At 42.3% G+C, this 225,792-nt stretch overlaps 2 protein-coding genes and 2 long non-coding RNA genes across 15 annotated transcripts; 2 read left to right on the top strand and 2 right to left on the bottom strand.

The window, feature by feature from the left end:
* Positions 1-295: 295 nt before the first annotated feature.
* Positions 296-53,371, bottom strand: FAM20A (FAM20A golgi associated secretory pathway pseudokinase). Of its 2 annotated transcripts, none has more exons than XM_008531490.2 (11): positions 52,283-53,371; positions 12,266-12,450; positions 11,536-11,586; positions 10,018-10,096; positions 6,295-6,387; positions 5,427-5,542; positions 4,698-4,878; positions 3,573-3,682; positions 2,681-2,762; positions 2,146-2,205; positions 296-926 (listed from the first exon to the last, which is right to left on the bottom strand). In XM_008531490.2, the coding sequence occupies exons 1-11, from the start codon at positions 52,684-52,686 to the stop codon at positions 662-664; spliced, it is 1,626 nt and encodes a 541-aa protein (XP_008529712.2). In that variant the 5' UTR covers positions 52,687-53,371; the 3' UTR covers positions 296-661. The 2 variants fall into 2 exon arrangements, with proteins under 2 accessions (XP_008529712.2, XP_070417629.1); XM_070561528.1 differs by having other exon boundaries at positions 791-916; positions 2,135-2,205; positions 52,283-53,269.
* Positions 51,729-118,058, top strand: LOC103558471 (uncharacterized). 2 transcript variants are annotated; one of them, XR_011523291.1, is made up of 6 exons: positions 51,756-51,923; positions 80,321-80,484; positions 82,474-82,621; positions 113,139-113,244; positions 116,093-116,254; positions 117,039-118,058. It is a non-coding gene; the product is annotated as an uncharacterized lncRNA (long non-coding RNA). The 2 variants fall into 2 exon arrangements; XR_546726.2 differs by lacking the exons at positions 113,139-113,244; positions 116,093-116,254; positions 117,039-118,058 and having other exon boundaries at positions 51,729-51,923; positions 82,474-82,652.
* Positions 65,097-135,971, bottom strand: LOC103558472 (uncharacterized). Of its 10 annotated transcripts, XR_011523288.1 has the most exons (8): positions 135,762-135,931; positions 128,466-128,662; positions 117,297-117,424; positions 114,524-114,697; positions 97,192-97,341; positions 95,948-96,103; positions 94,772-94,938; positions 73,952-74,220 (listed from the first exon to the last, which is right to left on the bottom strand). XR_011523288.1 is itself a non-coding variant. In XM_008531493.2 (5 exons), the coding sequence occupies exons 1-5, from the start codon at positions 135,792-135,794 to the stop codon at positions 65,524-65,526; spliced, it is 576 nt and encodes a 191-aa protein (XP_008529715.1). In that variant the 5' UTR covers positions 135,795-135,945; the 3' UTR covers positions 65,097-65,523. The 10 variants fall into 10 exon arrangements, 6 of the variants coding, with proteins under 6 accessions (XP_008529715.1, XP_070417632.1, XP_070417635.1 ...); XR_011523286.1 differs by lacking the exons at positions 94,772-94,938; positions 95,948-96,103 and having other exon boundaries at positions 135,727-135,937; XR_011523285.1 differs by lacking the exons at positions 73,952-74,220; positions 94,772-94,938 and having other exon boundaries at positions 95,130-96,103; positions 135,727-135,937.
* A 22-nt stretch (positions 135,972-135,993) lies between these two features.
* On the top strand, positions 135,994-159,481 carry LOC139074013 (uncharacterized). Its single transcript, XR_011523293.1, has 4 exons — positions 135,994-136,306; positions 137,674-137,796; positions 139,889-140,128; positions 159,035-159,481. It is a non-coding gene; the product is annotated as an uncharacterized lncRNA (long non-coding RNA).
* The last annotated feature ends 66,311 nt before the right edge of the window (positions 159,482-225,792 follow it).

Genomic DNA, 225,792 nt, shown 5'->3' with positions numbered 1-225,792 from the left:
TAAATACTCTCCGATGAAAACATCCCTTTTCTGATATTTTGAGCGAATCCTTATATTATTTTTACGTCTTGTAATACTATTTCTGAGAAAGTACTTTAGGACCAGTTGGTAGGGATTATTGTATTCAGATTGGGCTACAGTGACTGGAATGTAAGTAGAAAGTGTGAGGTCTACTTTGACCCGGTTGGACAGTTACCATCGGTAGATGTTTTGTCTGCTAGCAATGTGCCAGCTGTTTAGCTGGACTGGGAATTATCCTTGTAGATATAATAAGGATGCGGAGGTCAGTTGGGTATCCACTTGATGTCCTTTTATTTTATTTGTTAGAGTTAATACTCTCCTAGGAGCAGGGCTTTCAGACCTTCCGAACCTGACCCACATCCAGATTTCCCAGTGGGCTCAGGAGGTGTTCTGTGTTGTTGATGAAACAGTCCTTTCTTGGAAAGAGGGAGCCAAGGCAGTCCAAGCAGTGCACCAAGGAAGAAAGTTCGGTGGATCCCACTTCTTTTGCTCTTTTAGAATCATCCCAGTGTCCCTATCTGCTTTCTGAGCTCATGACCCAGAACCTCTAGCATTGATGGAGGATGTGAGCGTGAGGTCCACACTCCAGAGTCCCCTGCCGGCTCCAGGTGTAGTTTCTGAAATTTGACTTGTCCAGCCCCTAGCTTGTCAAGTTGGCCTGGCCAGAGTCTGGGGCCGACTGTTCTGCTGGGCCGCTGGCTATGACACTGTGCTCTCCATGGACCTCTATGCACTCCTCCACTGTCTTCAGGATGATTTGGAGTCTCCGATCCAGGGCAAGGAGGTGGGGCTCTGTGAGGACGGGGGTGAGCTGATCTTCTAGCAGTGACTCCCGCATCACATCACTGAGTCTGTAGTTGGCTTGTGTCAGCAGCTGCAGGTGCGAAAGTGTTTTCTTTTTTATCCTGGAAGGACAAAGTCATAGGAACCAAATAAGTAAATGTAAAGAAAATAACTTGCCTGAACTTGCTGCTTTACCCGGACAGCTATTCTAGCTGATGTTCTGAGACCACCTCCAGTGCCTTCTTAAGCACGTTTTAATGAAAACCGGGTAAAAAGGGCATGAACAAAAGATGACATCCACTATTTTGCAGTCCTTTGCCCAGTTGCCTTTTGGTCAAGGACCTACCGAGCCATTTGTACTCTAATCATTGTCGTGTCACACAGTAGTGATGCTGGACCCGGCTGCATCTGACATTGCTCAGGGAATCAAAACAGAAGTGATAATGACTTTTAAAGCTAATGAGGGAAGTTTCTGGTAAGTGAAATGAGGACCATGTTTGCCATCTCAAAAGTTGTAGAAACTGTCAGCTTCCAAGTTGTTTCTTGCCAACTTTGTAACATTTCTCTGTGTCACATTCTCAAGTTAGAGGGATGGAAATGGGTGGGACAGTCTTCACTTGAGGATTTTGATTTTTCTGTGGGAATCTGACTTGGACTTAGATCTGTGAGCAGCTTAATTGTCTGACTTTTGTCATAACTACTGCCTGTTCTACTCAGGATGAGAGGAAGGGAGGCAAAGAGGGAAGCGTGTTTAAGTTAACCTAAGATGTAGATAAAGGAAATGGAGGCTCTGCTCTGAGTTTTCCAGTGGGAAACGAATGAGGTGGTTTTGCTAGATGTGAATCACGTCCTGCAGCTGAGCAGCTGGCCAGTTTTCCAAGCCTGGCTGGAACACCGGGTGGAAGCAGGTTAGAGATTCTCTAGAGAAGTGGCGGCCAGGCCCAAATCTAAGTACTTCCTTTCAATCTGATGCAGGTTTATGGGACTTTTATCAGGATTTTGCTTCGATGGTGATGATGCAGTAGTATTTATGAGCTTATAAGGGTGCTGGGTGAAGCAGAGGTTTGCTTAGGCATATCAAAGACTGTCAGGCTTTGCAAAAATAGGTGATTATCTGAGCGGGTTAGAGAATAAATCCTAAGTCATCCTGTGCTGAAGGATGAAAGAGTCTGAGATGTTGCTGGGGAAAATTCTGTCCTTGTAGTATAAGAAATGATCTAATTCCTGTCATTCCACCCTGCTACGTCCAAGGCCAGTGAAAACTGAATAAAACCTTCAGAGCTTGGCTGTGAGCAGGATGAAGTGTCACAATTGTGACCTGTGCTGGAACTGAAAGCTTACCTGCAGCACTGGGAGAGCGGTGCGAGGATGGAGATTTCGTCATGGGAGTGTCGTCCAAACCTAGGAGAGAAACAGGCTTTCAAGGGTGGCAAGGAGCCTCTTCCTCCTCACCGTTTTTTCTCTCTCTTCTCTACCTCAGCCTTTCATTGAATGACAGCTTGGAGTAAGTGCCAGGGAGCATGGCAGCTGCCTGTCCAGCCCTACTCCTCAACCAGCTTACAAAAGGGTCTGTCCAAAGATGTTAAAACCAAGCAATCATTCATTCATTCATTTACCAACCACTGAGGGTGAGCTATGTGCTGTGTTTCCAGGAGTGAACCATCTAGTAAAAGTGGAAAACTTCAGTCTGTTTGACTAGTTCTCTTAGGGTAGAGGAGAATCAAGTGGTACTTAGCAAAGAGCAAGAGAAAAAGGAAATGGAACAAGTAGGGTTAGGAGATAGAACGTGGAGGCCCCTCACTCTAGGGGCCTCTGGTTTCCCCTGAGCAGCTGCACAAGGAGTAGGGCTGGGAGAGGAGAGTGTGGGGTCACTTACCCTCTGGCATTGTCAAGGTGAATAAGGAACCCATCATCCCCAAATTTGGTGAACATCTCATAATGGTGACGGTCCATGTTTCCTGTCAAGGAGAAGAGACATTGGCGCTAAGGCCCGTAGGCCAGGGGATGGATACTCCCGACGTTTGAGTTCTCTCTGGGGCACGAAGGCCTATTCAGAGATGAGTCTGAACCCAGGGTCACAGGCTGTCAATTCCCCAGGGTTATTAGTGAAGTTGCAGAGGGAGAAGGAAGGTAAGTAAGCAAACAAACTACTATGGCCTGTTTTCAAATCTAAGACTCACTCTAGCCCCACTCCCAGCCCCTGGCCAGGGGTTCCAATACACCGCATCAGGGTGGACTTTCCTGACCAGAGCTCCTCAGCCGAGGCCCGGGTACAGTAAGGACACAGGTTAACTTCTTGGGGGGCATGAGTGCGCTGGGGTGGGTGCTGTCTGACTTCAGATCTAAGCGTGTATGACGGCTGCCTTTGTAACTATCTGCTCTGTCCCTAGCTTTCCCTGGTCCCCGAGGGACTTGAAGAAGGGCTGACCAGTCCCTTCTCTGGGCCCTCCTGCTGCTCCACACTTACTGTGCTCCCTCCTCCCTTCCTCCCTGGTTTCCCTCTCACTTGGTCAAGGGAACAAATAACTTCAAATCCGACGCCTGCCTGGGCCTTGCCGCAGGGTTGTCTGCCTGAGTGATGTCCCCTCCTAGGAGGGGAGCATGTTAACTTCTGTCCTCTGGGACCTCCATCACTTCTAAGGCTGTGGCAGGTGCGGGGTTATTCTGTCCTCGTAGTCCAGGCTGTAACTTGTTGCCCAAGTTCACAGAGAATCCCAGCCCAACAGTAGAGCCCACTCGTGCCAGATGCCCTGAGCATGGGGACCTACCTATCAAGAAGTCGAAGATGGCCATGTCGATGATGTTGAGGAGCCGGTTGCTGCTATTGTACGGGTAGATCTGTTTCACTGTGTCACAGTAAAGTGGATTGACCTCCCACCTGAGGGGGAGAAGAAGTCCTGGGGCTGGAAAAGCCAAGATGGCAAGGTGTTGGGGGCCCTCCTCACACCTTCCCCTCCCCCCAAGTCCCTGCCTCCCTGATCCTGCCCTGGGCTGGTGGCAGCTGCTCGGCACGCAGGTGGTCGTTGGGGGCATTCAGGAGGATCCTGGGCAAAGACATGGGAGGGTGCAGATGCCATGTGGTGAGCAGGTCCTGAGCCTCCACTCTGCTGGGCGGTGATACTATGCGGGAAGGGAGATGATGGCCGCAGGGGAAAGGCTGGCTGCGTTTCCCTCCCCTGCTTCCTCTGCAGCTCCTCGCACCGAGCCTCGGACCCTGGCCCTCCGGTTCTGAGCCATTTGAGGTCTCCCTACGAGCCATTCTGTGTCATTTCTCTTTTACACGTGCTCCTCTGCCTGGGATGCCCCCGTGTCCCTTTTCATCTGATGGGCTCTTACTCAGCCTGCACGGGTCTCTCAAGATCTGTCACGTCTCCAGAAATCCTTCCCGGATTACTTCTCTTTCCACCACGATTTGGGTGGCTGGATTCATGAGCCTATTCAGTCAACTAACACTAACTGAATACCTACTATGTGCTAGGGAGTGTGGAAGGCCCTGGGGATATAACTATGAAGTCCTTGGCGTCACAGGGCTTAGGTGAACCGGGTCTCCCTGCAGGCTCCTCGTGGGTTTCTCTGTTACGGCAAGTGTTGCACTGTGTTTTCATAACCTGGCTACCTGTCTGTCCGTCCTACTAGGTCATGGAGCTTCTTGAGGGGAGAACCTGTGTCTTTCATTTCTGTATCCCCTAGCACCTAGCATTGGGTACATAGTAGGCTCTTTATAACTGAATAAATGAAGTAAAGGGAGAGAAGAGACACAGCTGATCCCAGGATCGATAGGAGATGACACAAAGAAGACTGAGGCAGCTTTTGGGTCCAAAAGCCAGGCTAGCCACAAGTCCTTGGTACTGCAAGACTGTGGGCATGGCATTGTGGCCAGGGGGCCAACTCACTCCTCTTTTCCTGCCAGTGAGTAGGAGCGGATCCACGGGTTGGGCACAGACAGCCTGGGGGCCAGGTTGAGAGATGGCAGGTACGCGGAGAGGGAACCCTCTAGCATGTGTGGGTTGCCACAGACAGCGTATTCAGTCTTGCACATGTATGGACACTTGGCAAAGAAGCACACGTTGCTGGCTAGAGGAGGGAGGAGAAGAGAGGAGGAGTAAGAGAAGGGCTTTGGAGGCATGCCGTCTTCCCACCCTCAGGAAGTCCACTCAAAGGGAAGGGAAACCCTGAACTCACAGCTTGGGAAAAGGCAGAAGAAGAAAACACTGCCTTTTCCAGATGTCGGGGCTCATGAATGCTACTCAACTGAGTATCCTGGATGCCAATTTTCAAATGTCTCGGAGCAGAGACAGCGTGGGGGACCCAGCCTCATTGCATCCTATCCATATGATTAGAATGCTCTTTGAATGGATAACATCTGATCTCACTGAGGCCAGCATCATAGTTCAGTGCCCACACAGACTAGTTAGCTTCTCATGTACAAACTTTACCCATCCCCTGTTCATCTTGTGTGATGCTCAGGTGGACCAGGGCGGGAGTATCTGAGGGCAGCATACACCCATCCCTCTAATGGATGGTGCTACTGGCAGGAGGTCAGCCCACTGCTGAATGTAACAGTGGCCACATCGGCCTACCGTGTTCTTAGACCCAGAATATTGCTTTGGCCGGTATTCTACCTGGAGAGACAAAGAAAACGCTCTGCAGGATTTCATTCTTGGTGACCTCCAGGATTTCCTTGGTGACATTGACTAGCCTTCCCACTGTTGGTGGCACCCGTCGGAAATCCAGAATCCTGAAAGAGAGGGAGCCATGTTCAGACCTAAGGAATGGTCAGGGAGTTCGATGATCACTCACTAGAAATTGACTGGCATTCCTGACCATACCCAGCTGAGGGGGTCTCTGCAGTGCTGAGCTGACACCTACAGTGCCCACACCTACAGTGCCCAAACCTACATCTAAAGGGGTGGAAAAGGAATCCTTATTCCATCAAGCCTCCTCGGCAAACCTTCCCACCATCCAAGCTGTGTTCTAGGTCAGAGTTCATACTTCAATGTGCAGATGAGTCACCTGGAGTCTTGTTCAAATACAGGCTCAAACTCAGTGGGGCCAGGGTGAGGCTGAGATTCTGCATTTCTGAACAGCTCCTGGGCGGTGCTCAGGCTGCCAGTCCACAGACCACACCTTGAGTAGTAATAATAGGCAACTAGGAGGAGCTAGGAAGTTTAGGAATGTGCTTTCACTTTTAAATGCTACAACCTTAAGACTCCTTGGATCAGGTAAAGAGAGCAAAGGACAATGTCAGGCCCAAGCTGGCAGCTTGAGCAGCCTGGCAGAGTTAGTTTTCTTTGTAAGTTGTTCTTTTCAGTACATTAAAAGACCTTGTGTTTTCCAACCCATGGGGTTGGAGGGGATGTGTTGGGTTAGAAGGCATCACTGAGGTTCATGAAGAAGATAAGGAGCTGGAAAGAAGAAATGCCAGGGAGGTCCCACCTGATGTGGATTGGCCCTTGCAGTCAACGTCATCTCCATGGGGCCAAACCCTACCTGTCCAGATGGAAAGCAGCAATCTCAGCATTGTGTCTCTGAAAGTCAATGAAATAGAAGAAGTCCTCGGGCGTCTCTTCATCTCGCTGCTGTCTGGAAGGAAGGAAGGAATCACGCCCTGGACTCAGACCTCAGCTGGGAGCCTGAGAAGAGAGCTGATAAGCATGACCAGAGGGGAGCAAAACATGCTTTTATGCTTTTAATGTATGCACAGATGATGGGACAGTCAACACATCAGGAATGGCCCATGGCTCGATTGGCTAGGCAAAGACTTGCACAGGAGGAGGTGCCAGGCTTCTTGCAAGACATTGTCCTGTAGGCACCCCCAATTCCAAGTCTCCTACTTAAGCAGCTTTGGTGACAGCCGCTGATTCTTTCAAAAACCCAGTAATTAAGAGGGAAGAAATATAGAGCTCCTTCTGCAGATATAAACAGAGGAGAGGGGACTCGCTAGCAGGACTAGAGATTGTACAGACCCAGATGCCCAAGGATTAAGAGAGGTGGGGCGCGAGACAAGACTTTATAAAAGGAAAAGTGCCCTAGGGATGAAATTTAGTATGACTGAGGTTTGAAGAACAGAAAAGCTCTGGGTCTTAGGGTGCTAGAGAGGAAGAAACAGAACTGTTGCCTCAGAGAAACCCTAGCTGGGTCATGAGAGTGGGCCCAGCCAGAGGGTACAGGCAGGCTGGTGTAGACGATGTTGATTTATATACATTTTTAAATCTCGAATGGGTTCCTGAAAAGCATCAGCCTGCCTGAGTATGCTGGGCGGGTTGGGTGTGTGTGTTCTGGAAGGTACTTCCCACCCATTAAGGGCATCATGGCTTCTGGCCCCCAGGTTGACTCGCCTCGATGCTAATAAACATGGAAGAATGATGATCTTCGCATAATCTTATAATCCACCGTGTGGGGCTGTACGATGGCTGCAAAAGCGATTTAAATGTAAATAAATGTAATGTTGCAAAAAGCTATAAACAAACAGAACCAGCAATAGAATCAGTGATGTGCACTTCGCCAAAAAACACAAATGAGTCCTGGAAACCACAGTGGGGGGCGCTGCCAAAAGTAGGGATTCCACTGTAAAAAGGGCAGCCACCTTTAGCATATAGCTCTCCTGCCCAGGCTTGACCCACGTCTGCTCGTTGGCATCACCAAACGTCTAGGCCAGTGAGGACTGTCCATGTGTCTCAATCTTACTTTAGTTCCTGAATTCCGACACCCTTTAGGATTTCTAAAACATCGCTTCCTCGTATTTGTATGGCACATTCAGAAGTGATTTTAAACGTGAAAATCATTCTTACTTTACATCAGTGCTTTTTGTGTATTTTTCATTGTATACATTACATTAAAAATATAATTTTTAGTTATGGTCATAATTTATATTATCCAAGATGAATTTGTACTTTCCCTTCTTAATGAGAAAATGCTGTTTACTTTAAACTACTTATAGGAAAAATGCATGCTTTTTCAAGAAATACATTTTAAAATGATAACTATGTTTGGGTTAGGACTAAATTTTATAAAAATGCAGATTCAACTTTGTGTTATGGCATAATAGATAAAATGGCTTTTGTGACCTAATGATATTTAGGAAGGAAACTGGTTCATTTAAACAATCTCTGTGTTTTGTAATTGACAAGGCAGAGAAGCGGTCTGAGGCTGGCGCGTCTCGTGCTTTCCTGCAGAGAAAACATTGCAAGCCTGGGTAGTTTTCCCTACCCATGCATGGAAAGTGAAAGTGGAGCTCGCCTAATCTATATGAGCTTCCAGTTTTAAAAAACTGCAGACATCCTAATGTGCCATATAAGAATTTTGCTCAGAGAACGTAATTCTTGGCTTTGGGGATGTGTGCTGAATTCGCAAATTTATCACTATTTTTCTGCTTCCCTTTAACATCTCGAGTTTCTACATCAGTGTTCCTTCTGCTTCCTCTCTTTCACCGGTGCTCATTTATGAGTAGTCATTAAATGTGCATGACTAAACATAACAATAATTTAAAACTCTATAGTGGCCTGAACTCGACGGTGGCTCATGTGTTCAGCTGACTGGTGCGCCAAAGAATCACGTGCCTGCTTCTGGAACCTTGGTTAATTGCCATGTGTGGTCACTGCTCTCTCTCTTTTAAAAGGAATACAATTTTCTTTTAGTACTTTAAATGCCTGGATATAAGATAAGACCCCGTCCCAAAACTGTCCCTCAGAAAAGGGAGATGCTCTATATTCAAATCCTTGCATGGTCTCTCAAATGACAGAGTCTCCTCGAAATTTCTTTGTTTTGTTTAGGACTGATTCATTAACCTGAGGTACCTTCACGCTGTGTTGGTTTTATTATCTGACAGAACTGTTAAAACAGACTGGGGGAGGGGGTGTTGGGGGAGGAATTTAACATTGATTTAACATTGACTCCAAACTTGACTCTAGTGACAATGATGACAAATAACAAAAAGTTTGAACAGGTGAAATGTGAGACTGGGGGGAGAAAAGCAATATTCTCAAATCTATGTATTGTTTTATATGATGGGATTTTTTTCATCAATAAATTAAATATAGGCAGATGTTCACTTGTTTCACGTACATCTCTGAAAAGTTATACATTTACATTGACCAATTTAACTGGGTTTTTGGATTTTCACATGGGTAAAAGGGGGCTCTTATATAGCAGCGGTTCCCAAGGTTGTCTGGGCCTTGGGATCACAGGGGGAACCCCCAGACCAATTCTCTTGGGCTCTCTGAGGGTGGGACTCAGGCAACAGGATGTTTTAAGGCTCCCCAAGTGGCTGCAATGTGCAGCTTCTCTATTCCCAAGCTCTCCTTAAAGGGGTGCTTTTGCTAAAGCAGTGCAGGAGGACTAGAATTAAGATGGGGCCCCACCACCAGACCCATTACTGGGCCTTCAATAGGCCTCTCAATTGACTGAAAGTTTAGACTCTAAGTCAATCTAATTGGATTCCATTGGAAGACAGTGCATTCTGGCAGAAAGCATGACTTGGGTAATGGGAATCCCTCGGGCCATTGTCTCTTGTACATGTCATCTCTAAGAGGAATATTCAGAGTCCCCAACCTGTGAGGTGCAGACCCTTTAGAAGCCAGGAATCCATATGCACACCAAGCTCTGTCTGTAGACTGAATACAAATTATTTTGTCTACTTATATGTACTACAAAATTTTAAACAGCATGTATTTGCTGTTATTACGAAAACAGAAATTAATTACAAAGTGTCATTGAGTTCATAATAGCCTTTCTTCATTGGCTAGTTTTTCAATCAAAACAAGTATTATTATGTAGAGATCTGTAAAATTTTTGAGGGTCCTAGCCCTGGAAAAAAGTGGGTATCAATTATAGAGCGTGAATTCAGCAACCTAACTGCCTGGGTTTGAATCCTGGCCCCGCTGCTTGGAGACTGGGGTGAAGTGGCCTCTCTGAGCCTTGGTGTCTTCAGCTGCAAAGTGGATATTGTTACAGTACCTGTCTCATAAGATTGCTGATGATCCAAAGACACAATCCTGTAAACTGTGTAGCAGAGATACTAGCAAAGACCAAATAGAGACTAGCTTTTCCTGTTTTTAATTATTATCATCAAAACCAGTTATATACTGGGGCAGATTGCCCACAGACTTTCCAAATGACTGGCTTGAAGATTTCAGACCACTTTTATTAATTTTGGTCAAAACTCCCTCAGGGCTGCCACAGCTGGGCACGGAGGCGCGGAAGCCAGCCACTTACCTCATGGGTTTGAACATGGCCTTCCCGAAGTCCGAGAACCGCAGAACAAGCTTGAGGTGGACCCCACTGGGTTTCACAACTGTGGGGGGAGGAGGGGGAGTTAATGATGCTTCTGGGCCTGAGCTCAGGGCTGTGACCTTTTGTTCATTCATATACCAGTCGATTCTTCTCTTTGCTCTTACTTAATAAGACCCTAAAGACTAGGATTTGCTTTCAAAGCCTGCAGGGTAAATGCCATCGTGTCAGGCCATGGAGAGTGTGTCCAGGGGCTCAAGACAATACTTTTTCTGCCATTATGGGAAAAAGGCAAACAATTCAGGTTTCCCCAGACTGACATTCACTGAAAACCCCAAAGAATGTTTCCCTAAGAAGGGCTGGGTTTCGATGGCACCCTGATAGATTCTGATTATGCCATCTGTTATCTTGCATTAGACTAGTTTGTTTCTATCTCTTCCTAGTTCAGACTGTATACCTGGGCTTGGGACAAGGCTTGGTGGACAAGGCACCTGAGGTGCATTCACATGACCCTTACAGTGAGTGCGACCCCCCACATGTTGTGTCCTTGGCACCTCACTTGCTTCACCCTGTCCTGGCCCTGCTGTAAGCTCCGTGAGGGTCGGGACACTGTCTCATTCACCTTTGTGTTCTATAAAATGGCACATGGCAGGTGTGAAACTAAATAAAAGGGAAGCCCTGGGCCCTACAAACGTTGTCTTTCAAACCTTTAACACGTAATGACACACACAGAAATTTATGATGTGTGTTCAGTATATTGACATAAATGGATGACATTACTCAGGGTCAGTGGTGACTGGCCTGGGAGCTTCAGTGTCCAGGCCTGACTTGGCCACTCTGAGGGCTGGGTCCAGTGCAGTGTCCAGGCACAACTGTACCCAATTCATAGCACCCTGGGAGGGGACTGTGCTGCATCTCATGCCTATCTTTTTGATTCCGTTAATCATTTACCCTAGTGGGTCTCAACCTTGGAATCACCTGGAACGTTTTAAAAATGTTGATGCCTGGGCCTCACTCTACACAACTGAATCAGAACCCCCTGGGGTGGAGGCCAGATCGCAGCACTTTTTAAAGCTCTTCAGCTGACTCTAATTTGTTGCTGGGTTGAGAACCACTGTCCTATACAATTGATTCTTAAATTCGAGAATGTACTCCAGTCTCTTGAGGGTTTTGCTAAAATCCAGATTCTGATTCAGAAAATCAGAATGGGGACTGAGATTCTGTATTTCTAACAAGCTCCTTGATGACGTCAATGATGCTGGTCCCCGGACCATACACTGCCGAGCAGGGTCCTACACAAGAACGCCTCATAAATGCCTTTTCTTGTGTGTGGGCGGGTGGGGAGAAATGTTGAGTTCTCAGAGATTAGACAGAGAGTTGTTCCTTCAACTCCCGACCAGGGCCCTCAGGGAGTGGACAGTGGGCCCTTCATGTTGCTGCCACGTCCTGGGGTTCACACATCTGTGATGATGGAGGGCTGGATGGAGGTGAGGCCTTACTTACTCTGCGTGCAGTCACACGCCCCAAGCAAGGCTTTCTCGTCCTGGCTGTAATCTGCAAAGGAGAAGGACAGTGAGAATGTTCGGCCATGCTCCTGGGAGAGCCAACAACATGGGGGCCTTGACCATTCAGTAGGACATCTCCCAGAGCCTCCGCTGGCTGCAGTCTTCCCCCTGCTCTCCATCGAGGCCCCATGCTCTCTAGCCCTTCAATGGACACTCCAGCAGCACCAGATTGGGAAACCAATGCTAGGTTTGTCTCTGCTAATAACTTGCTGTGTCACTTAGACTGTTATAGTGCTTGACAGCACAGACCTGGAGACAGCGGGCCTGAGGTTAAGTCCTCGCTCCACCTCTGGGTCCTTGGCCAAGTTGCTTAACCTCTCTGAGTCTCAGTTTTCCCATCTATAAAATGGCAATGATAATGTCCATGTCATAACATCCTTGTATAAGAGAGTTGCCAGGTTCAAAAGAAGTACTAGATAAATAGTAGTGATCACCTTTCTTTCAGTGGACAGAGCCCCTCCTTGTGCCTGCCTTGTGGGGTTGTGATAAGATTATCGTTGTAAGATCTCTATCAAAGGGAAAAAGGTCAATGTCTGTATTTCTCTTCTTATTCTATCAGGAGTCAGAGTTAACCCTTTAATATTTCACCCTGCAGCCCAGCCAGCAATGGTTTGCCTAGCCTCCCTGGGAGAAAGTCAATCCATCCTCCCTGGTCCTGTGAACCTCACCAGCACTGATGGTGGGAAAGCGACTCATGTCGTGGAGGAGTTTGCTGACGACAGGACTGGACCGGGAGTATAGCCCGTGGCGATTGATCCCCAGGTGGAACTGGACCCAGCTGGCCTCGAGTCGCAGCTGCAGTGGGGGGTCGAAGGAAGTAAGGTTCAGCTGCTCCTTGTACATCCTTTGTCGTCTGAAAGAGCCAGAAGAGTTTTTTTTAATGGGAGGAACAAGAATGCAAAGACCTGCCAAAACACCTTATCTGGACGCTCCATTCATTCTTTCCTTCATTCAACAAGAGTATTAAGCACCTACGTGTACCAGGCTTTATGCTGTGCTTAGGATACCATGCAGGGCAAAACAGCCACATGGTCCTTCCTTGCCCTCAGAGAGCTTACAGTCTGGCGAGCAGAATAGGTAAACAGTTACACAATACCACCACAAATACACAAACACCTAACTACAACCGTGACACAGCCTGTCAAGAACAAGGGCAGATGATGAAGAAGAAGATTAGGGACGTCATATAATCCGGGTTCTCACAGAGTGATCCTGGGCGTCTTCATGCACTTTCCCACGGGAAAGTCTGTATCTTATATTTCCCAATATTTTCTGACCTAAGGGGTCAAGATAGGGGAGAGGAGGTAATTAGTAAGAATGAAAAGACTGGGCCATGAGGATCCTTAAGCAGAGCTGGAACGTGAGTTAGACGCCTCATAGAGGAAAAGAAGAATTAATTAGCCACTTACACTGTTTGTCCTGCTCAGGAGCCTTTTCCACCAGGGTAAAAAGAAAAAAGTAAAAAACAAAGCCAGTGCCATGTGGAGGCTTAGAGTCTAGTTTGGGAGACAAGTTGTACATCTATGAAATAACCAGAGCAAAATAGAAGGCAGTTGTAAACTGTAAATTATTATTCTGTCTATCAGGAGTCAGTCAGCCCTTCAATTTTTCACCCTGCGGCCCAGCCCAGATGGCTTACCCAGCCTCTGTGGGAGAAAGCCAATCCATCCTGCCTGGTCCTGTGAACCTCACCAGCACTGATGATGAGAAAGTGCTTGTATCATGCCAGACAAATGGTTCAGACTAAAATATCTTAACATCTTGGAGGAGAGAAAGATGATTATATGAGGAAGTCAGAGGAAGACTACAGGGGAAGAAGGTTGACTTCAGCTGGACCCTATTGAATGGGTGGTGTTTGAACTGAAGGGGAGATGTGGAGGGTGCTCCTGGATTGGGGACAACATGAGCACTAGGAGAGGCAGGCCAGGGATGGGTGTATCAGGGGATTAGAGAGGAAGGTTGAATAAAAGGAGGGCTGAGTAAAAAGATGGAGGCCTTCCAATTGGAAGGCAAGGCAAAATCAGCATGATTTCATTGCTAGGTAAAGCTGATTGTAGTGGGTAGATGGAATTATGGGGGCGGAGTTTGAGTGTTCCTACACATCCGTATTTCTCAAATTGTGATACCATACCTCTGAGGTCTGTGATGGGATGAATAACAAAACAAACATGACCAATCTTGTTGGAATGTCAAATTTTCGCATCGGTAAATACTTTTAAAAATTACTTTTATATTAAAATAAGTATAGACATATTACGGGGGAGAAAATGAAATACACAATCACTTTTAAGATAAAACCCTAATTTTCAAAAAAAACTTTGCTTGGTCACCTCAGACTACATCTCCAAGAGTCCCAACCCTTTGGAGTAGAGGGAGGTTTTACTCTGCACTGCCCCTAGTGGAAGAGTTTGGTAAGTGCTGAATGTCAACTTGGGTCATGGAGTTCGGAAGCAAGGTGGGTCTGAGCAGGCCAGCTGTCACTCATCTCACCCTTGTGTGAATAAAGTAAAATAATACGGCTTGTCTTTTTGGGGGTTTCCTGTCCTGAGTGAAAATCTGTTGTCTTGAGGGAGGGGCTCAGTTTTGGAAACTGATGTGAAGGAATGAACGTGCAGCAGCTTTTGGTCCTCTCCGGGGTAGCCTCTGGGTACCCCTACTCTTGGAGACCTACACCTCCTATCATATCAAACATATTAAAATCCCCCCCAACATTCAATGTTTATTTTTTCTATAATTTTTTAAAGCTTCTCTTTTATCATTTTGAATTCTGTTAAGAATAAAGTATTTAGTAATATAACCGAGTCAACATTGACTCGTTTTGTAAACACTGAATTATATATTAATTCATTTTGATTGTGGAGTTTTCTTGTCATTTTTGAACCAATACGTTTTCTTTGTTCAGGTCTTGGAGCATTTCAAAAGCTTTTGTACGTCTTAGGCACTGTGTCTACAGTGCTAATGGATAAAGGACTCTGAATGCTGTCTTTGTTGGTGGGTGCTGCCTGAACAAAATACCACAGACTGGGGGCTTCAACAACAGACACTTGTTTTCTCGCAGTTCGAGGGGCTGGAAGACAGAGAACACAGTGTTGGCAGGTTTGGTTTCTCCTGTGGGCTCTCTCCTTGGCTTGCAGATGGCCACCTTCTTTCTTGCTGTTTCCACACATGGTCTTCTCTCTGTGAGCACACATCCCTCCTGTCTCTTCCTCTTCTTATAAGGACACCAGTCCTATTGGGTTAGGGACCACCCTATGACCTCATTTAACCTTAATTACCTCCTTAAAGACTCGATGTCCCAGTACAGTCACATTGGGGGTCAGGGCTTCAACATGCGAATTTGGTGGGGGATACAAACATTCAGTCCTTAACAATATGGGTTTTATTTCTCCACCCTAGCTCACCTGTAGAGAACACTTAATATGCAAAACATGATTTGAACACTATTCATTTTTGTTATTTCAGAAACAGGTGAGGATATTTCTCCCTAAAATGGTAGTCTGGTTTTCAGACAGTAAGCTACTCTTCAAAACAAAGATTTTCTAGTTACTTTTTTGAACTACATGGCACAGCACTTCTTTAGCCAAGGAAGATGAAAACAGAGCAGCGAGATGTTGACAAAGGAACCCAGAATTGTCAGTGAAACACCTGTTATACTTTCTCTACCTGTACAAGTAATTCCCTGATTGGAAAAGCAAGTCATAGAACAAAGAAGGAGCCTGTCATGATCTTTTACATTTATGATGGTAATTTCCCTAACTGTTCAAGAACCTGAGAAGAGGCAGAGACAAATGCTGGTTCTATCAGGCCTTTGAGCTGCCAGGGACTGTTCACGCCGGTAATCTGGGAACCTAGTTACCGGTTACTTCTTGCCTCTACTCTCGCTGGCTGGGGTACCACACATCACTTACCAAATCATCTCAGCTCCACCTTCTTAGTTCTATATTCACTCTGAGAAACACTACACAAAGGGATTTACTTGGTTTCAGTATTTCATTAGACTTCTTATTGGGCACACGCTGACCCCATGAATCAGCCTTTCAGAAGATGGACTTTGGGTCTTTGGGAGCCATGTCTCAACGACTGGGTCCCCTGAGCCTTTGGGGATCAGGTTCTTGCACTTGATATTGAATATTTACCCTGTGCCCCTTTGGATCTCTACCACCACTTTCTTTCTGGATGTTGGAACTCACTGTCTATTTGTCTTCTGCCAGTCACCTTCCCACCCAGGACTCTGTCAAGGCTACATGCTTGTATACATTCACATACTTGAAGTTTTGCCATTTTACCAAGACAAGGTCCTTAAATTTCTGCTGAATTTCTAACCTTGTGTCTGTTTCATTAATCTTGTTCCTTGTGTTCTGTTCCCATTGGTGTCTAGGACCCTGTGCTGTCCTGGGACCTAATTTGATGGAACCTATATCCTGCCTATGCTTTCTCCTTCTATTGATCCTCTGGTCTTAGCCCTTCCTTCCAGCTTCTTATCCCCATGATCATTCCTAGAGAAATAGCTCCACTGGCTCTGTACCTATGCGTTTGCTTAATCTGAGTCTTCCTGGGGCAACCATTTCTTCCTCTCTTTCAGCCTGTCACTTTGTATTTTATGTTACTCAAGCCTTGATTCTGAAAATAGCCAACTGGAAAGAAAGACTTGGTGGAGTCAAATTCCAAACTGCAACACTCAACATCATGATTGAGAGCAAGGACACACATACCAGGGAGAGGATATACAAACAGAAGGTTTGGACCAAAGAAGCAATTGTAAAGGAAGCCAAGACTGTTGGGTAATGAGGTCAGGCTGCAAGGAATCTGAAAGAGCATTTAACCCAAGCTCCCAATCCCCTCATAACATTCCTATCAAGGAGTTGCCTATTTTATCCTTGGCCAGCTCCAATAAAGGGGATGCACCATTCTCAGAGTAGCTCAATCAGTCAGATCAGCTCTATTAGAAAGCACTTTCCGACATTGAGCCAAAATCTTTCTAGAGCTTCCATCATGAAGTCTTGGCTTTATAGCCTGGAGTTATGCAGAACAAATTCCTTTCTTACATTATAGCTTTTAAATATTTGAAGATGGTTGTTAGGTGACCTCAGCACGTTCCCATCTTCAGGTTCAGTTTGTGCATTCCCTCCACCACGCTTCACAGGCCATGGGTGTGAATCCATTTGTGAGCTTGCTTACGCTTATCCATTTCCCTCTTATTTCTGACACCCAGAATGAAATGCAATACGCTAACATGGATTGCCCAATGCAGAGGAGAATGGGATCATTACCACCATTTTAGATGTTTTATTTCTATTAATGCAGCCAAAGAATGAATAATTTTGGGGAAACCACATCACATATCTCTGGGAAAATATGAGAGCTTTTTCAGAGGAATTCTAAAACTGGCCTTCAGGATTCTATGCCCTAATTCCTAGAACCTGCAAATATGATGAACCACCACTCCCACGATAATTTTGTTGCACGCCACAGTTGACCTGAGATGGGAGGATTAACTAGCCAAGCCTGATGCAATCACATGACCCTCAAAAGCAGAGAGTTTCCCCTGGCTGGTGGCAGAAGGAAATTCAGAGAGATTCAATGCATTAGAAGGAAAGCCACTTCAAAGCCACCGCTGGCTTTGAAGATGGAGGGTGCCATGTGCAAGGATCAGGATGCTGCCAAAAGTGCTGAAAGTGGTGCCTGCCTGACAGCCAGCAAGGAAATGGGGACCTCAGTCCTATAAGTACAAGGAACTGAATTCTACCAATAACAGAAGTGACCTTGAAAGTGGACCCCTCAGCTCCAGAGGAGAATGTAGCCCGGCCAGCTGACACATTGATTCCAGTCTTGTGAGACCCTAACAGAGAATGAGTCACACCAAGCCACACTTCTGACCTACAGAACACACTGGGTGCTGTTTTAAATCTCTAAGGTTGTGGTAATTTGTTACACAGTAGTAAAAAATGAATACAGATTCTGTTTACAGAGAGCCTAAAGAGCTAAATGCTCTTATTTTAAGCATGTTTTTTTATTTAAAAAATATACCTTAAGTAACAGTTTTTCTTAAATCTAGAAAACTAGTCATATAAGTTTTAGAGTTTTATTTTCTCATTAAAGAGTTTAATCAGCTTTAGGATGGGACTTACATTTCTGAGTTCTCCAGGGTCACTCAACAGAAGATAAATAGGCAGTAGAACTATCATGGTGGGAGGGGCTATGGATTTAAATCCCTATAGAAACCAGGCAGGAAGCATGAATGAATGAAGAATTCAGGCTGAAGGCAATAAGGAGTGGTGGGGAGTGTGTCAAACTGGAGAGCATACTCCACGTCGAATGTGGGATGGATAGCTGCTATGAAGTTTCAGCTAACAGTAGTCATGTCCTGTCACTGTTCCTTCTTTCATTCATTCATTCACCAACTATTTGTTGACTGTTAGACACTGATCTACATTCTGGAGCTGGGCTGTGTGCAAAATAGATAAAGTCTTTGTTCTCATGAAACACATTTTCCTGGGAAATCATTTATTCTGAGTTTTCAAGACAAGCTAGAAATCCAGATTTTGATCAGAATGTGTAATCTCCTTTTTGAACCATGTTGACTTAAATTTAAAAATATCCTGTGTGGGCTGAGTATATTTCCAAAGGAAATGAACCAGGATCTTGAAGAGATATCTGTACTCCCATGTTCATTGCAGCATTATTCACAATAGCCAAGATACGGAAACAACCTAAATGTCTGTCAAAGCATAAATGGATAAAGAAAATACGGTATATATACACAATGGAATATTATTCAGCTTTAAAAAAGGAAATCTTGCCATTTGCAACAAGCTGAACGAACTTGGAGGACATTATGCTAAGTGAAATAAGACAGATAAAGAAAGACAAATAGTGTGTGATCTCACTTATACGTGGAATCTAAAATAGTGAAACTCATAGAAGCAGAGAGTAGAATGGTGGTTGCCAGAGGCTGGAGGGAAGGGCAAATGGGGAGATGTCAGTCAGATGGCACAAAGTTTCAGTTTTGCAAGATGAACATGTTCTGAATATCTAATATACAGTAATGTCACTGTAGCTGACACTGTATTGTATACTTGAAATATACGATCTACTGAGAGTAGATCTTAAGTGTTCTCAGGACACACACACGCCCCCCACACACACAAATGGTAACTGTGAGGTGATGGATATATTAATTAGCTTGATTGTAGTGATTATTGCTCAGTGTATGCATGTATCAAATACATTACATAGATACAATTTTTATTTGTCAATTACACCCCAATAAAGCTGGAAAAACAACCACCACAACAAAGTAGCAGCCAGTTTGTGTTCTGTGCCCTATGCATTAAGGCATTAAGCCACGATGGGGGTCAAAGTAGGGTAATATTAAGGTACCCACCCCAACACGTAGCTCCAGGGGAGCATCTGCACAGAGGCGACATGCACGGGAACACTATTATGGGAGGACTCTGGCTTCCAAGAGCAGAGAGAAAGATGGCTGGGACTTCTCTCCCAAGACAGCAAGCCCTCGGCAGCCTTCCAGCTCACGTAGTCGGGGAAGATTTGAACTCTTGGGATAATTATTTAAAGTGACACATGTTAAATTGCTTCAGATCTAGCATTTTATGAAAATCAAGAGAAAGGGCAAATTGTTGACCAGGTCCATAGGCCTCCCGCTAGCTTTTCCTTATTTTATTAACAGTTATTTTTATTTAAAAAAATAGTCGGGCCAGGCTCTAGCTCCCAGGGCTACTTTGAGGCTAAAGCTATGAACTCTCTTGGGAGTCTGGTGGAAAGATTGCAAAGTCCTGAACTAAGTTAGTCACCCTGCACCAGAGCAGAACAGAAAATAAGTTAGGAGAAAGAGAATTATTCTGGCTGCGCTGGATTTTGGGTGAAGCGCTGGGAGGGGGTTGGGGGTAGAGTTTTCTTAAGGGGAGTTGATAGCTGATGGATTCCAGCTACAACAACGGCTGGGGATACAGCACTTAAATCAAAAGACAAATGTGGCAACTGAGTGTAACTTCCAGACAAGGACAAGCCGCTCTTTAAAACGTTCACGTTTACTGTTCGGAGTGGGGGGGACACACGGCTCTCTGGTTGGCTATTCTGCCCTTGCCAGAGCCAGCGTCACAACTTGGGGAGAAGGTGAGGAGAGGGAAGAAAGGGTGTCATGGTATCCTTCCTGTGGGTTTTTTGGGTTTTTTTTTTTTCATGGTTAATGTAGATTTGTCAAGAATAATTTATTTCTTGTCAGCAACTTTGCGTGTGAGCCCTTTGTTCCTTGGGGACAACCAGCGGAGGGGCCGGGAGGCGGGGGGTGGGTGTGTGTGCGTGCTGGAGATGGCTTGGACAAGTAGCTTGAACTTGGCCATGGTGGGGGAATTTACAACATGGAAATTGGCAAGTGTTACAAATCAGGGCTTTTTTTCGCCCAAAAGGAGAGCTAGTTTTGCAGCACACTACTGGCCTGTGCTCTGATTACGTTTGTGTGCTTGCAAATATAAAAATGGTGAACACAGAGAATTTATCTGCTTTTTTCCTTGTTTGCTATACTTAAGCCAAAATAGAAAGCGGACTCCTAGGAAAGCAGCTCAATATGGCAACAGTAAATATCATTATATTTTATAAAAATAAATAAATATACACACACAGAAAAAGAGAGAGAACTATGTACAATATCAGGCAGATAATCCTGGTTTTTAAGCTAGCCTTACTTTTAAAGGAAGAGAAAAAGTAGATACTACAAAAACATAGCAGAAAGTATTGATGAGTGTTGCTTACATCAATAAAAATAAGACCTTGGTTACAAATCTCGTGACCTTGAGGGGAGGAGTAAAAAACCACTTTGCTCTTTACCCCTGCAATACTGGAGCTGTCCTTGGAAATTGTTTCCTGAAAGGATCAGCACCACTTTTAGAAAAAAACCAAAGCATATTACCATGTTTAATTTTATTTATTTTTGAATAGGAAATATTCGCATGATTCCAAATTTTAAATTTCAAAAATCTTCTTCCCCTCTATAGAGGCAACTGATGTCGCCGTTTTTTTCTCATTGTCTCTTTCCACTGTTATTTTTATAGGTGTGGTAATATAAAATCCACACTGTCCTGAAATTTGCTTTATACTCTTGCCAATGGGTTTTGGCAATTGTTCCAACGCAGCACACAGAATGCACCTTATTCATTTAAGCCTGCATGGCATTCCAGTATATGAAAATCACAGAATTAATCTAACAACCTCTAAAAGTCTAGGTCGTTTGAAATCTTTTGTTACGACAAGCAATGTTGTGATGTTTAACCTGTACACATGATGTTTCCCCTGTGTGGGAGTATATCTGTATAATATAAATTCCTAGAAGTGTTGTTGATGACTCAAAGGGTAGGAACATTCCTGATTGTTACAGATCCTGCCAACTGCCCTCCCATCCCCGACATTGAATGAGACTCTTCATGAAGCTTTGCCAACAGTGTTATCACACTTTTTGATCTTTGTCAATCTAATAGGTGAAAAATGGTATTTCCATGTACTTTAAATTTGTGTCTCTATCCTGTTATGACTGAAACTGAGCATCTTTTCAGATGTCCAAGAGTCACTTGTATTTCCTTTGCCCATGTTTATACAGGGTTGTTAGTCTTTTTCCTATTGATTTCATACGTTTAGAAAATTAGCTCTTTTTCTCTGATATGAGTTGCAAATATTTTTCCCTCAATTTTTCGTTTATCTTTTGACTTTACCTACGGGTGATTTTTTTCCCTGCAAAAATGTTGATTTTTATAAGACTGAAATGATCAATCTTCTTATTCATGGCTCTGACTTCTGTATATACTTAGAAAGGCCAGTCTCACTTCGAAATTATAAGAATACAAAACCAAACCAAATCAAATCAAATCATGGCTTCCTCTAGTATTTTGTGGTTTTATTTTTTCCATTTAAATATCTGAACGTCTAGAATTTACTTAGTACAAGGTGTTAGGTATGAATGCACCTTTTTTTCCTCCCCAGATGGCTAGCCAGTTCTCTAAAAATCATTTATTAAACAATCCATTTTTTAATCTCACTGATTTGAAACGTCACCTTTATCGTACAATAAATTTCCATTTATATTTGGGTCTGCATCTGAGCTCTCCATTCTGTTGCCTGTTCTGTCATACTCCCTGGGATAGTGTTTGAACATTTTTAGCTTTATAAAATACTCTGACAGCTGGTAGTGCTAATTCCTCTTTATTGCTTTTTTAAAGAGTTTTCCTGTATAGTCCAACTTGTGTAGTTATCTACATGAACTTTACAATTAGAAAAACCCTTTTAAAATGGAAACCTGAAAAAATTTTAAACAGGCTTATCAAGTAGCTTTATTTTATGCTTTCTTACATTATGGGTGACGGTGTAATTAGCACATCTCCCTAGAGGGCAATTTTCCACTTCAAAATTTATACTGAGTTTACTCTTTGACGCAGCAATTTCATTTCTGCAACTTATCCTATAGAATTATTTGCACAACTATGCCAGAAAATATGTTCAAAGAGGTTCACTATACTGTAGTATTGTTCATAACTATAAAAATGGGGAAAACACAAATATCTCTGATAGAGGTATTTAAGAGATGGCCCTATATCTAGTCACATAGAAGACTATCTAATTTCAGAGTGGTATGTAGAGTGAATCTCATATTTTTTTTGGTTAAAAATATCATATACACATATACATATATAGACATGCACCCACAAACACTTATATTTGCTGTGTGTGAAATGAACATATACCAAACTGTCAATGATGGCCGGCCTTGAGGGTGACAAACAACTTTCACTTTCTACTTTATGTATTTCTGTAATTTTCCAGTTAAATAACTAACACGAAAAGTTGCTTTAGCACATTTCTCCCTCACTTCTCCATTTGTCTTCCCAACTGACATCCCTCTCCATCACTTTTTTTCGGCCTTGCATCTTCTTACTATTTGAGTTGTCCCTTCCTGATCTGGCAGACAAGCTCTCCTTAGGCTTGGATGGACTGTGACCCACAATTTTGGATCAGAATGCCCCATCCCCTTGCCCCCAGTGGTTAATTGAGGTACATGCAAATGGCCCAAGCCATACCAATCTGAAGATTTCTAAAGACTTTTCAGAGGCTCCCAGAGAAGAGCTGTTCTCTTTTTCTGGGATTCTCAGCTATAAAGAGACTGTAATGAGTTACTGCTCGTGGCCAGAAAGCCCGCCTAATGCTCCCACCGCTGAGGAAGACAGAACTGAAAGATGAGAGACAGAGCAAGTGGGCACGAGGTTGCCCAGTGGCATCGTTTGAGTACCGGGATGCAGCCATCATGCTTGTACTTCGCAGATATTTGAGTGGAACAAGACCCCTTCCTCGAGCGGGTCTGGATTGGGTTTCCATCACTCGCCCTCTGAAAGAAGCAAATCCTGCTCCTGATGCATCCCACACTTGCACTGGTTTTGAGAGAGGGTGTCAGCTCCCACCTTACATAGCCCCCACACACCATGGTGGGACAGAGCCCGGCCACCTCATCTGCCCCAGGGGTTCCAAGCAGGACTCTGAAATTTGTTCCTGATGTCCACAGTTATTAGGGACTTTTTTTCATAAATAAACAAAACCACTTCCCTAATCTCATCTTATATGCGAGTCAACATGAGAGGTGCCTTTTCAATAATCTTCATTATCATTCAGTGCCTAATCAAACCCTTGCTTTATTTCCCATGAAATTAGACTTATTTTTAATTTCTAAATCACCCGAAATCTTTTCCCTGGCATACTTTCAAACTTCAAGCCATTGTCATAGAGTCTTCACCTACAGAACTCCTTCAAGGACCATCTCAAAAGCCTCCACTCCCAGCATGAACATTTCTTCAACTCTCCCAAATAAAGAATAAACAGCATAGGGCCCAGCCAGGTAGTGCAGCGGCTAAGTTTGCACGTTCCACTTCTCAGCGGCCCGGGGTTCACTGGTTCAGATCCCGGGTGTGGACATGGCACCGCTTGGCAAAAGCCATGCTGTGGTAGGCATCCCACATATAAAGTAGAGGAAGATGGGCACGGATGTTAGCTCAGGGCCAGTCTTCTTCAGCAAAAAGAGGAGGATTGGCAACAGATGTTAGCTCAGGGCTGATCTTCCTCAAAAAAAAAAAAAAAAAATTGGGCCAGCCACGTGGCCGAGTAGTTAAGAGTTCACACACTCCACTTCGGTGGCCCATGGTTTCGCTGATTTGGATCCTGGGCATGGACCTGACACTGCTCATCAAGCCATGCTGAGGTGGCATCCCACACGCCACAATTAGAAGGATCCACAACTAAATATACAACTATGTACCAGGGGGCTTTGGGGAGAAAAAGGAAAAATAAAATCTTAAAAAAAAAAAAAAGAAGAAACAGCACAAAAGCGAAACATGAGGCCTGTTTTGGGAGACATTGAAGACAATGACAAAGTTCTACCCCTGCTGGAATGAGGCGAGCAAAACACATTAATAAGCACAGTGAGTTGAGCAAGACTTAATCAGGAGTGTAAGAGTAGAGAAGGACACAGAATTTGTGTCATAAAGACCTGGTTCTGCCTCTCACCAGCAGAATGACCTTAAGAATCAGGCTAGGTGCCCTTGCTACACATAGCATCTCAGGTGAGCCTACAACCATCCCATGAGACACATATTCTTATCCCAATTTGCAAATGAGAAGACTGAGGACAGGTCGTGGCCTTAAAGAAAAGTAGTTTAAGCCCTCTGAGCCTCAGCTTACCTATCGTGGAAAATGGGGATACCTACCTCATTGCATGTCATAAGAATTAAGTGTGGTAATATCCAACCAGAGAGCAGGCATCTAAGAATCGTTGTTATTATTTCTTTTTTTTTTGAGGAAGATTAGCCCTGAGCTAACTACTGCCAGTCCTCTTTTTGCTGAGGAAGCCTGGCCCTGAGCTAACATCCGTGCCCATCTTCCTCTACTTTATATGTGGGACGCCTACTACAGCATGGTGTGCCAAGCGGTGCCATGTCCGCACCCAGGATCTGAACCAGCGAACCCCAGGCCTCCGAGAAGCGGAATGTACAAACTTAACCGTTGCGCCACCAGGCTGGCCGCTATTTTTGATTATTATTATTATTACTGTTTATAAAGACTAGAGACCAAGTGGATGACAAATTCTCAAAAACACAGTTGTATTGGGTAACTAGAAACAACCAGCTTTGCAAGCCGGAGCAAAATCCCTTGGAACATCCCATAAGCAAAGGAACGACATCTACGTCATACAGTTGTTAGACACCACTGTTTGCATGCCTTGGCATGTCTGCGAGGTGGAGGATCATCCAAGGGACCCTGGAATCCTGCTGTAGCTTGTCTGTGGTCTCTCAATGCGCAACTTAAGCAGTAGTCACTGACTGTTGAGGCACTGGAGAGAAGTGCTGTCTTCCATCCTTTGCATGTTCAAGCACATCTGGCCTTGGGACAAAGGAGGGGGCATCTGCTGGTGTGGGGAGGGGTGTAAAGCCTGGAGCACAGGCATCTCAGCTGCTCCCGTGGGCTAAGTGGGGGCCTGGATCCTCTTCCTGGGCTGTGGGGAGCTGAAAGCGTGTGGAGGGTGCCAACCCGTGCCCTGGTCCCTTCTGGACCTAAAGGCAGAGCCACGGGGGTGTGGTATTAACTCGCCAGGTGCTGCGAGTGCCTGACAAGGATGGGAGACAACTGTGACTCAGACGGTTCCGGGAGGATTTGGAAGGTTCTCAGAGCCTTGGGCAGGTCCCCACGCTCCTAGTCACTGAACACATGACTTCAGGTCTGAAAAACCTCCTCAGTGCCTAAACGTCCTTGTCCAGAGGAACTGGAAGGAATAGGACCGACCTATGGTGACTGTAGATGCCTCTATTCTATTTATAGGTTCCTTGCAGGCTGGGGTTGGGCGCTTTTGGAGTAATTCTGGCACCAGACCATGCAAATACACACACAACAATACTCTCTGTTGGCTGCTGCAGTGCAGAAGTGGGCAGTAGCTGAAGGGGAAGTCGAGGGCTCCATTTGTCGTCCTCCAAAACTAAGGGCAAGCTGATCTTTCTTTAGGTTACTCAGCTGCAAAGCGCAGACATCTTTGACTCCTCTCCCCTCCAGATCATTTCTTAATCCTGTAGTTTCACCTCCACAACCTCTTAAATCTTCCTTTTCTTCTTGCTGCCTGTGCCAACTCAACCTGCACACCTCTCATCTGGAGCCTGGAATATCCTCTTGACTGATAGTCATAACGCAGTCTTTCCCCTGCTGCACTCCAGGCTCCCATCACTGCCAAACGAATTGCAAAGCACAGCTCCAAAAGGCACAGCCTCCCTGCCGCAAGATCCTCCACCAGGTCCTCACCGCCCATGACATCTAGTCCAAACTCCCACTCCAGCGTTCCCCTGTTCAGCCTCTTTCACTACTTTTAGTCTTTTTCCTCGCACTACCCTCCTACCTAAGCTCTATGTTTAACGCTCCCAGACGGTCCTCCCCGCCTCATGCTGTTTCTTCATTTGGACTGCCTTCTTCCACATTTTCATCTCCAGAGATCCTTCCAGCCTTCAGGGCCAAACTCCCAGGGAACTTCCTCTTTGAAGCTTTTCCAATCCTACACTCTTGGATATAATTTTTCTCTCTCGCTCCTGCAAATGTTCATACAACTCCCATTTCTTCTATTGCTCTTGCCATTTCTGAGTCATAGTGATCTGGGCACATTTCACATGTTTTCTAACAGATCAAGGATAGGAACAATGAGTTGTTCATCTTTGCACCCCTTCCAAAACATAATACAGACCCTGGCACACAGATGGTACTTACACTGATTACTGAAAGAAGTCGGAACCTCTCAACTGGTGCCAACATAGGGTATGGTTTGGGTATACTTTTGGTATTAGTGGGCTACAGAATATTTCAGGGCTTTGATGGTTTATAATTCAAGACAAACCTGGTCTTTCTCAGATTATTTCACTCCAAGTTGTCTACAAAAAATCTTTCTAAGTAAGGGAACTCCATGGGAGTGAGGTGACAATACAGGAGGGTTAGTGAGGGTCAACAGCAAAAGAGTTTGTGACGACTGGACCTCTCTCTCTGTGCTGGAACATCACTGGGTCATTCAGAACCAAGGGTTGGCGTAGGCATAAGGAATCTCTCTTGACATTTTTAGTTACATTATACCAAACTACCAAATAATTTAACACAAAATCATTTTGAAAGTCCTGGAGCAAACATATTCTTTTGGTAGATAGTTTTATTTATTTATTTTTTATTTTTTTAAAGATTGGCACCTGGGCTAACAACTGATGCCAATCTTTTTTTCTGCTTTATCTCCCCAAATCCCCACTGTACACAGTTGTATATCTTAGTTGCAGGTCCTTCTAGTTGTGGGATGTGGGACGCCGCCTCAACGTGGCCTGACGAGCGATGCCATGTCCGTGCCCAGGATCCGAACCCTGGGCCGCCACAGCGGAGTGCGAGAACTTAACCACTCGGCCACGGAGCCAGCCCCGATAGTTTTAAATGCAGATTCTCCAGAAGAAAAGAAAAGCTTTCAGTGTCCTCATAAAAATGAATGGGCAGCATGGAACTTGGTTTTCTAGTCTTTCGAACTTTAAGGGACTCTCTTGGTTTCACTCCTACATCTCTGGGCACTTGGTCTCTGTCTCCTTTTCAGCATTCCTCACTCAGTTCACCACGAAATGCTAGAATTCCTAAAGCTCTGTCCTGGCTGGCACCGCTTCTCCCTCTAGCCTCACTTCTGATGTGATGCATCCACACCCACAGCTGCAATTACCAGTCGTACGTAGAGGGCTCACAAATGGACACCTCCAGTCCTTTGAGCCGCAGAGCCATATATCCAGCTGCTTATTTCTATAAAGGGTGACATAGCAAATATTTTCATCTTCGTGAGCCATATGGTCTCTGCCTCAACTACTCAACTCTGCCACTGTAGCATCAAAGGAGCCTTAGAAAACACGTAAATGAATGGGCGAAGGTGTGTTCCAATACAACTTTATTCACAAAAACAGGTGGTCGTGGGCCAGATTTGGTCTGCAGGTCATAGTTTGCCATGCCCCCTTTTAAAAGCATCTACATTCAACATGTTTCAAACCAAACTCACGCTCTTCCCTCTGAAGCTGGGCCTCAGTGGTGGTTTCTGCACACTGAAGGCCACCTGTCTTAGGGCGGGTTGTCCCTGAAGCCGACCCTGGGCTTCAGGCTTAGGAGCAGGCAATTGATCACGAAACTGCTCCCTGGAGAAACCATGAGAAAGTGTGGCAAGCAGGACGTGGAGAGGAGGAAGCCAGACGAAGGTGCGATTCCGGGTGAAGGCCCAGACTCAGGCTGATCCTTTGGGGAGCTCTGGACCTTGTTACACCAAAAATTCATCCTTCAGTGAGGCAAAGGGGCTGAGCTTCTGTCCTCTTACTCTGGTCAGTTGTTGGCTATGATTTTTCCCGGGGAAAGAGACTGTGTGTATGGCAGGGCGTGTATTACATTATTGAGGCCACCATAACAAATCATTACAAACTTGGTGGTTTAAAACAACAGAAATTTAGGGGCTGGCCTGGTGGCACAGCGGTGAAGTTTGAACACTCTGCTTCAGTGGCCCGGGGTTCGCCAGTTCGGATCCCAGGTGCGGACATACACACCGGTCATCAAGCCATGCTCTGGCAGGAATCCCACATATAAAATAGAGGGAGATGGGCACAAATGTTAGTTCAGGGCCAATCTTCCTCAGCATAAAGAGGAGGATTGGCGGCGGATGTTAGCTCAGGGATGGCCGTCCTCAAACCCCCTCCCAAAACCCCAGAAATTTATTCTCACATACTTATGGAGGCCAGAAGTTCAAAATTAAGGTATTGGCAGAACTTTACTCCCTCTAAAGGCTCCAGGGGAGAATCTATTCCTTGTTTCTCCCAGTTTTCGGTGGTTCCAGACATTCCTTGACTTGTGGCCATGTCACTCCAATCTCTGCCTCTGTGGTCACGTCTGTCTTCTCCTTTTCTATCTAAGGACACTCGTGACCCATTTAGGACCCACCCAGATAATCCAGGATCATCTCCTCATCTCAGAGTCCTTAATTTGATCATATCTGCAAGGACCCTTTTTCCAAATAACCTAACGTTCAAAGACATTTGACATGAGAATCTTTTGGGGGGTCATTTTTCTACCTAACTCCAAGGTACTTCTGGCATTTCCTAAGGGTGACGTCAGTGTCTCAGCTGTTAGCAGCAAAACATACAGAAGCTGGAGGACAGTGCAGAGCCGGGGAGGGAACCAACAGTGTTGATATATACCACTATCTGTCTGGTTGGGTGAGCTAGAATCCCAGGTGTTATCCTAGAAATTTCTCTCTCCCTCCCCACAATGTCCACTCTATCACCAAATCATGTAGATGTTACTTCTTAAATAGCTTTTGATTCTCTCCACCCCTCTCAACTCTGCCATCATCACCCCTAGCCGAAGTCACTTGGACTTTTCACTAGCCTCCTAACTGGATGCTTCATTCTGACTCCCTTTAATCAGTTTTCCTAAGTGAATCCAAAATGATTGTTTTCCAAAATGCAAATCTAATCTGGTCAGCCTCCTGCCCAGAAGCATTCAATGCCTCTCCATTGCTGGTTAATAAGCTTCTGTAACATCACTTATGAGTCCTGTACTGGCCAATGCAATAGATACCAGCTACATGGCTATCTAATTTTAAACTAATTAGCTATTAAATAAACTAATTGGCTTTTTTTTTAAAGATTGGCACCTGAGCTAACAACTCTCGCCAATCTTTTTTTTTTTCTGCTTTTTCTCTCAAATCCCCCCAGTACATAGTTGTATATTTTAGTTGTGGGTCCTTCTAGTTGTGGCATGTGGGACACCACCTCAGCATGGCCTGATGAGCAGTGCCATGTCCATGTCCAGGATCCAAACCAGCAAAATCCTGGGCTGCCGAAGCGGAGTGAGCAAACTTAACCACTCGGCCACGGGGCCAGCCCACTAATTGGCTTTTTAAATTTCAACAAATTAAAATTAAATAAAATTAAGCATTCGTTTCCTCAGTCACATTTCAACTGCTTAGTAGCCACGCACAACTAGTGGCTACCCTTTTGGACAGCACAGAATATTGACCATTTCCATCACTCTGGAAAGTTCTATTGGACAGCATTGGGCTAACCCCATGCTCCTCCACTCCAGCCACAAAAGTAATGATCCCTCCCACTGCAGGGGCTTGGAACATGCTGTTTCTTCTGTGTGGGGCACTCTTTCATCCCTCTGTGCCTACTTAAATTCTGCTCCTCTGTCCACCAGCTCAAGCCTCACTTCCTTGGAAGTCTGCGTTGGCCCCTGGACAGGTCCCATGTCCCTATTTCTGTATTCCATTGCACTGTGTATTCGCCTTCATACGTGTTACACTTATAACTCCACATTTGTATGTGTTTATCCACCCCAAGCAATACAAGGGTAGTGTATTCATCTGTTTTTACTTAATACTGGATCCTTAGCATTTTGTATGTAACAGATGCTCAATAAATATTTGTTGAACGAACGAATGTGCTGCTTATCTCACACACAGCGGATGCACAACTCTATAAGAACTACTCTCTGTATTATTCTGGAAAGGCAGTTAATGTGAATCACAGGCTTACTCAAGAGAAGTTGATCTGCCTGCTTTTTGGATGTCATATGTTTGCTATAATGTTGAAATTTCCAGAAATCTTGCCTGTCATCCTTCCCTCTTTCTAATTGTGTCATCTCTTAAATTTCCCAGTTCTCCTGAGTCAGGATAGACTGAACTGATCCTGGGAAATAACTTCTGTCCTTTCTGGAGAAATAACTAGTCCCCTTTTGGCATCTGGACACAAGTTCCCATCCAAAAGCAATGATGCCAAGCCCTCTCAAGCATAGCTATTTAAATTGCATGCTGTAGAATTTACACTTTGCTCAATTCATTGGTATGAGAAAAGCTCTTATGAGACATGACATTCTCTCTGCTTTAAAAGCTCACACTGAGGTCTCCTGGGGAGGAATTTGGTGATAATCCATTAATTATTTTCTAATTGCTTGAACCCCTGCTTATTTCCTGGAGCTGTTCATTCCTGAGCAATTCTAGGAAGTACTGTACCAGGTGGAGTGGCATGATGGGGCCCCTTCTGCTCCATCCCCTGGGTTAGGTTTGAGGATCTGTGGAGGTTCATGGAACCCTTGCCATCTACACTCAAGATCCTGAATAGTGGGAGAAAGTGGGAATGGGGCCTTCAGGCACTCAGGCAAAATTCTCTCTGTTGGGAACTCAGTTCAATGGTCATTATGCCATAGCATCAGAAGAGAGATGGAGCAACAGTGAAAGACTTCAGAGTCACGTGATTTCTTCCCAACTAACCCCTAAGTTTCTTTCTTTTTTTTTTTTTTGAGGAAGATTAGCCCCAAGCTAACATCTGCAGCCAATCCTCCTCTTTTTGCTGAGGAAGACTGGCCCTGACCTAACATCCATGCCCATCTTCCTCTACTTTATACGTGGGATGCCTGTCACAGCATGGCTTTGACAAGCAGTGTATAGGTTCATACCTGGGATACGAACTGGCAAAGCCTGGGCTGCCAAAGTGGAACATGCCAACATAACCACTGGGCCACTGGGCCGGCCCCGACTAAGTTTCTTGGTGGCAAGCACCTGCCCTAGATTTCTTTTGCATCCTCCTCAGTATTTCGCAAAGTGCTCTGTACACAGGAAATGCTCAGAAGTAACTGATTCTTAGATGCCTGAACAAGTTTCCTGCTGCAAAAACTCCATTAGACTCCAAAAAAAAATCTCTTGAACATGGCAATTGTCCTAGAATTCTCTCTGTTAGAACAGAACTCATAAGGTTGGTCTTACTCATTTTTTGAATTTCCAGAAACATTCCAGTGAGCCTCTACGGGACTTGGCTTTTGATGGAAATCTGCGCATCTATTTGATTCATATGTCTGTTTCAATATTCTTAGCCCTGACATCGGCCTTAGAGGGAACATTTTCTCAGAGTTGCTTTTATCATGGTGGTGATGAGTTTGGAAAAATCGTCTCCTTTGTATTGTTCTATTTTTCCTATGATCACAAAGGATCCAGGTTTAGCGGGACTTGACACTTATACAATTTGGGGGATCATTTTTAAGAAAAGGAGTACAAAATTATGAATACAAAATTAGGCTTGAGAGCGACTGTTTATTTAGAGTGAGGCAAGACATCAACAAATTACCAGTGCCTTGAAGATTTAATCCCTTTCTTCTGAGATTTCATACTTATGTAGGACTATGTCTTGATTGCGCCCTGGACCCCTGCCTAGCTAGCTTCCGTCCTCACTCTACAGCTCCCAGCACCCAGCGAGGACGTCAGGGATCCCGGGCTGAAGCTTTATTGGCTTCACGGTAAATCTGCCTCTGACAGGCAACTGTGCAATTCACAACCCAGAAATATTTGCTTGGCGCTTCGTGTGTCACTTTCACGCACATTATTGTAGGGAATTCAGGGGTTTATCTAATGGACCTTCTTGATTCTCTGAGCCAGTACGTGAGTATGAGAACGTCAGAACAACAGCACTGAGTGGAAGTGACTGAGGCCAAGAAGGGCACGGGCTTTTGGAAATGGTCTTTCTGTTCACCATCCGAATGGACTTTATTTCCGAGACTGAGGCACTGAGTTCCCACTGGCTGCATGTGCTCACTACAGAATTACACACAACGATCAACTCTCCCCTGAAGGCACCTTCAGCAGACGGGGTGACTCAGCGTCAGCATCCTGTGGTTCACCATAAACAGGCCACAGAATGCTGCCTGATGTCTCCCCACCACCCCATTCCATGGGTTCAAAGAGCATCTCTTCTATCTCATCCCTTTCTGTCCCTCTGCCTCCTCATCCGTTCATCTCCGTGCCCTTGAAGCCAACGGAAGTCCATGGAAGCTGTGAGGCAATATTAGTCAGCTGGAGCTCCGGTGATCAGTCAGACCCCAAAGTGAGTTCCCAACGGCCCCTTATTTCCTCATTTCACTGCCCAAGACAGAAGTGCCTTCAGCCTCTGCAGTCTGTCCTTCACCCTTGAAGGAATATCTGTTTCCATTAGCTCACGGATCAAAGCCTGATTTTTAGGGGTGAGTGACAGGCGGCAATGCTGCTATATCTATCAATCAGAGTGACTATTAATGATGAGTTTGCAAATCCAGAGAGGAGGGAGGGTGAGAGAGGCAGGGCCCCCATCCTGAATCCTGGCTCTACCACTCACAACTGTGTGACCTAGGGCAAGTTATCTGACCTTTCTGTGCCTCACTCCACATGAAAAGTAGGGAGAATAAATGGATCCACCTCAGGGATTTTAGTGAGGATTAAATGAATTAATAGTTGTTTAGTGAGTTATTATTACTATGATTTCTGGAACTCCCATTTATATAGGGTCTGTATGCCTCACACAGGAGGAAAAGGAGGGCTATGAAGAATTATTTGCAATTACTGCTTAATTTCCCAGTTACCTGAGTTCTGCTTACTAGGCTGAAAGCAAGAGCTCTATTCTGCATCTCCTGGGATGGCTCCTGTGGTGGGCTGAGTAATGGCTCCTCCAAAGACATCCATATCTTAATCTGGAACCTGGGAATGCCCAAAAGTTCCTTATAGGACCAAAGGGACTTGCAGAAATGGATCAAGAGATGGGGCGCTGATCCTAGATTACCCGAACATCATCACAAGTATAGCCAGGCCTGGTGGTCTAGTGGTTAAGACTGGGTGCTCCCACTGCTGTGGCCCAGGTTTGTTTCAGGTCAGGGAACCACACCGCCCATCCGTTGGTTGTCATACTGTGGCGGCTGCGTGTTGCTGTGATGCTGAAAGGCAGGCCACTGCTATTTGAAATACCAGCAGGGTCACCCATGGTGGACAGGTTTCAGCGGAGCTTCCAGACTAGACACACTAGAAAGAAGGACCTGGCCACCCACTTCTGAAAAAACTGGCCATGAAAACCCTATGAATAGCAGGGAAGCATTGTCTGGTAGAGCACCAGAAGGTGAGAGGACGGTGCAAAAAGACCAAGCAGGGTTCTGCTCTGCTGCCCACAGGGTTGTTAGCAGTTGGAATTGACTCAATGGCACTAAGAACAACAACAAAATCACAAGGATCCTCATAAGATAGACACACAGGGAGAAGACAGAGAGCAGAGGAGGAGGCAATGTGACCGAGAGGCGGAGACTGGAGTGAAATGGCCTGGAGTCACCGAAAACTAGAAGTGTCAAGAAATAAATTCTCCCCTGGAGCCTTAGGAGAGTGCATGGTCTTGCCTACACCTTGACTTGAGACTTCGGGACTCCAGAAATGTAAGAGAATAAATTCCTGTTATTTTCAGCCTCCCAGTTTGTGGTAATTTGTTATAGCGGCTCTAGGAAACTAATACAAGCAGCCATTGGCAGGTAAGGCTGATGGAGCCAAAGGAAATTACTAGTCACGGAGTAGTTCGCAGGCACCGCTGTTCCTGAGAACAAGTCCAAGGGACGCCCCTAAAGGACCACCTTTGCCATGCCTAGGAGCTGTCACTGGGGAAAGTGGTTGCTAAGAGTTTGGAGAGAGATTATTGCTTCTTCCTCTCATCCCAAATTCTGCAACTTGGCTGCATACTGAACCCTTCTCATGGATCGGGCTGGGCAATGCAACCAGCTCCCATAAAAACATGAAAGCCCAGGAACAGGCCACAACAAGGTGCTCAGCGGGATCCAAATGGATGCTGCCACGCCCTTCCTCCCTGGCTCTCTAGAGCCCCTCCTCACACCTGTCTTCAGGGCTCTTTGCTTTCCCCTCCACGCTCTCTTCATGCCGGAGCTCTTGCTCCAGGCCAGCACGTCTCGTGAAGCACTTCACACATATTGGCTCATTATTCTTTACAACAACCCAGGGAAGCAGGTCCACCGTTAGTCTTGTTTTACAGAGGAGGAGACTGACCCGAGTTAGGAAACCGTCTTGAGCTGGCTCAGAGTCCCCTGGCTAGTGAGCGGCAGCTGCAGAGCAGTGACTGGAATCTGGCCAACTGGCTTCTGAGGTCCAGCTCTTCCTCACCTCTCTCTGCGCCTTCACATGATGGTCCATTTACTCCCCTCCGGCTCCTCACACTGAGGGTTGGAGCCGAGGCTCCCCTCTGAGCCCCCAGCCTCCACCCTGGGAGAGGATCTATAGGCCCAGAAATGCAGCCAGGAGGCTCAGTCCAGCTGGGGGGTTCATCATCTAGACATCTTTCAGACACCTGGTGGAGGGCATCACAGAAGACGTTAGCTAAGGGTAGTTGGGGACTTGAGGACAAAAGGACTTGTTTAACTGACACAAATCTGAGATAAAATAGGAACCCTAGGTCCTCATGACCCAAAATGTGATTTTTTTTTTACGGTTTTATCAAAGTAGCTAGACTTACCCATTTGTCTCAGGTCTTTTTTTCTTTTTGAGGAAGGTTAGCCCTGAGCTAACATCTGCCGCCAATCCTCCTCTTTTTGCTGAGGAAGACTGGCCCTGAGCTAACATCCATGCCCATGTTCCTCTACTTTATATGTGGGACGCCTACCACAGCATGGCTTGCCAAGTGGTGCCATGTCTGCATCCAGGAACCGAACCGGTGAACCCCGGGCAGCCGAAGCGGAACGTGTGCATTTAACTGCTGCGCCACAGGGCCGGCCCCCTCAGATCTTAATTTTGGATGGTCTAACAGAATGAGCTAGATGCCTATGGCAAGCTAGGAGGAACATTCCAGGAGCTAGGACTATGACCTCAGTGAGAAACCTGCGTCTCTCCCTTCACAACAACTTTAAGACCCATTATCCAAGATGTGAGTGGGTCACCATGGGGAAGAATGCAAGAACCATCTCTTGTTTCAGGGATCCCCAGAGTCAAGTCAGGGAACTAGCAGATACCTTGTGGTTGGGCCAAGTTTCCCAGATTTCAGTCCTGGGCATACAGCTAAGCACCAAAACGCTAACATCACTGGTTCCATGGAAATAAATGTGGAAAGAGCTGCAAACTGTAGCCCCTCTGGGAGAATCACAGTTACGCTAAAGGCTCTGACAAGTCCTGCAGTCAGGCCTCCTGTTCAGAGAGCACGTGTCGACATCACTGGATTCAGTGTCACAAACAACAGATTTTGGGAAACGTTAAATAGTAACACTGGCCTGGGGAGCCCTTCAACCCCATCATGATGTGATGATTCGTACAGCAGGGGTCCCACAGCCATGGACAATTTTTTTTCCATAGACCAGAGGTTCTCAACTAGAGACAATTTCTCCCCTCAGGAATGGCAATATTTAGAGAAATTTCTGAGTCACAGTTGGTGAGAGGAGTGCAAAGGGATGCTGCTAAAGATCCTACAATGCACAGGAGAGCCTAGCACAGTAGAAAATTATCTGGCCCAAATTGTCAGTAGTGCTGAGAACGAGAAACCCTGGGCTGGAGCCATAGCATACGGGCAAATAAAGCATTTAATCCTCTGATGATGACCTGAAAATCGCTATGATGGATTCTGGACTCTGTGCAATTTAATATTTTCCATGGACAGCATAAAAGACTTCCTCAGGGCCTCCCACACTCCTTCTAGATCTTGTGCACAGCAAAAATTAAAAATGTTATTTAATTGTTTAAAAAAACAAGTGTGAGTCAGCAGTCATTTAGCTGTCAGACTTAGACCAACCAAACAAGCATGGTGATAAAATACTAACACACGTGTTACTTGCAAAATGATGCAATATTGATCCATCTAAATGTCAAAAATTTTGTTCATCTTCCAGCTGTGCAGTCCTGAGATAAACAAACACATGTTGCACACACAGAGACCCCCCACACTGTTGGCAGATGACACTGACACTGGATGGCTATGTGTCCTCTCTCTCCTCTACCATTTTCCTGAGTGCAGAAAACAGAAATGTGGTCTAAAGGCAGTACTCAGAATGGTCAAGAAAAAGGAGGAGCCTTAAAAATCCACACCCTGGGTCCTCTAATAATCAAGAGTTTACCAGACTATTTACTTTTTTTTTTTTTTTAAAGATTTTATTTTTTTCCTTTTTCTCCCCAAAGCCCCCCGGTACATAGTTGTATATTCTTCGTTGTGGGTCCTTCTAGTTGTGGCATGTGGGACGCTGCCTCAGCGTGGTTTGATGAACAGTGCCATGTCCGCGCCCAGGATTCGAACCAACGAAACACTGGGCCGCCTGCAGCGGAGCGCGCGAACTTAACCACTCGGCCACGGGGCCAGCCCCCCAGACTATTTACTTTTAAAAGTGTTTGAACTTTGCCTTACTGCCTATCACACAGGCATGGACATTTGAAGGATAGAAGGATCTGAACGTAGGGGGTTACAGTAAAGGGTTAGGCTGGAGCACGTATTTTCTTGGTCCTTAGGCGAGTTTCTTGTGGCTTACCCACAGGCTGAATTCTTTCAAGTCCTTGTGAGCTGGTGCTAATTTGCATGGTGTTATTTTTCCATCTGATTTACAAACTGAGAGAATGGTTACAGATCTTGGCCTATTTTCCTCCTCGGCATGACCAGTCACCCATGTGGGAGGGTAATTTATTGAGATATTAATGTGTTTTTTGTTCTGGTGGAATTTCACCCACCCCTGTCCTAAGAAGGTAGCTGGGCTTTTGTGTTTCCTTGTCTTAGAGAGTGTTTACCATCCGGGAGCAATCAGAACTTTAGACAGGCTCCCCCACTCCTTTTCTGGCTTTTTAAAGAGTTTTTATTTTTGGAAAGCCTAAACTCAGTGAAGAAATATGCTAGATAGGAGGGTTTGACAGAGAGCAGGAAGTGTGTACAGAAGCACAAACTTTTGGAGAAGCACGTAGATTCTCCAAGATTAGGAAAAGAAAGGTGGCTTGGGGTCGTGTGTCTCGCCTGTTTCCTGGAGGTGACCCAAGGTGGTGGGAAATGACTGTGCGGTGTGCTTAGGAAGGCGCATTTCAGGCACCAAAACCCAGCCTCAGCAAATAATCCTGTTCTCGAGCTTGGCTCAGAAGCAACAGTGCCATCCACCTGCACGAGACCAGGTGATGGAACACAGACTAGAGGGTCTTCTTCAGACGTTCTGCTCCTTAAAACCCTACGGACACTCCTCCAACACTAGAGGGATTTGGGGAAAGGAGCTCACACGATAACTGAGACTGAATTGCCAAACAACCTAACAGGAAAATGGACTGAGAGTCCCGTTTAATTTGATTTTAGAAAAAGAAATCAGTGTTACATTTCTTTCACACGAGTTTGTGGAGTAAAATCAGGTTCTGCTGGAGTAATGATTTAATGCTGAAATCTCAGTGGCTTAACACAACAAAGGCTTCCTTCTCATTCATGCTACTTGTGCAATGAAGGTCAGTAGGGATTCTGCTCCACAGAGTGACTCAGGGACCCGGTTTGATGGACACACCAAGATCCCAGTGCGTGGTCTCCGTGGTGGTCAGGGCTACAAAAGAGAGGAGCTGGAGGGGTGAGTACATGCTCTTACATACTTTGGCCAGGAAGTAACGTAAGTCACTTGAACTCACATACTAGGCTAGAACTGGTCATACGGCCCCGCCTAGCTGCAAGGGGGCCAGGACGCACAGGGGGAACATGTGGATTTTGGTGTCTTTGCTATAACCTCATGGTACTTATTTAACGCAGGATGCATTTTTTTCCTTCATACTATTAATAATTTGCATTTGTGTAGAGCTTATTACAAATGTATTTTTGGGTTCTTTCCATGTATCATCTCATTCCAGTCCTCTCAGGACCCCCGAATAGATCATCCCTCCAATCTACATAGGAGGAAACTGACCTCCACAAAGTGGAAGAACAACAGAGTCAAAGGAAAAGGGGAACTAACAACCAGGTTTCCGACCTGAGTCTTTTCTGCTCTCCCTCAAAGGCTGCAGAGGAAGCAATGCTTTATCAAAGACTGATTTAAAATGTTGATGGAATCTCCTTAAAGATCAGGATGCTGGTGGTGGGGTTGGAACCCTAAACCTGTTCATCCGTTTGCTGTTGAGAAAGCAATGACTGTACCAAGATTTCAGTGAGATTTTGCCAAATGGGCTGATTTCCCGGCACAAACTCATTCCCTTCTGGTTGAAATACAACCACTTCCTCCTCTCGGAGCTGGTTTCGTGCTGTGTCGCAATAGACCACTTGTTTTCACATTGGCTAACTGAGTCTCTAGCCCCATCCTGACCTCACAGACTCACAGCTCTGGCTCAGCGGTTGAGTAAGACCTATCCAGAGATAAGGGCCTCGGAGCTGGAGTGGACCCGAAAGAGAGGGGACCCGGACGAGAAGGGGCATACCAGGGACCGTCCCAGGTGTGGGAACCACGTGGACCTCTGTTCTCGTGAGCAAAGATCAAATTCAAGAGCTGGGTCTTGAAATTCAGTGGGTCTCTAGGCCTGAATAATAAGGAAAATAGCTAACCCTTACGTAGCACATACACGGCACCAGGCACTGTCACAAGCAGGGCTGTGATCCTTCTGTGGGTTCCAGGGGAGGACCCATTCCTTGCCTCTTCCAGTTTCTGGTGGTGATTGGCATTCCTTGGCTTGTGGCCCCATCGCTCCAGGCTCTGCCTTCTCCATCACACTGTATTCCCCTCTTCTGTCTGTGTCTAATTTTGCTCTGCTTTTCCCTTATAAGGGCACTTATAAGATTTAGGGCCCACCCAGGTAATCGAGGATGATCTCCTTATCCCAAGATTCTTAACTTAATTACATCTACAAAGACGTTTTTTCTTCCAAATAAGATAACAGTGACAGACTTTGGGGATTAGGATGTGGCTATATCCATTCAAGTGAATACAGTCTTACAAAGCTTACAGTCCAGAGAGGTTAAATGCTAATCATATCAGTAAACAAGAAGGCGTTAAGTTATGGTAAAAGCCCTGATGAACACAATGCAGGAGTTGGTAAAAGAGGGTCTAGCACCCCTGTAGGCTGGTGGGACAGGAGAGACCTGTCGGAGTGGGCAGTCTTGAAAGGTGACCTGAAGGACAAGAACAAGAAGGAGCCATCTGATCACCTCCAGCGGGGTCCCACTGTTCGGGCCCATCTGCTTGTTAATTTATATCTTAATGAGTAAATAATATTTTTGGATGAGTTGGGCACAGCACCCCTTGTCAGGAGAGTGAGGAAGAAGCATTTCCACATATGCCGACAAAATGGTTGCAATATCACAAATTACAAGTAGCCTAAACAGACCACTGGCTCTGTTATTCTCTAAAAGAAGGGCTGCAGATCAATTGCCGTCAATCCAAGCTCATCATTTTTGGCCGACCTACACTGCCTTTTATGGATTTGCAGCTAATAACAGAACAGAATGACACCTCATTCAGTTACCTGACGTGTGCATTTTGCAGTGAATTTAACCTGGTGGGCCCACCAGTAAGTTACAATGCTCAAATTAGGAACTCAATGGTGGTTTCACTGACGGTTTTTAAATACCTAAGGTGAGCATTTGGTTATAATCTATTTTAATATTTTTCCAGCCAACATTTTGCAGCCACATTCCCTGGCATGTGGCTTTGAGCTATTGGTCACCCATTGGCTCATCTGTCACAGCAGATTCAAAGTATTGTAAGAGGAGAACCCAGGCTGTCTCTCTGACCTCTAGCTCCCCTCCAGACAGAAGCCGGTGGCTAAGTTCACTCACCCATCCTGTTTGACTCCATGACCTTTATAAAGAGCTTTTTGTTCCTACTTCCAAGTTCAGCTAATTGCCAAGTCTGTGTCTCTGCGCTGAATGACAAGCCTGACAAGCTGCACTCCAGGCGTCGCCAGGAGTCAGTGGAAATTAATAAAAAGAAACCTAGACTATCAGAGTTGGGAAGGCCTCTAGGGGAAGCTCTCATGCTCTTCATATGTGGTCAGTTACTCCAAACAGGAAGAGACATACCCTTGAATCTCAGGCAGGAAGTACAACTACTTTACTATTGAAGGAAGATTTCTCTCCCGTCCTGGCAACAACCCAGCCACTGAGAAGCAGTCACACCCTGAACTGTTACTTTCCTCCAATGGACTTTCGTTTAGAACAGCCCCTCCCGACTACCCCTTTGCTGTATAAAAGCAAGCCCCTTCTTTTCTGTCTTGGGATTTGCCTATGGGTCACCACGGCATGCATGTCCAAAATTGCAAATCTTTGCTGATTCTGAATAAACCCATTTTTGCTGTAGAAACGACTGGCTGTCTATTTATTTTAGGTCAACAAGTTTCATCCTAAATGCACTGCCACTCAGCATGAATCAGAAGTTCTGCTAAAAAAGCAAGATTGATGAGGACATGCCCAAAGGATGTGCCCATTGCCCATTCCTCTGGAACCTCAATGTTTTAAGTCCTCTCCTTAGATAAGGCAAGCTAGTAGGCCGGAGTGCCAGGACTGGGCAGTGTGGGCCCTGTGTAGATATGACCGTATAGATTTGCCCTGGAACACAGTGCCTGCTCATACTGAGGACTGCACTAAGAGCCATCAACAGGGAACTCTTCTAAGGTGGAGGATGCTGGTCCTTACATCACTAGTGTCCTATGAGATGTAGGAAGTGAGGAGGGGTGCAGGGAATTTCTAGGAATTACTGTGCTCTTTCTGGGCCACTGGTAGGTTTTTACCCTACAGACATGACTGGTGGTTCCCCTGAGCAGAGCCAATCTGGGGTGGGTAGGTTTTCAGTGCAAGTGCTCTGAGAAGTTCTTCACTCTTGGCTCCATTGGCCTTGTGTATCCTTATTTTCCCTTTGATCCATTTTTCTCAACTATTTTACATTTATTTTATAATGAGATATATCATAATTATCTTTAGGATATAGCTAAAAGATTATCTAGGAGATAATCTTTTATCTTCTATGTAAATTATAAAAAAATCTTTTAAAAAATAAAATGGTAACTACGTGGCCTTTATATTTATAATGAGATGTGACCACAATGGGCTGCATGGTGGTGCCCCAAAAGAAACATCCATGACCTAGTTCCTAGAACCTGTGAATGCGACCTTATTTGGAAAAAGAGTCCGTACGGATGTAAATAAGTTAAAGTTCTTGAGATGAGAATGTCTTGGATTATCCGGTGAGCCCTAAATCCAATGACAGGTGTCCCTATAGGAGAAAGGCACAGAAGAGGAGATGACACAGACACATAGAGATAGCAGAGGAGATGATGTGACCATGCAGGTAGACATTGGGATAATGTGACCACAAGTCAGGGAATGCTGGCAGCCACTACAAGTTAGAAGAGGCTAAGAACAGAGTCTCCCATAGTCCTTCTGGAGGGAGTACTGCCCTGCCAACAACTTGCTTTCAGATTCCAGCCTCCAGGATTGTGAAAGAATAAATTTATATTGTTTCAAGCCATGAACAGTGGCTTAGACAGTGGCGATTTGTTACAGAGCCCTAGGAAACAAAGACTGAGACTCAATTCTCTTTTCAGAACTTGCTGAGGAAATGCTGAGAGATCTGATGGCTTAAAGACTTGGCTTCCAACTTCCTAGAAGTGGGTCATCTCAGGCATCCAGGTGTCATGGTGCAGCTCATAAAGGGCTCTCTACCAAGGGGTCCAGGCTACCAAGGCAGAAAAGTTTGTGGTATAATATCCATCCTTAGGGCCGGCCTGGTGGCCCATTGGTTAAGTTTGGCACACTCTGCTTTGGCAGCATGGGTTCAGTTCCCAGGCGCAGACCTACACCACTTGTCAGTGGCCCTGCTGTGGCGGAGACCCACATACAACATAGAGGAAGATTGGCACGGATGTTAGCTCAGGGCAAATCTTCCTCAGCAAAAAAAAAATAATTCCATCCTTGATAATATATTTAATTTTCTGATAGCAAATTATACTAGAAGCTCTCAGTTTCTCACTGCTATATTATAATAACATAATGATCATGATTATAATAAACACAGAGCACACATTGTTTCCTGTGCTGCCTTGATGCTATCGAGTTGCACTGAGGTTTTTGTCCATTTCAAAGTGTTCTCTGAGGGACTGGCCTCCGAGGATCTCAGTACAAGGGCAGAACTTGTGGTTCCTGCAGAGTGTTTTCACCAGGGGTCCTACATGGAGTCCACTGTGGACAACTGAAGCCTCATCAGCCTGGGGCAATGCCAGGGGATGCTGTTTTATGATAAAATATGGATTGACTGGACATCCTTCCATGGGGATAATCAGGTGAATCTCTTCCTGGCTGTAAAAACAAATCCTTCTCAGTAATAAACTAACTACAGACTGTTTAGAAGAGCTTTAGGAAGTTGAACAAAACTTTGCATATTCATAGTGTTAATATGTGATAACAATTATTATTACAGATGCCTTATAGATAAATGGACAGACTATGGTCTTTGGAAATTTGTTGATAAACTATAGGCACTTAACACAGCTGATAAGGAAAAGCAAATCTTCATTATTGTTCTAAATATTATATTGGTTAATATGAAAGGAAATATATAAAAACTTATAAAGCAAGCTTTAAAAGCCTTGTGAGATGATGATGTGTACTTGACCCATTCAATCAGAGAGAACATCTGTGGTCTTGGGGAGGATTAGGACTATTATAGGAGAAATGCAAAGAGAGACAAAGAGCCAATTTTCAGCTTTTGATCTAAAAAATGGTCTAAAGAAGGAAGGGGAGCTTAATGATGTCCATAAACAGATGGATTAAAAATATGAAGAGCTAAACACTAGGCCCTACAAGAGGATTGAGGTTTTCTTGTTCGGGAGTTAGGGAGGCTGAGGCGGCTTGAATAGGGAGGCCAAGAGGCCTCTTGAAGCTGGAAGGACCAGACTGGGAGGAGGGAGACAGTTTCAGAGACGGCTGTGCCTCTGCCCCAGGGAGCTGCGGTGGAACCAGGCGTAAGCCAGCCGATTGTCCACGGCTATTCCAGGTGAGCCAGCCTCTGTATTAGTCTGTTTGGGCTGCTAAACAAAATGCCACAGGCTGGGGGGCTTAAACCAGAGAATTTATTTCTCACAGTTCTGGAGGCTGGATAAATAAATGGTTCCACTAGGTTTTGGAGCGATTTGTTATGTAGCAAAAACAAACAATACACAGGGCCTAAAAGATGGTCTCCTGGGTTCAAGTGGCGAGAAGCATGGGCAAAGCCATGCGGGCGGAGGGGGGTGGTCATCAGAGAGCAAGCATTATGCTGTCATTAGTGCTAAGAGCTAGTAGTGGAGGGAAAGGGGAGCAGGAGGCTTGGTTTCAGGCACATCAATTTTAGAGAAAGGAAGAAAAGAAGTTTACCCTATTTCCATCCATGCCAAATCAGTGGTTTTCAAAAATTTTCTAGAATGGAACCTTCTTTTCAAAAGAAATCTCACACATAATCCCCAATGTATAAAATAGATAAAACTTGTAACATTGTGTACATCTAATTTACAAGCTGAAATCTGTTATATCAATACTCTGCTACCAAAAAAAAAAAAAAAGCAGAAATTAATTGGGTCCTGAAATAAAATGATTCCTGTATTCCATTACTGCCAATTTTGAAAGCTTGAGCTAATAATCCTATTATCCTTCTTGTTCTTTATTAACTTTAAAAAATATTTTTACATATTTGCCCTTATAAATTAGATTTACAGCAATAAGTCACAAATTTTATCTATTTTATACATTGGGGATTCCAAAGCTTGGAAACTAGAGCTGCAGGAGGCTTCAGGGACCACAGACTCACACTCTTCATTTCAAAAGGAGGAATGCAGGCCTTGAGAAGGCACCTGGATGAACACGCAGGTATCTCAGCTCCTAGTGGATGTCTCTTTTCAGGAGAAAGAGACATGAGCCAATGAATGGGCTGCCTCCCTATCAATTTCTTCTTCAGGCTCCCATGAAAACAGTAAGGTTGATTTAAGAGAAAGCCCAAATAAATAAAGATTATTATCTTCTTGGGAGGATTTTATGGTTGGTATAAAAATTCTGCACGTTAGGAATTTGTTATGAATGAATTTCTTTTTAAGAAGTCTAATTAAAACTCCAGAACAGTGCCCATAGGAGTCAGAAACTGCAGCAAGCATAAATTGAGAAACTTTTTCGCATCATGCGTGCATTTCCTCCACGGCACTGGCTCTGCGCTCTTCCCCACACAGAGCCAGCGGACTGAATGGAGAGCTGTGCGTGGAGTTTCCAATGACTCGGCCGCCCTGGCATCAGCGATTGGTCCAGGAGTGGGCATCCGCCACAAAGCTGGGCCAATCATAGCCCTCTACAGCCTGGCTGTATTCCCAAACCTGGCCAATCAGCGTCCTTGCTCAGGATCTGTCTTTTTGCAAATGGGAGAAGCCGTCTTTGTTCTGGTGCCAAGGCTGTTGGGACATGAAGCCCCAGGAGGGGATTAGGACAGGCAGATAAACTAAGGAGAGGGAGAGGAGAGACAGCTGCCCTTAATGAGTTTTGGTTACTTGAGTCTCTACATTTCCTTTTCCTGCTCCAATTTGAGTTGGGTTTCTGTCACTTGAAACCACAGTATCTTGATGAATGTAGGTAATGCTTGGCAAATATAATAAACTATTTCCTAGGAAAATAAACATATGCACAGAATGCAAATTTTGCATAAAAATTAAGGGAAATATGGACCTTATCACTTGAGCCCAGTGGGGTCCCATGAGCCCAGTTAAAAAAACCCCTGCAGTTAAATGGTGGTTAACAAGGGGCTCGATTTGGCTGTGAAATTGTGCAGTCTGATTTTCTCTACTGTGTCTCAGGGCTCAGAGGAGCACCAATGCATAAATAAGCAGCTACTAGTTGTGCATGATTCTTAACTCAGAGTGAAAAAACATGAGCTGAACTGTGATTTCAGATAAATACACTATCCCTACAAGATTTGTAACTATTCAGCCACAGAAGAAAGCAAGTCATAAATATAAAAATCCCATTTGAGTTGATGAAACTGAGACCGTGGGACACTTGCATTGGCCAGGAGAGACAATTTGTCTCTCGATATAGACTCCATTTCAGTGAACCTCGTAAAAATATTTACCCACGCCCTCCAGAGCTTGACCCAGGTGTTGACAGCTGAAGGCAAGTTTGCTCTCTGAGAGCTGCACTTAACTTCCCAGGGCCGAACAACTCTGAGTTTCTTCTGCCCTCAGAGCTCTTTTCTAGCGCATCAGCCTCTCTCGAATGTTCTAAAATCCCATCTCCTCCCAGGCCACCTTTCTTATGGTCCTGCTTCTCAGTCCATGTGCCCCCGAGCTGACACTCCTTAAGTTTCTCTTCTAATCTCCATATTTTGCTGAATTTTATTACAGGTTCTTGGCTTCTTAGGAACCATAATCTTCCACTTCCGCACTTCCTGTGGCTTCCCAAATTTATCTGGTTTATTATTAGTGAACGCAATAAAATAGGCCCTTTTCTGGTTCTTTGCCTCTTGCTCAAGCCAAATTATGCTGGCTGTCTTGACCTCTAAGGTCAGGTTCCAGAGATTGAAAGTCCTGGATACTGGCATCTTCAAGCCACCCAAACTCACTTCTATCCTGATGCCACGTTTCAATCATAGGGCATTCTGCTGAGTGACAGGCCACAAAAAGAACTAAGCCTTTTCCCCCCATACTGTGGTTTTCATTAGGCATATGTGTGCGTCTGCCTATAATAACAGGCACACGAAACTCTTAGACCCAGTAACTTCTGCTCCACTAAAGCCGCAGCTGTTTAGAATGGTATCCCCACTTGGCTTCTAGCCATGTGCAACCCGACTTCAGCAAAATCCACCGGCTCTCGCCAGCCTCCAGCTTAATGAGTAATCACAAGGAAAACACAGGTCAGCACCTGCCAAGGGCAGAGCTGGGACGGCCTTGGTCAAGTCAGGGTCTCTGCGTTTCCCACTTTTCTTTAATGCAAGACTTCCTGGCTGTTCTTCCTCAGACAGCATGAGGAGCTGAGGAAATTCCCTCTTCTTCACAAATGACACTGTGTCAACTTTCCTGCAGGGTGTTTTTTATTTTCTTTAATTGATTTTATTTAGGCTACTGTAATAGAGAGAGCACCCCAGATCCAGATTTCAGAATGTCTCTGGAGGGTGGTCTTGCCTTCTCCTTTTATACGCAGGGACAGACGAGCTGCAGGTGGGGTGACAGTTGGGATTGTTTTTGTTCAAGGCTTTTTTCATAAGAGATGATAGGCCATTGACTAACAGCCCCCAGATCCTGATGTTGTCTGTTCCCAATTATTTGTTCCACAGATATTTACTTTGGCTCTCTCCGATGGGAAACCACGAAACAGATGTATTAGAGTGACCACATGCAAGCTGGGGGCTTTTCATGCCAGGAGCAAGTGGCTCTTCATTCTCACATGAAGCTCAGGCAGCTGCCATGAAGCTGGACCATGCAGTCATAAAAAATAATATGGAATTATATAGAGAGGATGCATCTAGTCAGGGAGGGACCTGAATGGGTGGAGGCAGCCAGAAAAGCCTTTCCAGAAGAGCTAGGACCTGTGGACATCAAAGGATGCAGGGGTGGGGGAGCTGATGGTTGGAGCATGGATTCTGCAGCCAGACCCTCTGGGTAAAAAGCCTGCCTGTGGTTTGATTGCTGCCTGACTTCAGAAAGCAAGTTATGTAACCTTTGCATCCCCAGTTTTCTCTATAAAGTAAGGTAAACAGCAATACTGTATTTGTTTTCTATTGCTGTGTAACAAATTACCATGAACCTAGTGGATTAAAACAACACCCACTTACAAACAAACTTACACAGAGTTGTAGGTCAGAAGGCCAGCTTGGTGTGGCTACATTCTCTGCGCAGGGTTTAGAAGGCTGAAGTTAAGTGGAAGGATAGGTTGAGTTCCTGTCTGAAGGCTCTGGGGAAAATTCTACTTCCAAGTCCATTCTTGTTGTTGGCAGAATGCATTTCCTTGTGGTTGTAGAACTGAGGTTCCCATTTCCTCGCTGGCTGTCAGCTGGGGGCCAATCTTAGCTCCTAACAGTCATTCATCTTCTTTGCCACATGGCCCTCTCCATCTTCAAGTCAGCAACGGCACATCAAATCAATATTGTACTTTGAATCTCTGACTTAGTCTTCTTCAATCAGCCAGAGAAAACTTTCTGCTTTTAAAGAGCTTATGTGATTAGGTCCGGCACAGCTGGATAATCTCCCTATCCCAAGGTCACCTGATCTGGGACTTCAATTACATCTGATCTGGGACTTTCATTACATCTCTTTCAGGCAGTACCTAGATTAGCATTTGATCGAATCATGAGGAGAAGGTGTGTGTACCCGGGGCAAGGAATCTAGTGACGCCATCTTGGAATTCTATCTACCACACGCATCTACTTTTAGGGAAGCTGTAACACTTAAATTAACAAGTATATGTAAAGTACTTGGCACACACCAAGCATGTTTCAGGTAGGAGAATCTGCATGCAAAGAATTAGTCAGTTGAGTTCCCAGGATTGATGAGAACTTGAGTGGGGTGAAAGGAGAGTGTGAGGGGTTGGGAACAATGGAACAGCTGATCAACATCCTCCAGTTCTTGGCTGAGGGGCTTCATTTTGACGTATTCGGAAACAGGAAGTGCCCGTCCCCCTTGGATGAACACCACTATATCCTCCTTGATTTAGGTCTTTGTCGTGGTAATGGCAGTGAGGATTCGGCTTTGGAATGATGGAGAACGGGCCTGAAAATGGCCTCCGGATTAGCCCTCTCAGAAACCATCTGCTTAGAGCTTTTGATTTTGGGGAGAGTGGAGAGGTTTCCTTTAGCTATAAGTCCAGGGATTCAGAAACCACTAAAATAATAGCTTTTCCCAAACCAGTTAAGCAAGGCTCTAATTGGGAGAAATGGGAAGTAGAAGTCAGGATTCCTACTCCCTCTGTTAACCACACGCACGCAGGTCATGGTTGAGGTCCATTTTCAAATCCAAGGAGGCCATTTCCTTTCTTAGCCTGGCATCACTGGCTGAAGAATGAGACAAGGGGCCAAGGCCCCACTGACTCTGGGAAAAAGGCAAACAACCACCAGCCAAGAGTAAGAACTGGGACTTTTATCTGCTCTGCGGGTTGAGCTGCCTGCTCCCAATAAATCTATGTTCCAAACAGTCAGGGGTCAGCATGAGATAAGCGGGAAAGAGATAAAAAGATGGGAGTGAGGGGAGAAAAAGGAGGTGAGAATAAAAAGATTGTCTCTTTTATTCCACAGATGCTATGGTAGGAAGCAGCTTTTCTTTCAAAAACTCCTAGCCCGGACAATTCTCATTTCCAGCTGAATTCTTTTTCATCTCTCTTGGCTCTTTCTGCCTCCATCTCCTATATCTGCCTTGGCTTCTGGATCTCCTCAAAGCTTCCCCCAGAAAAACTCGGGCCAATTTACTCCCTTTGGACAACTGTCATTTTTGAAAAGCTGCCCAGTCTCTTTGCTGTGATTTTCAAGGAGAGACTCTTTCAGGGACAGCAAGTAGGTAGGAGGAGAGAGAAAGACAGGAGCTTCCGATGGTGGGAAAAACATGGATACACACACACACTTCTGAGAAACACTGAACCCATAACTGTGGGAAAATATAACCTTCCTGATACCTGAGCAAGATGTCAAGAAAGAAAAGCAGAGAGTTGAGAACTGGTTTTTGTGCTGCAGCTGCTGGAGTTTGTGCACCAGGGAGGCATGACCTTGTTTGACCTTGTCTGGCAAGACCAGAGGGTTACAGAAGAACTGACCAAAGATATGTGGGCACAAGGCCAGGCCAAGCTGACCAGCGTTGACATGTCAAGGGACAGATGTTGTCTGGCTTGGGCAGCTTGTGGGCAGGGAAGAAACGCGAAGCTCAGCATCTAAGATGCAAGGATAGCAACAACATGAACGGCTACCTGCCTTCCATCATGAATTTGGAAGGAAAAGGCTTGGCTGGCTTGTTGGTCTATGGCCTGAAGTAGCGAAGACTACTCTGCTCCCCACGCTCTCTCCTCTTCACTATTCAAGACAGGTGCCAAATGTGTCATCATGCCTGATGGAGTCTGGCACTGGCTCACTCCCTGTGATCAGCGGCCGACGACCTGACAGAAACACTTTCCCTTATTACATTTTTAACTTGGATTATGCCACACTTAGTTACATTTTGAGAGGAAGGGAGGGAAGAACAGCAGGTCGAGGAGCTTTGCAGAAACGCTGAGCATCAGATAGCACGTGGATAGCCCACTCTATACAAGACGTGTCTTTCACATTTCAACTTAACTAAATATTGACATCCAATTAAAAAACATTGATTGAGAACCTGAAACATTCAAAACAATGGATAAGCTCCATTTTCCACTGAAATCAAAAGGGAAAGCTTGCTGGGGGGACAATAAGGGCCATTACCTATCTCCTACTGGTAATGAGCTCAAGTTGTAGAAAGATACTTTCTGGCTTCATATCATTACTTATTAGTGTGATGGTAAGAACAAAAATCACTCTCAGACTAATGGTCCTTTTGGGCCAGTGGTGAAGATGCTGATTTGGCTTATTACCTGCACTTCTCCTGATGTGGCAGATGATTTGCTGATACAATTATTTTGGATAGCAGTTAATGTTAGGTAATTACTGGCATGGTGGCATCCACGTATGTCTATAAATCCCTAGTGTTTAAACATTGGCTGGGTCGTGGCTACAAATAAGGAGGGCTTGTCTGTGCAAGAGATAAACAATTAGCAAGATCATTCACTATTTCTTCCTTTGCCGTCCGTTCTAATTATGGGTCTGCCCTGAGATCTGGAGCCTTTCTTGGCCTGCACATCGTAGCAGGCACACGGGCTTCATCAGCATTTCTACATGCCCTCGTATTCGCCAGGGCGCTCTCTCACTTAAGGCAGTGAGTGACTCTCTCACAGTAGAACTGAGTGTGATTCAAATTCATGCTGGCTAATGAGTCTTCAAGGTTCCATTTTTAACCCTGATATAAGTAACAACCCATATGCTTATTAATAGCTCATTGACGTTTACAATACAGTTTGGGTGAAGGGAGGATGTTCTCTGCCTCCAAGGTCCTGTTTCGACATCATCAGTGCAGCTGCCCCTCCTGTTACAGCCCACAAACCTCACTTGTGATCTCAAGTAGTAGAAGGAAGTGATGAGTAAATATCACAACTGTCACATTCAACCAACCATATAAAACTACTCTGTTACCTCTGAATACAGCAAGGTCACCAGCCCCCGTGGACTGATCCTCTGTTAAATGACCAAGATCATTTTGGGTCAGTAAATGTGTTTTTGTGACACATAACAGTGTAGAAATGAAGCTCAAAAATGATTGCAGGAGAGATTGGTGAGAAAGACTTTTGCTTTTCTGCCAAAATACTCCCTTGAACTTTCCTTCAGGATCAAAGTAACATGGGGAAGTTGAAGGCCACAGAAGTGTGATGAAGTGAATGCTGAGCCCTATTTACGAAAGCAAGTGACTTCGCCCACGGTCCCTCATCCTCAAATCTGCAGTAGATGTGTGGATAATTTTCTCAGGGCAGAATTTCCTAGTTCACTGATCCAGACTTCCATGCTGCTGATGACATAAAGGTAATACTGAAAATAACAGTGGCTGAGAAGCAATCTCAAACTGCCTTTTTACTACATACAATTATCAATGGAATCAAGAGCCACTTTCTTTCTAATACAAAATCATCCGCCGCAGAGTTGCAATTGAAATCCACCACAGTGATTTCAGCCCATAAGTCTCAACTTCTCTTTTTACTTTCTGAAGATTTTTTCCCCCTCCAGTCAGTCTCAGCACTACGGAATAATGAGCGAACAGTTAAAATGGGCTAGTACTCAGTTTCCGCGGAGATTTATGGTCTACCCATCCTCCGGAGGGGCTATAAAACCTTACCCGATGACATCTCATTTTGAAATCTCTTGTATTAAGAAAAGTGATGGGTGTGGTGCAAAAGCGAACTCTGGATGTGAGTGATATTGCGACAAGACTGCACTTCAAAACAGAGTCCTAACTCAGTAAGAACCTTCTGCCGTCAGCTGGGTATCTCAGTGTTCACCATTGCACCTTTGCCAACAACCTCCGTCCCCTCCCTTCCCCACTCTCTCACTTTTACAAAAACATCCTTCTTAATTTTATCCTAATATGTTTGGTATTTTTTCCCTCTACATTATGCTTTCGATTTTAAACATTCCCAGGTAGATTTTTATCTCCTCTGTGAAAACGTCAAGCCTCAAGTTATAACAATGGGGATTCCAAATCAGCCAGAATCACCACGACGATAAAGCTGCCTGCAAGTTATAACATTTGCCAGAGAGACAAGTCACGTTTAAAATAGAACAGAGCAGTGACCATGTCAGGGAGCTGACCGTTTACTTTCTGCCCCAGCTGACCTCTTGTGATCTCTGACCCTGGGCAGAGGAACAAGGAACGGCAAAGAGCTGAGTTTCAGGGAGTAGCCTTGCTTTCTGGAAGGCGCCCAGGTCTGCCCCAAGAGCAGAGAGGTAAGTGCCGAATTCGAGCCAGCTCTGGAGTTGCTCTGTCTGGCAACCGCATTCTGGAAAACCGAAGTCCAGCAGCAGCTTTCCACATCAAGACAAGGAGATAAAGGAGGGGAAATGGCCCAGGGAATAGGAGGGGGGCTAAGGAGCGAACAAGAAGCTCAAGAGGAGGGGCTGAGAGCATTTCTTCGCTGTGCTGCTGCATAGAAACTTTTTCTCACACCGAGATCTACTCGGGGACTGAGGTCTGAGGTCCGCAGCAGCTGGCGGGGTCCGGGTGGGGAACGCGCTCCGAGCCCAGGGCCGGGGCTCGAGCGCCGCAGGCCGGGGCTGGCGCGCTCCCTCGCGGGCGGGGTCCTCACCTGTTCCAGCGGGCCACCTTCCTCCGGTAATACCGCAGCGCCTCCTGGCTGGCCAGGAGCGAGTCTTCGGGCCCGAGGAGAGGCGGCTCCTCCGGGACGTTGTACAGCGGGTGGGCGAAGAGGGCCTGCAGCTTGGAGCCGGGGCCGCTGCGGCCGCCGCCGTCCTGCTCGGCCGGGGGCCCGGCTCGGGAAAAGTTGTGCGCGGCCGTGCGCGGGTCCGAGGAGGCTGCGGCGGGGGCCGGGGCCGGGGAGGAGGCGCGGCCGGCGCACGGGCAGCCCCGCGGCTGCTCTCGGGGCCGCAGCTGGCGCTGCACCTGGGGCCAGAGGTGGAAGTAGAGGTCGGCGGAGAGCAGCGCGCCCAGCAGCAGCAGGGTCAGCAGGCGGTCCCGGCGCAGCACGGGCATGGCCCCGCCGGGGACCCGGGAGCGCGCGGGGCGCAGAGGGCCGCCTGGAGTCCCGCGGGCCGGCCGCGGTCGATGGGGCCGGAGTGCTCACCGCGCGGGATAGCCCCGCTTTGAGAGGTGCCGCCCCTGAACTTGGGAACCGGGTGCAGGGCGCGCGAGGGCTCGTGGTGTTGGCGGGAGTCCCTCTCCGCGCGGAGTGCAGACCAGGGGATGGTGTCTCTCGGGCTCCTGTTTCTCGCACCTTCTCTTCCCCGCGCCCCCCCCGACCCGGGAGCCCGCGGCAGGTGAAGGGCCGGGGGCGCGGGTCCTGGCTGCGCGCTGCGGGCGGACGGGCGGCGGGGCAGGGGGCGGCGGCGAGCAGGAGCGCAGGGAGCGGGCGGCGGCGCTCGCCCCCAGGAAGAGGGAGGCGGCTGCAGAGCCTGGGGCGTCTCTCCAGAGGATGCTGTCGCTCGGCGGCGGCTGCGACTGTTTCCGCGGCTCCTTCTGCGGGCGGTGGGGACGCCCGTGCCCCCGGCTCCTGCGGACAAGCTCGTCTGCGCGCCCGACTCCTAGAGGCAGAGGTAACGCCGGGCCTCCCGCGTCTGGCCTGGTGCCTGCACCTCCGCCCACTCTCAGCTGGCACCTGCCTCTGGCGCAGCTCGCCAGCCAACTCGCGATCCCTCTGCCGGCTCTGCCCTTCCACCTTGTCACCCAACCCACTTCTCGTGCCCATCCCCCCTCGCCCTAGGTCTCCCACTTTCCCTGCTCTCAGCCCAGACTCTTTGGGGGACTCAGGCGGGGTGCGTGTGTGAAACCTTTTATTTTCATTTTTATTTTTTAGAAAAAGACAGCTCCCTGAAAGTCCTTCCCCTGTAAGATTTGCCAGAAGTGTGTGTGTTGTCTGTTCTCTCTTTGTGTCTTCCCACAGAGCACATGCTAGGTCCATAACAACACGTCATGTGCCTGGCACATAGTAGGCGCTCAAGAAACACCCATTAAGTGAATGAAAAAATTTGACCTTTAAAAGTAAGGCACCAGTTTTACCTAGAACCTTGGTGATTTCCTGTTTGGATGGAGTTTGATTCCAACTGTGCCTGTGCTTTACAAAGGAGGAAATTTTTCTTGTGCTCAAGGAGGGAGGGGCACCGGATGACCCCACTCTGAACTTTTGCATTTCGCTTCGTGTGAAAGTAGTCCACCCAGATGAATCACTGGACGCCACATGCGAGGCTTTCTCCCGTTATCCTGTGAGGTAATTTATGCTCCCCGACCCCCGACCCCTCCCCCCCGCCACTGTCCTTTTGAGGAAGAGCGTGGGGGAGGCGGTAGCCCAGCTCTGAACTCCTGGCTCCTCTATTTAATGACCTGGTAAGATAGTGAAGTCCAACTCTGACTGGGGAGGCGGCCCCACCCTGCTGAATGTTCAGGAAAATGCATCTTTGCTGTGAGCTGCCTGCCCAGGCAGCAAAGCTTCCCATGTAGGTTAATCCCACTCTTTAACCACCTCCTTCCCTTGCTGGAGTCAAGAACCCTCAGACTCACTTTGACTGGTGGGTTCAGGCCAGAGTTCTTTCTCCTGTGGTTGAGTGGGAGATTCTTGTGGCCTTTGCCAGCCCCTCATCTGTAAATGAGGATAATAGTAGAATCTACACCGTAGGGTTATTGTGTGGCTTAAATGAGTTAAAGCTTAGAGCAGCCCCCAGCGCACGGCAAATAAAGGTGAAATACGGGTTTGCTAGAAATAGGATTCCTTCTTGTTCTACACTAGGTTAAGTTAGAGACTGTTCATGAGTGGGACAAAAATAGAAAAGTATGGAAAAGGAAGATTCCAGAAAGGGACCATTTTCTGGAGCACCACATAGTTCCATGAATGCCCAGTCCAAGTGAGAAACCCCAAGATGATACTATTGCCAGGTACTTCACTCTGCTGAGTATGGTGGTGGGCACTTTTAAGGTTTCTTGAACCACCTTCTTGTTTTTATCTGCAATTAAATTCTAGCTTGTCTCCGGTTGCCACTTCTAATGCATCTAATTAGGCATCATGGCCAGTAGATGAAGAAGTCATGCACTGAACGATGCTGCATCGCAGTAACTATGTGGTAAACTGGTTTGCATTTTTCTTGGCTGGCAAAGGACATGGCATGAAGCCATCACAAGACTTATGATTTCAATTCTCCCCCACCCATGGGGTCATGTTCCCTCAGTACACTCTTTCATCTGGCCTCAATTCAGGGAACAATATTCCTAACTGAATTAGAGATTATCTAAACATGTTTTCCCTGCTCTGTAAAGGTCAAGGACAAAACTGCGTGTGGAAGTCAGATATTAAGTGTCAGTGAGGTTGGGGTGGGAGAGTGGAAATCCTAGAGGCAGGTTTGGCCAGTCAGATGCCACCATCCTCAAGGACTTTCTCAATCTTTCCTTCCCCCTCCCAGAAATGGGCCTTTCCCTTGGGTTCCCATTCTGACTCTCCACCTCTTAGCCCCTGGCTTCCTCACCAGCCTCATCCATATCCCTTCAATTCGCACCAGTGTTATCTCCAACTGCTGTTTACTAGGACCCATCATTCTGTTTCAAGCATTCCATTGTAAATCCATCCCCTCTTTTCATTTCTGCTGCTCTTGAATGTATCTAGGAGCTCATCATTTCATGCTTAGAGTCTTACAAATAGGCTCCAAAACTGGTCTGTCTGCTTCCAATATGGCCCCATTTCAGCGCCCATCCTGTGTTTTGATATCGTCAAATCTCTTGCCAAGCGAGCATGCAGATAAGCCATGATGTTCTCCTGCTGAAAATCCTCCATAGCTTCTCATTGCCTCTGGATTAGGCCACTCATTGTGACACGGCTCTTCATGGTTTGGCTTCTGCCTCCGTTTCTAGCCTCATCTCTCACCCGTCCTTTATATGTCCCCCAGTTTTCACCCCATGATATTTTCTGCAGTTCCCCAAGTGCTTCCTGCTCTCACAGACATGCCTTTAATCGAAAGCTCTTTCCTGTTTCCCCACCTGGAGAACGTCCAGGTCTGCCCAAGCTTTGGCCACTTGTCCCATTTTCCCTGTTACTTGTCCTCATGCCAATTAAGCTCAGTGCTTAATACACTCCTGTTAAAGCATTAACCATGTTGTGTTTGGTTGTTTGTATGTGTTCTTGGTGGAGTTATGTCCCCCCTAAAATTTATATGTTGAAATCCTAACTCTTAATACCTCAGAATGTGACTTTATTTGCAAATGGGGTTGTTGCAGATGTAATTAGTTAAGATGAGGTCATACTGGAGCAGAATGGGCCTTAATCCAATATGACTGGTGTCATTATAAAAAGGGGAAATTTGGACACAGAGATATGCAGAGAGAGAGAATGCCATGTGAAGATGAAGGCAGAGATCACAGCGATGCTTCTGCAAGCCAAGGAATGCCAAAAATTGCCAGCAAGCTACCAGAAACTAGGTAAAAGGGCTGGAACAGGTCCTCCTTCATAGCCCTTGGATGAGAACAACCCTGCCCACACCTTGATCCTAGCCTTCTGGCCTCCAGAACTGTGAGACAATACATTTCTGTTGTCTAAGCCTCCCTGTCTGTGGTGCTTTGTTACAGCAGCCCTTGCAATCTAGTACAGTGCACGTCTGTCTTCCTCACTGGAGCGTGACCTCTTGAAGTGCAGAGGGAGGGTGTTATTTATCCATGGACCTAGAGCTCTGAGAACAGAGCCTATCACCTGGAAAATGCTCAAGAAATTTTTGCTGAGTGAGTGAATGGGAATCACTGAGTGAGGGATCTTAGGCCATCTCTGCAACTGTAGCGTCTCACAGATGGCTTGGTACACAGTAGGGGCTTAACTATTGCTTACAATAAAAATAACAGTTTTGGATCCTGTAGGAGACACAGAAGAAATATAAGACATTGTTCCTGCCTTCAAGCATTTTTTATGATTATCATAGAAATAAGATCTGTCTGTACCTATGAGACAATTGAGAAAAAGTATGAGGCAGTACACTGAGCAGATTAGAGAATCTGTGCCATTGCATGCATTAGGAAGAGCAAATGCAGAGGGCCCTTGTTTTTTCTTTCAGTCTAGCTAAATATCAAGCTTTCTACTTCCAGGAATTAAATCATGAAAACAACAGAGTCAATATTTAAACACAAGAGTTCCTCAATCTGTAAAGGTTATACTCTATTTTTGTCTTGCACATGTTCACATGTCGCTTAAAACATGACTAGTTGTTTCTTGTTTGTGTGGTTGTTTTCTACAATAGACGGTAACTCCATGAGTACAAGGCCAGCATGCTTTCTCCCTCCTTTTTCTGCTTTCGTAGGACCTTCTATATCACAAGGCGTAGAGCTGAGAATTAACGAATTCCTGTAGAATAAATGGTGTTTGGGTATGTAGGTGTATGTGTGCTCATGTGTGGGAGGAGTGGTTTGAAAAGGAGTCTTTAAAATAAAAATCTGGACTTATAAAATCTGGCCTCAGATAAATGTTAACTATTATATTTAGTTAGAATATCTAAATCTTAGAAACCTTAATGGACCTATTGAAAGAGCGATAAGTAAGAGACATATGAAATAGTTATGCGGACTGCAGACGTCTGTGTCCCTCAGGGTTTTTGTTACCATATGGAGGAACACGAGGGCACAGTAAAGAGCTTCCTTTACCTGCTAACTATCTCAGCAATGGGTGAGAGAGGAGTGAGGCAGGCAAAGTACCGTGAATGACAGATCCAGAATGGAGTGAGATTAAGAAACCTAATCCTGATTTGGTGTTACACCAAGTCTCTTCTCTTATTCTAAGCTAGAAAGTCCAGAACTTTCTATGCATGACCAAAACCTAATGCCTCAGCATAGGCCAGAACCCTTTCTCAACGTGCAGCCTGCAAATCAGAATTACCTGGGGTTTTTATAAAAATGCAAATTCCAGAGTCACACCCTAGATCTAGTGAATCAGAATCTTTGGAAGTAGGGCCAGGAATGTGCAATTTCAGTAAGCTGATTTTTATCAATTTATAAGATTCTGTACACACTGAGGTCCCGTTCTGGTACACATTGAAGTTTCAGAATCATTGGTGGAGAGGATAATGCTAATGAGAACAGAGTCATAAATTGGATTCCAAATGGTCTAGCTAGGATCCACTGTCTAGTGCTGGCCATCCAACTGGTGTCATAAGGTCACAAGGAGGCTAGAGAGAGAGTGTGTGTGTGGACCAGCACAACCCATCACTATTGCTGGGGAGCACAAACCAGCAACCCACTGCTTATTCTTTACAAGTGGTGGGTAGGTAGTGTAATCTTGCTATAAAAAGCCATGGCTCTACTTACTATAAATTTCCCTTGGGAAACTGAATTACTTTCTCTGGGCCTCAGTTTCCTCATCTGAAACATGAAACACGGAAATGAGTGATCTCTAAGGTCCCTTTCAGTTCTAAAACAATGATAATTTTACAATTTTTTCTTGTACTAAGCATAGAACAATCAAGGTCTTTTTTGTACAACTTCATTTCCAGTATAAAGCCAAATAATTGACATTGTGCAGGAAGAGTAAGAGCACTGAACTGGGAGTCAGGAAGCTTAGACTTTGGTCCTGGCTCAGTTGATAACTAGCTCGGTGACATGGGACAAATTACTTAATGTCTCTGGACTTCATTTTGCTCACATGTGAAATTAGTACTTTAAGTTAGAAATTTTCAAAGTTCTCTTCTAGAATTAATTTCTTTCAGGAATGATGATAAAATATGAATGAAAACTGAGGGAATTCATTGCGAGCAGACCTGCTCTAACAGAAATGCTAAAGCAAGTTTTTAAGATGGAAGGCAAATGCTACCAGAGGGAAACCTGGAACATCAGAAGTGAAGGAGGAGTAGCGGAAATGATAAATATATGGGGAAATATAATAGAGTATTTTTCTGCTAAGTTCTTTAAAATATGTTTAATGGTTGAAAGCAAAAATTCTAACGTTGTCTGATACAGTTTCAATATATATAGACATAATGACCACTACAACATAAGGGGAGGAGGGTTGAGGGACCTATACACTGGTAAAGGTTTCATATTCCACTTGACGTGGTAAAATATTAATTCTAATTAAGCCTAAAGGATGTTAAGTTTGTATATCCTAGAGTTAAGTTGTAATTCCTAGAGTGACCACTGAAAAACTACACTAAGATCTAATCAGAACTCAATGGCTGTATTAAAATGGAACACTAAAAAATAATCAAATAATACAAAAGAAAGCAGGATAGGGGAAAGAGAGGAACAAAAACCAGAAACCAAATTATAAAATGATAGACCTAAATGAAAACATATCAATAATTACATTAAATGTAAGTGGTCTAAACACACCAATTAAAAGACAGAGATTATCAGAATGGGTTGAGTTAAAAAAACAAGACATAGGGCTGGCCCCGTGGCCGAGTGGCTAAGTTTGCGTGCTGCACTGCGGCGGCTCAGGGTTTCACTGGTTTGGATCTTGGGCGTGGATATGGCACTGCTCGTCAGGCCATGCTGAGGCAGCATCCCACATGTCACAACTAGAAGGACCCACAACTAAAAATATGCAACTATGTACTGGGGGGCTTTGGGGAGAAAAAGGAAGAATAAAATCTTTAAAAAAAAAACAAAAACAAGACAATGATATGCTGCCTACAAGAAACCTCATGTAAATACAATGATACAAGTAGCCTAAAAGTAAAATGATAGAAAATGATATACCGGGCAAACACTAATCAAAAGAAATCTAGAATGACTACATTAATATCAGACAAAGTAGATTGTAGAGCAAAAAAAATTACCACGGATTAAAAAAAAAAAGACATTACATAATGATAAAAGGGTCAATTCAACAAGAAGACATAATAATCCTAAATGTGCATGTATATGTCTCTAATAACAGATCTTCAAAGTACATGAAGTAAAACTAATAAAACTGAAAGAAGGACAAATCCAACAATTATAGCTGGAGACTTCGACATTTTTTCCTCTGCAATTAATAGAGCAAATAGACAGAAAACTGTCAAGGGTATAGAAGAATTGAACAATGCTATCAGCCAACTGGATCTAATTGACGTTTATAGTATGCTCCACTCAACAGCAGCATAATATGTATTATTTTTAAGTGTACATGACATTGACCAAGATAGACTATATCCTGGGTTATAAAACAAACATTAACACATTTAAAAGAACCAAAATCATACAAATTATGTTCTCGGATCATAATAAAATTGGAATAAAATCAATTACAGAAAGATAACTGGTCAATCTCCAAAAATTTAGAAAGAAAAACATATACTTACCACATGACCCCGTAATCCCATGGAAAGATATTTACCCACATGAAATGAAAACTTATGTGTGCACAAAGTCTTCTCTAACAAGGTTTATAGCATCTTTATTAGTAATTGCCAAACACTGGAAATACTGCAGATGTCCTTCAATAGGCAAAATAGATAAACAAACTGTTGTACATACAATGGAATACTATTTAGCAATAACAGGGAACAAAGTTTGATATTCACAACAGCGTGGATGCATCTCAAATACATTATGCTGAGTAAAAGAAACCAGACTTAAAAGGTCACCTGTTGGGTGACTACATTTATACGATATCCTGGAAATGGAAAAACTATAGTGACAGAGAATAGACCATTGGTTACCAGGCATGAGGGGCAGTGACAGAGGTATGACTACACAGGAGCAGCCTGAGGGAGTTGTTTTGGGTGGTGAACTGTTCTGCATCCTTATTGTGGGGGTGGTCACACCAATTTATCTATGTATTAAAACTGAAAGAGCTGTACACTAAAAGTCACTTTGTTGATCATATTATTCTCTTAACTATATGTTGAAAACAAAATGAAACACAAAACAAAAGATGTATACATCTGTCCAAAAGAATTTCCCCTGCAGCCTGGCTTATAAAAGCAAAGAATTGTAAAATATCGAAATGTCTGTCCATAGAAGAATAAGTAAATAAATTGTGGTATAGTTATACAGTGGGAAACAGCAGTTAAAATGAAGGAACTAGGCATATATTTTTTCAACATGGATACATCTTCAAGTTGTGAAATGATATGAATACTTATATATGATGTGTGTGTATGTATATGTGTGTATGCATGTGTATATAGCAGTATGATACTATTTAGATAAGCTTCACAACTGGCAAAGTAACTCTTGAGATTATTTGTGGATAAATATACATCAAGTAAAATTATAAAAACATGCATGAGGATGATGAACACCAAATTCAACATAGTGGTTACATATGGGATTGTTGAAGATTGTACATGGCGCTTCAATAGTGTCTGTAATGATTTATTTCTTAGAAAAAAGATCTGAAGGATATATTACAAAATGTTAACATTTGACAAAGTCGGGTGGTGAGTACGTGGATGTTGGTTGTATTATTCTCTATACTTTTTTGTATACTTAAAATATGTCATTAAAAACTTGACTTGATTTACCTTGTGGCTTCATATCCCAGATTATTCTATCTTCTTAAAGAGACAGTTGAGCTGGGGCTGGCCCTGGGGCTGAGTGGTTAAGTTCGTGTGCTCTGCTTCAGTGGCCCCGGGTTTGCCGGTTCGGATCCTAGGCGTGGACATGCCAGCGCTCATCAAGCCATGCTGAGGCGGCATCCCACATGGCACAACCAGAAGGACCTACGACTAGAATATACGACTATGTATTGGGGGGCTTTGGAGAGAAGAAGAAGAAGAAGAAAAGAAGATTGGCAACAGATGTTAGCTCAGGTGCCAATCCTTAAAAAAAAAAAGAGAGTTGAGCTGATGTATTGGGCTTTGGTATTAAGGTTAAGCGGGTTAATAATGGCCACAGTCAAGAAATTTGCACAATTTCTTTTTAAAGGAGATACATGATAAAAGGCAAAGAATATGTGTAAGAATAACCTTGACTTAAATTAGCTGTATTTATATTTTCAATTGGAAGAAATCCATAAAATGACGTGTAGCTGCTTTCAGCTCATGTAACTCTTCTGAGCCGCACCCTTGAGCATGAAACGCGAGCTTTATATACCAGACTGCATAGCAACAGATGTGTTCTCTCCGTTTCAGTGTTTGCTACCTTGACAGCTTAACTATTTTCAGAGGTGGGAAGTTGGGATTTTTGGGTCTTTAGAAAGTCTTGTCTTAAAGTATTTTAACTGTTGTCTAGCAACTCCTAACCCCTTATATGAATTCACGGCTAGTGGGTGAGACAAACTTTAAGCAAATGTAACACAAATAAATATTTTGTTCTGGCTCAAAGTTCAGTCTCAGAACATCAATAGGGCTAAGATAAACAGAAATGATGCCCAAAAGCTTTGAAAATTAGCATGTCTTAACTTAATAACTTTTGAGGGGTGGAGAAGTGAGAATTACATTCTAAGGTATATGATGATTAATATACCTTTCCAAACATCCTTAATCCATGCCTCTCTCTTCACAAAGTCCATGCTTTATGGTCTCACCTTGTCCCTCTCTTCCCCTCCATCTCCTACCCCCACAAACTCTACCCCACCGTGCTTGCTCTCTTCTCTTTACTCCATCCCACCTCAATCCCACCCCATATGGAGGGCAATCTGCTCTTCTGCTGGCTGCTATTTCCCTCTCCATTTGCTACATAGTTCAGCCCAACGGAGGTCTGTTAGCTGGCTGGCTAATTAAAGAATCCTTCCTTCCTGAAGGGAGGTTTTCAAATATTTGTAATACAGTATTATAATATTTTAGCCCTGTCAGACAAAGAATTAGAAAATGATCAGTTGTGATAAGTACAATTACATTATCTTAACTCTCTGCATGCTGCTTTTGTTTTTTAATTTGGAAGCAAGGATAAAAGATGATTAATCATTTTGGAAACAGATAGATGACTATAGCCCAGCTCTGTGCTGAGCTGGTCATGCCCTCCTCTTCTCTCTGAGTTAGACTGAGTCCCACATTTCACAGGCTTCAACTTTGTTCCCCTGATGGTTAGGAAAGGGCAAATGGACCCTATGGTCTCTGCACTCTCCCTCTATTCTTCCCAAGACATATGGTGACCATATTTTATGAACTAAAAATCTGAACTTAGGGTGCAACTCATGGTTTTACACATGCTCTTACGATGAAGCAGGGTATGAAAAATCATGATTCTCCTATCCCTTAAAATGCGGGAACTGTAGCTGCTGTGACCAGGCACATATGCTGAGTCCTCATTTCCTTTTGGTGTTCTAGACGCAGCCTTAGAGAGATGAATCAGTGGTCAGGACTGGAGCCTGTGGCTACAGGTCTAGATAAGCCCTTTCCAAAGTTGATTGCTTAGCTTTGCTAAAGAAAGCAACAACTCTGACTAGCAGCAGGCGTGTGCAGTCAGAGAGAGCGTTCGACAGTTTACACGATGTGCAAACATTTAATTATATAAATAACATATGAGTATTTTTTCCTTTGGAAAATATACAAGACTTTAGAGTGATAAGTGAAAGTCCCCCTTCCTTCTCTCCCTCCCCTATCCCCTTCTCTTCCCCCCCCCCCCACCCAGGTAACCATCGTTGGTTTGATCTCTTTCCCATACGACATGTACCCAAATAGTTTTTCCTCTACTTACAAGTGACAAAAGAAATGCAAATGAAAACAATTGATAAGGGATAATTTCTTTCCTATCATATTTTCATTGCTAACAATGAATGAAAATATCCCAAACTGGTTCGGGCTTGGGGAAGGAATTGTAAATTGGAGCAAACGTTCTGGAAGTTAATTTAGTGATGTAAATGCATTTAGATTTTACATCAGTCAGGGTCAGTTAGGAGACTGAAAGTTCACTGGTTATTTGAACAAGAAAAATTTAATCAAAAGAATCAATAACTAATAAAAGTGGTTAAGATAAAGGATCCGGAAGTAGAATGTGCAGAAAAGAAGCTGTTACATCTAGGTTGAGGAAAAGCAGACAATGAAGGAATTAAAGACTGGGAGGTTTCCTTCACCCCCAGCCCGAGGTTGGAATTTAAACTTCTTTGAAGAGCGTGTATTTACCACTGGAAACCCCAGGCATTGGTGGTGAAGAAACTTTCCAGATAGCAGGCCATGTTGATGTGTAGACATGTCCATGGGATGGAGAGACAGATGTCTAAGGCTATGGCCAGAGCTACTGTGGAAACAGCTACAGTGTAGTAGGGGGAAGTGTGGCCTGAGAGTGTAGTTGGAGGTGGTCTGTGAAGGCTGCTAGGCTCCCACGCTACATAAAAACATGGAGGACTGGGACCCAGAAGGGAAGTGTCTTCCTGCCACTGCTGCTTTGCAGTATTTCTCCAGCACGCTCTATTGACAAAGCCCATCATTGTGCCAGCTGATAGAGGAGAAATGCTTGCAGGATCCAGCTCCAGTTTCACACAGCAGGGGAAAGAAGGGTAGATTTGGAACTGAGAGATAAGAAATTGATAACTGGCACACACTTTGACCTCTGAAATTCCATTTTTAAAAATTTAAGAAAATAGTTAAAGGTGTATATGTTTAGAGAAAGAATGGTTATTGCAGTATAGACAAAAAAAATGGAAACAAAGCTCAATGTTCAAAAATTGAGAACTAGATGAGCAAAATAGTGGTTCTTCTATAAGATGAAGCCATATTTATTTATTATCATGAAAAGACACATATTAGATAAAAAGATGTATTAATAACAACTTTTATATTATATATAAAAATACATTTATACATATATTTCTATATATGCATAGAAAAAACCTTTGAAAGGTTTGGTGTCTTATTCATCAACTCCTTGGTATAATATCTGGCTCATAGCTGTTGTTCAATAAATATTTATTTAACAAATGTACTGCATTAGCTTCCTAGTGCTAGTGTGACAAATTGCCACACACTTGGCTTAAAACATCAGAAATGTATTCTTTCACAATTCTGGTCTCCACAAGTCTGAAATTCAGGGCCATGCTCCCTCCGAAGGCTCCAGAGGAGAAGCCTTCCTTGCCTCTTTTAGCTTCTGGAGTCTCCCGGCATTCCTTGGTCTCTGGCAGTGTCACTCCAGCCTCTGCCCCCATCTTCACATGACCTTCTCTGTCTATGGGTTTTCCTCTCCTTAGAAGAACGCTCATTATAGGATGTAGGGCCCACCAGGTAATCCAGGATCTCATTTTGAGATCCTTAACTTAGTTATATTGGGAAAGGACCTTTCCCAGATAAGGTCACATTTACAGGTTCTGGATAAACATATCTTTTGGAGGAGTGAGTGAGCACCATCCAGCCCAGTACATGTATGAAAAAATACACAGCCATGTTTAACAGTGGCTTCCTTGGGTGGTAGGATTTATGGATAATCTGAATTTGGGGCTGTCTTTTTCTTTCTTTCTTTTTTGTTTTTTATCATTTTTGAAATGACTTTTTGCAAAAATCTTCATACTACTTTTGAAATAAAAAGAAACTAAAAGAAAGTATTTGGCGAATGAAAAATGAGGGACTACATTGAGAGGTGCTGATTTCATTATCCTGAAGATATGGTTGACTCCACAGTTCACGAAACCCCAAATAACTGTACTCAGAGAAGGAACAGGAGGAGAAAATAAAAAAGGCTCAGGAGGAGGGGCAAATCCAGCACACAAAGGCCTATGCTCGTTTATGCTCTAGGGCAAAACTGAAGAGCTCCCACCTGAAAGCTGGACACGGGGAAGCCGGCAACCAGAAATCCACGCTTCACGTTCTGGGCATGGGAGTAGGGCAAACTTGAGGCCAGGGCAGCACTCAGCGTCTAGAGCAGCAGATCAATTGGGAATCTCCCTGCACTGGTTTCCTCCAGTGCAGACCTCCTCCTTTTCTCCTCATTCTCATGTTGTGATTCATTGATGAATTCCTAGGAAGATGTTGCACCACCAAAATAGGGAGGTCTATGACGTCAAAAGATCTGAGGATGAAAGGCATTTTAAAAGGCTGTCATCTTCTTTATTTATTTAGAGAGGCAATCTTTCCAAAAAGAAAGTAAAGAAAACACGAGAGTGAGGGCATAATTACCTTTTTATTTCTCTTAAAGCTGTAGATGTTTTATTTCCAGTCTCTTTTGGGGACTAATTTTTTTTGTTCTAAATCTTGAAGTTTCAAGCTAGCCTACATGGATGAATGTCAAATGCTGCACTCAAGATTCTAAGTGTCTTTCGGGTAGGAGATAATTTTTTAAAAATTAGGTTAGTTAAAAAATAACAATCATCTATTAATCAAGGAAAAAGAGAGCATTCATTATGATCTTTAAAAATCATTGCTGACTTCAGACTGACACTTATTAACAGCGATGTTGACACGTTAAGATGTCAGTTAAAATGTTATGAATGAATAAATACCTGAAATGTAAGAACATACCATACTTTGTTAACTAGGACAGGAGTTGACAAATTTTTTCTGTTAAGGGCCAGATAGTAAGTATTTTAGCCTTTGTAGGCCAGACGGTCTCTGTTGCAATAACTCAACTCTGCTATGGCTATAGACGATGTATAAACTAACGAGCATGGCTATGTTCCAATAAAACTTTATTTACAAAAACAGGTGGTGGGGCCAGATTAAGTCCGTGGGTGGTTGTTTGCTGACCTCTGAAAGAGAACCTCAGAGAGTTGCAAGAGTATACTAATAATAGTGACACCCTAGAATCGGGGAGAGCAGATTTCTATCTACTTTATTGTTTTTCTAGTAAGGAGGAAATGCCAACATATTTGCTGGTATATGTGCTTTTCTTGGAAGATTAATTTGGGCTAAATGATGATTGATGTAAAAGGAAGAAAGAGAAAATGAACCTCTGTCCTTGTGAAATAAATGGTTGGATTCTCAGAAACAAGAATCTTTTCAGTTAGTTCTCTGGCTGTACTTCTGGCCATTATGTTCTGGGAACAGGTTTAATACTTGACTTATAAGTTCATCTTATTACACATATATGTGTTATACATATATGTATTGCCATATGGAGTTAGGTAATTGAATGATTGTGGTTTATTCCATAATATACCTGAATCTGGAAAAAATCAGTAATGACATATGCAAAAGGGCTTGAATGAATTCCTTTACCCGTGATTTATTAATTCATCCTTGTTCATGTTTCCTACATAATATTTGATTGCAAGACAAAATTTAAGAGGAAAGTAAGACAACAGAAGTGAAGGATATTTTGGAGGAGCTGTTGATGGAATATGGTTATATTCTGGGTTAACAGAGATTGAAAAAACAAAAAACAAAATAAGGAGGACTGAGTAATTAATTGGAAAGCGAATTGCTTTGAGAAATAATACCTGTATTTGGTAGTTTGGGCTAGTTGATGAAATCACTAACCTGCTAGCTCTTCACTTATTACTTATTTAACCAAATCAAATCATAAGCATTAACTCATGTAGCCTCTTCATATTCTCTGTCCCGGTTGAGTTTTCTGGGAAGCAGATGCTGAAATGGATTTAGGACTGCAAAAGATTTGCTGGGCAGAGGGGCATCAGACTCTGATACAGATCTGATAGTCTCTACCAGTCCACTAAGGAGCTCTGGAGGAAAGAGTGCCTGTTAGAGGAGTCTTGCATTGGTGGAAATTTTGTACCACGTTTTGCTCAATCCTTGGCAGGGCTGCCCTAAGAAGAAGTGATCTTGGCTATCACTGCCTTACTCAGTTAATGGCCTTGAAAGCTGAGCTAGACCATGATGGAGCTAACAGCTGGAGGCTGTCACCAACCACATTCCTTGCAGCTAGGCAGTGAGTCCTTTCTTAAGGGGAACCTGAGTGGCACATCTCTAGGTTTGACACATTCTTTCAATTTTCTGACTCTTCCTTTCAAGTTACATTAGTGACTCTGCATTGAGGTTCCCCAGAAATCCTTGCTTATTCCTCTCCCTCATTCTATAGACTCTTTCTGGAAGATTTCTTTCACTTCCTTGGCTCTAACGTGGCCTCTTATTGTCGTCTATGCCAAGGATTACCTATAAATTGATAACAGTTTGATGTGTCAGTTAGGATTATATTTGGGGGCATAAAACATAAAACCCAAATAACAATGGTTTAAATGTAAAATGAATCTGGATGTTCTCAGCCCAGAGCTGGTGTGGTGGCTCCATGGTCATCAGCAATCCAGGGTTCTTGTATCTTTCTACTCTACTATCCTAGTGTATGGTTTCTATAGTCAAGGTCACATCATGGTCAAAATGACTGTTAGAGCTCCAGCTATCACATCCTTGATCTTAGCAGAAGAAGACTGGAAGAGTAAGAGCAGAGGAGCAGACAGAGTCTACCTCTCATTTGAGTCATGCAAGTTTAAGTGGGTTTCCTAGATGTCCCACACGACATTCCTATTTATATCTTTGGTCACAACATAGTCACATGGCCACACCTAGTTACAAAGGAACCTGGAAAATATAGATTTTTTAAAAATCATTCTAGCCCCTGCAGGAGAGAAAACATAAAAGAAGAGGATTGGAATGGATGTTGAGCATCTATAACAGACCACAGTATCTTTCCCACTTCCAAATCTGTGTTTCCAGATCATATCTTACTTCTGAGGTTTGGAACCATGCATTCCTCTAGACATTTCCACCTGGATGTCCCAAAGGCAACTCAGTTTGAACATGTGCTAAATTGAACTCCATTATATTGACTCATAATAATTATTATGTTTTCTTCCATATAATTACACCATCAACTACTTAATCAACCAAAATCTCTCATTTCATACTCTTCTCTTTCCCTTACTTTCTATTTGTCTTATAGTCTTGTGAATTCTTTCCCAACTATTTTTCAGATATGTCCTTTCTTCCCCATTGCCACTGCCGGAGTCTTGATTCAGGACCTTGTTATTTTTTGGATAGAGGATTTTTATATTGCTTTATTCATCTTAGTCTTACATCTTCCGGGTGCAAGACTGATCATTCTTCATGCTGTTGCTGAAGCTATTTTTGCCAAATGTGAATCTGATCATGTTGTTCCACAGCTTAAAATCTTGCACTCTTGACACTACAAAGGCCATGCTCTTTAGGAGGGCATCTCTCACGGTCTGGTGACTGCTCTCACTTTGGTTTTATCTTTGGCCACTTCCTGCTGTACACCGTGTCTCATCCATGTGGTTTTATACCCATATGCCATTGTGAAATACCTAGCATACCCAGACAGAGATAAGCCTCCTTAAGACATAACTCTTAAATTATGTCTTACCTGTCTGCACAATGTCCCTCACCTGGGAACTCTAGCTAGGCTGCAATTCATGTTCTTCTAACAAAGCTCAAAGGGGTTCTTAATCATTAAAGATTGACTCTTTAAAGGCTTAGTCAAAGGCTGTCTGACTTTAGGGAAAACGTGATGAGTTTGGATTTGAACATGTTGCGTTAAGCTGATTATATGAAGTCTGAGTGAAAAGGTCTAGTGCTGCGGAAGTCTGGGGTGGGAGAGACATTTGGAGATAAGGATTTTGAGGAGGTCAGCATAGACATCACAATATATTCTCTGAGAATGGATGAGGTAGAGAGTTTTGCAAGAATGCTTCAATGTATTTGCAAGAAATAGAAATATAGCCAATAGTTGATTACTTACATCTAGACCTGTTGTTATTCAAGCTTATGCATAGTGGCAGCATTGGCTTGGCAGTTCCTTGACGTTAGGAGACAATCTTGGTTTCTGTGCTCTTCTCTTGACCTTTCCTCACGGTGGCAAGATGACACAGCTCAATGCTTCATGTTTTTATGTGATAACATCTCAAGAGAGAAGGGACGGGCAGGAAGAAACTATTTTCTCTTTATGTGCCTCTTTTATAGGAAGTAAAATATTTCCCAGAATCCCTTGGTGATCTTCCCTTTATTATTGATCAGAAATGGGCCACATGCCTATTCCTACACCAATCACTGTAAAGTGGGAACAGTTTGCTGTGATTAGGCTGAGCACCCTGTTCTGTGAGTAAGGAAGCGGGAATGGCAACAATAAGTGCTTAACAGAGTTCATCAAGACCCAAGACTGAATCACAGTTTCGAGAGAAAGAACATGAAACTAATACAGGAAAAAGACAGGCAATTAAGCCGGTGGTGTTGGTCAGGTAAGACTCAACATAAAAAGAGGGGTGAGAAAGTGGTCAACCTTGTCAAATGTAGAAGAGAAGACAAGAAGAATGAGGACTGAATAAAGACTGAATAATGTGACAGTGAAGACATTGTTGGTGAACTTTCAAAGCAGCTCTTCCAGTTCAATGGTTGGATTGGAAGCAGAAGGCCATGGAGCTATGGAGCAGTCCAATGATGTGGAAATACAGGCAGAACGTGTGTAATGATGTTTTAAGATTTTTGATAGTGAATGGAAAGCAGGTGAGAGGGGAAGGCAGCTAGAGGTGGGCAACAGATGAAGTGAAAAGTGAGAGGTTTTTCAAACAGAGAGATCCGGGTATGTTTAAAGGTAGGTGGGAGGGAGTCAGTGGTGAAAAGGAAATAGAGAAGATGTAAAAGGAATGGAGAAAAGTGCGTATCCCAGGTGCTATGGAGGTTAGAAATGAAAAGCTCACTTTTTAGAGGAAGAAAGGTATATAATTGGAGGCTGGAGGGAAGGATGAAAAAAGTTGGTAGATGTTTGTAGATGGTAACAAAAGAAATATAAAAGCTCAAAAAGGATCTTAGAGAAGCAGGAAGTCTGGCCATCTCTAGAATTTACTGAAGAATAAAAGTGGAGAGTAGAGGTAGAAGGAAGGTTAGAAGTGATGATTGAGGAGACAGCAGAAGATCTGGAGCATCAAGATTTGGGAAAATTTTACGAGTTTAGAATAGTAACTAAAAAAAGAAAAAAAAAGACTCCTGGGAAATTCAATTTGATGACCAAAGGGAAAAGGAAGCCAGAAACCTATAAATTTCCCTGAGAAGGGAAGGGTTTACAGATGAAGAGAAATTTGACATGGAAAATCCATTTTTGGCTTTTCCCAACCTCCTGCTGTTTGTGCAATAACAAATGATGTTTCTCAAACCCCAAATGTTTCAATTTCCTCAGTTGAAAGATGCCATGTTACTGTTATACTATTTATAAAGTAAGCTTTGTTTGCTCAGTTTTACTCAGGATGAGAAAGCTGAAAATAAGTCTCTGGGACAGAATTCAAATTAGTTATATCAAGAACACATATAGGGTTCACAAAGTCTGTATAACATCCCTCTAAACTGCCTTGGAAAGAGTTGAAAAATAGACATAACAATCAGACAGAGGGAGATAAAAATATCACCTTTCTTTCTCATAAAGCACTATATTGGAGGCCAATAGGCTTGTTTACATTCTCCTGGATCAAACTGGCATCCCTCCCTCAAAGTGTAAAATCCAGCCTTCTTTGCTGGAATGATCCTGCCCCAATAAACTTTCTGGATAGTCAAGAAGAAATGAGAATTCAGTGAGAATACAGGGTAACTACAGGTGGCTGGTTCTTTGAAGAGAGAATGAGGAGAGCCGAGTAGAGCAAACAGATCATTTTGCCAAACTCTTGAATCAGATAAGTCATCTTCTCCTTCCCCAGGGTGGAGTCATTGAGGAGGGAAGAGAGTCCCGAGTATAAGTCTACTTAATGTCCTTCTCATGGAATGTGGATTAAATACCCCTCCCAAGATAAGACACTGTTTTAGGCACAGGAGTACAAGGGGATATAGAGATAAATGAGACATGCGCAGAGTTCAAGGAACTTACACCTAGCGTGAGAGAGAAAAAATCGTCTGAAGCATAGTTAGAAATACAGAGATGAGGCTGCCCCGTGGTTGAGTGGTTAACTTTGTGTGCTCTGCTTCGGCAGCCCAGGGCTTTGCTGGTTTGGATCCTCAGCGCAGACACAGCATGGCTCATCCAGCCATGCTGAGGTGGCATCCCACATAGCACAACCGGAAAGACCTAGAATATACAACTAGAATATACAGCTGTGTACTGGGGGACTTTGGGAGGAAGAATAGGAGAAAAAAAAAGAAGATTGGTAATAGATGTTAGCTCAGGTGCCAATCTTTAAAAAAAAAAAAAAAGAAAGAAAGAAATACCGAGATGCAAGAGTGGAGGGCGGGTGGTATTCAGTGTAAGGTGAGGGGAAATGGAAGAAATTGAAGTTAAAAGTGGCCAAAAAGAAGAGGTCTTTCCAAGCTTTACTAAGGAATTTGGTCTTTATTACATAGAAAATAAGAAGGCATGGAAAGTTTCTGAGCAGAGGAGTGAAAAATTGGGTTTTAGGAAGCGGTGTGCAGGATGGGCTAGAATGGAGAAGGGGCTAAAGGTAACAGGCAATGAAGTCTTGAATAAGGCAGTATTCAAGAGAAATGTTGGAGATGGAAACCATAGTGGAGGATTGAATATCATGTATCAAAGAACATGGTGGAGTTAAAGGGCTTTCCAAGACAAAGGAGGTAAATGGGGAGAACACAATGAGCTTGGTTTTGCGTTTGTTGTTTGAAAAGATCTGTGCTTTTCCAGCAGGGAGTTAGAAATATACAAAGAAACACACATAGGCAAAAATAAATAAATGAGCATTTACTGTGTGGTTAGCCCTGTCTTAGTTACTAGAGAGACAGCAGTAAAGATGTCAGATCTTGTCCTGGTCCTCATACTACTACAGTTGATCCAAACTCTTCCCATTTGTGAGCGGCAGGGCTTCGACCCTCATCCAAATGATTTCTCACATATTGAGGGGAATCTCCAAAGGGATGGGCCCAGAAACTAGTCTACCCCCGCAGATGCCACTTTGCATTCGTCCTGCCGGTACTCTCCGAGCCTAGCTCCCACTTGTCTGTTCTACTCCCATTGCCTAAAAAACCTGTGCGCATGAGAACATCAATGTTGCATGTACGGATCAGACCCTGGACAGAGCTTTGTCTCTACTTTGTGTTACATCCTGTCTCTTGCACTTGCAAAGTATTCCTTCTTCTGTCTGGAGTTTCACAACTGCTCTCCGGGTTCCTGCCTCCAGTGTCTTCCCTCCACGTGGAGCCCCAGGAGACCCCGTGGGGCCGGCAGTGCACAGACATTGTTTCATTCTCCGTGATCACTTCCTTTGGTTCATTCCCCAAATTTCCTCTTTCAAATGCCTGCTACAAATGGAGGAAGCTTCGATGCGCATGAAAGGAGACAATAGTGGGTGTGTGTGTGTGTGTGTTTGTGTGTTGTCCATCCTAGCAACAGGCAGATCAAATTACTTGGCTACGCAAGTAATTGTAACAAAGTATAATGACTGTTGTGTGAAGGGAGGTAAAAAGCATTACAAGGGCACAGAGTGGATATAAGGATCTAGGACAGATATTCCCGAACCCTTTCTTCCCTCCCTTGGACACTTTCTCCAATTCTCAATTTCCTTATCTGTAAAATGAAGATAAAAATAGTGCCTCCTCATAGGGCAAATATGAAGCTTAAAAGAAATAAACTGTTTGAAGCATTTAGCATAAGGCCCGCCACATAATAATTGCTCAATAAATATTAGCTTCTATTGTTGTTACTATAATAGTTTATTTTCTGCATGCCAGTCACTGAGGTAGGCACAAATATACGCACCATTTACTGAGTGCCTGTAGTTTGCTGTGTACTGTTCTTAATACTATAGTAGTTAAGAGTGTGGTTTCTATAGTCAGATGGCCTGGGGTTGAATTCAGGCCTCAGCTGAGTAACTGAACAAGTTACTTAATCCTATTGAGTTTCACTATCAGTGTTTCTAGAATGAGGTATAGTAATACCTATCTATAGAGTAGTTATGAGGCGAACCATGTAAAGCCCTTAGCACAGAGCTTAGCTAGCACATGGTAAGTACATGCTCAGTAAATATTAGCTATGATGATGATGATGACGATGGTGATTATGGAGACAATGATGATGACAATGATAAACATGACTATGATAATTATGATGATGACAAGAGTGATGGTGATGACAACGATGACAATGACAATGTTGATAATGATCCAGTGACGATGATGACAACATCGACTTGGGAAGCAGTAGAATGTAGAGGTTGTGTGCTCTGGTTATAGTCAGAGGAACCTGGAGTTGAATAACTGTTCTGTCTTACTGATTGTGTGACCTTGGGCAAGCTATTTACCTTACGAGATTTCAGCAACATCATTTGTGAAAACAGTAACTATTTCACAGAGCTATCAGGAAGTTCAAATAAGATACCATATATCATTAATTCTATGATTCATATTGTTTATATTTTAATATCTCTGAAATCAAAGATGCATCTTGCAATTATCGCCAGATAAGTGAAATGTAAATTTGTTATTTGTGCAGCAACTATTTGTCATTGGAGAAATGACCACAGTTTCGTGTTTTTTTCTTACAAAAGAATGACTGTTTCATGGGACCTAAGAAAGATACTCATGAGCAGATAAAACTGTGTTATTTATTTATTTTTCCCAAAATACACATAGGAGGATTTTTATCCCATGCCGAGCAATGCAATTGAAGGCAGGAGAAATTGTGAAATTCCGCAGACTAGATGAAAGACATTTCAAAGCAGCGAGAAGCTGTTGTGATTGACTGTAGCAACATCAAGAAAGCACCGACATCAAAACTTGCAGAACGGGTGTCAGTGTTAAAAGAAAATCCCAGAGGAGAGCCGTCGGTAGCATGAAGGATGATTTTGTGTGGACATTGATGACTCTGAGTTGAAAAACAATTTAGAACATTCAGACTCTGAACGTTTTATTTCTGTATATTTTCTTTCTCATTAAGACTCACAGGTAATACATGATGAACAATCACTAAATATAAATCTAAAGCAGCTCTTTCAGTAGGTAGATAAAAACTTGAAGTGATAAGAAAGCATCATATCATAATCTCATTGGCAGCATTTTATTTAGTTTTTTTAAAAAAGATTGGCACCTGAGCTAACATCTGTTGCCAATCTTCTTCTTTTTTCTTCTTCTTCTTTGCCCCAAAGCCCCCAGGTACATAGTTGTATACTCTAGTTGTGAGTGCCTATAGTTCTACTGTGTGGGATGCTGCCTCAGCGTGGCCTGATGAGCGGTGCCGTGTCCGCACCCAGGATCCAAACCTGTGAAACCCTGGGCCGCCGCAGCGGGGCATGTGAACTCAACCACTCGGCCATGGTGCTGGCCCCTATTTACTTTTAGGAGGTACAGAAATTAACAGTATTTTAGGTTTGATGAAAAACAGGAATACATGTAGGACGCTTTGCACAGTGCGATAGTTATTTATTTACATATGTCCCATTTTACTTCAATAAAATTTACAAAAACTTAGAAAAATATATACCTGCGGTAGCCAGCCTTTGAGAGGCTTCCCAGTGATTCCTGCCTCCTGGTTTTCACGCCCTTACATAATCCCCTTCCACAGTGACTAGGTTGACTTGCGTGGCTAATAGGATATTGCAGAAATGAGACAGTATGGCTTCCAAGGCTAGGTCTGGCAGACATTGCTGCATCCATCTTACTCTCTTAGATCACTCACTCTGCAGGAACCCAGCTACTGTGTCATGAGGACACTCAAGCAGTCCTAGGCAGTGGGTACACATGGTGGGCAACTGAGTCCTCTTGCCAACAGCCAGAGTAGCTGTAAATATTTATGTAAATAAGATCATTCTCTTTGCATTTTTCTCTAACTATTTTTTTATACAACCATATGTGTGGCTCTCTTTCCGTGTCTAAACACAGACCATCATTGGGAATGAATGCAAAATGTTCCTTTGTATGTATTTGCCATATTTTGCTTATTCACTCCTCTATTAATGGACTTTTAAGTGATTTCTAATTTTTCTCTTTTTTGAAACATGCAGCAATAAACATCCCTGTGCAATTCCTAGAATTGTGACTGATGATTAAAAAGGATGCTCGTTAACATTTTGATACGTATTTTTTGATATGAACCACTGATACATATTTTTTGTTTGTATTGATACAAACCACACCCTAGTATGTTGCCTGCCATTGTTTCGTGTTTATGTAGTAAGATGCATCTGTCTTTACTTTTGATTTCTTCTATTACTTCAAACTTTAGTAGATCTTTTTTCAAAGACTCGGTATACTTTTATGTCATTTTTCTATAATTTGATTAAAAAGATAAAACTTGAATCCAACTGGAGCATACAGGCTTTTGATTTCCAGTTTTATTAGAAATAAAGTGACCAATCTTTTCTTCTGGGAAGTCGGGTGGTTGAGGTAGGGTTTATTTTTTATAAATATTTGTTTATTTATTATTCTTATTTATACGGTTATTCATGACTCATTCTTGTGAAAAGTGCAACAACAAAGCACATAGAGAGAGATAAAAAGTTCATGCTCCTCTTCACCCACATTTCTACCACCAGATCCATTCCTCTCCCCAGAGGTAAACTGGCTGCATCACTTTGGTGTGTATCCTTTCATTCGTTTTCTTTTGCATTTACATATATAACCTGTAGTTCTGTTGTGTTTGTTTTAATACAAGTGTGATCATGCATATATATTCTGAAGATTGCTTTTTCCACTCAATAATATGACGTGGAGGCCACTCCATGTCAGTTTCTCTCTCTGCATCTAGACTTACTTCATTCCTTTCGACTGATATTTAGTATCTCATAATACAGATGCACTGCATTTTATTTAACCATTTCCAACTGATGGACGTTTAGGTTGTTCCACTATCAAAAACGATGATGCAGTCAGCACCTTTGTATACCTTCCTCTTTGGGGGACTCTTTCTTAAGAAGAGATATTTGAAGTGGAATTGCTAGATCAAAGGAGAAGCACATTTGAAATACAGTTTCATTTAGATCAGTGTTTCTCAACCTTTTTTTCATTATCACCTCCCAGAAAAAAATTAAAATTAAATTATTAATTTCTTAAATTATTTAAAATTAAAATTAAATTAAATTTCTCCCTGATGAGAGAAATTAAAAACTAGGGACTAAGATTTTGTTGGGTAGAATTGAGCTTTGGAGAGCTGTACACCATTGTAGCATCTAAGATATTTTCACCTCCAAGAACCAAATTTTGCCCCTATACCAACGCATGACTTAGGTGCATTTAGCTGTGATAATGATGATGATGATGGTGATTATGTGACACTGGTGATGATTACAATGATAAAGATGACCATGATAATTTACAATGATGACAACAGAGATAGTGATGACAACGACAATGACCATGTTGATGATGACGCCAGTGTTGGGGATGACTATACTGACCTGAGAAGCAGTAGAGTGTCGAGCTTCTGTGCTCTGGTTACAGAGTTAGAGGAACCTGAACTTGAGTATATGTTCTGACTTACTCATTGTGTGTTTCAACACAAGTTGAAAAATTTTTTGTCGGGTGACTATGGAAAAGACATATCCCTCTTTTGTGAGGGCTGTAAGGTGCCACATCTAAATCTTAAATCTTGCAGCATTTAGCGCTTGTGTCTTGTCTGGAACCCTCAAAATGTATTTTCTGAATTGAACTGAATGTTGATAACACGATGTTCAAGTACATTATCATTCTTGCCATAAAACAGAGCAGAGAGACACTGCTAATTTGTTCTCCTTCCTCATACATTAATTAGTGTTGTCAAGAATCACCAGAACATCACTAGACAATTCACAGAGAAAAAAACATGGAAAAGAAATAATTGGGCTGGAGGCCGTCACTCATGGGAGCTTGCTCACGCATTCCTTTTGTAGCAGCTTTACATGTTTAAGGAGAATGGAATCTGGCCCATGAGGCTCATCCTTTGAAATATGCTTTGTGACAAGTCAGATGGCAGGAAAACCAAGCTATTGCTTTGGTTATATGAGCAAAACCTTGATGACGCTGAAAGAAACTGGGCCCCTCTGACAGTGGAAAACTGAAAATGAAAGTCATGACCTTTAGAAATAATTGCTTCTAGCTCTGTCGTATGAACCCAGCAATCATACTGATGTGGAAGGAAGGGGTCTCTGAAGAACCACAGGAACAGGACAAAAGTCATCAAGCAGGGAGGCTTGGAAAAGGGGCAAAGACTCACTGCTGTCTCCGTGCCTTTGGGGAGAGTGACACTTAGGCCTTCTGTATTTCGAACAGCCGTGCTCTTTCTCTCCTGCACCAGCTGTGTTCTCTTGGGCAAATCAATTGGTAACTCTGGTCCCCAGCTGAGCTAGAAGAGCTGGAAACCAAAAGGTTTTGCTCAAATCACTTGGGTGGAGAGATTTAATGTCGAAACATTTAGAACTGCAGCTGAGAGCTAATAAAATGCTAATGTAGGAATGAAGAGACTTCCTGGAGTTCTAAGCAACATTTTTATGCATGTGTGAATGTTTCTCTTTCCACAGTTATAATTTCACTTTAATGTGGATTAGAAAAAAATACAACTAGCAGGTCAAACTACTAATATCATAGATATTATTTATCACTTGGGATGTAGCTTTAAAAAAATTCATTGTAAATTGATTTAAGTAAAAATAATAGATAAAGGTTGAATGTAGAAATGGTTAAAAAGAAAGAGTGAAGATGTTTCTGGAATGAGTAAAGTTTAGGAAACAGTGATTTATGCCACTCCTTCCTAGAATTGGCTACGCTGCCCATCACTTAGCATGAACCTGTCAGAAGCAGTTAAAATCATTTGCTGTGTCTTCTGCAGCTGAAAAGGAAGAACACAGACCCTCCAAAATGGTTTCAGCACCTTTGTCAGGTCTCCAAAACACAAAACATTTCCTCTTAAAAATACTAAGAGCTAACGTTTACTGAGGGCTCCTCATGCCAGATGCTGTTCCAAATGTTTTATGTATGTTGCTTCATTGAATCCTTACAACAACTCTGGGAACTAAATTCTGTTATTACCACCATTGTCCCCATTTTACAGGTTAGGAAATTGAGATTCAAAGAACGCTCTGCTTAAGGCCCCAGAGCTAATAAGTAAAGAGGGCAGGATTTGAACTCAGGCAGACTAACTCCAGGGCCTGTACTCTTTATGATAATCATATGATTTCACACAGCTCTCCCCATGAGAAACCCTTCCTGCTGGAGCAGATGGGGACCCCATTTTTTTTAAAGACTTTATATTTTTTAGAGAAATTTTAGCTTTGAAACAAAATTAAGAGGAAAGGACAGAGATTTCCCATGTACTCCCTGTTCCCACACATGCATAGCCTCCCCCATTATCAACATCACTCGCAAGAGCAGTACATTCGTGACAATTGATAACATCATAATCATTAACACATCATAATCACCCCAATCCATTGTTCGCCTTGGGGTTCACTCTTGGGATTATACATTCTATGGATTTGGACAAATGTATAATGACACATACACATCATTATAGTATCATACAGGTATTTTTACTGCCCTAAAAATCCTCCGTGCTCCACCTTGGGATGGGGCCCAAGATCTAGCATTTCTAACAAGCTCCCAAGTGATGCTGTTTCTGGGAATCCTTGGACCACATTTTGAATAGGAAAACGAAGAACTTTTAACTGCAGGAGGCACCTTTCTTGCCCTTTCTTCACTCACATGGTCTCCAAGGCATCAGTTGAGTTCAGAGTGTACGTGAAGTTGGATGCAAACTCATGGCAGTGAAACAGGATACTTGGCAATCAGAGGGGAACCAGACTCAGCACGTGTGAGTCTGATTGGATTTCTCCCTTCCTTCGTTTGTTGGTTGAAAGGGAGCACATCTAGCTCTTCTCACAGAGAAAAGCAGACAATGGTATGAAGTCCACAGAGCACAAAGGGATAGTCCTCACTTTTCAGGGAAACACGGTTTCTAATAATTTGGAGAGGGTTCAGTATTAGCCTTGGGCCTTTGGCTGCAAACTGGTTTTTAACTTTATGTAACATTTTGGCGCTTTCCCTAAGAAGAAGTGTTTCGAAATTGTTTGACGTCCCTGTTCTGGGATGTCCATAAAGAGACAAATTGTCCTTTCATAGGAGCTGACTTGGCAGCGAAACACAGCCTATCCCTTTTGCTTTCCAGAAATCTCCCAAACTTGTGACCTGTAAGCTCTTACTTTCAATCCTTTCCCAAGATTCCCTTTGAGATAGGACTCTGCCAGTAACGCTCTCCTGGTTTGCATTCCATTGTATAAATTGTCATAGGGGCGAGTCTCAGCCCAGAAGCTTTAGTGTACAAGAAAAACAATTTATAATATATTTTTGAAATTCATTCTAACTTCTATTTCAAGCCCCATTTCACCAGGGTGGAAAAATTTTAATTTAAGTTAATTTGGGGTTTCTTCTGGCTCTAGGATTGTATTTAAATTCTGGGGGAACTAGATGTCCCATGGTCTTATCTGCTCTTTAATGGAATTTGATTATAAGAGCGTTGGGTGAGACACCTGCCCCCCAGTTTGACCCTCCCTCATTGGCCCAAGCATGTCACCATAGAGACTTCCTTGTTCCTGTTTGTATGGTTCCTACATAGCCTACTCTCATTCAAGATGTTTTCCAAGAAATATTTCATCTAAGCTGAAAGTTCTTTCCAGGCCCCTAACATCCTAGGCTTTTAAAGCATTAGAGCCAGGAAAATATTATTTTTTTCCTTTGCTTCCTTCTTTACATCATTCCCTGAACCAATAAGCATGAAATAGCTTTGCTGTGAAAAATAGAAGAAGGGCCAAAAAAGAGAGAACATAGGTTAGTATTTGAAATATATTACCTTGTTACAAAATCTGCTGCCCCCAATGAACTGCCATGTCATTTGTGTAGATTTATGTGTGTTTTGACTCTTTTTCCACCCTATACAGATGTTAATGATACTATCATTTTCCTTTAGAAGCTATGCCTCATATTTGTCCTTTTCTATTCAGGTTCACCCATTTCTCCCAAAGAAGTGAGGAGATGGGAGAGGTGTGAGATCCAGAGCTGGAGAAGAAGGAAGGAGGATAACAGAGCACATGTGAGAACTTTTTGGGTCATGGTTTTGAAAATATGGCTTCTACTGATGGCCCATTCTACATGAGTTTGTAGCAAGGTGAGATAAATTAATGGCAATTCATTCAATTATTGACATAATACTGGTGGCAAGTTCATTTTACTGTGTAATATAAGGTGAGGGTTAAGGACATCAGCTTTGGAGTGAGAGACTATGTTCGATACCTGGCTCTGGTACTTCCTGCATTGCTGACCTTGAGCAAGCTACTCAACCTCTCCAATTTTCAAATGGGGATAAGAGGAGTATATGGTAGGATTGTTTAAATGTTTGAATGAGATACTGGAATGCATGCTAAGAGCTTAGTATAATAAATGCCTGGCCTTTGGCAAGCACAGAATAAATGTTTACTTATAATAATAATCATACAAATAGGGTTAGTTTTCTGAAAATTTCCTCCATTTGGTTATCTTCAAGGAGGTCCTTTGTTTGGTCCTTGTTTGCGAAGATGGAAAAAACCCATGAGGGACAAAGATCTTTATTAAACTATTCATAAGGCCTGAAAGCAGGCAAAGCCTCTGATATTGATGTGCCATCATTCCATAGAAATTATGGTTCTAACATTCCCTATTTTGAGCATGTTGATTTAGCAAACCTAAGATCCTGGTTTTAATATACAAGACTTGAAGCGTGGCCATTTGTAAAATATTCCCAAATGCTTGTGGTGAGAAGACTAGGTTAGGCTGTACCTGTTAAATCACAACTGGAATCATACCCCAAAAGCAGGACATATGTTTAGAGTTGGCAAAGGGAAGGATATTTTCATCCTAAACATGCAGCTCATTTACATTAATTGAGGCTGGGTATTCACAGGTTGCAAAGCTCTAGACAGGATTTCACAAGCCCGTGAGCAGGGACCAATAAAATTCACAGTGCTCTAAACTGAGTCTAATCCTTGGAGAGTCCATTAGTATGGGGGAGACTTGGTCTGCTGTCACTAGTGTGATTTCTGGGCCTCTGCTCCAATTTTCTGGGCTCCTTTTATCCAGGAATCTAAGCTCAGGGATTACAAACATCTATCAAGTTCTAAGTTCCAACTCAGATTGATTGCTATCATGTCGCCCAGTTAACCCTCTTGGGATATCTTCGTGGAGCCCCTCTTCCCATCTACAGACTCTCATTCACCTCTTATGTGTTCCCTTATTCTTTCTTCCACCTTGGCTTTTTTCTTTCTAGTCTGCTCTTCAACAAAACAAACATCACAGAAATTAACCAATATCATCTGGCATGACAGAAGTTTTATCTTTGTGTAGTAGTCTAATAATTTACCTCTTTCCAAACTTACTTCTTGATATTAAAGTTTCCTCTGACTTCTGTGGTTTCCTCCCTGACCTCTCCAAAAGAGTTTGGAATTTTAGTCCTGCCTATAGAAGATGAACATATCTGTTTCTATATGTTGCACAAGGATAGCATAAGCGGTAAATGAAACAGGCAATTTTGTTTCCAGGCAAATATATGGACAAATTTGAATTAATATTGATTGTATAGATAATAACAATGATAATAATACCTTGTGGGGTTTAAAATATATTTAGAATTAAAATGAAGAACTATGAGAACCTAAGTAAGAATGGGGGATAAATGGAGTTCAAGTGTTCTAAGGTCTCTGTATTATCCAGAAAGGGGCCAAAGTCATTAAGTAACATTATGCTTTCATAAGTCAAGGATCCATGTTGTAATTTCCAGTTAACATTAAAAGGATGGTTAATGTGCGTACAACTTCTATGTTAATAGAGAAAAGATGAAATAATTAAAAAATCGACCCAAAACAAAATTAGAAGAAACAAAAGGAGCAAAGAACAGGTGGACCAAATAGAAAGCACATGGTAGATGGTAGTTTTATCTAGTTGGTGATCTATCTACTACTATTATGGGCTGAATTGTTTCTCTGCAAAATTTATGCATTGAAATTCCAACCCCCAATACTTAAGAGTGTGACTATATTTGGAGAGAGGGCCTTTAATGAGGTAATTAAGGCTAAGTGAGGTCATGCAAGTGGGCCCTAATCCAATATGACTGGTCTCCTTATAGGAAGAGGAGATTCGGACACAGACATGCATAGAGAAAAAACCACGTGAAGATGGGAGGAGAAGATGACTATCAACAAGCCAAGGAGAGAGGCCTCAGAAGAAATCAACACTTCAGACACCTTGATTTTGGACTGCTGGCCTCCAGAACTGTGAGAAAATACATTTCTGTTGTTTAAACCATTCAATCTCCGGTACTTTGTTATGGCAGCCCTAGCAAACTAATATAGCCACCTAGATACACCAATATTTAGTTAAATGTAAATAGACAATACACTTCAATTAAAAAATACAAACTGTTAAATTAGAATTAAAGAAGACCCATCTATAAACCAGTTACAAGAGATGCATGACCTTATTTAATCTTAATTAGCTTTTTATATCCAAAACACAGGAATATGGAAAGATTAAAGTTAAACTGATGAAAAAAAGATATACCATGCAAACTCTTACCAAAAGAAATTTGGTGTGTCTATATAAAGATTAAAAGATGGTGAGTTTATGGTAGCGATAAAGAGGACATTTCATAATGATAGAAGGTTCAAGTCACCAAGAATCTATAAGAATTCTAAATTTGTATACATCCAATAATACAGCATCAAAATCTATAAAGAAAAAATGGACAGAACCACAGTCATATTGGAAGACTTTATCACATCTGTCTCAGTAGCTGATAAAATGTTTAAAAAGCAGCAGCAATATACAAAATTTGAACAATGCAATCAACAAATTTGACCTGGGAATGTGTAGAGAACATGGTAGTCAACAACCAAAGGATATGAATTTCTTTCAAGCAAACAATAAAAATTGACTATATGCTGAAACATAAAGGAAGTCTTAACAAATTTCAAGAATGCAAATAATAGCGTTTGATTTCTAAACAAAATTAAATTAAATTAAATTAAAAATCAATAACATGGATGGTGCTGGAATAATTAGAGTTCCATATACGAAAAGTGAACCTCAAACTGTGCATCATGTCATACACAAAAATTGATTCAAAATAGATCTTAGACCTAAAGGAAAAGCTAAAACTTTAAAAATTCTAGAAGAATCCACAGGAGAAAATCTTCATGGCCTTGGGGTAAGCGAAGATTCTTCAGACACAAAAAAGAACTAATCATAAAAAATTAATATATTGGAATTCATCAAAATTTAAAACTTTTAATTCAAAAGATACTGTTAAGAAAATAAAGGGGCAAGCCACAGACTGAGAGAAAATATTTGCAATACATGTATATGACAAATGATTTGAGTCCAGAATATGTAAGGAAATCTTATAGCTCAATGGTAAGAACAATAACTCAATGAAAAATGGGCAAAAGATTTGAATAGATACCTTATAAAAGAAGATATTTTAATGGCCAAAAGGCCCATGAAATGATGTTGAGCATCATTAGTCACAAGATACATACAAATTGAAACCACTAGGGTGGCTAAAATTAAAAAGCTAACAATAACAAATGTTGGTGAGGTTGTGGAGAAACTGGAGACTTATAGATTTGAAGGATGAATAAATAGCATGTAAAAGTGTATAAAAGGCAAGTAAATCGTTACCATAAAAGTCATGATGGTGATATCCCCTTTTGTGGAGGGATAGGGCTATGATTAGGGAGAAGCACACAAAGGCTGCCAGAGTCTTGGAAAGTTCTATTTCTTGACCTGAGTGGTGGTTGTACGAGCGTATGCTTTATTGTGGCTGTGAATTCTTTTACACTTTTCACTTTGTGTTTTATATGTTACAATAAAAAAGTTAAAATTAACGAGTAAAGAGACACTCTAAGTTATTTAGAAATAAAAATGTAAGATGCATGTAAGGCAATGCTATTAGTTCTAGCCTTGGTACTCTTACATCCATTCACTTGTTCATCCACCCAGTCATCTACCATTCATTCATCTATCCTTGTATCCATCTACCACCCATCCACCCATCCATCCATCTACTAGTCTTATTCATCCATCCATTTACCGTCCATCCATCGATCCATACACCATCCATCCATTCATTTATCCACTCATCCATCCTTCCATCCATCCGTCCACCACTAAACCATCCACCTATCAATTCACCAACAATTCATACACTGCCCTCAATTCACCATCTACTAGCCACACTCCATCCATTTATCTACCCATTCATCCATCTACTACTCATCCATCCTTTCATCCACCCATACATCCATCACCCATTCACTCATCCATCCATCTATCCATCCATCCATCCCTCCCTCCACCATCCATCTACCACGCATCCATCCACCCACAGCTGAAGCAGTCTAGTTCTCCTTAGGGAACTATAGGAACAGACAGCTTGAATGATAGAGAATGACTGGGCCCTGGGCTGAATGATTAAGCCATTTCTGAACCATCCAGTCTTTCTCTCTCAGAGCCAATGTTTTCCTAATTAAGAACTGGACATGGGTTTAGTTTTCTATTGATGTGAAGCCTTATACAGTTCTAAGAGCTGTATACAGCTCTGGGCTAGGGTACAGAGACATTCTCTGTCCTCTTTCTTTTTAATTTGCACTAATTAAGGAGGATCTATTATGTGCCTGTTCTGACAGAGCTATAATCTCAGTGAGAGGCATATAGAGCTTAAAGCAAGCAGAGGTATGCAGGCTTTCCATTCTGGACTAGGGTTTATATATGGCTCAACCATCTGGAATCTTAGAAACACCCCTCCTCAATTATTTACATCACTCTAAATTTTGCTCAACTTTAACAATAACAGTTGCAATTTCGAAACAACCTTATTTTCCATTAAATTTACACTACAATTCCACTAGAGAGTAAGCTTCATGTGAGCAGTGATTTTAAAAAAGAAAAAATTCTTAATATTATATTTCTAGTTCCAAGAATAGTATAGGGCTCATGGTAGAGGCTTAATAAATAGCTGTTGACTGAATGGAATGAATTAACTCAACTGTCCAAACATGGAGAATAGTCAGAATTCCTGGTTGTGAGAAATGGAAATTGCCTCTGGCTAATGTAAGCAGGCAAGGAAATTATTGTAAAGGTATCAGAGAGTTCTCAGAATCATCCATCCACTGGGGATGATTCTGGATTGGGGGAGGAGGGAGAACCTGGATGGGAAATGACAGGAATCAAGGGAGACTGAGTGTGGGAAAGAGGGCAAGGGTCATGCCCCAGGAATGGCCTGGTTATGACACTGCTTCTGGCATCACCATCATTTTACATTCCCAGCTACCATTGCTGGACCTTCAGTGCCACCTCTGTGACAGTGAATAGTGTTGCCTCTTCCTGTACCTTTGCATCTCTCTCAGAAGGCTTAAAGCATTGTGTGGCTGAATTTAGAGGCTGTTCCCATGTCTTGGCTTCCAGGAAGTGAGGAGAGCAAATATTCGGCTCAGCTCCTAACAATGAGCACATGGCCTTTAGAGAGAAGAAGGCTAGATGCAGGGTAGCGAAGAACCCCCTGCAAATGTCCACCGTAATTATGCTACCATCTTAAGATTTGTCTATCCTTAAATTTATGGTTGTAAGGAACATGCAGCAACATGGAAAATGCTTATGATATAATGTTAAGTAAAAAAAAGTTACAAAATTTCATAGACACCTTGGTAACAACTTTATATGAAGCAGATACATAAGAAAAATGATGGCAAAAAATGTGCCAAATTCCTAACACTGACAGCACTAGGATGGGAGGATGTTGGGTGATAGATACTTTCATTCCCCTATCTTTTTACAAAGATAAGGAAAATTCAAAGACATCAATTCTGTTCAATGGCAGGGCTCACTTCCTCCATTTCAGAAATGCCTGTGTGTGAGGCAAGGTGGGAGGGAAGACTGAGTGTGTTGACCTTTGGCAGACTGGAAGGACTTAAATTCACCCCTTGCTTTTTTAATCTTTGAGTTCATAATCAAATACAGGTTTCCCCTGCTATCCGAAAGCAGAGTGTTCCTAGGAAACCTTTCGTAAGCTGAAATGGCGTAAAGCGAAGAAGAAATTGCCACCAATTTATATAGAAAAAGTTTTTGAGTGTTCCAAGACTCCCAAAATATCCTACCAAAATAAATCAAGATAAGGCACAGATGCTTATGGCCACAGTTCAAAGCTGTGGCGGCTTGATGCTGAGATGCTGGGAGTAGTTCCCCGGGGAAGGTGCTTGGTGGCGCCACTCTCTCTGGTGGGGGTGCGTGCTGCCTCTATGACTGCTCGCTGGGAAACAAATGCTGAATGCTATTTTCACTTTTCACATTTTTTGTAAAAGCGAAAATCCCCTTGGGATTTTTTTCGGTTAGTGAAAACAGGTGCTAACGTAGGTCTTTAGTAAAAGCGAAGTGGCATAAAGTGAATTAAAGTGAACTTTCGGATAGTGGGGGGAACCTGTAAAGCAGGAGTAAACAGTAGCACCCTTTCGGGCCTCAAGTCTGACAGGTGATGTACCAAAGCTCTCATTCCCAAATTCCTCTCTCACTGACCCGCCGACCTGCCGTGAGCTAGAGATCTCAGGGCTGTGGCTGGGAATGGAGGTCTAGTCCTGAGCAGGAAAATGGGAAGATAAATGAATCATAAGGGAGCATAGGAGCAATGAATGGATGAGATTCTCTCATTAGTTAACTTCTTGCTGAGAACCAAGAAGGAAATCAACGAGACAGTATACCCTGATAATTCTGGCTGCCATCGACTCAGACACATCCTGTCCTCATCAGCTCTCGGAAAGAACATGGGTTTCGGAGTTAGATAAACTTGGAAGGAAAACGATTTGACCTTGGGCAAGTTACTTATCTTCATTGACCTTGAGTTTCCTGATTGGAATGGAGGGGCAGTAACATCTATCAGTATTATTTAGACTTCTTTTATTACAAATATCAGAAATTCACTCAAGTCAACTTTAGCAAAACACCAGGGAATTTATTTTAAGGCTGCTGGGGTGTCTCACGTAACTTAAGAAGAAAAGGAACTGGGAGCGGGAAAGCCATCATAAACCCAGGAACAATGCTTTCTCCTTTTTTTTCTCCTTTCTTCTTGCCAAATTCTTCATTCTTCTCCCACCCCACCCTCCAGGCTGGCTTCTCAGTTACTTATGGGGGGGGGAGGGGAGGGTAGGAAGGATATCTATAAACTTGGCTGTTAAAGTCATTATTTTAAAACACTTGTTTGGGGACTTTCCATATTGGTGACACAGGTCTTCTTCAAATTGTTTCTCATATTGACTGAAGTGCCACAGATCACACAGCTTCTGCACCATGTGTTACCTGCTACAACAAGCCTGCCTGGAGTGCACAAAAAAAGCCACACCATGGTCTTCATTGCATCCGGGGAGCTGTTGGCCCAGGAAGTGATTTGTCTTCCTCTTCTGCTGCTGTTTTGTGCAGCCACAAGCTTGTTTTGTTGGCTTATAAAATTTCAACAGCTGGCAGAGAGTGTGTGTGTGTGGAGTGGTGTGGATGAGAAAGCTGACTATTGTTTTTTTTTTTCACCTTGTACAGCAGAGGGGGGAAATTGTTCATGACAAGTACTAATGTTTTGTGAATTTATCTACCCCTTTGTGTGCGTGATTACAAAGAGATTTACTAGAGAGAGGAAAGGAGAGAGAAAGAGACCAAAGCCAGAAATACATAACAGGTTACGATTTTAATCTAACCTCCACTGATAAATTCTTTCCTATGAGTTAGGACGGGACTCAATGGAATGCAAAAATACCACTTTTAATAACTGTAAAGAGGAAGGTTGTTACACCATTTCAGCATTGACGTGTACGACTTCAGTCAATAGACAGGCTGGCCTTGTCCAAGTTCCTAGAAGAGATACTCTGATTGGACCAGCTTGGGCAAGCTTCCCCTTTCTGGACCAATCATCTGTGACCAGGGGGTGGGATCGCATTGTACAGAATGGCTTTCAGGGGTCCGTGACTCTGGAAACGGGGCAAGATGACCAGGTCATAGGATGTTGGACCTTCTCCCTGAAAAGTATTCACCACACGTCCTCAGGAGATGACGTGAAGATTAGATTTATGTTAAAACCCCAGCACCATGTTTGAGACGGAAACAAAACAGTAAGCATTTGTTTCCTTTCCTGAAGCATAACCCTTTTTCCTGAGAGCTTGTAATGAGTTCCCCATTCCGGTTACTCTTGGCTCTGCTATGTCTGTGCGGGGATAGGGTGAAATGCTAAGTGTTTCTAAGAACCTGGAGAAACGGAAGGAAGCAATTAGCTGTCACGAGTATCTTTCAATTTTCATTGTATGGCATGAAATACTCAGTCTTGATAATACTCCAGGTCTACATAGAGCTAAAGCTCGACCTCCTAGGCTATTTCATTAATCCTCACAGCAGTCCTTTAGAAGGACAGACGTTATTATCCTTATTTTGCAAATGTGTTAATTGGCGATCAGGGAGGTTAAATGACTTGTTCGAGGTGACGTGAGTTAAGGGTGCAATTTAACTTGTCATCTAATTCCTAACTTAATGTCATGTTCATTAGACAAGGCAGGGTCTTTTTAGGAGGCTCACACTTTCATGAATAGCTGAAGCTGTTTATTTCAGCAGAACTGGGTGTCTGGTCAAGGCTTGAAAAGTTTCATTCATTCCATAACGACTGTCAGGCCAAGGCCAGGTATGGGCTGTGCCCTCAGGTAACTTCCATAGCAGCAGCACAGCTACAACACTGTTGAACGAATAATTATTGTTTGAATACTTTCATCCTGAGTCCTATGTAGAAAATGTACAGAGTATTTTGAAATAGGCCAGAGAGAAAGTTCCTACCCATTGACCAAGAATTTTTCTTTAAGATGCTTCCAGTTTTTTTGCCATTACAAACAATTCTGAAGTGGACTTTTTCTTTTTTCTGCACACATCTTTGTAGTACTGGCACTGGCATTTTCTGAGGATAGATTCTTAGAATGGAATTTCTGATTCCAGTTATATAGGTATTAATTAACTAACTAATTTATGGGTTTACAATCATATGAGGGTGTCTTCGATCTTGCCTTCTCGCCAACAGTGGGTATTATCAATATTTGTTAAATATTTGCTGTAATAATTTTTATACCTTTAGTGTTTAAATGAGGTTTAGCATATTTTCATAATTGTCATGATTTTTTCCTTTTTCTTTTCCTGTAGTCTGTTCTACCCTTCACCTGGTTTTGTTTGTTTGTTGAGATATTTTCCATTTCTTATTGATTTGCAGTAACTACATCCTGGATATTATTTCATTGTATATTATAGTTGCTGAAAGTATTTTCTTTCAGGCTGTTATTGGTTTGTTCTTACCTTTGTCTATGGTGCCTTTTGCAGTGCTGAGTTTTCATTTTTGTGGTGTCAGATCTGTCAGATCGTTTCATTTACACCTTCTCAGTTTTACGTCTTATTCAGGAAGGCTTTCTTAGCCTTAAAACTATAAAAATATTTTTTCATTTTTTCTGCTGCTTTTGTAGTTTATCTTTAGGTATTTAATCCAGCTGGAATTCATTTTTGTATATGGCATAAGGGAGGGAGGGATCTAACTCCTTCTTCAAAATAGAAAGCATCAACACAATTACTAGATATGATTTCTTTCTCCCTCCACTTTGAAAACGCTACATCATATGCTATATGCCCACACATTCATCCTTCCGTTTATGGGCTGAAAATAATTAATTCTAATATATAACTGTCACCAAATCAGTGTTACTTATGCAGATATGTAGTCTCCCAATATCAAAACCAAACTAATTTTCTTGCAAGAAACAGTCTCCTCCCAACTCTGATTATTCTTTTGCCACTCATACCTTCGGCATTTATGGCTGACTTTCTATCTTCTATTGTATGTTACTTTTTGTTACTCCTGAAACATTTTACCATGTGAAGAGACTTGATTTCCCCAATAAACCATGGCAAGGCTGGTAGCTTTCTCTCTGGCATATTCCCCAACACCATTAGGTTTTATATGGAACTCTGAACTTAGCCAATTTCAACAGACTTTGCCTTTTGTTATTCTTTAGGCCTTGTTCTTGTGTGCTTCCGGGAGAAATCACAATATCCTGGACTCTTAGGAGTAGGAAGGAGCTGTAGGTCTTTGGAATCACGTAGAGGTGCCTGGGTCCCACCCCTAAAGTTTCTGATTTATTGCTTTAAGGTTTAGCCCTAGAATTTGCACTTTTTAAAAACTTTGCTTTTCCTGCAGTCTAGTCTCTCATTGGTAAATAAGATGACAATTGGGCAACCAGAGAACAAAACATCTGGTGCAGCAAATGATTCTCTAGGGCCAATATTTCTAGTTTCGCAACAAGAGATGCTACAAATGAACTCCTGAGTCCTATTATTCCAAAGGCCACTTTGACATTTACTTTAATGAAACAAGCTGGAGGTATCTTCCTAATGAAACTACCAATAAAGCCAAAAAAAGAAAGAAAAGAAAATCCCAAAACACCAGATTTTACCCGTCTCTGTTGAGTGTCTCACATCCTTTCAGAATAAATGGGGATTACACATTACCCCCCCACACTTCTCTCTTTTCTAATGACATTATCAGAGGAAGGATTCCAGTGCCAACATCAGTCAGTTGCCGTGGAAGCTGACCCAGAATGAACCATTGCTTCTTTTTCCACCATCTCTTCTGGAAATTATCAACAGATAGATGCCAGAGACCAAAATTTGAGAAAATGCCAGGAGTTTGTTTATTCTGATCTGGTTTCTTAGAGATGCAAATGCACGAAAGGAATTATGAGCATGATGGATGGAGTCAGAATATTTTAACTTGTCACCTTGACATCAAGGCTAATTGAGCCTTGCTAAAAAAAGACAAATGGGTGCTCTGTTTGTCAAGAGAAGAGGAGAAGCGACTTCTAGAACTTTTACTTCTGATAACTCAAGTCCAGACTCAATCAATTCGTTCATGTATAAAGGATTCCATTTATTAGTGCCAATGTATATGCATATAGGCATCCTTCTCTCAGTACAAACAGACACACAAATGCACACACATTAGTGTGTGGCTTTTGTCTTCATGGTTGCAAGACAGCTGCTGTGCCATCTTGTACTGCATTCCTAGTTTAGGTAGGAAGAAGGTGGAAGGGCAAAAGTGTAAAAAGTCAAGCCAGTTGAGTCTGTCCTTAGAAAGAGCACTCCTGGAATCCTTGCCCAGCAATTTCCCCTTACATGTCTATGGTCAACTCCAGCAGCAGGATAGCTGGGGTTAATGAGCATTACAATAGGGCTTATTCCTACCTCGAACAAAACTAAGACTCTAAGTTGCTAAGTGAAAGGGGAGAATGAATACTGATAGTTAAGTAGGGGTGTCTATCTTGGTGTGCCTCCAAAATATTTCCCAAACCTATCCACTAAGAAGCAGGACCAGTGCCAGATATATATTAAGAGATTTATGGTGAGGAATTGACTTACACAACTGTGGCCCTGGCTAGGCAAGTCCAAAATCCGTAGGGCAGCCAATCAGGAAGGGCAGGCTGGCACTCTGGGCATGGACTGAAGCTGCTGTCCGCAGACAGAATTTCTTTTTTCTTCATGGAAGCTTCAGCTCTGCTTTTGAGCCCTTTCAACCGATTGAATCAGGCACACCCAGGTTATCCAGGATAATCGCCCTCTCTTTAAGTAAACTGATATGGACTTTAATCTCATCTACAAAGTACTTTCACAGCAACACCCAGATTAGTGTTTGATTGAGGAACTAGAGACTGTAGCCTAGCTAAATTGACACATCAAAAAGACCATCACAGTGTTCTGGATGGGAGGTCCAAAAAAGTGGCATTTGAAGAAAACCTGAAGAAAGAGAGAAGCCAAGCAGAAGGACCAACAATTACACAGGCCCTAATACTAGAAATATCTCGACATGCTTCAAGTATTGCACGGGGGCCACAGGCCTGGACTGTTATGAGCTAGGAGGAAGAAAGGGCAAAATTAAATGGGGATACCAAATAATGTGAGTCTTTCAGGTCATAGAAAAATGTGTGGATTTTATTCCAACTAAAATAGGAAATCATTAAAAGCTTTAACCAGCAGAGCAACATAAATTTACATAATTTTAAAAGATAACCAGTTGCTGTGCAGGGAAGTCACTTGGAAGGGTATCCAGGGCTCATTGAAAGCCAACCCATGAAACCATTCTTTTGTCCCAGAAAGTGATCTCAGGTTTTCCCCTTTGGCTATTTTATAGAAGAGTGCCTGTTTTGAGTTGAATTGTGCCCCCAACCCCAACCCACCTTCTCCTGTTGAAGTCCTAACTCCCAGTATCTCAGAACACGACCTTATTTGGACATACAGTTGTTGCAGATGTAGTTGGTTAAGATGAGGTCCAACTCGAGTAGGGTGGGCCCTAATCCAGTATGACCGGTGTTCTTATAGAAAGGGGGAATTTGGTCACAGACACACACAGGGAGAACATCATGTAAAGATGAAGGTAGAGATCAGGATGATGCAGCAGAAGCAAAGGATCAACAAAAATTGCCAGCAAACCACCCGAAGCTACGAGAAAACGTGGAACGAGTTTCCTCTTGCAGCCCTCAGAAGGAACCAACCCTGCTGACACCTTGATCTCAGATTTCTGGTCTCCAGAACTGTGAGAGAATAAATTTCTCTTGTTTGAAGCCACCTGGCGTTTGGTATTTTGTTGTGGCAGCCCTAGGAAACTAATCCAGTACCCAATCTGATTTCTTAGGAAATAGTTGATTTTCTGGGTAGGGTGGATTGAACCAGAGGAATCACCTTTGAGGCTAGGTCTCTTGGAGACAACAAGTGATAAACGTTGATTTACAATTTGATGCAATTAAAAGCAAACTTCCATTCAACACTTCCTCTGTGAAGTGCTGTGCTGGGTCCTCAAAGGGGCCATAAAGGTAAGACACAGTTCACCTGCAAAAGGAACAGTTAGTCTAGGAAGGGATAGGAAAAGCTAAGAAAAGCAGACGCATCTCCTCAAAATAGTACTGTAATGTAGGTCTAAATGCTAGTGGATTTGGGCAAAAAGCAGATCAAATTATGTTGGGAAGATTAGGAAAATATTTTCTTATTTTAAAGAAGTGATGGTGTTTGATCCAGGCCTCAAAACATTGGTAAGACTTGACAGGTAGAAATTGTTGGGAGAAGCGGGAGGAAATTAGTGGGAGGAAATTTCAAAGTTGTTGCATTTTGTGTAAACTTGAATTATAGGAATTTAAAAATATGATGTATAGAAATATTAATAAAGTCTCATTGCACAAAATTTGGAATTATTCTTATTCCCCAAATTAAAAACACAATTCTTTATATAATTTCCAAGCTAGTGGGCTGAGTGGATAATAAACTGTGTTTAAATTATTAGTGAATGTTGATGCTTCTTTTTCTGGTTAAACAAAATCCCGCTATTCCATGTCATTATTGTTATTATTCCAAAGGCCAATCTGTTGTTTATGGGTACTGGAAATTCTGTGAATGATTGCGGTAATTATTATGCTGTTATTTTAACATTTACAATTATTAATAATTTAAAATCTTTAGATGTTACATAACATCATCTGAAGTTTTATTATTTGCTGGTGCTCAGCCTGATATAGAAAAATGTGTCTAAAAAAATCAATAACTTTGGAATGAAGTTATATGTGGTGAGACCCTCTGAAGGAGAATCAGCCGCGGCTATGATATACTGTAGTGTAAGGTAGAAGAATATTCTCTGTACAAAATTATAGCTAATGTTGAGAAAAAACAAAACAGAGCACTTTACAGTGTGAACACCTTCAGGTTCACAAAAATTCTGTACTGGACAAAGTAATGGGGAAAATGGAAAAACTGATGGCTACACGTCTGTAAGAACAAATTTGCTTGTAGCTCTATGTGTTCAGGGAACATTTACTCCAAGCTTTATATATGTTGCTACAGGATAATTGGTCCTAAAACATGTGACTCAAAGAAACACATTCCTTCCATAAAGTGGGACTGCCTCTACCAGGCAGGTCCAGCTGGGTTGAGAAGGAGTGGAGCTGGGAAAGCTGAGAGAGCTAGGGGAACGATGAGTGGTCTAGCTTGGTGGGAGCACAGAGGAGAGGGAACTGAGGCTGGAAAAGGATTTTAGGAGCATCCACAGAGGGTCTCCAATTCCCAGGCGAAGCGCTGATGCTTAGTTTAATGGCAACAGGGGAACCACTGAAAATTTCGAGCAGAGTGGTGATAACTGTGCCTGAGATTGTAGATGTTCAACAAAGTTGAATATGAAGTGAATGACTGATCAGAACCGTCCTCTGGAAAGTTCTCAATGCCTTAAAGGGCAGATATTACATGAGATTTTCCTAGATCCTGTGATCCAACAGAAGTGTGAAGTCTCTCTTCTGCCAAGATCACGTGTTATCACTTCCATCCCCAGCCCATACCTGCTTCCACAGAACCAGCAGTGACAGGCACTTGCTCCTGATTCCTGGAATCTCAGAATTCTGGGAAAGGATGGAAAGCTGCACTAAGATGCATTTGGTCCATATAAATGATGACTCTTTTTTTCCCTAATAAGTGTTTGTTGCTGGCAGCATCACACAGCTGTTTCCTAAATCAAAGATCAATTTGTTAGATTATTTTCTACTGGTGGCATAGGGGTAATTGCTTCTGCAAAACATCTGTTCTATAATTAGAAAACAAAGATTCCTTCACCCCAACTGAGTGTAATTACTTTTGGCTACCAGAGGGAAAATTTTAGGATCATCATCAAAATTCAATGAGGACTGTTTGCAGCAGAACTTTTCTTTTCTATTTTTTAATAAAGTAGCTAGGAGACTATAAAAAAATCTATGTTTGTTAGCATTTTATAAGCTGTAATAGAATAAAACAAAACACCAAAATCTGTGTGGGGTTGTTAATACAAATGAATCAAGTGAATTAAATTCAGTCAGTTCAAAGGAATTCCATTTTGAAAAGAAGTGAAGGGATATCAGAGATACGGACCTTTCCAGACAAGTCCATAAATAGTTATAACTCAAGAGCATCACTCACCCCCTTGAGTTTAGTTCTGCATTGGCAAAAATGACTATTGTGTGTGCCTCAGGCGTGCTCTCATTTGCTCTTCATGACCGTGTACTGTGGATGTGGGCTTGCTACGATTCCATACATCCTAAGAGGGTGCTACTATGACGTTTGATGGTCAACCTGTCTTCTACTTCTCAATGTGTCACTTCCGCCATACTTGCCAGCACACACTCTGCATCCTGAGCTCTCAGTTGTTGCTATAGTTCTCCCCCCATCACACCCAGGGGCTGATATTACTCTCTTCATTCCATCTCTGGAACTTCCCAGTCTCAACCTGCCCTGATTTTACTGGTTTCCTAAATTCATCCTCATCAAATTTCTCACTTCTACCTTGCAGGTTTCCAGACGCAGAGTGTTCCCTGGAGCTAGTCTAACGTGTTTAAGGACATTTGTTCCTCTCTCTTTCTTTTCCAAACTCCTTGTCCTTTCCAAGCCACTCTTCCTCTGACCAGGAATATTGGCCTTCCTTACAGTCCTGTCCAACGCTCTTTTCTCACTCTGCATACTTTTTCCCAGGTGGCCTCATCCTTTACCTTTTGTTACCATCTTCTTTGCTTTGTTCACTTGCTGTCCATTTACTAGTCTTCTGTGCTCCAGATCCATGGAGCCAACCAACAACTGAATGTTTCCTCTTCAATGCTTTATTAGTTTCCTAGGGCTTCTGGAACAAATTGTTCCAGGCTGGCTGGCTGAAAACAACAGAAATTGCTAGCTAACATAGTGATGTTAGAACTACTTTTATTGGTGAAAATCATAGCTTGTTAATTAGCATGATATTTGTTAGAAATGAGCTGTCTTTGGAGAAAGGAAAGTATTCAGGTTTTGTGTGTTGGCTAAAATGTTTTGGAGACACCCATTACCTTCCACAGCCAGGGTATGAAAATCTTGCAAGGTTGTAGCCCGCACTCTTAGAGTGGGCATCTGAGGCTGGTCAGCGGGTAATCTTGTATTTAGCCTCTGACTTTGGAACGTTTCTGGTTGCCTGAGTCTGACTGAGAGTAACTGAATCATACTTATGGAACGTTGTTGTGATTGTCTTGACTAAACCTTTCTAATAAAGGTAGTGTTCATAGCTCCCAAAAGACAGAGAGCTGGGACTTCATTTGGGTCTATAGAACGATTGCATGAACTGTTTTGTGTCTGCTTGCCAATAAATAATTTATTTGTTGATTAAATGTCCATGTAACAGGAAGAATTTGATCTGAGATTTTCTTTCCTTATAACTTGACAGGAAGGTTATAAGGCAATAGCTAAACCTTCCCTACTCTAAACTTCTTTAGCAGCTACCATCATCTACAAAAAGAACTTACGAATTGTGCATGTCCTTTAGGCCAGTTCACAACATAAGTATGTGTAGAAATAATGGACCGCTACGTTCATCAACTTATGAATTGAAAAATTAGACTTCAAATGGACGAGTACAGAGTCCTTTATCTGGACAATTTAGATCTGTTACTTTAAAGGAGAACTTGTTTTAAGCCTCAGGAAATATCTAGTGGAAAGTGGAAGAGGGGAAATTCAAAGCTTAGCTGATGGCCACATTAAAAGCCAAGAGGACAAGGACCCAGATGCCCACTTTGGGGAGATAACTGTGGTAGATACTGGCAAGATAGAGTCCTCCTGAATCCAGTGGCAATGAAGAAAAGCCTTTGGTTAGGAACAACATGTCCCATTGCAATTATCTTTGCCCATAAGGATTTGTGACTTATTTCCTTCTCTTAAATCAAGACCAGACCAGGCCCAAATGCCAGCAATGACCATAACAGCAGTGACCTACCAATTAGTAGGACAGTGGAATTAAGGACAGATCCATCCGGCCCAAGGAAACTGTAGTTAAAATTCAAATCTTGCCTTGTTATTGTCTTCCCATTCCACATTTCCTTTGGTTTGAGATGTGAGGTCAGCATCTAAGGGACCAAAAGGCAAGCTGCAAACGACACACAAGAGGAGGTTTTGTTTTTGGGTGAACATTGTCTTGACTAACCAGATATTTATCTGGGAATTTTAATCTCAGGATAGTGGTAAGGATGGGAGGTGGGTAGATGAAGGGATATGCCCTCCACTCAGCCTTCTCTACTTCCATTTTTAAATGTTACTAAACTGATCCCACGTTGACTTGCCTTCACGCTAAGGCAAACTGCTTTGTTTCTTATTCAGTCATCACCACATACCTATGTTATTTAGCTTCTGAATGTATGGTGTTTACAACTTCAGGGGAGAAGTTAAGAAATAAAGAAAGACCAGCCAGCCCAGAAGGGAAGGAGATGGGGTGATAAGATTTTGATAAACTGAGACGAACAGCTGGCCAAACCTTCCTGAAGGCTGTGGCTGTTCAATTTCCAGATGCTAAATTCTCCACCTGAAAAAGAAGTCCAGAAGGGCCGGCCTGGTGGCGTAGTGGTTAAGTTCATGCAACCCACTTGGTAGCCCAGGGTTCACAAGTTCAGATCCCGTGCGTGGACTTAGCACCACTCATCAAGTCAGGCTGTGTTGGCATCCCACACAAAATAGAGGAAGATTGGCACAGATGTTAGCTCAGCAACAATCTTCCTCAAGCAAAAAGAGGAAGATTGGCAACAGATGTCAGCTCAGGGCTAATCTTCCTCACACACAAAAAGTCCAGAGAGGTAAGACGTGAGAATGGATCCAGGTTGGAGGCCAACCAGCTGGGTGACAGAATATCCATGATGCACATCTCTGCTCCAGCTTCTGCAGCAGGTGGACAGTTTTACACATGGCATGATGGCTCTGGAAAGCCTGAGCACCTTCCTGTACAGTCATTCCCAGGCCATGTGGGTATTTCTAGAGCCTGAAGGTCCCAGGTTACATTTTAAAAGAATGAATTCCAGACCCAGATAAGATCCCAGAGGAAATTCATTACCAGCAGCTCTCCCATTTTGCATAAGAAAAAACAGAGGCATCAGAGAGGGGAAGTGACTTGCCTAAGGTGACACATCTGTTAGTGTCAAAGCTGGGGCTAGAACTCAGGTTTTTCTATTCCTCTTCCCAAACCTGGCACCACCTCCCTGTCTTTCTGGGTCTGGGGTCACATGCTAGAGGCCCTCTGTTTTCAGAGTAGAACTCGTTGAATATTCTAGTGCACATTTTCTACTCAGGTGCTTCAAAGATCTTTCTTGTAAAGGTGAGGAGGGGTGGCGGGTCCTCAGTAGATACTGATTGTTGATTGTCCTCTGCAGACCAGCTGCAGGATGGGGGTGGGTGTTCTAAAAGGAATGGGGCTGGATTGGGAGAGCCAAAGGACATAGGCTCAAAAGTCTCTTCCTCTCAGTTCTACCAAGTACAAGGGCATCAGGATGAGCAGTCTTCTAGTTGAAGTGCAAATATGGAGGCTAGATTGATCTTTCATTACACGTTAGTATCAATTGCTCGAATCTGGCAGTCAACTCCACACCTAATTATAGGCAGCAGCACTCCTGGAGTAAAAGTTTTTTTTTGTTGTTGTTGTTGTTTTTAAAGATTGGCACCTGAGCTAACAACTGTGGCCAATCTTTTTTTTTTTTTTTTTCTGCTTTATCTCCCCAAATCTCCCCTGGTACATAGTTGTATATTTTAGTTGCAGGTCCTTCTGGTTGTGGCATGTGGGACGCTGCCTCAACGTGGCCTGATGAGTGGTGCCATGTCTGTGCCCAGGATCCTAACCAGCGAAACTCTGGGCCACTACAGCGGAGTGTGCGAACTTAACCACTCGGCCACGGGCCTGGCCATTGGAGTAGAAGTTTTGATTGAGAGAAGAGAAAATTTGAAGTTGGAAGGCAGGCGTTGGTGGGATTGGGGGGATGTTAGAAGGAAGTGTCCATAATGTAATGAACAACAACAACAGAAGCAATGACAACCACAATATGTTATCATATTGTTTTATCATATCACAGCCCACAACGTCCAACTTATTTTCACGTAGAGGGCTAATAAATGATATGAGCTGACATCTTTGCACCTCTGATCCTTTTGCTTGTGAGCAGCCCTTACACTCTCTCCTTCCCACTCATTCCCCTTTTTCTTGCCTACCTCCTTCTCGGTGCTCTCTGTCAGCCTAGAAGTCATGCCCTCCAGTCTTGCCTGATGTTGGTGTTAGATTCCCCTCCCTTGCATCTTTCTGTGCTACAAGACTCATAGCACCTCATTACTATACTGTAATTATTTACCTGTGTCCCCAACTAGATAGGAAGTTCCATGGGGACTATGGTTTTGTCTATTCTTGTGTCACTACCACTGAGCACGATGCCTGGGAAGGTGTAGGACTCCAATCAGTAATGATAAATGAAGGAATGGGTCATTTCACTCTTCTTGACCAAGAGGAAGAAGAGGGGCAGGACAGAGAAAGGAATGTCAGATGGCACCAAAGGCTTATGCTGTACTTTTTATTTAAGGTTTATTGGTGCTGTCTCGTTTCCTTCTCAGAGTCTAATCTCAACAAATTATATTTCTGCTTAAACTCCCCTCCCCTGCTCCATTATTTTCCCTTCTAAGTTAAAGTGAGTTTCGGGGAGGAGGGTTGGAAGGGTTAACATAGTAAACTGGGTCTTTGTGTTCTACATTCCAGAATAATCCTGCAGGTGCGCACTGCAGCGAAGAGAAGATATGTGAAAGGGGGTGTAGTGGATGCTGTAATGTGCCATTAAAGGCCTCCCTTCAGGATCAGGTGCTCATTCCTACCGATGTCCTGAGTGTTGCCTATGGCTCATAGTTGAGCCCCTCCCCTCTGCTGAAGAGAGCTTCCCTGCTCAAGATCACATCCCCTCCTGAGGCAGCCCACATCCAGTGACTATTTGATGCAGGAGTACGAAGACTCAGCCCTCTTGAAGGGCCATCTCTGCTTCAGACTCCCCATGGGGTGCATGGGATGGGCTGAGGCCGCTGTTGCAACTGCATCACAGCTTGACCCCTCCCTCTTCCCTGTTGCCCTTCCCTCACTTCTTTACCAGTGTTGCAGAAGCACTCACCAGTGAGACTTCTGCATACAAATCTCCATCTCAGAGTTTACTAGGGAACTCATCCTAAGACAGGTAGTTAATATTCCGTGTGTCCAAGTGCCCATCTATACATGTAACTTGATGAAAATTATTCATATGAAATATATTTGAGAACTTTAATGCAACTCATGGTATCTCCAGGTGAACGTACCTGGGGGTCAGAATGGGTTTACATTAATGAGTAATAAATGATCTTGACTTTGGATGTGCCCTTCATTGTTGAAGGATGAATAGCTCCCTTCTATATCCCCACGCCTTATTCCTAGGCGTCCTCATACGTGCTCACAAAAAACCTACGTGTTTCACTTGGCGTCACTTATGTTCTTTTTCTTATGCCCTAGGCTCCTTTCATTTTATTTTTTGCCCTGGGCTATGCAGGGGGACTGCCATGGCACTGCAGGGGGAGGGGGCCCATGATTGAAGATGCTGGCGCTCCACCAAGGGCTCTGTCTTTGATTGGGTCCAGAGTTGCCAGTGTGTCTTCCTGCTTCCAATATAGCTTGGGTTCTAGGGGCTCGGACTGTCAGTGCAGGAGCCTTGGGCACTGCTAATGTGCTAGTGCCTTTGAGGTGTCAAAATTCTCATGTTCTCTACCAGACCGGGGATCCCGCCTCTTCTCATTTTGCGTTACCATGCCTTGGTTCCAGGCTAGTGCTGTCCTGGCTCCCATGGTCTCCTAGTACTTGCATCATTTTATTTGTAGCGCCTTTCTTCCTGGGACTCAGGACTAAGTCCATGACGGGTGGGTCTAAGTGACAGATCCTCACGCTATGCCAAAAATGGCCTCTTGTTTCCCAATGTTTGAGGTGTTTTTATTTGGCCAACCTAGGGTGATTAAATAAGTGTGCCCAACAGGCCTCTAGTGACGCCTACTCATACCTGAATCCTCAGGCAGTTGGCTTAAGTTCAAGTCGAGCCTTGTTACATTGACAACAATGGCAGTTTGCCTCTCTGAAACTTCTAGAAGAGTTTTCTGGCTCCTTCGTATGTAGGAGAGGTCAGAATGATCCAGATTCTTCAATATGTGCAAAAGCTCAGGAAACTACATAATTTTTTTTTATTGTGATAAAATACACATAAAGTAAAATTTACCATATTAACAATTTTTAAGTTACAGTTCGGTAATATTAAATACATTTACATTTTTGTGTAACTATCACCACCATCCATTTCCAGAACTCTCTTCATTTTGCAAAATTGAAACGCCATACTCATTAAACAATAATTCCTCCCTCACCCTCCCCCCAGTCCCTGGCAACTGCCATTTAGTTTCTGCCTCTGAATTTGACTCTTCTAGGTGCCTCATATAAGTGGAATCGTACAGCATTTGTCTTTTTGTGACTGGCTTATTCCACTTAGCATTAGTTCCTCAAGGTTCAACCATGTGATAGCATATGTCAGAATTTCCTTCCTTCTTAAGGCTGAATGATATTCGATAGTAACTATATACTACATTTTGCTTATCCAGTTATCCTCTAGTAGGATGCTTCTGCATTTTAGCTATGGTGCAAAATGCTGCTATGAACATGGGTGTACAAATCTCTCTTTAAGACCCTGCTTTCAATTCTTTTGGGTCTACACCCAGAAGTGGGATTGCTGGATCCTATGGTAATTCTATTTTTAATTTTTTGAGAAACCGCCATACTGTTTTCCACAGTGGTTGTACCATTTTACATTCCCACCAGAAATGCACAAATATTCCATTTTCTCCACATTCTTGCCAACATTTATTATTTTCTGTTTAAAGATTTTTTTTTAGTAGCCATTCTAATGGGTGTGAGGTGGAGAGCAACTACATTTTAAAGCAACTTTGTTCTCAGATGGATGACCTTATGATGATATTTTTACCCATGGGGATATGAATAAGGAAATTTCTCCAATCTGCCTGTTAGTGTTTGACTATGATGCTGTCATTATGTGAAGAATGGACAGGCAGATCCAAGCAGAAAGACACAGTCAGGTGCCTATGCCATGAGAAATCGGAAGGGAACCAAGCAGAGTGCTTCCTAAGGGGCCAAGAGAAGTTCAGGGCAAGTGGCGACAAGGCCCAGCTGAGCTGGTGGATGCTTCATGGCAGACTGGTCAAATTATATCTCTTGGATGAGGATCCTCATTAAAGGCCTGCACCTCAGAGACGTTTTGACCTACCAAGGTGCATCATTATGGAAGCCTGGGCATGATAATAGTAATTTAAACGAAGTTCAAAGAGCAGTCTAAGTTAGAGCAGGTACTCACGTTTCAACTTCTCTTGAGAAGAGTCTCTATGGGATAAAGAAAATTCGCTGAAGGAGTCATGAGCAAAATGATCTTTTGAAGGTGAACTTTGCCAGCCTTGGTGAGCAAGGTTTAGAAACACTTAGCACTTCTTATGGCGTTAAAGGTTCTCTTGTTTTCCTCCAAGTCATTTCATCACAGAACCATTGTCAGCAATAACTTGGTCTGCCCTGTGACTCCATAATGTCCTGGTGGGGCTTTTCATCAAATGCTACCTTGTCCCTAAAAGCATGACCATTGCTAAATAGCTACATGGTTTGCTGTGAGGGGGGTGTTTTGAACTGACTTTCTTGAGGAAGCCTGGATGGAGGATGGAGCATTTTTCCTTGCACCAGTCCCTAGCTGTGCTTTGCTGCAAACTTTCACACGCTGTACCCAGTGGGGAGACTGTAAGGCAGCTTCCTGGGAGAAAGGGAGGAGGGAGCGGTCATTTTCTTGCTGCACTTATAACACCCAACAAAGGAAATGCACAGCATAGGTGTGGGAGTTTGGCTGACGTGTGGTAAAAAATAAACATGGTTTCCTGTTTGCCTCTTATTTTCATTCCTAAGTGGTGAGGAGTTGCCGGTACTTCCTGCCAGGACTAGCATTTTATGCAGGCAAAGAAGGTGTCATCTGGGGACCAAAAAATATCAATACCTACAACCTTCCAAAAATTCTCACTTCTCGCTCATCAGTATCATTCTTTTTTTTTTTTTTGGAGGAAGATTAGCCCTGAGTTAACTGCTGCCAGTCCTCCTCGTTTTGCTGAGGAAGACTGGCCCTGAGCTATCATCGGTGTCCATCTTCCTCTACTTTATATGTGGGACGCCTACCACAGCATGGCTCACCAAGCAGTGCCATGTCCACACCCGGGATCCGAACAGGTGAACCCTGGGCCCCCGAAGTGGAACCTGCGAACGTAACTGCTGTGCCACTGCGCTGGCCCAGTATCATTCTTTAAAGTCATATTGAGTATTTTAAATTGGGCTAAATCAGTGTGTTACTTGAAGTGTTGAAAGATTGGCGGCTTGAAGCATTATATTTTTCTCATGTATCTTATTAACTTGAAGCAATTTCAAGCCCAAGCCCAGAGAATACTCAGTTGTCCATCCATCCATATCCATTCATTCATCCATCTATTCGTCCATCCATATCCATCCATCTATCCATCCATCCATCCATTCATCCATCCTCTAGGTGCCTCTTGACTCCCAACTGATTTTATACGATCTAACATTGATCTTATATGGGCTTGTGACTTCTAATAATTCCAGAGATATACATTAGCTTTTCCAGTGAGACTGCAAGCTCCTGAGTGGAGAGAGAATATCTAATTCTTTAAAAAAATTTCATCAGAGTGTATAACAAAAGGCCAGGTACCCAATAAGCGTGCAATATATTCGTGTTAAAATAAAATGAGACCTGGGAGATGATTTGCCCAGCCTGGCAGGGGCAGGCCTGGGAACAAAGCCCTCCTCCAGTTTCCCTGCAAACCTGCTGCCGTGTGGCCATTTTCAGACTGTGATTTACAAGATGGGCAGAACCGCCTCAATTACACAAAACGCACAGTGCTCCCTAAGGAAGATGCCTGCCAATTGCAGGGGAGTCTGCTGACATTTGTTTTCAGTTCTTGGAGCTTTCAAACCTCCTGTTCGCCCTCTGTCACCGGCACATTCACCTCTGAGTCCCCTTGTGCTCTCTCTAGCATCTCCGTCAGTCCCTGGTAACAGCCGCCACATTAGCACATTAGCCACATTAGCACACTTGATCTTCCAAAGCCTGAGTGCCATGTTTTTTTTCATGCATCCACTTCTTTGCCAGACATTTAATGAGTAGTCATTGAGTACCAGGCAGGGGACTGGGCATGGGGGAATACAGTAGTGAATAGTACATAATTACCATTCTTTAGGAAAGCAGAGCCCTCAAGACAGACAACCACAATTCATTGTGGTAAACATTACAATAGTGGAGCAAAATAGGGAGGAACTAATTCTGCCTGTGAGGTGGGGGGAGGTTTCACAGAGAAGGTGACTTTCCAGCTAAGTCTTGAGGAAAAGCGGGAGTTCTCCAGGAGATACAGAGAGAAGGACCGTCGTGGCAGAGGGAATATTATGTGCAAAGGTACAGAGGAGTGTAAGAATCCAGGATATTCGATGGTGAAGAGAAGTTTGGTGTGAGTGGAGGAGCATGGATGTGAGGAGGCGGAATTCGAAGGAGGTGGGTGGGAGAAACAAGAGATGAGGCTGGACCAGATGAAGAAGGGTCCTGGGTGACATGCTAAAGATTTTGGCTCTTATTGTATAGAGGTAATGGAAACCATTTAAGGAGTGGAGAGTCATAATCACACTTGTCTTTCAGAAGAACTTTTCTGACAAGAAGAATGGTTATGGAGCTATTGTAAATGTAAAGAAGAGATGGCGGGGGCTAAAGCTAAGACAGTGGAGGAGGATGGAGATGAGGGATGTAATTAACTTGAAAGATGCTTAGAAAGTAGGAGCAATAAGTGGGCCACATGCACACAGACACGCAGAAGGCGGGAGAGAGAGATGTTAAGACTGGCCTCAAGATTTCCAGTTCCAGTGGCTTGGTCTATGGCAGCTTTATTAAGCGAGATGGGGTGTGGAGGTGGAAATAAAGACTTTAGAGGGAATGTGATGTTTTGGTTTGGGACGTGTGGAACTTAGAGACACCCAGGCAAGTCTAGAATTCAGAGGGAGACTTGATGAAGATACAAATGGTGTCGTTTCACGGCTACAGAACTTCTCTGCACTTTACTCACAGATCAATGATTTTAGGGTAGAATGGGAAGCTTTATCTTCTTGAGCATAAGACAGGCTTGGGTTTAAGTCCTGTCACAGCAATTTACTAACAACCTGATCTTATACAAGTTAACCAACAGCTACCGGCCTGCTCGAACATCTGAGAAATGGAAGATATAATATTAATCTCCAGTGTTGGTACGTCAATCTCCGGGGTCGTGGTGATGCACTGAGACAGAGAAGCTGCTCTGTAAACAGTAGTCAGCATGGTGCAGAGTTCCCAAAAAAAGACCATTTTAAGCACTCAAGCAGGCTCTGCGCAAATTTAGTTATTCCCAAGATTCTCAATTTAAAAAACCTGAAGATCTTTCTGGAAATGCTCCCAAGCCAGATGCAAGCTTTCACTTTGCTTTCCAAGACTGTTTCCTCACCTGCCTTACTCCCGGAGGAAGGCTGCAGATTCCGAAGAACACTGGGCCCTGAGATTCAGTGCACGTGTTCCCTTTCCCGGCATTCCAGAAAATAATTTTGGAAAAAACCCAAAAGACTACTGTCCACACAGCAGCCCTCAGCGATTACTGCAATTGCTCAATTACATGGTTATTCATGAAGTGCAGATTATAGGGTAACTTAGCCGAAGGCTCTGTGACTCGACCAGATAAAACTAAATAAAAAAAAACCCAACTTGCAAACGTTGGACATTTTCTGAGCATATGGCAGCATTTAGTTCTAGTCAGCAAGAAATAAGAACAAAACAAAACAAAACAGTCAGGTTTTTTTTTTTCTGTTTTGTTTTGCTTCTTGAGGATGTGGACAATCGGAGACCCAGGCATGCAAGCCTTGTTTGAAAATACCTGATGTTAAAAAAATGATAAAATTACACTCTATTTGCAAGTTTTATATGAGCCCTGTTTCAGTCGTTTGTTGGTAGATCTGTGTTTTGGGGGTTGGGATTGAGTTTTGCGTGGAGAAGGTGGTATATAGGTCCCCAGGCCAGCCTGGGCGAATAGTCCGACTCCAACAAACGACACCGGCATCCACCCGGTTGTTCAAGCCAGAAACCTAGCAGCTGCTGTGGAAACCTGCTTCCACACCTGTGACAGCCACTCAAACATCAAGTCTTGCCAGTGTACCCCAAACTGTCTCCGACCCATCGCCTTCTTTCCATCTCCTCTTCCTCCACCCTCGGCCAGGCCATCATATCTTTCACTTGGACCATGGCATTAGTCCCTGAACTAGAGTCTCGTGTTTCTGGTACTCCAGTGCTCTCTCCATGTGCTAACTAGGGTCATCCTTTTAATCAGCCAAACAGCATGGCTCTCACACACTTGAAACCTCCTCCTGCTGCCCTCGGGGTGAAGTCTGAAGTCTTTGCCTTTGAGTCACCCTCACCCGGAACCGCTATTCCCTCTTCATTGTCTCCCGCTCCAGCCACATGGCTTCCCTTTTCAGTTTCTTGAAAGCATTGTGCTCACTCCCCATTAGGATTTCACACGTACTGTTCCCACGCCTGGAACATTCGTCCTCTGCGGTTGACTCATCCCTGCCTCAGTTTAAATGTTACTTCCTCAGGGAAGCCTTCCCTGGTTTCCCAGATAAAGCCAAGTCCCCTGCCAATATGCCCCCAAAGAATCCCAGATTTCTCTGTGGAGATCATTCATGTATCATCCTTTATTATGGTCACTTGCTGTCCTACCACTAACCTTTAGGCTCTGGCGGGGAGGGGTAGAGACCACATCTGTCTTGCTTCCTGGGGTAAGTGCCTGGCTCACTGTAGGGACTCACTCAAACATTTTCTGAATGAATAATGTGCCCGAGGTACAGACTGTCACCCTCCATGACATTCTCTCAGGGTTCTCCCCATGCAACAGGGATTGCCTGTCCCACAGCCACGACGCTGGGTGGACAGTCAGAGGCGAGACTGCTCCAGACCAAGCCATGGTGGTGGCTTCCATGGTCTGGACAGGTGCTCCAGCAGGGCAGGGCGTGGGACTCAGGATCTGAGGACCACCAAGCAGGGTGGTGAGGGCGTGGGGAATGGGCTGAGCAGAGGTGATGTGGAGAGAAGACTGCAGACTCCATGCAAACAGGGCCATTGTTGGGCTCCCTGTTTATGCCCAGGGCCTGCTACAGGCCTGGCTTGTGGGAGATGCTCAGGAAATGAATGTGGGCTCTGAATCCTCAGTCCCCCTGCCTCCTTTACCTGTCACTCTCAAGACCCAGAACCCCCTGTAAATGTAAATCCCCAGGGACGGGAAAGGCCCTCTCTCTCAATTACCACCTATGTAGTTTCCTGTCGGGGCATGTCTCTTCCCAGCCCCAGCAGGCCCAGTCTGACCAGCGTCACAGATTTCCAGTCCTTCCTGCCAGCTTGAAGCATTTGTGAGGGTTTCTGAAGGCACACCTCTTCATCTAGTGACATATGAGAGGTCACCATGGCAAAGCAGATGGGGAAGTTTAACGTACAACAAGAAAATTACAATTTCTAGAGTCTCAAATAAAAGGGGCCCCTGAAACTCCCATGTCCTGGGGCCTCAGTCCTGTTTCCTCCTTGTAAACAGCAAACTGTAGGTGCTTTTGTCCACCAGTAGTGCTCTCAGCCTCTGTCCACCCCAACCAATCCCAGGGCAGGCTCTGCACACCTGGCCTCGGCTGTGGGAGGGCGGGGCTCTGTTCTTCATAGAAAGAGGAGAATTTCTTCACTTTCAGGGGGAAAAGTAAAGCACCAGAGAGAAAAGTCAGGTTCCAAGGTTGGTGTGAGGGAGCGTTCATAGACTAAGGGGCTGCTGTGCTGGATTTTGCAGCCCTAGTCTCGTCTCACACACTTCTTCCTGAATTCATTATACATACACAGACATGTGCACGTATGCATGCGCACATGCAGAGAAGTCTGGATTTGAGACCTAGAATCAAGTCTTGAAATAAAGTAAGGAAAAACAAGGACAGCTACCATTATGTACTCATTATGAGCCAGACACTTTCCACCCTCACTTTGGTGTGAGAGAGGTTCACCAGGAGCTCCACCTCTCACACGAGGAAGACTTGGGGGCATGTCGGTCAGGAGCTGGGTGAGCTGGAGAGAGAATGCTGAGCTGTCAGGTGTCCAGTAGCTGATTCAAGGAACAAGCCGAAAATGAAAGAGTTAAGCCTTTAATCGCTTACTGCGATGGATCAGCAAGAGTCTAAAACCGCAGCTCAGGGGGTTCAGTGCAGACGTGAGGCAGCTCACTGTTGAGGGGGACTGAGGTTGGGGGCTGGGAGAGGGAGAGGCGGGAGGGCTAGGGGTGGAAAAGTACTGGGTACTGAGTCAGTGTGCAGAAACGTGTCTTCAGGGCTCCCCTGGTTCCCTGGCCCCCTAAGGAGGCCTCGGCACCTGAAGAAGATTTCTATTTACCCAAGGCCTCTGATAAAAAGACCTAGGAATGAAGGCATTAGGGCTAGGAACACAAATACGGGAAAAACACAGCCAGCCAGAGGGGCCTGTGTCCTTGACCGCAATGCCCTTCAGAGTCTGCAGTGCACGCTGTCACCAGGTCTGGCGTGGGGAGCACAGTTTCTCTCCCCCGGAAGCCTGCCAGGAAAGCCTTGGAACTGCTTGTGGTCAGGCCTGAAAAATCGCAGACTTTTCACCAGGAGCCAGACTCCTCGACATCCCATAGGCAACTTGCCTAAGGTCCCATGGTCATAAGAGGCAGAACTTGAACCAGCTGTAAGCTTCTAACCGTACAAGGAGCCTTCTACTTGTTCCCCTCCGTTCCTCCTAAATTCCCCCTACTTAGGGAACTTGCACACGGCCAAAGCCCCAGCATCTCCCTTATGGGATTCTTGCCGTGGAACCTGCCTGTAGCCTCAGCTGCCAGGAGGTTGACATTCTCACTTTTACGAACTAGCTGTAGAAGGCAGCAGTTGAAATTGAAAGACGTTATCTACAAGCAGGGACACATGAATTCATTAGCATTTGTCATATATGCATGGGTTATTTTATCAAGAGAGCTAGGAAAAGAGCAAAGAACAAATAAGCCATGGGGCAGAATGGGGTAAGAACGTGTGTGGTGGTTCTGAACTAGTGTGGAATATAAATGACTGCTAACCGGGGCTGTGTGCCCCCGGCAAGCTGAGAGAGGAGGTCTGGGCTCTAGAGGGCACCCCGTCGAATGCCTGCATGAGAGAGGGAGTAGCTCTTGAAGCTTCCGTGTCCTCGTCCTTAATAATAGTGGATTATTATAGTGGAACAATAGCATGAATTGAATGAGGTAAATCCACAAGAGCTTTTAACTCTGTGTCTGGAACAAAGTAATCACTCAGGATATGCTGGCTGATGCAATTGTTATTGCTTCTCGCCTGTGAGTCGTACCTTGCTCAAGTCCTATAGTAGAAGAACGGCTTTGTCTGCATAGATCTTGCTTTATGTATTTAATGGAGTCCTGCAAAGATGTATGTAAATCATATTTATTGTCAATTGTGAATTACACTAATAGTTCTTTCTCTTAATGCTTAGGTACGGGGGTCTAAGTGTCGGAAATCTTGTCCGGCTTTCATCGCCTTCCATTGTAATTGTTCAGAGCTTTATCTCCTCTTGGATCTCGGTGGGACGCTCCACCGTTTTTGAAAGCAAACACACCCAGGTGGTGTAGCACCATTGTCAACCCTCACTGGCACTCATACAGAACCTGCCCTCCTGTGTGGAATCCTCCCCCTGAAAGGAGAAGCAGGTGGGAAGGTGTGGCTCACGGTTAGAATAAAAGGAGAGAAAGACAGAAACTTATACACACACTGCCAGGTCATGCACACGATATGCAGGACGGTTTCTTATTACAGATGGCAAATTAGCCTGTGGGCAGGTAGCCATCTACTGTAGGTCCTTCTAGGAAGGGAACTGGTTAAGTTCCTGACTTTCTTTGCTGGTAGATGGACATAGTCATAGACTCTAGCCTTTAAGGATATTTTTAAAAGCAGAGATAAATGAAGTAGAATCCCTTAGTCAAAAATTGTAAAGGGGAATTTGGCTGAAGGCAGAGCAGCAAGCTTTTTGTGTGAAGGGCCAGATAGTAAATATTATCTGCTTTGCGGGCCATAGAGTCTTTGTTGCAACTAGTCATCTCTTCTGTTGTAGCACAAAAGCAGCCGTAGACAATGTGAAAACAAATGGTGTGTCTGTGTTCCAATAAAACTTTATTTACAAAAACAGGATGAGGGCCAGATTTGGTTTGAGAGCCATAGTTTCTGGATTGATCCCTGGCTTAAGAGAAATTGGAAACACTATAATATAAAATTCTGCCTGTGTGATTGTAAATGATGTCAGTAAGATGAAAAGCAAGCAGGCAATTGACTTAACCAACAGAGCTGCAAAGGGAGCTGTTTACTCCAGACTGAAAGAGGACATGTGCCAGAAAGGAGGGGAACCGTGGTGTCGCCCGCACATCATATAGATCAGAAATAAACATGACAAGGTTAAAAGAAAATTAAGCCCTCCATGAATCTGTGAAAAGGATTAAGGATTAAAAATAAAGAAGAAATAGGTTTTGTTTTTGTTTTGCGGGGTTGTTCAGTATGTTCAAAAGTTTGAAGCAAGGAAAGGATAGACCACCTGCCTGAGGACAGTGCTGTAAGGCAAAGAGATGTCATGGCTTTGGTACCACAGCTACATGGGAGGGGACCTGGAAGAGGACCAGGTGACCTGCTGAGAGATGCTGGGCAAGGGTAGCAAGAAACAACCCAATCAAAACTATGGAAAACAGACCAAGGCCCAAAGACAACCTCAGCATTATCAACAAGAGCAAGAGATTGAAAAGCAATCTAAAAGTTTCCAGATGCAAACACCAGTTGTCTCTAAATGGTGTGATTTGGGTAATTGTTATTTTCTTTTTTGTACTTTTGAGTATTCTTTATGATAAGCATATATTACTTTTAAAACCAAAGGAAAATAAAAGCTATTTAAGGTGGAGGAGGCTTCTTAGAGGAACAACCTTAGGATTGATGCTCAGAAATTATAAGACAGATTTTCACTCAGTGTAAATATAAATTCTCACTGTAATGGTCTGACCTGCAAACCAGGGAGTCTCCCACTGTGGCAGACATTAATTGCTTCCCCATCTGCTATTCTCCTATTTTCCTTTCCTAAGGTAGGACTTACCTCCCAGTAAATACCCTATCCTTACCTTCCCAGCTTCCCCTGTGGTTATGGCATGGGCAAGCCACACCATCCTGGCCAAGAAGAATTGCTGGGAAAGCTGCTGTGTGGTTCCTGGGAGAGGTTCTCCTTCTGTATGTATGTGTGTGTGTATAGCATGAGGAGAAACTTCAGCCTTCTAGTATTTGATGTGCTCATGTGAGGATATGGTGTTTGGTGCAGTAGCAACCATTTTGTGACCATAAGGAGCTAATGCCGAGGTTCCCATCCAACACTCTGGTGATGGTAGACCATAAGGATGGAAAGAGTGAGGCCCTTGATTCACTGAGCTGTAATCATCCCTCCCTCCATCTTCAGACTTCTGAGAAAAGTGTACTTTTTAAGGATTTGGTTCTAGTTGGGAATTGCAGCTTCTAATTGTTTCACCCTCCCCAAAATGTTCACACAAAGGCATGTTGGTGCAATTCCACAAGTTATTAAATATTAAGTCAGGTTTGAGAATATCTCAGGATTCCTGAGTCCCTGAGTTCTAACTGTTTTAATGCAAAGACTTGCATTAGGCCAGCAAGAGGCCAGAATGCAATTTTGCAACTTTTATTATTTCATGTCATTAGATTTTGTTACTTTAACTATTGGGGGGAATAAAGGTCTTTTAATGTGGCTCGCTGGTTTCTCTTTCTCATGGTTGTCGTCATCCTTTCCCAAGCCCAGCTCTGTGGAAGACAAGGATAAATCCTGGAGATTCCCTTTGGCAGTGCATGAAATGCCCATTTTCTGCATGTGTGGATTCATGGACAGATCTTGGGGAAGCACCAGTCTTTGCATCTCCTATGAGGCAGAGAATAATGGCAATGAAATAGAGTATGGGGGTTGGGAACACCCGCTCCAGCATAGCCGGTTCATATCCTGGCTCTACCTCTGGCTAATGGTAATCGTGGTCAAGTGACTTAACAAGTCTCAGCTTTTGTTTCCTCATCTATGAATTGAGGATCATGTTAATATGGTGGAGGCCGTGAGGACCAAGGACTCGTGAAGTCATTAGCACTATACCTGGTCCATAGTAAGAACTCAATACTTGGGTACTGTTGTTCTCAATACATGGGAGATCTGCTTTTTCCAAGTGGCACTGTGAGTCAAGAGGATGTCGCTGTCTGGAGACTTGGTTCTTCCGTAAGACTTTGTGGGGTTGGATTTAGCAGAAAGCAGCTCAAATTTGGATAACTCCTCTCCTTCTGGATCTATCCATTTATGGAGCTAGTCTTACGAATGTTTCATTGTATTTGTGTTTGTAGTGTGTTTGTGTTCATGATTTGGCTCATGGCTCACTCTTCCTAGCAGATCAGAAGCTCCTTGATGGTAGCGTTGAGATTTCCGATCCTGGGTCCTCCAGGGTGCTTAGCTTTGAGTACGTGCACATGCTTAAGGAATGTTGGCCAGTGAATGGATAGATGGGTAGCAGCTACTGTAATATGAGGAATTGGGGCTGGTTTCTAGAAAGCTCAGACAGTAATAGTAATCTCAAACTTGGCTACACATTGGAATCATGTGTGGATAGGGTGACCAATGACCAAGCATCTTGTTTTCCCAGGTTCCAGGGACTCGTGACTTTGAGTTTTAAAACCAGGAGTGAGGAGTTTCCTGGGACTCAGGACTCCTAGTGCTAAAAGATGGAAAGTCCTGGGAAAACTGTGCAAGTAAGTCCTGGGAAAACTGGGATGAGTTGGTTACCCAGCTGGTAGACCTTTAAAACATGCTAGTGCCTGGGACCCACTCCCAGAGCTTCTGATTTAACTGGTCTGGAGTGAGACCTGTGCATTAGCATGGCGAATTACCCAGGTGATTCTGAAGTTCAAGGATGAGAACTGCTGCTGAGCAAAAGTCCCAGACCTGGGTTCTAGTGCATACTGTTGAGCTGTGAATTGGTTACAGGTGTCCACACATACTGACTCTCTTCAGACTTAGGGGCGCTGGTGAAGTGAACAAGGTTGAGAAGCCCTGACTGAGTAATGATGCATAAAGGTGTAAATAGAGAACTTGTTAAAAAAGGAAATTCCAAGATCCTCTGAATTGGAATTACTACCAGCCTGGGGATCTACATTTTAAGCAGGCTTCTTTTTTGTATGTGTGTGAGGAAGATTGACCTTGAGTTAACATCTGTTGCCAATCTTCCTCTTTTCACTTGAGGAAGATTGTCACTGAGCTAACATCTGTACCAGTCTTCCTCTATTTTGTTTGTGGGATGCCACCACAACATGGCTTGATGAGTGGTGTGTAGGTCTGTGCTGTGGATCTAAACCCAGGAACCCTGGGCCACTGAATTGGGGGTGTGTGAACTTAACCACTACACCACTGGCTGAGCCCCTAAGCAGGTTTCTTAAGTGATTCTAATGTACACCAAATTTTAGAACCACAAGAACATATAGCTAGAAAGTATCACAAAGACATAACAGTAATCATTTCAAGGAAGTGTGTTTTGAAACTGTCCCACTTCAATTAACTTGGATCCAAAAGGTAACAGGTGAGATAGAGGGATGGGAACCAGAGCCACCTTCCTTTATCACCAAAAGCTCCCCTTTCCCAAGATCTCTTCCTCCCCTTGAACTGGTCTTGTCTCTGAACAGCTCAGCTGCACCCATCTGCCTTTATATCAACCCCTAAACCTCAGGGCACCACCCTACAGGTAGGCTAGATTTAGTCTCTATGGTAGATGGGTTTTTGTTCTCAGTGCTTTACTCCCTCCTACTGTGAGCTTGCAGTGAATAAAAGTGGGGTGAGTCTATTTCACTGCAGACTGGTGATGGAGAAACATTGATGCCTGTGATTGTGAGCCACTGAGTTTTAGAGTGGTTTGTTACGCAGCATTTTTGTGGCCAGAACTGACTAATCCATTCCCCTAAAGGAGAAAGAACTGGAGTTTGTCACTCATCTCACTAAAGGACTTTGGAATCCTTTACAAAAGAAAAGCTTGCTCACCGTGGTGGCCAGGGCCTGGAAAGGGGAGAAGATCTGCCCAAACTGATAGCGCTTGTGCACGTTGATGTCTCCGTAGCGACTGCGGCGCTCCTTCCAGCCAGCCAGTCTCTTCTCCGCCTTCATGTCCATGAAGTGCCGGAAAGGGCCCTGCTGGGGCAGACAGGCCACGTGCTCCTGCAGTGAGGAGCCCCGAGAACATGTGGTTACCAAGTGCCAGGGGTCATACCAAGACAAGGCGTCCTTCTCACAACAGGCCGCTCTTGTTATGCCTCTCATTCGTTACTTGGACTTCCGTTTACCTTTCTTAATTTTCTGTGGCCTTGAGAGGCAGATAAAAGGACCCTGTCCTCCATTTGCTGCTGGGAGCCTGGCAAAGCAGTAGATTGAGGGTCAGGGCACTGAGTTCTAGTTAAGCCTGTGCCACTCCCTGCAAGACATTGACTCAACGCTCACTTCTATGGTGGATTATTGATGGAAGTCTCATTCCAGCCTTGTAATGGCGTGATTTATGTGAAACTGGCATGTCAAGAATGCCATGAGTTGACGGCCATCCTTCCTGGAGGCAGGAGGAAGGATCTGATGTGTGATGGAGGGTTCTATTGGTTCTATTGCAGCTCTAATCTCACTGATGTTAGAAACTGAGGAGCAAAGGAGCCCCATTTACATTCCACTAGGAGACACACAGACACAGGGGCCCAGTGGATTTCCCAAGCCAGAGTCTCCCTTCATGGTGCCATCCCTGCTCGTACACAGATCTGCGAACTCTCTGCTGAAGGCAGCTCCTGCTGGGTTCCCACAGCTCAGGCAGCACCAGGCCCTACCTTTCAACTGCTTTGACTCTTGCTCTCAACTGGTTTTCCCAGCTCAAGACCATCTCACTTTCACCTACTTTCCCTCTTCTGGCCTAGCCTTTTAGACTGGGAACCAAGTCCCAAATTCAGCCTGTACATCAGTTTCTCCATAAGAGCTGGCACCTCTTCTTGCTCTGCCCACGTGTGGCCAGAGGGAGAGGGATGTCCAGCCTAGATTCTTGACCGTGGGGGCCACCACAGGCATGCTTGGCCCATCCCTGCCTTGTGTACAGGGGAGGCTCAGCAACTGTCGCTAGACACATCTTGATTCTTTTCACCCCACAGAGGCAGGGATATGGTTGGCAGCATGGTGGTGATGTATGGATTCTGGCTGCTGATGGCCGAGGGGGCCCGTGGGTTTCTGGCTGAGACAACTGGGAGGTGGGGATGTGCTGAGGAGTGGGCGGTTGGACAATCCACAGGAACCTCATCCCGATTAGGGGGTTGGGCCACTTCCTGCCTCCCACACACTAGGAAACAAAGACATGTATTGTTTTATTTCTCCCAGCATTGACCGTAAGTGTACCAGACCGACACTGTGATGGCTCAGGAGGCAGACAGGAGATGGAGGAGCTGATGAAAATCAGAGGCCCCTAGGGATTTTAGAGATCAAATATCCCACTTCTCAGATAGAGAAACTGAGACCCAGCAAAGTGAAAGAATGTCCCCGAGGTCTCTGTCATCTTGTCTTGCATCAAGTTTAAATTCACATTTGTAGCTTCAGGGCGGAGACTCAGTTCCAAGGAAGACAGTTTCCAGAGTCCACCTTGAAGAGAGACAGCTTGATGCCAATGGACCTGAGATGGGGCAAGATCCACGCCCCCATCACTCTGGACTGGCCCAGAGCTGACCGAGAGCAGAGCTGTATCTGCAGTGAAAGGTGAGAGAGGCCTCCATTCCTGGCCCTTTCTAGGTCTGCTCCTTCCCCTGACTTGTCATGTTGTTTTTCTTTAGGAGAGTCATCATCACCATCATCAGCAACACCATTGCATTTTTAATACAGCAGCTGAAGTTTGCATGCACCTCCTTTTCTGCCTGCATCACTTCTCCCTCCATCTCTCTCCTGCCTTCGCCTCCTTACTCCTATTCATCTTACAGGATCCTGATTTTGGCTCCACCAGAAGTGAAGTGTCACCTCCACCAGAGGCCTTTCTCCCCTCAAGTCAGAGTTGGCACCTCCTCCTCTGGGCTTCCATATTGCTTACCCCAGGGGTCTGTGTCCCCAACTTGACTTACTGCACGTGTCTCTCTACTTGATCATGGCCCACCTAGACCCTAAGGTCCTTGAGAACAGGGCTTGTTTTATCCACCTACGTGGATTATTCCTCTGCATAGATTACATGTCATTTAGTAGGTGCTCAACAGAAGTTTGTCACATGAGTGAGCAATTAAGTTTTGAAGAGGGCCATTTCTGGATTTTAAGACAATAGGGAGAAAAGGTTAGATTACCACCAAACTTTTCAAAAATGTCTCTTTCACACAAAGCAAAACGAACCTGTTAACCAAAGGGATAGATATTAGGGGACGAAGACTCACAACATCTCACACGGTGGAATGGTGGCAGGAATCAGGTCAAGGAGACGGAACAGAGGTGGCCTGGTGTGGAAGAGACCCTCCAGTACATAACTGCCTGATTTTCAGGATTTCTTCTTTTTTCTTTTTAGGGGTCCCTGATGAGGTTTACGGTGTGCATTACGTTCTGTGTTCAGGGCTTCATTGCTCTCCTTGCACTGGTCTCCCATGGTGCCAGGAGGTGATGAGGCTGGGATGCGGATGCAGGTGAATAGAAACCACTTACTCCTACTCTTGTGGTCTTGGTCAGTCACAGCCCCTTGTTTGCTCAGCTTACCCCTGTATAAGGCACATTCTCACTTCTCAGTCTGCAAAGGATAAAGGAGAAAAGGAATATCTGGGAGACTCACATCATGTATGCGGAAGCTCTTTGCTGTCGGAGGAGAAAATTCCCAGCTTTGTCCCACAGCTTTGGTGGTGCTCAGACTTGAGATTGATGGTGGATAAACAGGTCCCAGGGCCATCGGCAGCTTCCAATCTGTTCCAAGGAGGCGAGGAGAAAGACGCCACACTGTAGGGTCCATGCACAGTGCTGGCTTCTTCCCCAGCTAGTCCAGGGTTAATTTCTTTGTATTTGACCCCGCCCACAGCATAACAAAGAAGAGCCTTGTGCAACTGAGAAGGAAGCAGACCCTTAACCCAGAGCCAAGAATGAAAGCTCTTGTTAGGAGAGCAATTGAATCTCTGTGATATTCTGACTTGCTTTTCTGGAATGTGATAAGCATGGTGGGCAATTCCCTTTGCCAGATGCATTATTGGTAAGTTGTTTTGCTAATGCCACATGAGTTGAGTTGATTCTCACTCTGGGGTTTCACTGAGTAGAGAAAAATCATTAGGGGCTCCAACATGGTGCTTTAATTAGGTTAATTAAAGTATGAGTTAAAAGTGACCCTCTCATTTTTCTGCATTTGTGCAGGGCTATTCTTTTACTTTACTGCAGAGGTTAGCAGACTTTCTCTGTAAAGGGACAGATAATAAACATGTTAGTCTTTGTGGGCCATGAGATCTCTCACAATTATACAACATGGTTGTTGTAGCACAGAAGTAGCCATAGATGACATGTAAATGAGTAGGTGTGACTGTGTTCCAATAAAATTTTATTTATGGACACTAAAGTTTGACTGTCATATAATTTTCTTTTCTTTTTTTTTGGGAAGATTAACCCTGAGCTAACATCTGCCTCCAATCCTCCTCTTTTTTACTGAGGAAGACTGGCCCTGAGCTAACATCCGTGCCCATCTTCCTCTACTTTATATGTGGGAAGCGTGCCACAGCATGGCTTGATAAGTGGCACATTCGTCCACGAGCGGGATCTCAACCGGTGAGCCCCGGGCCGCCAAAATGGAGCACTTGAACTTAACTGCTACGCCGCCGGGCTGGCCCCCATGTAATTTTCACATGTCACAAAATAATATTATTTTGATTTCTTTTTCAACTATTTAAAATGGAAAAACCATTCTTAGTTTGCAAGCCATGCAAAAACAGGTGGCGGGGGGCTGGCCCCATGGCCGAGTGGTTAAATTCGCGCGCTCCGCTGCAGGCAGCCCAGTGTTTCGTTGGTTCGAATCCTGGGCGCGGACATGGCACTGCTCATCAAACCACGCTGAGGCAGCGTCCCACGTGCCACAACTAGAAGGACCCACAACGAAGAATATACAACTATGTACCTGGGGGCTTTGGGGAGAAAAAGGAAAAAAATAAAATCTTTAAAAAAAAACAAAAACAAAAACAGGTGGCAGGACAAATTTGGCCTGTGGGCCATGGTTTGCTGACCCCTGCATCAGTGGATGCCTCCATGGCATCCTCAATCCTTTAGTGGATGCCTGTTGCAAGGAGACAAGTGCTGGTTTCCAAAATAGAAATGAGCATTCTGAAGCTTTCTCAGTGATTTCAAAATTTGTGTTCAAGCTAGACACCTGACCCATGACCAAGCCTTAAATGAACCAAGCCCAGGCTGGCTGGCCTAATTCAATGACAAAATCTGGAGTTCCCAGGGACCTTTAAGTCATTCAGCCCGTATTCTAGACTTTATGCATGGCCACATTTAAACCAACTTAGGCATACAGGGCTCCCTTCTAATGAAAAAAGGAAAAATAAGAAAAGAAGCCAACTCCTAGAGTAAATCATCCTCGTGTCCCTTAATCAAAGTCATTTTCAGGGTTGCGACTCAATTCCGCTTCGGTGTAATTAACTTCCTAATGTTGTTGGACATTGTTATTTATTTCCCCACACATATGCACTGAAGGGGTAAATAATGGCGAGACTTCATCTCTAGGTTTTCTTGGACGTTTTCCTCTGCTGGGCCAGCCACGACCTTGGTGCTTTTCCTTTCCTTTTCCCCAGATTCTAGGAGCTGCTGCTGTGGAGACCCAGGTGGGGGGACCTCGGTGGTGTTTGCTCATGGGGTTCCTGAATGCCTCCAGTAGCCAGAGGTGAAGCATTGCTCCTCTAACAGAGTTTAAAAATAGAGAATGAAGTAAGCTTAAACTAGAAGTTTCCCCAGGATGTCAGAGGAGGTATAAAAAAAAGTAACTCAGAATGATTCTTTCTGGGGTCTGCCAAAGAACTTAATTTTTGAGACCACAGTGGGATTCTGATAATTTAAGAATTCTCATTGGTGGGAGTGGGGGTTGTGTGGATTAGCACAGCCTGGTGCAATGTCTTGCGCACAGATCCTCAATAAGTGTTTACAAACTGAATGAAAGGGGGTGAGGGCTTTGCGGAGTACTTTGTTTGAATGGGAGCTTTGGTATTCTTCCAGCTGAATTGCCTCTTGGGCGGCATTGCAGGTCTCTGTAGGAGCACGTGGTATTCTGGGGGAAGCACTCTCTTCTAGACCCCAGGCAAACCAAATCCAGTCTTAATTTTACAAAACCAGAGTTCACATGCTCTCTATCTCAAACAGCTGCCACTGGCTCAGTGTTAGCTTAAGAGAGGAATCCAGCTTCTCTGGGCTTTGCCCAAGCCTCCTCAGTCAGTAAGTGTCTGCTTTGGCTGCATTTGCAGTCAGTCCTGCTGGAAGCAGGGAGTATCAGCAGGCTGAAGAGGCCAGCCCCCACCCAGCTCAGGATGTGTTCTGGGTTGTGGAGCGTGCATGCCCCTTGGTGTGGGAGAACGACCTGGGGGGGGGGTTAGAAGGGGTGAGGGAAGAGGAGACTGGCTTTCTGTTGCTCTTTTTCCTTGTAAAATAATTATGGTATTTTGGCAATTTTTAAGCTCCTATCCTGGGTAATAATTTTTGGGGGGAGGGAGGATGGTGTCCAGGGGAGAAGGAGGGAAAGTTGGAAAGAGGCTACTTTCTGGAAGTAGTTTAACCCTGGAGACAGATACACATAGAAGACTGAGAAAGCTTTTTAAATGATTATTTATAACCTAAAAACTGGCTCCATGCACTCAATCCTGAACACATGACTCTGGAACAGAAAGGGTATCTTTGCATCTTGGCATTAGACTCTGAGCTCTTGAAGGCAGAGTTTGGGTTCTATTGACCTCTGAAGCCCCAGCACCCAGCAGGAAGCTTGCCATATAGTAGGTGCTTAGTACATGTTGGTGACAGAGGGAACACTGAATGAGCAAGAAGAAAACATGCTGAGCACCAGCGACTTTCTGGGACATGTGGGCAATTTCATCTTTTCTCAGTACTCTCTCAGCTATTCCCCATCTAGACAAGGGCTGTCTGCTAAAAGTAGACCTGGGAGAGTGGCTTGAAAAGGTGTGAAATGTGTTGAATTTCCATCTCTTGGCTGAACGTAAGTGGAAAAATGTTTTATTGTTGCTCATGTCTCTTTGGCTTATCGTGTCTTCAGCAGTTTCTCTTTAAGAAGAATTTAGCTTTCAGACCGTTGGGAATCTATCCAGCTTTGCCTATGGCAACACTTAGAAGTTAGATGACACCCCTGGTGATGTGTTGGAGCCTCCTGGGGGGGCTTTAAAAATTCCAGTGCAAGGGCACACGCCAGGCCAATTGCTTCTGAGTTTTGGCAGGTGAAACCCTAGACAAGTCCTCTGGGTGATTCAAATGTGCGCAGCTGAGGCGAAGAACCACCGGGTGAGAGTTTGAATTCTGTGCTGAAGCAATAGCACCGAACAGCTGCTCCTCTGATTGCAATTTAGCAGTCAAACCAGGGTGCTTTTAAGGGTGGAAATAATAACCCTGTGGATTACAGTATTTGACTGGAGTCAGCACTTTTTATTTTGGATGGTGGCTTTGACAAGCCAAGAAAATCCTGAGTCTTTAGATCAAAAGTTATTTAGTTGGATTAAAGCTTTATTGGTTTTTGCCAACTTTTGGACTGGGTTTGGGGGCAGGACTAGTGCTAGAGAAATGCCATTATTTCTTTCAGAGCAAAGTTTGCATTACTATTTTTATTATTTCCTGAATCCCCAGTTGCTAGCATGGAGCCTGCAATGTAGTAGATGCTCAAAAATGCTAAAATAATAATAGCAGCTGCACCTTGCTGACTACTTACTGTTACATTTGCCATCTCATTTAATCTTCAAAGCAACCCTACAAGATAGGTCCTATTAGTGTCTTCATTTTACAGAATGTGGTAGGCAGAATTCTAAGGTGGCTTCAAGATTCTGCCCCCTATTATGCATGCCCTGTATAAATACCCCTGTTCTCCCCCACCAAGTGTGGGCAGGACTTTTGAATATGATGGGATGTCACTTGTGATTATGTTATGTTATGACAAAGATGAAGGAATTTTGCAGATGTAATGAAGGTCTCTAATCATTTACCTTTAATCCCTTATCTTGGGTGGGCCTGGCCTAATTAGGCGAGCCCTTTAAAAGAGGGTCTAGAAGTTAGAGACTCAAGTCCTACTGGCCTTGCAGAAGCAAGCCACCATGGGTTCTAAAGCTACAAGGAAATGGATTCTGCCAGTGACCCTGAGCCTCAGAAAAGATCCTGAGCAGAGGACCCAGCTAAGCTGTGCCAGACCCCTGGCTCACAGAAACTGAGATAATAAACAGGTGTTGCTTTAAGGTGCTAAGTTTGTGGTAATGTGTTACACGGCAATAGAAAACTAATACACCAGAGAAGTAGTAATGGTGCAGAGAAGTTAAAGGACTTAGTTAGGGACCCATGTTAGGAAGTGGTGGAGCTGAGAGTCAAACCCTAACATTTCTGACTCTATGCTATTAACCACAACGCTACTATCAGTTTGTAAGATGAGGCTCATCTGTGCTAGCTCACTGTTTTTCTGTAAGCCACACACTGGGACAAAACCAAGGTTGATCCCAACACCTGCTCCTTTGTGAAATGAAGTGGAATTAGAGGCAGGAGGCACCTGCATATCCCATACATCGTTTCTATGCAGAGTTGGGGATCAGAGCCAGAGGTATGGAGAGGATGTCTTTTAGCTCCTTCCCCAGGTTTGGGAAGTTCTCATCTATTATTTCTTTGAACAAGCTCTCTGCTCCTTTCTTTTTCTCTTTTCCCTCTGGAATACCTACAATCCTTATGTTGCATTTCCTAATTGAGTGGGATATTTCTCAGAGAGTTTCTTCATTTCTTTTTAGTCTTAGTTCTCTCTCCTTCTCCATCTGAAGCATTTCTATATTTCTGTCCTCTAAATTGCTAATTCTGTCCTCCATGATATCAGCTCTGTTATTTAAGGACTCCAGATTTTTCTTTATCTCATTCATTGTTTTTCATCTCTGACATTTCTGACCAATTTTTCTTTATAGTTTCAATCTCTTTTGTGAAGAATTTCCTTTGATCATTAATTTTATTCCTGATTTCCTTGAACTATCTTTCTGAGTTCTTTTGTAATTCATTGAGTTTTTTTTTTATGATATCTATTTTAAATTCTCTGTCATTTAGATTATAAATCTCTGTGCCTTCACTATTGATTTTTGGGTATTTGTCTTTTTCCTTCTAGTCTGGAGTATTAATACATCTCTTCATACTATTTGATGGGGTGGATTTGTGCCTTTGCATAGCAATAGTATCTGGTTGCAGATTCTACCTGCTGCCATTGGGTGGGGGGTGGGGTGGTGGGTGAGCAGGAATTGTGTATTCTGAGCTCACCATGATCCCTGTCAGCTGTGCCTGTCTGAGCCTGGGCCACTCCTTGGGACCACAGCAGCCCTGTGGGCTCTCCCACTGAATTGGAAAGTGATCAGACGAGGGCTCAAGGTTGCTGCACCTGCTCCCACCATTCTGCCAAGATGTGCAGCTTTGGGGCTGCAGTGGTACTAAAGGCCTTCATGGCAGCCAGGAACTCATTTGCCTGGGTGCATAGATCTGCTGCCATCTCCTCCCAGCTCATGCCAGTTGTTGTGCTTGGTGAGTGGGGCCTCCCCACTGGGTCTGAGCCTGTGCCACTCCCTGAGGACCATGGTGGTACTGTGGGCTCTCCCATCAGATGGGAAAGTCATCACACGGGCTCAGAACTGCTGTCACCTTTTCCCACAATCACGCGGAATTGCACTCCCACTCTTGGAGTTTCAGTGGTGCTATGGGCACTCCAGCCAGGAGAGGAGTTTCATCATGCACAGGGCTGCTGGGGAGCTGGAGAGTGCTCACTTGTCTCCACCACCTCCCTGGGGGTCCATCCACCTTCAGATGTATAACTGCGTGGGTCTCTCAGGCGTTCTGTTGTGTTGTGTGGGTATCCTCCATTGATCAATGAATGTCCATTTAGTTGTAGTTTGACAGGGGAGAGATAAAGGGAACAGCTCACTCCATCATGCTGCAGACGTTACCTGAAAGGACATCTTTTCAGATCCACACTCTAAGCTGTGCCCCCAATTTGACACATAAATTATGCACAGGAGAAGGGCTGAGGAAGACTCTCTTAATCAGAATTGGGAGCACAAAGGCCAATTTACTGGACATCAAAAAAGCCTTGAGAAAGAGAGACACGGCTGTGGTCACACAGTGACAACCATCTGCTTTGCTCCTGTTGAGAGGATGCTGGCTTACGTTTCTGATCAGATCCAGAAATCAGACCATCATGGTTAATTAGAGTTGCCCTTCCTTAGAGAACAGCTAACCTTTACTTCCAGCTTTTCCAGTGTGTGTGTGTGTGTGAAAATCTATTGCTGGGGAATAGGTGTCTTGGAAAGTTATTGTTTTCTAGTACTCAGCTAGAAGGTACCTTTCTCTTTTTCTCTTCACCCACTTGTCCTTTTCCTGCCTGGAATGAGTGTGATGCACAGAGGTGAGCAGCCATCTCATGAACATGAAGATAAGGAGAAGTAGAAAGCTATATGAATGGCTTGGGTTTCTGATGCCATCATGCAGCCCTGCACTGCCTTCCTCCAGACACCTTGTAACATGGGGGAAATACACTCCTCTTTCTGTTGGTGGAGTTTTTTTCTTTTCATCCCTTCAGGTCAGATGCAATTCTAAATATAAAAATTGATTTCATGAGGTACACCACCCCCGAGGTAATTGAAAATACTTGGTAAACTGTCCAATGTTAACATATGCAAGGAATAATTCAACACCTTTATTATAATTTAAGGATCCTTTTATAGAACTGTAATCAGTGAGAGGGGAAGGACAGGGACACCTTTCTTCTTCAGTACTGACTCACAGGAAGTATGGGTAAAGGTATGGGATAGGGAATAGGGTAGTTGAAATAGAATGTGACCAGAACAGCAAATCGCTCATTGGGCTTCGCTCATGTGTCTAATTTTGTTGGAGGCAGAGAAGACCCAAGAAGGAGTTGCTCTGTCTTTGAGTACTCCTTACCTGATTTTGAGGTCTGTTTGAGATCTAAAAAATATGTGAAGATTTGGGGTAAGATGAGTGGGCTGTAGCCAGTGTATATGCCAGCAAGGCCATTGCCTGTATCCATAGATACAGGATCTGGAACAAGAAGAGGACAGACCCACTTTTCTCTTCCTGGTCCAATCACAGCTGAATCCCTGCATTCAGCTCAAGGGCAACTGTAGCTCATACAGAGGAGAGTGATGAGGATGATGCAGAAGACTAAAATCCTAAAGCTCTCTTTATTTGGGGTATGACTGGAGGAGGTGAGAATAACTAGACTGAAGAAGAATGAACCAACGGGGGTTCTGAAGGGCTGCCATGTAGAAGAGGGATAAAACTCATTTGACTCAGCCCCAATAGGTGGAATTGGAACAAATGATGGGAGCTTTTGGGAGGCAGGTTTGGATTTAGGTTTGGATGTGGATTTGCACATAATGCTAACAGTCACAGCTGTTAGCTGAGATGAGTGTGACTTATTTCAGTAGATGGTTCCATCACTGGTGGTATTTAAGCAAGGATTGAACTACTGCTAGTAGGGATGTTGGACAGGGATCCCAGCACACATTCATATGTTGATTCCTTCACTCAATTACTTCATTGATGAATTAAAGGACTGTTTAGTGCCTACTATGTGTCAGGCTCTTAGTGCTCATTCTACGACCTTTAAGATCTGTCCCAACTTTGTGATTCTTTGATGCTCTGAGTATGATGAGTTCCATTTTGCACAAAGGAGAACCAAGACACCAAGATCTGGAACAAGTTGACCAAATTCACACAGCCTGTAAGTGGCGGACCCTTCATTGTCGCTGAGACTTTGCTCTATCTATGTTCCTTTCTGTCTCAATCATCTGTTCCTTTCAGAAAAAAACAAGTCATGCTCTGCTAAACCATCTAGTCTTGGTGAGCATGTTAAGGCAGGATGTACAGTTACCCAATATTGGTCTGAATGATGTGTTTCCCTGACTCTGACAAATTGGAGCCAGCTCTCCCTTTGATCTACAATCTTCCAAATCTCCCCAGACACCCCCGAGCAGAGGCGGGTTACATGCAAGAGCTGTGGTTCAGATTTCATACAACACATGGCTTTCTGATTGGGGAGTGGCTGTGGATTCTTTAGATACAGTCACCCCCCGCTATTCTCTCCACTGAGATTCCAAAAATTACTGTGAAAACCACACATTTCCCAACAAGCCCATTTCTTTTTAGACATTTCTGAATCAATCTCTCTCTCTCTCTCTCACTCACACACGCACACACTCCGCCACTCCACTGTCAATCTTTCATCTTATATCTATGAATATTTCCTGCCAGGATCTCTTGCCTGTCAGAACCTCCATGGATTTAGGAGTGTCTCATCAGACAGTGAAAGCGAACCTGGCTTTTGCAGCTGGATGTTCCACAAGAAAGCAGGGCCATCCAGTTAAGGCCTCTTTTACTTCATAATGCGTCAGGCTTGCAAGATGTAGAGAGAGCAAATTGGCAGCTGTGTAGGACTGTCTGACTCTGGTAAAAGCATCTGTTGGAAAACTTGCTTTGTAATTTCCTGAGCCTTTCAGGGTCAGAAGTGGGTAGAAACCCCTAAATGGAAGAAAATCCTAATCACTTTCAAGTGGGAGGAAAATAAGAAACAGACGGGTTCACATGGGTGCAGTCTGTGGATTCTGAACTGCAGGCTCCCAGGATAAATGCTTCCAAAGCTTCCAAAGCACTACTTTCTTAGGAAGCAAGCACTGACATTCTCCTGAGATGACTTATTTGGCCCAGACTAGACGATAAGTGGTGGGAGTGGTATTCTAATTTACCCTCCCCCAACATTATTCTAGAAGGCTGGAGATGAATAGGCGAATGGAATGGGACCCCTTAATGCATTCGCTGCGTTAGTGTCTTTGATCATCTTTATCGGTGTTATTGACCGAGGTATTTTCAGCACCTGGAACAGTGCCTCACCCAGGGTGGATGCTCAACAAATATTCGCTGAATGAAAGAATGAATCCATGTTTGTATCCTAGGTGCTCCCTAAAGTTCTCATCACTTAGCTGACTTTGTATAAATTGTTGCTGCATGAAAGGAAGGTGAAAAAAGCAAAGGAGACTTTGATGTCTAAACAGAACTGGAGAAGAATATAAATTGGGGAGGTTGGAAGGGTGGGGGAGAATCATGTGGTTGGGTAGAGGTGTCTGGGAGAGCTGTAGGCTCATGTGCAGACTCTCAGAAATTAGCTGAGCTAGGAGACAGAAGGAGGCCAGAAGGTTCTCTTACATGCCTTTGAAGTTTACAGCCTCTGAACCCTGTCAGCGATGAAGATTTTGTACTTGCTTTGCTTCAAGGCTGAGGCCTTTATCCTAAGATAAAGGGTCTCCCTTCTCTCTTCTACTTTGCTATATCTCTTCTCTGCTTTTTCCTTACCCTACAATTCTCCTTAATTACTAGTATCAGTCCTGGGGAATAAGACCAAGCTTTGTAAAAGACCCATTTTCCAAACTCTGTCTTAGCTGATTCACATCTTCACAGCTTTCATTGGCCCGAGTGTGCAAACCAAGAAGTCTTTTAGGGAATTGAAACTGTGATTTTCAAAAAGTGAGCAGTGTCCACATAACTCAAAACCCTTTCTGGTCCTGTGTGATTAGGACTCTAGAGGTAATTAGGAGAATTTATGTATCCCCTTCTGACAACTGGAATTTGTCACTCTGTTTAGCACCTGGAGTAAGTGATAGCTCTGTGTTAATGATTACAAAAGGTTAGATCTTCCAGTTAGTTAGTGAGGCTTAAAGATAACTTTTCACCTTAAAAGCATCCCCCTTGCTTCTCCCTCTATCAATGAAGCATACTTACAGAAACATCATGTAGATGTATTTGTAAAAGATTTGATTTCTTTAGCTAGAGAAAGAGATGGAAATGCAAAGATGACTTGCCTTATGCCTTCCCCAGCTCTCTGGGCACAGGCAGTACAGGCTACTCCATACGTTTAACCCAGAGTTGGAATATTAAAGCTTTGAGAGTCATAGGCAAGGATAAGTCATTCCTTGGGTAAGAAGAGGTTAGGCAGAGGAGAAGCGAGAAGGAGGGGGAGAAAAGAGAAAGAATTTACAAAAGGAGGAAGAAAAACACATGCTCCAGTCAGCTCAGTTGCCATTCTGTGGATCAGGTACATGGCCAATGCTCCCTGGTCTGAAGACATCTGTCATTGGTGCTAAGTGATTTGTTCCTCATTCTTGAAGAGCTATCTCATTGGCAAGTGGCTGTTCCTTGCCTTAGTGGGATATGCCTGGGGCTCAGGTATGTGCTTCCCTGAGCTTAGAGACTGAATCCAATGTGGAAGAGCCCAACTTAGCAGAAGTAAGGGCAATGAATTGGGACAGGGGTCGTGGGCCCTTGGCCAGAACGAAGCCAACCCTGGAGATGGTGATCTCTCCCTTTCCTTCCAAGAATCAGATTCTCTCACTGAGAAGATGAGGCTGACTCTCTGTGACCCAGGACACAGAATGTGGCCATTGAGCTAATTGGCATGCATGGCCTTTGGTTTCATTGGAAGCAGTCCTCTCTGGCCCCATACCAGAAAGTACCTAAATATGGAAAAGAGAGCTTTTGAGCCAGAAGTTCGGTTATATATAGTGATGGCTCTGCAGAACTGTTTGCAACTTTAATTTGTTTTCCTATCATTTTTCCTATTAGTTCTATCCCATCAACCCTGCCGTTGCCCCAGGAGGCTCCAGCTCCAGGACTCCATTTTATAAAGCCAAAGGATACCTGCAAATGCACTAGGACTGGGTCCATAACCCTGGGCTGGCCTTACCCTTGGTATCTTTTCGTGGATCTGTCTTGCCGAGAGAAGGACCTTCCTCAGCAGTCTTGTCATCTCCTGTCTCCTTACTCTTGTCCTCAATGATCTGGGCACCTTTCCTCTTCTGCAGCATCGGACCGTGAGGCGAAGGCTGCTCTTTAGGCAGATCCTCTTGCTTTTTATTCCACTTCTTCCTCTCACAGGAAACTCTAAACATAAAAAAAACCCCACCATTAGGTGTGATGTTCTGAGTGATTGAACAACCCCCAAATGAGTGGCCCAGCATGTAGTCATAAGAGGAAGGAGCTTAACTGGAACTCCCAACTTCATGAAAAATTACTTAATCTAGAAAGAAAATAAATTGAAGCTGTCAGCTTATTCTTACATATAGTAGTAATGAGAGAAGGGTGGGAATATCTCTCAAGCAGTAGGACAATTGGAGAATAGGGTTCCACATATAATATTCCAGTGGTGACATAAAAAACGTGTGTGTGTGTATCTATCTATCTATCTATCTACATCTAAGAGCTAGTATTTCATTTTTATGGAGTAGGATTAATCTACCTCACATCAAACTGTTTTCTGTTTCTCCCCCCCCCCCCGCCATTTTCCCTTATATAAATTATTTGCTTATATTTTGAGGAGAACTAAACATAATTCTTCAGTGACTCTCGAACATCCAAGTCATCTCTCTTGGCAAGACCCACCAGGTCCTTCCTGATCTGACCTCGCTCACTTCTTCATCCTCTCTTCCACTCTCCCCTTAGTGCTGTGTCACCAGCAGAACCATCCTAGTGCTCTGGAAATGCTGTGGGCTCACAGGCTTCTGTAACTCTCCCTCTGCCTAGACTGTAACGCTTTACCTCCTTCCCACCTCTGCACTCCCATCCTCTTGGGGAACTCCTACTTCTCACTTCCTCTTTGGTGCTGTTCATGACACCCTCCAACCCCCATGCTTAGATGTAGACCTGCCCTCCGTCTGGTCCCCAGCACCTTTCAAGTATCTCCATTCTAGTAATGACCAACTGTGCAATAAATGGTCAGTTTTTATGCCTATCTCCACTATTAGATTTTACATTCCATAAGGTCATGCAGTCTATCTTGTTCACCAATGTATTTCTAGAATGTAGCACTGTATCTGGCAGGAGATAGATGCTCGATCCATATTTGATGGATGGATGGATGGACAGATGACAGCGTACTGGGTCAAGGTGGAGGGGAACAAAAGACACTGGATTAAAAAATATTAACTCTGTGGAAGGGAGAGTCAGAACGGAGGGGCATGTTCAATAAACCCCAGATCCACACTGATGACCCGAGTTAGTTAGCAGCAGAAAGTAAAGGGGGTGCTTCTGTATCCATGATGGTTGTGTCTGGGATTTGTTAAGAGTGTCCTGCCACAGTAAGAGCTCAGAAAGCAGGACAGGATTTTGCTTTGGCATTTTGCGGTTAGCCCATCTGCAGAAGCACTAAGTGGTAGCATCTCTGGTGGGTTTAATTTTTCCCCTGAAAGCCAAAGAAACTTAATCTGAACCAGCAACCTGGAGGTGATAATTAGAAAAGAACAGTTAAGGACTTAGAAATAACAGTGTCTCTTCTGGGAGCCTTAAGTTAACACAAGTTATTGAACTATCCTTGCTGATATTGAACAGAAACCTGAAATTTTCTTCATGCCACACAAATACAAAAGAAGTGCATTGTTTTTCTTTTACGAATTTAAAACTTGGTTTCTGAAGTTGTGGTTTCTGAAGCCACTCTTTCGTTTATGATGGGTTCTCCTGCTCTTCTCAAAAGATCCAACTCAAGCAGCTTATGTGAAGCACTGTTGCGAGCAGCTGGGCAGTTTTTAGAAAAACAAAATTCTTAAGCTTAGAAGACCATCTGCTCTGTGTCTAATCACTAGATACCTCCAATTTTTCTAGCAAGTTGTGTGTAACATTTGAACCGACAACCCTAAGGCATATTTTGGCACATTAAGGAAATCTGCACTCAATAAATATGTTATTATACATGTCTCTAGTGCCCTATTCAAGGATCTTAAAGTGATTGCACTTACTTGGGGATGCCCATGTATAAAGTTGTAGCTAAACATTACCATCAACCAAATCTAGGGAGATACGCAAATGAGTGTGGGCCTGCAGGACTCAATTAAGCCTTGCCTTGGCAAGATGAATAGGGACATCAAGTGACTGCTAGGGAGCTGGGGATGTCCTCCATGAGAGCACATACTGGCATAGAAAAATTATACTCATAAAAAGTTGAAGAGAAGAGTATACTTTTTAAAGGGTCTCAAGTCAAGGAAGCAGTGGGGAATTGACCAGATTTCCATCTGTTTCAAATTAAATGTGTTTATTATCTTTGCATCTCGCTCCCCAGCTCAGCATAATCTGTTAGAAAATATCTTCTGTGATCTTAACTAAAAGCATATTTTTATAAGTTTAACTGGCTGTTTGCTTTCACACACGAGGCAGTGACATTTCTTCCTTTACTTTGACTCTGATATATGATTTATCAGAGCTGTAGGAGGCTGTCTGTGGGCTCTATTCCTTCAACACTCTTTTTTCCCTCTCGTGTTCCATACTCTCTGCTAGGTGTTCAGAGTAGAGTGGCAAAAAGATAGTAAGTAAATATTTAAGTAAAGTAATTGTAGTTTGTGAAAGGTGCCAGAGGGAAATAAACAAGGGAGATAGAGAGAGTAACTGTCAAGGACCACCTTTTGAATTGGGAAAAGGCTCTTTGGGCAAAAGAACTAGGAGCAGAGATCTGAAGGATAAGAACAAGCCATTCAAATAGAAACTGGGAGATGCGTGTTCCAGGCAGAGCAAACAGCAATTGTAAAAGTTTTCAGACAGTCAAGGGCTTGAAATATTTGAGGAAGAGAAAACAAGCCAGTGTGGTTAGAGGACACAGAGACCGGGAAGGTGGCATGAGATGAGGCTGGAGGGAGGGCCTCATGGGAAATGTTCAGGATTTTAGATTTTATTCTAGAAGCAACAGAAAAGCAGGAGAAAATGCTGTGCTTGGATTTGCATTTTATGAGGATTAAGCTGGTTTATCTGTGAAGAACAGATTGGAGAGAGAGGGGTAAGGGGAAGCAGGAAGGCAGGTGGGGGCGGTGCATCAGGCCAGGTGAGGGGACGGGGGCTTGCACCGGTGATACCACCATTGGAGATGGAGGCAGGAGGTGGGCTCGAGAGGTTTTGGAGGTAGACTTGACAAGACCTGCTGATGCATTGGCCAGAGGGGATGAGGGAAAGGAAGACTCAAGAGACCAGCTGGTGTTTTGACCTGTGCAGCAGGGTGGATGGTGGTGCTACTCACAGAGAAGGAGCGATCCTAGGGGAGGCACGACTGTTTTGCGGGAAGGTGGAGAATGGAAATCTGTTTTGAACACATTGGAGAGACCTGTTACTAAGCTCTGTGTAGAAATGAAGAAGTCTCTTGGCACTGGAAGTCTCTTGAAAAGGCAAACTTTACAATTTATTGTTATAACTTTAGAAGTAATGATAGAAACATTTGGACGAACATGTGATGGAGCTTGAGACAACAAAACTTGGGGAAATTAGAGATGACTCAAGGGTTGGCGGTAAATCTAGTGAATGGCACAGCATATGGAAATGTGTAACCATGGATTTTCTCCTTTGCAACTTCTTGTCTGATCAGACTTTATTCCTATATGAAAATAAAAATGCTAGAGGCGGGGTAGGTGCAGGGAATCTGAGAGCTGCTTGTACTGAGATGGATGGCAGAAACATCCAGACAGGAGGACAAGAATTATGATTCAGGGAGAGAAGGAAGTGCTGGGGCTCAGAAGGCATCCCTAGGGATGATACAACTGACTTATCAATATTGTCCTTTGAGTTCTAGCAAGTGGAACCTATTTTTTTTTAAAGCTGCTCTTTAAAAATGACATTTTCTTTGTAAATCAGGTATAAAAAAATGAACTAAGGCACCTCTTAGTATTTCTTCAGCTGAATCTCTGCCTTCCTATTAATTTTCAGCAGATTCTGTTTGTTTTTCCACCAGCCTGCCCACTTTTGAGTACACTCTCTCCCACTCTTTGCTTTGCTTATCTCATTTCTGTTTGGTGTTCTAAAGGTGTCCATGGTACCTTTAGGAAGCACAATATTTGGATGGTTGGTGAGCAGCCTACAATGCAAAATTCATTATCTCGATGTTATCGCTGGTACCTGACTTGGAAGAATAGATTGCCCAGTGGGTTGCTGTTTGTGTGCCTAGAATCTCAGAGTTGTGCAGGGGAAAGTCTTCTCCTTTTGGTAGAAAAAGCTTAAGTTTTGGATTCAGAGGCCTGAGTTGAGTCTTAGCTCGGCTGTTTTCTATTTTGTGACTTTAGGCTTAGGACTTAGCATCTTTGATCCCAGCATTTTCATCTGTAAAAAGTGGGTTATGATACACACATAAATTGCAGGCTTGTCGTGAAGATTAAATGATATGACACATGTAAAGTTCTTAGCCTGATACTTAATTCATGCTGGTAACCACAAATAGTCCATCATATTATTATCATGAAACTTACAAACATGATGGCTGTCAGTTTGACAGGAAACACATTCTTGGTTTGTAACCCTGTAAAGGCTGTTGACAGGTATTACAGCCATGGGTGAAGGGTGCTGGGGTACTGGGGTGGGGTTTCTCTGTTACAGTCTAACAAAGTTTGCAAACTCGAAGCTCCTAGGGTGTTTACTTTAACTTACCCATTTTTCAAATTGAATGAAAAATTTAAATTGAACAATTAAATTAAAAAATAGGGACCTTTCCTCTCCAATGGAGATGACAAGCTTGTCTTGAAAAAACAGATCTGGTGACATGAGGCCCCCACCATTCCAGACGGCAACCATCAGCTATGACTTAGAAGCAGCCAATGACAAGATAGGATGTTATCTCTCCACTTCTCCCTCACTGTTCCCAGCTCCCTGCCCCTCTTAGAGAGCCTGGTCTTAGATCTTATATGTACTCTTGACTAGCTTGTATGACCTCGGACAAATACTTTAGCTCTTTTAGTCTCTGTTTTCCCCGTCTGTAAAATGGAGATGATAATAATAATGCTTACTCCAGAAAGTTCTTTTGAGGATTAAATAACGTTGCCAAAAAGTTTTTTCACAGCGCTTGGCATACAGAAAGCACTCAGGGCTAGCTATTGTTATCATTATCAGAACACTTTGCAATTTAGAGGGCATCTAACTGAAATATATACTTTAATGGACAGAAATTAAACTATGGATAAAACAGACATATGTTATAGGGATATAATATTTTTGAAAAATGCCAATGAAATTTATTTTTCACACACTGTTGTACTTGATCCATTCCCCATTGCCCTTTCAGAGAAAAGCTTTTTGGCTGGATATCTTCTGTTTTCTCTCACATCCACCCTCTACTCTTCTCTATCCTGAAGCTGACTGGTTGGGTTATATCAATGGACTCCCTTGCCTCTGGCATCCAGTTAGATGTGGCCAATGGGATGCTCCAGTAGGAGATCAAAAGAAGGGAGGATAATGATGTCAGTATTTATTCCTCCGGCTGGTTCCTTCCCTGAGGGGTTGCCCTGAGCCTGCTGAGACCCTAACTGAAAGTTACTGGTTCTCTCTACATATTTTCTCTTTCTGGGTTTGCTAACCCTTCTCTCAGATCGTCAGGTCTTGGACCTAGGGGTGGTAATGATTCCACTGACACTAGCCCCAGACCAATCCGCTGTTTCTTGCAGTTCTGCTATACTTCTCCCATACCTTTGTAAAACCACTTTGATTTATCTTACATTGAGTAAGTCATTGGCTGATGTGGCTTCCATTATATTGGAGAAAACGAAGATTGTTAAAGCGGAAAGCAAAGAAGATGGAGTCAGTTTTAAGGTCCTAATCTCAAGATAGTATTTTGAATCCACAGCAAGGTAGAAATCAGGCTTTGTGAAGATAGAAGGAGCTTTCTAAATTCCTAGAGGTTTCATTTACCATGTAAAGAGCCAAGCCAGATCAAGTAGGATCAAAGCAATAGAGCAGAGCAAGCAGAGGAAAAGACTTATGGGAAATTTCCCCCAGATAGGAAGAGGAAGTAGAAAGCATTGCCACAGGAGATGGGAGGGCTGTTCTGAGGGGTAAAACTAGGAAGCATATCAAAGCCTGGCCGCTGAGAAGTGACTGCTTCTTCCCTTCAGCTTCCCATTCTGCCACCCACCAGGCTTAAGCAAAATTGGGGGAGGGTGTAAAGAGACGTTAGAAATCCTCACAGAAACCCCAGATGGTTTGACAGAGACTCAGTACATCTTGGCTCACCCCTGCTTTCTCCTTGCGTCTACCATGGTTTGGAGGAGGTGGAACAGCCAGGGTAGAGGGTTCTTCATGGCCTGTAGTTCCTGTCTGCCCTGGTGAGAGGATGCCGAGGTGCTGAGAGCAGCTGTGTCCTAGCACAGGCCTGTGGTCAGGGCAAAGAAGCAAGAGGCCACAAAGCACAAAGACCTGGTGATTTGAGGGGCCACAGGGACCTTGGGTTTCAGCAGCAGATGCCAGCAGGATGCCCATGGAGGACAGTGAGATCAGCCACACCTAAGTAAATACCAGACCAGGACATTTAGGAACAAGACCAGTCCATAAAGTGAGGACACCAAGAACACCAAGGACCCCTGCCACAAGGATATGTCAGCTTCCCTCTGCACCCAGACACCATGTCAGGAAGGAGAAGTGACCCCTTGAGAGAGGGAAGAAACAGCCTTTGAATTGACTGGGTATTTACCCAAATGAGGCTGAGTTAATGTCAAAGTGAAATGTTTCAGATAGGAACAGAGTAAGTTCTCTGTTTTTCTCTGCCATTAGGAGGAGCGGGAACTCCAGAGTAAGAGGGTTGTAGATGATAAATGATGAGCTTCACTTTTTCGATACCTCTGAGTGTTCTATGTAAAGTCTGACGCCCTCTCCTTGACTTCCTTACACGATTGACCCTTTACACTGGATGTTTGCCTCTGAGCCACTGAATCATAGTACGGGTGGTGAATGCATTTAATCTAATCCAATTATTACTTTTACTTATTAAACAATTTTTTATATAATAAAATTAAAGGAAATTAATACAGAATGAAAAATATCCATATCTCCTCTACCCTACTGCAAAGACATTCATTTTTATTTAATAGTTTCCTTATCCGTGTTGTTAAAATACTGGTTGACAGATTGGCCAAACTCTCTGCCTAAGAAAGGCTGTGCTGCTGACACCCAGATCTTGTCCCTGGTGACATAAAGGAAGAGAAAGATGAGCTCATTACCTGACATTGTCATATGACATCAAGTTTTTGCTTACTTGGGAGACCTTCCAATTGCTGAAATGGGACATTCTTAGGATGGTGTTCAGATTCAACAGTGTTGACAGGAATTCACTCTTTATTTTCTACTTCTTAGCCTTTGTCCTTATACAAAATCCCAGGATTCATGGGGATTCCTCTCCATCCTTTCTCTGGCATCCTAGACTCTGATTCTGAGGCTCTAGCCTCCCTCAGAATGTTGACATTATGAGGTTTCTGGAAGAATGCTGCAGATGGAACTCCTAGGCCTTTTTTACTGGAGTCCTAGAGAAGAGATTTTAGCTTTCTTACCTCTACACGTTGTCTACTTTGTGTTCTAATGCATGTGACATTTTAAAGATGTGTTATACTCAGACTGGGGACTGCGCAGAGAAGCAAAATACATTCCTCTGCTCTGACTTGGAAGCAGATGCTGTTCTAAGCAATTGCTTGTTCCTGTGCTTCCATTTCTCTGGAACTCTGAGGAGATGTGATCGGATCTGGCCACGTCCATGAGTAGGGGAGATGCCTATGTCAACAAGATTGCCTGCCAGGGTCAAGCAAGGTGTGATAGTATGGATGGGGAACCTACCTGTGGTAAATGAAAGCAGTTGGTATTTTGAGATGCCATTTGATTGTCTCTCCAGATATCCCCCTGGGTGTTCCCTCAGCAGTCCACAGTTTGTGGGTTTGTTCAGAAGAGCCTGGGATGATGGCAGTGTTGGGGCCACATGAGAAGTATTCTACACAAGTAATGATGCTTCTGTGGGCCTTTCAACTGTGAAGGAAGGGGTACTTCTTAGATGGGCCCTGGGGAATAAAATGGAGGAAATACTGAATAAAATCAGACACAAAATCTGTGGACAAATGGGTGAAATAAGCCATTTATTAAGACTTTGTAGTTTTTTCCCACTAAAAGCTAGGCTTTTTTGTTCCTGAGGCCTGCCAAATTAGCTTTACTGGTATTATCAGATGTTAAATCACATTTACTGAATAAAATGGGGAAAATCAGATCATGATAAACCAGTTTGGTATTATTTTTAATTTCTATCATGATTTTCTCTTTGACCCATGAATAATTTAGAACCATTTTTAGTTTCCAAATATACAAGAGTGTTTGGCTATTTTTTTTTTTGGAAGGCAGTTCTCATTTTATTGCATTATGGTCAGAGAATATAATCCATATGTTTGATCAACCCTTTGATATTTATCGAGACATCCTTTATGGCCTCGTATGTGCTCAATTTTTGGAAATACTCCCTGAAAATTTGAAAAAGAATGCAGATTATCTAAGAGTTGAGATAAAGTTCTAAATATGTGGATTTTATAAAGTGTCAGAATAATGCTATTCAAATATCCAATATCATTATTAATTTTTTGATCACTTGATCAATCAGTTTCTAACAGATGAATGTTAAAATCGCACTTTAAGAAACTCAATTTTTCCTTATTCTATTGACTTTTACTTAAATGAAATTACTGCTTTTGTAGGCCAATCAAATACTGACAAATTTCATATGTCTCACCTAACATTTTGAGGCTATGTTGATGTTTTTGTCTCTGGCTTCTTGTATTTATCTTGTATATTGTGTGATAACGTTCCTTGTCTCTAAATAATATTTTTACTTTAAAGTCTGCTCCACCTGACATTTATATGGTTAGAACATCTTCATTTTGATCAGTATTTTTCTAGTATAATCCATGTATTTTTATTCTGATTGAGATCTATTTGGTCTAATGTCCATATTAGGTTTTTTTCTATTTATTATACTTTTTCTCTGCTCCTGCCTCCTCTATTCCTGACTTCCTTTAGTTAAGTGAATTTTCTTTAATCTGTTTCTTCCCTCTCTCTACTCTTTTGGAAGTTATATATTCTATTTCTATGGTAGTCCTTCCAAGAAACTCAACTCTGATGACTTCATTCTTTTCCAGACAAAAGCACCTGAGCTCCAGGGAGTGTCCAGTAGTTGGAAATATCCCACATGTGGACAAACTCACCAGTCTCTCCAGAGACCAGGGTGCTGGTAATTTGGTCACTTGTCAGCCCAAGCACAGGTATACCTGGGGGAAAGGAGCATAAAATGTCTCTGAAAGTAGTGGAAAACCAAGAGAGGCATTTAGTTGGTTTAAAATGCCCAGTTCTCACAACTGCACCATCTTTTGCCTTAGATCATGGTTCTCAAACTAGTGTGGATCAGATCACCAGAGGGGGTTTGTTAAATATAGATGGGTGAACCTACCGCACTCTGATTCTGGCATGTGCCTGAAAATCTGCATTTCTAACAAGTTCCTAGGTGATGTTAATGCTACTACCCTTAAAGAACCACTGCCTTAGATTAAATATGAAGGGAGGCCCTGTATCAGGTGCCTGATGCTCACTTCTTATGTAAATTATGTAATTATAGTTCAATTTGATCTGATTCACTGGGTGATCAAATAAAGACTGTAAGTTGGCCTTCTAGGAACTTTTAACTTTCAGTAGTATTTTGATTCTTTGCTTAATAATTCAACCCAAGTCCCAAGGTTAATTATGTTTATATATATTGTTCCTTAATGATTGCTGAAAAGTGAGGAACATTTTTGGTGATGGAATTTAGTAAATTGAGCCATTGCTTTTGACTCAAAAAAATGGCAATTTCATGGAGTTCACTCTAATATTTTACTTTCCCATGATGTTAATTTTATTTTTGTTTTTTGTTTTTGCTTTTCTATCTTGCTCCTTCTTTGCACCATTTCCCTATTTTCCACCATGCATCTCCATCTCTCTCTCATATTCTCTTCTCCCTGGCTCCTCCCTGTCTCCAAAACTGTATGAGAGGAAAGACTGGAACACAGTAGAGCATGAATATATAGTTGCTATAGTGTGGAGGTTAAGAATGTGACTCTGTTGTTGGACTGCATGGCGCTAACACTCTCTGTCTGAGTGACTCTGGGTAAGTTACTTAGCCTTTCTGTGTCTTGGTTTATTCATCTACAAAATAGAGATCATAATGGTTCCCGCCTCATGGGCTTGTTGTGAAGGTTAAGTAAGTTAATATAGCTAAAGGACAGAAAAATGCAAGTTAAATATTCCAAAAATATTAGCTAACATTCCTGGATCAAAATCTCCTTTTCTTTAGTTTGAAAGGATGTTTCCAATGACTGAACCCTCCCTGGAACTCAGGTGCTTTAGTTTGAAAGGATGATAAGTTGAAAGATGCTCCCCATATGTTATTGAGTGAAAAAAGGTCACAGAACAAGAAATGCAATATAATTTCATTTTGTGAAAATAGTGTCTATATTTATACATGCAAAGGAGATAGATAGAATTTCCTGGATTATGGGTTCCTTGTATCTTCCTTTGTACTTTCTAACTTTTCCAAAATGAACGTTACATATATTAAAAGTGTAATAAGCTACACTTTACAAAACACCTTGAATAGACCTATTTATATGTTTGCTATGTGCAGAATTTAAATTAGTGAGTTATAACACAGAGACTGTGTATACGTGAGAGAAGACTACAGTTTGAGTCGGTCATTTTGATGCGGTCAGTAGAGAGCAAAATCAAGCAGGTAAATGCAGAGAGATTTAGAAATTGGGAACAGAGACATAAAAACTGAAGCAATTAGCCATGGTGGAGGGAACTGAAAGGTCATGTGGATCAGGGCTTGAGACTTTAATTATGGGGAGCCATGCATGTGAGTGGGTAGAGAAGTTTGTCAGCAGAACAAGGGTAATGAGGCTGACATACAGCAGAGACAAGATGACAAACAGGGCCCCAGAGAAAGGGGTACAGAGAGAAGCTGCCTGGGTTCCGGAAGGCATCCCAGCTTTCAGTACCAGTCCATCCTGGGGTTAGGGTCATGTTGAACAAGTTGTGTGCAATACCTGTATACCTTAGAGCCCATTTCTCATTTTGTAAGCCAGCTGGAGTGAGTTTCTGTTTCTTGCAAACAAATGCTCTGGGAATTTTCACTGGCTCCTTACTATGAACCCTCAGAACCCCTTATTATCAAACACTTCTTAAATGTACCTGGTTATATTTGAAATTTTTTTTACAGTAGTGGAGTGGGTGAGAAGAATCTCATAGTGTTAGCTGTAGGGTTGGCTTTGGCTTCTTGCAATTACCAATAACCATTGGTCTAATCCATCAAAATAACTACAGAATCCTAAAGCAGTGAAGATGGAAGAAACCTTCCCATCAAGAATCACAATCTTTCATGTGATGTCAGCAACGTGGCAGAGTGAGCTGCTCCCTTTGTCTCTCTCCCTATGAAGTACAATGAAATGGATATTCACTGACCAATGGAGGATACCCACACAGTACAACAGGATGCCTGAGAAACCCATGCAGCTATACATCTGAAGGTGGATGGACTGGATCCCAAGGAAGCAGTGGAGATAGGTGAGCACTCCCCTACCCTTCCTTGGCATCAGTGAGCCAGGTTGCAGGTCCTCATACAGTGGCTGGTGTTACTCTAAGAGGAGATAGGGACAGCCCAGACTGTGGGTAAATGCTATCCCAGCATATAGGAGCACACACCATGCTGCAGCAGCCCCACCAGTGAGAATGTTCCCTGGTGTAATTGTAAGAGGAGCTGATGGCAACCCTGTACGTGCATGTGAATGCTGTCCTGGCCTGTGGGAGTGCCCACTGTGCTGCCATGGCCCCGCCAGTGGGAACACAGCTTGGCTTGACTGTAAGAGGAGCCAGGGGCAGCCTTGTGTGCATGTGCAAATGTTATCCCAGCCTGTGGGAGCACGCACTGTGCTGCCACAGCCCCAGTGAGTGGTCCAGCTTAGACCCTGTGAAGAAGCCCCACCTACCAAGCAGAGTGGCCAGTGTGACTGTAAGCAGAGGGAGCAGCAGCTTGGTGCATGTGCAAATGCTGTTCTGGCCTGTGGGAATGCCCCGTACCCACGCAACTTACAACAGATGGGGTGGGGTCAGAAACATGGCTCCTGCTTCCCCCCAGCAGTAGCAGGTGGAATCTGTGAAGTGGTGCTACCACAAATGCACCAGCAAAGGATAAGTTCATCAAACACCATGAAAAACTATAGTAACAATTCAGAGCAGAAGGAAAATGACAAGGCTCCAGAAAACAACCCTGAAGTCACAGAAATTGACAATCTAAATGACAGAGAATTCAAAATAGTTGTCAAAAAGAAACTCAATGAGTTACATGAAAACTCAGAAAGACGGTTCAATGAGCTGAGGAATAAAATTAATGAGCATAAGAAATACTTTACCAAAGAGATTGAAACTATATAAAAACCCCCCAGAAATTCTGGATATGAAGAATGCAATGAGATAAAAATTAATCTAGAATCCTTAAAAAATAGAGCTGATATTATGGGGGACAAAATTAGTGATTTAGAGGATAGAAATGTAGAAATTCTTCAGGTGGAGGGAAGAAAGAACTAAGATTTAAAAAAAACCAGAGAAATTCTTTGAGAAATATCTGACTGAATTCAGAAAAGCAACATGAGGATTATAGGCATTCCAGAGGGAGAAGAGAGGAAGAAAGGAGCAGAGAGCTTGTTCAAAGAAATAATAGCTGAGAACTTCCCAAACCTGGGGAAAGAACTGAACTTACAAGTACATGAAGCCAATATAACTCCTAATTACATCAATGCAAAAGACCTTATCCAAGGTATATAATAGTAAAACTGGCAAAAGTCAATGACAAAAAATATTAAGGGCACCAAGGCAGAAGAAAACAATCTACAAAGGAACCCCTATCACTCTTTTGGTGGATTTCTTGACAGAAACCTTACAAGCTAGGAGAGAATGGAATGATATATTCAGAATACTGAAAGACAAAAACTTTTAGCCAAGAATGCTCTATCCAGTGAAACTATCCTTCAGATATGATGGAGAAATAAAAGCTTTCCCAGATAAACAGAAGCTGAGGGAGTTCATTGCCAGTAGACCTCCCTTACAAGAAATAACAAAGGAATCACTCATACCTGAAATGAAAAGGCAAAGGTCTACAAAGCTTTGAGCAATGAGATAAATAGACAGAAAAAATAAGAAAACTGCAGCTCTCTGTCAGAACAGGTTAGCAAACACTTAATTATAACATGAAAGATAAATGGAAAGAAAGCATAAAAAATAACTATAAATACTTTAATTTAATCACAGACTCACAACACAAAACAGAATAATTTGTGACAACTATGACTCAGAAGGGGAAGAGGAAAAGTGTGGGATTTGCTTAGGCTAATGGAAATAAGAAGTTATCAGAAAATGGACTATCTCATCTATGAAATCTTTTATACAAACTTCATGGTAACCACTAAACAAAAAAACAGAGCAGAGACACAATTCATAAATAAAGAGAAAACTGAGAAAACCACCAAACTGTAATGGCAGTCAGAAATACAAGGGAAGAGAAACAACAGAAATACAGAACAACAAGAAAACGAGATAAAATGGCAGTATTAATCCCTCCTATGTCAGTAATCACCCTAAATGTAAATGGATTGAATTCTCCAATCAAAAGATGCAGAGTAGCTGGATGGATTAAAAAACAAGACTAACAATATACCGCCTCCAAGAAACACATCTCAGCTCTAAAGACAAACACAGGCTCAGAGTGAAGGGACGGAAGATGATACTCCAAGCAAATGGCAAACAAAAGAAAGCAGATGTTGCCATACTTATATCAGACAAAGCAGACTTCAAGATAAAAAAGGCACAGAGAGAAAAAGAGGGGCAGTATAAAATGATAAAAGGGATTTCCTACCAAGAGGACATAATCTTTATGAATGTATATGCATCTAACACAGGAACACCAAAGTATGTAAAGCAACTTAACAGACCTAAAGGGAGAAATTAACAGCAACACAATAATAGTAGGGGACCTCAGCTCCCCACTTACATCAATGGGTAGACGATCCAGACAGAAAGTCAATGAGGAAATAGTGGATTTAAATGAAACACTTGGTCAGATGACTTAATAGATATATATATAGAGAAAACATTCCATCCAAAAAGAGCAGCATACACATTCTTCTCAAGTGCACATGGAATGTTCTCAAAGATAGGCCATATGTTGGGAAAGAAGGCAAGCCTTCCCTAATAATTAGTGATGTTCAACATCTTTTCATGTGCCTCTTGGCCATCTGTATATCTTCTTTGGAAAAATGTCTGTTCATATCCTCTGCCCATTTTTTGATTGTCTATAATTAACAAGACAAAAAATAAAAAAGTGTTGGAGAGGATGAGGAGAAAAGAGACCCCTCATACACTGCTGGTGGGAATGCAAACTGGTGCAGCCACTATGGAAAATAGTATGGAGATTTTTCAAAAAATTAAAAATAGAACTACCATATGACCCAGGTATCCCACTACTGGATATTTATCTAAAGAACTAGAAATCAACAATTCAAAGAGATTTGTGCACCCCTGTGTTCATTGTAGCATTATTCACAATAGCCAAGATGTGGAAGCAACCTAAGTGCCCTTTAACTAATGAATGGATAAAGACGATGTGGTATGTATATACAACAGAATACTACTCAGCCATAAAAAAGACAAAATCGCCCCATTTGCAACAATGTGGATGGACCTTGAGGTTATGATGTTAAGTGAAACAAGCCAGACAGACAGAGAAACACTGCATGATTTCACTCATATTTGGAAGATAAACACACAGATAAAGAGAACAGATTAGTGGTTACCAGAAGGGAAGGGGGTTGGAGGGGGTTGCAAAAGCAGCAGAGGGGCACATATATACGGTGATGGAAAAAATTAGACTGTTGGTAGTGAGCAGGATGCAGTCTATACAGAAACTGATAAATAATAATGTACACCTGAAACTACACAATGTAATAAACCATAATGACCTCAATAAAATAATTTTTTAAAATAAAAAAAATAAAGAATATAAGAATCTCAATCTTTTGGAGAGAAGCAAAGCCAGGACGGACTCCTCTGATGCAGGGCATGGACGCTCCAAGCAGTGAAATGATAACAAGGCCAGGCCCGGTTCACGTCGGTTTACTTCATTTTTAACTGTCTGCATCAGACTATCGAAACAGGAGATTTCAACCCAAGAAACCCAAGCCTATTGCACTAGGAAGTGGTGATTCCCCCTGAGTCAGACTGGATCATATTTGAGGTCCTTTAAAACCTGGAGGTTTGAAGAATTTTTTTTTTAAATCCAGAGGAGGAAGATTTCAGTTAGTGATTGAACTGGACCTAGAATTTTGGTTTCTTAATTCCAAATTCCACATTCTGGCTGTGAATATGAAGGCCCCCCTCATCCCCCTCCCTCCAGCCCAGTGCACCTCTGTGCCTTGAGGCCATGGTTATCTTGAACCACGTCTTACCATACTCCTTTTTCTCCCCAAAGATACTCCATCAGTGGAGAGAGCCTGAATTGGAGCTTCATCAGACTGCAGACTTCTTTAGGGAGGAATGGGTTGAAAGATGCTGGAGAAACAATCCTTTTTCCTGAGAACACTGTAAGCTAAAAGAGGATAAAGAAGGGCCCCTGAGAAGCGATTTACGGAGTATTATTTGCTCAACTAGAGAAGCAGCTCAGAGCTGGATCTGTACGAGTTTGTGTGTTCTTTCTGCAAAGTGGTGCAGTCTGCCCACCGGCTGCTACTACATGTAGAAGCTGGTGATCATTTGCTCTTCATATCTCAGTGTGGATTCCAATTTAAACGCAAAGTATTAAAATTAGGCACAATATAACTTCATTTAATTCGCTAACTCAGAAGTTAGAATTATGTAGATGGAGAAAGGCCGATGTTTACCTTCATACTCTTTATTTTAAAAGAGAGAATGTGTGTGTATGAGAGAGAGAGAGATAAATAGAGACAAACTAAAATAGTAAATTTTTCTTCTACTTAAAAAAGATCTATTTGTATAAGGTGATCGATGCATTCATTAAATATTATTACTTTCTATTCATTAAAACATATTTCCAAAGTATTGCTACTTGAAAGAACTATTAACTCTAATTGAGATTACTTCATATATATATGGAAAAGAATCATAAATTTCTTGAAAACGTAATAATTCATATACTTCCCTAGATGCTTTGATGATCTCATTCATTCATTTAGTCATTCAACAAAAATATATTGAGTGCCAGCTCTGCCCTAGGCAGTGTGCCATCCAGCCCAAACTAGGAAAGTTTCATTACGTAATGGAACGAGTGAAAAGAATCACTTTCTTGAATTTCTTCTTTGAAAGTCACTTTATGACTTCTACTAATTTAGGAGAGTTTAAATGCAAACATATGAGGGCAGAAACATGGGTTAGGGGAGGCTTCCAGTCATCAAACACAACACAAGTTGTTCCTTCACTGTTAAAGTCTAATAGACCTGAACTAAAAATCAAACCTCTATGACGTTTTTACTAAACTCTGTTGATAAACACGGAAGGAAGATATGGAGCCACAGATGTGTTTATTTGACTTAGAAAGGGCTTATTAGGGGGCAATTTTTGTGGTGCATCATTTTCTTCATTGATCATGCACAAATGATTCTTTTTATAAAGACGTATCATAAAATCTCCAACATGGCCTTCAAAAGGAAACAGAGTTCAAAGAAAATAAGGAAGGGTTTGCTCAGATCTTCCAGAGAAGGAAGGAATCTCGTTGAAAAAACTAGGACATCCTCTGTCTGACGGGGCAACTGAGAACCAGAGAAGTAAACAATTTTGGGGAAGAATAAAAGCATTCAGGGACTTTGGTGAGTATCTTAATGCTGAAAAAATTTGAGGAGATTTGGAAGTATTGCAGGTGACTACTAAATAACTGGGGGAATTTTCTTCTGAATGATCTTATCTAGAAGGGGAAAAAGAGAACTTACGTTTAATGGGCATTTGCTCCTTGGTATTAGATGACACACACTCTTACACACGCATATATATTGATTTCATGCATATATGTTAGATTACACATGTTATATATATTTACATTTTACATAATATAGTAATTTAAAATGTAACAATTGCAGTAAACCTGTGATATAAGTATTACTTCCCCATTTTAGTGATGAGGAATGAAAGGCTCAGAGAGTTCCTTGTGTGCGGTCGCGCATAAGAAGAACAATGAGGATTTGTGCTGAAGTCTACCAAATTCCAGAGCCTGCTAGTTTTTCCACTATATATTGATGTCCAGAGAATAACTCAATTGAAAAATTTAAAAATCAAAGTGTATTTTGATATGCTCCATCACTGACTAGGCGTGTGACCTTGGGCAAATTCTTTAGGCTCTCTGGCTTCATTTGACTGTTTGTAAAATGTGAATCGCAGCAGTTTCATTGACTGTCTTGAACGGTTGCTGAAAAATTCTGTGGAATAATCAAGTCAAAGTACTCAGTAAACCATACAAACTAATGTACAAGACAGTATTGTGAAAGTGCTGTACAAAAAGAAGGGCCTGTTGTCTTATTTTTAACATTGTGCAAGGAAACCAAAGGAAATTACCTAAATTTAGCCAGTGATTTAAGCAAGATCAAAAAGAATAACAAAAATATTTTTTTATTGCAACTTAAGGAAGATACAAATTAAAAACTTCTTTGTTTAGAACCGTGGAATGTTGATAATCGTTTAAGCTGAGTGCTGGATACCAAGGGATTCTCACTACTTTTGTGTGTTTGAAAATTTCCATCTTAAAAAAAGTACAAAAAATAGTTCCTTATTTGGCTATTAAAAATTAGATAGGATGGTGGTTAAGAGCAAGGATTCAGTAGCCAGAATGCCTGGGCTCAAATCTTGCCTCTGCCATTTACTAACTGTGTGACCTTGAGTAAGTTACTTGACCACTCTGTGCCTTGATGGCCTCATCTATAAAATGAGGATAATCACAGTGTCTACATCATAGGCTTGTTCAGAGAATTAAATAAGTTGATATTTGATAAGCAGTTAGAAAATTATGTATAAGTATTTGATGAATAAAATCAAAATCTTTTGGGTTCTGAATAGATACTATTATTAACAAACAACATGAGGCTCAGAAAAGTCAAGCAACTTACTCAACATCACAAAGTTAGTAAGGGACTGTGTCTGGGTTTGATTCTGGGTCTATCTGACTCCAAAAGCTTGGCTCTCTGTGCCATGTTGTCTCCTATAGGGGGCTCACTGTGATTCAGCCAGGTCCTAATTTGGCGAATGCTACTGTATTTACTCCAGTGTTTAAGAGAGTCTTGGAGATCAGGAGGGTTGCTGGGGTGGGTTGGTTGGCCTTCAAAGAGGCCAAGAGACTTCCTAGGGGTGCAGCAGGAGATAGTCTCTGTGGACCCCCCAGACCTTTCTGGAAGAGTTTTCAAGGGGGTCAGAGTTTCATGGTGGTTGGAGATGGGACTTGAGAAATACTTTGCATGGCTGTTACTAGGCTTCCACTTCACCCGATGTGATCAAGGGGTCAAGAACTTTAGTAAGAAGGGCAAGACAGGCCTAGTTGTCTGCCCCTTACTCCACATAAGCCACATAAAAGCTATCACATACATGGTATTTCCCATGTTCCAGGCCTTGTTCTAAGTGCTTCCCACATATAAGCGCATTGAGAACATAGGTATTAACCTGGATTCCCTTAAACGACCCACACAAGCTCTAGAGGCTTGAATCCTCCTGCAGATTTACAGCCATTATTTTTCACTATCTTTTGCTAATAGAATTGCCAAGGAAATTATTTTATTAGCTCTAGAGATAAACAAAAAATAGAGCTAGACAGATTAGGTAGGCTGCCTCACTCAAATATAAGGGTGAGAACATTACAGCTTTAGTGTTATCTCTTCTGGTGTCACGTTCTATTCTTTCTGAATCAGGAGGATCTGAACCCATCCTACACATATGAAAAAGTGCCAGTCTCACAGGATGTCAGAAGGAGAAATGAACATGGAAGTGGATTAAAACTCACCCCGTTCCTTAAGGAAGAATTAAGGAAAAGTTAGCTACTTTGACACAGGGGGAAATAGTCATAAATAAAAGCATTGGTAACACAGAGATTATCCAAGAATCTTTCAGTCCTTCTCAATTTGACCAAAGTACGTTTCCGAAGTTTAAACCTGAATAGGCAAATGCCACACTACGCCATTTCAATGAAAGCGATGGGATTTTGCTGCTGCCTAGATTTGGATTTTAATGACCCTCTGAAACCTGGTGGCCAGTCCCCTGTGATCACAGTGAGAGTAAAAATGCTAGAGGCAGTACTGTAATTAACATCAGTATAGCTTCTTCTTACGAAAGAGATTCATGGGCATTTTCCTGTTTGACCTCTTCAGCAATTATGTGTGGGGACCTATGGTTTTCTCCATTCTAGAAGTGGAAGAAACTGAAGTCCAGGGAGATTATGAGACTCATGTACCACTGCAGACACTGGTTACTGGTGGGTCCAGGACATGAGCTCATGTCCTTACCCAAACATTGGGAATACTTTCATTCTATCCCATTGTTTCTGACCAAAAAGTTATGAACCTGTGGTAAGAAAGATTGATTGTCTGTGTCCATTTGGGCTGTTATGACAGAAAACCATAGATGGGTAGCTCATAAACAACAAACTACTTCTCACAGTTCTGGAGGCCGAGAAATCCAAGATCAAGGGACTAGCAGATTCCGTGTCTGCTGAGGGCCCATGTCCTGGCTCATAGATGACTGTCTTTTTGTCATGTTCTCACACGTCAGAAGGGGCAAGGGAGCTCTCTAGGGTCTCTTTTGTAAGGGCACTAATCCCATTCATGAGGGCTCTGCCCTCATGACCCAATCATTTACCAAAGGCCCCACCTCCCAACACCATCGTGTTGGGTGTTAGGATCTAACAGATGAATTTGGGGAACACAAACATTCAGTTTATAGCATTAATGTTGATAAAAACAGACATAGCATGATACTGAAAATATGAGCTTACAAGTAAATGCTCCTGAACAATTTAGCTCGTGAAATTATTTTAAAGCCAGCAATCCTAGATCCTTGGAGATAATACACATGCCAAACTTTTTTACTAGCCTATTAGTTTTTTTTTTTCCAGCAGGTAGACAGCTATTTGAAAAGCTCTCAGTGGAATGGCTTAATTCTTTAAGAATAGATTTCCCAGTTTTTTGGGCTACACTGAGACACTAAGTTGTATCATCTGAGAATTCTTGGGATAGTCAAATATAGGAGGGGGAACCTGCTCATTTGCCCAGTCCATTAAGATGAGATTGCAGGAGGAAGTTAATAAGAATCTTTCATATAAAATAACATTTCCTGAGATTTATGTAAAAATAATGAATATAAATGACTATGGGGAAGACAGCCTATTAGTAGAAAGTTTCCTTTTTCACCTAATCACCAATTAATGTAACTTGGAGGGAAGCCAGCGTGGCATCTCCTGACCTTCCTTTGTCATTCAACATCTCTCTGAGAGGGACATGCATTGACTTTGTGAGGTAGAACAGGTCTGTTGGGTCTCCACATTCCACACAAGGGTTTCTCCATCAAAACTGGTGGTAGCAAGGGGATCAAGAGATGGACAGACATCCGCAGCTAAGATATATCCCGTGTGGAATGGTCCTCCTCTCCAAGAAGAGTAGGCAATCACATGAATGTTCTGGAAAGAACCATAGAGGAAGAGACTCATCTGGGTTTCCAGAGAGGACGGTTCACCCTTGCCTAGTGGACTAGGTGGATACTCACAGCCCCACACTCCAAAATGAGCTTCAAGAAGTCCAGAGCAGGACTCTGCTGATCCCAGCGCTTCCCACCAGTGGAGAGAGTGTATTTTGAGGCCCGTCCCAGACTGCTTTCTGGGGTTTTCTTCTCTGGGTACTAATAACTAGATGAACCAGAGACACAACAACCAGTCTCTTCTCTCACCAGTGATCTTGTGGTTCATTTCTCCCACCTTACCCATTCATTCTTCCCCCTCAACATACTCTTGGAATTACTGTGTTTTTCTGTTCATGTTTATGCTGATTACACATTTGTTGGGCTTGTCTCCCGTACACCCTCTTTAAAGGGTGGGGATGGGCCCCTTCTCCACTATCCATTATCCAGAGTGTCTACTTACGGGACTCCATGCCCTGAGGGGGTGCAGTAAATGCTTGTTTACCAGCTGCCCAATTTCTCCATATGTCCCCTCTTCTACTCTGGGAGCTAGTCTGACCAAACCTTTGATCAAGTCTGATGGAGGCAGTCGAGGTCAATGCTGTTCATAGTTAGAAGTCCCTCCTGTGACTGAAGCACAGAGCTAGGCTCTTTAAATGAGTAAGATGAGTACATCTTATTCAGAGCCTTTCAAGCCGGAGGAGACATCAGTGCCAGCAGTTCTCTGCCCTCCTGTTAACTCACTCTGGTGGGTCCAATTAGTTGTGAAATGTGTCATCAGTAATTTGTTACTAATAATAAAGTACTGAATGAGGATGACTTATTTTTTAAAAATAAATTTGAGTGGATTCAGAGTTATTTTTATAATAACTCTTCATGATTTTTGTAGCATTATTTATGGGTGTGAAACTCTGTAGTTTTCAACATTTTTTTCCCTTCCGATGCACATGCCCCATGTACCCCCATGGGCCTATTTAAGGAGTGGTTGCTTCATTTCAGCTGAAACGTAAGTAAGATGACTGGTGGTGTGTGTGTGTCAACCAGCTTTCCAGCTCTGACTGCATGCCTTTCTCACCAGTGTAAGGAAGCTTATCTGAAAGCAAGCTATGATGGTAACATTATTACAGATACCATCTATTATGGGGAGAGGGAGATAAACTCTGATGAGAAAGTTTCTTGGATAGGGCAGATCTAAGCTGAGTCTTGAAAGGTGGGCACAACTTGGACAGATAGCTCTGGAGTATGGGAGCCAGCCAGCAGTAAAAAAAGTTGGGCAAAGTTGCAAAAGAGGGAAGTGTTGAAAGTGTTCAGGGTCCTATGAGTTGTCCAGCATGGCAAAAATCTTGAAGGGTTATGGAAGATGGAAGGGTTTACACTTAATTCTGTATATAGTGGAAAGCCATCTGAGTTAGTCAAATCGGGCACATTAACTTGCATATTTCTACGTGACAGACACATAGAATAGTTTTTGAAAAGTTCCTGAATGGGTTTAGATGTATCTGTAAACTTTTTAGGGCTTTAAAAACATTATTTCTAAGTGTAGTATGGTGGTTAAGAGTCCTGGCTCTAGAACCAGTTAGTTTGGGTTCAAAAACAGCCTCTGTCATTTACTGGCTGTAGAACTAGGGTTATTGTGTCTCAATTTCTTCATCTGTAAAATGTGGATAATAAAGGTGCTTATTTCATGTATTTGTTACTAAGTATTAAATGGATTAAAATATAAGTGCTAAGTGTTAAATGGATTAGAATACAACTTGGCATAGAATAAGCTCTCAGTAACTGCCAGCTGCTAACACGAGTATTATTATTACCTTTGCTAAGTGACAAGGTGGATGTTCTCTCATCATTTCCTGATGATGTGAGTGAAATATGACACATCTTAATGAATCAACTCTTATTTGTTGAGTGAGCATTTCAGTCACTCTGTCACACTTTCTGAGCGACATAGAGAAGTAAGATGTGTTCACAACCCTCAAGGATGTTCCAATCCAATGAGAAAAATAAGATATACAAGTGTGGAAAAGCTAACCAACAACAAAACAAGGGTGTGCCAGTGTATTAGATAGCACAACCAGTGCCAAATGAAGGTTATGACAGCCCTTTTCTCTAAGAGTGTGGAGAAGGAAATGATGACATGTGGGTTACAGTGCTTTGGGAAATCTTTAAGAATTGCAGAGTTTGATCTGGGGGTTTAAGTTTGAGTAGGAATTGGATATCTGGAGAAAATGATGGGCTGCTTCCGACATCTTTCTGGGTATTTATCTAGACTGGTAGTGCTTGTCACTGCACTCTTTCAATTATACATTGGTTGGTTGTTTAAGGTGTTTTCTAAATTTTTCAGTCTCCATTGTGTTAGTCTATGCTTCTTGTGCCTTCTGTATCTTTAGAGCGCCTTTCCAGTCCCCAGTGTGGGGCTCTGTATAATTGTATATTCAGGAAAGGATCCTTCTGCAGTTCTATAATTTGTAAATATGGCGATGAGATTTACCTCTTAGAGACAGATTAATCTGTACATACAAGTCTTTGCGTGTTTTCCAGTACTGAGAAATTTTTTTTCTCTGCCCAAATCCTATTTTTGTTAATTGGACGATGGCATAGAGCAAATCTCCATTCATTCCACATCTGCTAAAAAAAACTACCTGAAAAGCTTTGCAAAATAATCTTCACTGACTTGGCTGAAAGAGAAGGAGCAGGGAAAAAGGAACCAGGACACGGGATGCCATTTGTTGAGTTTTCTCAATAATAAAGACCAGGAAGCCACATGTAAAAGAAATGGAACTCAGAAATATTATAAATGGGTGATTGTCAAGAAGATGTTAAGTTAAATCTTTGCCATTTCATGCTCATGATTATTCTTATTTGTACTCACCCTAATTTCCTCTGAAGGGGTAAATGTCCTGGAGGGAGGGACTGCACGTAACATGAGACAGGTGGCTTTGAGTGTGAGTAATTGTTTGCTGAGTGCCTAGGCAGCAGAGGCAGGAGGAGAAGAGTATGGTGAAGGACAGAGGATTACGGAGGGAGCAGCAGACAGCAGTGGGAAATACCTGCAGAAGATTCCATGAGCGAGCATTCTGGGAGACGACTCTCATTCGGCAGTACCAGAGACTTTCAGTGACCAAAGGGTCCACGATGGGAAAAAAAGGATGATAGTTGGGAGAAATAGGAGTCAGTGGTTCAAGGATCAGGGAAATGAAAGAGGGAACTACGTTTCTTGGATCTCTAGTGTGTGTCAGTGGTTGTGAGGGTTAATTTTATGTATCCACTTGGCTAGACTATAGTTCCAAGATGTTCGATTAAATATTATTCTGGATGTTTCTGTGAGGGTGTTTTGAGGTGAGTTTACATTTAGATAGGCAGATTGCCTTCCATAATGTGCCCTCCAATCAGCTGAAGGCAGGAAGAGAACAAAAGGATGACCTCTCTGGAGAAAGAGGGGATTCTGCCAGCAGACTGCCTTTGGACCTCATCTGCAACATTGGCTCCTCCTGGTTCACCAGCAGACTGCCTTTGGACTTGAACTGCAACTCTTTCCTGAGTCTCCAGCCTGCGGTCCTCCCCCATCAGATTTTGGACTTGCAAAGTACGTGAGCCAATTCTTTAAAATAAAGCAACCTCTCTGTCATATATATACTCATCCTATTGGTTCTGTTTCTCTGGAGAACCCTACTAATACAATGGTGTAGTAGATACTCTATGTGTATGTCACTTTGTTCTTAAGAGTACTGTTCAAGGTCACATAGCTACTCAGTGACAGAGACAATATTCAAATCCAAGTCTGTCTGACTTCCAATCCCACATTCTGCTCATCAAAACACGCTTCTGAGGACTCAGGGAAGGGTTTTTGAAAAACTAAAACCTGAATCACTGGCTTCTTGTTGGTGTGAAGATTCTAATGGAAGCTAATAGGAGACCTAATGGAGAATCAAGTAACTGGGCTCGCTGCCTCGCTGGGCTGTGTGGTACAAAGGCAGTTGACCTTCAAAGCTGAGAAAACACTGCCTCGGGTTCTTGCCAGCTCAGGTTGGCTGGAATCAGGGTGACCTGATCCTTCTGAGCCATTCAGTTTCAGTGGAAGGAGAGGTGATGTTTCTTTCCATTCCAGGTGCCTGGAGGTTCAGCTGGAGAGTACATTATGCCATCAACAACCTGCCAAAGAGATGCTCTGCTTTTCTATTCCTTCTCAATATTTCCTGGCAGCCCCTCCCCCTTTATTCCCGCCCCTCTCAGTGTAAATGTGGGACTTGGAAAGCACAGGAAGGAAAGACGTGAATTCAGGGTCGGTGCCATAGCAGAAGGGCTGGTGGACTGGGGGATGACACAGCTCTCCCTTATTAAGCTTCCCTATTTAGGACCAAGAGGGAGAAGGTCTGAAGTAAGGTGGGAATTTTCTCATGATTCCTTTCTGCCTCTTGGAAGCTTGAGTTGCGGGACTGTAAAACCAGAGCAGGTTTTTCCAATCGCTTTGGGCAGCAGAGTGAGTCCCTGATGTCACATGCCTGAGCTCTCCACTTCTTGAAATTAGGGCCAGCTGCTTAACAGCCAGAAGTGAGGAATGTGGGGGTGCCAGCTGGTGTATGGGAACATAAAAACCCAGCACCATAGCCGGCTTTATGCTCCTTTGAGCACTGGAAAAAGAAGAGAGGAAGGGAAGCATAATTGTTTTCTTCTTCAGTGGTTTTCTTTCAAGGGAATCTATGATGTAACTGGAAATAAGTGAGAATGATCTTTTAAATATTCAGTATACCAAAAGTTACACATCCCAGGGAGTAATAAACATACGAAACCCTATCAACATAGTCATCTTGACTACATGCTTATTCTAAATCTTTGCTGGCATGTGCCTCTTCTGTCATTATGTCTTTGTCTTCGGAAACCACGTGTAAAAAAGGCCAGACATTTGTCACAGAGGAAGCAATTTAAGATTAATCATATCTAGCATGTCAATAACTGTAACTGGGCTAAATATCATAGTTTTAAAAATACAACTGGATTACAAAGCAAAGACTAACTATAAGGTAAGAAAAGATATGTTTAAAACAAAGTGACTCACAGAGGTTGAATATAAAGAATGGGAAAAGGTATGCCAAATATAAATGAAAAGAAAATATGAATCCTCATCTTAGTGTCAGACAAAGTTAAAGCCAAGGCAAAGAACATTAAATGAACAAAGAAGGGTGCCATACAATTTTAAAGAGAACCACACTTAAGATCTAATAAGTATGTGCCATGGTCCATGGGGCCTAGAAGGTTGTTTTTCTTTCAGTTTTCATTTTTTTATCTGGTGCTTTGGTGAAAAAAATTGGAATTTATTGAGAGATTTAAAAAATCAGGCGACTTCAAATAAAAAAATTCCATATATCTAGTTTCTCTTGTAAAATCAGAAAATCTGGCAATACTGGGCCTGAATTTTCATGTAGCATCAATCATCTAGGCAGGGGTTGGCAAGCTATGTCCTCTGGACCAAATCCAGCCCACTACCCAAAGACATCCACACTGAAGAAATCTATGCCAAGACGCATAGCCATCAAACTCCAGAAAACTAAAGACAAAAATCTTGAAAGCAGGAGGGAAGATGTAACACCTTAACTATAATTTCTTATTGGAAACCATGAAGGCCAGAAAAGAAATGGTGGAATAATTTTCATATGCTGAAAGAAAAGGGCTGTACACCCACAATTTGATATCCAGTGAAAATATCCTTCAGGAATGAAAGGAAAAGCAAGACATTTTCACATGAGGGAAAATTAAGAGAATTTGTCACCAGCAGACCTTATGTAATGAGATCAGCAGAGTGGTTTAAATGATACAGTCCAAAAATAGGTAAAAATAAATGAAACAAAATGCTGGTTCTTGGGAAAGATCAAAAAAAATGGACAAATCTCTGTCAAAACTTACAGAGAAAAAAAGACTGATTTAAAAACCACCAATTATGAGGCCAGAGATTTAAACGAGAGAAAACATTGCAGACTCTGCAGATATCTTCTCAAGCAAAAAAAAAAAAGAGGAAGATTGGCAAGAGATGTTAGCTCAGGGCCAATCTTCCTCACCAAAAAACCAAAACCAACCAACCAACTAAACAAACAAAAAGGATAATAGGATTCTACAAATAACTCTGCACACAAATTGGACAACTTATGTGAATTGCAGCAGTTACTCAAAAGGCACACTCTGCCACAAAATATGAAGTAGATAATTTGAATAGCCCTGTAACTATTTAGGAAATTGAATTTGTAATTTTAAAGCTCTGTAAAAAGAAATCTTCAATTCTAGATTGTTTTGCTGGAGATCAGCACCAAATGTCTAAAGAAAGGTTAACCCCAATTCTATACAGTCTCTTCCAGAAAAATACAAGAGGAAAATACTTTAGATTAAAAAAAAACTCAGATGATTTATAAGCTTTCATTTTATGCAACCATGATACTAAAACTTGACTAAGACTATCACAAAAAGGGAAAATTATAGGCCAATCTCTTTTGCAAACAGATGTAAAAAATTTAAACAAAATACTAGCAAATCAAATCCAGTGGTGCGAAAGGGGAATATATTATGTACATTTGCATCCAGGAATACAAATTTGTTTTAACATTTGATAATAACTTACCATGTTAACAGAATAAAGAATAAAAGACATATGGTCATCTGAATGGATGCAGAGTAAATGTTTGATAAAACTGCTGGACACGCAGAAGGGGGGTGTTACCTTGCTCCAGAGGGTGACCCAATGAGACATAAGACTCCTTCAGCATAGTGCTCTGCAGGCATGTGTGGGAGAGAATGTCCTAAACCTTTATCACCTGAGAAAGAAGAAAAGTCATCCTTTCCATGGGGTTCTGGACTGCATTAATGTTAAAACATCCAACAGATATCAGTCATTGCTATGTAGATTGGGATGGTCATCTATGTCCCTGGGAACATAACATAAAAAGACCTTAAGTTCTTTTATCTGAAAATCCTAACTCTTCTAAGAGGCTTATGTACCCACAATGGCCTGAACATTAAATATATAGTAGTGGGTTGACTGTGATTCACTCCAATGACAATCTTTTTAATTTGATGGCCAAGATACATGTGTGGAATAGGGATAGTGATTTTGGAAACAGCCTTATGCTCAAGTTACCTATGCATGAAGGAAGATGATTGCTTTCTCTGGCAATTGTAGGAGGCATGAATCAAGAATGGATCTTTATCTTATCTTTGTCTATATCATTTAAGAAATATTGAGTACTTACTAGGTTCTTGGGACTGTGAAGATAAAACATGGGCACTGTCCTCAAGGACCACGATGTAGCAGGAAGACAGACATGTAAACATATAGTTACCATATTATGTGATAGACTTTATGACAGAAATGCAGACAGAAACTATCAAGTCTGCTTATAGATCAGGGAGTTTCAGTTTCTCTGAAGGTAGAGATATTTGAACTGAGTCCTGTAAGATGAATGGAGGGAACAGAATGGCAAAGGAATGATTAGAAAGACCAAGAAGTGTTTAGGGAATGCAAGCAATTAGGTAAGGCCAGGCAATAAGAACATTTGAGACAGAGAATGAGAGAGAGAGGAGAGAGATTACATGTGTGTGTGTGATTCAGGGTGGTAGAAGTGAGAGAGTGGAGCAGATATTGAAGCTCAAAAGATATGCAGGAGGCCCTTAAAAACCATATGGAATGTGAACTCCGTTACAGTGGCTTTAAGCGTGGGAATGGTATAATCAGATTTGCTATTTAGAAAGATCCCTTGAGAAGCAATGTGGAGGGTGGATTAGAGGACGGGCGCTTGTAAACCAAGACAATGGAGAAGGTAAATCGGATTGACTTAACTTCAAGATTAGTTGAATCTAAGAAACACTGTGAAGTTCAGGAAGGAATCTTAAGGGGATACCCAGGCTTTAGGCATGGGTGAGTGGGCATATGATTAGAATATTAACTAAGCTGGGAAATACAGAAGGAGAAGCAGCGTGAGAGTGGGCGGAGGAGCAAGATAAGGAATTCATGGTTTGGACCATGGTGGAAAGTGAAATCTCTTCTCCAACAGAGACTGTCGTCTTCTTATCTAGGTTAAGGACTGCTTCTCTGGTCCCTTCAGACCCCTAGCTCTGGTTCTAGTTTGTTCCATTCAGAAATTCTATCTTTTTATTTCTGGCTTTACTTGCCTCTATTACAGATACTCCCTAATTCTAATTGTTTCTGATACTTAACTCCAGATGAAAAGAAATGCTTACTTTCTCTGCAGCTGGTTAGTCAATATAAGTTTACAAGTCATCTCTGTGTTGAGAAACCCATGGCGTCAGTTCTCAGTTAGCCACCCTAATGTTGTAGGGCTAAGGTGTCAATTTTCCAGAATAATAAATAAATGAACACACACACACACACACACAACACTAGGCTTTGGAATCATCCATCTATCCATCTATTTCAATAAATATTTATGGAGTACCTACATAGAGAAGCCATTACTGTAGACACTTGGAAAACATTTTTATAGCGTAATTGTCAGGGAGACAATAAAAAGTAAACAGATGAAGAAATAATGTAGTTTCATATGGTGAGAAGAGTTTTAAGAATAAATCAGTACAGGAGGACAGAGAAATGGAGGATATGTTTTAGATAGGTAATAACTGATGAGAAAAAGCGGCTCATGCAAAGATCTGGGAAAAGAGCAAGCATGTATGTCCAGGAAGCTGGTATGCGCAAGGAACAGCCGAAGGTCAGCAGAACTGGGACGTGATAAATAAGAGGGAGAAAGCAGGAGGAGAAGGGGTGAGAGCCGGGCAAGTTCCTGGGGACCCTTGTAGGTCAAGAGAAGGAGCGTGTATTTTACACTAAGAGTGAAGGGGAGTCAGGTGGATTCGAGCAGGAGAGAAGCGTGAGCCGCTGTTGGCCTTGGAAGACCCATTCTAATTACTGGTCAGAGAATGGGCCCGAGGCAACAAGGGTGGTGTTAGGGAGACCAGGAGGGGACAGTTGGAAAGATGAGATGGCTCTTGTCTGAGTGTTTCTATTTAGAGAAATAGAAAGTGAGGCATCAATTGGGAGAGAGCTATGAGGACACCTGTCAAGGGAAGCCATGATATTTCAAACTACAATTAACAATTATAATAATGAAAGCGAAATGCAACATTCATTCATCAAAGGTGTTCCACGTGCCTTTATTCTTCTCTACAACCCTGTGAAGTAGAAGGTCAGGACTGTTATGTAACTTCTCCAATGCTGCCCTTGCAGTTGGTGGCACATCTAGAACTGAAACCCAGCCCTGCTTGCTGTCAACACTGAACCCCTACAGGCTGCATCTCACTGGCTACGGAGTTTAAATGCTGCATTTTCTAAGTAGCATTTAGGATTTTTTTTTTTTTTTAATTTCCAGGTTCATTAACCGTGGAATCTCTTTCAACAGTGTGTTTCTATCTTCCGAGGAAAGAGAAGGCAGATTCTTTCCTGTGACACTTCTTTGTTCTCTATTGTCATTTTAACTTGCCTATGCAGTATGTAAACGCAAGGATGCTTAACTCTTAAACCCAGTAAGTGATCGTTAGCAGATGAACACAAGTGTAGAGGGTTTAGGTTGAGTGGGGGCGTATGGGAATGTAACCGGTGATGATAATGTGATGCTCTATTTTAGAACCAGCAGGACTGCAAGGGCTCTGATTGCTGGGAAGTAAGCGTGTCTATACCTCAAAAAAGGAAACAAGGCCACACCATGAGGGTGGCCTAAGTCAATTTAGGAGGAATGGAAGGTTACTGAGCTTTTCTATTCTGCTTTTGTTTAGAACTCCTGTCCCTCCTCCGTTCCAGCAGAAGATTGTGCTAGCCTGAGAGGTGAGACTAGGAAGCACTGTAAAACCACTCAGACCGTACGTTTACTTTCAAATTGGTTGATTACACCCGTCTGTGCTTCAAGAATAGTTGCTTGTGAAGGAAGGTGGCACAACCAGCAAACACCTAAAGGCACTGAGATCATCTTCTTTCAACCGCCCTGTAACACCCTTCTATTACAAAGGCAAGCCAAGAACTGTCGAAATTATGTTTTTTCTTTTCCTCTTCAGGATTTTTAAAACTTGACTTTACCCGGATAAAGTTTATTTTTTGAGAAATGGAGGACCAAAAACTTACCATGTGACCTTGCTGGTTAGGCAAGTAGGGTTACTACTAAGCCTCAGCATTTTCTCAGTTTGATTGGGGATAAACTGAATAAAAGAATAACTGATAAAATGGAACCCTGTCAGAGAGTTTTTGAGAGGATTTGATGAGAAAATCTATGTAAGGCGCTTAGTAAGTTACCTAGAATACAGCAAAGATTTGATCAATGATGAACTATTATGGAAGTTTCTTTTCAAAACATCTTTATCAGTTAGTTGTGATTCTTTGATCTTGTACCCTTCACCCTCTTTAAAATGTCTTATTGGCTTGCTTTCATTTTAAGAGCTGTTTATCTCTTTTTAAGGGCTTTTGAATATAAAACATGGTTAAGAAACTGAAGTAGGATCTCTTCTGCGGCAGCACCATGTTCTAATATGCTGATCAAACTGCACTGGTGTTAGGAGGTGAATCAGGATGCTGAGCAATGAGCCTGAGAATCCTGGCACTGGATCTGTCCCTGGGTTACTGCAGCTGGTATAAATAGCTGTGAATTTCCAGGTGATTCCCGAAGGCACCACACCCTAAAGGAGGGAGGTGCAGGATTTTCTCTGCTAAGGGAAAACAGCCCAAAGAAAACATCTGTCTCTTCACTGTGGGAAGAGCACCAGGCATGTTCCATGGACAGCCAGAGCCAGTGAAAGCAAAGCCCACTCACTGCATTCTTGCAACAGCTGGGAATCTGTCCTTGAGCTTCATAGATGGCATTTCCCAGCATGTCTACACAACGTCCTTGGAGAATGGCTGTTGGGTAATTGATGATACAGGGACCCCACAGTTGTACAGAGCCATCAGCCCCTCCCAGGGAAGTCCAGAGATTTGCAATAGTCAAAGCATGTGACCCCCTCGGAGAGTAAACAATAACACAAGGGTATGTGAATGGACAACAGGATCTAGAAGAGCGGTACTCTCCCATTGGCCTTTAAAGTGTATCTTGGATATATCTCAACCCCACCCTTTTAATACTGCTTTTGTAGTTTTTCCCTTTAGGTTGATGTCGCTGATTACCATGGATGTTTGGAGGCCGGCAGAGAATGAAATGATCTGGTTCTCTGGAATGTACTGTGTTGGGACATGGCTTCATGGTAGAGACTGGAGATGTAGAGATAGCTCAGAAAGTGGCTGTGCTTTCCTGTATCCTGGGGTGTGAGGGCAAGAAATTGAGTAGTAAATGCTACTTTTTATTGAGAGCTCACTATCTGTTAGGCATTGCACAAAGGATTTTGGATGCCTTATCTTATTTAATCCTCATGACAAGTTAGAAGCAGGGGCTATGATAACTTCCCTTAAAGAGGTTAAACTTGCTCATGGTCACACAGCTGGTATATAGTAGAACTAGGTATTGAACAAGACTCTCTGATCCTAGAGGCTGTACTCTTAACCACTAAGCTAAAAAATTGTGACTTTTAACTAGGCTTAGAGAAATATTGGACAAATCATACTTCGAGAGCAGCACCTACATCTTTGACAAATGTCCTTGATTCTGACTAAGCTCCCAGAGGAGAGGGTCTATGTCTTATTGGAATTTAGTATTCCTGCACCTGGGTATTGGTCCACAGTTGATAACCGATAAATGTTTGTCAGTTGAACTAACTGAACTGATGAGTTCTATGCAACAGTTTCTGAAACTATTAAGAAGTTTCTTAACTGTTAAGAGATGTTTCCACCTTATATTTTTGCAAACAAAAACAAATCACTAACTTCTCCCAAGATTGGAATCCAATTCAATTACAAACTCTATTTTTGGCAAGATGTTGAAGTTAGAAACATTGTCCTTCTCTCCACGTATTGCCATAAATTATTAACTTTCTTTGGTCACAAGTACCTATCATGGTGCTTGGTATGTGTTTGGATGATAATATGTAACCACAGGTTAAAAATATTTGCTAAATCAGGAACGTACCCTTTGCAAGGCTTGAATTAAATATGTAAGGAGACAGTGTTGCCAGCCACCAATGCAACATTGAGGGAATTAGTCTGTTTAATGTGGGTTGTCACATTTAGGCAGTTATCCTCTTATGATTAAGCCCAAGAGCTCACTGGAACAAAACTCAGACCTTTATCTATGATTGCGTGTACACCAGTCAGTCCTGATCAAGATGAAAATAGGTTTTTCCTAGTGGTGTGCTAGTAAATGTTTAACCAGTGGCTCTCCTGAAAACAAAAAAAATCTCTGTTTTGTAGCATTGGCTGGTTTGCCTGATGCAATACACGCTCTGTGGTTGGTTTCAATTCCATTGAAGATGGAGTTGAAGAGATACACACAATCATCTCTCTTGAGATAGTCCGAGTGGGCTCCAGCTCATCACTTATTCCTCCACAACTTCCACCAGGACTATGTGTGGTTCCCATCTCACCATCTATGCATACAAATAGTTACTATTCTGGTTCTCTCCTTATCTGTGGATAATGCTAAACTGAAAGGTCTGCTGACACAGGCCATTATTGCGGCTTTTTGTCTACTGAACATTTGAACTTCATGAGCCAGATTCTCAGCATTAGGCTCCAGATTCACAGGCAATTCAATTTCCTGTAATGTTTTACCTTAGACAGAGAAGTAGCTAGCCTCCAGGAGGACCCCCAGTGATCTTTGCCTCCTCGTATTTATACCCTGGTGTTATCTTTTCCCGCATTCCGTTGATCACAGAATATGGCAGAAGTGGTGATGTGTCACTTCCAAGATTAAGTGAAAAAAACCATTCTGGCTTCTGTCTTAGTCACACTTTCTTGAACAATTCACTCTGGAGAAAGCCATCTGCCAAGTCATGAGCAACCCAATGGAAAGGCCAGTGTGACAGGGACTAAAGCCTCCTACCAACATGGGAGTGAGTCTGGAAGCGGGTCTTCAGCCACCGTCCAGCCTGCAGATGACCACAGGCCTGGCTGGTACAGCCTCATGAGAAACTCTGAGCCAGGACCACCAGCTAAGCTATTCCTAAATTCCTGCCACTCAGAAACTGTGTGAGATTATAAATATTTGTTGTTTTAAGCTGCTAAGTGTTGGGATAATTTGCTACACAGCAACAGATAATACAGGCAATTTCTTATTTTTAAGACCAATATTTTGTCTTTTATAATAAGATTTATTTGTATGACTTTTGCCAACATCACTCAAATTAAAAGTTCTGTCCTTATTAATTCCTTTGAAAGTGTATTTTACACACATTATTCAGTCCATTCTTCCCTTCCTCTCGCTCCTCCATCACCTCTTTCTCTTGTCTTTCAATTTCGCATCTAATGTGCCTTCTACAATAGCTAAGCAGTGGAGTCTGGTAGCAGAAGATACATGGACTTTGATTTTTGAGGTGAGAGATTTCCAGTTCTGGCTGCTGTGTGATGTCGAACAGGTACTAACGCTTTCAAGGTCTCAGCTTCCTCATCTGTAAAATTGGGAAAAGAGGTAACTTTAAGAGGTATTGTAAAGATTAAGAACAGTTAAATACGTGAAACTCCTAGCACGATGTCTAGCAAATAATGTGCATTCTGTAAATAGTAGCTATAGTACAATAACCATGTGACAATAACAACAAGGGCGGTGATCCCCAACTTTCATGAAGATTCCTGAGAGTCCATATAGCTCAGCCAAAGATGTTTCAAATAAACTGTTGTGAGGATGGTGAGAGCAGAACACACTCAGTCCTCATGGTTATCCCTCCAGAGTGAGAGTGAATGGCTCTTTACCAGCTGACAAGTGGGGGAAGGAGCCATGTCAACCATCAGGTGCAGGTTGAGTAGGGAGGGCTACGAGCTGCCTTGATGAACTCTACAGGCATCATCTGTCATCTGCCATCCTTGAATCTCCAAAATCCTGGGCCTGGAAGGCTCGGTTTAGTTCAGTAAACCATTAATTGCTAGACCCACAAAAGTGAATGAGCCCCTGGCCTTGTGCCAAGGAGTAGATCATCATAATCCTTTGTGCTACGTGCACTGGTGAATGGAGATCTGTCCCTGGTGTTAAGGGCTCAGGGAAGAGCACACCTATGTCAGACTGAGCTGTATGGGGTGGTAGTCAGGGAGGGCTTCCGGGAAGAGGCAGGCCCAAGTCAAATTTTAAAAGATGAGTTTCTTTCTCCATATCTTGGCAGGACAGGACTCAAGTCATTCAAGTTAGCTAGGTTCTCACTCCTTAAAATCTTCATATGGAAGTCTCTTTCATCTGCTTTGGATCTCGAGCTTCAGGAAGAAAGAAGCATTTGGGTAGGACTGTCTGAGATGTAGATATCCTAGTCCTATAAATGATATGGCTCTTTTTTTGCAGGGGGGCGGTGGGGAGAGTTTGGGGGATTTGTTGATTCTTAAAAGAAAATATTTGATCAACGGGAATTAAATTTCTACCAGAAAAGGGCTGATTCTCTCTGGTCCCTTTGCCCTTTCCAGCTTAGCACTTGTAATTGTTTAAAGAAGAGCTAAGATTCTTATCCTGATATGAAGCTCTCCAAGAGCCACAAAATGAAGACAAGTCTTATTGATGGTCCCAAAGCTCATGAAGAAGCCAGAGAGAATCGCCTAGCGTGGGACCATCACCCCAGCCCCGCAGTTTTATTCCTTCTAAGTCAATACGCTTTTCTGAGATGACCCAGGAAACTGTTACAGAGTTTGGAAACTAACAGATGCAGTTAACTCTCAACAACAAATTCCTGCCTCATATTTTTGCTCTCAGGTCTTTGGCTCTCAAAAGACTTCAAACTAAGCTCATGCCTCTTCCTAGCTCCTGTGTCTGGGAATGAATATGGGGCCGTGTGGAAACTTTATCTGTGGTGCAAAGCTGCTCACTCTTTTGGATAAATAAAAGGGACGAAGCCTGTGTTCCTGGGAGAGAGTTAGGGCTTTTATCATCGTAGAAAAAAGAGTTACTGCCCTAAGGTTATGCCTTTGGTTTGGGGAGAGATGAAGAACTGAGCAGTCTTTTAGGAATATCCCAGTAGTCAAATCTTGTCTTTCAAAGGACTGAAGGTGGCTGAAGGACACTTCCAAGGGGCTGAGAGTCGGAGGTCCCCACTGATGCTAATGGTGGAACAGCGGGAGGGGGCTCAGGGTGGCCTAGGGTGGAGATGCCGGTGTGCTTTGGAAGGGGTGGGACGGGCCCATCAGAAGTAGGAGACAGTCCTATTTAATCTACTCTCTGCTCCACAATCTCAGGTTTGGAAAACTGCCATGGGACTTGGCTTTTGTCAACCATTAGGATGCCCTGGGAGACCACAAAAATCCAGCTAACTCTAAGAAGACTAATTCTGTGAACTCTGGAATTCCTCAGCATAGCAAGGTGGACTATGATTGGGGGTCAATGCCTACACACCCAATCCTATGTTACAAAAAGATTATAATTTTATTCAGCATTTCCAAAAGGGTATTGCAGGGAATACTGTTCCAACGATGTTAATGGAGGAATACTGTGGAAAAAGTCATCTGTGTTCAAGCAAGTTTGGAAAATATGTGGTTAAGTGGAGTTAAACTTTATTTTCTACAGGATTTCTCATGGTTTCTCATCTGCCATCTTGAATTGTGTATCTCCAAGAGGGAGACTGTGTGCATATTTTAAAAGTCAAGTTCTAATGTAAAAGGTAGATGATGCTTCTACTTTTGGGTTATACCAGTAACACACCATCATGGGCACATTGCTTAAAACTGCAGAAACACAGATATGGATCTATGTATTTTGTGTGAATGTGTATGTTCTAAAAAAGAACCAAATAAATGCCTATGAACAAGGAAAGGATTAGTGGTGGTGGGGATGGGGACGGAGGGGTTTCGTCTTAGAGATTTAGAAAAGTCAGCATTCCTGATTGAAGGTCAAGTGTCCATGGTTCGAATTCTAAATCATTGGGTGACCTTGTGAACATATCTGGTTCTATTTCCCAAATGCAAAGCAGAAATGTAAAAAATAAAGGCATCTCAAGCTTCTGTTACGAAATATGACAAGGATTAAACAAGCCCATGCCATTAAAATGTTTTGAGCTCTGTGGTCAAGTACACGGCCTAATGACAGGGTATGGTCTTGACCACCAGCAGGATTAGCGGAGGGGTTTGCCGGGCAGGCACAGGCAGACTCTGTTCCGCCAGGACTGGGGTCAGGGTGAGTCACACCCTGTGTGCATAAGCATGCAGGCAGGCACGCAGGCTGCACCCTTGGGCTATAGTGGCTTACAATTCCAAAATACAAGCCTGAAGTCTCAAAAAGAAAGAAAACCTAGGATAATGAGAAGGTGGCCTCTCTTTTGTTGCAGAGAGAAACATGACAAAATGGCCAGCCAACCTTCAACCAGCATGGTATCCTCCTTTTCTATTAGCCTACAGGTTTCCCTCTTCACTGGGGGTTCTATGGGACTGCCTAAGTGGTTATTTGCTTAGAGCATGCTCAGTCCTACCAAAGAGATGGGAGTCCCAAGAAAGGACACTCCAAAAAGTGATTTTTTATGTTGGTGGTGATGGCAAGCTTGGGTACATTGGGCATGTAGGCAGTGTCCCTTTGTCCAAATTTTATGGTTGCTCTTTCCCATTGCTGAGTCATTGAGTTATCTTGAAATCTGAGGAAAAAAGCCTGTGAGGTGTGGCCTGCCAGTAGAGAAGCCTGGTTTTTTTGAGTATAACAAGAGTGCCACCTTGAGTTGTTTGTGAGTACTGCAGACCCTACTTGGCTGATCAGTGGTTCTGAGATGGAAGGAATGGAGCTGGTGGTTACCTTTTGCAACAATAAGAAAAACTGTAAGGCCTGGATTACCTCTATGACATCCAAAAAAAATTGTGTGTGTATATATATATATGTATAAAGGATAAATATAACAAATGTAATTATTAACATTTACTTACTATGTTTTAAAGAAAGAATGAAACTTTCAAAAGCACCCGTGTATTTTATTGTTGCAGTTACTAGCATAACCCTGGTCAGGCCTGAGCGGAGGGCTCAGACAGACCATCGGAGACTCAGGCAATGAACAGTGTGTCCTTATCTTGTTTGAAACTGAGGGCTCCACACAGCTTTGCACTCAAATCCCTTTATTAGTTCTATTCTGAGCTTTTCTCTATTTGTCAGACTTTGCCATTTTGCTCTGTTCATAACTTGCCTTTAGTGTTGTTGTCTTTCTTTCAGGCAGAGAACTGTGCCCCCAGCCCCACCTCCCCTCTCTGACTCTCTTGCCCCTCTCTGACTGTTTTCATCCTGAGAACACTGCCTGAGTCAGGAAAGGGAAGACCGTGCAGCACTGCCGGCAGGACTTTCTTCGGGAACCCTCCATGGTTCCTGACCCTCACTGCCTTTTGAAGTTAGCAGCTGCATCAATGCCTGAGCGGTTGCCTTACTCAGAGCTCCAGGTTGTGTATGGGAAATGCCTGCCTTGCGCCCTCTCTCGTCTTCCAGCTGAAACTGCCCTGCCCGGGGAAATGTGTGTAACTAGGATGTAATTCCTGAGCATTTCCCTGGATCAGCTGGTGTGCTTCCTCTCTGCAGGCTGTGCCGTCATTTGCTCCAGGTACAGAAGGAGTAAGGAGGAGGACGACTTGAGGAAGAGGCTCCCACCTGACAGGAAGAGAAAATGAAAAGTGCTCTCGTCCCTGGTAAGGAAGGTGAGGTCAACACCTGAAGAGAGGGGGCATCATGTATTTATCAGGGACAAGTCTAGATAGAGCCCCCAGCTTCAAAAGACAGACAGCAAAAGGAGGAACCTGGCAGGTGAAGGAAAACCTTCTATTTGGAAAAACATGTTAATTATCAATCCGTGGATGAATCTTGATATTGATATGTGGCCAAATGGCTTAGTCTGTCTCTTCAGCTAACAGAACTAAACCTCGTGTTTCCCTGCCAAAAAAAGTAGGCAGAGGGGGATAAGATAGCTGAGTGATGGAGAGTCTCAGAGTCTCATGCCTTCCGCATAACGCTGAGGCACCTCAGAATGTCCTCATGCCCACATGATTTTGGAAACTGTGTTGGATCAGCATGTTTTGGTAAAAAAGAAAGGAACTTTAAAAAATTTTCTTGGCATCATCTCTCCTTTTACCCTTGAGCAATAAATGTGTGCAGAAGTCATTCTAGTCAGCAAGATTATTACCAGCTGTGTTAACCTCAAAGTGAAAGAAGAAAAGCATGAATAATCCATAAAAAAAAAATCTGCTGTGCTGGTGAATGATTGCCTATAAAACTCTCTGAGATTTATATGCCCTGTAGAGGGCCCTATTTTTCCTTGCCTAAAATGTTTTTAATATTTCAAACACATCAATAAGGCAAACTAACCACATCCAGGGAGGGCAGAAATTAAGAAAATCTTCTGGGTTCTTAATGACCACGGATGTCCACTGGAAAGGAGAAATCGCTGACGATATACTTGATTATTACTAGAACTTGTTCCTTTAGCTTCCTCGGGCCGGAGTAGGGTGTTGTACATTAAGAAAGAATGAGACTGAATGAAAGCAGGAGGAAGGAGAGAAAAGACAGAAATCTGTAAGAAGAAGTGGAAAATTTTCATAGTGAGAGTTGGGAATTCAAATTCTCATAAGACCAAGCTACTACCACCATCTCCATTTCAGGCTAAGTATTGTGCCACCCATCCCATTCCTGGTTGAGCATTCTCTTACCCTCTCTGTAGGATGCCTCCCCCATACTCAATGCCAACAAAGGGCGAGATTTTAAGTCTGAAGGAGAATACCGTGTTGAAAGGAACTCTGGGGGTCCCAGGACTTAGAGCCCAGTAACTGAGATAGAGTCTTCTGGAACTCTTGGACAGTGAAAACTCTAAGAGAATGAAGCGGCAAATTCACTTGCAGGAATCCTGTCCCAGAGCACCCCTTCGGCCTTCTCATGCTGGGGATTTTTCAGGATCCTAAACAGAAAAGCAAACACTGCCTCCAAGCACTGCAAATGACTCAGGTCTGACTCCTCTGAGACTTTTCACTTTAATCATAGCTGGATGAGGAAAAGTGACAGTAGGATAGCAAGGGTGGCATCAGTTAAATGAGCACATTTACCCCTTAGAATATTTGTAGTTCCATAAGTCCCTGGAGACAGGTGGGGACCCAATCAGATCAGCAGGAACTTCTTTGGAAAAGTCCAAAAGTGTCTTAAAAATATGCAACAGTGTACGACGGAGTTACAGATGGCAATGACTCTTCTTTATAGGGAGTCCAAGATAAGGCCTTTGAATTTTTTGTTTTGGCCTTTTTACTTTCCCCCCTCAAATCTCTTACTTTGTCATGCTGCACGGTAGTAGCAATTTGTGATCAGAAATCACCTGACCCTTTAGTTAGCATGGGCAGAAGTGACCATGGACGCCACCTTGATTGCATAAAGATTTTTCTATAGCAGAGGGGAAAAGGATCGGGAAAATCAGGTCCAACATCCTTGGATGAAAACAAAGACCCTGTTTACGAAATAAAAAATGCAACTCCTCTCCAACCTTTACTGAAATGAGTACTTCCCAGTCAGATGACTATCCCTCTTGCAGACGACAGTTCGGATTGAAATGAGATGGGATGTCTGCCCCCAAGGGCCCACGACAAGTCTCCACAGGGACCATCAATGATTTTAGTGCCATTGTGAGTGTTTAAGAAACCCAGACGAGGAGAGTACGTTTTCGGGGCATGGTGCTTAATCCCTTTGTGTTCAAAGTAGCAAAATAAAGGGAACTCAATCCTTGCAGAATTCTTTGTGGTGATGAAAGTCAAGTGGAAGGGGAAGTGTGGCAGTTTGTGATTTATTGCTCTTGAGAGGCAAAGCAAATTGCATTTCTCTAGGGAGATCTGCTTAACCCTCAGAAAGTTTCAGCCACAGAAACCCATTTGCAAATCCCCAGACAATGATTATGGTACAGACTTCCCCCTCCCCCTCCCCCAAATCAGAAAGCACAATATCCTATGACAGTTACCAAGAAATAAAAACATAGTTATGTTTAGCATGGAAAACATACAGAGTTTCCTTATAAATTTAAAATTCTAGGAAAGGCAGCAAAAAGGAGAATTTGATGAATTTGTTTTGTACTGTTCATGAGTGTTATGAACTCTTAAGGCTGGATGGGCCTTGACAAGCCACCCCAGTCCATGCATTTTCATTTTACGGAGAAGAACTAGAAATCCCATCCTTTCTGGAAGAGTGATATATAGAGCAAGAATTCTACAAAGTTTACTGGAGACAGAATATTACAAGACTTGCAATAGAACCAGCTGTTCAATACCACCTGGTTGATTCACTTCCTAAAAGCTTTATGGGGAAGCTGATTTTTGTTGTTGTTGTTGTCATAACTACAAGCTGTCAGTTCCTGGAACTCAGATCGTTATTACGGGCAAAGCTTATGTGGAATGATACAGATGGGTCCTCAGCAACTCAAGAACTATTAGTTCAGTCTCTCCTCTCTGCTCTCAAGTCATAGAGCTGTTTTCACTGTCACCTAGCAACTGTGCATTGGTCCCTATTTTGAGAACTGCCTCTCCTGGTTCTGGGAAATTATCATCATCAACAAGAGAAACCTCACATACCTGCTTGTTTTACTAGCAAAGTTTCCTGTGATGCGTTTCTTAGGGCACTGGTTTCTGAGATCTTGTTAGACATTCCTCTATGTAAGTATTCCTTGGCCAATGAAGTTTGACAATTTGGATGTTAAGCGAATTTAATCTGTTAAAAATTTTCCGTTACTTCCAAATTTCTCACATCCTTTGTAAGTTCACGTACATTGTGAATCTCCTGGAAAGCAGATAAAACACAGAGTATTTCACCAACTTTTTTGAGCACAGACATCCTTTTTGTCAAGCATCTTGAAGGACTGGTGTCCCAGGGACATACTTTGAGAAATGCTGTGTTACTTCCACCTGTAACTTGAGAACAAGTTCTCCTGGTAGCCATCTATTCCAGAAAGAAACTACCAACTGAGGTTTTCGTATAAAATTTTGTTAAGTGGTAAATAGACAAAGTCCAAGGGTCCACCTTATGACAAATCAGGTACATATTTAAACCTATGTATGATTATGTGTTCACAGCTGCTCCTTTTAAAAGCATTTTTGTTGATGTGTTTCACAGAAAATAGCTCATTCATACTGCCATTTTCCTGCTATTTTTTGAAATATGTTTTTTTTTCAAGAAATGTGAGTCATGTTTGGAAGTGTGTGTTTTGCATCAGCTCTTTGTGCTTAGAACAGACCACCAGGCCGAGATATTTCAGCTATCTGAAGAGCACCACTTTTCAGCATCAGCTGTAAGTGTGCATTTCAGATTCAAAAAGGGCTGGTGATTTTGTTCTGGTAAAAGCTGCTTGTCCCAGGAAAGAATGGAGAATGTTCAAGCACTCTTTTCTCCTTCATTCATTCTCTTCTCAAGAGGGGCACTGAACAGAGGTGTCCCAGGGTTCCAGAGCTGGAGTGAAGTCGCTGCTGAGACAAGCTCAGGGAATGGAGCCCTTCATATGGTGTCTCAGGACTCAGAGTCTTGGGCTTCCCTTCTTAAGATTTCGGGCATCCGTGAAGCTCAAGTACTAAGTGGACATGGGGATGTCTCCTTCCTGGATAGACCTGCCTTCTTTTTTCGCTATTCTACCCTGGAAAGGCTGGAATGGATGATTTAATCTAGGTTTTTGAAGCTCCATGAAGAAACTTTGCTATTTTGGGGGCTCTTTAACCTGGGTTCATTTTTCCTTGCCTCTTTCCACCCAGATATTGGCTTAGATTAAGATATGAGTCCAAGGAGGTCACTCAACCCTCTATCTTTTGAGCTCAGGGTAAGGCACAAATGGATCCTGGTGGCTTATAAGTAGAAAACGTTTCCACGTAGGAGTTTGGGCTGTATGTCACCCAAAGTGCATGTGGATGGTCCCTTGGGGATCCTTGTGGCAATAAATGAAGGGGTTTCTCTAGAACAGCTCCTTTGCAGGTATCTTCAGTCAACCTTCGGTCCTAATAAATAGATAGGGGATTTCAGATCCTGGTTCTCTATCTCCCTCTCTTAATCTCTCTTTATCAGAGTCACAGAAGTAGTTCTGAGTGTGTTCAGACGACTAAAAAATAAATGGCTTGTCCATCCAATGATGTTGGCAGCTCAGAGCATTTTGGAAAGGTCCAGATTTGATTTCTTTTTCCAGAGTGAACCTCCATCAGAGCACAATGAGTAATTGCTCTTAGTAAGAACACGTGCTTCCAAATACATAAGCACTGAAATTGGAAACTGTTCCGTGGTTTAACTGGAATGCAGCTGAAGCTGTCGCTTCTCAAGAGGACCAGATTAAATTCTGGGGACACAGACATTTCCTGTCTGGCTTCCCTGATGGCACAGACCTGGCGCCACGCTAAAAGCAAGCAAGCACTCTACCATCTTGGTTTCCACATGTGACCAGAAGATGGCACAATCTGAAAACTTATCTCTGCATCTCAGTAGAAACAAGGAGTTTCTGTTTTTCACATCGAGGTCAAAGATCTAAAACGGAACTGGAAGAAGACCAAATATTGTTAAAGACCATAATTCATATCCTGAAGATTCTTGCAATCCTTGGGTGTGTTTGTTTGGGAGGGCTTGGGGAAAGAAAAGAAGCAAAAGAAATCTCATATGTATGTTCTGGGAACTTTAGACACGATTTTCCATGTTCTTTTAGAGAAAGGTACCAAAACAAAGCACTTTTATGTCACTGCAAATAACAAATTGGGGCTTGGATTGGGAGAAGTACTTTTCATTTTTTTCTAGAAAGAAAAAAACTTCATGATTCCAGTTCCATGACCTTTCTTGCTGCCCTGAGGGACTAGAAACTTCCTGACTTCTACAATTGGACTATTTGACAATTCTTATTCTCATGGAATTTAAGAGTTGGAAAGGCTTTTTAAGAACATTTGGTCCATATTTTACCCAGCACAGGAACCGATCTTATTAGTTGATAGTAGAAGCACCATCTATTTGCAAACCTCACGAGGGTCAATAATATGTTCACACATCTTTCAGTTCACCCTCAGACCACAGGTGAGCTGGTTGTTTTCGTTGGGTTATTGCTGTGACTGCTACTCCTAACACTGCTTAGTGAGTACTCTATTCATTCACAATCCATTCACTAAGTGAATATTTGTTTATTTATAGCTATTTATGCATTGCTTCACATCCCAGGCACTGAGTGAAACAGGTGACATGCCTTATCTTACTGAACCCTACAACCGGCATCTGAGACGAGTACTGTTATCATCTCCCATTGCAGGTGAGGAAGCTGACACTCAGAAAGATTAAGTAACTTGTCCAAGGAAACACAGCTAATAAATGGTGGTGGTCATGGCGGGGGAGTTGCTTTGAACCAAGTGTGCCTAACACAGAGTTGATTCCCTGAACTACAGTGTTGTCCCAAAGGGCACACAGCGGCCCCTTAGGGATCCTGTCTCCTCACTCTGCCACCTGAGCATTTTCATTTGACCTTCATAGACACCTGGGCCTTACAGGACACCTGGATCCATCTTCAGCTCCTCAGTCTAAGGTTTGCTCCTTCTTCCATGTGATAACCCTTCAAATATTTGAATGCCATAAGCATGTCGTGGACTCATTCTATTAGTTTTTTTAGGCTAAACATACCCAATTTTCCAACTGCCCCCTAAAAGATATGACATGTGACCTCTCACTATCCTGTGGGCTCCCTCTGGAAGCTCCTCATTTGTCAGCATTCCTCTTTAAAAATGGTGCCCCAAATGGTGTGACCGGGCTAGAAAACAGTGGGTGTGATTGCTTTCCTCTATCTGCAGGGTGTTCTGTCCAGAGTGAAAGGATATGGGTTCTTATTATGTTTCTATAACCAAACCAGCCCTGTGAAAAGCACTTAAACCCTTTGGGCTTCCGTTTCCTGGTTTGTAGGCCTCTCCCTGTTCTTACCTCTGAGGCTTGCTATTCCTTCTTCGTTGGGCACCTGCCTTCCCCACTGGACTGTGTTTTGTGAGGGCAGAGGCCAGAGCTGTCCTGTTCACCACTGAACCTTGCGCAATTCCCGGCACCGTGCAGCTATTACATTGGTAAAATAATGAATCTACCACATGGGTATAATTATACCTTCTCTCCCTCCTTCCCAGGATTGTTGTGTGAAGCAAATGAGAAAATACATGTAAAAGTACTTTGACATGCTAAAATAATCTTGCTACTATTACCAGCAGACTTCATTGCATATGCTTTTCTTAAAAGTCATTCTATTGATTTGCATGGAATACAAAACCCTCTGGGTACTTATTCAGTAATTTATTCAGTCATTCATTCACTCTTTATTTATTAAAAAGGCTACTGTGTGCTCAGATAATGTGCTTTAGTTTAAAGTGCTATTTATGAGCTCAGCAAAATCTTCTCATCTACTCACATTGCGCCATTTTCCTTATTCCTAATCCTGGTGCTTTTTCTATTGTTCCATCTACTTATATCACTTACATGTGTACCGTCTAAACCTATTACTTTTACTACAGCATGCAATGAATTACTCGGGTTTCCACTTGCGTTGGTTAGACTCATAAAGTCCATGTGTTTGTTTTTTGTTTGTTTGCTGGAAAAATTGTGTGGGTAGAATAGGCGGTAGGGCCTGTTTCAAATATAGAAAAGTGCTGACGTGTTTTAATCTGTTTCTACTGATGGAAAAATAAAGAGAAAACATGGCTTAAAGTGATTTAATTACACCAGGGGAAGTTTTATCGTGATTGAAGGTAATCGGTCCCTAGAGTAGTTTGTCCATTTTAGGGTGAAGGAAGCCCAAGAAGTAAGGGCCTTAAGAGAAATTGATACCGGCAATGATGGTATATTTTTCTTTCCCATTAGAAGTCTTGTAAAGTAGGTGAAATTCCTTTTTACTTTCTAATGTTTCCTATAAACACGTTCCATGAAACGTTATCTAATTAGATTCTTCACAAAAGACTTGTGAATAATGTACAGTCAAGAAACCCATAGAACTTCATTTAACCCATTGTTTTCCAATCTTGACTTTAAATTCCTTTGTTTAGAGGACACCTGTTTATCATCTTGGGAAATGCAGGTGTGGAGTGATTTTGGACAGTTCCAGCTTGAGAAGCCAAGAGGTCTCACTCTCGCTAGTGGTCTCTTCTTTCTAGACATCTTCATTCTTAGACATAATCTTTTTCTTTCTTGGACATATGCTATTTGCAAAACTCTAGCAAATATGAAAGAGGCTAAAAATAAGTCTTGTCCCCTCCTATAATTTGATCTGGAGATGCAAATGTTAGATGCAGCCTCAGATTTCTCTATTAAAAAAATAATTCGTAAAGGTCAACGTAAGCCTTGACCACGCTCTAAAGTTTTTTACCGCCTCAGCTATCCAAAGCGCATTTCAAAGAGTTGTCTCCCAGCCATGGGGGCTCTCTTCTTTAAGTCTGGCCAACATAGTCAAGGAAGTTACCTCTTTGGGGAAAGCCAGCTCACCTGAGGGACGTGTTCCCTCCATCCCAGACAATCTGCTTCAGTCCCTCTGCAGGAGGGGAGGTGAGGTGCTGTAGCCACCCAAGCCCCAAACCCTGGGGACCCCATTCTACCCAACACTCATGACATTTTTGACTAAAGCACAGAGCCATCTCAAAGGAAGAGTGGGTTCCATTCCAGTCTGTACCATCTTTGCTACGGAGAACTCTATTGTCCTACCTGCTTCTCCCTTGAGGGATCCCACCGGGCAAGATCTTGCATTCCTTTGATCTGTCTTACAGGAAGAAGAGACTGCTGGAACAGTATGCTTTTGAAGACTAAGTCTATTTTGGGGACTCTCTCAGTTTCCCTGGTCTTAATCCCTGCCCTTTGTGTCAGTCCCAGGGTCATGGACTCATTCCCTGACACCTCCACGGCCAGAGCCCAATTCTACCAACCAACTGATAGGAAAGATTTTCTTCTTCTTGAACATTCACACATTGTTGGATCTAGGTCTCACTACTCCTAAGCCATGGTCAGAGGCTCAATGCCAGCACTCCCATTGGGCTAAGTATAACTTCACACGTAATACTCTGTCTAATAGGTGTTTACTGTTGCCCTTTAGTACTAAGTCCTTCAACAGTGAGCAGCCTGAGTCTTCCCTACCCAGTGTCAGTTTTTTGATCCTGGTCTCGCCTTACCTTTTACTGTGGAGAACAGGAACATGCAGTTGGAACCATGGAGCAGGCTCAGGGTTTTATGGATGGTAAAACATGGAAGTTTTTACATGGACTCAGACCAGATTGTTTTGTTTCTGGTCCCATTTTTGATGCTCCATGCTTGGTGACATCTGATAAGTTACCTAGGCTTTCCAAGCTTTGATGTCCTCTCTATGAATAAAAAACAATAAAATTATACAATACGGTAATATATAGAATAGGGTAATTGTGAAGGTTAAAGTAAGTACTAAACGGTTTTAGCACAATGCCTAGCACAAAATATGTTCTCAATAAAATAATAACAGAAAGGAGGCATCGAAGAAAGAGCATTTGGCACCTCAAACTCCCATGCCCGTGTTCTGAGCTTATGGCTCCCTGGAAACAGGTTTATCATCAAGTGCCATCCTTCCATTAGGCCAGAGTCTCTCAGCAGTGGCATATTGATATTTTGAGCTGGGTAATTCTTTGGTGTGGGAGGCTGTTCTGTTTAGTGGTGTTGCTGGCCTCTACGCACTAGATGCCAGCAGCACTGCTCTTACTCAAGTTCTGAGAATCGGAAATGTTTCCAGACATTGCCACATGTTCCCCAGGGGACAAAAATTCCTCCTGTTTGGGAACCACTTCATTGAGACCAGGAGCAGATTGCTGCAACATAAGCAGCTTGAACACGCTATGGCATATTCAGCTGGTCATTTGCTTCCAGAGTAACACTGGTTTTTCATTCACTTTTTGTTTGTCTCTTAACTTTCACAATACTGAAAAACACTCCATCACATACCCACACAAGAACCTGCATTACTAAGAAAACTAAATGTTTATTTAATACAAATAAAAGTAAATATGGAATGTGAAGTTTAAAAATATGTGATATTGTGAATTGATCCTAGAATTATAAAGTACATGCAGTCATTGATAGAATACTACAATTTTTAGAATTTTTGTTGTTTTGTTATTTACATAGAAATGTTTAATATAATTTATTTTGGTATAAGGTGTGAGGTATGTGGATTAGCCTTATTTTTTTTTCCAGATGGTTAAACTGCCCCAACACTGTTTATTGAATAATCTCTATTTTCCTCGCTGATCTGAAATGGCCTTGTATCCTATAAAGATTCCCCTGTTTGCCTGGTCTGTTTCTGGACTTTCTGGTCCATTCTGCTGATATGTGTTTATAGGCCATTTCAGTGGTGACCCCTGACTGGGACATTTATTGAGCACTTACTGTTCTGTGTTTATTTTTTTGCAATTAATAAAATTAAGATACAATTCATATAAAATGAAATTCATATTTTAAAGTAATCAATTCAGTGGTTTTTGGTAAATTCACAATATTGTGCAACCATCACCCCATCTAATTCCAGAAAATTTCCATCACCCCTAAAGGAAACCCTGTACCTGTTAGCAGTCACTCTCAATTCTCTCCTCACCTCTTCCTCCCCCAGCCCCTGGCATCTACTAATCTACTTTCTGCCTCCATGGATTTGTCTGTTCTGAACATTTTATATAAATGCAATCATACAATATGTAGCCTATGTGTTTGGATTCTTTCACTTAGTATTTTCAAGAATCATTCATGTTACAGCGTTTACCAGAACTTTATTCCTTTTGATGGATGAATAATATTCCACTGTATGGATATACTACATTTGTTTATCTATTCATCAGTTGATGGACATTTGGTTGTTTGCCCTTTTTGGCTATTAAGAATAATGTCGTTATGAATGTTCATATGCAAGTTTTTGTTTAAACATATATTTTCAATTTTCCACACCCAAAAGTGGAGTTGCTGGGTCATATGGTAACCCTATGTCTAACATTTTGAGGAAAGACCCAACTGTTTCCAACAGCACTAAACCATTTTACATCTGACTGGGAATGTATGAGGGTTCCAATGTCTCCATGTTGTCACCAACACTTGTTATTTTCTGGGTTTTTTTCTCTGTTTTCTTTTTGATTGTAGACACTCTAATGGGTGTAAAGTGATCTCCTTATGGTTTTGATTTGCATTTCCCTAGTGCCTAGTAATGTTGAGCATCTTTTCATGTACTTATTGGCCATTTGTATATCTTGTTAGAGAAATGTCTGTTCAAATCTTTGCCTGTTTTTAAATTGGGCTATTTGTCTTTTTATGTTGAGTTGCAAGATTTTTTTAAATATATATTTTGGATACAAGACCCTTGCCATGTTTGATTTGCAAAGATTTTCTCCCATTCTGTGACTGATCTTTTTTACTTTCTTGATAGTGTCCTTTGACACACAAAGTTTATAATTTTGAAGTCCAACTTATTTGTTTATTTTTTGTGAGGAAGATTGGCCCTGAGCTAACATCTGTTGCCAGTCTTCCGTCTTTTTGTTTGAGGAAGATTGTCCCTGAGCTAACATCTGTGCTGATCTTCCCCTATTTTGTATGTGGGATGCTGCCACAGCATGGCTTGATGAGCAGTGAGTAGGTCTGCGTCTGGGATCTGAACCTGTGAACCCTGGGGCCACCAAAGTGGAGCATGCGAACTTAGTTACTACGCCACTGGGCTGACCCCTGAAGTCCAACTTGTTAATTTTTCCTTGTTTGCTGTGCTTTTAGTATATTATCTAGGAAACCATTGTCTACTCCAAGGGCACTAAGATTTATACCTATGTTCCTTTTAAAGAATTTATAGCATTTGCTCTTACATTCAGGTTTTTGATCCATTTTGAGTTAATTTTTGTATATGGTGTGAAGAAGGGGTCCAATTTCATTCTTTTGCATGTGACTATCCTGGAATGTACAATTGCCTGGTACTTTTGTGTTGGGAAAAGGCCTAGTAAAATCTCGACAATTACGCAATTTCCAAATCAGGAAACTGACTACTTAATTCCAGCTGCGAGTATGTGTAGCTGCAGCCATGATTTTGATGCCAACTGCGAGGGGTCAGAATCTCATTCTAACAAACCCCAAGGAACTCTTAAATTATCATGATGGCTTTTCTATATAGAATTCTGAAGCTTCAGATTATGTTCCAGTGAGGGTGTCATTGACCAAGATGGACACATCTTTTAGGCAGACAGAGATTTTGGCTGTAATGGCATTTGGTTAATGGAATGTGGCTTGCAGAGATCTTGCAACATCGAGTCTTGGGACTGAAGATGGATAATGCGATGACAGGATCAGTTAATGGCCCAGTTTTGGGGAGGAAAGCACGCTTTCCTCCAGAGAGTGTCTGTCTGTACTCCATGGACATACCAGACTCAAAAAAATGCTAAAAATTCCATCATTTCCACAAAGGGAATTCAGACATTAAAATGAGTGGCATTTAGAGGTTTTATTTTTGCTCAGCAATGGATAAGCTGGGTTTTTTTCACCTTAATTAAAAGTCAGGCTCTGTAGAGCTTTCGTGGGGGTCCCTCAATTTTTGAACTACCTCTCCTCTCTTAGATTTGATAAATATTAATTATCCAAAGATTTAATTAGGATCAATATTTGTGACGAGCTCCCTCCATCTCTCCTGATAAAAGAATTGTCACTGGAGAAAAGTTAATATGTGAGGCCTCCTTGTCCTTGGGGTTCAGAACAAAAGGTCCCACACAGACAGATCCTTTGAATAGGTTAAGGGGTTATTGCTGCTCTGAGCTGCTGTGTTTTGTATGAAACAAGCGTGAATTGTCCTGGCCCATGTGAGAGTCTGGAATGGAATTTAGTGTCACCCCTCAGGGAGATAGGAGTTGGATTTCCATGTAATGAAGATTGCCCATCTGTGACCAAATGCCAGTTCTAAGGATGCAGCCTTCCTAGAGAAGGGACTGGTTGTTCCCTTGGCATGAATAAAGCCCATGCTGTGTTTGCGTGGCATCGTGTGCCAGTTTCCAGCAGCACTGAGGGGACTTGAGCATACCACCGTAGGACAGTATGCAAGACACCAGTGGCCAGTGTTGTGTGACCATTCTGTGAGCACGGTGGCTTTAAACACTGGGTGGAAAAGGTACAGCAGAATGCGGAGCCAGGGATATTTTTCACATAAAGCAAAGGAAGCTCCTGTCCCTCTGAGACTTGTCCCTTTGGCATGGAAACTTTTTTCCTATTCTGTTTATCCTGCTCACTTATTTGCTCATTGCAAGTGGTTTAAGGACAATAAACATCTGAGTGGAATTTATTCTGATTACAGTATTGAATTCCTGCTAGAAAACACAGAATTACAGCTTCAATAAACTCCTGCTGCGGAGTAAGTACTCATTATCTTTATTCAAGGTACCGTAAGACACCAGGTCCTGGTGTGCACACACGAATGCAGGAGGTCGCCCCTGCCATTTGACACTGAAAGCAGCAGGAATAACAGTTCTATTCTCCAACTGAGTATAAACATAATAGCAATTTGCACTAAAATGTACATTTACCCCTTCAAGCCCCTGCCCCAGCAGGTGAGGTTACTAAAGAAACAAACGTGCTCTGAACATGTAGCACATTATTTTAGAAAAAGGATACTCACAGATGCAAATGTAAACACAGACCCATACTGTGGCTGAGACAAAGTGAATCCTCATTGTACCCACTAGCATCTTTCCCCCAGGGATGCATGCAGTACCAAAATCTCCTTTCCAGCCTGTTTGAAAAACAAAGCCCAAGACCTATTCTTTGCTGATCATATTAGATCTTAAATCCTGACTACCATTGATTTTTAACACACAGCTCAGAGGTAGTCACGTTATCTTCATGCAAGTCTTTTTTGTATGCTTTGGAATTTTATATTCCGTGCTAGAATTCACTGCTCTAAAGCCACATGGGGCTAGGTTTAATGTTTACAATCTGTCCACCTTACTACATACAGCTTGAAATGCTTTCCTCTCTTGTTTTGTTCTATTTTTCTCCATTTAGCTCAAATGGATTTATGAAATTAAATCAAAGCAAATTAAAGGCACCTGACAATGAAAAAATACATTTGAGGCAGTCAGCAAGCAGTAATGTCTATGATGGTATGTCAGTAGCAATGAGGTTTCCACAGTAAAAACTTTAAGTGTCCACGGATTGCCATGAATTGTTCTTCAAATTTTGGGTGATGATGCTGGTGATATTTTCACTAACATTTATTGAGTGCCTACCAGGAGGCAAATACATACTAATAATAGGCTTTCTGGTTTTTCTTTCACTTAACTGTGATTCAGTTATACGGTAGGTACTCTTATCAGCCATATATTCCACATGAGGAGACTGAGGCTGGACAGCTACAGGGACTTGAGCCAAATTGTCCAGGGAGTAAATGACTGGGCCAGGTAGCCTGACATGAGGGCCTGACCTCTTAACCACTGATTCCTTAGGCGTTTATCTTACTCTATAGTTTATAAAATGCTCTCTTCTCTTACTATGCACTTCGCGAAAGATGATGTTTGGCATTTTGTAAGCAAATATTGGTGACCAGAAACCACATAAGGATTTACCATTTAAACAATTACAGAAAATGAATCATTCCAATAAGCTGTTAACAGACCTCTAGATGAGTTTCATCTGTGAAGGACTGTGGCTAATGACAGAACTCCTTGCCAGGTCCTCCTGCAGCATATGGGTCAAGTACATAAGTCTGTGCCAACATTCTGCAGCTGCCTTTGCCTGGATGGCAGGATACCAGAACCGGACTGAAGCTCATGAATGTGAAAGCAACATTGGCTTGTTAATGTTTTCTGGAACTTAAAGTCATTCAATGGCAATTGCATTTGAGGATGTGAGTGGGCAGACTAGGTTAGGTTAATCTTTGGCTCCATGTTCGGAAGTATGTCTTTCTTCCTTCCCTTTATTTTTTTTAAAAGCATAGTGGAAACTTTTGGAGCCAAACGGCCCTCTATTCATCTCCAGCTCAGGCACTTATGAGCTGTCTACTTTCCTTCTTTGAGCCTTAGTTTTCTCATTTGCAAAACTTGGAATTACTCAACCACCTCACTAAGCCATCAAAGAATAGGACAGGACAGTTCCTGGTGTATTAGTTGTGTTTCTTACTTCTGCTTTTCCTAAAAAACACTTTATTGATGGGAATTCTAAATAGCATACCCATTTCTTTCAAAAGAGGACCATTTAATTAAACAGCTACTGAGCATCCACTGAGTGTCAGACAATGGAGTTATGGAGAATGCAATAGTCAACTGAGAGGGACACAGGAATCAGAGTAGCTCAGATCATGTCCCCAGCGTGCAAAGTGCAGTGGGAGCCCAGAGGATGGGGTTGAACCGTGCCTGAGGGATCATGGATGCCTCTTCCAGTGTGAATCATGGAGAATGGGCTGCTGTTGGCAGAAGGATGAGAAGAAGATGAGGATAAGAGAGAAGAGGCATCCAGGTGAAGGGGACCGGCATGAACAAATACCCAGATGTGTGAAGCAGTACGTTGTGTGCCAGGAACTATGGTGGCTGGAGATGCACATTATTGTCACATTCCTACAACACTATGAAAGTGCTACCCCCATAGCAAATAATGCCAAAATATGATCATACAATACAGACAAATGAGTAGGCAGCACCCAAAGGTGGATCTTCAGCCAAAAGAGAGGGTATGGAGAATGAAGATAGACTTCATCAGAGAGAAATAAGCAGAGTATACATGAAGTTGAATATTAGGTTTGAGACATACAAGTTTGCCGGCAATGGGAACTGACACCAGGCCAAAGAGCACCCCATTAGGGTAGCCACGATGGTGCCCAGTAAATCAAGTTTCATCGTCTCAAGTTGCATGTCTAGTCTTTAATGTAGTGCTCCAACATGAGGATTAGCTCATCTTGAGGCTGTCAGCTGTGAAGTCCCGGAACTTGGCGTAAGCAAACAGGTTTAAAGTGGACCCATAAAGATCCAAATGCCTGCCCCAGGGAGGCCAAGGAGGTTGCAGAGCCAGCCCTACTACAAGCTGGTACTCCTAATGAGAGGGAGAAGCTTCCTATCATTGGCCGTGTGGGGAATGCAGGGTTTGTGGTGAGGGTCTTTTCCTTATTCTCTCCCCTCATTAAAGCAAGAATGACAGAGGGTCACCAAGAGAATCTTCAGTAAAGAAGAGGAGATGGGAAGATGCTGGTGAGGAGTGAGTACCCGCATTCCATTCCCTAATTGGATTTCTGCTTAGACACCGTATTTGCTGATCTATTCCTGGGAAGGAGAGAATTGGAGAAAGCTGGCAGGTAGGGGGAGGCGTGAGAGAGGAGCATCTGCACTCCCATCCATGTCGTGTCAAATACGCACAGAGTTTCTGTGGGTCATGTGGTGGGCCACGAAGGAAGGTAACTGGATTTGCACCATCTTGACTCCTCAAAGCCTTGTCCTCATGAAGAGGGATCACCAGCAGCATGAGGCTGTGGATTCACTGCTCAAGGCAGAAGTTGGGTTGCAAGTTACATCTCGTACGTTAGGGAACTGGGCAATGGGGAGAGTCCTACACGGAACTCACTTAGGTTTCAAAAGAGATCCAACTTTTGAAAACCTGCCTCTCAGACAGCAATGAGGGACAATGTTGGCAAGAGATGCATCCACAGTCAACCGAATGAGGTCTATAGCAGCAGTTGTTTAAGTAAAGACACTTATTCCCATCCATCTCGGTCCTTCCCTTCCCAAGCAGTTAGACTAGAGGGGAAGGGGAAGCATTTTAGAGCAGACCCCCACTTTGAGTAGTCAAAATCCTAGTTCTGTTCTGTGTTTGGGTTTGAGGATTTTAAAGCTTGTAAAAGGAAAGGATAGATGACTGGAGGAGTTCATATTCAAAGATGGGAATAAGTTTGACAAGGATGAAGGACTGGAAATGGGACTCTCGTGTCAGACCCCATGCACCACCGTATGGTGCAGACTGGGACACTCACTGTGGGTTGAGCCAGGACGAATTTGTCCTGATGTGCCCGGAACTTTCCCATTTTTAAATCTTAAAGTCCTATGTCCTTGGAACACCCTCAGTCTTGGGCAATCCTGGACGGTTGATTGCCCAATTTGTCAGCAATCCTAGAGTGACCCCCTGCCAGAGACAGCTTTACCACTCCGAGTCTGACATCTTCTATGGCTCAAAATGGGCCAAAGACATCAGCTTATATAACAATAGCATGTGGGCCACTGGACTCTACACTGCAAAATGCATAATTAAGAAGTGAGAGGAAGTACTTTTTGGCTATTTATCTCTAAAGTTTAAAAACGTATCAACAGCTGCAGGAAATCAGGAACTAATACCAAACATCACATGTGCCTAAAATGTCCAGGCTAGAAGAAATGTCTAAAATTCTAAGTTCAACAGAGAGACCCTGTGACCAGCAGCAAGGAAGGTGGACTCATTTGCAGTCGCTGGGCGGTTTCTTGAACTAGTCCTCATTTGATAAGTAAGACATTTCATTTGTTGCCTGTGATTAATATTTTTGAGACTCAAATGAGGCCTTGAACAATACTAAATGTTCTGTGAAGCAAGAGGAACGCCAATAGCTTCTGCCTTTTTTTCTCTCCTTTCTTCTTCATTTCAAAACAAACATGTTGATTTTGCTCCAAGATTAAAAGCAGATGACTGAGTAATGTGAGAGGAGGGAAACATAAAAATATCAGGAGAAAACGAATGAGTAATTGTCAGGCAGTGAGGGGCAAAGGGGGTGAGAGAACAAATAACGAAGCCTAACTCTGCAGGGCGTTAATTTACAAACATCGTTTATATTTTTTGCACACAGAGTTAGAAGGAGAAAGGGAAGAAAAGTGGGTGAAGAAAAGGTAAAAGCAGAGAGAAAGAGCCTCAATAAAGTATCTAGCGCCCCATCTCTCTGGAATTTAAATATATGGTAGTTGGGACAATCAGAGCCCAAATAGGAACAAGGGGCAAGCCAAAATGCTTTTCCCACATGCCACGTTGTTATCAATAATAGTAAGTGGCTGATTTTGTATTGTTATTTCCATTACCATTGTAAACAGAAGGCTTTCGTTTTAAAAAATAGAAGGTTTTGAGGGTTGTGTATTTCCCTTGTTCGTAGTTCATAGGCCACTGGACAAATTTATCTGCCTGAGAAATCTTGAAGGAAAACAAAAATTTTAGCTGTACTCTTTGCCATCTTCTTTTCTTTCATAAACTAGACTTGAAAAGAAAATGACAACATACGTGTCTTGGGCTTGGAGCATGTTCTTGGGCTTGGAGCATGTTCTATAGTGACACCTGAGGCTGTCCACTCTATTTCATCTTTCTGCCTCTCCAGACTTTACTTAAACTCATCACACTAAGAAAAACATAATAAGTCAAAGTTACAAAGGGCAGCTGTTCCATAGATCTAGTCCTGTTGCTGGACAGAGCATGCTGGGAAAACCGTGTTTCAGCATCTTTACCGCTTCCCCAAACGGTAGACATTGGGTAACACCCTTAGGTCCCCAGGGCCTTGATCTTGTTATGGGTTCTGCTGCAGGTGATGTTAGCCACATTCTGCCTTCCTACAACTGAGTATTCTATTGTTCTATACTACATTAGCTGACTAATGCTATATTCCAAGATGAAATCAAAGTCAACCTTTAAATTCCATGCCAAAGGAAGAAATAACTTAATTCCAGGGTTGTTTCTGGAAATAAAGCTTTCTTTTGGTAATCTTGATGTGTCTCAGGGTTTCTGACAGTGAGCATTGGAATAAAAAGGACATCAAAAGAGTATTACTAGATTTAAGAATACGTGATTGGATTAAAAGTTTATTTTTTTTTCTAAAATTTTTAGAAAAGAAAGACAAATGAGTAACTTCCACAACGGCCTTTCCACAGTAAGATATAATATTGAGTGCTTTTTTAAAAATAAAACTTCTTTCTCTCTTTGAGAGTAAAATTTAAGCACATGCATTATTGATTTATTTTTTGGAAGACAGCATATGTCCATGCCCCAGAGCTTCTTTCTTCCTCAGATGGAAATTCCTTCTCCTGAGTAGCTCTTGAGTGCAGTGTGGGTCATTATGGATTCTGGCTGCAAAAGAGTACAGAACAGTCCAGTAAAAATATGTTAAAAAATGGACTAGCCAACATAATAGTTCCCTGTCCTTTGTTTCCAAGTCACTCAGAATGACCAGAAGGCCAGAGCCTGGAGCTCTACCCAACACGTTATCTGATTCATAGATGAGATCCTAATGTTAAAAGTTTGCAGTGCTTAGCTCAAAAATGAAGACCCCACTGATGTGCTTGGAAAAGTCTTGGAAGTAAAAATGCTCCATGGCATTTAAAAAAAAGATTCAAGTGACAAATGCAACAAAAAGAAGAAACATGAATAATCCCATTCTAAGCCACTTGCCTTTGGGTGGATTTGAGTCAGGGTCACGGAGCCCCTGGGCTGGCAATGGGTTGTTTGATAAGTTTCAGGGCTTTGCAAACAAGTCAGCATCAAGCTATGACTCAATGCACAGTGAATTATTTAGAACCTTTAGAATTGGAGACTAACCGCCAGGAGACTAGCCCATATTTGCAACCAAGTGGCCAGGCCATCCAAACAGCACAGAACCACAGCTTCCACCACCAATGTGGGACATTCCATTTAATACAAGGGGACCACCACCCCAAGAATGTGCCTGTGTTCTTTCCTAGGGCTTACATAATTCAAGCTTCCATGCAGGGCAGGGGGCGTTATCCTGCATCATTTTATTTAAGTTGAGGACTTTTTCTTCTTTGAATGTGCAGAGCAGCCAAAGAGAGCACAAATGCTTAAGGTTGACAGAAGAGGGAGCACTTGAAACTTTGTCATCACAAAACCCATGGTTTTCCCTTTATATAATAAGCCTTTGTCTATTTTTCAAAACCAGCTCTTTCTACAGCTGCACGTAGAACCAGATGTTCTCGCTGTGAGCTTTGGACCTAGAAAGCCCTCTGAGGCCCCAAGGGCATGTTGTTTCCAGAACGCCCACCTACTCGCTCCCTTTCCATATTGTTTACACTGAACAATCCATTATTCTTACCACCATGCAACGTGGAAGTCTGTGTAGTTTCTTCAGGCTAGAAAAAATAAACACGAGCAAGCTAGAAAGAAGACGATGGAGGTAGGTGAAGCTGATAAATCCAAAAGCAAGAAAAGAAACAACCTAGGAAGAAGCTGGAGAAAAAGATGGAGGAAGTGTTTACACTTTGTGAAGATAATTGGCCGAAAAGTTAAAAAACAAAACACAAAATAGAACCCCCAAACCCTAACTATTATGTATTTTATTTCCATTATCTTCAACATTAGATTTGATGGGCTTTATTTGTCCATCAAGGCAACTTATTTTCATCTTGTAGGTGCAAACAGAAAGGGAAAATGAGGCAATGAAGGACCCAGGTCTCAGCTCATGCATCTTTACTACTAGGTTGAGCCACACGAAATCGCCAATATTTGACTGTTTCTGACCTACAGAAATGGTAATTTCATATGGTTCAACCAAATATACTTGTGAGTGAGAGAAGATTGGGTACAGATTAGTCCCATATGTCACAAATTGATCCCAACCAGTTTTGTTATTACAGTGATCAACTTCTTTCTGGTAAATATCATAATGAAGGCTGTGTCTTGGTCTCCGGAGCAAATCTGCCCTATCTTGTATGGCATATGAGCTGAGTGATTTTTATATATTTAATGGTTGTAGGAAAAAAAGACTATGCAACTGAGACCACGTGTGGCCTGAAACGCCTAAAATATTTATGATCTGACCCTTTACAGAAAAAGTTTGTGACCAATAGAGTCCCCAGGAGAACCCAGTACACACACGGCTTTATTTTATCTTGTTTTGCCTTATTTTTTGCTCTTATGATAATCACAACCCGATATCTATTGAGCACTAACCATGTGTCAGGCACCATTCTAACAACCTGTGTATTAACCTATTTAATCCTAACGAAACACTCTCAGTAGGTACTATTCTTATCCCCATGTTACACAGCTGGGAAAAGCTGGAATGGTGGATTTGAACCCAAGGACTCAACTCTGCTGATGTAAAACGTAGTATGATTTCCTTCTCCTGGGGTGGTTTCAGACTTTGGTCACCTCTCATTCTGACAAACTACATGCTAGTGGTTTGTAAAGTGGGAGCTATGGAAGGGAGAGAAATTAATTTACTAAGCAAATGAAGTATTTTTATTCTTTTGAATTTCTGTTGCTCTGCCAAAGTATTTTATTTAGTGTTTAATTCAGCCGTTGAACAAACATTTATTGGATGAATCTCTTAGGTATTTGGGAGTTTTAGGCTGTTTCGATCCTCATTGCATCAAGAAAACAAAGTTAAAAGCAAAAAACAAAAAGAAAGAAAATCAAGAGCTTAGGAAAGTGGTTATCTTAGGTAACTCCTTACTCCCGGAGGATGGTTAGGAGTCTTCTCATTACGTATTCTGGTAATTAATGGATCATTTAATGCATTCAGTTAGCATTAACCTGCCTTTAGCCTACTTCTGTGTGTACTTTCCAAAAAGGATGAGAGAGTAAGCACATGAGCCATCCAAAGATCTATTGGATGAGATCTGGATGAATTAAACATGATAATCAGGAGGCCTCTCAGATACCTTTTGCTGGACCCATAGTCAACCTGGAACTTTGCCAGTATGAGATTTTAGATAGAAGGGAGAGGCTGAGTTATGTTTGGAACATGATCAAAATGTTGTACTTTCTTCTAATATTTTTATAATTTGTGTTTTTTTGTGTGTATAGTTTTGTAAGGAATCTGGGGTTTTTATTTCTGAAAAAGTGGGAGGGAGAAATCTATACTTACATTCCCAACAATTTTTGAAATGGAACTCTTCAAGACAATTTCTCAAGCACCATTTATTAACCATTCTACCTTTTCCCCACAAACAAAATACTCATATTTGTGTAGAAATAAGAAAGAGAATGTTCATAACACTTGTATTTATAATAAGAAAATATAGAACTTAATTTAAATGTCTATCACTATTGATAACCGAAAAGAGCAGCTTTACAAGGCAAAATGAATTCTTAAAGAAAAAGAGGCTTTTACTTAGAATTGCAATTCTAGGAACACAGATCTGAGGGAAAAACTCAGATGTGGCCACCCCCCCCCCCCCCCCCCCCCGGGGCAGAAGAGGCAGGTGGTTATGAAGGCAAAGGCCACAAGTCTGCGTAAGCTGTTTTGAACAATTAATGATTGGTTCTGGCCTAGGGCGAGATAGCCTGTCAGCGAATGACTGGCCCTTAGATTGTCTCTAAACAGCCTGTGTGCCCTGGAAAGAAGAAGTGCTCCAGCTGTGTTCCAGGATGCAGTCAGCAGTTCCAGGAAGCCTAGTGTCTGCAGAAGCATCATCCATGCAGGCGTCTTACTTCCTCAATGGTTTCTGGCCTAGTTCCATGAGCTGTGGCTGGAGTGACCCCATGACATCAGCCCCCTGGTCATCTCTGGCCTCAGTCATTTTTCTTTAACACTACTTAGATGCGTTTTCATTGTATATATACTGCTTTGTCTCTGCAAAGGGTTTTGAATCTGTACCTTGATACTTTAATCAATTTGAGAGAATTCTCTGCTTGTCTTTCTTCAGATACTGTTTCTGCTTCATTCAGTCACTCTTTGCCTTCTGGGATTCCAATTATATGTATGTTAGACCGTTTGACTACATCACATGTATTTCTTGTGCTCTATTCCGTCTTTCTTTTTTTCTTTCTTTTTGTGCTTAGTTTGGATATTTTCTGACGAGTTGTCTGTGAGTTCACTAGTTCTGTTTTCTTCTGTTTCTAATCTGTTGTTAAACACATGCAATGAGTTATTAATTTCTGATATTATATTTTTTATTCATAAAATATTTGATTTTAAAAATAAATCCCAATTCTTTGTATAATTGTCTACCTTACTTATCTATTCTTTATTTTCTTTTCCAGTTTAGGATGGATATTAAGGTCCTTGTCTGCTAACTTCAGTATCTCAATTTCCTGAGGTTCCAGTTCACTTGTCAGCTATTTCTCTTAGTTTATAGTCAACTGATTCTCTTTTATCATTGACTGGATGATAAATTATAGGGGTTCTGGAAGATTTTTCCCTTCAAAGAGGGAATTTTCTTTTGGTAGCACATAGAGAACCAGCAGTTCACCTTGATCATGAGCTTTGCAATGGCTTATCTACTTAAGTTTTGCCTTTCTGGTTTTCAACAGAAAGTCCAAGGTGTTCACAAACCCCTTTAAGTTGGCAGACTTTGCAAGTATAGGATAGCTGCTGAAATATCTGTCAGCAATTTAGCCCCCCTCTGCTGTTTTTCACTAGGTTTCTTGGAGTTTCAGTCCACACATAGGCAGTATAGGTTTATACCAACTATTTCAGGTGTATTTGTGTGCATAAGTTAGGATTCACAGTTTGTAGTTATCTCCTCTCCAGGATTAATTTCCAGCCACTATTGAAACCATGAACTCTGAGCTCCATCTGCTAAATTCAGTATGACTGCTACTTTCTGCTTAGGCTCTATTCCCAGAATTGGAAAGTATTGGAAATTTCCCTTAGGAGAGAAGCTGGATAAATATGGAGCTTGCTTAGTGTGTGTCCCTTCTTTCAAGGGTTATATCCTATCCAATTTTTATGTGCTTTGGTTGTTCTCCACTGCCTTTGAATATTATACCCCAAGTTTTATAGTTGTTATCATCAGGAGGGTCACTCTGACATAAAGCTATTTTGTCATGATTGGAACTGGCACACGCCTACTTGGATTTAAGTTGTGCATTGCATTCAGAAGAGTAAGACAGGACTTTAAAATTTGACATGATAAATTTTGTAATGATTCATATAAATAAGGAAAATTACTATATTTTGTTTTGGAATAAGCTTCAGATTCCCAAGTAGATTCCATTTGCATATGTATGAAAGGCTGAAAAGCACATGGCTTGTGGACTTTTGATTCCTTTGGCAGGAAAGAGCACTACGGGGCAGCAACCTGTCCCTAGTACAGAGTCTGTGTGTATTTGTAAGACAGAATGTTGACACTTAAAAGCTGCCTTCAAATCTGCAGGCATAACACTTTTGTAATCCTCATCCTGTTGGAATGTCTTTCCAGCAAGTGCTTGCCAAGAAGCTTGAGTCAGATTCTCAGAAGACTGAGATATTTGATGCCACCCAGGTGACTGGAAGTAGAAAGCACATTATTTCTCTATTAGCACAGGGCCATTGAACAGGAAACTTCTAGAAGCATTCTGGAATTGGAAGTCCATGGATATTTTAAAAATTAGACCAAAAGATGGCACTCTTTGAAAATTCAGCTTGGCAAATGACAGGAAAAAATACAGAAAGGTGTTCTTTATGTCAATTCCAGAAATTTAATGCAGAGCTGGGAAAAGAGTAGCATTTTAATAATGACCTTAAATGACATCTTGCTGGTTTGAGGGATTTTCGTTGTTGTTGAATTGTTTTCAATTTTGAAAACAAATCTTGAAAACAAAGAAATTGGCAAAGAAATCTCGTGTACTTTCTGGGAAAGTGGGAGACATTTTACAATGTTCTAAAGAAAGTTTCAGACAAAGCTTTTTTTGTTGATGTAAATAACGGATGGAATCAGAGGTGCTTTTTTTCATTCTTTCTTTACTAGGTAAGAATAGCTACTGGCCAAAGAGGCAGGAAGTAAAATAAGGCTCTCAGCCCTGAGACATCCTGCACCAATGTTATATGTAGGCGTAATTGACCCTCTAATACCTAGCATTAAGGCTAATTAGTTCTTCCCATCATGAACCAAGAGTGCCCAGTATAAGAATTTAATTAAAATCCTGCTATGTTTAGAAGTTGTAACATGTGGGAATATCTTTTACTATAACCCAGATGGTATTCATATTCTGCATCCATATCTTGAAAGTATGATAGGTCTAAAACACAGGAACACAAAATTTAACATTTGCTTGGGTTGCTATTTATAGATAATTGGAAAATTCCTTTCTGTTTTCCACATTTCCATATTCCTAGCCTTAAGGACGCTCTTGGTTGACTTGAGATGATTTCTCATGAAAGAGTCTCATCTATTAGGGCACTTCTGCCTCTCCAACCATTTTTCTGGGGCCCAAGATAAAACAAAAAATTTAATATGCTGCTCCCAAATTTTGGGAACCCACCATCTCAGCTTATAGTCTTTAGAACTCCTTCTCTGTTCTAGGAATCCCCCTGGCTTTGCTTGGAATATTATCAGCATACTGAGAAAGAGAATCTTAGTTTCACTATTATTCCTTCTCCAAATTAATTCCTGTCCCTTGACCCATATACCTATATTTGTTTGTTGTCAGGAAGCAAAGACTTATTTGCTCATGGCCTGCGGTATGTGTTGTTGAGATAGATGGGAGCAAGATATCTTATGAAGAAAGCAAAATAGAAGAGATCGGGCAGATACTTGGTCATTGATTCCAAGGACAAGGATAAGAAAACAAATGTTGTGAAATAAAAGAAAGTTCAAAGTTGAGAGTGGAAGGCAGAGCTTGGAGGAATTCTCTGGGCTCTAGGAACATTTTATAGATTTTTATAAGTTGCCTGGTGCCTTACATACAGGGAGGAAGTTCTCAAGGGCTATTGTCTGGCTTGAGGTGGGAAGGTTAGAGTGGTGACAAGATCAGTTCATGTCCATATTTTACCACAGGTTTATTGTAAAGACAGAATTTGATGCGCAATAGGATGAGGAATACATTTTTTTCTTTCCCATGAATATCAGGCAATTTTCTGAGTCTCTGGTTACTGTCTAACCATTTCCAACTATTTTTGCTCAGATATCAAAAGAGTTCAGTTGTCCATCCTTGAGACTTACAGTTTATCATTCACTCCACAGTGAGAATGCCCCTTTCAAGATATATGCCAGCATGACCCTTCAGTGACTCTCCACCCCACTCCAAGTACAACTCAACGTGCTTACAAGTGCATGATCCTCCTGCAATTTCTCTGACTTTATCTCCTACATTTCTCTCAACGGCTCCATTTCAGTGCCACTGGCCATCTTTTTGTTACTTGCACACGCCAGGCATGCACCCAGGACAGCAGCCTTCCCTTGCCCTTGTTTCTTCTGCCTGGAAGATTTTTCCATATGGTTAATTTCCTCACCTTCTTCAAGTCTTGGCCCAGATCTCACTTGATGAGGTCTACTCTAAGCACTCCATTTAAAAGACCCATTTACTCTCTTTGCCCTTCATTCTCAATCCTCCTTACTCTGCTTCACGGTTTCCCTTCACACATTTCTCACTGTGCAAGACAACATGAGTGGAGCCATATTAAAGCAGAGCCGGAGAAGCCATTTCAGAGGAACTGCCTTGCATGTCCTGTTTTCTTTATCTTCCAAACTGGACCAAACCACCAACATTTCAAGAAATCAGTAAGGACAAGAATATCCTATTTGTACAGATGGATAAAACTGCACTTTGCTGATGACTGAATCTCAAGCCCATCAATGAAGTATGAACCCAGCCTTACCTCATCTAGCACCAATGAACTCTCCTTTAACACAACTCAGCTCATGCTCCTTTATCTCTCATAAAAACCCTGAACAGCTCTCCTATAATCAGAACGTATTTTGGGTTTCTACCCAAATATGTGTCTCCCAGATTACAATTATAATTGCCCAAATAAATATCTGCTGTTTAAATTGTAGTGATTTTTTCCTCCATCAACATCATCATCTAAGTTACCCTTTACCTATTATGCTTATTATTAATTGACTGAAATAATTAAAAAATGATAGCAATAACTATTGTTTGTTCCATTGGAAGGAATCATTTTAGGTGAAGGGATAACTTACTTTGAAGTTTATGTCTTTTTGACTATTTACAAGAGGGTAAAGGGTCCGAATTGTTTTACATAACAGATAAACAGGAAAGACAGTTTCTGAGTGGCCAGAGTCTGCCTATAGTGAAAAACAGAACATTACTGTGGGAGCTGGAGAGAACAGTGACTCTCAAACTTGAGCAAGTGAGTGTATTTTGGCCCAGGAGACAAAATCATTATCTAGTTTTGAACTGAAAATGAGCTTAGAGATAATACTGTGATATCTTAATTTTAAAAATCAAGAGATCAACATGTTCCATCCTCTGCAGTCACATGAAGCAATATGCATGTTTGTTCCAACAGCAGGGGCCTCTGGGACCAATCTCCTGGGTTGGAATTCTGGCTCTGTTTTCACAAACTGTGTATATGGATGCTGTTGGTACCCACCTTGATCTCTTCTTCTCTGAGCTAGTGTGCTCATCTCCCAACGACTGTAAGTTTTATTTGCTACTGGCTCACAGCCTCACAGCCACTCTCTTCTCCCAAGAATTATCTTTGGCCAAATGAGAGCCACCTCCACCCACCTGGGACAGCTAGCAAGCAGTGAGCAACTGACATGAGGTACAAAAGACCAGCACGCTTGCCTCAGAAGGCACCAAGTCTGAGAGCAATTCATTCTCCAGAGCTCCTCTTGGAGGAGGCTAAATCTGTTCTTCAGCCTAGACCACTCCTTGCGTAGTTTTCCCCGCTTCTCTGTCCTTCTTCCCTTGCTCCCTGTAGAGAGTTTAGCTAAGCTACTCCATGGTATTGATGGCTTGGCATCCATTTTGTTTTGTTTGGCCAAGAAGCTGATACTAGCCCCCTCATGCAAATGTATACCCTAGATAACAGCCTGCAGAATCACGAGCAAATGTGACTTCCTGATACGACTTCCCCACCAGCTCTGTCGTGATCAAGTCTCCCCTGCCTTCCCCTTGTGAAGCTTACCTCAACCTCTCTTACTTTGTTTGAATTCACCAATCTGGCCCTAGCCTGGGAACCCCAAAGGAATCCACCCATGGACCCTAATAAAGGCACGTGCCCCGGGTCCTGTCACTCTTTGTCTGCTCTCTGCTTCCACCTCCTGGTGCGCCCCCTCCAGGCATGCAGTGTACTTCTTCCAGGACCTGTGAGTCAAAATTCTCTGTTGCAATTTCTCTTACAGTCTGTTATTGAATTGCAACTCACTATCTGGCACGCTGAGCTCCACTTACATGTTAATTTAACAGTCATACCAATTGGTGTCATGAACAGCGTAGTAGAGTTTTGCTTGCAATTGGCCGTGGAGAATGCCTTTTAGCTGGGAATGGCTGACTGGCTCTCCCAGGTGGGTAGCTCTATCTGAGAGGGGTCTGCCGCTTGCTGGCGAGCGTTTACATTGCTTTGCGCTGCTGAGTATTGCCTATCCAGAATGCTGCGGAAGCTTCGCATCCCAAAGAGCAAGCACTGAGTGAAACAACTGGCCTTCTCACGAACCTCCGAGCATCGCTCATCGCAGCTGGTTTGAGGTGCCGCCTGTGCGTCTGCCGCCTGCTAACGCCCCACGGAGCGTGAACCCCCGCAGCGGTGTTAGACTTCAGCTGTATGTTCAGACTCTAAGCACTGATCTGGCTGCCAAGATTTTCTCCAGGTCCCACGGCGTTGGTTAATGGCCGAGACAAGTGAGTGACAAGCCCTGCCCAAGTGTGGGCTACTGGACAAAGATGCCGGGTGATGCCCTTAGAAGGAAGAGGAGGAGACTCCCCCTTCCTGGGCAGAGCCATCGGGACTTCAAGTCCTAACCAGGACGCCAGGGGCAACCCCGCTCGGAGAAGTCGTGGCTCCTCACAAAGGCAAGTGCAGCGGAGCGTTGTTGCGCATCCGTGCTGCTGTCGCACCTCCTCTCCTGACCCTACGAAATATTGTAGGTCCCAACCCTGACGTATGGTATCCCGATATAAACAGCCTGAGCACCTACTGCCAGTGCTACCTAAAACACCCAAGGGAGTCCGCAAGCTCCTCACTAAACCTAAAATGCCCCTGCAAGCGGAACTGGGCGCTGCTCAGAGCTGCGGTACCAAGAGGCCAGAGTGCTGGGTCCACACGCTGGGGTCCGGGGCCAGCCGCAACCCTCCCACGCCCTTGCACTGGGGGTGCCGACCCCAATGCTAGTGAGGTCGATTGGGACCCCCTGCACAGTGAAGTGTCCTCTTAGGATCCGGCCACTGGGGACATCCACCGCGGATCGTTCTGGTAACAATTCCAAAGGTCAAATCAGTGAGAAATAATAGAGGAATTAGAAACCAAAACTCAGAAACTTTATGCTTTCGAGATTCAACATATTTTAGACGTCTTTGTATGACAGGAGGGAGACAAAAGGACCAACTGACTGTTGAGAATGTTTGATACTGGCTCTGGGCTACTCCTCACCACCACGGAGATGAGGCAACTACTAGCTGTATTCCCAAAGTTCCCCAAATGCGTAAACTTGAAAAGACCCCCCAGAACCTCAAGGCCAAATTCTTGAGAGACACCGGTGACCCTGACCCCCCCACCCCCCCACCCACGAGGAGCCGCCGCAGGACCCATACCATCGAATCTACCAGAATCAAAGGAAAGGCAACTGCTGTGGGTGTTCCCAACGCCACAGTCAAGGCTTCCAGTGATGAGGGACAGTCCAAACCCAAAGGTGTGAGCGCACACAAACACACGCACGCACACATCACCCACAAAGGGCAGGGGGTATTAAACATCCAGAGTGAGACCATCTAGGTCTTCGAAACTTTCGACTGCATCTTTGAGCCAGACACTTTGGACAACATAATAAAGGCCCCTTTCACCAAACCACTAACTCTGGGCCATTCTTCAAGCTGTTTACCCTTCTCTTTCCAAGTCTTCCAGCTTCTGACTTTCCTGCTCTTTCTTCTATTTGATTCTTTGGACTCGGATACCCGTCTCTTTTCCTGGTGACAAACTAGAATTATATATATACAATTATACTTATATAATTATATTATAATTACATTATTTATAATATATTTAGTATATATATACAATACAAATATATATAATTGCAATTATATATGTTAGATATATATGAAATACATAATATAATTATAAAATATCAAATATTTATATATAATTATATATCTATAAGTATTTATTATATAATATTGTATATAGTTATATATAAATATATAATTATTTATAATTATCATTATATGAATATATTTTTATATATAATTATAGTTCTATGAATATAAACAAATAATTATATCTAACTTATTAATTATATAAAAATATATTGCCTATATGTATTATTACATATATTATATTATATATGTAATTATAAATTGTGATTTGTCATCAGGAAAAGAGGATAAGTACTAAGTCTAAAGAATGACATCACATATATATTATATATAAATATGTATTTATAAAATCTTAACATGATATGCATAAAGCAAGGATTACTCTTATCTGCTTCTTAGAAATTTGATAGAATTTATCCCTAAAAGTATCTGGACCTGGGGCTTTTTGGATATAAAGAATTCAATTATTATTTTAATATCATTAATATTATTGTTCTATGCAATTTGTTATATTATTTGTTGTGTGTGTGTAAAATTTGGTATTTTAGATAATTTTTTAAAAAATTTATTGACTTAATCTAGGGTTTCATCCTCTTTTGTTTATGTTGTTCATTAGAGTTACCTCAGTATGACTCATACATGTTTTATTTTTTACTGTCGATTAATCTTACCATTTCTACGTTCTCTCCTGAAAGAGAGAAGCATCTTGGTGTCCTTCCACGTGTCTCTGGTCTCTCCTCCTCCTCTCCCTTGTCGGCACCCTGAATTTAGTTCTGCAACGTTATGAATAAACTCGTTGGAGTGAGGCGGGTTACTGCTTCCTTAAACAAAGAGAGATCGCGCTACGTTATTGGCTGAATCTTACTCCTGATATCTTTTTGCTTCCTCCAGCATTATTCTTCTCTTCTGGTCTAATACTTCCTCCAAGAATGTTTCAAGAAAGTGTGTATTTGGTAGACTTTGAAAGGTCTTGGATGCCTGAGAATATCTTTATTTCAATGTGACACTGAAATGACAGTTTAGCTGGTATAAAATTCTAGCTTCAGAGTTCTTTCTGTTCAATGCAACGAAAATATCACCCCCTTCTTATTTCATGTCCAGTATTCCTATTGAAAAGATCTTTAATAATATGATCTTTACACTCTTGTGGTTGGTCTGCTTTTCCTCTTTCAATGCTTTAAAATTTCCTTTTCGTATTTGATGTTCTGAAATTTCATGACAATTTTGTGTTTAACTGTGGCTTCATTTTTCCTATCTGTCCTGTTTACTGCTTTATGCACTTTAATTTTGAATCTTACGTCTCTTTAATTCTAGAAAATGTCAGTTAGAACTTCTTCAAATATTTTCTCCTAGCCGTTTATTTTTTTCCTACTTATGAGTACCCAATTACATTATTTTGACACTTTTCATCTTACAAATCTCTCAAGTTGCATTTTATTTATTTTTCTGTGTTATTCTTTTCTGGGGCCTTGGGAGAGAGTTTCTTGACTTGACTCACTGTTTTTCAGCTGAATCTCTGCTGGAGTTCTGGAAGCTGGAAGTCTGAGATCAGAGTACTAGCATGATTGGGCTCTGGTGAGGGCCCTCTTCTTGACTTTTGGAAAGCCACCTTCTCTCTCTGTGCTCATGTGGCCTTTCCTTGCTGTCTGCTTGTGGGAAGATAGAGAGAGAGACAGAGAGAGAGAGACAGAGAGATCTCTTTCTCTTCTTATCAGGCTGCCAGTTCTATCTGCTTAGGACACCACCTTATGACTTCATTTAACCCTAATTACTTCCTAAAAGTCCCATCTCCAAATACAGTCAACTTAGGGGTTAGAGCTTCCACATATAAATCTTAGGGGGGCACAATTCAGCCCATAGCACTATCTTTTATAACACACGCAATAACAAATAGTAAATATCTTTAAAAATCACGCTATATTAATTCTGTTAACTCCTCTTAAACAGTGCTATTGATCTGCCGAGTGTCATTATTTTGAAATTTGACATATTTAGTATTAGGTTGTTTTTTCTCTTAAAGATCACAACTTCAGATGTTCTTGCAGTTACTGCTGATTTGTAACAGTAAAACTAGGTCGTGGGAGGAGAAAATAATGCTTATCTTTGTATTTTCTAGGGCAGAGTTCGTGCATTACAAATTGCAATATCTGTGCAACATCTGTGAATCTCAGGAAATGTGAAGAGATTTGAAATTAAACTATATACAAGTGTGGCTCTGTCACTTAGCTTTTGACCATAGGAAAAACTTTAGCAAAACTGGTTGAGCTGAGCCTCAGTTTACTTGTCTTTAAAGGAGAAATACTACTCCTTTTTTTTTTTTTTTACGATTAGCATGTGAGCTAACATCTGTTGCCAATCTTCTTCTTTTTTTTTCTTCTTCTTCTTCCTAAAGCCCCCCAGTACGTAGTTGTATATTCTAGTTGTAGGTCCTTCTGGTTGTGCTATGTGGGACACCGTCTCAGCATGGCTTGATGAGCGGTGCCATGTCTGCGCCCAGAATCTGAACTGGCAAAACTCTGGGCCGCTGCAGCAAAGCACGCAAACTTAACCGCTTGGCCACGGGGCCAGCCCCAGAAATACTAGTCTTGCTTATCAGGTGATGTTGGTAATCAAGTCATATATGGATACTCAATAAAACATAAACTATTTTACATATCAATTGACCGAAGTAGGACTCCTATTCCCGGTATCAAGAAAAGCTAAAGAAAGTGTTCTAATTGTGTTTCATTCCTTCACCCTTTATAAGACTTTTGTCCCTCTCAAATTCAAACACAGAGGCTACACTACTTTTTGTTAAAGTTTTGCCATTTAGAGGGTTTAATGAGCTAGACTCTGGGAACTGAGCTAATAGCTTGTTACAACCTGTTGCATCAGTTTAGCTTTTTAGTGTTCTCTTGAACTTTTAGAAGTGAAAACAAAATCTTTTTAGGTAGAAAATTTAAATCTAATATTTTTATAAAATGAACTGATCCTTCATTAAAATTGGGTCTCACAGAATCTCAGCTCTACAATAACTTCAGAAGAATGACTATCAAAATGAGGGAAAAGAGGTAGCAAGTAGCTATCCTAGATTGAGCACATACTATGTGTGTTCCAGACATTTTACATAGACATCTAAAAATTTTTAAAATTGTGGATAAATACTCATAACACAAAATTTGCCATCTCAGCCTTTTTTTAAAAAAAATTTTCGGTGAGGAAGATTGGCCCTGACCTAACATCTGTTGCCAATCTTCCTCTCTTTTTGCTTGAGGGAGATTGTCACTGAGCTAACAGCTATGCCCATCTCCCTCTATTTTGTTTGTGGGACACTGCCACAGCATGGCTTGATGAGCGGCGTGTAGGTCCAAGCCCAGGATCCAAACCCATGAACCCTGGGCTGCCAAAGCAGAGCATGCATACTTAACCACCACACCGCCAGGCCAGCCCCCATCTCAACCATTTTTAAGTGTACTGTTCAGTGATATTAAGTTCGTTCACGTTATTGTGCAACCGCCACCACCATCCATCTGCAGAACTCTTTTCTTCTTGCAAAACTGAAATTCCACACCCATTAAATGCTAACTCCTCATTCCCATTTTGAAGTGGAGGGGATTTGGGAAGCCAGGCAATCTGAGACTGGCTCCTTTATAGCTTTGTGACCCTGAGTAAATCCCATAACCTTGCCAAGCCTTGGTTTCCTCTTAAATCCTACTCACCTACTGGGTTACTACGGGACTCAAATAAAAAGCTGCAGTGGGAGCGCTTGTGAATCCTAATATTCTTTACACACAGTGTCTGTCGAAGCAGAGAGCAATATGTAGCTGTGTGCAATGCTTGCAATGGACCAAACAAGGGGCTTGTCTAGCAGAATCTAAACTTCACTGTCCAACAGGTCACAGCTCACAACTTGTCTGTTGTATTCCTACTGGTGCAGAGATTTAAGACACTGGTTGATTGATTTTTCCATAATAGTAAGTCAGCGTTCGCAGAAGATTAGTAACTTAACCAAGATCAAACACGTCAACAAATAAGAGGCGTAAACTGCAAGAGAAGCCAAAAGTTTATTTAGGGTCTTAGGAATTGCAATTCAGGGAGCACAGATTCAAGTAGAAACCCAAATAGTGTTCTGCTAGAGAGTAAAAGTCAGGGATTTTTAGAGGCATAAAGGGGAGATTGTATTACAAAGAATTTTAATTGGAGTTGGAGGCAGAGAGCGAGCTTTGGCTAAACATTGATTGACTATTGATTCTAACTGTAGAAAGTCCATGATCTTTGGTCTTTTTGATCGGGCTGTCCATACTCCTGCTGACTTCTCAAACAAGTGCTTGTAAAACAGTTGCCATTCCGGCCCAGTCCAAAAGCTTGGCTCAGTCCAAGGTTCAAGACAACAAAGCAGTTTCTCTGGAAAGGCAGCTCTTACTCCATTTAAAATGATTCCATTATGGTCAGTTTTGACATACAACTAGTAATTAGCCCAGCTGGGATTAAAAGCTAGGTTTGCCTAACATCAAACCCATGGCCAACCCAATACCCCAAGCTCCCTGAGCACTCACCAAACCCTGAGTGGATATAGAAAACCCAGTCCTTCTTAATTTCCTCACAATTGTATCAAGAAGACAAATTATAGATACTTAGTGCAAACCAAGGAAGAGAGCAGAACACTATACCATCAAATGTTTCACTGCCCAGTACCAGCAAGTGTGCCGTCAATGAGAATTTAAGGAAGAAAAATGCACTGTGAGCCAGGCAGAACTGACGAAACTTTTTTATAGGTAGTTAGATATTTGAGATTGACTTTGAAGAAAATGTACAACTTGGGTGGGGAAAAGAAAAAGATAACCTAGTTACGGAGAAGCCAAAGAGTGTAGTCATTCTCCAGCAATATTAAGGAATGTTTTCTCTGAGTCTATAACAAAGCTAAAGCAGAAAATATGATTCTTATGCTAATGAGGTTTTAATCCAGATAAGGAAAGAAAAAATAGTTTTTCAGAAACAATTCAGGATCCCATTACATCACTGAATCTGTTTCTTGGATGAATAAAGTCCATTTCTTAGTTGCACCACTCTGAAAAAAGGCAGTTCTGGTCCTAGAACAACCTTCTAAAGATAATTACTATAATAACTACGGTGATAATATGGCCTCAAAATCCCCCCTAAGATAGATGTCACATATCCCCCACTTTCCTACCTCCGTTCTTCAACCACAGCCACTTGGGAAACACTTTTTGAGCTTTAAGTATAGAAGGACTTTCAAAATGTCGCTTTGATTTGCTTAACTAAGAAGCCAAAGAAGCTTGTTCTGCTTAAGAAAAGGACAGTCAGAGCTTGAGTGAGAACTTGAGGGCTCAAAGTGGGAGCCAGAGAGCTGAGATGGCTGTGGCGACAATATGGTCAAATGAGAGTTAATCCTGTATAAGATCATTTTCAGTGCCCCTTTTAATTGATTTTTTGCATTTCTTCTTTTACCTGTGTAATTTCTTTTTTTTATTTATATATTTTTTTTATTAATGTTATGATAGATTACAAGCTTGTGAGATTTCAGTTGTACATTTTTGTTAGTCATGTTGTGGGTACACCACTTCCCCCTTCGTACCCTCCCCCCACCCCCCCTTTTCCCTGGTAACCACCGATCAGATCTCCTTCTCAATATACTAATTTCCACCTATGAGTGGAGTCATATAGAGATCGTCTTTCTCTGACTGACTTATTTCGCTTAACATAATGCCCTCGAGGTCCATCCACGTTGTTGTGAATGGGCCAATTTCGTCTTTTTTTATGGCTGAGTAGTATTCCATTGTGTATATATACCACATCTTCTTTATCCAGTCATCAGTTTCTGGGCATGTAGGCTGGTTCCACGTCTTGGCTATTGTAAATAATGCTGCGATGAACATAGGGGTGCAACGGACTCTTGAGATATCTGTTATCAGGTTCTTAGGATAGATACCCAGTAATGGGATGGCTGGGTCATAGGGTATTTCTATTATTAACTTTTTGAGAAATCTCCATACTGTTTTCCATAGTGGCTGTACCAGTTTGCATTCCCACCAACAGTGTATGAGGGTTCCTCTTTCTCCACAACCTCTCCAACATTTGTCGTTCTTGGTTTTGGATGTTTTTGCCAATCTAACGGGGGTAAGGTGATATCTTAGTGTAGTTTTGATTTGCATTTCCCTGATGATTAGCGATGATGAACATCTTTTCATGTGTCTATTGGCCATATTCATATCTTCTTTTGAGAAATGTCTGTTCATGTCCTCTGCCCATTTTTTGATCGGGTTGTTTGTTTTTTTGTTGTTAAGCAGTGTGAGTTCTTTGTATATTATGGAGATTAACCCTTTGTCGGATAAGTGGCTTGTAAATATTTTTTCCCAATTAGCGAGCTGTTTTTTTGTTTCAATTCTGTTTTCCCTTGCCTTGAAGAAGCTCTTTAGTCTGATGAAGTCCCATTTGTTTATTCTTTCTATTGTTTCCCTCAACTGAGGAGTTACAGTGTCCGAAAAGATTCTTTTGAAACTGATGTCAAAGAGTGTACTGCCTATATTCTCTTCCAAAAGACTTATTGTCTCAGGCCTAATCTTTAGGTCTTTGATCCATTTTGAGTTTATTTTGGTGTGTGGTGAAAAAGAATGGTCAATTTTCAATCTTTTGCATGTGGCTGTCCAGTTTTCCCAGCACCATTTGTTGAAGAGACTTTCTTTTCTCCATTGTAGGCCCTCTGCTCCTTTGTCGAAGATTAACTGTCCATAGATGTGTGGTTTTATCTCTGGGCTTTCAATTCTGTTCCATTGATCTGTGGACCTGTTTTTGTACCAGTACCATGCTGTTTTGATCACTGTAGCTTTGTAGTATGTTTTGAAATCGGGGATTGTGATTCCGCCGGCTTTGTTTTTCTTGCTCAGGATTGCTTTAGCAATTCGCGGTCTTTTGTTCCCCCATATGAATTTTAGGATTGTTTGTTCAATTTCTGTGAAGAATGTTCTTGGGATTCTGATTGGGATAGCATTGAATCTGTATATTGCTTTAGGTAGTATGGACATTTTAACTATGTTTATTCTTCCAATCCATGTACAAGGAATGTTTTTCCATCTCTTTATGTCATCGCCTATTTCTTTCAAGAAAGTCTTGTAGTTTTCATTGTATAGATCCTTCACTTCCTTGGTTAAGTTTATCCCAAGGTATTTTATTCTTTTCGTTGCGATTGTGAATGGGATAGAGTTCTTGAGTTCTTTTTCTGTTAGTTTATTGTTAGTGTATAGAAATGCTACTGATTTATGCACATTAATTTTATACCCTGCTACTTTGCTGTAGTTGTTGATTATTTCTAATAGTTTTTCTGTGGATTCTTTGGGGTTTTCTATGTATAAGATCATGTCGTCTGCAAACAACGAGAGTTTTACTTCTTCGTTACCTATTTGGATTCCTTTTATTTCTTTTTCCTGCCGAATTGCTCTGGCCAGCACTTCCAGAACTATGTTGAATAGGAGTGGTGACAGTGGGCACCCTTGTCTTGTTCCTGTCCTCAGAGGGATGGCTTTCAGCTTTTGTCCATTGAGTATGATATTGGCTGTGGGTCTATCATATATGGCCTTTATTATGTTGAGGTACTTTCCTTCTATACCCATTTTACTGAGGGTTTTTATCATAAATGGGTGTTGGATCTTGTCGAATGCTTTCTCTGCATCTATTGAGATGATCATGTGGTTTTTGTTTTTCATTTTGTTGATGTAGTGTATCACGTTGATTGACTTGCGGATGTTGAACCATCCCTGTGTCCCTGGTATAAATCCCACTTGATCATGGTGTATAATCTTTTTGATGTATTGCTGTAATCGGTTTGCCAAAATTTTGTTGAGGATTTTTGCATCTATGTTCATCAGTGATATCGGCCTGTAGTTCTCCTTCTTTGTGTTGTCCTTGTCAGGTTTGGGGATCAGAGTGATGTTGGCTTCATAGAATGTGTTAGGGAGTTCTCCATCTTTCTCAATTTTCTGGAACAGTTTGAGGAGAATAGGTATTAAGTCTTCTTTGAATGTTTGGTAGAATTCTCCAGAGAAGCCGTCTGGTCCTGGACTCTTGTTTTTGGGGAGGTTTTTGATTACCGTTTCTATTTCCTTACTTGTGATTGGTCTATTCAGATTCTCCATTTCTTCCTGATTCAGTTTGGGGAGATTGTAGGAGTCTAGGAATTTGTCCATTTCTTCCAGGTTGTTCAATTTGTTGGCATATAGTTTTTCATAGTATTCTCTTATGATCTCTTGTATTTCATTGGTATCTGTTGTGATTTCTCCTCTGTCATTCCTGATTTTATTAATTTGCGATTTCTCTCTTCTTTTCTTGGTGAGTCTGGCTAGGGGTTTGTCAATTTTGTTAATTCTTTTGAAGAACCAACTCTTTGTTTCATTGATCTTTTCTATTGTCTTTTTTGTTTCAATATCGTTTATTTCTGCTCTTATTTTTATTATTTCCCTCCTTCTACTGACTCTGGGCTTTGTTTGTTCTTCTTTTTCTAGTTCTGTTAGGTGTCGTTTGAGGTTGCTTACGTGAGCTTTTTCTTGTTTAGTGAGGTGAGCCTGTATTGCGATGAATTTCCCTCTTAGGACTGCTTTTGCTGCATCCCAAATGATTTGGTATGTCGTGTTCTCATTTTCATTTGTCTCCAGATAATATTTGATTTCTTCTTTAATTTCTTCAATGATCCATTGTTTGTTGAGAAGCGTGTTGTTTAGTCTCCACATTTTTGCACCTTTCTCTGCTTTTTTCTTGTAGTTGATTTCTAGTTTAATAGCGTTATGATCAGAAAAGATGCTTGATATTATTTCAACTCTCTTGTATTTATTGATGTTTGCTTTGGTTCCCAAAATATGGTCAATCCTTGAGAATGTTCCATGTGCACTTGAGAAGAATGTGTAACCTGCTGTTTTTGGATGAAGTGTTCTATATATATCTATTAAGTCCATCTGGTCTAATTTTTCATTTAATTCTATTATTTCCTTGTTGATTTTCTGTCTGGATGTTCTGTCCATTGGTGTTAATGGTGTGTTGAGGTCCCCTACTATTATTGTATTGTTGTTGATGTCTTCTTTTAGTTCTATTAAGAGTTGCTTTACAAATTTTGGTGCTCCTGTGTTGGGTGCGTATATATTTATAAGTGTTATGTCTTCTTGGTGGAGAGTCCCTTTTATCATTATATACTGTCCCGCTTTATCTTTCTTTATCTGTTTTGCTTTGAAATCTACCTTGTCTGATATTAGTATAGCGACACCTGCTTTCTTTTGTTCATTATTAGCTTGGAGTATTGTTCTCCATCCCTTCACTCTGAGTCTGTGTTTGTCTTTGGGGCTGAGGTGTGTTTCCCGGAGGCAGCATATTGTTGGATCTTGTTCTTTGATCCATCCTGCCACTCTGTGTCTTTTGATTGGGGAGTTCAATCCATTTACATTTAGAGTGATTATTGAGACGTGGGGGCCTACCACTACCATTTTGTGTCTTGTTTTCCGGTTTTCTTCAGTTTCCTTTGTTTCTCGTCCCATGGTTTAATCTGTTCTGATGTAGAGCTGCTACTCTCTGTTGTTGTCCTTCTACTTATCTCCTCTGCTCTTGGTTTTGTAGCCCCTTTCCTTTTTTGGATTTTTCAGGAATGAGGGTTTTCCTGAGGATTTCCTGAAGAGGAGGTTTTGTGACAATGAACTCCCTTAATTTTTGTTTATCTGGGAAAGTTTTTATTTCTCCATCGTATTTGAAGGATATTTTCACTGGGTAGAGAATTCTCGGCTGTAGATTTTTGTCCTTCAGATTTTTGAATATATCATTCCACTCTCTTCTAGCCTGTAAAGTTTCTGCTGAGAAATCTGCTGATAGCCTGATGGGGGTTCCTTTGTAGGTTAGTTTCTTTTGCCTGGCTGTCCTTAATATTTTCTCCTTGTCGTTGACTTTTGCTAGCTTCACTACTGTATGCCGTGGAGTTGGTCTTCTTGCATTGATAAAGTTTGGAGATCTATTGGCTTCTGTCACCTGAAGATCCATCTCCCTCACCAGATTTGGGAAGTTCTCAGCCATTATTTCTTTGAATAGGTTTTCTGCCCCTTTCTCCTTCTCTTCTCCCTCTGGTATACCTATAATCCTTACGTTGCATCTCCTAATTGTGTCTGATAATTCTCGGAGAGTTTCTTCATTTCTTTTAAGTCTTGCTTCTCTCTCCTCCTCTGCCTGCAACAATTCTATATTGCCATCTTCCAAATTGCTAATTCTTTCCTCCATATTATCGGCCCTACTGTTCAGAGCATCTAGATTTTTCTTAATCTCCTCTATTGTGTTCTTCATTTCCAATATTTCTGTTTGGTTCTTCTTTATCGTATCAAACTCTTTTGTGACATAGCTCCTGAACTCGTTGAGTTGTCGGTCAGAATTCTCTCTTAACTCATTGAGAATCCTAATGATGGCTGTTTTGAAGTCATCATCATTTAGGTTATATATCTCATTTTCTTTGGGATTGTTTTCTGTGTATTTGTTACTTTCTTTCTGTTCTGGAGATTTAATGTATTTTTTCATATTGCTTGATGATGTTGATTTGTGCCTCCGCATGGAGATAGAGTTTAGTTGCTCCTTTCACTTGTTTCAGCTGCTGCGGTGGGGGGAGCAGCTATTTATACTTCACCAACCAGGAACCCTGTCCGTAGTTGCTAACTGGGCCTGGGCCCCTCTTCGTAGCCACAGTGGCCCTTTGGATTCCCTCCTCTGCCGTGGGGGCCGTCACAGGGGGGCTTCAGGCTGGAGGTGCCTACTGTTGTTGCCCACCTAGATGCGCTCTCTCCTTGGGGTCTGCAACGGTGTTATGGGCTTTTCCAGCAGCCAGGGGTGGGATCACTTATATTTGTCGCTCCGTTGCTGTCGGCACCCACCAAATCTCACTTGTCCTCTATGGGTCGCAGGAGAGCTATTGGCATCTTCTACAGTCTGTGGTTAGTACACCTAGCTATGCTGCTTTTGCCCTGGGGTCTTCCAGCCTTGTGGCTGGCGGCTGGGTGCCTTCTACTGGTGCTGTGCAGAGGCTTTCCCTAAGGCTGCTGTGAGCCTGTAGGGTTTCCCCCTAGGCTACTAAGCTGGGTCTCTGGAACTCTCTCCAGCCCCAGTCCTCTCCGAGATCTCCGGCAATCCCTAGCCTCACGGGGTGGGCAACGGCAGCTGGGGGTCACCCCGCCCTCTGGGATTCTCTCCGGGCCTCTCCCAGAGCCATGAATGCTCAGCGTGGCCCTCTGCTAACGGCAGACAGAGAGTTTTGTCTGCTGCCCGGGCGGAGCTCCAGCACTTCCCCTCCGGGTCGCTGAACCGGCCTTTGAGAGTTCCCCCAGCCCCGGTCCTCTCCTCTCCGAGATCTCCGGCAATCCCTAGTCCCACGGGGCGGGCAACGGCAGCTGGGGGTCACCCCGCCCTCTGGGCTTCTCTCCGGGCCTCTCCCGGGAGCCCTGAATGCTCAGCGTGGCCCCTCTGCTAACGGCAGACAGAGAGTTTTGTCTGCTGCCTGGCGGAGCTCCGGCGCTTCCCCTCCAGGTCGCCGAACCGGCCTTTGAAAGTTCCCCCGCCCCGGTCCTCTCCGAGATCTCTGGCAATCCCTAGCCCCACGGGGCGGGCAACGGCAGCTGGGGGTCGCCCCGCCCTCTGGGATTCTCTCCGGGCCTCTCCCGGAGCCGTGAATGCTCAGCGTGGCCCCTCTGCTAACGGCAGACAGAGAGTTTTGTCTGCTGCCCGGGTGGAGCTCCGGCGCTTCCCCTCCGGGTCGCCGAACCGGCCTTTGAAAGTTCCCCCAGCCCCGGTCCTCTCCGAGATCTCCGGCAATCCCTAGTCCCACGGGGTGGGCATTGGCACCTGGGAGACCTCCGTGCCCTCCGTGTCTCTCTCTGGGACCCTCCGGGCGCCCCGAGCACCAGGCTGGGTCTCCCCGCCAATGGCGGGGAGAGACTCTCCCTGCGGGCTCAGGTGTGCAACTCCAAAGTTTCCCTCTGCGTTTAGGAGTAATTGCGGGGGGTTTAGGTAGGGTTCTGGTCACCTGTTTCCACCGTCGCTCCTCTGTTGTGTTCTCGCTCCTGCCCTAGATGTGTGTGGATCCTCTGGGGGCGTCCGTTGGAAGAAAGCCGCTTGCGGGTACTAGGCTGCCCGTCGGGGTCGGAGAGTTTTCACCTATTTCCACATCCTCCCGGAGGAAAGTCCATCCGCCTTCCGATGTATAGTCGCGTGGGTGTCTCAGACGTCCTGAGATGCTGTCTGGATATCCTTTGTCAAGCGATAAGTGTCCAAATAATTGTAGACTCGAAGGGCGAGAGACAAAGAGGACTACTCACGGCGCCATCTTGGCTCTCCCCCCACCTACCTGTGTAATTTCACAGCATCCGTCCTTCAAGAGATGTTGTCTGTGTTGTCTGCTCAATCAAGTGTCTTCTCCAACAGCATTTAATATTCATCAACATCTGCCTGAGACACAAAGACAAGGCCACATTCAGGACCTCAGTTGGGTTAAATTTGGGCTGCACAAGTTTAAAGGAGTCAATAAATGAGGATTATTATTGAAACAATTCATGATTGCCACATTTAGAACATGCAACTGTCAAAGATGGGTAGGTGGCAATAAGTACAGAGGATGCTGATACCGGGAAGGTTGGTCACGTAGGGGAGGAAGAAATTTTCCTCTACCCTTCTAGGTTCTTCTGGCTGGTCTAAGAATTAAATTGACATGAGACAGAACAACAGGAGACAATCAAAGTGTGTATACATGGGAGAAACCCAGGTGAACTGAGTAACTTGCCAAAATGGCCAAAGCCAATATCTTAAATACTATCTTCAGCTAAAGACAAGAGCGGATGTTGAGGTAGAGGTTTGGGAATTCAAAGGAGAGAAGGGCAATTCATAGGAAAATGGAAAAGCAAATGTTTGGTAAGCAAATGTTTGGTAAACAAATGTTTGCCATGCCTTGCAGAGACAATGGGACACGAGAGGATTTTGATCAAACGGGTCTTGCTAGGTTCCTCCCTGTCCACCACGCCTAGTTCATATTATACTATAGTTACCTGTGGTGATAGCTCCTTCTTGGAACAGGTCTTCTATCTTAAATTCTTTTAGGTAGTTAGGGGGAGGTCAAAGCTTCTTCCTGAGTCTTTTTTTCTTAAAAATAGTCAAGCCAAAGAGACACATTTTGGGGTATCAAATTCTGCTCCCCTACAGTCACATGCATTTTAGAACAGAGTAACAGCAAAGGAAAAATGCTTTTCCTTAAGGGATGCTCCAAGAAAATCGGACAATCATTTTGTTCAACTGCCCTGTTTAATCAGTGTGACATGAATTTGGATTTAGGAACTTTTGAGTGGCGAAAGCGGCTGAAGATGTAGGTTTACTCATCACTTCTATGGAACACTGAGAAGCAAAATTAACAGAAGGACCAGACCTCTGATGTTTCTAGCAAATGTTAATGAGGGATTTTTCAACAGCTGCAGGAAGTCAACAACTTAATAAGAAACATTGTAAATATTTAATCTGTCCTGGGTGACCACAACACTAAATTCCCACATCAACAGAGAGATGAACAAAATGTTTTCTGATTTAAGCAACAAGAGTCCAAGCAGATGCTAGCCTTTTCCTTCCAAAACGGTTCAGAAATTTAGGGCTCAGTGCCAAGATGAGGCTACTCTTGGTTGCATATCAATTTAGTCAGATGTCAGAGGCCAAGTAGTTCATTTATTTCTTGCAAGATGGAGGCAATTTTAATCATAATTGATTTCCGAATCCAATGAGACAGTCACAGAATCTTATGCTCTCCATGTTCCTCCTTCTCTTAAACAAGTGCTTAATCGTACTTCAAATCTCAAATGTAACTGGATTCAAATTTTAATAGAGAACATTAATTGTGGACAGAGTGAGTGGTAAGTATTTTCTGTGCAACAAAGCATCAGGTGGTATGAGCTTAGAGATACAAAGGAAAAAGTGTAAGTTAATGAGAAAATTAATAAAATTGGGATTGATTATCTTATCATAATTGAAATGAGTGTATTTTATGGGACTGGTAGGTAACTTATTAGCCAAAAACTGGAGATAAAACTTAAAAATGATCATACCTGGTAGTAAAATTATTTTACTTATCTGCCCTGAATGCTTTGGTGACTTTTTTTTGATCCTAGGTTATTAGTCCTCAAAAGTATTTGTACAACTTTTAAATTCACTTTTTCTTTTAACTTAGATTGGGAATTATAAAATTTTATTTAATAAGATAGCCTGTAATAAGATCCATACTCTCCTTCAATATTATGGCCAGTTAGGACAGAGAGATGGTGGAGGGTATAGAGAGGAAAGGCTCTCAAGAAGAACTATTTAGCCCCTTCTTTTTTGCTTCCACAGCACACTAGACACACATTAATTATAATATCTACTATATTTTATTGGAGTCATCGAATTTGTTTCTATCTCTCCCGTTCAGCTGAGTTTCTTGAGGGTAGAGAGTGTCTTATTCATTTTTGTATCCCCAGAACTTAGCCTATGCTAGTGACCCAATAAAAATTAACTGAATAAATGAAGTAAATGGTTGAAACACTGAAGAAGTAGAAACAATGGTCTATGTACATATAAGCATAAATAGAAAGAGCCAAGATTTCATGGAATGAGAAACTCATAAAAATTCCTTGATATGTTACAGACTTTTAAAATTGTGTTGTGATTTTGCAAAAATAGGAATAGTTGATATTTGTATATTGTATAAAGACTAAGATTACTTTTGTTGTTGTTGTTAGGAAGATTCACCCTGAGCTGACATCTGTTGTCCATCCTGATCTCTTTTTGCTTGAGGAATATTAGCCCAGAGCCAACATCTGTGCCAGGCTTCCTCTACTTTGCATGTGGGATGCCTCCACAGCGTGGCTGATGAATGGGGTAGGTCTGCACCCGGATCTGAACCTGCAAACCCAGGCCACGAAAGTGGAGCGTGGGGAACTTTAACCACTTGGCCACGGAGCCAGCCCCTAAGATTACTTTGTATGATGTAGTTTCCCACTCCAAGATTTGTTAAGGACCTCCTGAAATTTAAGGCTTTGTATGGGACCACAGCGTTTATCCTAGTCCATGGCAAGGGGTACCCAATGATTGTTAATTCTCTGCCTTTCTGGGCCTCCATTTCATATTTAGATACTGAAATTAAATCATTAAATATACAATTGGACAATTAAAATTGGTAAATAGTTTCAAGTAACCATACTGATTTGTAAAGTTATTAAAAATTAAGTGGATATTTTTAATAGCTAAGCACTAATTCTTTAAAAGACGTTTATCTTCTTCTCATGATGTTTGCACTTATTTATCTGCATTTAAGTACTGCTTAACTTTGAACTCACTAATATTGGTCATATAAATCTCTGCCAGATAAATTTTGATATTTAAGGAAATTTTTAAAAATAAAGGACCTCAACAACCAATGCCACTGAGAACAAAAGAGTGTGTGAATTTCTTGATTGGTTGAAATGTATTTTTTGGTATCCTGTATAACTGTAAACAATAGATTCCTTTCATAAAAAATATTCAAAGGAAAGGAAATAGTCAATTACTTTCAATGTTATTTTATAGTTATTCAAGAATTGCCAGAGAGGTTTATATGTTCATCACAAATGGTGAAAGAAAAGTACTCAACTTACAGTTTGCCTATTTTCATTCCATAAACTCACAATAGAATTGACACATGGCTGAAGATTAGATATATATGTGTGTGTGTGTATAATTTTTGTCTACTCTATGTTAATTCCCTGGTTGGTTACATTCTTTGTTGAAACATTACGCTGTTTCTGTTTCACGTCATATATCTGAGTTCTTTACACTTTACTTAGATCCAACCAGAGAAAAATAAGTGTAAATAAACACTATTGCAAGGATCTTTATTCCACAGATCCAGAGTATGCCTACGAGTTACTTCATGTATACATCTAGAGATCTTTCTCATGATTATATTAAAAACCTAAAATATCTGTTATCCTAATTGTCCAGGCAATATGTATAAATGGAACACATAAAGTTGCATGTTATGTTTTAAATATTTCTCATTTTGGAGGACATTTGATTCATTTACTTGGTCTTGGTTAGTGGTGCCTTTTAATGTTCTTTGGAGGGATGTGTTGTTTGAGGGAGGTGTTAAAATTAATAAAGGAAACCTTGACTAAAATTAGAGTTGGGAGGGCCTGTAGAGGGAGCACTCACACCCTGTCACTCCTCATCAATTACCCCAAGCAGGAAGACATCAATTACAGACTCCAACAGGAAGATGTCAGTTACAGATCCCAACAGGAAGAGACCTACCTTGCTCTGTCAAACAGGAAGTACAACTACTTTAGTACTCCAGCAGAAGGAAGGAAGATTTCCTTCTTGCCCAGCAACAAGCCCAGTCAATGGAAAATGCCACAGCTCAGTCTGTTGAGAAGCTGTTGTCACTTGAACTTTACTTTCCTCCAATGAACTTTCATTTTTTCCTGGCTGATGACTTCCTTTCCTTGTCCCCCTCTCTTTGCTATAAAAGACTTCCGTGCTGTGTAACCCCTTGAAGTATCTCTCTGCCTGCCACATGCAATGCTGCCTAATACGGGAATAGTTTAACAAAGCCAATTAGATCTTCAAATTTACTCAGTTGAATTTTTTTTAACAGAGGAGAATAAACTAGTTGATAAAGTATGAAATTTCTCTTTAATATTTCTTCTCTTTTCCTTTCCTCTGTTCATGTTTTGTTCTCACTACAATAAATTCGTGAAGATTATTTACATATATACACACATTTATATATACACATGTATAAATACACATGTAATATATACATGTAACTTCTGTGAACCAAGTGTCAACCTTCACTCAATATTCTTTGGTTTTATGGATCATATTCTTCTAGATTATTTTAGAAAGAGGGATTTATTAGGAAAGGGACATTTTGCTACATTCCACCCCTTGGCTGCCCCTTCTTACATACTCTCTCCTTCCCTTAATGAAACTCTCGAAATGTTCTCACCCAGTGTGATGCAGCATCTCATGTATAATTTAAGATGCAGCAAGTAGGCCTTGATCTCTGGTCTCTACATGTCTCAAACTGCATTTATCTCTGAGTTGAGAACCATGTCTGTGGGCGGCTCCAAGCTTTCCTCTCCTTAGCTTAACCATCAGAAGGCAAATAGAATCCTGAGTTTCAATTCTAGACACCAGACTGATGAATTTAAGTGTCCTCTCTTGGGTCTTAAACTCACTGCTTTGGACTAACTGCTGTGGAGAGAGGGGTGAAGTAGATGATTGGCCTGGCGCGCCAGAGTACAATACAACTCCACAGTTGCCATCGGGGAGATGGAATTCCTTTGAGAAAAAGGATGTGGGTAAAGAATAAAAGGGGAAAAGATGCTGAGAAAATAAAAATAACAGCTGTCTGCTATCGTCTGTATTTGTCTCACTTAAGTTTAGAATATTATGGTGATAAAACTCTCTTTGCAATTGTAAAGAAAAAAACTTTTAAATATTTATAATCTAAAAGACAAAATGATAATTCTTTTTTGGGGGGGACCCAGAAACTTTTGATGAATTTTAAATACTTAAAAAATGATAGCATTTGATATTGTAAAATATTATTTATATTTTACTAAAAATAAAGTTCCTCTATGAATCACACACTAATACAGCCTGGAACAAATCATTAAAACCTGAAGAACTAGTCTAACATTTGGTCATGCTAATGTGGTCTCTTTATAGTCCAGAATTCAAATTATTTCAAAATAAACAGAGAGCCCAAATTCTTTTTTTTTTGCTGAGGAAGATTCACCCTGCACTAGCATCTGTTGCCAATCTTCGTCTTTTTGTATGTGAGCCACTGCAACAGCATGGCCACTGATAGATGAATGGTGTAGGTCCACACCCGGGAACTGAACCTGGGCTGCTGAAGTGGAGCACTGGGCCACTGGGACTGGCCCAAGAGCCCAAATTCTTGAAGCTAACACAATGCTTAGATCATATCTCTATGGACACAGAACACAAGTTTAATTTAAAAAAATACATTTACCTGTAGCAGCTCTCATCTCAGAAATCAATACCCTTTTGATCAGGAACCATGCTCATGTCCTCAGGAAAACCAGCTATTGAAATTATTCTTTGTCTAGTTACATGGTAGTAAAGATTATGTTTGATATGAACTCGATTGCTTTAATTATAATCTGTTTTTAAAATGTCATTATTGACATACTAACCAGGGTGAATGTATTTGATTAAAATACTATGTCTGATACAAAGGAGGATTTTTTTTTTTTTTTAGTATGAATAGCTTTCTAATGATATCCATTGCCACAATTGACAGGAAATACCACACTACTAGGTCTTCCTAGCTCATTTCTCTCCTATCTGTATATCCCAATAGATACTACGTTTAAGTCTGTGCCCTTGTGTTACTTCAGTCCTTTTGGCATGAAGAATTCCAATGATGAGGAATTCTCTGAGAATTTTCACTTTGGGAGTAGAAGGCAGGGGCAGACACGTGGCAGAGAGTGTGAGATATTGGGGATGCTAGAGCCAGAGATGCTAGCAGGCGAGGCTTGGTAACATGCCAGGTCAACACGCTCAGGTCAGAAAGTGATTATAATGAGCTGCTTCTCAGAGAAAGCAAGGTTGGAACATCCCTGATGAACCAAACAACCCTCGATAAATCAGACCTAACTTAGCTAAAAGGAAAGAGAATTAGGCTGGAAAGAGAAATAATGACAAAGCTTAGTGACTTTAATGGTGAAGAATTTATCACTAATGTAGCCTAAACAACCCACTTATGTGGAGAACAGATGTGGCTTCTTTTAAGTACCAGATGAGGTAAAAAGCTTGCAGGAAGATGTTTTCAGGACTGGTCTATTAGAAATGCGGTTTTGGTCCCAGTACATCCCTCCACCTCAGTCTTGTTTTAGCACCCATTCCCCTCTTTTCTCTAAAATTCCCCAGCCGTGTTTCATGAACACTGCTGGCCCAGATGGAAGGTGTTGTGCGGGGTGAACCTTTCTAAAAAGTCATCTATCATTTGGCCCTGGGATCCTGGTACCCACCCCTGCTAAGTGTGGAGCTCCATATCACCCCCACTCTTTCTTACAGTCCTTTCTGATCCACAGTTTGGGGTAAGTTTCCTTTTTCAATGTGTTCTTGGTAGCTTTCATTTTTTTCAGGAATTCTTCACAGTTTCTGGTTCAGCAAGTGTCTCTCTCTCTTTTTTTCATACTCATTATACATTTACTTTCATAATCTTTGAGGATTTGGAGTGGGAGGGAAGGATATATTTATCTTGAAACAGAAATCTCCCATTTAAGTTTGAGATACCAAACAAAAGGAAACCAAATATCAGTCTTCTTCCATTCTCCCCTCCCCACTTATACAAGACTCACCACTTTCTAGTATATTTGAGAAAAAATGGGCACATTGCTCTACATAAAGACTTTACTGAAGTGTTGGGATAACCAAGAAAAGTAGTGTGAGGTCCCCTTATCCTCCTGTTTAAGCAAAATGTTGAGTGTGTATGGGAGGAGTTCTTCAAGTCATCACTGGATGGGATGATGAAAACTGGATTTATCCTGCACCAAAGTCTCAAGAATAAGCAAAAGGATAACATGTACTTTATTTTAATTGATTTCTAAAAAGATATTTATGTAACAGCCCAAGTGGTTTTTCTTCCAGCACTTATCAAAGATAAATAGGTTCAGATCTGAGCCAATTTTTCTGACTTGTAAAAGACGCAAAATAAGTCATACTCAGTTTTTAATGATATGACAACTGAGTTTACCAGTTAGTAAGTTTAAAGTAAACTGTATTGAGAAGATTTTCTTTTATTGGTCTCGAATATTTAATCCAAAGTTTGTGAAATTTCAGATTCCCCTCTTGACCTTGAATAGCTTCACTTGGCCAACTATCCAAACTGTAGAACATCCCTTGCTCAAGAAAGTGCTCAATGTTTGGCTCAAAAATGTGGAGACTCTGCAAGTTTGGACTTGAGAGAAAAAGAAGGAAAAGCCCCAGGGTACAGCTTAAATAGAAAGTTGGAATCCGATAAAATTTTTGGTGATTCTGGAGAGTCTCAACTAGGTTATCACTGTGTCATTAAAGAGTGGCTCAGGACTAGAACAAAGTGGCCATCAATCTTGTTAACATACAGGAAGTTATTTGAAATCTTTGGGATGCTTCAAAAGCAACAGCAAAGTGGCTTACAAATACAACAAAGTTGATACCATCAGCTGTTCACTGAGGTCCTTTGGTCGCCATGTTGGGAGCTATCCATTAACCTAAGGAATAAACCACCAGTATGATTTTGCTACTCTTTTCCCCATCACACAACAAAAACTAAAGAAAGATATTAAACTAGAAAGATTTCTGAGATTAAGAGCTCAGGTTTAGTGAATTTGTTTTGGTCCAGGAAATTTTTATATGGGTATAGAAGAAAATCTTATATGGAGTCCAAATATTTAAAATATTTAAATTTAAGATAGATGATAGTCAATGAGAATTAAGAAGAATATGGAGATCCTAGAGTAGTAAAAGAAAACAACCCACAACAAAGAATAGAACAAGAAAGTCTTGTAATAAATCTGATTTTTTTAATGTGTCACTGAGTGATCTTTCTCCTCATACTTTCGCAGCTGCTGATCTTCCAGATGTTGTCTCCTGTGAAGATTTGTGTTTTGAGGAGTACATGTTCCTTCCATGACGAATCCATCTTTTCCATTCCCTGAAGCATTACTTGCTCAAAGCAAGCCATTTTTCTAATCTTCATCCAATCTTTCTTAAATTTAGTACAACTCTTTCAAAGATTAAATTGTGCAACTGATAAAGTTTAAGTCTTGGCAGAAGGCAGAATTTGGCTACACACTATGACGCCAAATGGACCAATCTTCCCTCTCATCCCACCCAATACGATGCTCCAGCTTGAGTCTTTGAACCCAGGGGAAGTGAGGTAAAGATAAAGGGATAATAGAGACAGTCTTCATGGTGGCACTGCTGGGAGTGCAGCAGCAGTGATAGCATTGAGAATCAGTGGCTGTGACCATTGCTGTTGGTATCGACAGTCTTGCAGTAGCGGTGCTGGTATTGCGACCCTGAACTAGATCCTTGAAGTGTGATGTTAGTCGTATTTTCCTACTGTCTAGTTTCTTCTGGTTCCTGACCACTTTCTGAGACTAGGTCTTTAGTTTTTCCAAAGTTTCTGTGAGTTCCTCAATATCTTTACAATAAAGCCTTTCACAGGTGCCAGGTTTGACTTCTATTATTTAAACCAAGACTGTTACATTATCTACAAAACAATTCCTTGAGGCTGTGGTTTGTGAGTGGGATCCTTCTTGAGTTTCTGTTGGTGGCACAAAGCTATATATGTACTTTCCATGGGTTATTATATAGATTAGTTGGCTTATCTCTGCAGAAAGATGACAGAGAGAAAAGGAGATCAAATGCGTCAGTGTGATTCATTATCTGAATCCAGGTCCTTTTTCTATGAACTACATCGTTTGGTTAAAGGGAATTCAGAAAGGCAGAGGGGTATGTGTCTGTTGAATCTTGCTGGCTCCAATCAGGAACTCTTCAGATTTAAACCCTTCTCTGCCTCTTTCTCCCCAATGAATACATTTCCACATGATACAACTGTTAGAAATTCCTCTCTGAAGGGTGAAAACTCTGTCTTGCCTTGTTTTGTGTGTCTCTATTGAATATATTTTTTTATGGTACATGCCCATCACGACTCACCTATAGCTTCTGCTGCTTGGGTAGCCATGATTTATAATAAATGATTCTGTCCCTTGTCCCCAAGTGCCCTAAAGCCATCTGAAAACCAGTGTTGTACTGGAGCAGCGGGAGCAGTGGGCCACACGACAGAGGAAAGCAGATGTGTAGACTGTTGCTGACTTCTTAGGGTTCTCCCTAGCATCCTGCACTTTGGACATCAGACAATGATTTGGGCAGAGATTGTGCTCAGGTACTTTGAGCCTTAAGGTTTCCTCCTGCTGCTGCCTGAACTGTGTGAGTGAAAGAAGTCCTAACAAGCTGTCAAGTCTCCCTTAGTTTCACAATTTTGCCAGGATATCATGGCAATCTTTGGTTTGTAGACAGTTATGCACATGCGGTGAGTTTATTCTCTTGATATTTCTATGGCGTACTGACTTCTAGGATCCCTGCATTCCATTGCTACCTGCCCTGAGTGGAGTTTCCTGCTGCTGCTGCCGGCAGTAGACTTGTGGGTCTCTGTTGCCAGCTGTAAACTGAGTTCAGCATCTCCTTTCACGGGTGATGCTATAGGTTCTGCTGCCTGAGTGTGAAAGGAAGGGAACGTTTCCAGGCATGGATGTCACAAACTCACCACTGTTTTATCAGATAAGTAGCACTTTTTTAAGAGGGAAATCTTCACAATTTATTGTCTTCTTTCCATCATTTTTCAGTACCTTAAAATGGTTGTTTTAAACAATTTTGTCCAGTTTTATACTTGCTTTCTGTGAAGGGGAGTTATCTGAGCGCCCCATGCAGCTTTCCCTGGAAGCCCTCCAGCTGCTCTTCAGAATGTGAAACAAGACAAGGGAATTTTTATGGCAGTTCAACTTCTCGTATACCAGTGTTTAATTTTTTTTACAGAAAAAATAAAACTTTTCTTAATAGAATGTCACCGTTATGGAGTTATTTTCTTACCTACCTACAAGGACTATTTTTTATTTCCCTTTTGTTTTCTGGAATGTTCCAGACTGATACATCTCTCTCTCCCAGAGGTCTTTGCAGCTACAGTATTTTTAACTGTCCATTTATTGTGAAATCTGGCTGACCAGATTAGATTAATTCCTTTGAGATACAGCTGCAGCCATTTTTAACGGTGAAAAATAATTCAGTTCCCTTTTAAATCCATTTGCAGAAATAGTTCTTATTTTACATGTGCCTACGTTTTTATCCATCCCTTTCCTCCTCTCACTGCGTGTTTTCTTGGTATTGTTGTTTTAGTTTTTCTGGGTTTGTTTTTTGACCCTTTTCCTAATAGTCTGTCTGTATTTTGTTTTTATTGTAAGCTATCTCACCTCCTTTTATCACTGTTAGATGGTATGAATAATAAATGATAACATTACATTCAAATAATTCAATTATTTTCTTTTAAAATCCTTGCACCGTAAGCTAAGAGGCACATTCATTATAAGGGAACTAAAAATCCATTGAATAAACCACATTATGCTTTCTGCATCTGATACTTAGAAAAATCTCAAGAGAATAAGTAACTGAGAAGGGACAAATAAACCCCTCAACCCTTGTTTCTCAGTCTTTCAAAACCCAAGTTCCTTTTAAACTAGCAAAATACTCTCACTGTGCTATTGATGTTCAGTGAAATGCAAAGCAAACAAAATATAATAACCCTGTTTAATTTGAGGATACCTCAACCTATCAGTTTAATATCTTTGAACGCCACTGGAGGAGGAAGTCAGAGTTCTAATATTCTCCCTTAGAACACTCCCCTACTTCTATTTTAATTCACAAATGTAATTAGAAGCTCTGAGAAAAAGAACCTAGCCAAGTTGAATTTGTAGCATCAAAGTCCTAAATGCAACATGGGTACATCGGGAAAGATGGAAAATCCAGATCCCTACCTGCTTAAGTGACCTGTGACACTGCTACTCACTCTATAGTTACCTGTTATTAAAACCAAAAGGTAAGGAAACATTATCAGACTAAGTCCTTTAAATTCCGTGCCAAGGAGATTTTGGAGCATACAATTGAGCAGTATGGTTTAATAAAAATAAAAACAAAAGGAGTATTATTTTTGAGGCCCTGTTTTAATCAGAAGTCACTTGCATGGTGATTTTGAGTGGAGGAGAAATAATGCTATCGTGGTCTTACCTTAAATTGGGCTATTTGTGGCAATTACTCTTCCTCATTAGTTTTAAAGTCTCCAAAAATAGCTTAACAGAACTTCTCTGCTTCCTTTTATTCAAACTTATCAAACATTTGTCCTTCTAGAGTTCCAGCAAGTTTTTATTACTGCACAAAATGGCAGCAGATCAGCTCCCTCCCTCTCCAATCCAGGGTCCCTTGGCACCATCCTTCTCGTCCCAGAACTCATTTCCTTCTTTGTGTTCTTTGCCAATGTCTTCTTTCTGCCCCGCTTGGATTTCTTAAAGATGCCAGCATCTTCAACTTTCTGAAACACAGAACATACTTTCTCCATAACTTCCCATTTTTTGAATAGTAGATATGCAGCATAGAGTTTCAGAAACCACATACAAATAGCAATCTCCCTGTATTTGTTTTTAAGTATCGCTGCTATTCAAAATCCCTCTTCAGAGAAAACAAAGGAAATGGCTATTCATAAAGGAAACCACAGAGCTTACAACAAGCACAGACTGGATGTGACATTCCTTAGACAGCTGCAACTAAATGCCTAGCAGCTGTGGCTTGCATTTTGCAACAAATCCAATAAAATATTGAATGGCCACAAACCATGGCCATGGCCATTATGAAAAAAATGGTCCAATATCCTTGGGTTCAGGGCACAGATCTGAAAATAAGTGACTCTGGGAACTTTGTTTGCTCTCCCCTTTCCAGTAACCCCCCTCCTCCAATTCTCTAGGCAGTTAAAATAATTATCTTTTTTGTTCGTTGGCCTTGGCCTTCTCCAAATTGGAATGGCAACTGGATTAGGTAGTTTCACAACTCCATACCAATCCACCTGCTTTTCATAATTCCCCTTAATGACTTGACATATTCTTCTTTATCCTGTAGGACCTAAGTTCAAGGAAACCTACCCTTGAAGTTTTCTGTGCTTCCAACTCTGTACTCACTACCAGGAAGAGCCAAGGGTCAATTATTCTACTCTGCTACCGTTCTGATTTTATGTAATTATGTTTGCATTGCATTTATTATGTTCTATTTTCATTCTAGATGCACTGGAATGATCATGGGGCTTTGGAACCATGTAGACTTGGGTTCAAATTCCAGCTCTGCTAACTGTATGATCATAGGTGAGTTACTCAATTTCTGCAGCTCAGTTTCCTCACCTGTAAAGTGGTAATAATTATCCTTTTAATATTGTATATAGGAGATTCTTAGTTAATAACATTATTTAGATGCTTAATTAATAACATTTGTATAGATGCTTAATTAATTAAGGAGCATCCTCTTCTCTCCCCTTCCTGATAGAGCCTTACTTATTCTGATATTCCTGTAGCTGTGTCAGTGTTTGGCACATAAGGAGTTCAGGAGTATATAGTTATTGAGGAAATGAATGAGACTTCTCCATGAGGGTGGATTATACATCATGTATTTTTCATCTTGAAAAGAGCAAACCACCCGTCTCAAATTTGATCTGTTTTCCTAGTCATTGATTTTGTGTTATCCATTTGTAGTTCAGTTTTCCAGATTTCTTTGGATCTCAGAAGCTCACAGATTGTAACTAGAAGAATCAGTCACTATTGCTCAACTGTCCACAGCCCTTTGGTCAAACAAAGCTCAGGTTATTTTCAGTCACATGTCTTATTTTGAAGTAAGAGCAATTTGTCTCAAATAATCTTTCCCTTACTCTTTTAGTTATTCTCCATTACTTGGAATATTTATTTGACACTTATTGAGCATCTACTATGTGTTGGGAACTGCGAACACAAAGACAAGTTGTTACTGAACCAAAGTGGGTCCACTTCCTGGTGAGTTGAAATCAGAGACTTCACCAGAAGTAGTGACACAAAGTAAAATTTATTTACAGCAAATAGGAGACCAACCAAGTCTTCGTTCTCCCCGAGCATGGGACAGCAGGAGCCTTTTATTTTGGATGGGGAATAAATATTCAAAAGGGAGAAGTGTGTATTCACTTGTGCAGGCTGGGTTGGAAAACATGCTTCCACATACATTGCATGTTACAGTAATAAGGCCTAAGCTCCTCCTGGGGGCAGAGATCTTAGCATTAAAATAAAGTCAAAGGTGATTTTAGGTCAACTCACGGCTCATCACAGGTGCTGCTCTTGCAGTGGGGCTCAGTCTTGTTCAGGATGGTTGGTGATTGCATCTCTTAACATAACAGAAAAAAAAACCAATTTGGAGAAAGATTTAAATGTTTCCAAAACCTCCTTTGAGTTCCTCAGGGAAATTAGCTGGCAACAAAATGAGACATAGCCTTTCCTCTCTGAAGGGGAGCAAAATATACCACCTCAAAATATGTCTCTTTAGTATAGGCATTATTTTGAGCTGGTTATTTTTAAGAAACCGTAGACACAGGAGAAGCTCTGAAAACTGAGTAGAAGTTACCCTTTTGTAAGGTAAATTTACATTTATAAGGGAAATCTCCATTTGTAAGGATGTCTCCTATTCTGTACCAGGAAGAGGAGGATGACTAAATCTCTGGAAACTCTTATTAATAGAGAAGGCTTGGAATTAAATCTGCATAACAATCATACCCTTGTTTCCTGTGCTTTTCCTGAAAACCTCCCATAACTGACTCTCCCCTGACCTCAACATCTTTGTTATTTTTAGCTGGAGATGGTATTTAAGGTGATGGCTTGGGCTATTTTGGGGAGTTACTCAGTTTTTCTGGGTCTCTCCCATGTATGTAGGAAGTATACACGTTATCAAACTTCTGTTTGTTTTTCTCCTGTTAATTTGTCTTTCTATTACAGAGGGGCCTCAGTCAAGAACCTAGAAGGGTAGAGGGAAAATTATTTTTTTCCACTATACCTCAAAAAGCAATAGTCTCATGGGGAAAAAAATTTAGTGACAGATTACTACATTTCACGTTGGTAAGTTCTAGAACAGAGAGAAGCAGGGGTTGTATTTAGTTAATTAATTCAATAATTGCTTAACAGTTGCCTCTTATAGGACAAGCACTGTTTCAGTCCATGGGAGAATAGTGATTAACACGAAAGATTAGACTCCTTCACTCACAAAGGTTGCCTTTAACTGGGGGCAGACAGATCATCCACAAATAAATACATAAATGAGATAATTTCAGAAGAATAAAGCAGGGCGAATAATGAGAGTGACTGAGAGCTACTTTAGATTGGGTGCTCAGGGTGACAGTTTTGAAGAGGAGATATCTGAACTGAGACCTGAAGGACAATCAGAAGCCAAGTAGGTGAATATCTAGTGGAAGGAGGTTTTGGCAGAAGGAAAAGCAGATGCAAAATTACTATGTAGGAGGAATTTTAGTGTGTTCAAGGAATAGAAAGAAGGTCCACGTGGCTGGAGTCGCAGAGAGGTAGGAAGAGGCCACATCATATAAGGATGTGTAAGCTTGAATAAGGAATTTGAATTTTATATTTGGGCAGTGGTAGATTTTAAAAGATGGGTGACAAAATATGATTTGTGGCCCTGTATGTAAAATGAAATACAGGGTGCAAATTGGATGCAGGAAAAACAATGTGGAGGCTAATGCAGAAATCTGGTGAGAGCCAATGGCAGCTCAGAGTATGGTTGGAGCACTACATGGAAACAAGTGGATGGATTTGGGGTACAATTTGGAGGTAAAGTAGTAGTACCATTGGATCAGCTGATGGGAGGGAGGGAAAAAAGAGAAATCAAGGATGGCCCCTAGGGTGGCAACTGCAGTGTTGCTATTTACTGAGATGGAGCAGGTCAAGGGAAATATTAGGAGCTCTATTTTGGACTAGTTTTGTTTGTGTGGGGGATAAGAATTGGCCACCTCAAAATGTGTCTCTTTGGCTTGATTACTTTTAAGGACAAAAGACTCTGAAAGAAACTTTGGCCTTTCCCCTAACTGCCTAAAAGAATTTAAGATAAAAGATCTGTCCCCAGGACAGGCCATCATCATAGATCATCTGGGTATAATAGACCAGGAGGATCCTTGTTTAGCCCATTTTTATCAAAGTTCTCTCTCTCTGGTCACATTATCTATAGATGGCCCAGCAAATATTTGGTTATTAAACATTTGCTTTTCTATCTCCACATAAATTGCCTTCCTCTTCTTGGAAGTCCCAAAGCACTACCCCAACATCCTCCTTTGTTTTTAGCTGAAGATGGTATTTAAGGTGGTGGCTTTGGCACTTTTGGTGAGTTACTCAGTTTTCCTGGGTTTCTCCCCTGTATACATGTTATTAAACTTTGTTTGATTTTCTCCTGTTATTCTATCTCACATCAGTTTAATTCTTAGACCAGCCAGAAGGACCTACAGGGTTGAGGAATAGTTCCTTTCCTACATTTGCAGTGACAACTGCACGTTCAACTGGAGAAATTAAGCAAGTGGTTGGGTATATGAGTGGAGCTTAAGGGAAAGGCCAGGGCTGAAGATATTTGAAAGTTTTGTTGCCTTTGAAAGATTGGATTCCCACATTTATTCCACTCTCTTTCCTGTGTTCTTTCCAGTATTATAGATTCTGGAAATCTAAACTGCTACAGTCTCCTCTCCTTCATTTTAGGACCACCCCAACTAGTCCGGGGAGTCAGATTTCAAATAACCAAGATAATAAGAATTCCTAGCACATTTTATGCTTTGTCTTCATCAGTTCTCTGGTGGCAGCAGGGCAGCGTCAGCCTATTTAGAACATGGATACAAGATACCTCTCAATTTCCAAACCAAGACTTAAATCCCTCAGGTTCACAAAGATTAAGATCTCAACTCTAGAATCTCTATTTAATTTGTTTCATGTATTTTTTTCTTGGATGTGAAGAGAAGGATGAAGACACAATTTTAAATTCCCAGAAAAAAGCAATGAAATTCTGGAATTTATTAAAAGAATATTGACCCTCCCCTTCTTTCAAAATGTTACTCCTCCCTCTTTATTCTGTGATGGTAATGGTCCGGCTTCTCCCCTCAATCTTGTCACAGCTGCAGATGTCTTCCTTGTGTTAAGCAGACAAAGGATGTCTCTTGAGACACTCGTCTCCCGCCATCTTAAAGGCATTGCATATTTTCGCTCTTCCCTTCAGCATCTCTTGCTCAACATAATATATTACTTGGCCTCTCTGGGATCTTGGAAGACTGTCCCTTTTTCGTTTTTTCTTTTTAATTGTGGAAAAGTCCTGCCCCGTAGTTTTAATTCAACAAAGTCTTGGAAAAGATTTTGAAAGTGGCATCAACTTGGATAGAAGGAAAGGAAGCAAACATGTGAGCAGAAGAGGAATCAAAAGCACAGAAACTGCAACAAGAGGGAGCCTGAGACAGGGAGAAAGAAGCCATGTTTCCTTGACATTGTACATCTGGTTGAAAATAAACATGTTGGTTCATTAACCAGGAGTATTGTTTCTACCGTCCCAATCTATTTACTTTAATTGAACATTTTCCTTGAATACAATTTTGTATGCTCTCTACACAACCAGAGAACAAGCAACACAAAGGAGGCTAAAAGAATATTATAGAATATAAGTGAGATTAGGAGAAAAAGAAGAATGGATAGAATAAGATTGAACATAAGGAGCAAAAATAATTATCTTTCGCACAGTAGTATGTTTCCTGTCTTCCGTGGCCTAGAAATTTAACTGGGTGTGACATATTGGGGGTGAAATCTCAGAGCTAATCTGTGCTTTTAGTTCCAGATTTTTCTCATTGACTTCAGAAATGTCAACATCTGCCACTGGTTGTCAAACATTTCATAGTTCACTATGCTCTGTGTAGTACCAGATTAGTGACAACAAATTTCATTTGCTAATATATCAGGTGAAGCCAACACCAGCTTTTGGTCCCATGTGAAGCCACAT

This window comes from Equus przewalskii, chromosome 10, assembly GCF_037783145.1.
Source record: "Equus przewalskii isolate Varuska chromosome 10, EquPr2, whole genome shotgun sequence".
NCBI classification, from domain to species: Eukaryota; Metazoa; Chordata; class Mammalia; order Perissodactyla; family Equidae; genus Equus; species Equus przewalskii.
Note: the sequence above shows the minus strand (reverse complement) of the source record. Positions and strands in the feature narration are given on the sequence as shown.

Bases quoted from the DNA above. Each gene is read 5' to 3' on its own strand.
- LOC103558472 (XM_008531492.2), bottom strand. From the start codon at position 135,794: ATGTCCCATTTCAGCAATTGGAAGGTCTCCCAAGTAAGCAAAAACTTG. The intron at 117,425-128,465 runs GTAAGGCCAGCC...TCCTTGGAACAG, and splicing joins TCCACGAAAAGATACCAAGG to ATTGGAAGCTGCCGATGGCC. The intron at 112,379-114,523 runs GTGAGCAAGCTT...TCTGCCTCATAG, and splicing joins TCCAGGCCCTGGCCACCACG to GAGATGCAAAGACTGGTGCT.
- FAM20A (XM_008531490.2), bottom strand. From the start codon at position 52,686: ATGCCCGTGCTGCGCCGGGACCGCCTGCTGACCCTGCTGCTGCTGGGC. The intron at 4,879-5,426 runs GTAGAATACCGG...TCCCTCCTCTAG, and splicing joins CGTTTTCTTTGTCTCTCCAG to CCAGCAACGTGTGCTTCTTT. The intron at 927-2,145 runs GTAAGCTTTCAG...TTGTCCTTCCAG, and splicing joins CCGCTCTCCCAGTGCTGCAG to GATAAAAAAGAAAACACTTT.